Here is a 288358-nt window from a genome sequence, read left to right on the forward strand (position 1 = left end):
TTCATAACTATTTTCTTTGGCAATGTCTGAGATTCATTCAGTAAAATTAATCTTTCCAATTGTTCATTGTCTTCATGACTGTATTTTATCTTCTAGCTAACTTTTTAATATCCATCTTTTTTCTTCTAATAGTTTGTTGATTTCCCAAGTGTTGTCAATTGTTTACATACAAGATGACCTTATGCCGTGCAAACTGAAGTTCCAAATGAAGCTGGTCCGATTTTAATTAGTAGAAATGTCCCACGTCGCTGCCATGTCTGGAGTGATCCCCACCTTCCTGCATAATAGTCGTACGAAATGCTGTGGCTTATGTTGGTACATGCAGTGTGGCTTCAAACAGAAGTGAGAGGACAAGTGGCACTTCTGAGCAAAGTAAGTTTAAATAATGTTCTATTACACAATGTCTAGCCTACTCGAGTGATTTCTATCTTGAAAACTTAGACGTGATGGACATGGAATTGAGTTTAGTGGTTGATAATTCGATTGAATATTGAATTATCTGTTTTTGGAATGCATGAACATCCATTTTATATCTGAATCCAACGAAAATGTCGAAGTTGTTCACTTCTACTTCTCGTGGATGATTATATCAATCTACTCAGAATTTTATTGATATTGGTTCCAAATTTAATTAGAACCTTCCCACGGCGTACTTAATATATAGTTTCTTCTATATTCGTTTTGTATTCTTTGACATTAGCCATAAAATGCAACACTGCACTACTTCGATTCAGTCTAAGACGTACACTAACTAGATTCAACAAAATGCTTCTCTTGCAACCATATATCAAAGTGCAAACTATCAATAAATACTAATAAAGCCCCTTGCTTTCAATACAGTATGAGGCTATGAGATCCAACATTGTGGGGACGGTAAGAGGCAGTGAACTCTATGCCGTTATCCTTGCTGTTGTTCATTGTGTCAGGTTTCAAACTACCGAAACATCCAGATGTTTGCTGTTGACTTGTTCATTTGTACGTGAAGAGATTTGTCATATAAGCTCGCTAAGTGTAAGTGTTCATGTTGATGCTCGTCAATGTGTTCTTCTAATATAAATCCTCGTAGCTTAAAACCACATGCATACAATTGTTCCCTGTAGCTATTCTTAAAATGGCGCCTGAATTTAAGTTGCCCTTTTCTACTGTGTCGTTCAGGTGCAAGTAATTGTTAGTCACATAGATGTGATCGATATGCCCTTCGATTTCAAACTCAAAATGTGCGCAAGTGGTCGAGGATGAAACAGGATAAAATTCAACCTATTGGCATTCTTTTATTGTCATAATCGTTGATGACAAGGAAGACAGATCGATTTCTTATCTTTGTTGTTAATGTATTTTATAAGAACAGTGGCGGATAATTCACCCAGAGTAGCAAAAAACCGGGGCAAAGTAATGGTCAATTTTAATGTTAGATTTTAAGACTACGCTCAATGTTATGGTACTGGATGAGTACACTTCGGCAAGTTTTATTCAGTGCTTGGCCAAACTTAAAATAGCTTAAACCTTTTCGACGATGAGTATTACAGTATTATCATCGAGGATTTTCGTGGGATAGATATTCAATTGATCATTTGCCTCATATGCATTTTTGGATTCGGATAAGGGAGGATCATGATTGTCGAAGTGTTATTGAAATTGGTCCTTGAGGATATCGATGAAAAGTTTCATTGCATATTGATATTGAATAAGAGGAGTGATTCCTACCAAAGCTTCATTCCAATGAGCTCATGGATCCGATTGCTTATGTTATTTTTCTTGTTGTTGTATTTACCGTTGGTATATTTCAGGATACCTATTGGGAAGAAGGTAACCAGTAAAATTGCTGAGGAATAGTTCACAAATTCTTTTGAATCTTGTTGCAAATTTAAATATCCAATTGCTTTTTTATAATATACCACAACGATTTAGCAGAAAAAGACAATATTCAATTTCAGATTGCAACAATTCCCATCGTACAAGCAATTGTGTATCTCGTCGAATTTAAAGGGATAAGCTCAGAAAGTTCTACTTTTAGTTTATATTTTATCTGTCTGTTACGACTGTATTAACCAAATCCGACGACAAGATTTTTCAATTTCAGTTGTGTCTCTCCACCATACACTCGACCCCACCCATATATACATATTTTTGTACTGGGCTTCATAATTATTTCACTGTAATAATTTACTTTTACATGCTTAAGCATAAAGTGGTACAAAAAACAGAAACCACTCCTAACGATTAATATATCACTGTATAACGTACTACTCAAAACGCAGGCCACTACAAATAACTAACATATCAGACTATAACTTGGGAATATAAACACTGCACACTACTAACTGCTAACATATCACATTGTTATATTAACAACTGTTGCTTTATGCACATATGAGTTTGCAGAAGAAAAGAGTCATTTTATCATCTGCATGTATTCCAGTACTATCGCAGTCTATTATTATAACTTCATACTATCTCGATTAACACAAACAAATCGAATTACTTTCTGTTAAAATTTAATAATATGACTTTATACTCTACTTTGATACCACGTATCAAGTGAACGACATACTTGACTCTGCAAAGAATTCTTTATATCATATGTATCAATACATAGGTATAACTTCTACATCTCTGCAAAAATGGGCGAGGACGATCTGAAAATGTGCAATGTACAAAAATGTCATAACTGCATCCATCACATATGATGTGATTCATACTTGGGCAGTTTGATACTACTAAAAGGCATATACTCTAACTGGAATGTTCAACAAGTTTTAATTTCGGATTTGAAAATCAAGTGAGGCGAAGATTGAACGGTAAGCGTAACTCTATATAAATTATATATTAAACTTATTTTGCATGCAAGTCAAAATACTTACGAACCATAATAGAGGACATGGTTAAATATTTTACTGTCATAATTTATATATTTTCTATAATTTCAAAGACTTAAGAAAGTTTTTATGCTTAAAGTGCAAGACCCTCAGGTTCCCGATAAAAAGCGCCAAAGTTAGAGTTAAATTATATAAATCTATCAACGTAGTTACTTCTGTGACTAATGCTTGTTTTTTTGTCTGATATCTCATTTAGAATCATCACAAAAATGATAATGTGAAGGACGTAATAGCAATAATTTAAAACTCGATAATTTGAATTTGAATTTCACATGTATTTTGACAAACTCATTGTAAGCAGGTTCTAGTCGCATTTCTACACTAGTCCTGTACTGAAATATCTATCTATATGACGAAATAGTCGTGATTATGTCAACGGTATTTGGTGGTAAAATATATGGAATCAGATTAGTTACTAACTACCACACTTTACGCCATGAATAAGACTATTCCTGAGGCGATATTTCTTTTAAGCACATTTTGTATTCCTCTATGTTTGTGCTTCTGGATATTTTTGTATCACTGCCACATGAAAACTCTTTGCATCAATATTTATTATGGATTGATGACCACACTCTTACAATTTGAAAATATTTAAAGCAATAAATACTCCAATAACATCCAGCTAACAGTGGTTAGATGTCTATGCCGTGAAGTAGATAATTTTTCTTTGCGTTTCACCTTCATTTGTACGAGATCAGGAGGCAAATTACAGATGTTCCCTTCTAAAGTATCCATTCGAATCATATTATTTTCGATCAACGAAAGGTAGTTAGCGATAGCGCGGAGACCATATGGCATGTTCCTGTTAAATCGAGTCTTAAAATTCATATTCTTGAAGTATCACAGCACAACTGAAACATTGTCATTTATATCCTTCTCCCACGTAAATATATTTTTGATTGAACGTTTGGAATTGACTTTCAAAGTCAGACTCTTCAGCCAAGTGGGTTCTAAAAGAATGGATGACATTAGTTCGTAGTTACACGAATGGCATCACTTATACCAGTTAAAATGATAGGTGATGGTGCATAGCTTTCGCTGGTTGATTGGTAAAGCATACGAACGGCATTGCTTTAGATGGTCATTAAGGGACAGCAATATCAAATTGAAGTGGACCACATACTTGATATATAGTCGAGTGTCAGTCTTTACATATAGCGTTTGGTTTGTCTTGGATTAAGGCCGTGCTCTGTTCGATAAACTTACTGAGGACGTCCTTGCGCTGACGACGTGTGATGATGTGTTCGAACAATCTGATTATATTAATCGGGCAGGAACAAATTGTCAAAGCCTTTACGACAAAATTCATAAACGGTCTCCTCATCGCGATGAAAAATCATAAAATCGTGTTTGGAGTTCGAAGTCGCTTCGGATTAGAAGTCTTTGAATTGAAAGGCAGAGATACCAAGGCAATGGTCTCTCGCAATGGCGTGGATGCATTGGTTATCCAATCCCGAAAACAGGACGAAGCATCCCGTGTTGTGTCGGATGTAGTTAGGCACATCGTAGTACGACTTAGTCAAATGAATAGTGTTACATCGTTTGGGTCGAGATAAGGACAAATACTCGCATATTTTGTTCATGTTCTCTCGGTCAATTTTAATGTCGTCAAAAATGCCGATCTTGTATAGATGTAAATAGCATTCCTCCACAGGCTAAATCTCCTCTGGATCCGCGATAGTGAAGACGTCGTTGGAAACTCGTGCATCGTTTGGTCATTGTCCTGACGATAATCTAGCTTGCAATTGATGACTCGATTGTATTTCAACATGTTATTGAGAATCATGTTCATGAAGAGATTTGTTTTTCACTAGTGGGACCCACGATCATGTAACGACAGCCCGCCATCGAAAAATGATGATGATGTTCTGGGGCGTTTTCTTTCGTGCCAAAGTTAATGATCTTCGTGGTTTATATAAAATGTCGTAAATCTCGTTTCGGAAGTCATCTCAACATGAGCGGTCACAGTCTGACTAATCTGGAAGACTTGAGTTATCGGCCTAATGACTCTAATGCTGCACGATGATCTCACGTTAACAACCACTCGAAAGAACACACTTTTTCGACATCCTCAGTCAACCACGCCTACCTGATACCGACAAAACCACTACCAAAATCAATCTAAAAGCTCTTCAACGACAACGCGATTAAATTAGGCGTCTTCCACCTCCTAGCCGTACTGAAAGAGCATACGGTAGAGCTGAAAAATTAATCTACGATCATTCCCATATTCTTCAGCGCAGAGTGGACCCATCACTCCTCCTGCGAATTGTACCGTGTAGTGTCCAAGCAGAATTGCGCACTCATTGAGTCATAAAATTGGGTATCACTCTCAACGTTCATCTGGTTGAGGGACACAAAACCATGGAAGTGCAGATCAGAGCCACATATCCCTTCGTGTATCGCAGTGATTTCAATCACATCGCTGACATCGTCTGATATTTTATCCAACGTCTTATCAAAGATTATCAAAATTCAGGATCAGACTGGACGATTGCCTGAGTCCATTCTACCTCGTTTAAAACCTCCAAATTCCCCAAGCAAATCCATGGTACCAAAGCCAACCTTTAATGTCAGAAACAACACAGACCACTGCTTCGTGTGGACTATCTTCTCTGCGCTACATCCAGTGAAGGCAATGCCGATCTAGTCTCCAAATACAAGCCGTATTGTGATATCCTTGAAACTTCCTGCATCACATTTCTCGCAGCCGTCAAAGACGTCTCTAAACTATAAGCCCTGAACGAGGGACTCTCCATCAACGTGTTTGTACTCGATGATTATAAAGGATATTAATATATTCGATGAATGAAAGCTTTCAGCTTAGTACAGATCCCCCTCAAAGACTTTAGCCGGTAATGTCGATCTCAGTACACACAGAATAAGACTCATGTGTATTTCCGCTTACAATGCTTTCCTCAGTCTCATCGACTACAGGATAACGTCTCGTCGGGATACTGCTAAGAGTTCCAAACCGTACAGATGTCAAACAAGGGAACACTACAGTACGAGCACGACTAAAAATATTACGCGCACTTTTCACATCGTCCTTGACTCAGAAGCGATCCTGAAAAAGATATAAAGACCTTCTCTAGATTTCATTCATTCTTTTACTCAAGTAGAACATTAGCACATTACCTGTCCGATCGACTAGTGAATCTGATTCTCAGCCGATGAACGCATGTCGTCGTCTTTCAACAACAAGAAAGAGAGTCTTTTAGCAACTGGTCACGAAATGGAAACTCATCTGAGAACTCCAATAAAGTCAAACACACCTCACCTCTTTACAACTCAAGCAGCATAAAGCAGCACAGCAATGACACATCTGCGAAGAGCACCTTCATCCTCATGACAAAATGTCAGAGATCACTGTCATGTCACTGGTTACCATCGAGGAGCTAATCACGTGGATTGCAATCTACGCTTCGAAGATCTAGACTTCCTTCCAGTCATCGCTTATAATCTACAAGGATCCGATGGAAACTTGATCATCTTAGCATTCAGCCATCCACGGGTCAAGGCCGTTCTCGCTGAAGTAGGAACACACATTAAATGCATCCCCAACAATTTAAACAATGCATGTCGTTTTCGAGTCATTGATTCCATTCAGTTTATGGAGTCGTTAGATGAGTTCACTCAAACCTGTCTTAAGTACAACGTATCTCAAAAGAGAATTTGGAGAACCTGCGCCTCTCTTGCAACGAAAAGGAGTGTTTGTCTCTACAAATGCATAGATGAGTGGTCCAGATTCGATGAAACCTCATTGCCATCTCTGAAGACCTTCTATTCTCACTTACATCTTTCCAACATCATGATGATGAGCATGAATACGCGAATAAGATATGAAAAGAGCTAGGATGTCACAGTCTCGGAGATTATGGCAACCTGTGCCTGACGACAGACGTGCTTCTAGTCATGGATGTCTTGGAAACATTCAGCCAAATGAGTATATGTCATTATCAACTAGAAATTTAAATTATATTTGCAAACAACACTCGGCCTAGAATGTTCTGAATTTTAAAGTCATGTTAACGTGCCATTTACAACATAAAACAACGAACAAATGAAAGCTATGTAAACACGTTGTTTACATAATCTATAATTTAGAATAAAGATAATTAAATTTAATATGCGTAACATGACGTACAAGCCAAGCAAATCATCGATTTAGTATTTAAATGTCGTTGATATACCACAATTTTGTCATGATTAACGAATTGTACAAGTAATAATTATCTTTTATTGTATATATATATATATATATATATATATATATATGCGTTATTAATGTCTATTAGTGGAATTGGAAAATGCATCACACTTCAGTTCAATGTTATCTATAATGCCAGACAGGCTCAAAGAAGCATCTTCTATTTATGAAGAGGACGCATAATACAACGCAGCGGTTAGACGATGTAAATTATTGCCAAACACTTGATCATCGAAATAGTGATATTATAAACGTATCTGATGCATTGAGATCTAACTAACCTTATGTTGCTTTTAGTTAAAGAACTATGTTTGATTTTGCTGAAATAAAGTTGTACATATGACATTGAACATTCCAATTAAATAAACTATGCAATATATACCCTTTACCTGTTGGTTCTGCACTATATTGTATCGAACTCCTCTATATGTGTGTCTGTCTCACTCATTTCCTCACTCTCTATTATTAATTCTTAATTTTACCAAATTTGCACGTTTGCATAAAAAAACCTATGAAATCTAAAACTGCGTTACTGAAAGAAGATCTACCCACAAAAATATCCTTTTATTTTATCAGGTGACCTACTAGCCCATAGTCAATAAGGGATAATTGTTAATTCAGAAGGATCTGTTTTTTTTCCCAAGAATGTCAAACATTTTTCAATTGTCATACGAACTTAATTTGTTTAAATATATTTTATTTTCAAACTTATACATGGAATCACACAATTAGAGAAACCATTCACAGGTGGTACAAACTAATTAAACTTAACAAGCGTCAGAAGAAAACCGAAAATAAACAATAGCAAATAACGTGTGCTGATAGTTACAGATAAAACTTCGTCAACGGAGAAAAGCATAGCGAAATGCAAAGCAAATCAAAAGGTTACCAAACTTCGGAAGGACATGTTTCTAGTTCGCTAAGCACCTACATCACGTTCAAGTGGTCCATGTACAATCCGAGGAAGATTGGTATTTATAATAATCTTTTGAAACATCTAGACAGTCATTTCGTTAAGACTATTATATTTTGCCCCTAAGCTGGGTACATAAGTTGTTCCTAAGTCAGGCAAGACAGGAATTGTTTTTAGTTTTGCTCATGAACATACTGGCTGGTCATTTAGGAATCAGTATATTTTAATGATTGGAGATGACACTTAAAAGTATGGCCTATAGTTTATCTAAAGCCGACTAATATCTTTCAAGCCAATAAATATGATACTATTACTCAGCAAATTTGATTCAGCAATTACGAAAAATTGGAGCTTAATTTTCGACAATATCCAGTCATCCCCAATTGACTCATCTGATTGTTTTCATTTTACTAATAGGTTGTGGACAATCGGAGATAGCCTTAACCGTAACCTTAACTTCTAGGTTTAACTCGAGCACGTTCCACTTTTCAAATCCGCTTCAAAGAACTTCCGAATGGTTTCCATGTGATCTTTCCAGGTGTTTTATAGCTGATGACGGCATCGATGTACGCGTCACAATTATCTAGGCCGGATATAACCATGTTCAATAAACGTTGGAGTTGCGAATTCTGAAAAGTTTTTTGCTCTTTCCGTAAGTGGAATGTGCGCGATTCCTTTCAGAAGGTCAGACTTTATGAAATCGGTTGCCCTTCCCATTTTGTCAATGCAGTCATCCATTCTTGGCATTATAAATTAATCTGTTTTATTAGCTCTGTTAATGTTTTAATTATATGTGTACATGGTCTCGGAACTAGAATACGCCGTGCACAACGTTTAGGTGTGCTTGGTTCTCTGAAAATGTTCTCAAGCAAATATTCAATATCTCTGAATTTCGAAGATTGGTTACACGGAAATCACTACAGACAGATTGCGTGCCGTCGTTTAAATCCTCACTGTGTGCGACAGGTACAACTACATTAATTGAATGGATAACACTGATATCTCTATCAATAAACTCTTGAAACATACTATGCAATCATTTTTGTTTTCTCCTCGCAGGAGTGTTAATACCATTATATAAGTCATTTACTTTCTTTTCAACTGTATAAGGACCATGATATCTAGCCTGGATAGATTTTTGTGATATGGGCATGATGACCAGAACTCTATCACCGGGCTGAAAACTCCTTTCATATTAATTTCTGTCATTAATTTCTGTCATAGCTTAATTTAATTTGCAACTGAATAGAGTGAAGATTAGTTCTCGCTATTTCCAAAACCTATGACAACGACAACTTCTGTTCGAAATCTGAAACATAATAAAATAAATGATATATGAATATTCCAATAAAGAAAGTTTCTCGTTCAACGGTCCACGGACAGTATACCAAAAACCAAGTTCAAAAGGTCTAAAGGCAAATGATTCTTAAACGGATCCTCTAAATCAAAAGAACTGTAAATCAAGCCGCTCGTTCAAATCATTTTATGTAACAAAGCAGTATGAACTATTCATATTCTTCTGAACGTGATGAAATCTTATTGAAATTGGTGCACATATGATCCTGGAAATATCCCGATATAAATTTGACTTTTGATCTGTTATTACAGTGTTAGGAAAGACAAAACTGCAACATACATCAATCGTTGTACTCTGGTTTTAGTGTTAATATTCTTGAAAGGAATTGATTCTCTCTCTGGAAATCCTGTTTATTCAAAAACTGCAGGAATGATTTGCAGATAATCCTAAGGTATCCTCTGGTTTGTATTTCTTGCCATTTAACAAGAGTTACAGACTTTTGAAATATCAGTTAAATGTTTTGGTCAAGAAAATATAGTTCAAGCTCTTGTGACCACCCAAGAGAGTGTTATGGGATAAACTAAAACATATTCGTTCTATAAAACTTATGACTTGACAACTCACTAACCATTCGTCACCAGTGGTTACCTGAGGTGGTAACTATTGAAGCATAATGATCCCACTCAATAAATATATTTCAAATATTAAATTTTAATATACTATTGACTTAAATAAATTAGAAAAGTGAATTTTAAATTTCAAAAATAAATTGAAAATTCTAAAATGTTTTAGAGAAATTTGTATCTCGGAAGACACTCTAGGTACATATGAGTAATTATAATGTAATCAACTTTTACATAAAAACAGAAGACACAATTTGAGGACCAGAGTGATGGTAAAATTTAATTTCCAATACATTCTAAGCTATATACAATTGTATACAGATCCCTACTACTATGTCATCTAAATGGAAATTTCATGAAACTGTCATAAGTTGTTTCTAATACATTATAATGTCAGAATCAAGGATGTATCCAATACTCAAGCTGAGAAAACATGTTTCTCATACTTAATATATGACATGTAATCTACCATCTTTCCTCAATTATGGACAAAGTTAAATAATATATAGAAGGCTTTTCATCCAATCACCTGTGATTTCATTCTTTGGTGCTTGTTTAGTTGGATTACTCATTCGTGAGATTGCTTTATGATCATACATTGCTCTGGAATGCAAGCTCTGCAGGTCAGATACCGATTATAACTGGCTCCGCATTTCATCACCAGCAAATTCTGCTCGTAATGCTTGAACTATCTTTCCGCAAGTGTATGTTTAAATCTTTCCAAAATAGTCTGATCGTGATGTACGTCCAAATAGCCAGCACTAACCTTAACATGATGTTTCATCAAAGAGGTGGGAAGGGTCTATATACACTCTTTGGTTCTGCTTATCATAATCAAAGAACTGTAAATCAATAAGTTTGATCCAATCATTTCCTGTCTCAAAGCAAATGAAATTCAAAAGACTTTATGATGATTTCATAACGTTCTCCAGAACGTTATGAAATCATCATAAAGCCTTTTGAATTTCATGGAGAGAGACAGAAAATTTAAGTTGATGAATGACTAATTCATGCATAAATTTCTGAAAATATCCAGATACAAAATTTCGACATTTGATCGGATTGGGCAGTTTTAAGAAAGACACAACTGTAAACATATATCGACGCTTTAACTTGGGTATTAGTTTTTAAATTCATCAAATGAATTGTCGATGGAAAGCCTGCCGACCTGCGCGTTAAAGTAAATTAATGGTTGTGTGACATAGTCTTAGGTAAGCGACTGATAATGTCTACCATGAATATGCTAATTGTTTCGTTAAGTGCAGGAATTGTCTGCTGAGCGCGACAAAAGTTACAGCATTTAGAAACAAGGTCTTGAACACTTGGTCTAGAAAATATGATTTAAGATATTGTGATCATCCAAGAGAGTGTCATGGGCTAGACTAAAACATTTTCTGTTTATGTGACTTATTATCAACAGCTTCACAGTTCACGAACCATTCGTCGCCAGACGTTACCTCAGGCTGTCTCATGTTTAGCATAAGAACCCCATTTGTTCATTAAATGAGAATCCTGTGCTTTGTGACTTCGGTTTCGCTATCAGCCCTCTGATATAAATAGGATATATCAGGATTATTCATGACAGCGGGTGACTGTAGATTTTGAAGTTTCTGCTAAAATTATATAACACTGTTTGGGCTAGGGCACGTGAAATGACACAGAAGAGGCACGACGAGTAGATTATTCTGTTATTTGAGTCATATGCGATGCACAGTTGCAATAGATGATGTATATAAGAAAATAATTAAGGTGTCAGATTCATTCCGTTTTGGAGCATTTCACACATTTTTGTTTCCTTTAGTAAGTCTGCAGACGTGTCTTTTTGTTGTACTATATATTATTCGAGAGAAAAATCATTTGTTTGAGCTGTGGAAATATAAACTGCTAATTATTTTGGACTATAATATTATTTTAGAAAAGGTATACATTATTTGAAGGAATTCTGGACTACGCCATATTGAGAACGTCAGCGTTCTTGGAGGAACATGACATATCCGGTTTCGAAATTTATCAGAACCTTTTCATTCATTTAGGACTGTTATAGACCTTAATACGAATTAATTCGGATTAAATTCATACTACTGCAAGTTCCTCTCATGTTTACTTTTATAATTTTGATAATTAATTGTTTGATAAGTATTGCTTTTGCATCGTTTCTGTTACTAAGGTTAGTGATCCTAGAGTCGCATGAAAATGATGTAATGACATTAGGAGGCAATCACTGCAACGGTGTGTTCCTCGTAAAACATGAACAATGCAGAATAACTTGTTTATGTAGTCATTTATGATACCGCAAAAGACATATGCGCGCTTTATGTGTTGGTCTAGGTGTTTTAAATGCAGCAAATTAATTAAATTACGTAATCTGTTCTCCAATGTAATTGAGCGCGCCGGCTAAGATTCGCCGAGCTGTTTTATATTATTGTTTTTTATACATCTATGACTGGTCAATATATCAGTTTAGCATGAATTATATCAGTCTGTGACTGTCACAATTTTTCAAACATGTATGAGTGTCCCACTTTTACATAAATCTGTTTATGGCCCAACTTTTCATTAACCTGACCTGCCTATCCCAATTTTCATCAATCTATGACAGTCCTAATATTTCGCAAATCTATGACTATCCTATATATCTTTCCAATACGAATTTTATAAATCTATGAGTGTCCCAATTTTTATTTATGTATGAGTGTTCCAAGTGTACAAAAATCTATGTCCGAATTTGTATTAATCTATGACTGTCCCAATTTCAACAAAATGATTGTCCCTATTTTTCATAATCTATGAATGTATAAATGTTTCATCAATATATTATTGTACAAAGTTTTCATCAGCCTATTACTGTCCCAATGATTCATCATTTTAGGACCGTTCACCTGTTGTACCAATCTATGACTGTCCAAAGGAAGTTCAGTATGAATTTATCAATCGATTACTTTCCCGACTTTTCATTCATCTAGCAGTGTCCAAATTTGTATCAATCTATCGCTGTCCCAATTTTGTAAAATCTATGACTGTCCACTTTTATCATCAATCTGTGACTGTCCAATATATCAGTATAGTATACCTTTTTCAGTCTATAATTGACCCACAGTACCCAACTGTGTTGTGAAAACACCAGACAATATCATTAAAATAATAGCAACGGCTGATGAAATTGCAGTTTCGGATCTTGGTAGTGTAAAATACTGAAAGAATGTCTTGATGAAATTTGCAATTAAAGAGATCCTTTCTCTTATACAAAAGTATGCCGACTGTGACTTAACTAAGGCAAATTGCGCGAGAGCAATAGATATAGAAATAACAAGGGAAATGCGTAAAGTTGACATGTTTGAATTTTAACGATTACAACAACTTTCCCAAATCAACCTCAGTTGGTTTCTGTTAGACAGCTTTTTGATGCATTTGAACATGCGATGTGCACATGTCTCCTTTACAGCCTATCCGTGTGTCCAGTTGTATTCAAACAACAATATGTATACTGCCGCCGTCACCGATAAATTTAGAAAATAACGACAAGCAATGTTTTATATCCCAGAAGTGAGTATATAGATCAAGCCTAAAAGATGCTGATATTATCTGGGTTAACTTGTGTTCGGTAAGTAATTTTCTATGTGAATTAAAGATTTTAGTAACTTCAAACGACTCAACCCTGTCATTTCCGCCAACATTTTATTTTTTGGAACAGAGATCAGAAAACGATTTAACTATCTCCGTATACAAAAGACAAAATTCATGAATGCGGTTTAACAGTGAATTATTATTTTTGTTTCATTCAGAGTCGTGGTAAATTGGGTCAAAATATATGAATGTAGCACCCAACAGCTGCTATTTGGCTATATTATTTGCTACGTCGGAAACAATGAAAAGCCACAGCGTACGTATAATGTCAGAACCTGGTCAAACTGTTTTAATGCTCGCAGCCATGCAACGAGAGACGAGCGTACTGTATACCATCTATGCGCGTATTGACTGTTTAAACGTTCCCGTCTAAAACTCTGCTTTGCGAATCCCGAATTTCATTCCAATATGACGCGGGTTATGGTACACGGTTTTGAATGAAGTGTCTTGACAAGGACGATGTCGATATGTTCCTTAAATCGATAACACTTACGGCGAAAGACTACATTTCCCTTTTACGCGCTGACATGACTGTTACTATTGATTCTGATGCCAATTATTGCTGAATCTGTAATGGTGTTTTCTGCTCCAATGATACCAAATACGAAATGATTGTTAAATCATACAATTGTATGCGATTTGCAGTTCCGTATATATCCACATAACGAGAGTTCCTTTTATGCATCATAATATGTGCTGGTTTCTTCAATAACATAGACAGTACCCACAGAATCAGAGGTGTCAATAAACACCGTCCCCAGTCATATGGACAAATATATGACGTTAAAATTTGGACAACTGCAGTTCGTTGATTCGTTACAGTTATGGCATTCATCAGTGAAGAAGCTATCTAGCAATCTTGCGGCAGAAAGTTTCAAAATCGCCCATTGTTATTCTATCAATATCATTGAGTTATTCACTATTAAAACATATTGTCCCAAACAGTATACGAGCCACTGAGAAACGTTTAGTGACACACTGTTACCATAATGCGAGGCGTTTTAATTATCGTTTTCTCACGAAAGTATTTGAGACAACGACTATGAAAATGCGATAAATGTGTGTTTCTTATTCAAATGAACAAACTTGAGTGTGTAATATGATCTGCGATGGCTTCTTAACTGCTTTGTGGATGTTTAATTTATATACGACACATCTATTTGCGTCACCGGGAATGGCTTCAGATGCCGTGATGGAATCGGAACTGTTAAGCTTGGATGACTACTTATAGCCCGATGAATACAAATTTATGAACGTTGCTAAAATGAATTTTGTGAAAGGTGATTTCAAGATGACGAATAACTCCAAATTTTAACAAAACTTGGAGGAACTCAAATTTAAGTCGATTATGTATATGTTTGTAAACTAATTAGACCTTGGATGCTGATCTCGGACCTTGCATTTAGATCAAGATTGGAAGACTCATTGCCTTACAAAGCAAATATTCATATAAGAAGGTGGCAAAGATTATCCATGTAGACCCATCAGTGTTGGCCTTGTCTAAGCTAGTCATGTTCTAAGTTTATTGCAACCAAATGAAACTGTTTTACATGATCGTGTCAGTATGCGTCATAGTGACTCTGATTCCTTGCTAATGCATATATTCACCGAAGATAGTCATTAGGATATTGCGTCAGGCACACTTGTGAATGAATTTGACAATACCGAGTATGCTAAACAACTCAGTGGTTGAATAACAACAATAAAAATGGATTAATGAAACAAATGTATTTCTACTGGTGTGATTCTAGAACCCGCAGCTCCAGCTCCAGCTCCAACATCAAACAGGAAAATGACGTCCCAAGAATGATTGTGCAAAATGATCTCGAAAATGAGATGTATGCGGAATATGTTATAGAGGCACACAAATTCTCACGAACAACAAATATAATTCGGTTGCGTAAATATTACATGGATAAGGTCGACATAAAATACAGACATGATTATATGCACACCTGCCAAATGTGATTCGAGACAACTGTAATATGACGATGATTTATCATGGTATTATGTTTAGTCTCGCAAAAAAATGTATTCGATTGTTGTGCCGCAGACATTTTGTGGAATGAGTTTCGGAATACGTTTGATGAGGTCACCCAGAGACCGTATTGTTGTGTCGTTATTTACTTCAACAATACGTCAGGTAATTATGGTATTTGTTCACGTCCATTTAAATCACCTAACACACGTGATATACATATGCAAAGCCATAAGAACAGAAAGCCTACTGCGACCTAACAACAGTGTATGCTGATAGAGGCAACAAAGCTGCTCTTGAACACGCAGAACTTCACGAATATATAGATTACCTCAAAGTAATCAAAGCCACATTTCATGCGAGACATTGCACGGGAAGACCTCGTTGTGAGTTTTGGAACAAACATTTGCACCGTTTGTTAAATCAACAAAAGGAATTGCATCAAAGTCTGCTGGAACTGTGAATCCTATTGAGAACATTAAGAAGGCCATTTATTAGGAAAAGGAGCATAAGAAGAATCGGGTCCAATCCGCAAGATAGAAATAAGCGCCAAAATATTAAAACAGGAGGGTAACCATGACAATTATTCCACGCTTAAAAAAGCGGCTGCAGAGGTCGAAACTGATATGAGAGAAACTGCAGAGGAAATTGTTGTGATTGAAAAATGTACCAGTGCAGTTGATAAAGATGGTAGAGGGGTAATTAAGACGATTCCACAAGTATGACCCGGGTACCGGTCGATGATGTAAAATACATTCGAATTAATCACCTAGTCAGTTCGATAGACTCATTACGTATTACGTGTTCTCTTGCTCTTAACAGACCTGGCAACTGGAAAGATCATTTGGTATAATTAAATATAAAGGCATGTGATAAATACATGAAGACCGAATTCCCTTAATTGGAGTGTACATGAAATATCAATTTCCCCGATTATTTGTGGAATCAATTTGTAACTTTAAACACCTGATGCTTCCTGATATCGACAACTCACACGTGCATCTTTCATGCAATAATCTCGGGTTGACAAACTTTTCTTTTACTCTTCTTTACCGGGAAGGGCACATATTAAGCCTGCTCCTGGAGGTCATTACGATACACATTTGTGATTAACTTACCATTTAAATATACTGAAGATCGCACGAGCAGGTGTAAGAGGCTTTTGTGTTGTTAATACAAAAAGCCGTTTGCAACGGAAATGGTTTTAGTAATGTTGTTCTTTAAATATATACAGGCGCAAAATAGTTGTCGAGGATTTATCGTCGCGAAATGCACCGATTGCTAAACTTGTTTCAATGCAATTCGCTGATAGCGTAATTAGCATTGCTGTATATCGGTAACAAATAAAGAATTGCAGGCGGTTACACTGATCCGATTAATGACTCGAAAAACAAACTGGATAACAGCACCATCAGTGACAACGATGCCAGCCTCAGTCGGTACAATCATTAGTAAAGTCGATCGATAACATCTGTCTGATTCATTGATTGCATATCTGGCAGTGCTATGCGTTTACACAATGTATTTAACGAAGGCATAATGTATAAAAATGGTTCAGTTAAAAAATATAACAGATTCTGCGTTAGATAGGAGCAATAATGTGTTGCGAGAATGTATCAATCAAAATCGTCACTATTACTCGTATGAGTACAGTGATCCAAACAAGTAAGGACCAATAGAATTTCAGTTTCATGCCACATGCCTGTTTTTCTTCCGTGTTCATCATTCTTTGAAGACCAACGGAGATACGATGTCAACCATAAAATCGGATTCGTCAACAAAGGTATAATGGCGTAGTACAACCGTGCACGTTATGTCATAGATGTAAAATCTAAAGGAAGCAGTTCTTAACGATATAGCCATTCTCGCCTTTGTCTGCTATAGCGATAATTACGCAAGTTCTGCTGTCCATCTATGATGTTCACGAATGACACAAGTGCCATTCCTGATTATATCATAAACAATATTTCAACAGCTTACCTGGAGAGTGCTGTGTCCAGCCAAACGTGTAAACGCAGTTGGCAAGCACGATTCCATTTACACACATATTGTTCTTTTGCATACACTTTCCTAAAACATAAATTGTCTATGTTGAATACATTCACCATCTAACTGAACCCAGTCTCTGAAATGTATGTTTCATGTTTTTGATGACAATAAGGAGGTTGTGATCATTCAATACACAAATATAAGAAGGACCTGCGTTCATATACACTTCAAAGTGTTTTAAAGCCAAACTTAAAGTCAAACACTACTTCTCGATAGTGGAAAAATTGACCTGGTGCTTATTAATTTGTTTGAGAAATAGTCACTTTTTGATTCACACCACTTTTTCTTGAACGGATACGCCACCTACCCCCTACATCACTTGCATCAACAATTATATTAAATCATTGGTTTAAATCGAGCTGATCTAACCGGTACACCTTTAACTATGATTTTGAATTCATCGATCACCTCTCAACACTTTTCATGCCAATAAAACGTGTTCTTCTTACTCAGTACAATGTTCAGTGGCTCAGCAATTATATAAATATTTGAGCAAAATATTCGATAATATCCAGCCATATCCAAAATTTGCATCAGGTCTTTTTTACTGATAGGCACAGGAAAGTCTAACCTTTAACCTTAGCTTCTACGGGCTAAAATGGACCATGTTACACATTATGTTCTTAAAAGGTGACACAAGTTCGGCTAAATTAACTTTTACTTGAATTAATTGTCAAATTTGCCTCACTCGATTGGATATAGAATTTCTGTATATTTGCCGGGTGATCTTTCCATGTATTTCTGTATATAACGACGTCGCTGGTGCACATGTCACAGCTTTCTATACCAGATGTAATCATACTGATTAAGTGCTGGGATAATTTTTCATACTAAATGGATTCACTTTGTATTGGTTGAGTTCATCTGGAGTTGCAGATGAGGATACATTTTTCTTTGCAATCTATCTAAATGGAATTTGTCAGAATCCTGTTAACAGATCAAACTTGATGACATAATATTGCATTTATAACTCTGTCATTACATCTTCGTTAAAAGCCCTCTAAAAGAATAGCATATCTCAGGATCTTTGTCCTGTTCAACGACAAGTCATTGTCGCTTGTCACCCTGATTGGAAATATGAGAGTAAATGGTTAGAAGAGGATCACGCTGATCAATGCTTTTTGATTAATCCAAAGAGGAGGAAAAATATCCCCATGAAAAGCCTGACCAGTACTTGTGTCTGCTAAAGGAAAAATTGTTTGATCAGCATCATCATCAAGACCTTTATTTGCCACAGCTCTAGTAACTCGACAATATGGGTATAAATCAGACATTTCTTTGTCTATAGGATCAACCTTTTCATCAATATGATTGACTTTGTGATCCAAACGAGGCTTGTCAGTTGCAAGTGGATTAACCAGATCCTTATCTCCAACTATGATATTGCTTAGCAATAACAGAACACTCTCATGGGCAATCAAGTCAGCGCTCCAAGAGTCAAATGTCGCGAAACAAAATATCATGATAAATTAACTCAATGGAGAGAAACAAAGCCGTATTCATCTCCCTGAATGAGAACATTTTATTAAGATTTCTCAGGTAAAGGCAAAGTACCTGATAATAAATGACTTATGACGCTCCCGAGTAACTTAGCATTTTAATCGGGGTAGGATTGGTCGAATCGCAAAAAGTGATGCACAAACATTCGACATGAATGGTTGATAATTGTCCATAATCAAATAAGACTGGTTTGTTTGACAGAAAAATGTGATCCTGACCACACATGAACGTGACATCTACTTCTTAGAAATAATATCATTATAAATAGCTCTTTCTTTACTTTATTGCATATGTCTTAATTGATACCAATCAGAAATAGAACGCCTTATTTTCGTGCAATAAGTGTACGTAGGAAGAGATTAGGAATTCTAATCACTGTTTTCATACGTTTGAATCTCATCATTTCTGCCAGAGTTAAAAATGTAAGTACTCACTTGGTATTGAGATGGTTTCTTATTAATCATCTACTGACAGGAAAAGTATTTGAAAAATTAAACTTTGTGAGCCAAGGAATAGTCGTCAGCCGTACGAGCATCGTTTACTTAAGTGTGTATATGGTGTTCATAAATGTAAATCTTGACGTCACTATAGACACAGTCCGAATAATATGAGTTGTTTAAGTTTGTCATAATCTGTATAAATGTTTTAAAATGGATACAAACAAATTCGTATTTTTTCCCTGCAGATTTAAAATAAGATATATCATTTTGCAGATCATAATGATGTCCATATGCCTCAGGTGAATCTCATAACCCTTCAAGATTAACTCTATGACCAAGTACTTGCTGACTTGACCATTTCATTTCTCGGTTATATTTTCAAAAGGAGAAACAATATTGATATACATATTGATATACATCTTTTTCATATAGAGGAGGTACCAATCTAATAATTTGGTAATATCAGAACCTAAACGTGTGTGAGGGGAATACATTTTCCTTTCTAGTTCTATTTATTTAAATAGCAATCACATTTCCATCGCGTTTTTCATTTATTTATTTCTTTTGTACATTTGCATCTGCATCAAAATGTAGCTGTAATTGTTCGGCCACAATTTCTGTTGCATATGTTTGCTAATAAATACTAATAGCACGTCAAAAATCTTAAACTGTTCTTGTTCATCATTTGACGTTTAGCATATGCTACTATGCCCAGTTCCCTTTGTAAAACTGAATATAACTGATCACTTCATGTTCGGAAGCCATTTGAAAAAAGCGGACGTCCGGTGTTCCATGGAAATTGGAAGTTTTGACTCCAGCGGATGCAAAGTATTTGCACTAAGGATCGTCGAAACTACAATCCAGAGTATCTTTGGAAAATACGGATGTTTGCAAAAATTGTGGGCCATTACAAAGGTGAGATGCAACGATTATGAAACCGTGGTACCAAAGACCCCGGAGCGGAAGTAGTCTTCGGTCTTGGCTTTGTTAATTTGATTTACCCGCGATGACAATGATAGTGAAATATTTCTTACTGATATAAATGTACCATGAATTTGAATCGCTGATTCCACGAATGTTAAAACTGGCATCATGAAATTAATATAACGACAGGACGTTGTATTCATTGTGTAGCATGCATGAGAAAACCATAACATTTTTATATTTCTGCACGCACCACCACTTGAAGCAATTAATAATTTAACCACTTGATGTCAATACTGACGTTGCAATCTACCCTACACAACCTCATATGAGGACATTATACTTTTAATCTTTACGTATACTTCGGAAGTAACCTACTCCGAAAATGAAATTCAGCACCAATTCCAACACGAAACCTATTTTGGATATATCTCATTGGCACCAAAATTCCCGATTGTTAATTGCATCACCAGGCTTTAAATCACTCAGGAACTGTTTCTGCAAGCAGGAACAGGAATCCCCCATGGCTAACCAAAGAATGTTACATCAACATTGACTTAACTTAGACAATTATCATTCATCATGGATGGCCATGTCAGTGAAACCGTTCTTGAACGATGTACCATCGTTTCGGATATTATACAATGTTGTAATCAGTACGATGTTATAGGAATTTGATTCAGGGCCGACAGAAGACACCTTCGTTAGAAATGTAATTATTTCGAATGTATATATTTTCTATGATTGCAAGACAGTTGTACCAGTACTAATTGGTTAATAGTGCGTGTGTTTGTTTTCTACTCAAATACAGTATCAATAGAAATTATATTAGTTGGTCGTCTATTTTAACGAAGCGAGGCATTAGTCGAAGCGAAACAAAAACGATGCATCCGTAAATATGTCTTTTCTGTATTTCTCAAAGACACACAAATCCGTCTCAATACAATTAAAATAAATCTATTTAACATCCATTTAATATATTATAATTAGCATGGCTGATTTGGACAATGTCTTGGTTGGCGGCAAAGGAAAACCTGTGAAATAAGCGCAGATACAAAACATGTGGCAGTGGATTTAAACACACTAAATGTCAGGTAGTTTTCTTTAGAGCAACAAAGGTAGGCAAATATCAACAACAAAAAAAAAAAAACAAGCATAATCCTTCGTTGCTACTTACAAATTCTATTTTACACCAACGGCCAATTTTGTAAACATTCATCTTTTACCTATAGTCTGAATATACCTTCCTGCTTGATTGTAACCCCACAGGGTTCAGAAACGAATAACACAAACGAGATAAAAGATGCACATAACTTAGCTGATGTATTGATTTATAATTTCAAACCTGATGGGATCCTAATACCGTTATCGGATGCGCGTTTCATTCCTAACGAAAGTTTTCAGTGTAAAAAACGATCCTGCTCGCCAGTCATTTCCAATTGCTGCAAAATTCCATTTCCAAAGATGGGGTTTATAAACGACTACACATATAAGTACGTAGATGGAAAATGTGATGTCGTCTGCTTCCGATAGTTGCAATGTTGAATCAGGAAACGTGTTATTTATATTCAATAATGAAGATAGATATTATTATGATTGGAGTCTTTACAAGCTCACCTGTCATCAGTGAAATATAAAAATAATGTAACTGCTTTCTGGGTCACGTGCATGTAGTTTTCATACATTGGTTTGTTTGCCATTATACAAATATTTGTCAATGCATTAGCCAATCGATGATTTAAGTTCAAGGCAGTATTTTATCTTACGCGTTTCATAAAGGAGATATCAACGGTGCTAGGCAAACGTGAACGTTATGTATCTATAAAAAGCCCAACACTTTGCATATCCAATAAATACTTCCTGCTTGGTTATTATACTAACATGTCCATTGATACTGGATAGTACTGAAATGTCATCTAAACAAATATATGAAATTATTACCCTCCTATGTTGCTACCTATGTGCTGCATCTATCCAGGGTAAGTATCATTTTAGTTTAAGTACCTAAATTCCTTAGAAACTGTATCGATATTTAACATAAGTTATGAGAAGTATGTATGTATGTATGTATGTATGTATGTATGTATTTATGTATGTATGTATGTATGTATGTATGTATGTATGTATGTATGTATGTATTTATGTATGTATGTATGTATTTATGTATCTTAACATAAGTAACATAAAAAGCAACAGCGGCACATTTGTTAAATTATGTCTTCCAGTATTATACAAAATAATATATTTTATAAATCACAAAATTAAAAGGACCGTGTCTGGACTTAAATCCCAAATTATTCTAAACCTTCTAACAACAGCCCAAAGATGCAGAGTGTTCCGAATGAATTGGGACTGAGACCCTGGGCTCAGTACAGTTTCGGTTACGTCTTATCAATGTAGAGGTGTTTATTAGTTTGCCACACATGTTCTTTCTAATATAACACCATACGTATGTTACGCAATTACTAAATGATGCAGCTGAATCCGAACGAAAATGACGGAAATGTCCGGTGCAACGTAAGACCTAGTGAGATAGTTCACTTTCAGGATCGATTGGTATACTTTAGGGGCTACCAAAATTTATTACATATGGTGGCATAATGTTAAGTTTGTCATTCAATCAGTTAAAACGTTATCATTAACAATAAGACGTGAGTGGTCCGATGATCTTTAACAACCATACACACACACACTCACACACACACACACACACACACACACACAAACATACACACACACACACACACTAAATAAAGGTCATATGCGACAAATGGCTGGAAATATGAAATATAACAGAAGAAATATCTATCTATCTATTTAATCTATCTTTCTATCTATATATCTATCTATTTCTCTCTCTCTCTCTGCCTCTCTCTCTCTCTCTCTCTCTCTCTCTCTCTCTCTCTCTCTCTCTCTCTATATATATATATATATATATATATATATATTAATTCAGGCCCAAGTTATATTATTCATATATAACGAAAGTAAATTATACTTAACACCCACAGCAAATGTATAATTGGGAGGGAAAGAAGTTTGTTGCAAATCACCTTTAAAAATTGATCCAGTGGATAGTTTATAACACGAAACGAAGAATTGAACCTTCGCTGCTAAAAACCTTTAATGGGTCATATATAACTCGATATCGATTAACTTATATTATAACAGTAAATGATAATTGTGTTAATTATGTAAACCATCAGTATTTGAATCGAAATTATATCTTTGGTTTGGAAATGCATGGGAAATGTTCAGCAAATTCATGCGTGAGGGGACAATATCTTAATGTGTATGTATTTATATGTATATAAATGTTTATGTAGTGATTTCGTCCTTCGTTAAGACATCATGTTTGCATATATACAGACAGAGAGAGATATATATGAAACATTTGTATGAAAACCGTTTATATTATGCCTGTTTGCTTTTCAAAAGGATGTTCAATTTTAAATCGCATTGCTACATCCGGCTACATTTTCAGCCTCAAACAGTGGTAATTGTTTCGTGAACCGTAATATATCGAAATCTCGGTATTTACGATAATCTGCACAAACATAGTTACAAACAATTTGAATGAAAAATAAATATCTTTGTGAGATTGTGTCTGGTTGTCAACATTAGCAAATACTTTTAAAATAATCCCGTTCAGACAACATTATATAAATGATCGCGATTGCTTTGCGTGATATCCTGTGTTAAAATTACCGTGAAAGATAACGCTGGTCACCTTTTATTTATCAAGCAATATAAAACATCTTCATTTACCTATTACTCTCAAAATACACATAGCTTGTTGTATATTTGAGTAAGGTTTCGTTTAAGTTCAAAGTCCATGTCATGCAATCTGAGATTTTATGAACCATGAGTAAAGTCAGCCTTCACTCGTAAACTATTGACATTATATCTATCTATCTATCTATCTATCTATCTATCTCTCTCTCTCTCTCTCTCTCTCTCTCTATATATATATATATATATATATATATATATATACGAGATGGGGAAAAGAGCTATATAGTTTGCATTAACAAAAGTTATTTAGAAACAGATTGACAATATCAACAAGATTAATGGTGAAATAGTTCGTAAGCGTTGTTATTAGCCAAAGGTAATAATTTGTTTGAAAATTTATTTTTGATCAATTTAAGCCACTCAGGTACTCTCACTGGTTCCTTGCCTACATGTATCATGTCACTTATTTCTCCATTCGGTACCTTAGGTATTGGACTCTACCAACACCCAATGCTGCCCTATTGTTCGGCTGATGTAGTCTTACTAAATATGACACTTTACGACCTGTTTGACCAAAGGACGGATAACTCTGAAAGAGATTTTGTTCCTGGTAAACTGTTTATGGTAACCATACATTCTGGTATAAAAACAACACTAACCGCGACCGTTACATAGATCTTTATCCAGTAGGATCCATTCCACGCCCAATGAAACAGTAAAATAAACACTGAGGTGACCACCCCCACGCTCCTATACTTCCCACGCTGAAATGAATTAGTAACATTATAATATCAATACATATGATTGGACATAATCAATGCAAATAACTCCACATTAATAAGACCACGAGTTGTGGCCAGCAGTTTGTAAAATAATATTGTCAATCATGTGATAAACGGATGTGGTCTTTTCGCATGTAATCAAAGTGGGGTTGGCCTGTTTGGAAAAAATCTCCATTGTGTAGCGCCCATGGTAGTCATAAAAAACGATTTGTGTGATCAGAGACGAAATGGATCCAGGACGTCAAGAACACAAACGTTGTCAGTGACCTAGGATGCTGACTGGCATCAATGATATATATTACACCAATGGATATTGGAATTTACACGACGAATGAACCAATTCAAAATGCGCTGCCACCAGTGTTCATTGATACAATTAACTGTGCGATCCCGTGTGTTACTGAACATTTTTCTGGTGCATCACGTGGTTGTGGTCAAACCGAGATCGACGTAAAAATATATCTCAGTGGGAAGAACGTGAGAGTCGACATGGCGATAAATTTAGCTACGTTGCCACCTTGGAAATCTTACTGAAATGTCCTATCACTATCACGTCAATAACAGCGACGTTCTTCATGATTCTTGTAAATACCGTCATGGTAGTGTCATCAAACGTATCAAATGCAAGGAACAGGCATGGACGTCTGTGATGCAAGTTAAATTTTGCAAACATTCTTAAAATAGAATATCCAGTATCGGTCTAGTGGCTTAGCAGTGGTGATCACCTAGAAAATATGTTATGATCAATTTGTTTATCCCTGCGGAGATTATTATCGCAAGCAGGAATTTCAAAAGGGGTTGGTATCAATTGAGATCGATGATGTAGCCAAACGTTCATCTACAGATGTATCTGTAGTCTCATATTTGGCAAATTACTGCCCCAACAACGTTGCTGCCGTCGACATGGCCGTGATGTTTTTGTTGTGGGTTTAACGCCCTTTTTCAGCACACGATAGGCTATGCATGGCGGCCAGTAATAATGGTGGAGGAAGAACCCGGGGCATATTTACTATAGCGACCACTTGTCTCCAAAATACACTCATTTAAAAGCTTTCATGGTTGCATATGGTAGTATTAACTTGTTATCGATGTTTCAGAGATTTTTCACCACCGAGTTTCCACGAATTCATTTTCCATCTATAACAATATCCTAACAAATATCGTTCAACTTGCCGTATTAGTGCTAACTGATGATTCACGCGGACTAATACCAGCAATGGATGAATTTGTTTCATGTGGCCGCTGGAGAATTAAGAAAGCAATGATAAGGTCACCGACGTTATTTGATAAGTATTATGCTCCATACAATTACATCTGCGATGATAATCTTGCTTCGGTACCAATCGTAACTGACCCAGTAGTGCGTCACAAACTTGCATATCTGAATGGTGGGCGGGTTTCTGGAAAAACGACACGGGCTATTAACTTGCTTAAAACTTTTATCGATTTTGTTGTTGGTATGCATCTCTGTATTTTATGTGACATTTTGTACATGACTGGATCTGTTTCACACGTAGGTATTTACCAACCCTAATAATAATATTAATATTAAACATGTTTGCGAGTTTGGGATTAGTTCCCATTACATAGGTTGGTCAGGTGAGTTGTTTCGTAGTAGAATTACGTTAGCTGGGTTGGTCTGTTGGGTTCTTTTATGATGTGGGGTATTGCTTAATGCAACGTAGTGTGTAGGAGCAAATTTCGTTTAAGACTCGTATGTGTGCATAAAAGGAGGGATCTGAACAATTAATCCATTCGTATTCTTGTTTCATATGTTCCTGTGTTAATAACAGCCTGCACATGTGTTTAATGCTGTGTTTATATATAATTTGAGAGGAGACATTTGCTTGAATTATCTAGTGGAATTACTAAGTGCTCATCAGACTAAAATATTACTATCGACCTATCGCGAATTTAGTCTAAGGAGTTCTGGAAGATGCCATTTTGATATACCAAGACTATTGGCAGACAAGTAGAATAGAGAATCTGGAATTCGTATGGTATGATGAGATTCTTTTGGGCTTGAGCATAACGTTTTATAATTATTTTGGGTTCATTTCATAATACGACATTTTCCTAAGTTTTCATTTTATAACTTATATATTAAAAATTAAATTATTTTTTGGGTTTTACAAAAGGTGTTTTTTAAGTCTTTCGCTTACTCAGCTCTGACCATAGACTGCCGATAGCAGTCAATCTGTTGCCAGCATGCTAGTATGCCGCCACTACCACCTGGCCTCTCTACCGCTGGTAATACCCACCACAATATCAAAGATTGTATGATACCAACGTTGTAACGAAACATTGTATCAGGCTTGTTTTGGTTCTGTTTTGATCTCACGGCGGATTATGTCATCGACTTTGCGAAACAACAATGCAATGATTACAAACAATGTAAAGTCGAAATGTTATGGGATTACCCCGCTGGTGATTATATACAATTTACCACAGATCGTATTGATAATCAGCGAGGTCAACTACGCGTCAACGTCATTCTGACGTACCTCGAGTGTAACCGACGTAGGAATGAGAGCGTCATCGCCGTTGCATGACCAGTGAGAACTATGTATCCGTTGATATCACTTACAATGTCTCACGGACAAACCCACATGGATGAGTTTTTGCTTCAAGGTAATGAATAATGTGTGCATTCCTGCGAGTGGTGACCTGTGAAATTGTGTGCGTGGTCAAACTCCAAATAGGTAAGTAGCTCTTTGCGTTTTACCTTCCTGTTCTTCAGGCGCGAATAAGTATCTCACGATACCGTTTCCAGCACAGAGCAATAATGTTACAAGGTGATCAGTAACGGTGGCGACTTGCACTGGAGTTAATCAGTAATTTTCAGTACCATAGCGTTTTAGGAAATAAAGACCACACTGGTAGAACATCATGAGGCCTTGCCAAACTGTATTCGCGCGATAATCATAGTACCGTCTGAGTCTGGCAAGACTCTTTTGTTACTTAACCACGTGATGAGAATAATCAAATGGGACTAGGAGTGTTATAAAGTCTTGCGTGAATACAATGAGCTCGCAAAGGAAGTGACACACAAAGACATTGCTGAAGTCATCAACTATGTTGATGACGCTCCGTCCATCTGCAACCTAGATGGAGTAATTATCAACCTGGTCGTGTACAACGATGTCATGCTGGATAATAAGAAAAGCCGCAGGGATATTTCTTGGTCATACATACAAACACGCAGATTCCCAAACGACAATATGTTAGTTGCGTTCAATTTGGTAGACTCACACATGCTCAGAAATATTCATGGCACATTGTGTTCCGGCGACATGGATTTTAAAGATCGTATAAAACGTTTATTTTCAAATGCACAAGCACCCTGGGTTTTTGTATTAATGGCATACCATGAACAGGAAGGTATGAGAGTGTGATCCAGACTGGATTAAATTTATGACTGAGGTAGAACATAATCCCCCCCCCACTAGCGATTTAGTCGACGTACGCTGATCCAGGCTAATAAATAGGCATGGGATCATCAGCAATGAGTATTCACCATTGCCACGGGAAAAAGTCACAAAAAACAACGTACCGAATGATAGAAACGTTCCCTTCAGAATCATAGCACTCAAACCAATAGTGGTCTGCATCTGTGTCCTGATAATGGCATCGGTCTGAGTGGTCGATTATATATCATGACTTGACCGCATACATCCAATTTTAACTCAACTTGACCACGATGGTGTCAGTGTCGAAAGGGAGTATGTCGGTGTCGACAACGATACCGGAATTGTATGCTATATGTCTCAAACTGATTACTACCAGATCGGAGATGGCAAGAAATTGCAGCGATGCAACTCCGTGGCTTAATATTTGATCGACTATGTTTGGTGGATTGTAAGCTAATAATTCACATGTTTGTCATGGAGTAACTGGCAGGATTATCACGTCGTGGGAATTCCTGATGGTACATAGTATTAAAATTCAACGGAGTATATAAAATATCACAGGACGGGATTCGAAGATCACGAGTATCGTCCACGGGCCAAAGCTAAAATCGGCCGTTGAAATATCCCATGAAATGTACCTGGTCAAAACTGGAGCATCTTCGATCAAGACCGTGCTTGGATGGGGGCCCGGTGAGGGTGTCGTGTTAACCATAGATATTTTTCTAGAGCGCGATGAGCATAATGTTGCTCAGGGCATCGATAACATTACATCGTTGATCGCGAAAAATGTTGCATGTAATGCTGTTGCCAATAATTAGTTCAATGGGCACTGTACTTGAAGCGCTATGGGCCCATTATCACGGTCCGCTAGCTCACCAAGGATATATCCTATATTGTTTTCCCGAGTGTGTAACCGGACCATCTTATAACAGTGGTGCCTACGCAGCTGGTGTATCTGTCACAACAATACATATTCATACTGACTTGATTAAGGCGGATAAACACTTTCCGTTCTTTTGTATTACATATATTTTGCCGAGATATTGCTACGTTGATTCAATAAATATGACGATTATTTAGCGATACATTGCTACACCATAACGAGCTGTGAATTGATGTGCGTCAATATACAACGTCTATTACGGGAATGGGCTTGGCGATATTGTCCAGGGTTTATTTAGCAAAGTTTCGCCTGTGGTCCGTGAACATAGTATTTTACTCGTTGTAAAGGTCATCGGAGATGTAACAAACATATTAATTGTCTAGTTTCTATAAGAACTATTTATCAGATCATTAATGGTCTGCCGTCGCTACTGGCAAGTGCGGAAAGAATGCCTCCCTCCAATATTCAGTAAAATAATCACTACGGCAGCAGCAGCACGACTAATTAATTTGGCACAAAATTAAAGTCGGCGAGGCAACGGCGACAACATAACGGCGAATCTTAAACCGGGGAGTGGACTGAGATTATAATAGATCGTTAGCGGTCCATGTTGGTAAATCATCGTCCATTTAAATAATCGATTGAAATACAACCATTGGAGCATCAGTACTCCTATTAGAATATAATTATTCTCTTAATTATATTCAAAGTATATCAGATTTGGCGTTCGACATGGGAATACCATAGCTTAAAGATGACTCCGTCGGCGATAATAATATTATTCCAACGAACGAGAACAACACCAAAAGGAAAGTTTCCCAAGGCGGACAAGTAAATGTTGGTCAGAGACTAATACTAGCGAGAATAGAAAACTGCGCTTATCGAATTCTGATTTGCTTTATATGGCGCGGAAGACGCAAATCAAATATTTCAAAGGAGATTTTATGCACAATGAATTACCACTGACTCCACATTCTCGTAAAACAGTAATAATCAGCTTAGATCCCAGTCAACCCTCTAGTAGTTCAATACGTTCCATATTGGTCTGATACACGTGTGGTTATTTATTTTGATTCATATGGGCTGGCACTGCTGTGTGAATTTATTAATTATATACCTGGCCAACTAGTTGTCGTGGGGCCAGTATCAACACTACCCGCACAAGCGACGGATCCACATACACATGGACTAGAAGCGTTTGCTGAGCTTGATATGCGGAACTTGATGAGATCATAAGTACAGTCCATAAGCGGGCCGTCGCAGCCGATCCAGTAGTTGCATGGCACACATACACACACACACATGCACACACACACACACACACACACACACACACACACACACACACACACACAGACAGACAGACAGACAGACAGACATATATCTATCTATCTATATATCTATCTATCTATCTATCTATCTATCTATCTATCTATATATATATATATATATATATATATATATATATATATATATATATATATATATACATCTGTGCGACAATTAGTCTCTGCAAAATTGGGGTAATATTTTTCTAAACATGACCATGGTCATCTACAGAGGATCAAGTCGACCACATGCCTCCATAGGCGGTTTATCTGTGTTAACCGACCTTACTGGGATCGACCGATATTAACTTGTCGTTCAGAATCAATTTGGTCAGCTGAAAACCAGCAATGTTAAAGCGACGGATTTTATCATTATCTTGTTGGGGTGGGGACGACTTTCCATCTTGCTGAGGAATTTTCGCCGAGATAAGTAAGATCAGAATCTGGGTACTCCGAGTGTAAATAAATATAAAAGCAACGCGAGCCCGATACACAATGACGATATAACTCAATATAAGCATAAACAATGTAGTGTATGTGCGTGATCCAGATAGAGACCAGGAAGTAGTAACAAAAATCAGGTTGCCGATGGGGACTGGAATAGCTACCTCAATAACAGTAGGGGAAGCCCACGCTGGAATTGTGAACAGTTTTGTATTATTTGTGACCGGTGCAGTTAGTGCTGGTGGAAAAATATTATTGACGCTACTTCATACAAAAAATGTGTAGTCTCGTCAATGTCGTGACAGCCGCAGAAATTATTAGTGCAGGAGTACTAAACTATATTCGGAAGCTATCGATCATTCCACCGTAACCACGGATGATTGCAGCGCCGTGTTGGCAGACCTGGAAAGCTGCAACGGAATCAAACATACAATGACGTTGACTAAAGTGTCTGGAGGCGATAAATCACCAACAATATCGTTAATTGACTTTTAAAATACTACTAAAAACGTACTAAGTTTCTGCTCTAAAGTATTTATACGAACGTTGCGTGCATATTTTCTTCTACCCGTTTTCTGAACTGCCTGCCCCGTCGTCGATGTGTATTTCGCCACTCGTATTTCTCCTCCAGTATTACTCGAGCGTCTTTGATAAGATATGTATAATTGATTCTGCCAAGTCCATATTAAGCTCTTTTTAAGCTTATGTTTGTAGGGTAGTCTGCAGCGTTCACGCAGTCGCACTTCTTACAATTGTTAAAATTTACCTTTTTTACAATCACTATGCAATTTCGAGTGTTGTTGATAATTATGATTTTGTAGATTTTTAGCTCATCAAGAATCAAATACATTCTCTCAGCATTTACTTTTTGTTGTAAAATTTATCCATATAAATATTGTTAAATGAGATAATATAGCTCGGATTGCTTTTCGCACATGGTAAGCTTTAATGACACTTTTGACCCATTAAATGGTATTGAGGAAACATTTAGCACATTATTGGTTTTAAATCACATGTTTAGCAGATCTTTTGAATGAAGAACAAGTTCAGACACTATTGGCTTTATGGATACCTGTAGCACATTATTGGCTTGAAGGAGAAGTTAGCACATGACCGATTGTCTCTAAGCTAATAATATGTTAAGCGTGTCGTTATTATATTGGGCACTCCAATCCTCCATAATATGGATCTATTGTTATATTGGTGACCTAATCCTGTCATTGTTTTTAAGTCAAACGGGCTTTAAAAATAAATTGAATTTTCCAAAATAATCTTATTGATCACGCAAAGGCTTGTTCGATAAATCTGATGCTCACTATTGGGTGATATCACCATCGGACAATAAACTTAGTACAATGTATTTACATTTTGTGGTTGTACCTTAACATTTCTTTGATCCGCATGTCATTGGCATCACTGGACTCTTTTTATTTTACTTATGAGAACATAATGATATAAACCTAAACGGAACTGACTTTCTTCTGCAACCGTATATATAGACAAGCATAATATAAACAAATAGATTGGGACAATAGGGGATATATAAACCGAAGAGGTCAACGAGATAATAATCCAAAGTCTGCTGGAGATTATTAACGTTTCAGTCAGCGAGATTTTTGGTGCAGTTTTCTCCTCACCAGAAATCATCACGAAGTTGTTTTTTTCCTTTGTTGATATTATTGGAAACGTGAACAATATAAATGTATTGCTATTAATTTGTGTAATATATATCGTTCATATATCTATTATATCGTTGCAATTTATTACTTGCATGCCATTTTGGATGATTCATACCAGAATTTCTATTTCCCAACATCCACGGGCTCTACACAATATAGTTTTCACTGCATACTATTCATTGGTTACATGGGACAAGACCGACGATCGGCATATACCCAACAATGCTCACTGTTGCACTGCCTGCCACAACGCGTTGACTTTCCCATGTGTAGCCATTTGTATTGACTATTTCCGATCATATATGTTAAGACTAAAATGCTTCTAATTAATTTTAGTGTGTAGGTAGTGCAGCAGGGGGCCTCCACGGTGTTTATTTTGCTGTTTGATTGAGGCGGGGATGGGTCATACTGGAACAAATGTATTTCCCAGTTGCGATTTTTACAATTTTTGTACCTTGATGTGTGCTATCCATAACCAGTTTGCCAAGAAATAAATCTCTTTCAGCAAGATGCGTACTTGCTTCTTTTCTATCTATCTATCTATCTATCTATCTATCTATCTATCTATCTATCTATCTATCTATCCATCCATCATTCCATCCATCCATCCATCCATCTATCGATCTATATATCTATCTATCTATCAATCTATCTATCTATCCATCCATCCACCCATCCATCCATCCATCCATCTATCTATCTATCTATCTATCTATCTGTAAATCTGTCTATCTATCTATCTATCTATCTATATATCTAACGTGTTCTCCCAGCTAATGCTTTTCTAGATTCCAAAATCAAGACGTGCTCTTGTACGAATTATTTAGTTACGAATTATTGTGAATTGTCTCCCCCACCATATTGTTTCATCAATTCTACGAGGTAAAGTTAATTGTTGCCTTCTTAGCATGTGTATTCTTGTCGATATGTGATTTTAAATAAAAACCTTTTATTAATACACCTCTCATAGGCGTCATACATTTCCTGTTTCCTCTCTGGTATGACTTCTTTTAAATGCAACTAAATGTATCACGACAAGAAGGTTTCACAAAACGTCTTTTTGATATCTTAATCTTCAATGGAAGTTAGGGCAGACTTGTAAGAATTATTGGATGAAAAGATATACAGCATCGACATTTCTCTCAAACAAAGCACATTGTATTATTTTGATGCTATGGTCATCGGGTCCAGCAACTGCAAATTGAATCACAGCATGTTATCTAGCCTGATGGATGATTGCGATATATAGAGCTGTAGTATTTGAAGTAAAAGCATAGTTCGAGGTAATTACGCTGTTTGCCTTGAAGTATGTAATTATGTGTATTGTAAGATTTCTTTAAAGTCGTTAATTGTTGCCCAATGTCCCTATTTTCAAATTGTATGCAGCAAAATATTTTTACATGACATTGGTATTGATGTCTATTCTCAAATATTTGCATGCGATTTTTAATTAGTGTTTGTGGCTACCATGCACTATCCCACAGTAGTGTATCTACACGTGATATTGCTGCCGGATGTATTCGTAGAATAGTATTTGTAGGGTCATACAATTTTAGCGATGCTCTTACTCTTTTCAATCTCTTAACGCATATGGCTTTCTCTGCCTATTTGCTGTTACTGTAGTCTTTCCATTTCAATATTGTTTCTCTTGTAGGCAACTACTACAGTCTTGGAAATTTTCTGGACTTTAATAATGCATTGGAAAGATGCCAAAGAAATGGGTCGCATCTGCCACTTATAGACATTGAAAATAGTACTTTGTTACGAAAGGACTTTGTATCCGAAGGCAATTGTTTCTGGGTACAAGCCATACTATACTTTGCAACAGACATTCTAAAGAAAGGTAAGCTATGTGTGATACGGATCTTCATTTATTGAACATATTAATAGTTAAAATAATATGTTCCACCGATAAACCTGATAAAGCACTCTAGTTATTACATTTGCTATTAAAGACAAATAGCATTTTCATACAATAATTTAAACATACAATGTACAGATTGATTAGAATGTGCAAAAATATTGGCGTAAAGGTACATCTTAGCACAGCGGTCCTTAGCTAGGCCAGAAAGATAGTAATAACAAGTAGAATATACGATTCGATAATCTGGTCGACTAAAAATGAGATTACCGTAAAAGCAAATCCATGCTCTCGAATGTAATTTAGGTGCACAAATAACACGTATAATACATTTAATTAATATTTGTTGTGTATGCTGAGCAGCTACCATATAGCGATAAAGATAATATGCAATATAAATCTTAGTTTTCCGCAGATAAGTCAGAAGAACCGAAAAACAAAATCATGATACATGTTCAACATTTTCGGTTACTTAATACCTACAAATGTATTAGCTTGTCGAAAGTTTTAGAGGAAAAATGTATGGCTGTAGAGAACAAAAACACATACCTTCTAAAACATATGTTGAAATCAAATTTACAAACATTTATTATCAAGGCATAACTAATATATTATTCTAATATTTCATTTATGAACGGCAAAAGGTTAGGTCTTTATGTGATTACATTTAGAGACCACCACTCGAAAACAATTGCTTTCAGCATAAGCTGTCATAGAGAGTAAACATGATAGAGAGCATTTGCATCAATGACCAACATAAAACTACTAACTATGAACGAATATTGCTCAGAATGGTCTTATTGTTTGTAATTGTCTTCTTGATTAGTCAACATTTATTTGTGCCTCTTACTGTTTCTTCTTAATCGGACACAACCGCGGAGTATTTTATTCCTTACGTTGAGTGCGAACATAAGGTGTGTCTTTAAAAGATGTATTGGAAGAAAGTAACAGTTATATTGATAGGGTGGACTGCAGTTTTAGGCAATTCTATGCAACTTGTATTTGAATACACACAACTGACAATTGACTGAAGATTGTGATATGTTGATTAAGCACGTGGAGGTAAAACTGAATTCTCTTCAATCATGAATCACTGAAAACTCCAAAACCTTAATTAGATATGAAAATAACATTTTTATTCACGATACGTTGACGAAAGCATAACTGCTTTGTGTGTGAGTCATCAGTGGTTTCCTTTTATAAGGTCCAATCGCATTTTCTCCGTTGTTGCTCCATATGGATCTTTGCGCTCTAAGGTAGACAACTGTTCCCTTTTTTTCATTTGAAAGCAATGTTTTAAACCTTCCAATAAATGTTGTTTGTTAATCCAAAGTATGTAAAAAGATCTGTCTCGGTGCCGCAAATAGTCTTCAAAAAATTAAGACGACCAAATGGTTATGTGCAAATACTTTCAACAGAGATCCTCTATAGCAGACAAGAACCTAAATATATTCATAGATGAAATGTACAATGGTCCAACTGTGATATGTTGATTAAGCACCTGGAGGCAAAACTGAATTCTCTTCAATCATGAATCGTTGAAAACTCCAAAACCTTAATTAGATTGGCGATGCTCAAAATATAAATACAACACATCACATCCAAACAGGAGCAAAGTGTTGTGATACTGGTGGGACAGTGCAAAGAAGACGTTTGGCCAATCGTTTTTAAACAAAAGAAATTCGTATAACTCTGCTCGTTGCGAGTGATCAATGATATCGTATCTCTGTAAGTGTTTCTAAGTATGTTTCTGTGCAGTAGAAGAGGTCCGCTCGCACACATCTTTAGTGTTATAACGCATATCCTTTTGATGGCGTTTTTGCTGATATAAGCAACCTTCATAATGACTCTTCCTTTATGCCGGTAATCATATTTAAAGGCATATTCCTCTGTTAAAATGGTATTGTGGTTTCTTCAAACACTTTAGCGAACGCAATCAAAATCATGGCCCTCAAGGATGCACATGAATTCATAACGTAACAATTGGCTAGTGGCTTGAAGTCTTTTGAGCACGATTTACTCTATAGAGATGCAGTGCTGAGAGTAGGCATATTTTAAAGACAGGGAAGTAAGGATCTTATGAAAAAGCCTAAATATGTTTGTTTAATTGATAAGTGGCTATTGAGTTCGAAGATGACCATGCCATCACTAGCTGGTTTGGTTTTATTACTTGACGATTCACTAGTCAGGCCACTGTGATCTGAATTGTCTTTGGCACACTTAACCGGAAAGGCAGCTTGGATTTGCTTGATCAACAAAGTAATTGTTAGAATCAGAGTAAATAGTTTTCGTGAACTTACTGCATGTCACATACGTAGTAATTTTCAGTGCGTGCCTCAATATCTACTTCACCTTATACAACAAACTACACTTACGATATACAAAAATGATGATATCATCTGACAATCATGTAAATCTATTTTTGTTTGCATTGATAGCACATTTATAGTTTACTTAATGACTATTATGATGCTAGTCTGTCTCCACAGCGGTGGAAAAATTGTAACAATACTTATGTTTAATATTTTGTAAAGTAAATAGAAGGAACAAGTCCTAATCCTCTTTCGTCATTTGAAGTTGGAGGCGGTTTATATAAATGTTGATTTTAAACCTTGGGCTGACTTTTTCAAACATTCTTGCACTCTCCGTCTTTCTATGTGTGTGAAACACACACACACACACACACACACACACACACACACACACACACACACACACAGAGGCACATGATACACACCAAAACATCCATCACATACACACTGATAGACATACACCTATCTGATTTTGAAACATGACCGCATTTAGTTTTTTATTCCGAGTGTACTCCATCATGTAATGTTACACGCGCATAAAACACATGAACCAAAATGGCGCCTATGTTAAATAAACATTATGCCCCTGAATAGTTTAACTCTTTATAAAATGGGGTCCTATACTGTTCTCGATCGTCATTCGGGAGAAGAATTTATACCTATCCAATTTTCGTTCACGGCCTATATACGAACTATCGGGCCTGCGATCACCCCTCTTGTCTCCCACTTGTACTATTTCTTCCTCGTGGCTTCCAACAGCTTTTCTACCGAGTGGCTAGCCTCTATAATGCATTTTGTTTCGGCAGGGTGTTTTACATATTTCTTGTTTATACTCTTAAAGTCGTTTGGACTGTTTTCTTCCATGAGTTCTACCACGTCTTGCACCGTTATTTTCTTCTTTGAATGTGGTACCTGCATATTTCCTTGCCAGAGCTTCCTTTCTGGTTTATGACTACAGCCAGAATCTGCATGCTCTAAGTCAGCTGCTTTAGATGATTTGTCTGAGCTGCCACCAGCGCCACTAGCGTGTCCATCATCGCATTCTGAACATACTTTTGTCGCACTTTAATGTGGGGCTGTGTCTATGTGGACAAGAACTTAATTTTCTCTGTATTACAAAAACCAAATAACAATGTAATTCCGGGAACAATATCGAATTTGTTTAACATTGTATTTTAATTATTCATCATTCCATTCAAATGGCCAATAGCTGTTGTGAGTGAAAAGTATTTTACTTTTCAATGTAGTTTTGTATTTATTCCACATTACTCTTCAAGGCTAATATTTTAGAAGTGTAATCCTTTCTTTTTGCATTTTACACGTGTTTTATGTTGGATTCTGTAAAACATTGTAAAGTAGTTGATACAATTCTTAATCACTTGGGAACTAAATCTTGAACATCTCAAATTAGTTCTGATATTATCATCTACTACTGTTTTAGAGTTTATTTTAAAAACCTCAATGTAATTGATACTTTATCAAGCTTCCTGAAAGTTATATTTCTTTCTTAAACTATCTTTCCGCAATTTTTAAACTACATTTATTTCGCTTTTTAACATGGCTCCACTATATGAAAACCTGGAAAAAGAACCCTATTGAGAGCCATTGTCTACGCATACAAGCGACCAAGCCTAGCTAAGTAGTCATAACATTCACTCCAGCCATTTGCTGTATGCACTGTTATATTATATGCATAGTGACTTAGTATTTATCTCTTATACTTTAATAAACATTTTCTCAGCTGTACTCACTTTACAGTGTTGTGTTTTAAAACGTTATTGTATAGTTTCTTTTGAAATGTTGTATAACATAGGTCTTGATTAGTTACTGACATAAAAGTACTAAAAATATTACAGCTTTTTTGTCAAGCTATTTGCCTTTCGCTATATATCAGATACATGTGTTGTTGTGGAATCTTTATGGTGTTAAGATTGTAAAGTGCAACGTGCTGGGTATATCTTGACTTTGAGCTAAATCTGAATCAGAACGAATATTTCGTCTAGGAGAGCATATTGTCTTATTCAAATATATAATCAAAGTACAAACAATTCCGAAAACGAACACAGTTCATAAGGCCTTGTCTTTGTTTGTTCATTTCAAAGTAGCTTGTTTCTCTTTTAACCTTTTGAAGAAGTGAGTCTTATTACAAAAGTTCACATAATATTATGAAATGAAAACGTGCTATGCCATTGATGTTTTCTTCTAAATGTGTAAACCTGTTTTCTTTCAATAAAGGACAGTCCTTAGTGTAAATACAAAATAAAAAACGAGCACATACAACACATTTTACAACATTGAATTATGCAAGCTTGAATATTAAAAATGTCAACGAAAAATACTCGTAACACACCAGTTTTCGCCATGATAGTTTCCATAGCATTTCTCCCAAAATTTTGCATTTTCTAATTCTTTGAAGAGATATGATCATCAATGAGTTGTAAATGCGGTTATTCAAAGAAATAAATTGTGTTCCAAGTGATCTGTTCTCATTTTTGTCTGTAAATGATGACGATACACAATTTCCCATGTTCAAGTAAAGTCACCAGTTCGTGTAAATAATAAGGGATTGTTAGGTCAGATGCTGAAGATAAATCAATTCACATATGCAAGAAGTAAGCTAGGAGAAACTTACGTCTGAAGCAAATTAATTATGTATGGAGAAAGGTATATTTGCGTTTATCTGAACTCCACAAGTTAAGTAAGTTTTTGACAGGTGCTGTTGGAAGCAACAATGTAGTTTCTAAAGAAAAGGGTACAGTATGAAATCATTTGAAATTGCACACATTGTGAATAATTTTGACGTTCTGATTGCTTTCATACCAGATGGTTTATATTTAGATTACTAAGTGCACAGTATACTTTTAACCGCATAACTGTATAATCTCTCTCTCTTTATGTATATATATATGTGTGTGTATGTGTGTGTGTATGTGTGTGTGCATGTGTGTGTATTGGAAATCGATTGATATTAATCACAGCAAAAGATGTCACAATGCGGGTACGTTGAATATCGGACTATGTTAGAGTTTAACCTATTTACAGCCTATTTAAGCCACAATTACCTTTTTGGAGGTATATAACACTTTTCTATACCGACAAGTGAGTTACGACCACATAGCTCCACGTAGCTAATATACCGGCAACATTGGTAGGATACCTAAAATTCTCAAGAAAATATGTATGATATTTCAGTTTGTTCAACAAGATTTCAAATGTGATTATCAAGTTGGCAACTTTTACATATAAGCAGTGCATAAAATACTCACGGTTTGATAAACATCAATTGCTGGAGTTGTTCTCAAATCTTTATTTTGCAATCGAGTCACAGTGATTTAATTTCAAGTTCTGGCAATTTGAATAAATTCTAAAGTCATCTGCTAAATACTGTATATATTGTTTTAATGTAGAAAAAAGAAGTATGAACCATTGCTTGTCGTATATAAATAACCAAAACAAAGACAAAGATTCTCAGAAAGGTATCAACATACAGATGGCCTGCATACCTTACATAATCGTATAATATTACAACCTGGGGTTACAAAGTTTGTATTAGAATTCCCTTTATCTTGAAAAGATTTAAAGTCTACTTTTAGACTGCTGACAATCTTGTTATTAGCTGAGAGTGAAATATGATAAATAGGTCAATCTTGGATAATTCTTATTAACTTAATCAGAAGCGTCACGATGTTTGAGAAAACGAAAAATAATGGTAGTAACAGGGATAATGACTATAGCTACTTTCGAAGATTTATCAAAATCTCTAAAATGTCAACGTACAGAAAGAAACTAAAACCGCAAACACACACACAAACGAACCGACAAAAACGGACCTAGAAAGCAAATTCTATAGAATGAGTAAGCTGAATTAAACGTCTATTTAGATGGTAGATTCATTAAACATTTCATCTCGGAAATACTATCTAAATATCTTAAGGTCCTATTCAATATTTGTTTCAGAATTTCCATACCCAGAGTTTTGTTGTGGAACTTTACAGAAAGATGGCAAAAATCTTATACATTCATGTATTGCTTGCTCCAATAAGGCTCCATACATATGCATGTCAGGTAAGATTCATTTGAATATGATATCATAAAGTCGAATATAAATAAAACTATCCAATATTGTTAAATGTTAGTGAATTTACTGGGATAATATTAACTGCTTTTACAAGACAATATGAAGTAGGTATTGAGCCATCTCATTCTTATTCTTCGTGATTAAAAGCAAAAGACTGACTCATAAACAAATTTGATGATGAAAGGTTATTCCACTGAAAAGAAAATATTATGGTAATTTTATTATTTTTAGATCTTAATGTGTATGAATCAGGATCGAACGTGCAAGCCTCTACATGGGTTGATGCGCGAGATGACTGTAAAGCTAAAGGAGGTCTTCCATTGGCAAACAATACTAATCTTCAATCAAAATTGATGGACTCACAACATGAGATGAGATCGTTTTGGATAGCTAAGATAGGGTGGATTAGGTCATTTCCCCCCACAGGTATGTTTTTCAAGGATTAAACGAATCGTCTGGTAATATAAACTATTTTACTGTCGCCCCATATATTACATGATTATGCGTATCATCACTCTCCTCCTCATCTTTTTTATTTTTCTTCTTCTTCTTCTTGTTCCTGTTTTTCTATTTATTATTTTTATTATTTCCGTTCTTATTTGTATTGTTGTTCATGTTGTTTTGTTGTAATTTCAGTTGGATTTTACCAATAATGTTCTCATTTAAATCAGGTCACAAACACGTCTTTTTATTAAAAATTATTCCATCCACTATCGTTTTAAAGATATATTCTTTAACATTCTGTACTAGCTTAAAAAAGACTTTGATGCTAAGTATGCCTGAATTTTAAAGTATGGCCTTTCAACGATTATAAATGAGGATTAACATCCAAATAAATTATAATCCTCCAACAATACAACGGTACGTTTTTGTATAGATCACTGGTATCAATTTCGTTTTATATTAGCAATTCACTGCTATATTTTTGCCCCATGGATGTTATTCAAAAGCATTTAACAAACAGCGTCATATCTCAATTGTCTCAAGCGAAAATAATAAACATAGTATAGTGTGCACCATTTCTACACAAAGTTATTTTGATAAAATAAGACTTTGAAGTCTGACTCATTTTCTAAGTTTCGGTGTATCTATGTACTTGCTAAAAAGTTAGTATTCCCCTTTTTAAACTGAGTGCACTTGAGCTACGCTATAATTACCTATCCTAAAGGACTAAATGTAAAGTCTAGTCAATCGCTGATAATAAAATTCCCAAATCAGATTCGTACGGCTTGATGCATCCAAAACGTTTCAACGTGAACAACAATCTAGGAGGCATGAAAATCTTTTTTAACATATTTCAATTTCCTCGCCGATTCATTAACTTTTCAATAAATAACATCATCAACAATACAAACTCGTGAAATGGCAGTATATATATATATATATATATATATATATATATATATATATATATATATATATATATATATATATATATATATATATATATATATAAGTAGTCCAATGAACAAAATAAGTAAAGTGTTTTAGTTAAAATTTTAAAAACAGCCATGGATTGAAAACAATATCTATTGATATTGATGTGACGCAATACTTTTCGTTCTGTAATGTTATTGCCTCGGAGTTAATAGTATAAGTGTTGTACTTTCTATTGAGCTGTTTGTATCAAGAAATGAAAATCCATTATACGATGCAATATACATAAGTACATTAAATATTTATATAAATATTAGATGAAGAATACGAGTGTGGATATTGGTGTAAAAATGAAGTTGCATTTGGATCATGCGTTCAAAAGGGGCGAAACCAGACCACATATTGTGTTTCCGGTAAGTATACTTTCTATTGGCACTTCATTAGGATTTAAGTATTAATATAAAATGGTATGCTAATACATTAAATAAGGAATATTATTTGGTAATATACATCAAAAGATGATAAACCGTAAAGTGTAAAGTCAAGATACTTCTAATTTTGAAGTACATTACAAGTCATGTAAACTGGTTTGCATGGCAGATATATTTCAGGTGCGTCGTTTCTCAACGAAGAATAAAAATGTAGATGGATGACTCAGGATGTATATGTGAATAAATACGGATACATAAATGGAAGAAACTCATCCACATCATATCAATAAGTATGAACGCTTATAAATGACAACCCAATTTATTATTACATTCGCAAAGAATGCGACAGGGAAAAGAGAGGCAGATGTGCACCATTTAGATGAATAATAAACTTATGGAACAATGTATGCCCATTTACATAACGTATTAACACCTAAAGTAACAGCCTGGGATAGGTTATGTTACATTCGAAGTTTTAAACGGTTCAGGTGGACCATTTTGAATTTCAATATTTGCAGGATCTAATAATTTTACATTTAAAAGCTTTCTGCCAAATCGCCCTTCGTCATGAGCTTGATAGGGTGTTAAGTAGATATATATTTGATGTAACTCCTTGTACACTATTTTGTCTAATTTGTTATAATTTGTATTCATGGCTGTAAATTTAATGTAATTATCTTTAATTGAAATTTCGTACTTGCATCTACTTTAATATCTTGATTACGTAATATTGCATACGATCTATAAATAGACGCTTACCTGCGGGTCGATATTTACTAATAATACAATTGTTAGAAAATATCTTTACATTTTTAGGACAGGTTGGTTAGGTAGTGACTTAGCAGAATTAAGTTAATTCCCATTTGATGGATTAAATCATGTGAAATATTGTACGAAAGAACGAGAATTGCTTACGTATCAACTTCACATTCCAGTAATTTGTATGTGTGATTCTTACTCTTCTCCGTTGTGGTATTTTCTTCACCACAGCCTTCACGTCACCGGTCTGCCGAATGATCAGATTGTCTGTACTATTTTTCTTCTGTTTGCTTTTCCTCTAGATCGGATTCCTCTTTTAAGGCTAAAATTGACACTTTGTCCAGAAGGCGAAGAAACAAGCCAATGTGCACCCGAAGCTCCAAAAATGACTGATCATTAGTTTTGGGTGTGGATGCGACTAGCGAACGCGCCTGAATATATATGTGACGGAAAACATCTCTTACACAAACCAAAATGCATACGACACACTGTATCAAACACATGGAAAAAATATTGTGTGGATCTCAATGAAAGTATTTTTCAATTGTGTGATATAAAAACGCACTGCTCTCTCAAGAAAAATACACCGAGGAACGAGAAGAATTCGCTTTTGGTGAGAAAGCGCAAATGAAAAACAGAGCCAAACATCAACACAACAAAACACACTATCACACAAGTATGGGTAATAAGTGGTAATAGACGCATTACTATAACATTACATAAAAACACGCAATGTAGGAGGGAAAGGACTTTCTTTTTGGGAAAATAAAAGCAACGATTTGCACAAACAATCGCCCATGTTTGGCAAGTTGATGAGTATCTCTCTTTCTAGAGATATGGCTAGCCTTCAAACTGTATGTTTTGTTTTGGCTATTCCTCCTGAGTTATTTAATTTCTCGGAGGACGTTCCCGTCTCATTGCAAGCTTTACAACATAATACACCCTGTTTTTATGAACGAGAAAGAGAACGCCTCTGTTTTTACTCTGCGTTCTACCTTTACTTGCTGCTACTGTTATTGTCGAATGTTCTTCTCTTGTATATGTCTCTCTGACCACTATTCTTTCTCCATCGTGATGTTTTAACGGAATAAACCATCTAATTTAGCTTGCACTATTTTCAAGAGTTTCATGTTCCCCATTTCGTCAGGTGTCTGAATCAGCTTATGCCCCATTCACTGCAGATACTCGTAAGCGTAATGCAATCTTGTTAACTTTGAAGTCATGTTGTTTGTTGAGTAGTCAGCGATTGGTGACCAGACTTGCGATCGCACAGCTTTATTAGCCTTTAGGACGGAAGCGATATCGCTGCGATGTGGGAACGTGAATGAAAACATGACCCATGATAGAGGATAAGAGTAGTAAACATATTAATACGTCATTAAATTTTGTAAGGGAAAGCCAAGACTGTGTTGATAAGACAGTACACGGGGTTCCTTGTCATCACACATTATATAATCTGATTGATACGGCATTTCTTGTCATAAAGTCGGCGATCCATAAGAATCAAAATAGTCCACACTGTTATATTGGGAAAAGTGGATGCCAATCTAATGGGTTGACAGCTGTCGTCTGTGCTGATAATACAGGTAGGAATGAGAAAATTCGTCATTTACACACCACAGGATTCCAAGAAATGTGGTCAGAAAAGGTGATTTTCGATCTTTGATCGGAGTTCAGAGTTCTGTGTAAAATTGTTCACTTCCACTCATCATTTCGGATACTTGGCTGTCTTACTACTTAAAGTTTGGTGTCATTTCTCATTTTGGTAACACTTGGACACGTATATTATGGTTTAGTTCAGGTTAGCATTATCCATTAACTGCTGTTCAACCTGAACTATCTAATTTTGTCAAACCAACATGGTTACTTACACAGCTATTTGGAACAGAATAATTTATTTGGAAAGACAGGAGTGTCTTAAGAGAGGCGGTTTGATGCCAAATATGCTAAAATGATTTTGATATATAAGAAAAAACTACAATTTCCTTATCAGGGCTATTCTGATCTCTAGCAGGTGATCAAATGTCGATGATATCTGGTTTTAATGAATCAAAACGATGTTTATGACCAATAGCGGTCAGGATTCTATATTATTTAGATGATTTGACTTATACGACTTTTTCACGTAACGGCGGATTGGGCTTTATCAAGCGAACTTTTATCACTGTCGCCTTTGACCTTTTTCTTAATATGGATGAATATATTGCACGTAAGTAGCTATATCAGAACAATGGGGGTCACACATGACACTTGTGAGTCATAAGATAAATCCTATTTTAACTGAGGATATAGGTTCAAATGTAATTATAAGGTCCCAAAGTAAACGTGTTAGAAGTGGCTGACCTCATCTGGGGTTAGAGTTGATTTCAACTGGAACTATGATAGGTACGTATTGTAAATCCTATGATAAATGGCTCCATAGTTTTATCATGGGCATCTATTTATTCTACTTCTTCTTTCGCCAAAGTACTTCTGCAATCTCTTCGATGAATACGTCGTTTTGGAGACTACTTTTTCTTCTTCGTTAGGGTCCCACTTTGGATGATGCATTTGCTAAAGTTTTCATTGACCTTCATTTTGTTGCTATTGAGGCATTGAATTCCCCGTTCTTCATACTTTCCTTTTCCTTTTAGTTCTCCTTCCAGTTAAACTTTTTCTTCTTAGCTTCTTCACCTATGAATTATTTCATCAGATCCTTGGCTTTGGGTGCAGCACTGAGCCCGTGAAGCTGTTTCAACCCTCCCATCAAGTTTACTGCTTCCTGCAATTTTCCCAGTGTACACCACTGAGCTAAACGCTTAATATGCGTGAAATTCTTACTCGATGGGAAACGTCCCTCACACAAACTACATTTCGCGTTACATAGAGGACCTATAGTTGTTAAATCAAATATGCACAGGACGTAAAATAACTTTTATATCTATTTTACTACAAATTAACTATAGTTCATATTGTCACGCTCTGGATAAAGGGAGGAATGTTGTTTCCTTGCAAAGAGAAACACGTACAGTTACCAAACCTAAACACACACATACACAAACACTGTCATAAACAAGGGTAGAAATTGTGTATAGACAATACTCCTTTACAATCTCAAACAAACACACATTTTATAAATATGAATAAATTATGTGGAAGCTACCAGGACAAGGACCTAACATATAAACCTCATTTTGGTTTGGTATAGTTGAAAAGTAGCTCGTTCCTAGAAATGTGGTGGCACATAGCACGCCTAACACTACACATGCAGCGTTTACTCATCAATCACTACCACACGGATCGATATAGATGGGAAACGTTGAAGGAGCCTGTATTGCTTCACTACCCCAAGTCTCATTTTGAGGGACTCTGAAGCTTGTTTCATTTGTGATTTCCATTTATGTCTTGTATTATTGTTAAGAAAACCGTGTTCCTCCTTTCAACAAAGTTGAGGTTATGCCTGATACGATGGAAATGCACATAGGCTTCATACAGTCTCGCTATCTTGGAAGTTTTGTTGCTTCTTGACGCGTCAGTGACGGGTGGCCTGACTGGTAAATGTAACAATGTGTATGCCTAGGGTACGGACGCGATGGAAAACAATCCCAGCGATTTGTCAACGTGAAGGAAAACATGGCAATGATCGAGGATAGTGAAAGACCACATTCATAAAGGTTAAATAATAAGCAACATAGAACAATTTTTTAACAAAATCAACCTTTAAATTACAATCGAAGCTTCTCAAACACAAAATATAAATTAATAATTTCAGTTTGAAACCGGAATGTATTTACAGGGTTGACAACGTCCTGGAGTCAAACGTGTCTTCCAATGATCGGCGTACTATTGCTATCGATGCGCACTAAGTTTCTGAGCTAAAGACAAGGGATAAACCATAAGCTTCAGAAAAAAACATCTTTCGTGAGTGCTCACGATAAAAACAAGTCACTAAATTTTCTAAGGGATATCCAATAATATGTTGATGATGAAAATTACATCAATATTTTCCACACACATTGGAGTCTGTTTCTTGTGATCTCACGTATTGAATCTATTTGATTCATCATTTCTTCTCACAAGGTCAATCAGGTTATCCCTCCAAAGGTAGTAATCCATAATAATCATAATAGACCATGCTGTGATGATTGGAAAGGTAGAAGAGGACACGATTAAGTAATGGATGATAAAGTTCGTTTAGCGATGAGGAAGTTCATCATTAGCATGCACGACATGACTCCAGAAAATCGTTTACGAACTGTGAGTCAGAAGGTTATGAAGTTCACAGGTGTCCATGTTCGTGACAGGTAATGAATTGTCATCAATTCGTTCCTTGAAAACGTCTGTCAACTAAGTCTCCGTACCATGTTGCAAAAGTACTTCGATGAATTGGATCTACAGAGACGCCAGTGGAGAAAATAAATAGTCACTTATGTCTTTATACAATGCCATTTGATTAACACTATGTCGTCTGTGATGAGACTCCAAGAGTCATTAAGATGATCTCGCAATATTTCTTCATCGTTGATCAACGCACGTTAATCCTGTTGAATCTGACTTTTGTAATCGCTTTATTTGTAAAATATTGTGATGGGCCAGTGCTGTAATTCTCTGTCAGGTCACTGGCAAAACAGGATAATAAATGTTGTGCTCTTTCTTTGTCTTTTGAATTGTCATGTTGTTATCTTAGGAAATAAATTCTATCTTGAAAATGAATGAAATTGTTGATTATGCCTTATGTCTGTCTGTCTGTCTGTCTGTCAATCAATCAATCTATCTATCTAGTTATCTATCTATCTATTTATCTATCATTATATCTATCTATGTATCTATGTATCTATCTATCTATCTATATATATCTATCTATCTAGCTAGCTATTTATCTATCTATCTATATATCTACTTATCTGTCTGTCAGTCTGTTTGTCTATATGTCCGTCCGTCCATCACTCCATCCATCCATCAATCAATCCATCCATCCATCCATCCATCAATCCATCCATCCATACATCCATCCATCTATCCATCCATCTATCGATCCATCTATCGATCAATCCATCTATCCAATCATCCATGTAGGTATGTATGTATGTATGTATGTATGTATGTATGTATGTATGTATGTATGTATGTATGTATGTATGCATGCATGCATGCATGCATGCATGCATGCATGAATGTATGTATGTATGTATGTATGTATGTATGTATGTATGCATGTATGTATTATTACCTATCTATCTATTTATCTGTCTATCTATCTATCTATCTATCTATCTATCTATCTATCTATCTATCTATCTATCTAACTAACTAATTGTTATAGCCAGTTTTGTAGACAGTTGAAGATTTTGTTCCGTTTAAACTATTTTATAAGCACTTTACATACTATGTATTAGATAGAAATATATCTAATTACAATTAGAGTAGTACAAAACTACAACATAGGTTCTTTCATACAGTTTTTGCGGTCTCATCACGCTTTTGATCTGCATTAATTTCGACAACCGTTTATTTTAAAATTGAAAAAAATTAATGTTTTCAGACTCACTTGTCCATACAGCTCCATCTTAACAAACCATGGGTGTACAGACATTTAATATACAACCATAGAGATACATATATGCCACGGCTAACATCTTTTCTGCTCCTTAAGATATTATAAAAGACAGTCAAATGTTTAGTTTTATCTGTCTATCGGACTATTTAAATTTGTATCATAGTTATACAGGAATTTCAAAATAAAATTCTTATTATTTCGTATTCTTGTCACCATGGAGAACATACAACATCCCATTAATTCTTCGAAGAGGTGATCAATATATTGTCCCATATCTGAACATTTAATATCAAAGAAAAATCTATTTGCACCGTTAATTAAACTTTGTTATTTGACACTCAGCACGTCGTCTAAATATTGACATAAAAATTACTAATATTTTACAAAAGCGTGTTTGCTAAAGTATTTGAAAGCTTGAATATCTCGTACGTCTTGATAAACTGATTTCAAGATATTACCAGTATAAATATACTTTTTTAGCATAACCATTAATTAATGCCGAATGAGGTGATATTAAATAATTTTTTTTTAAACAAATCTAGCTTTAAAAGAATACTGAATTATTGACGTTAACTAAACTTTGTCATTTGACACTGAGCAACTCGTCTAATAATCAATATTGACAGAACAATTACTAACCTCATCGGTGTAACAGAAGTACGATGGATTGGTGATGGCAAGCATAAGTTAAACTCCGGAGAAGTCATCATCTTATCCGGAAGGAAGGACAATGACCACCGGGAGGGGGTCGTCATCATTATCAGCAAAAACAAGACCAATACCGTTCTACAGTGGAAGCCAGTGAACGAGCGCCTGCTGTACATCAGGATGAACTCCAAGTACGCCAAGCTGTCTGTTGTTGTGGCCTAATAGGCGACGCGGAAGAAGAGGACAAAGACACCTTCTACTACGCTCTTCAAGCCGTTTTAGAGGACGTCCCTCGACATGACGTGCTGTTGCTACTTGGCGACTTCAACGCTAGTGTCGGCTGCGACAATAAAGACAGAGAGAGGACCATGGGGCGCCCTGGAGTAGATGTGATGACCGACAACAGGGAAAGACTAGTCAACTTCTGTAAAGAGAATGACTTGGTCATAGGAGGGACCCTATTCGAGCACAAGGAAAGCCACAAGCTCACATGGACGTCACCAGACGGCAGAACTCAGACCACATCATCATCAACAGCCGATGGAAACACTCCCTACAGGACGTGCGAGTGATACGGCACGCTGACATCGGCAGCGACCATAGTCTTCTGGTGGCCAAGGTAACTTTGAAGCTTAGGAAAGTTAGGATAGGGGTCTCCAGGAATCAGCGCTTCGATGTGGCCAAGCTGAAAGATACAAAACTGAAGGAAGTGTTTTGGCTGGCCCTAAGGAATAGGTTTAGTGTTCTAGAAGATGAGACAGCGCTGACCATCGACAATTTCAACAGAGAAAATAAGGATGCAGGAGAAGAAGGTTTAGGTTATAGGAACAGTAAAAAGACAGAGTGGATATCAGAAGAGACGTGGACTCGCATAGATGAGAGAAGACAGATTAGGAAAAGACTTTTGGACTCCAAGTCACCAAGACTGAAAGAGAGAATTTCGAAGGAGTATGGAGGAAAAGACAAGGAGGTGAAGAAATCAACAAGGAGAGGCAGGAGAGAATAAACAGAGAGATTGGCAAAGGAGGCGGAGGCAGCAGTAGAGCAGAAATACATGAAGACGGTGTACCAGAACACCAAGAAGCTGAAGGGCGACTACGGCCAGCACCACTACTTTCCAGTGTGAGATGAAGCTGGAACTCATGTCACAGTGGAGGAGGAGAAGCTGAATAGATGGAAGCAACACTCTGAGTCCATACTGAATCGCCCAGACCCACCAGTACTCCCTTACATTCCTGAAGCAGAGGAGGACCTTGACATCAACTGCGACGACATAATGTTGAGGAGGTCAAGCAGGCCATCCACAAGCTGAAGAATGGGAAGGCACTTGGCGATGATGGAGTATGTCCCGAGATGCTGAAGGCAGAAGACACAAAGACACCGCAGCTTGTTTGACAGAGTCTCCAAATTATCTGGGATTGTGAAGAAGCACCAAATAATTGGAAAACAGGAATCATCGTCAAACTTCCCAAGAAAGGAGACCTGGGGAACTACAATAACTGGCGAGGAACCACCTTAATATCCATCTTTAGTAAGATTTTCAGTCGCATCATTCTCCAACGTATCACAACAGCTGTGAACGGAATCCTACGCCAGGAACATGCAGGCTTTAGGAAGGGCAAATCCTACATCGACCACATCTTCGTTCTGAGACAGATCCTTGAGCAGTCCCACGAGTGGAATGGATCCCTTTATGTGGTCTTTGTGGACTTCGAGAAGGCCTTCGACAGCCTGCAGCGAGCCTCTCTGTGGAAGATCGTACGACACTATTGCGTCCCCCAGAAACATGTCAACGTCATCAGGCCCTTTTACGAGAACGTTGAGTGAAAAGTCATCCACAACAACCTACTCACGGAACCATTCAAGGTGGAAACCGGAGTGAAGCATGGGATGTATTTTTTCGCCGATCCTCTTCTCACTGGCCATTGACTGGATCATGCGCCGCACCATAGAGGACATGAGGCAAGGAATACAGTGGACGCTGACCTCAATACTGGATGACCTGGATTATGCCGACGACATCGGGTTTCTGGCAAGCAGACACCAGAATATCCAACAGAAGACACAACAGTTGGTAAAGACAGCAAGCACCATAGGTCTTCGAGTCAACATAGGGAAGACACAAGTCTTGAGGAAGAACACTAGAGTGGGCGACCTAATCATCTAATACTTTTAGATGAATTTTTCTATATCCTCACCTGATGTATTGGCGTGTTCTGAAGATTGTGTTGCCATTTAATTTAACATTATCTAAAGCATCATTCTCCTGCTCTTTTGCTTTTGTTTTCCAAACCTCATAAATGACACTGTTTGCCAATCAAAATCTAAGGAAATTTAGATTTTGTTGGATTTCATGCATTTTGTAGTGACATGTATGTTTAGAGGTAACAATTCTTGCTGTCAAATGCTTGGGCAGAGTGTTTGCCTAAGATAATAATTTAGCAGTTCTTATTTGTTTTGGTGCAGTCCCACTTTGTGTGGAATTGACGTTCAGAATCATGTCGCACTGAAGTGTTCGAAATATTAACACGAGGTGGCAGGTAAATGGACTGAGTACATTCATATTCATGTTTCATTTATTTTCCACCTCGTTCAATAAAACTGGCACAAAAACTCAATTTTATGACGCAGAAGATATGGTTGATAGATCAAGGCACAAAAGCTCGGTATGTCACTTGGGTCCATTAACCTACATAGGTTCGTTATGTATTTCTTGATTACTTGAAGATTTTTCAGTGTGCTCTCTTTATTATAACAAAACATTTTTTACTATTGAAAATATGACCCACTTAGCTGTTTTGATATCACTGCAACACTATTTGTCCACATAATAGGTTAACTACATTTGTATAAAAGAGACACTTCTTTCTAGAAAATGCTTAACTCTTTATCGATTGTACGGAAGGGCAAAATATATTTCAACAGTTACAAAGGTCACCCTTTATTTAATTAGAAAACTTTATTTTCTCAGCATCAAGTACTGCAAGCCCTGGCACAAACACAAGACATTCTTCTGTCACTTCCAGTTCGAATGTTAATACAACGGCAGCTAATGTTCCAACAAGACGAACATCTGAAAGAGGTCAGTTAAGTTACAGTGTACTAAACAACAACAAACAAAATAATTCAAGATGTAACGGGAATAAGGAATGTTAGATAAATAAGCTATATTATTTTATTCACGTATATATATATATATATATATATATATATATATATATATATATATATATATATATATATTGGGTTAAATGAAATTTGAGAATAGATTTTTATTTTCAAATAATGAAACACCAATTCCGATATATTTCTAGCTAATAGCAATAATTACAAAATAGTTATATTCCCGACCCCCAAAGGCGTTTATTCCTTTCCTGACAAGTAGTTCAACCTAAGTTATTTACTGATCGAAAATATTTTATATATTTAGAACAAAAAACTAGTGCTAGCTAGAAACGCAAGTATAGTTTCATGCTGTGATTAGGGAAAATTGTTTTGGGTATAATAGTGGAAACGGAAACAATATAATATAATTAGCTCAGTATGAACAGAAACCAGTCTGCTATTCGTATCCTTTTAAATCTAGTATTATAATATCACAAACCATAGACATTTACCATTTGTAGTACCATTTTCAGTCATAGGTTTGATGAATATGTATTTAAATCGGCGGTGGACTTTTATTTTCTGCACATAGTTTTGAGTCAACTATTACGTACGGGTGACATTTATGAATAATGGAATACTGAATAAAATATGTAAACGATGCACTATCATATGAGGCAATCTTGGACTAATTCTACGTTTAGAAGTGCAGTAATGCTAGATAAACTATTTATGTGCATTATCTTCTGGAGTCATCAGAAGTACTTTAAGACATACATAACTACGGTTTAGAATTACATACTGATAAAGAAGCAAGAGATAACATAAAATTCTGAATTTAGGGTCTCGTGAATATGTGTTTGTAAACATGATTAGAAAATAAAATAAAGTGTGAATTTAGCACCTTTTTAAAAAATATTGAACCGAACGCAGATATTAGGATTGATATTGGTTTTTGTTGCTGCATCTGATTTTATGATAGTTGTTTTAGATACAACTCATTTAACATACCAAGCATATTAAATCATAAATTACGTTTTTATGATGCCTATCCCAAATAATATGCAGCAGCATATCATACCATACTATTTAATTCAACACGCAGCTAAGTTACATAAAAAGAAGGAATATAGTAAGTAAACGTGAGAGTGCATCCGCAATCGCATTTTCTTTTCTTTGATGTATCTAATGTCAGTATTGTATTTTTGCAGGATTAAACTCTGATTTTCATATTTCATTTTGTTAATGAAAGTAAGGGGATTGTGAACACTGAATACTGCAGAACGTATAATCAGCTGAACGTTTACGTATGGTCTTTAATTAGTCAAAAGATTTATGACATTTGTCAGACCAATTCAAACTGGAGTTCGTACTTACGAAATTTGTCAGAGGTTCGGAGAGCGTGGAAAAAGGTTGACATTTTCCAAATATATCTCATAAAGTGTCACAAGATTATCATAACCCCTTTCTGATATACATACAGGATTTCATTTACCATACTCAAAGTGTCTTTTAAGTGTTCACGTCCTTTTGTAGAAATAATAATAGTTTGTTGACTTTGCTACATTTGTTGATTTCGTTTCATTCTGTGACATAGTTTAAGATTTACAATCAAAACCTAAACTGGGCACTCGTCTATGAATTATAGGTTTCTATCATAAATCTGTAAGTACTGTGCCACTCATTTCGTGGTTTGCATTTTAATATGGGGATATGCCATTTATGAATAGCTTTTTATAACAAACAACACCCTCGACAACTTCCTCCACAACATATTAATGTCTTGAGAAAAAAAGCAAGGAAAGAAATCGTCGAGCCTCAAGAGCACTTGGACAAATAGCTCGAATCAATGGATTACATAAGACACTTTTCATTGTATAGTGTGTGGCGTGGAAATTAACTTCACTTTCTACGAAACTAATTTATAATATCCATTCACAACATCAATATTGGCAGATAGCGTACAATTAAGCAAGAACATCTTTACAGTTAAATGTTGGAAACGATGACAAAATATGATTAAATTAGGTATTTGATGTGATAGTATGTCCATTCATATTTGACAAGGTTTTAACTGTTCAATCACATATAAAAACAGTGTAGAGAAAGTTCCCCTGAAGCTTTTGTCCTCACACTAAGGACTCCATCAGCAGACTAACTCAATCCCTGCTGACTGTTAACATCACTCGATGGAATGTTGAGCGATGTTAAAAGATTGTCCCATATGTGTTGCAGGTTGTAACGGCACACGTCCCTATTTTTGCGAACGGATGTAAGTCGAGTTTTTAACCCCACACGCAATACTACCAAATGTAAAAGGGACTTCCGAAAGACTGAAAGTAATAAAATTAACTTGTGTTTTAAAGCGTACCGGTCCCTAAGGCAGATGTTAGTTCACCCAAAGGATATGTCTGATAAGAAAGATATTTGTGGATCTATCTATCACATTAAGTGTGAAGGAGAGGGTGAAAATCAATGATATTACAACTATATTGGGGAAAGGGAATGAAAGATATAACGAACATATAATGCAAAATTCAAGCTCGTCTGAATCATCACAGTAGATCCACGATATTTTCCATGCCCATACTCTAACTTTGAATTCAGTTAAACTCAAATTGAGAGCGAGTCTGCGATAGACTTATCAATCAATCTCAGAACATGAATATATAAAATATCCCTCTTACAAAATACTTAATCAGAATAGTATTTATCTCTTGTTTTGGTAAATAAACTTTCGTAGAGAAAGTTCATAATGTCTTGAAAACCCATCCAAACCATATATGATAGGTATGTTTTGAGCAAAGTTCTCAACAATGGATGACATTATGTTGGTTTCAATTAAGATTTCCTAACTCTGTGAAAAAAAATCTATGTACCAAGTAAAATGACAATTCCGAAAGAAAATCGATATAAATTTTAGAGACAATTTTTGATATCTCTAAAATCTGTTAGGGAACTTCAGATATTAGACGAGTCAAATGATACACGGAGTTTTGCAGGATAATACAATCAAAAGGATATATTTATGCCTTGTGTAAATTATAAGAAGCTGTTTGCAATCTTCAAAGTTATCACCATACGTTTCTTTTATACTAAACAACAGAAAATAGCAAAAAAAAACTAACAGTTACAGTTTAGTGAATTAAATCACAAAAAGTCATAAATGTTCTATCACATGTCCAACATTATTGGATAATCCAAATGAGTTCGAAGGTATTTAGTTTGAAAGGTTTGATCAGCGACTTATACTATGTTAGCCAGTAATATTTTTGACGAAATAAAGAGTGATGTAAATAATGCGTTACGACTATATGGTGATACACTAAGTAACAGAATAGTGCCAACACCTACATGTTTTGTAATATTCGAAATATAATTTAATTCCTTACTTTATTATATGCTCCATTTTATATCCGTTAACTTTGCATTGTCAGAAACGTTCAATATTTTACGATAGTGAACTCGCGTACAACTTCATATTGCACTCATAAAGGAATTACTTTCTATTGTAAACAAGCAATGGACGCAGACGCTAGCACTTTTGATTTGTAAACAAATAATTTACACTCGCGTAGTAGGCGTATTACGTTTTGGTTAATTAAATTTGTTTCTGAATGAAGTAAAGCAGATGTTTCGTGGACTGCCACATACCCGTTGCTTTGGCACATTCCGCATTAATGTTTTGATACAATGTTTTTGATTTAGGCTAGCTGTGCAGTATACACCATAAAGGATCATTACAAATTACTTGCAAGTGACAAGGCATAAACTGTTTTCTTTTGCTGGTAATAAGAATGGCAAAAAACATATACTTACAGTTTTACATCCTTAATTTCCTCAATATGTACTTTCTTAGTTCTGCAAATCCGAATAACATGAGCCATGTCATAGTTTCTCAGTCTTGATCACACCTTTCGAAATTGTACTGTATTTTCAAATAGAAGTGCAATTACATTCTCCTTACTGTACTAAAAATGAATAAAGCATTGAAATGCCATAGCGTCTCTTTGATAATTGCAACATAAAGACTTCATATTATTCCCATATTATGATTTCAAACATTGAATGACAGAAACAGAAACACATCTGCAGATGTCAATACGCTTATGCCTCGCTTATTCCATCCGGTTGTTTTCATGTGGAATTGCCACATATAAAACCAGTCCATAATCACAAAATTTTGTAGAATCGACGAAAATACCAATATCTATTCATTCCAGGTCAAATAGAAAAGTTGTTGCAATGCGCATTCATTCACAATATGACTCCAAATTTCAATGTTAAAGAAAAAATTAATTCAAATTTATCTGGTCGGAGTTATGTTTGCATTAATAATGTTATTGTTGTGCAATGATGTATCTGCGCTTGTGTATTCAGTTTGGAATACGGCATACTTTCAGTTGCTTTGTTTCTTGTTGTGTATTTTGTTAATATAATCAAACATTAGATAGAATATGAAAATGAGAATATAATAAAAAGGTTACTGCATTTGTATGGGAAAATATGAACTCATTTTGTCTGATAGATATACTGCACTCCCAAAGACGTGTAGTATTCCATCTGAAATACGCATTCATATTTTCTCATACAAATGCAGTAACCTATAAATACAAATGGAACAATTAAAAATAAGTTACAATAATAAACCCAAATAGTTTTAAATTGACTATCACAAGGCGAAAAGTATCGAATAATCCCAATGAGTTCCAGTTGAAATCCGAATGAAGTTCGTGTTTTTGAAATTTCGAATTCTAATGAATAAGTGGAATACCTAAATTAAATCCTCTTAAACGATTGCAAGTATATCACTCCCTTGAGACTGTTTATGTGAAGAATCCCAACTTTCATTATATCATTTGTTATATAGAAAGCTGAAATATAGTTTGAAATACAGGAAGAGGGTTAAATATTCATTCAGGAACATTCCAACAATGTCAAGTACTTTATCCGCCAGCGAATCAAGAACTAGGTCAACATGGTTTGTCAAGAAACACGTGACCTGAAGTCAATTCACGTCACTTGTTTACCTGGATTAACACTACAGACCACTATTTTGAAACAACGCACTGTTTACAAAAAGTAACGGATTTTAAAGCACAAACCCTAGATCGTAAAGAAACTTGGTATTTAATATGTTATTAAGTAAATGACCTCGACCTTCTATAATTATGAACATTAACACACTTAATATGGACATGCATACTTACCGGCGATTTAAATGCCAACACTGCCTGAAAACCTGAACTTATTTCTGAACGACGGCTACATCCTGATTTTGATCTTTATAATGATAGTATGAGAGTTTATATGGAACAAAGGTTCAAGTGCATTTGGTAAGTGTTGCCTTGATTTGTATGGCGCTACTGGATTGAGAAAATATAAGGGTATTCTTCTTAAAGATCAAAACATTGACAATGTTACCCACAAAGGCCCTCGTAGATGTACCGTTATGTTATCATAATTTAATTTTGATTGTACTGCTTCTTTACTTTCCGATTTGTATGTCCACGATATTGCAGCTCATTATTTGACATTAGATTTTGCTTTAAAGTAGAGCGCATTCGCTTCTCCTTAACGTTCAAAATATAAACATTATTTACAAATGGGATCGATCTATGCTTCGAAAGTAATGAGGCACACGGCACACTTTGGAAAGTGTATATGTATATATATATATATATATATATATATATATATATATATATATATATATATATATATATATATATATATATATATATATATTATTTCAGGCCAAAGTTATATTGTACACAGTGAAAGAAACTGAATTACACTTAACACCCACGGCAAATTTATAGTTTGGAAGGAAGTAAATTTGTTCCAAATCACCTTTAAAAATTGATACAATGGACGATACTTTATAACACGTAAGGACAAATTTAACCTTCGCTGCTAAGAATAGGAAATTTTAATGAATCATATATGACACAATGAGAGAGATGAAACATTTAGATTAGTATTTGGGAGAAAATATTCATTTGTATAAAAATCGTTTATGATATGCATGCTCGTTTTTTTATGGATTTTCATTTTCAAATCGCATTGTCAAATCCAAGTACATTTTCAGCATCAAGCAGAGGTAATTTTGTCGTGAAACATAATGTATCGAAAACCCGGTACATGCGGTCATCTGTACAAACATAGTTATAAACAACACAATTCGAATGAAAAAAATATCTTTGCGAGACAGTGTCTGATGTCAAGATGTCAAATTTAGCAGACACTATTAAAATAGTCCCGTTGAGACACATGGATCTAGATGATCGCTATTGCAATGTTTGATATGCAATCTTAAAATTAACCGGATCTAGATGATCGCTATTGCAATGTTTGATATGCAATCTTAAAATTACCCGGAAAGATATCGCTGGTCACCGGATATTTATCAAGCCAAATACAAATACCAGATATTTATCAAGCCAAGTACAAATACCAGATATTTATCAAGCCAAATTCAACACTTTCATTTACGTACTACTCTCAAAATGCACATAGCTTGTTCTATGTTTGCGTAAGGTTTCGTTTAAATTCAAAGTCTATGACGTGCAATCTGAGATTTTATCAACCATGAGTAAAGACAGCCTTCATCTACACTGCACTCGTAAATTAATGATGACATTATATATATATAATATATATATAGATAGACAGCGCAGGTACACAGCACATCATAACATGTACGGTAAACAGCTGACACTACCGTAAGAAGTCTGTTAATTCTCCGTGTCACAAACTTTAGGTAGCCAACGTATGTGAGCATAACATAAAAAGAATATTTGTTTGAAACGAGTGAATAAAGGATATATTTCATGGAGTGGATGAAAAATTCAGTATTTTAACGAGTGGCGAATCCACGAGTGCAAATACTAGAGTTTTTCACGCATAAAAGTATATCAGCGATGATAATCTTATATCGATACTAATCGTAACTGACCCAGTAGTGCGTCACAAACTTGCATATCTGACTGGTGGGCGGATTTATGGTAAAACGAAACGTGCTATTAACCTGTTTAAAACTTTTACCGATTTTGATGTTGGTATGTATCTATATTTTGTGTAACATTTTGTACGTGATTGTATCAATTTTGTTTCTAAATTTTAAGGCTATGAAACCAGTTTACGAGTTAGGGATTATTTTCCATTACACGGGTTGTTCATGTGAGGTGGTTTCTTAGTATAATTATGTTGGATGCGTCGGTCCGTTGGGTTCTTTTATGATGTCGGTATTACGAAATGAAACGAATTGAGAAGAAGAACATTTCTTTTAAGACCCGTTTGTGTGCATATAAGGAGGGAGCTGAACAATTAATCCATTCGTATTTTAGATTCTTATTTCATATGTTCCTGTTTTAATAACAGCCTGCACATGTTTTTAATGTTGTGTTTATATATAATTTGAGAAGAGACATTTGTTTAAATTATTCATTGGAATTGCAACGTCCTCATCAGATTACACTTTTAGTAATGGCTTATCTCGAATTTATTCAAATGAAGTCTGGAAGATGCCATTTTTATACATCAAGACTGTTGGCAGACCAGTACAATCGAGAATATGCAATTAGTACATGAGATTCGTTTGGACTTAAGTATAACGTTTTAAAATTATTTTGGATTTACCTCATAATACTGCATTTTCTTCAGTTTTCATTTAATAACTTTTATTTTAAATTCTTTCTTTAGTTTTACAAAAGGTGATTTACGTCTTTCTCTTACTTAGCTCTGACCATAGACTGCCGACTGCAGATAATCTGTTGCCAACACGCTAGTGTGCCGGCGCAACAACTCGGGGTAACGGAATGGCTATATCAACGACGGTCAGGGGTTTATCAACGACGGTCAGGGGTTTGGCAGAAACAGCATATCAGCCTGGTCAACAGATGTTCTGACATCTAACCACTTACGGGTACTTTTTATGGATGGCCTTAACTAAATGTGATATAATGCTTGTCGTGCCAAAGAACTCGCTAATTCAATGATTGATGTGATATCTTTCAAATAATCGCTGAGACTGGAATACACGAATTCAATTATGAGAATTGTAAATAGTTACATTGCCAGAACAAATCTTGGCCGAGGTAGAAATCGTTGTCCTGCCATTATCTTTGCCTACACCGTGATTGTTATTAAGCATCGTGCAAAACACTCTTGCATCACCAGTTAAAAATGACATTGAGCGCGTGGAGCAGCATTCGGTCAGCGATATGTCCCTACACCATGTCGAAACTCATGTAAACAAGATCACAAAATTAACATCCGGCGTATAATTCGTTGACTGGATCTCGCCAGAGCTCGGTCGAACATCAGGATCTAATGGAATAAACCCGGTAAATGTTTCTCTTCCAGGTATTTTCCACATGAATGTCCTAGCACTGCAAGGTGCACATAGCTCTGTGGTCGCGTGACGTTTATTTTTCATGTTGATAACACGCGGGTCTACTGTGTCAGTGCAGACAGATCAAAGTATTGGCATTTTATGAGAATGTTAGCATTGCAATATTACATTCAACAAATTGGCCACGGACAACAAGTTTCACGTTCTTAATTTTTGAGCAACAAAACCCACATTGATAGAACATCATGAGGTCTTGCCAAATGATATACACTTGATAATCATAGTAAAGTTTGAGTCTGGTAAGACTCATTTGTTACTTAATCACGTTATAAAAATAATCAAATGGGACTAGTTATATCTGGTCGCAGATATCCAGGAGTGTTATAAAGTCTTTCGAGACTATTATGAGCTCGCCAATGAAATAACACACACATATATTGTTGAATTCATTAACTATGCTGTTGAAGCCACGTTCATGAGCGACAGAGATGGTATTATTATCAACCTGGTTTTCGACAACTATTTCGTGCTGGATAATAAAATATTCCTGCAGAGATATTTCTTTGTCATCCATACAAACACGCAGATTTCCAAACGACACTATGTTAGTTACGTTCGATTTGGTAGAATCATGCACGCTCATAAATATTCATGCCACATTGCGTTCCGACGACATCGATTTTAAAGTCCGTTTCAAACGTTTATTTTAAAATGCAAAAGCATCCATGGGTTTATTAATGACATACCATGAAAGGGAAGGTATAAGAATTTGATCCAGACTGGATTAAATGTGTGGCTGAGGTAGAAAATAATATCTCCAGCGATTTCATCTCCGTACGCTGCTCCAAACAATATGCATGGGATGATCACCATCGGCACAGGAGAAATTTACAACAAACAAAGTACCAAAGTATAACAAAGTTCTCTGCAAAAGTATAGACCTCAGACCAATAGTGGTTTGCATATGTGTCCTGATAATGGCATTGGTCCGATTGATCGATTATGAAACATGATGTGACCGCATAAATCCAAATGCAACTTAGAGTACAACCAGGAAGGTGTCAGTGGCGAATGCGAGAATGTCGATGTCGACAACGATATCGGAATTTTATGTTTTATGTCTCAAACTGATTGCTACTAGATCGGCATGGCAAGAAATTGCAGTGATGCAACTCCGTGGCTTAATATTCTTTGGTGGTTTGAAAATTAATAATTCATATGTTGTTCATGGAGAAACTGCCAGGATTATCACGTCGTAGAAATTCTTGATGGCACATAATGCTGAAATTCAACGGATTAATACAAAATATCACAGGAGGGGATTCAAAGATTACAATTACTGTCCACGGGCCAGCGCTATAATCGAACTTTGAAATATCCATCGAGTGTTAACATTGGAGCATCTTCGATCAAGACCGTGGTTAGATTCGGCCGGCGAGGGCGGAGTGTTAACCGTAGATAATTTTCTATAATGCGATGTGCATAATGTTGCTCAGGGTATCGATAACATTACATCGTTGATCGCGGTAAATTTTACATATAACGCTGTGACCGACATTTATAGCAATGCGCACTGCAATGCATCGGACCCGTTATTACGGTACGCTAGCTCCCCAAGGATATATCCTATATAGTTTTCCCGAGTGTGTCACCAGACCATGTTATAAACGTGGTGCCTACGCAGCTGGTTTATCCTTCACAACAATACATATTTACACTGACTTGATCAAGGCGGAGAAACATTTTCCGTTCCTTTGTCTTACATATATTTTACCGAGATATTGCTACTTTGATTCAATAAACATGACGATTATATATCGATACACTGCTACTCCATAACGAGATGTGAATTAACGAGTGCCAATATACAACGTCTATTACGGAAATGTGCTTAGCGATATTGTCCAAGGTTTATTTAGTAAAGTTTCGCCTGTGGTCCGTGAACATGGTATTTTACTCGTTATAAAGGTCATCCGGCTTGTAACAAACATATTGCTTGATTATTTTCTCGAAGAACTATTTATCAGATCATTAATGGTCTGCCATCGCTACTGGCAAGTGCGGCAGAAATGCCTCCCTCCAATATACAGTAAAATAATTAATAAATAATTAAATAATGTGGTCCAACATTAAAGTCAGCGAGCAACGGCGACAACATAACCGCGAATCTTAAACCGGGGAGTGGACTGAAATTATCATTGACCGCTAACGGTCCATGTTGGTAAATCACCACCCATTTAGTAAATTGAAATACAACCATCAGAGTAATAATACTCTTATCATGATATAATTATTCTCATACAGATGTTCAAACGTATATCAGATTTGGCGTTGGACATGGGAATACCCTGGCTGAAAGAAGATTCCGTCGGCGATAATACTATTATTCCTATGACACACATGTGTCAGCGAAGGAGAACAAGACTAACAGGAAAGTTTCCTAAGGCTGACAAGGAAATGTTGGTAAAAGACTGAGGCTAGCGAGAATATAAAACTGCCCTTATCGAGTTCTGATTTGCTTCATTTGGCGCGGAAGACGCAAGTCAAATATTTCAAAGGAGTGTTTATGCACGATGAATTACCAGTGATGCCACATTCACGTAAAATAGGAATAATGAACCTAGATTCTAGTGAACGCCCTGGTACTTCAGTTGGTTCTATATTGGATTGACACATGCGTGGATATTTATTTTGATTCATTTGGGCTATGTGAAGTTATCAATTATATCCTTGGCCACGTACACATCGACTAGAAGCCTTTGTGAAACTTAATTTGCTGAGGTTGATGAGATCATAAGTACTGTCCGCAAGCGGGCCGTATCAGCCATTCCAGTAAGGTGCATTATATATATATATAAATCGGTGAGACAATTGGTCTCGGCAAATTTTGGGTAACATTACTCTATATATGACTATGATCATCTGCAAACGATCAAGACGCCCACTTGCGCAGGGGTTTCTACAGCGGACACATGGACCTTTGCCTCCAAAGAAGTTTTATCCGCGTTGACTGACGTTACTGAGATTGACCAAAATTAACTTGTCTTTCAAAATCAATTCGGTCAGATGAAAACCAGCAAGGTTTAAGCGATGGATTTTACAGTTAGGTTGTTTGGGTGGGGACGAATTTCCGTCTTGCTAGGAAATTTTCGCCGAGATAGTTAAGATCAGAATCTGGGTACTCTGAGTGTAAATAAGTATAAACGCAACGCGAGCCGGATACACAATGACGACATAACTCATCATGAGCAAAAACAATATAGTTTATGTGCGTGATCCAGATAGAGAACAGAAAGTAGTAACAAATATCACGTTGACGATGGGGACTGGAATGGCCACCTCAGTAACAGTCGGGGAAGTCCCCGTTGGAATTGTCAACAGTTCTTTTTCATTTGTGGCAGGTGCATTTAGTGCTGGTGGAAATTATTTACGATACTTATTACAGAAAATGTATAGTCAGGTCAAAGTTGTGACAGCCGCAGAAAGTTATTTATGTAGGAGTGCTAAAATATTCTTTTTGAAGCTATAGATCATTCCAATGTAACCACAGATGACTGCAGCGCCGTGTTGGCAGACCAGTTGCAACGGAATCAGAAACACAGTGACGTTAACTAAAGTGTCTGCAGGCAATAAATCACCAACAATATCGTTAATTAACTTTTAAAATACTACTAAAAACGTACTAAGTATTTGCTCTAAAGTATTTATACGAACGTTGTGTGCATCATTTCTTCTACCGGTTATGTTATCTGCCTTCACAGTCGTCGATGTGCATTTCACCACTGGTATTTTTATTTCAGTATTACACGAGCGTCTTTGATAAGATATGCATGTGGAACTAATTTTTCTACATCTATTATTGATTTTTCCATGTACATATTCAGCTCTTTTTAAGTTTATATTTGTAGGGTAGTCTGTAACTTTCACGCCGTCGCACTTCTTAGATTTGTTCAAATTTCTCCTTTTGACTATGAAATTTCGTGTGTTATTGATACTTATTATTGTCTAGATTCAGCAAGAATCAAATACATTCACTCACCATTTACATTTTATCGTAAAATGTATCCCTATAAATCATTTTATCGAAGATAATATAGCTCGGATTGCGTTTCGCACATTATTAGCTTTAAGGACACTTTTGACCCATTGCATGGTATTGAGGAAACATTTAGCACATTAGTCGCATTAAATCACATGTTTAGCAGAGTTTTGGAATTAAGAACAAGTTCGAACACTATTTTCGTTAAGGATACCTGTGGCACATTATTGACTTGAAGGACAGGTTAGCACATGACTGATCATGTCTCTAAGCTAATAATATGCTAAGCATGTCTTTATTATATTGGGCACTCTAATCGTCCGTAATATGGATATATTGTTCTATTGGTTACTTAATTCAGTCGTTGTTTTTAAAGTCAAACGGACGTTAAAGATAAATTGAATTTTCCAAAATAATCTTATTGATCATGCATAGCAGGCACGTTCAATAAATATGAGGCTCACTATGGGGTGATATCACCATCGGACAATAAACTTTGCACAATAAATTTACGTTTTCTTATTGTACCTTAAGATTTCTTTGATCCGCATGTCAATCACATCACTAGACTCTTTATTTTACTTATCGCGACACAATGATATAAACTTAGACGGAACTGCCTTTCTACTGCAACCGTATATGTGTATAAGGAGAACATAATCAAGTAGACTGAAACCACAGGGGATATAATACCCGATTAGCTCAACGAGACATTAATCCAAAGTCTGCTGGAGATTATTAACGTTTGAGTCAACGACGTTTTTGTTGCACTTTCTTTCTCCACGAGAAATCATCACGAAGTTGTTTATTTCTTTTGTTGATATCATCGGAAACGTGAACAATATAAATGTATTGCTATATATATATATATATATATATATCCTTCATATTTATATTATATCCTTGTAATTTATTCCTTGCATGCAATTTGGATGATTCTTACCAGATTTTCTGCTTCCCAACCACCATGGGCTCTAAACAATATAGTTTTTCCCCTGCAAACCATTCATTGGTTACATGGGACAAGACCGACAATCGACATATACCTAACAATAGTCACTGTTACACTGCCTGGCACAACGCGTTGACTTTCCCATGTGGAGCCATTTGTATTGACTCTTTCCGATTATATATGTTAAGATTATAATGCTTCTAATTAATTTTAGCGTGTGGGTAGTGTAGCAGGGGGCCTCCACGGTGTTTATTTTGCTGTTTTATTTAGGGTGGGACGGGTTATACTGGAACAAATGTATTTCAAGTCGCGGTTTTTACAATTTTTATACTTGATGTGTGCTATTGATCACCAATTTTCCAAGAAATAAATCTCTTACAGCGGGATGGGTACTTTCTTTGTATCTATCTATCTATCTATCTATCTATCTATCTATCTATCTATCTATCTATCTATCTATCTATCTATCTATCTATCTATCTACCTATCTATCTATCTATTTATCTATCTATCTATCTATCTATCTATCTATCTATCTATCTATCTATCTATCTATCTATCTATGCATCCATCCATCAATCCATCCATCCATCTATCTATCTATCTATCTATCTATCTATCTATCTATCTATCTATCTATCTATCTATCTATCTATCTATCTATCTATCTATCTATCTATCTTGTTATCCCAGCTTATGCTTTTCTAGATTCCAAATTCAAAACAATATGGTGGGGGAGATAATTCATAATAATTCATAACTAAATATTTCGTACTATAGCACTATCCCCAACCATATCATTTCATACGATGTAAAGTTAATTATTGCCTTCTTAGCATGTGTATTCTTGTCGATATGTGATTTTAAATGAAACCTTTTATCAGTACACCTCTCATAAGCATCATTTTTCTGTGTCCCTCTCTGGTATGACTCCTTTTAAATGCAACTAACTGTATCAGGACAAGAAGGTTTTACGAAAGGGTATATTCAATATTTTAATCTTCAATGTACTACAAAAGTTAGGCCAGACTTTTAACAATTATCGGATGACAAAATAAACAGCACCGAGATTACACTCAAGTAAGACACAAATGTATTATTGTGATGCTATGGTAATCGTGTGCAGCAACTGGAAATTGAGACACCGCATGTTATCCAGCCTGACCTTTGATTGCGATATATAAAGCTGTAGTATTTGAAGTAAAAGGAGAGTTCTAGGAAATTACGGTGTTTGCCTTAAAGTATGTAATTAGGTGGATTGTAATATTTCGTTAATGTCGTTAATTGTTGTCCAATGTCCCTATTTTCAAATTGTATGCAACAAATAATTTTTAATTGATATTGGTATTATTGTCTATTTTCAAATGTTTGCATGCGATTTTTAATTAGTATTTGTGGCTGCCATGTACTATCCACCTATCTACACGTGATAATGTTTTAGTGCATGATTTTTCTCTAATCAATATCTTAACGCATATGGCTTTCTCTGCCTATTTGCTGTTACTGTAATCTTTCCATATCAATATTGTTTATCTTGTAGGCAGCTACTACAGTCTTGGAAATTTTCTGGACTTTAATAATGCATTGGAAAGATGCCAAAGAAATGGGTCGCATCTGCCACTTGTTGAAATTGAAAATAGTACTTTGTTGCTAAAGGACTTTGTATCCGAAGGCAATTGCTTCTGGGTACAGGCCATGTTATACTTTACAACAGACAATCTAAAGAAAGGTAAGCTATGTGTGATACGGATCTTCATTTACTGAATATATTAATAGTTAAAATAGTATGTTCAACCCATAAACCTGATGAAGCACTCTAGTTATTTCAATTGCTATTAAAGACAGAAGGCATTTGCCTAAAGAAAATTAAACATACAGTGTACAGATTAAATGTACAGTGTACAGTTTAAATACACAGTGTACATATTACATATAGTGTACATATTAAATATACAGTGCACATATTAATCTACAGTATACGATTAAATATATAGTATATAGATTAAATATACAGTGTACAGATTAAACGTGCAGAGCACAGATTAAATATACAGTGTACATATTGAATATACAGTGTACAGATTAAATATGCAGTATGGAGATTAAATATACATACTACAGCTTAAAATACTGTGTACAGATTAAACATACAGTGTACAGATTAAATCTACAGTGTACGATTAAATATACAGTATACATATTTAATATATAGTGTACATATTATATATACTGTTTACAGATTAAACATTCTGCGTACATATTACATATATAGAGTACATATTAAATATAGTGTACATATTAATATACAGTGTACAGATTACATATGCAGTGTACAGATTAAATATACAGTTTACTTATTAAATATACAGTGTAGAGATTAAACACATTGTACAGATTAAACATACAGTGCACATATTAAATGTACAGTCTACATTTTAAACATACAATGTACATAATAAATATACAGTGTACTATTTAAATATACAGTATATGATTTAATATATAGTATACATATTAAACATACAGTGTACATATTCAATATGCAGTGTACAGATTAATATACAGTGTACACATTGAATATACATTGTACATATTAAATATAAAGTATGCATATTAAATATACAGCATTCACTATATATATACATTATACAGATTAAACAGTGTTCATATTAAATATACAGTGTACAGAGTAAACATACATGTACAGATTAAATATAAACTGTACAGATTGACTAGAATATTTAAGTGTAAAGCTACATCTTAGCACAGTGGTCCGTAGTTAGGTCGGAAAGATAATAATAACAAGTAGAATATAAGATTCTATAATCTGGGCGACTAAAAATTAGATTACCGTAAAAGAAAATCGATGCTCTCGAATGTTATTAGGTGCACTCATAGCACGTATAATACATTTAATTAATATCTGTTGTGTGTACTGATCAGCTACCATATAGAGATAAAGTTAATATGAAATATAAATCTTAGTGTTCCACAGATAAGTCAGAAGAACCGGAAAACAAAATCATGATGCGCGTTCAACATTTTCTGTTACTTAATATCTACAAATGTATTAGCTAGTTGAAAGTTATAGAGGATAAATGTATGCCTGTATAGACAAAAACACATACCTTCTAAAATATATATTAAAAGCAAATTTACAAACATTAATAATCGAGACAACTAATATATTATTTCACTATGAAATTATGAACGGCAGAATGTTAGGTTTTTAATGTCATTACATTTAGTAATACCAACACTCAAAAACAATTACTTTCAGTACCAGCTGTCATAGAGAGTAAACGTTCTAAAGAGTATTTGTATAAATGACCATCACAAAAGCATTAAGTATGAACGAATATTGCTCTGAATACTCTTATTGTTTATACTTGTCTTCTTGTTTAATCAACATGTTTGTGTACCTCTTACTGTTTTTTATTAATCGTTTCAACCGCGGAGTATTTCATTAATTACGTTGAGTGCAAACATATGGTGTGTCTTTAAAAGAAGTATTGGAAGAAAGTAGCGTTTCTGTCGATAGGGTGGACTAAAGTTTTAGGCAATTCTATGCAACTTGTATTCAAACAAACACAACTGACAATTCACGGAAGATTGTGATATGCTGATTAAGAACGTGGAGGAAAAACTGAATTCTCTTCAATCATGAATCACTATAAACTCGAAACCTTAATTAGATATGATAATAAACATCTTTTGTCATGATACGTTTGAAGAAAGCAGAACTACCTTGTATGTGAGTCATCCGTGATCTCCTTTCATAAGGTCCGATTGCATTTTATCCGTAGTTGTTGTTGTTCCATATCGATCTGTGTGCTCTAAGTAAGACAACTGTTTATTTTCTTATTGGAAAGCAATGCTTGGAACCTTCCAATACATGTTGGGTGTTGATCCAAAGTATGTAAAAAGATCCTTCTCGGTGCCGCAAAAAGTCTTCAGATAATGAAGACAACCAATTGGTTATGTGAAAATACTTTCAACAGAGATCCTCTATAGCAGACAAGAACCTAAATATATTCATAGATGAAATACACAATGGCCCAACTGTCTCGGTGAAGCAAAAACAACAACAAAAACACTATCAATTTCCAGGTAGTATTAAGAAAATATGTATTCTCACTTGAAATAACATATTTTTCTTTGGACTTCCAATGGTGGCATTTGGTTATGAAATGTTGGATTGAAAACATGGATGTTTTCTTTATAGGATGTATAAGTTTAGAAAGTATCTTGCTGTATGGAATATGAGGCTTGCATACAAAATACAATTCCTGTCCAGAAGTTATTAGCTCAGACAAGGAGATTCAGCCGATGTGCTAGTGTTTCAATGATGGCTGTCATTATGCCCGTTGGCTTGACTCCAAACGCATGTAATAGCTCCAAAATATCTTAGTCACTCAAATCTCTTGTTATGACTGTTATGAAGGTTTATATATGGCTCTCGTGATAATGGCTGGCGATGCTCAAATATAAATCCAATAAACCACATCGAAACAGGAGCAAAGTGTTGAGACACTGGTTGGACAGTTCACATAATCTGCTTGCCAATCGTTTAAATACCTCTGCTTGTTGTAAGTGATCGATATTATCGCATCTCTCAGAGTGTCTCGAAGTATTTGTCTTTGCAGAAGAGGAGGTACGCTGGCACAATTCGCGCTAGAAGGCGTTGTTTTTTAGTGTTTTAACGCATATATATTTGATATCATGTTTGCTGATATAATAAACCTTCATAATGGCTCTTGCTTTATGCCGGTAACCATAATTAAAGGCACACTTCTCTGTTAAATTGGTATTGTGGTTTCTTCAAACAATTTAGAAAACGCAATCAAAATTATGGCCCTGAGTGATGCACATGAATTCATAACGTAACAAACTGGTTAGTGGCCTGAAGTCTTTTTAGCACGGTTTACTCTATAGAGTTGTAGTGCAGAGTAGGTATATTTTAAAGGTAGGTAAGTAAGGATCCTATGAAAAAGTCTAAATATGTTTGTTTAAATGATAAGTGGGCGTTGAGTGCGGAGTTGACCATGCCATCATTAACTGGTTTGGTTTTATTAGTTGACGATTCACTATTCAGGCCACCGTGATCTGAATTGTCTTTGGCACACTTGGCTGAGATGCCACTTAGATTTGATTGATCAACAAAGGACTTGTTAGAATGAGAGTAAATATTTTCGTGAACTTACTGTATATCACATACGTAGTAATTTTTCAGTGTGTGCCTCAATATCTGCTTCACCTTATACAACAAAATACACTTCCGATATATAAAAATGATGATATCATAGAAACGTGTTTTTCTGACAATCATGTAAATATATTTTTGTGTCCATTGATAGTACATTTATAGTTGACTTAATGACTATTATATTGCAAGTCTTGCTCAATAACAGTGGCAACCATATAACAATGTTTATGTTTACTATTTTGTAAAGTAAATATAAGGAACAAGTCCTGATACTCCCTTGTCATTTGAAGTTGGATGGGGTTTATACAAATGTTGATTTTAAACCTTGGGCTGACTTCTTGTTCAAACATTCTCGCACTCTTCATCTCTCTATGTGTGTGAAACACACACACACAGGCACATGATACACATATATATATCTGATTTTGAAAAATGACATCCTTTAGTGTTTTATTCCTAATGCATTCCATCATGTAATGTTACATGCGTACAAAACACATGAACCAAAATGGCGGCTATGTTAAATACACGTTATGCCCCTGAATATTTTAACCCTTATAAAATAGGGTCCCATGCTGTTCTCGATCGCCATTCGGGAAAAGCATTTATTGCAGCTGGCTGGGATGTGGAGTAAGTTAAATAGCGGCGTCAATGTGGCACCGAGTTATCAGGTCTATCGTGTTGATTGCGCTGTGGACCGCTACCATGCAATCAGCTAGTTGACAGGAAATCCCAGTGGAGAACGGCAATAAATGTGGCGGCAATCGTGATGAAAAGCGCTGTCATCGTGATTGCGGTCACATGCATTGCCGTTATCCAACTCACATCAGTAAATTCTCCCATTACCTTTACTATTTTCCGTTCACGGCCTATCCACGAACTATCGCGCCTGATATCCCCTCTCTCGTCTCCCACTTGTATTGTTTCTTCTTCGGGGCTTCCAAGAGCTTTTCTACAGGGTGGGTAACCTCTATAATGCATTTTATTTCGGCAGGGTGTTTTACATATTTCGTGTTTATACTCTTAAAATCGATTGGACTGTTTGCTTCGATGAGTTAGTTGTACCGCGTCTTGCACCGATAGTTGCTTCTTTGATGGTGGTTCCTGCATATGTCATTCCATTCGCCAGAGCTTCTTTTCTGGTTTATGACTACAGCCAGAACCTGCATGCTCTAGGTCAGCTGCTTTAGATGTTTTGTCTGAGCTGCCACCAGCGCCATTAGCTTGTCCATCATCGCATTCTGAACAGACACTTTTGTCGCATTTGAATGTGGGGCTGTATCTATGTTGACAAGAAAATTTTCTGTGCATTGTACAAACCAATTAACAGTATAATTGCAGGAGCTTGTCGTGAACAATATCGAATTTGTTTAACATTGTATTTTAATTATTCAGCATTCCATTCAAATGGCCAATAACTATTGTGAGTGAAAAGTATGTTACTTTTCAATGTGTATTTATTCTACATTACTCTCCAAGGATAACAATTTAGATGTGTATTCCTTTCTCTTTGCATTCCTCACGCGTTGTTATGATGGATTCGATAAAATATTGTAAAGTAGCTGATACAGTTCTTAATCACTTGGGAACTATATCTTGAACATCTCAAATTAATTCTGATGTTATCATCTACTATTGTTTTGGAGTTTATCTTAAAAACCTCAATGTCCTTGATACGTTATCAACTTTCCTGAAAAATATATTTCTTTCTTAAATTTGCTTTCCGCAATTATTAAATTACATTTTTGTCCTATTTGATATGGCTCTACTTTACAAAAAGCTGGAAAAAGAACCATAATGAGAGCCATTGTCTACGCGTACAAGTGACCAAGCCTAGCTAAGCAGTACTGAAATTCACTCCAGCCATTTGCTGAATGCACTGTTATATTATATGCATGGTGACTTTGTCTTTATCTCCTATGCATTAAACATTTCCTCAACTTTAATTACCTTACAGTGTTGTGTTTTAAACGTTATTGTATACAGTTTCTTTTGAAATGGTGTATAACATGTATGTCTTGAATAATGCTGACATAAAATGTACTAAAACTAATAATGATGAAAGGCATTTCCTATTACCATAAATAATACAGTTTTGTTGTTAAGCTATTTACTTTCGCGACATATCAGATACATGTGTTTTCGTGAAATCTATATGGTGTTGAGTGTAAGGTCTTGTTTTCTTGTTCATTTCAAATTAGCTTGTTTCTCTTTTAATCTTTGGAAGAAGTGAGTTTTATTACAAAAGTACACAGAATATTATGAAATGAAAACGTGCTATGCCGTTGATGTTTCTTTCTTCTTCTAAATCTGTAAACCTTTACCCTTTCAATAAAGGACAGTCCTTATGTAAATAAAAAATAAGAATCGAGCACATACAACATATTTTAACAACGAATTATGCAAGCTTGAATATCAAAAATGTCAACGAAAAATTCTCGTAACACACAGTTTTCGCCATGATACAGTTTCCATAGCGGTTCTCCAAAAATGTTGCATTTCTAATTCTTTTAAGATACATGATCATCAATGAGTTACAGATGCGGTTATTTAAAGAAATGAATTGTGTTCCAAGTGATTAGTTCTGATTGTTTTTCTGTAAATGATGACGATACACAATTTCCCATGTTCACATAAGGTCACTAGTTCGTGTACATAATAAAGAATTGTTAGGTCATATGTTGAAGATAAATCAATTCACACATGTAAGAATGAAGCAAGGGGAAACTTATGTCTGAAGCAATTGCATTATGTATGGCGAAACGTATATTTGCGTTTATTTAACTCCATAAGTTAGGTAATGTTTGGACAGGTACTGTTGTTAGCAACGATGTAGTTTCTAAAGCAAAAGGTGCAGTATGAAATGATTTGAAATTGGACACATTGTCAATAATTTTGACTTTCTGATTGCTTTCGTACCAGCGGGTGTAGATTTATATTAGTAAGTGCACATTAGACTTTAATCCCCATAACTGTTTAATCCCCTCTCTCTCTTTATGTGCCTATATATATATATATATATATATATATATATATATATATATATATATATATATATATATATATATATATATATATATATATATATATATATATATATCTGTGTGTGTGTGTGTGTCTGTTGGAAATCGATTGACATGAATCACAACAAAAGATGTCACAATGTGAGTACGTTGAATATCGGCCTATGTCAGAGTTTAACTTATTTACAGTCTATTTAACCCCATATTAACATTTTGGAGGTATATAAAACTGTATTCTATACCGACAAGTGAGTTGCGACAACATTAGCTCCACGTAGCTAATATACCGGTAACATTGTTAGGATACCTACAATTCCCAAGAAAATATGTATAATATTTCAGTTTGTTCAACAAGATGTCAAATATGAATATCAAGTTGGCAACTTTTACATATAGCTGTGCGTAAAATTCTCAAGGTTTGATCCACGTCAGTTGCTGGCGATTATTTTCCAATCGAGTGATTTCATTTCAACTTCTGACACTTTTGAATACATTCTAAGGTCATCCACTAAGTAATGTATATATTGTTTTAATGTAGAAGAAAGAAGTATGAACCATTGCTTGTCGTCTATAAATTACCAAAAGAAGCAAAAACATTATCAGAAAGGTATTAATATACAGATGCATACCGTACATAATCGTTATAATATTATAACCAGGGGTTACAAAGTTTGTATTTGAATTCCCTTTATCTTGAAACGACTTAAAGTCTACTTTTAGACTGCCCACAATTTTGTCATTAGCTGAGAGTAAAATATGATAAATAGGTTAATCTTGGATAATTCCTATTAAATAAATCAGAAGTGTCACGATGTTTGAGAAAACGAAACAATAATGGTAGTAACAGGGAGAATGACTATAGCTACCTTCCAAGATTTATCAAAATCTCTAAAACGTTAAAGTACGGAAAGAAACTAACACCACAAACACACACACAAACGAACCGACAAAAACGGACCTAGAAAGCATATTCTATAGAATGAGTAAGCTTAATTAAACGTTTATTTAACTGGCAGATTCATTAAATATTTCATCTCGGAAATAATATCTAACTATTTTAAGGTTCTATTCAATCTTTGTTTTAGAATTTCCATACCCACAGCATTGTTGTGGAACATTACAGAAAGATGGCGAAAATATTACCAAATCATGTATTGCTTGCTCCAATAAGGCTCCATACATATGCATGTCAGGTAAGATTCATTTGAATATGATATAATAACGTCGAATATAAATAAAACTATCCAGTATTGTTAAATGTTAGTGAATTTACAAGATACTATTAACTACTTTCACAAACAATATGAAGTAGGTATTGTGCTATCTCATTCTTATTCTTCATGATTAAAAACAAAGAATGTCTCATAAAATAATTTGATGATGACAGTTTATTCCACTGAAAAGAAAATATTTTATTATATTTAGATCTTAATATGAATAAATCAGGATCGAACATGAATGCCTCCACATGGGCTGATGCGCAAGATGACTGTAGGGCTAAAGGAGGTCTTCCATTATCAAACAATACTAATCTTCAATCAAAATTGATGGACTGGAAAAATGAGACCAGATCGTTCTGGATAGCTAAAATAGGGTCGTTCAGACCATTGGCTGCCAAGGGTAAGATTTTCAAGGTTTAAACGAATCGTATGGAAATATGAACTATTTTACTGTCCCCCATATATTACATCTTCTTTATTCTCCTTCATCGTGTTGTTGTTGTTGTTCTTCTTCTTCTACCTTTCTTCTTCATCTTCCTCTTGTTCTTCTTCTTCTTCTTCTTCTTTTTCTTCTCCTTATTATTATTATTATTATTTTCGATCTTATTGTTATTGTTGTTGATGTTGTTTTGTTGTACATTCAATTATATTTTTCAATAGTGTTCTCACTTAAAACAGGGTGCAAGAAGGTGTTTTATTATTCCAACCACTTTTCTTTTAAAGAAACATTTTGTAACATTCTGTACCAGCTTAAAAATGACATGCATGCTAAGTATGCCTGCATTTTAAAATATATTCTTTAAGTGATTATAAATGAGGACTAACATCCAAATGAGTTATAATCCTACAAACAATATAACGGGAAGGTTTTGTATAGATCATTGGTATCAATTTCTTTCTCTATTAGTAATGGACTGCCCTGTATTTGCTCTATGATTATTATTCAAAAGCATTTAACAAACAGCGTCATGTTTCAATTGTTTCAAGCGAAAATAATAAATATAGTATTTGTACACCATTTCTAGAAAAAAGTATTCATCTTCTAATTTTTGATTTATCCGTGTACTTGCTAAAATATAGCTATTATTAACCTTTTTAAAGTTAGTGCACTTGAGCTACCTTAAATATACCTATCCTAAATGATTCAAACTAAGGTCTAGTCAATCGGTGATACTATAATGCTGATAATAAAATTAGTACGGCTGGATGCATCCAAAATGTTTTAATGTGAAAAACGATCCAGTGGCATGAAAATCCTTTTTAACATATTTCAATTTCCTCGCCGATTCATTAACTTTTCAATAAATAACATCATCAACAATACAAACTCGTGAAATGGCACTATATATATACTAGTCCTATGAATAAAATGTGTAAAGTGTTTTAGTTAAGATTTTAAAAACAGCCATGGATTGAAAACAATATCTATAGATATAGACGTGGCGCAATACTTTTCGTTCAGTAATGTTATTGCCTCGCAGTTAACTGTATAAGTGTTGTACATTCTATTGATCTGTTTGTCCCAAAAAATGAAAATCCTTTATACGATACAATATACATAAATAAATTCAATATTTATATAAATATTAGATGAAGAATACGAGTGTGGATATTGGTGTAAAAATGAAGTTACATTTGGATCATGCGTTCAAGAGGGGCGAAACCAGACCACATATTGTGTTTCCGGTAAGTATACTTTATTTTGGCACTTCATTAGGATTTAAGTATTAATATAAAATGGTATGCTAATAAATTAAATAAGGAATATTATTTGGTAATGTACATCAAAGGATGGTAAACGTTAAAGTGTCAAGTCAAGATACTTCGAATTATGAAGTACATTACACGTCAAAGAAACCGGTTTGCATGACAGAGATATTCAACGAAGAACACAAAATGTTGATGGATGACTCAGGATGTATATGTGAATAAATACGGATACATAGATGGAATAAACTCGTCCAGATCACATCAATATGTACGAGCGCTTATGAAAGACAACCCAATTTATTACTACATTCGCAAAGAATGAAAGAGGAAAAAGACAGAGGCAAATGTGTACCATATACATGAAGAATAAACTTATGGAACTCTGTATGCCCATTGACTTATTAACTACTGAAGTAACATACTGAGAAGGTTATGTTACATTCGAAGTTTTAAACGGTTCAGATTGAGGCACCATTATGCGTTTCAATATTTTCAGGATATAATATTTTGCATTTACAAGCTTTCTGCCAAATTGACCTTCGTAATTAGCTTGATAGGGTGTTATGTAAATATATATTTGTTGTAACTCCTGGTACACTATTTTGTCTAATTTGTTGTAATTTGTATTCATGGCTGTAAATTGTATGTCATTTTCTTTAATTGAAATTTCGTACGTGCATCTACTTTAATATATTGATTACGTAATATTGCATACGATCTATAAATAGACGCTTACCTACGTGTCGATATTTACTAGTAATACAATTGTTAGCAAATATCTTTACATTTTTAGGACAGGTTAGTCAGGTAGCAACTTAGAAGAATTAAGTTAATTCCCATTGGATGGGTTAAATCATGTGAAATATTGTACGAACGAAGGAGATTTGAAAATTGTGAAAAAGAAGCGGTAACAGACTTTTCGCCTGCATAAAAGTAATTCAAACTAGACAGAGTTCTCGTTATTATTTCTTTGTTCTTGTTGTAACATCAATTATGCATTATGTACATTTATATATTATTGGAGAGGAAATACATTCATTTGGATTGTGTACCGAAAATAGAAAGAGCTCATTGAACTATAATATTATGTTGGAACTATTGTGAATTATTAAAATGCGTTCTGGGGAACTCGACGCTTCAGTACTGTTGCAGATCAGTATATTCTTGAAATGTATACGGAACATAATTTTTTATGACTTTAATACAATTATTGCAGGATAGTTTTGGGATTCAGTTCATAACAATGTATGTTCCTCTTAAACTTTCTTTTATAATATTGATAACCTTTATGGGTGAAAGACCTACCAAAACAGAAACACATACAAAATACAAACATTTGCAAACATGTTTTGGTAAATTGATAAGCATCTCTTTTCTAGTGGTCTGGTGGGTTCAGAAAAGGTCCGTTTATTTTTTTTAATGCACCTAATGCTCGTATCTCTCCGACCAAGCACCACACATACAACATCGACAACATCGATCCCTACAGCAAGGATTGTTTAGGATGGTAAACGCTGACGAATACTATTTACCTTCAGAACCACATTTCTACGTCTTTAGTAACTATGAATGTTGTTGATTCACACTCTTGTCGACGCTGTTTTTTTGGCTGTGGTCGTTGTGGTACTGGCTGCTCTCGATGCTCTTGCTCACTTATCAACTCCATAGTCCAGTAAGTTTTATGTGAGATTCTTACTCTTCTTCGTTGCGGTATTGTCTTCACCACTGCCTTTACGTCACCGGTCAGTACTATTTTTCTTCTGTTTGTTTTTCCTCTAGATCGGATTCCTAATTTAAGGCTACCATGGACAGTTCGTCCAGGAGGCGAAGAGAATAGTCAATGTGCACCCGAAGTTCCAACATTGTCTTATCATTTTTTTTGGGGTATTGATGCGACTCGCGAACGCTCAGCTTTATATGCCTGAAATATAGATGTGAAGGAAAACATCTCTTACACAAACCAATATGCACACGACACACAAGACCAAACACATGGAAACAATATTGTGTGGATCTCAAAGAAAGTACTTTTCAATTGTGTGGTATAAAAACGCACTACCCTCGCAAAGAAAAATACATCTAGGAACGGGAAGAATTCGCTTTTGGTGAGAAGGCGCAAATGACAAACAGAGCCATACACCAACATACAAAACACGCTATCATACAAGTAAGGGTAATAGGTGGTAATAGACGCACTACTATAACATTACATACAAACAGGCACAGTAGGAGGGAAAGGACTTTCTTGTTGGGGAAAATAAAAGCAACGATTTGCACAAACAATCACCCATGTTTGGCACGTTGATGAGTATCTCTCTTTCTAGAGATATTGCTAGCCCTCAAAATGTATGTTTTGTTTTGGCTATTCCTTCTGAGTTATTTAATTTCTGGGATGACGTTCACGTCTCATTGATACCTTTACAACGTAATACATCCTGTCTTTTATGAAAGAGAAAGAGGACACCTCCGTTTTTACTCTCCCTTCTACCGTAATTTGTTGCTGCTTTTATTGCCGTATGTTCTTCTGTTGTATATGCCTCTCTGACCACTCTTCTTTCTCCATCGTGATGTGTTAACGGAATAAACCATTTATTTTATCTTGCACTATTTTCAAGAATTTCATGTTCCTCATGTCATTAAGTGTCTGAATCAGCTCATTCCTCATTCACTGCAGATACTCGTAAGCGTCATCCAAACTTATTAACTTTGAAGGGATGTTGTTTGTTGAGTAGACAGCTATTGTTGACCAGACTTGCGAGCTCACCGACTTATTAGCCTTAAGGACGGACGCGATATTGCTGCGATGTGGGAACGTGAATGAAATCACGACTCATGATAGAAGATAAGATTAGTAAACATATTAACACGTCATTAAATTTTGTAAGGGAAAGCCAAGACTGTGTTGATAAAGCTAGTACACATTATTTATCCATGCACCATGGAATTGGTTCCTTTCCATCACACATTATGTAATCTGATTGATACTGCATTTGTTCTCATAAAATCGGCGATCCATAAAAATCAAAATAGTCCACACTGTTATATTGGGAAAAGTGCATGCCGATCTAATGGGTTGACAGCTGTCGTCTGTGCTGATAATACAGGCAGGAATGAGAAAATTCGTCCTTTGCACACCACAAGATTCCAAGAAGGCGTGTTACAAAATGTGGGTCAGAATGTACTGTAGTTCCCAGATATACATTCGTGTTTACACGAAATGATAGTTCATCAATCCACACTTGACATTTTCCTGAGAATGTCTGTTAGCTAAAGCACTAAGCGGATCGTCTCCTTACTGTATTTTAATACAGCTTCAATGAGTTTGATCTCCAGAGAAATCATTGGAGGGGAGCAATGGTCACTCAAGTCTTGTTACCACTTCCTTAACACCTTCTCGTCGGAGATCAGACTACAAGCGTTATTAAGATACTCTTCCAACCTTTCTTGACTCATCGTCATGAAAATCTGACTAGGATGATCGTTTTGACGTCCAACACAATATGCACGGATCAGAGGTGTAATTATTTCAGCTACATCCATAGCAAATAGGAGACTAAGTATTATTCTTGTTCTGGCCATCTCGACATCGAATTTATTGATAAGCATCGATAGTCATTAAAGTATGGGGATGGTGAAACACGATTAGGGCAAACCGTGTTTTCATATCAATATCACTTACAGCGGAATGAGCAGAATGTGTATCGCTAGGTATATCTATAATTTTGTAACTCCTGGACCATAATTTTATTTCATGTTATATTTTTTGTTCATCACAATGTGTAGAGACTATCTTTAGTTCTGCCTGGCCTACGTGACTTGAGTATAATATTTCATAGGATTTATAAATCGATGTTAACGTATATGTGGAAACGCAGTAACAATAAACTTAATAATAAGACTTAAAATGGCACCTTTGTTTAGTTTCTCAGTGACTATTGAGAGATCGATGTTTCGCAAATAAATGCATGGCTTCCCCTTTGTTGCGTGAGGTCAAGTGAGCATGCTTAATTCGACGTAAAATCAACAATGTATATTGTCAAGTGTGGTCTATAGCGAAGTACAGTTGTAATATACGGTGTCTGTAAGAAGAATGTTAAGCAAGCAGATACATTTCTATATTTGGAGTCATGCACACTTATTGTTTCTCTTTTAAGTCTGCATCCGTATTTCATATTGTATTCATGCATTTCACGAGAAGATAAACATTTGTTTAGACTGTTCAATGGAAATAACAAGTACTCATTATTTGGACTATACTATTATTCTGAAGGTGTTATAAATCATTCGAAGGAATTCTGCACAACATCATCTTGATATCGTCACGGTTCCTGGAGGATCAGTACATTTCCGGTATTAAGATTTGTAAGGAACTTGTTATTCATTTATTACTTTCATGGTCCTTCATAAGGACTATTCTGGATTCACTTTATAATAATGTATTTATAACGTTGATAATAAAATTGTTTAAGTTTTGTGCTTCTGTTCTGTTACTGAAGTATTTGACGGTGTATGTGTATGTGTGTCTGATCTAACCACGAGACTGGATTATCCAATTCATTTTATAATAATGTAAGTTCCTCCCACATTTTTTATTGACAACGTTGATAATTAAATTGTTTAAGTTTTATTAAATTTGTTGGTTGTTGGTTTGTGCTTCTGTTCGGTTACTTAAGTTTTTGACCATAGCGTTGTAACGGTATATGTGTGTGTATCTGATCTAATCACGAGACTGGATTATCCGATTGACTCAGAAAAGAAAACATTGCTGTGAGGTCTACTATAAATTTCAAATCTCGATATGACATAACCACGGTTTACACACAATTGGAAAATTTCATCTCTCAAAGAAATTTTATTACTCGAGTCTCCCAATGCTTTATTAGCATTTTGTTTACAAGAAAACTCATTGTATCAAAGTCTAACCCAATGCCAAAGTATCACAGTTATTGTACAAACAAAATTGAGATACAGTTACATAATGTAGTTACAACTGAGATATTTCTAGAATTCCAGTGATAATAATAATGCACAAGTACCAAATATACATAGTTGAGTCCAACTAAAGTAAAAGTCTGAACTCAAGAGTTTAATTCTTTCTATGAGAGCAGTCTGTCGAACCAGCTTTATTTCTTTTCACGCATCAGTATTCAAATGCTTAGAAGTAATTTTAAGGCTGGGTTGCGAATAATATTTCGTCAGTAGCTTAGCTATCTTGGTTGGTCTACCTCCAGAATAAATCTCAATATGGTAGTTCATGTGAGATTCTAGATTTTCAAGGGCAAATCTTGTCACAATATAAATCTCTGCCAATTTGGATTCATTGTGCTCATGGAGAGGTCGCTGTTTTACCAATAATAATTTCGGCACGCTTAGGAAATGGTTTGGGCATGGTACATTTGCGGTCGTATCATTTGCCGTCTATACAGATTTTAATGACATGTTTTCAGGACATAACCATCTCTCTCGAAATATTTGCTTCACATAGTTCTAATACTTTTACATAAATTTTTCTATATCCTCACCTGATGTATTGGCGTGTTCCGAAGATTGTGTTGCCATTTAATTCAACATTATCTGAAGTATCATTCTCCTGCTCTTTTGTTTTTGTTTCACAAACCTCATAAATGGCACCGTTTGCCATACATAATCTAAGGGAATTTAGATTTTGTTGGAGTTCATGCATTTTGTAGTGACATGTATGTTTAGAGGTAACAATTCTTGCTGTCAAATGTTTGGGTAGATTGTTTGCCTAAGATAATGATTTAGCAGTTCTTATTTAGTTTTGGTGTAGTCTCACTTTGTGTGGAATTGACGTTCAGAATTATGTCCCACTGAAGTATTCGAATTATTAACACGAGGTGGCAGGATAAGTTGACTGAGTACATTCGTATTAATGTTTCATTTAGTCGGCGATTTAGTTTGATATTTTCCACTTCGTTCAATAAAACTAGCACAAAAAAAAACTTGTATGACGCAGAGGATATGGTTGATAGATCAAGGCACAAAAGGTCGGTATGTCACTTGGGTCCATTAACCTACATAGATAGGTTCGATATGAATTTCTTGATTACTTGAATATTTTTCAGTGTGCTCTCTTTATCATCATAAAGTCTATGTGTACCATTGACAATATGATCCGCATAGCTGTTTCAATAGCACTGCAACACTATTTGTACACAAAATAGGTTTACTACATTTGTATAAAAGAGACACTTCTTTCTAGAAAATGTTTAACTCTTTATCGATTGTACGGAAGCGCAAGATATATTTCAAAAGTTTCAAAGGTCACATTTTATTTAATTAGGACACTTTATTTTCTCAGCATCAAGTACTGCAAGCCCTGGCTCAAACGCAAGACATTCTTCTGCCTCTTTAATTTTGAATGTTAATACAACCGCAGCTAATGATCCAACAACAAGAACATCTGAAAGAGGTCAGTGAAGTCACAGTGTACTAAACATGACAAAAACTCAAGATGTAACGGGGAGTAAGAGATGTTAGGTAAATAAGCTGTATCATTTTATTCACGTATACATATATATATATTGGGATAAATGAAATTTGAGAATAGGTTTCTATTTTCAAACAACGAAATACCAATTCCTGTATATTTCTAGCTAATTGCAATAATTACAAAATATTTATATTCCCGAACCGAAAAGGCGTTTATTCCTTTCCTGACAGGTAGTTCAACCTAAGTTATTTACTGATCGAAAATAACTTATATATTTGGAACAAAAACTAGTGTCAGCTAGAAACGCAAATATAGTTTCATGCTGTGATTAGTGAAAATGGTTTTGGTTATAATAGTGGAAACGGGACCAATACCAAATAACAAGCTCAGTAGGAAAATAAACCATTTTGCTGTCCGTATCCTTGAAAATCCAGTATTATAATGTCATAAACCGAGAATATTTGCTATTTGTAGTACCATTTTCATACATAGTTTTGACAAATTTTAATGAATATGTACTTAAATCGGCGGTGGACTTATATTTTCTGCGCATAGTGTTGTGTCCATTATTACGTACGGGTGACATTTAGGATTAATGAAACACTGAATAAAATATGTAAACGGCCCACTGTCATATTTTTTAATATTAAACAATCTTGGACTAATTCTACGTTTAGAAGTTCATTAATGCTAGATACAATATTTCTGTGCATTATCTGCTGTAGTCATCGGAAGTACGTTAAGACATATATAACTACGGTTTAGAATTACATACTGATAAAGAAGCAAGTAAAAACATAAAAGTGTGAATGTAGGTTCTCGTGAATATGTGTTTGTAAACTTGATTAGAAAATAAAATAATGTGTGAATTTAACACCTTTTTAAAAAGTATTAAACCCAACTCAGCCAGTAGGATTGATATTCGTTTTTGTTGCTGTATCTGAATTTATGATATCTGTTTTATATCCCACTCATGTTAAAATACCAAGCATTTTAAATCATAAATTTATGTTTTCATGATGCCTAGCAGCATATTATATCATAATATTCAATATATTCAACACGCAGCTCAGTTACACAAAATGAAGGAATATAGTGCTTCCATAAAAGTGAGAGAGCATCCGCAATCGCATTTTCTTTTCTTTGATGTATCTAATGTCAGTATTGTATTTTTGCAGGATTAAACTCTGATTTTCATTTTTCATTTTGTTAATGAAAGTAAGGAGATTATGAACACTGAATACTGCAGAACGTAGAATCAGCTGAACGTTTGCGTATGGTCTTAATTTGTCAAGAGATTTCTGACATTTGTCAGACCAATACAAGCTGGAGTTCGTACTTAAGAAATTTGTCAGAGGTTCGGACATCATGGAAAAAGGTTGACATTTTCCAAATATATATCATGAAGTGTCACAAGCTTATCATAACTCACGTTCTGATATACATATGGCATTATTTGGCATGTAATTTACCATACTCAAAGTATCTTTTAAATGTTCACGTCTTATTGTAGACATAATAATTGTTTGTTGATTTGCTACATTTGTTGATTTCGTTTCATTCTGTGACATAGTTTAAGATTTACAATCGAAACATGAATTGGGTACTCGTCTAGGATCTGAAGTTCCCTAACAGAGATATCAAAAGTTGTCTTTAAAATTTAAATCGATTTTGTTTAGGAATTTCCATTTTACTTGGTACATAGTTTTGTTTCACAGAGGTGGGAAATCTTAATTGAAACCAACATTATGTCATCCATTGTTGAGAACTTTGCTCAAATACCTGTCATAGATGGGTTTGATGGGTTTTCAAGACATTATGATCTTTCTCTATAAAAGCTTATGTACCAAAACAAGAGATAAAGAATATTCTGATTAAGTATTTTGTGAGAGGTATATTTGATATATAAATTCTTTGAGTTTGATTGATACGTCTATCTCAGGCTCGTTCTTAATTTAAGAGTTTAACTGAATTCAAAGTTAGAGTATGGCCATAGAAAACATTGTGGATCTGCCGTGATAATTCAGACGAGCTTGAACTTGGTCTTCTATGTTTGCTAAATATGTCGTTCCGGTTCCCCAATATAGTCGTAATGGCATTGAATTTCACACTGTCCTTCACATTTAATGTGATAGATAGGTCCACAAATATCTTTCTTATAAGACTTATCCTTTAGGTGAACTAACATCTGCCTTAGGGTCCGGTACGGTTTAAAACACACGTTAATTTTGTTACGCTGAACAAAGCGCTTCAGTCATTTGGAAGTCCCTTTTACATAAGATAGTAATGAGCGTGAGGTTAAAGACTCGACCTACATCCGTTCGCAAAAACAGGGACGTGTGCCGTTACAACCTGCAACACATCTGGGACAATCTGTTAACATTGCTCACGATTCCATCGAGTGATGTTAACAGTCAGCAGAGACTGAATCAGTCTGCTGATGGAGTCCTTAGTGTGAGGACAAAATCTTCAGGGGAACTTTTTCTATACTGTTTTTGTATGCGATTGAACAGTTAAAACCTTGTCAAATTTGAATGGACATATTAGCATATCAAATACCTAATTTAATCATATTTTGTTACCATTTCCAACATTTAAATGTAAATGTGTTCCTGCTTAATTTTACGCTTTTTGCCATTATTTATGTTGTGAATGGATATTATAAATTCTTTTCGTCGAAAGTGAAATTAATTTCCACGCCACACACTATACAATAAAAAATGTCTGATGTTATCCATTGATTCGAGCTATTTTTCCAAGTGATCTGGAGGCTCAACGATTTCTTTCCTTGGTTTCATTTTCAAGAAATCAATATATTGTGGAGGAAGTTTACGAAGGTGTTGTTTGTTATAAAGAGCTGTTCAGGAATAGCATATCCCTATAATAAATGCAAACCACGAAATGAGTGGCACAGTACTTACAGGATTATGATAGAAACCTATAATTCTTGAATAGTAATTTATTGTTGCATTACTTTTCATGGATTGCACGGTTCGTGTATTAATAGTCAGTTTGTTTTGATACGACTTTTAAGATTTATTTTTATTGAAACAAAAGTATGCACTATTATAGTGGACGGTTCGAGCAAAAAGTTTACCCACCCACCGCAAGAAAACATTATTTCCTTTTGATATGTTAAAACGACCATTTAAGCTGGATGACATCATCGCAATAAATTCACTGAGTTTATGAAAAGGTGGCATCGTCAGAATAGAGCATTATTATCAGGTCATTGTACATCACAACATATATTATAGATTGTTGTTGTCCAAAATGAATCTTGTATCATAAATCTGTACTGGGTGAGACGCTTAAGCATCGAGTCCAATATAAGTTTTTGACACTTTTATAACGAGTGCCTGAAAAACAGATATTGCAACGTAAAGTGTGAATGGCCCGTTTAGTATACATCTTTCAGTCTTCTTGAAAAAATGTAAATATGATCAACGTAAATCAGTATATCGTCATCTATGAAAAGCAACAGAAAAGAAACGAATGGTTTGGATTGAAAGCTGAGAAGGGTCGAGATGCTATTAGTGGAAGAGGACGATGAAACCTATATCGAAATGTCTTGGCCCATTCATAGGTTATATTTTTGGTTCCCAAGGCACACTCTAAACCTATTTGATTTGGCTAAGATCGCTTCAAGGTATTCCCGGCGCTACTTTTTGTCATGCTGCATCATTGGCTTATTCTGAAATCTACAAATTAGCCTTATTACTGAATTTGTATTCAGTTTACAACAACTTGGTGATGTAGATACATGGATCTTTAATAAAACATGTACTCTTGACATATAATTTAATACTAATATACTTTAACCAAAGCGTATCCATTTATGACGACTGGGTGTTATCCAAGTTAGTCGCTACAAAACATAGACTTACAATAACACCCAAGTACATGACTGAGTCAACACAAGATGACGTCGGGTCGAAAATTTACGAATGCAGGGTGGACCAGATGCGTTCCATGGCGTAAAGCTTTCATTATCACGTCCTAGCGTGATACATTCGGTCTAATTGATACTGGATGGAACGCCTAGTTTGCTTTCATCCACAAATATCCACGTACAATGTGAATGATTTCATTTGGTTCATTTCTTGGTGCATTTATATTATGATCTATTAGGATAATACGTATGGATGGAGAACTAAATAGCCGTGGAATCATCATTTAATCCTGTGCGAAAATGTGGCTCTGAAAATTGACAGATTGCTGAAATTAACATAACTGACTTTTTGTTTGACCGGTATGGTTCATTGTCTAGATTAAATAGAAGAAATGTCTTTAAAATATTTCTGTTTATGAAAGAGACAGAAAAATAGGAATTGTTTTTCTGTATTGATAAAAAATTAAAAGATTATTATCAGTTATAAACTATCGACTTTCTACATAGATTTAGAGTTGAAGAAAACATTAGATTGGCAAGATTTACTTATGTTATAGATAACGCAGAGAAGGCAATTCTATGAATAACGAAAAAGCAGCATGCATCGCATATTCGTTGAGACTAAACTGATCGTTAATTAAAAAAAACAACCATATCTCATTTTGAATATTTAAAAAAGAATAGCAGAATTTGAGTTGAAATGCACTAAATTTGAAAAGTTTCTTGATTCCGGGGCTTGTTCTTGGTAAAATCAAATACAGGCATTAATAACGTTTTGGAGGAGTCCATTCCATGATGTTGAACACGTGCGATACAAACTACACATTTCTAATGAAGAGCCACGCGGTGTCAACCTAAGAATTTGATTACATTTAAATTGCAGCTGCATAACAATAATTAAACCCGACATTCATGATAACATTAAAAAAACTTCCTTTGATTTCAGCGTGACTAGTACATCGAATTTAAGGTTATTCACATAAATACAAATGGCATCCTGATTATGTGATTCCAAGACCGAGTTAATATGAGAAAAGACGTTAACGCACACTGAAAATTGATTGCGAAACGTCGGTGTATGTACTTGTGCATGTATTATATCGCAGCTAGAATACATTTACCTGGTATTTTGAATTAGTTATTCTGTTATAAGTTTTAATATTTTTTTAATAATCCAAGCACTAATCTTTGGAACAATAACTAAATGGTCATGAAGTTTTTTCGGGCATAAAATAATATATATATATATATATATATATATATATATATATATATATATATATATATATATATATATATATATATATATGTGTGTGTGTGTATGTGTGTGTATGTGTGTGTGTTTATGTATTCGAATACTCTAATTGTAATGAGCAAATTATGTCATTCACCGATCCACCTATCTCTCAAGCCCCGTATTCAACCGTCCACTTATTCCTGTGCATATGTCTGTCTGTCTGTTTGTATGTCTATCTGTCTGTATGTATGTATGTATGTATCTATGTATGTATGTCTGTCTATCTGTCTGTATGTATGTATGTATGTATGTGTGCGTGTGTGCGTGTGTGTGTATGTATTCATGGTATACGTGTAAATGTGTATTACTATGTGTGTGTTCGTGTCTATTTTGTATTCTTGTATGTATCAAAAAGAAATTCTGACCTTTGCTTCTGTGTTTGGGTAGTTCCTACTTCATTCATTCCTACTTTGTTTCATCATATACTCAGGAATATGGCCCATTCTTGGTGGTGCAGTTGGTGGTTTTGTTGTATTCATCGTTGTCGTCATCATCATCATCATCATTTTCGTGAGAAGACGCAGGTAAGAGAACATTCTTTGTAAGTCGAATATAACACATAGGTGTTGGACCACACACCATTATATATTTTAAATGTTCTAGCAAACCAACCCACTACGCAACCACACAAAAGTAAAATGTACAAAAAGGAAACAAGTTCATTGTATGTTTTCCTGGTACATCCTACACCTTTTGTCTAACACGAAAACCAAACAATAATGCACAATACAATATATTGTGTTTACAGTAATTCCTAAACTACACATGCACCAATCACACAATTTAGAACTATAGCGAAGATGCAACCCCTACAGCATACAATATGGTTCTGTTGTGTAAATTCCAATGTCCATCATTTTCTGTCTTATTTTTAAAAGAAAATGCGCCATTCAACATTATTTTATGCAAATATTTGGAAACACTATCACAAGTCTTTCAACGTCTTTTATTTCCGTTTTTAAATATTGGTAAGGCATCATTGGTCTGTTGCTTATTGCCAAACAGCAACACTTTATTCCCATACAACAAGAAAGAACAGTGAGCTAATCTACCTCTTAAAATCCATTTATGTAATATTATCATAACCCAATCACCACAAGTTACAATTAAAACCTGTATGAAGAGAGTAATTACAAAATAGATGAAATATTAAGTTCCATAACTGTGTGTCACGTACTACTGTGAAATCACCTAATTCTATACATTATATCCATTCTTAAGTTGTATATACCTTACAATCATAGTTATGAGAACCAAAACTAATGAAAACTTATTACGCGTAAACGAAGAAGGAGCAAATTTGCAGTTGAAGGTAATACAAATACCTGCAAGTGACAAGTGAGAAATCGGAACCACCTTGCTTAAAAACATCGAAAACTTGCATATTCCAATTTTGTTTCTTAATTTGCATGATGACATCATTATCAGATTTGAAGACAGTAAAACCTATCCATATAAAAAATGAATAATGCCTGGTAATGGCAAAACATGTATCTAAAATATAAAAATAACGATAACAGCTTGTTTTTATTACCCTTATTTAAATACAGAGTAATCAAACATTGTTCTTGTTATCTTTCTCGTAAAGAATATTTTCAAAGTATCATATATTTGATTTATATCATTCTTTCTTCTTACCTCTTCATCACATTAAATAGGAAACAAAAGTGAATGGATAAATACAATCTGATCAAAATAAGATCTCCAGATTTACATGATCATCTGACAACGACCGCTTAAGGGTCATGTTCTGGTAACTTTCGTTATTATCATACTTGCTAATGTTATCAACCAACCCGATGAAATATTGTATCTTCGCCTTTGGATACTGAGCAGTGTGGATGAAGAGCATGAATCTGTATCTGACGATTAGATTCTCTTTCGAACTTATGAAAGCTGCATTTCCATTGGGTAATTCAAAGGTGACAGAACATGACCCTTAAGAGGTCGTCGCCAGGTCTTCACCTACAGCGGAGATCTGATTTTAGTCAGATTGCGGATAATAACTTTCCTTGAATGAAAAACCATTAGTGGTCCAACTAATATTGCTGTTGATGTTGTCATTTTATGCATTCGTAATATATCTTGCATACAGTCTACAATATCAAATTGTAATGTTAGAACATCAGGATTAGAATTATAACTTTTCTAATTGAAAGAATGGTTACGCTTTCTAAATAAGACATGTTGAATTATTATATTATATGACGTTGCATCCACAGTTCTTATTCATGCAGTTACTTATGTGACCTCAACTTTAATATAAATTCAAATCATGTGAAGTGTGAATGTATTCCCCAAATTATGGTGGCGCATTAACAGGTACGTAGTGGTCTGTGGTAAAATCAGAGCATTTAATATTCCCAAACTACTAGAAAAATTTAAGACATCTATTGTGGTTGAAATCAAATATGAATATAGGTCTCGGTCGTTTATCGTACAATTTATTTACTTTTTATTTCCCAATTTATTTCCATGGTAGTCTTACTTGTTTTCATTTTCATCAACTGTAGCCATTGTTGTATACATATTTTCATATTTTATTTAGAACCACGTACACTTATATTTTTTGTCAATTGTTAGACGACGGTTAATTGAGTTCAGATATTAGAGCTGCACATAAACAATATGATACAGTCATATGGGGCATTAAACAGTCTTTATTTCCATATGTACAGTGATTGTGATCATTTAAAGTATTGTTGTAGCCTTCTGCAAAATATTTTCTCAAGTTTACTACATAAAACCATGCAACAAATCATGTAAGCAAAACCTCTAACCCTCAATCGCTAATATAATTCAAACACACACTTTAAATTAGATAATACCACAATGAATTTGACATAAACATATCTCGAATTTATGCATATTTCATATGTTTTGCTTTCATTGCATTCCGATTCTTTTCCGTTAAATGTTTGCTAGTTATTTACTTGCATTCATGTTTTAATTCTTCATCTACATGCAAGTGTGGTTTGCTACTATAATGTCATGGTTTTTATTTCATTCTCTTCTGTCTTTCCAACTACAGCTTTCTCCCTTTGAAACCCTCCTTGTTTCTTGTTGTTTTAAATCCGTTTTGGCAGTGAAAAATTTCTTAACACGTCAATGATTTGACGATCCTTTTAACAATAAAGATCACTTTAATAACATATTAAAGCAACATACAAAATGAAAGTCCTGTTACAGAAATAACTGCTGCATCCTATAAGGGATCTGAAACTAAATTCCTCAATACACAATGCATCAGGTAAATGTATAGCTCCTTTATAAGTTGAAGATAATTGGTTGTGGTCATTAAATGGGGCAAAAAGTAAATGCATGGCATGCACTAAACTAGAATCCAACTTTAAAAAAAACAGCATGCTAATCAGATAAACTAAGGATACTGGACAAGCAGCGAAGTATAATACGCAAGATATGGAGGAAACAAAAATGCAATTATTTAAAAGATGAGCCATTACAATCAGAGGACCCTTATAAATCTATGATGAAAAAATACTCTTTAATGGTACAATATTATTAGGTAATGATGTAAGTAACGAATACTTTTTTAAAACTGAAATATTATGGATGAGCAATACTGGAAAGAGGTTATTATATATATGGAAGACAGCTGAAAATTAAGTGGGTTAATGTGCAATTTGTGGATTTAAAGAATGATTCAATAAAGTCAATAAAAAATTGCGACAACACATGTAGACAAAACAAGACAATAATAATGTAAAAGAATTCAAATTGATGGATATTTAAAAGTTTTAGTATATAGCAAATATTAATGTTTAGTCTAAGTTTAACACCGATATTATTAGTTAGAAGTTAAACTAATTGTTTTAAGAAATGTATGCACCACTTGCTCTTGTTTTAGTAGTCATTCGTATGATAGCAGCAGTGATTGATCTAACAGTGGCAATTTATTTTAAAGGCGTGACAGGATGAAATGGATAATAGTGTCGGTGGGGTAGTGGTTTTAATTCACTGGTAAATTAAAAAACGGCATAAATTTTTACAGATTGTTAATCTACAGATTCCATATATTGAAACGATTTAATGCAAAACAATGCAATATTTGTTAACGGCTCTAACCAGTATTGCTGCAAACCAAACGAATGACCTCTTGTAAATTAACAGTAACGTACAGAACAGACGTGCTACAAAGTTTAGGCCGTAGAAAAGCCTTCACCCTCGAGTTGTACCCATAACTGGGTTGATACAACTTGACGATAATGAATAGCGATACATTCCAGAATTGCAATTGAAGAAGTGTTGGATAAGATTCAATTCAGTGACTTTGCTCAATACACAAAGATGATACTAAGACGTTCACACCATCATCTACTCAGGAAACAACATATATTGAAAGAATAAAAAATGGGTACCCATTCCTCGTTCAGCTAAACATTTGAATGTTCGTAGTGACTAAATGCAAACATCCGATGTGAAAGCAAATAAATCAAAAAGATATCGTGTGTGAATGTTATTTGACCATTTTGAACAGAATGGTACAGTTGTTCCTGATACAGAAACAACAATTATGAAAACATAGGAAACGTTTTCGACCAACAGAAACATATACTACCAGTAGGTCAAATAAAACTAAATGCTCAGTTTAGTGATAAGGAGTTCTCTTTACGCTGATAGGTCCATTGTTAAAAGACCTTTAGATCTTACGGAACTACTTAAATAAACTTTAGTGGAATACAAACAGTGGATGGAGCAACATTGTTGGTACGAACAGCGACACAATAATGTTCCACTTATTATCAATCTCTCCGGTAAGGACTGCAATCGTTCATGGATTGAACAAATTTTTCATAAACATAATATTTGCATCGGTATGGTAAATTATTGGAATGTCTTGAAATGTTTCATCATAACCTTTAGACGAGGCAGCTAGACCTACTCTGACAGATTTGAAGAATACCATGAAAATCGACCAAAAAATAAAGAATATGGCATAAATGGCCTGAGGGATGAAAGGAGAAGAAAATAAAGTGTTACAATTCCGTCTGATCGTTGACTTGCTTACAAAGTATGCCTGGGTAGTTCATTGACTTCGAGAACAAATTTAGAGGCAATGCACGCTTGAAAACTGGTCTTGAAATTAAAGGAATGACGATATAATTAGGATAGCAAACATTCACCGAAATTCTGAACCTAGCTTTTCAAAAAGAATAAAAGAAATTCATTTGTATCCTTTGGGAACCCAGAAAAATGAATGCATGTGTCTTGAAACGTTTTCAGGAATTTTAATGTAACGCACGTGGAAATGTTGTACGCAGTCAACCAATCCAAATACACCGACGCGTTACCATTTCTTATCACATTGTCGTTATAAAATCGAGTGTCCTCTAGTAGAAGTGACACTTGGAAAGGAAATAATGGTGATTGCTAGGGACGTTAGGAACGCCATCAACAACACGGATATAATAATGCTAAAATCCAGATATAAGAATCGTATTGGAAAACACAACTCGCACATGACCCGGTTTATTTATCTGAATGGACAAATAATTGGTTCAAGTCACTGGACAAGCGTGCGGACATGATACCTCTCTCTATAATCTTACGCTATAAACGGTGAAGTGCTAAAATTAACTTTAATATGCCCTGGTTACAAATAATCATTAAGGAAAGAAGATCCCGTGTTCAATATCGACATGAGTGTTGATCGAATAAACTTTAAAGTGCAAAGGATATACACTTAGTTTTGATTCTTAGATTGAAGCTTCATTTGGCAATCACTACTCATCTAAATGTAATTGACCATCATGTCCTTAAACACAGATTTAACTCTCCTTATTCAGAGTTCATCTCCTCACGAACTGCAAAAATAATCATTGTCATTGTGGTGTGGAGAACGTTGCCTTTGAAGTCAAATCGGCTTTTTCTGTAGACATTTTTTAATGTATTGTGTCATTGGAACAGAAATTGCAAATTGTACTTGCAACGAGGAGACAAACAGTTGTGAACTACATTACTCATCAGTTCCATTTGACATTTTCGTCAGTGTCCGCCATTGACAATAAGAACAACGGAATATTTGCCGCCAGCGGCAGTAACCACTTTTCAAACCCGAACAGCAGCTTTCTTTCTTTGGAACACCGGAAAAATTATTCACCTTGACCAAGAGTATCTCGAAACCAGAACCACTGAACTCTGAATAATCAATCAATTTTAACATTACCTAGTGACAGTGCTATTAAATTTTTCTCAACAACACATTATGTTGTTTCACAGCCAACTCAGTTTATGCAATCAGATTACGATATTAATTTGAAGTATATTTGCTATAAATCATTCATTATAATAATGACAAAAACAATTACATGTCCCCCCAAATAATTCACTCAAGGCCTCAACATCAACAATGGTTTATATAATGAAATAGCAAAAATAATCTTTTCTGTTATGAATCCAGAAAAGTATCACCAACTAAGATATTAAGATATTATTTCAACATCTCACACTGCTTTATATGTCTTTAGCTCTTACAAGATAGAAAACGTCTCTGCGACTTTTTGGTGGGAAAGCTATTGCTAACCTAACACAGATTGACATAGAGAAGATAAAGAGCATATATATTTATTCAATATTCATTTAGGTTAAAAAGCAAAACAACATGCAATGATTTTTTCCATAATGCTTTGATATTAACATTTCATTTTTAATTTTACATTAGCGCAGCTCCTTATTCGATTATTGTGTTTAGTGAACACAATCCCCTTACTTTGATCGGCAAGATGAAAAATGAAAATCGAAGACTACTAATTTGGAGTTTGTTGTTACATGAATATAAAAGTGACGTCAGGCACGTGAAGTGAAAAGATAATTTAATAGCAGATTCACTTTCCTGTGTATAGAAATGTATTATTTCAAGTATATTTTGTTTAATCCATAAGAGTTCTTCTTATGTTGTAAATAGTGCTTCTCTAGTTCCTGACCCTGATTCAGAAATCAGCGAGAGCTGTAGTAAACAACCTTTTTCTATTTCTCAGAATGAAATTCTTAAAGTGAAATCGAGGCCAGATCTGGATTACGTGACAAATAACATATATAATTTAGGAATTTCCAGAGGATTGACCCACAATCGGGCACCTGCTTTGCGTAGTAGCTAGATTTATTTTTTATGTTTTGAGAAAGATTAGTCATTACTTTAACACTGGAAATGTCCAGGAGTTTTATGTTGTGACCAGTTTTGGGGCTAATTATTTTTGTTTTCTTCCAATTATTTGGATTTCAAGATTGTTTTCCCTGGAAATTCTAGTGCTCTAAATTATTTCTAGGACAAGGACAGTTATCGAAATTTACATGGAATTCAAATACTGGAATATTATTTTCTGTGATTCAACAAAGAACTGTTGATACATCAGTACGGTGCTGACCAGAGCATACGTCACCACCTTCTATTTTGGATTTCACAGTTTGATTAGGATAGTTTATTACCAGGACATTTTTAATTATTTGATTATTCTTGGATTATTTTTGGATTAGATTCGTAAAACCGTAAGTTATATTTCTTACTTTTACCTTGTTTTTCAAAGGAAATAAATTATTTGTTAAATTTTACAATGTTCTTGTCTTGACTCTTTTATTTTTACTGCTTGCAAGAGCCTAAACATGTAACATAATATATATATATATATATATATATATATATATATATATATATATATATATATATATATATATATATATATATATAAACATAGATAACGATCTCGCCAACGCAATATACTAGATGAAATACTTGCTAGAAGACTCAGATTTAGAGAATATTCAAGAAGTCCATTTTAAGTTAAATGCAATACATACAAGAACATAAACAAAGGAACGAATTATCACAATATAATAACGTGGGCCTCTGCGTAAGAAAACATTACCTCTGAAGTGAACATTCAAAATCGACCTTTACTGCTTACGATAGAAACATATTCGTAGCATGAAATTAGATTGCTCAGACTATTAATTCTCTTCAGGCAGTTGAAAGCAAAAGCTCATTGTTCTAACCCGGAACGTCTGATTTGAAGTAATTAATGTAATGTATGTTCAGATGAACGCCATTACTTATGATGTACTGATCAAGTAACTTCGTCACATCGATTTGCTCTGTACGATGTTTGAACAGTGCATGTGTCAATACCAGGTAACACATTCAGTACATCTCAGCACAAATATAGAACGAGGTGTCGTCATTAATTAAATGTAATCGATTAGGCAATCAAAGTTCCGTGAGTTTCAAACCTTTTCCTCAAGAGTCATAATAATATATTTTACATCAAATCATTCGTCTCTGCTTCCGTAAGGATCGGATGGCGTGATATTTTGATAGTATTTTATGTCATTATATGAAGGTATTTTTTATAGATACCCTTTCCGTTTCATTCATTACCATTTTGAAGTTACTTTATTACGTAAACATTTTCTTACTAGATCCTCTCTTCTAAATTCGAAACGATATATAATTTTAGCATTGCATTTTGTTATTCTGCTGAATGCGAATTATTTTCATGCCATATTATATGCTCCAGAGTTAAGTCCACCAAACATTTGATCATATCCACGTATGTACGTCTACTATCTGCTTCTGTCTTTGATTTCATACACTGACTCTCATAGCATATCGATGGATTAATGAAATCTATGTTGATCCGTGTAGTATGATAAAGGGCGGTGATGGTTTCCTTTACAAACTTGTGTCAACGGGTGTAGCGTGATGATAAATCAGCGCAGCAATCATACATATTCACTGCGGACCCACCAGGCTTGCAATTATAATTTCCAACTATTTTTTTATTATCAATGTTTGTAAATCATATCTATGTTTTGGTTATATATCCGTGCAAGAGCTCCGGTTCCGTATCTGCTCAAATATCGTCATAAGGTTTTCATTTCCACCAACATAGTTTTGAATTTTGCTTTACCTCCTCAATGACTATAACCCATTATGGGTCGAATGTGAAACAATGTACTCGACATTAGATGATATTATGAATTATTGCTTGTTTCACTCAAGATTTCTCAGATGTGTGAAATTGAAGCTTTGCCAAGGACAATGACAATTCCGAAACAAAGCAAATTTGAATTTTAAACAGAAGTGCTAAAGTGGAATCTATAATTTAAGTAAAACCATCAATTTCTCCATTTCCCTAAATACCAGATGAAATCTCAGTGATGTTCTCAACTTTCAGGGATTAACCCGCGTAGAATGGAGTACAAGAAGTCAAATAAATTATAGTTTCATTGAGGGGATCGTTACTGTCGTGGTATTGCTCGGGGTTGTATTTGCTTCGACACTTTGCTTTATGGTATTTATTTCGCAACAATACGATGTGTTTCAATCAGTGGCGCCTCAGAGCTAAACAATAACATCTTTAACAACGGAGGAGATAAAGAAAACTTTGAAAAATTTGACGGTAAAGAAAGGTTTTTGCCAAATGTCCAGTTATTCAACAGATTGCATAAGGTATTTCTTTGGCAGGAATGAAAGCCAGCCTCATCATTGTTGTTTAGGATGAGCATGGTGGTTGAGGATTCCAACTGGTGTTCATACTATATCATATGAAGAATTGATTCTGGAATAGCTTTAAATTGACTGCTGTAATTGGAACTGAATCATATTCTACCGTTTTTACAGCAATTCTATTGCAACATATTCTTTACGGGCTGCAGGCTTAAACTATAATTCGTGTTATTTAAATTGCCCATATTTATCGTTCCTCTGCACCGAATGCGCTAATACTAAAATTATTGTCTGATATGGGAAAATAGATTTCTGGTATGAGTGCTTTGGAGCTGACAATAATATTAGAATCACTCATGAAATAACTATGAGGTCATTTTCTAATTTTCTCAAATTTTTCTATGCATTTAAAGGGTCCCAATGTATTTTGTTTTACTGCTAAACAAGATTGTGGTATTTAGAAATTTACGGGTGGCATCGGTTATTCTAGTGCATCTGTCACAATGTTGTTTGCGGAAGATCATAATAAATACAACTGACACAAATGTAACAAGATAAAAGGGTTGGGGTTGGATTAAAACTAAGAACACCTTTGATAGTGACAAAAAATACAATGTTTATCAAATAATGATTTAACGGTTGAAATAACCCATATCCATCTCGTGCGCTTACAATATCCATTTATGCATGTACCTTTTAGTTTGTATTTTCATTTGTTTGAGCTTCGAATGATGACATCACTGGTTTCTTTCGTGATGTCGAAAACATGAATTTCTAGTTTTCCGCTGATGTGAAAAATTACTGTATGCCTTGTGTCTAATTAATAAATGTGACTTCGGTAAAGTAACAGTTTTGGTGCTTGGTTCTTGATCCTTAGTTTGACTATTTCGCAGACTTCAATAGAATTGAAAATATTTTAAAATTTGATTGCATTTTTTATAAATCACAGCAACGACACGACCATATTGTTCAACATGTTTAGCAAGTAGAATTTGCGGAAAATATAAAAGCGAGGACTGTTGCATTGTGGAAGTCCTTTTGATTTTGTTTAATGCAGCTTTTCTGGCGAGTCTAATTTGTTTTCAGGCACTTTAGATAGTTACGCAATGAACAATATTTTATAGGTGTAATTATTATGGAAATCCAATATGATGGGACTTATCTGGTTAATTCCTAACTGCAGAATAAATGCAGATGATTGCGACCACGTAACCCTCCAAAATCAAAGAAACAAAACAAAAAAGAACGAATGATAGTAACAAGATGATAATTATAAAAAAAATATCAAAATATGAATCAAGCATGAAGCAGGCGTAGTTAATATTGAATGTGATTTAGGTGATGTGCAGATCATGCAAGACATATTTGTGGATTCCTTTTTAGTATTTTTATAGACACAAGGTCGAACACCAGCACAACCGCGACACTTTAACATAGCATGATATCTATTGACACCTATTCTACAAAACCGATAGCCACTGTAACATCAAAAAGTAAGTACAATAAATAATGTTAGATATGTTTTGTACCACCCATGAATTCTAATTTAATTATACACAGGATTGATCGATATGAAATTATGTATATTTTTTGATGGAAAAGTGTACAGAGTTGCGACACTAATTTCAAATTTCTTTAGTCTGTTCAACTCAGCATATCGTTGCATTATTAAGCCAAGAAAGGTTAGGATTATGACCCAGGGCGATATTCCCTTAATGTCCAGGTTTAAACTTATTACTAATGTTAAACCATTTTCGAAATTAATTGTCTGTTTAACTGTTTAATTTAAAGAATAGTTAGAAATCATAAGGCACAAATTAGTGGTCATTTGTAATATAAAAGACAACATCCTTATGTTGAAACATTCCGAGATATGGACCTGCATATTTCTTACCATCGATATATCCTTAAAACCAACAAATAAATACATTTTTAACACAGTTATTTGAAGCCAATCTATAGACAGAAATTCTGCGTGAGAAACTAAACTCGGCATATGCACCAAAGTTAGAGGTTTAACTTTTAATGAAGGACTTGTATTCTGGTGTTTAGACTTTAGATCTTGGTAATTGTATTCCCATTCTGATGTTATAGTTTGTCTTAACACAGTTACACACACAAACCTTACCTATGTGATGCAACAAAGATAGTCGCTTAATTAATACAGTTTATATATTTTTGACAAGGAGATATTTATTCGTATCCAATTTTATTTATAGTAATACCCTTTTACCCTAATTAAATAATTAGTAATGATAAAATTCTGATGGTCTTAATATGCCTTCTCATCGGTTCCTTTGTCCTTCTCAATTACATTAAATAACATCATATTTTTTTAAAACAATTACTTCGACATTTGATCGGTGTAATTTATTCCACAAATTGCTGGACCCCATTTGGCACAAACTCTTGTGGTTCCCTGAAGACCCAATGTTTCATCAATCAGTTAATTTATCGATATATCCATCCACATGACAGGGCAGTCATTCAATTAGTCAATCAATCAATTGACAACTCTTTAAATTAAACGAACTATTCGTGCACATGCGTATGCTTTAATGTATGTTGAATGTGTATGCATGCATTAATGTTTCGAAATATGCAATATGCTGTTTATATGTATATATACCTATGCATGCTTTTGTGAATGTAGTCTCCCTTCCTGAATATATGGTTCTCCATTGGTCAGCCATATATATATATACATACATATATATATACATATATATATACATATATATATATATATACATATATATATACATATACATATATATATATATATATATATATATATATACATATATATATACATATATATATATATATATATATATATATATATATATATATATATATATATATATATATATATATATATATATATATATATATATATATATATATATATATATATATATATATATATATATATATATATGGATATATATATATAGTCTTATGTTACGTGTTTAGGCTCCAATAAACAGTAACAAAGAAAAAGTGAAAGCAAACAGCTTTATAAAATTTAACAAATAATTTATTTCCTTGGAAGAAAATAAAGATGTAAAATTGAAAAGGTAAGAACTTACAGTTTTAAGAATCAAAAAAGAAAAAAAATCCAGTACTAATACACGAATTAAATTTTATAAGTCCTAGTAATTAAAGCTTTTGGCTCTTTTTCAAAGACAAACACAAAACATGGACAAGACAAACATCAGCAGGGAAAGTGAATTCCACAAAGTATTTCGCTTAACAGAGCTTTCTATCGAAGACATTTTAGATAGAGATTATTTTTCACAAAATAAACCCTTCTAGTCAGAAAAACATGACAAAATAGGCTTTCTCTGCTGACTTGAAGTGTTATCTCATGAAAATATCTACCTATACAACTATATCTGTTAGCACAGGGGTATCTCGCGAAAACACTCGGTGGCGTCGTCACTTTCTCTGCTGCTGAAATGCTAGCATTTCAACACTAGTGTTTCTGTGAAAGTCCTTGGCAGAGCTTGCCTGCAGTCGCCGTTTCTGCTGCTGTGAATTAAAAATTTAAGTTAACAATAATGGCCAACATTGGAGAAGCACATTCTGCTAGACTAGCTCGAGAGCGACTAGAAGCAATAAAAAAATTTCTTCCTGTACGAGATAGTGTAAGACAAAAATTACAAGCGCGGCAGCAAGCACAGGTTGAATTTGCAACAGGTGCAGAAGAATTATTTAAATCCGTTACACCAGCTACTAAAAAAGTTGCGGAGATCACAGAAAGAGCTTTATTGGGAGATGAAAAGGGTATTCTTCCAGTGCTAAAACAAACCGCTGAGCAGACTGAAAAAATTGCCAGAAGAACCAAACAAACAAAAAAGATTTTACAAAAACTTCCAACTGATATAGTTGCAGCTCAACCTCCACCCACCGCTGAAGAAGGCACTGAAGTCGCCGAAGCTGCTGCACCCAAAGCAGCAAAGGAAATTATTGAACTGACTGCAAAATTTGATCCGGGTTTTATTAAAGCCCTTAAAAACACACCAGAAGAAAAATTACCTGAATTGATATTAGATGGTTTATATAACAAAGATAAAATTTTAAACAAGAAATATAAGTCCACGACTGATACCAATTTTGTTAAATGGGCGTATCGTGTATACTACGGCAAGAAAACGGTTAAATATAAAGATTCAAAATACCCAACCCTTGTAAACACAATGCAAAACTTCGCAAAAGTAGACGAGGGCTTCCACCTCCCTATTCACCGCCATTGGAGGAGCGTCCAGATGAGAAAGATGATGATGTTCTCTATTCACTATTTGGTTCCAGTGCAACTGGCAGTGGTTTGGGAGGTGATTTTATTCCCTGCCCTAACAATATTATCAATGACGTATCGCGGTTAAAAGTTCTCTTAGGAGGAAGGCGTGCCGGAAATAACTCACCAGAAATAATTAATGAAGCAGCTGATATATGTCAGCGATTATTTCGCGGCGGCATCATGGATGCTCACATCTACCGAGAACTTATTGATGAACTCGTGGACAGCGACTAGTTAAATAAATAACTAATTAAATAAAATGATCGTACACAATTCTCATCGTAGACCAGTCATGGTCAGGGTGGTAACTTCACGAGTACCCGTATATAGGATGACTTATGGAAACGGACTTGGTGATGTTGTTCGAGGTTTATTTGCGAGGATGGCACCTAAAGCAATACCGATCGCAAAACAATTATCGATGAAAGCTATTGATGTTATTAAAGATAAAGCTACTGGCGCTGTTGGTAGCGCTGCCAGTAAAGCATTCCTGGCAATCAAAGACAGACTAGCACGATTAATGCGCAGAACCAAAGGGGGTCCACCACCAGTAAAATTACCAGCCACCGCAGATATGCCCGCGGATGTTAGTAAAGTAATAAATGAAGCCGCAAATCAAAAACTAACAGCGCTAATAAATCAAGGGACTGAACAAATAAACACAAGTTTGATGGCGGGAAGTGGTCATCGTTTTATACGATAACTTTTATAATAAAATGTTTAAACGGGAATCCGACCCAGCATTCGACATAGACGAACCGGTCCTTAAAATGAATCAGTGCGTGATTATAAGTATTACTCTTATGACGCACGAGAGCCAAATAAACGAGGACGAATTGAATTGCAGGTTCAAGATACAAGTAAACATTTCCTACCCGCTGAAGCGTATGTTGAAGTAGAAGGTGAAATTAAAAAAATTAGATAACACAGACTACGGGGATGCGTTTAAAATCGGTTTTGTCAATAACGGAATTATGGCCTTGTTTAGTAGCGCCATATATATGATTGATGGAAAAAATATTGAATCGATTCAGAATGATGTTGATGTTGCTACAACAATAATTGGTCTAGCGAGATATTCTGATGATTATACAAGATCAGCTGGTCCATCAATGATGTTTGCCAAGGACACTTCTAATCATCCTAACAGTGATCAGTACAATATTAGACGACCAAGTAATAGTGCCAATAGCGCTGACGCTGATGTGTGGCCTGTGGTTCATGGTGCTAATGCAAATTTTAATTTAGGTTTTCATACGCGTAAATTAATGTTGAGCGGAGATAGTAGAAAATTTTCTTGTGCGATTCCGCTGTCGCATATCTTTGGATTTGGCCGAGATGTCAGAAAGGTAATTTTCGGAGCAAAACATACAGTCGTGCTTATTAGAAAAAATGACGATAATGATGCTTTATGGCTAGAAGCTGGTGGTGGTGCTGGTGATCCTGGTAAAGTATTAATAACAAAACTATCACTGTGGATGCCGGTAATGACTCCGGCAATTACTGAAGAACAACGACTGCTTTCTTTTATGGATCAAGGTGGTAAATTGTTGTTATCGTGGCTTACAACAACCACAGATAGTATTCAAAGTACCATCAATGGTTTATTTACATGGCATATAGCATCACAGCAGGGGGTTTCCCCACCGCGACATATTTTTATTGCTCTTCAAAATACTGCACGAATAAACTCACAAACACATTCGCATATGATATTTGATCAACTTGGTATTACTGACGTTTCTCTGAGAATAAAAGGACATCAAGAACCGTCTGAGAACATACTGTTGCATTTTGGTAATAATCATGTTGCACGTTCATATCAACGATTGACAAAATATCTAGCGCGTGATCTAAATATCGATACTGGCTTGCAAATATCACAATTGGATTTTATATCTCATTATCCAGTCTATTACTTCTCGTTAGAGCATCTTGATTTAACCAGACAGTCTGTCGTTGATATACACTTTCGGGCTACCGTGAATAGAGACGTAGGAGCTATAGCTAATTACAGAGCAATCGCGGTCATACTTTCCGATAAAGCAATGTTGCTTGAAGGTGCTGGCGGCCGAATGATATTCGCTGATGCACCAGTGGAAAACAAGTAGGATTGCTAAAAGTAATGCAATTAGATCAATCACAAGGTTATAAGAAATGTCATACAGTCACGTTAATGTCACTCTGACTCCTGGTCAGGCTAAGAAATTACAATCGAAAAACGCGAGCACATATGGGACAACGATAACACTAAAAATGATCAGATTACTGGCGGTCCAAACAAGTTATCGTTGACTAAAACCCAACTAAAACATTTCAGTAAAGCAAAACAAGCAGCAACTGGAGTTCGACTTGATTTCGCTCCAGCCGCGGTCAAAGATATGGTTAAAACCGGTGGTATATTTCCACTTCTTGCCGCGATAGCAGCGTTGATAGCTGATGCTGCCCCTGCAGTCGCTAAAGCCGCTGCGTTAGGAGCAGTTGGAACCGCTGCTGAAATGGCACTAAAGAAAGCCACAGGAAAAGGATACAAACAAAAAGGGACGAGGGCAAAGACTCCCAGGAACTCCGCCATCATGGTACCCAAAACGGTTCTAAGTGTTTTAAGAACACAAAGTGTTTTCACACCGATGTCAAATTTTGATTTGCTCGATGCGGTTAAACAATTAAATATAAAAAATTTCAGAGGCGTCTTTATGCGAGATCAATTGCCACAACAACCGAATAATCCAGAAACCCGAATTATTAATCTTGATAACAGCGATGGTCCAGGAACTCACTGTGATGCTTACGCGATCGATCCACGTGGAATTATCTATTTTGATTCGTATGGGTTAGCACCACCAGTTGAATTTCTCCAATATACAAAAAACATCCCCCTGTCAAAGACAGGGACAAAGTCAGGGTCAACGACAAAGGTTTGGTATTCAACGTTACCAACACAAACACTGACCGATCCTCCGATATGTGGCCGTGAAGTATCAAATGTTCTTGATGCGATCTCGAAATCAAAGATTTCTCCTCAAAAGATCGTGCACGAGTATACTATGGGTCTATTTAAACAGTTTCTATCAAATAATGGTTGATATTTACGGAAGATCTCTTCTCGAAACAAAGACAAAAAAAACGCGCCGATGTGGATTTATCAAAATATGCGACCAAAGATGAAATCGATAATCTTGTAACGTTAACCGGGATAGACCCAGATGAGGTTGTTATTTTTCAGGACCGGCACGGAAAACTAAAAACCAGTGATATTAAATGGCATGAAATAATTCGTAGGGTTATTGGAGCCACTCCGGGTAACATCCCTGTGTTCACTGACAGCGGAAAAATCAGAGATTCGCTGATATCAATCAAGGCACTTCGAGATGACACACAAAAAGCTGCAGGGGAACGTGTAGCGAAGACCGGTGATACGATGACAGGTGAACTCAATCTCGGCAACAACAAAATAACCGCGTTAGCGATTAATACCTCGCCGGAAGATGCCGCAAACAAACAATATGTAGACACCATTGACGGTAAACTAACCACGTTGCGGGCAGAGTATGATGTTCATGTAAACGCGTTTACAAGACTTCGAAGAAACTTTCAAAAAACCGATGATGCCACGGAGAAGTTCTTTGGAACTCCTCCCGTCATCGACATAAAACTTTCTGATATCAAGACCAACACTGACACTATCAAACAAACACAGCCGGATATCGTAAGTGGAATTACTGAGATCGTTAACAAAACCAGTTTGATTAAAGTCCCCACTGGAGTTACTCCCGGGCATATCACCAACATAGTATACACGGTATCATCGGGATTCGCAACATGGTCCAAACAAGATAATACTATCAAATATACAGCAACAGCCACAGGCGTGTATAGACTGTGTTCAGTGCCGCTAAATTTGAAATCTTCACAACATTTCCCTGGAGACAGTCCACTGATAAGTATTCCGGAGTTATGACTATCATATTAAACAAGGAAACCGAAGAAACATTTATGCTGGAATCCGCCGAGAAGAAATTAACCACATCTTACTGGTGGTGTATGGAATTTGTAGCTGAAACGCCTCAATTGGTTACCGCGTAAAATAATAAAATGGCATCAACGACAACTCTAATGACAGAGTCATTAAATGCGCAGCAATATAGATATGATCAAGTACGCGAATGGCATTCAGAGTTAAAAACCACCATTGACAAATGCACAACAAAGATTAAAAAATACAAGCGGCGTGTAACCATGTTAGACACAATAGTGTATTCGGTATCCGCGGTCGTTACCTCTACTGGGGTGCTATTATCAGCGTTAACTCCGGTGACAACTGCAATTACAACTGCAGTTGTGATTACAATCACAATTTGAACATCAACAACAATTGCAGGAGTTGCTAATATGATTGCGAAAAAAAATATCCTCGTGTGCGCTAACAAAATTGCACGAATATGAAAAGTTGAACAGCGCGGCCACAAGCACATACTCGAAATTGTCGTCGTTGATATCATCCAGCCTTGACGATACAACAATATCAGATTTCGAATTCGCGCAGATGGCAGCCGCGTACAACGATTACACAAAGAACTTCGATTTGAAACGACAGCAGATAAATAATGACAGAATTACCTCAGCAGATAGTCGCAAATACAAGCCCGGCGCGAACATCTTTGTTAACAGTAACCTCAACTAAGCCAGAATTCAGTATTAATTTTCCAACTGCGATTCCAGTAAGCGAAATCGCGTTAGCACAATTACGAGTATATCACAGTTGGCCCAATATCAGATAAAAATCGTTTGGTGGATTGCCAGCAAATAATTCGTTTGTGTTTGCATATAAAAATAAACCCGATGGCACGCCAGACTGGAATGTTATTGGGTTACCAACCGAGTCTTATCAAATAGAAGAAATCAACGAGGAATTACAACGTTGAATAAAAAGAATCACCGGGAAGGAATCCAAAATAGAAATAACTGTTCCCGAGCCAACGCTGTCATCCGCGATCGAAATAAACACCCCAGACTACGCCGTTGATATATATAATAGTTCAATCAGAACAGTGCTAGGATGGCCTGAAACTCCACCCGAGGCGCCACCAATACCACGTCCACCTGAACCTAAAAAGTCTGATTATATCACTGACAAACAATCATATCACGGAATTTCCCTGTCATACAAAAAATCTCTGGATATTATAAAAAGTGTATCATCGGGTAGAGATTCTTTTGAAATCGACTTAGGAGACGATGATATTCGGTGGGTTTTTGATGATGCTCTTTTTCTTGAACTAAAAGATATTATTGCAATTTTTAAGTCAATTAATAAAGAACATAAAGAACAACTGATGCGACTACGGCGATTCTTCCAAGAAGATCTTTTTGACATAACAAGTTCACGCAGCGAAATTATTAAGCTGATTGAAAGATTAAATCAGCTTGCCGCAGACATGGAATAAATTAACCAGCGAATGATTCAGGTAGTAATTGATACTGGTACCAACATTACCGCTAGGCAACGATTTCTAACTGATCACTCGCTGACGGAAGCCACGTTGCCGAATTTTAAGTTTCCCGGATACAATGTGCCCGAGCTAAGAAAATCCGTCACCGACCTCATCAATAAATCCTTCGATGACATACTCGCACAACACAGAAAAACACTACCCGAACCAACTATCCTCAGACATAACAATAACACCGAAGGGCAAGGCCGGCATGTATCCCCGGGCATCGTAAACATAACCGATGTGGTCGCGGTCAGTCTTGTGTGTGATGTCATTGATGGCAGCTACAGCACAGACACGACATTATCAAATCAAGCCCAGCAAGGATTTATTCTTTATTCATTTACTCCGAAAGAACCACCTGGATTTCAGATTGTGCAAGAGCCAATCAATCAGGTCTATCTACGATGTCATAATCCATGGCTGACCGGAATAAATTTCGCGCTGACAGACCAGCGTGGGAATCCCCTTGATTTGCGAAATGAAACACTATATATTAGTCTCCAAGTGAAATCGTAAAACGATTTCCAAGTCTTAAGACTTTCAATCCTGAGGATTTCCAAGTCCTAAAAATCTTCGATTTTCGGGACTTTCAATTAATAATATTATATTATAATAATGTCCCTGAAGAAAAAATGTGATGATGATTTCATTGATGTCACTGAAAACGATGATATGACAGCAGTGATGTCACTGACAACGATGATGATAGCAGTGATGTCACTGATAACGATGATGATAACAATGATGTCACTGATAACGATGATGATAGCAGTAATGTCACCGTCAACATAAAAAATATTTTAAACAATAATATTATATTATAATAATGTCCCTGAAGAAAAAATGTGACCATGATTTCATTGATGATAGCTTTGATGTAACTGACGACGATAGCAGTGATGTAACTGACGACGATAGCAGTGATGTAATGTCAACATAAAAAATATTTCAATAAATTATTTTAAACAATAAAAATATATTGAAAATCGCGGAAGTCTTCGACTTGAAAATCGAAGATTTTCAGGATTTCCACAATTAATCAAGCAAGTATCATATAATGTATCACCGCGTGAAATGTTTCATACATGATAAGGAACTTCTTGATAAAGCTGTCAGCGGGAAAAAAGTTATCCCGGTAAAAATAATTGTTGATATATACGGTCATGACGATTTTATACTGACTGATGCACAACTGCAAGTATTGATAAAATATCATGTTGTGATCGCGCAATGCGATATACATCAAATCCTCGAGTATATACGCATATTTAGATCGTAGATTTATATCTTAAATATGTACCACCACACAGATGTTTTCGTGTATAACAAACAAGCACTCGAGGAAGCAGTCAAGGCTGCATTTGCACAAGAAGAAATTAACGTTAAATTGCTTATTGATGAATACGGAGAAGAAGCTTTCTTACTAACACAGCAACAGTTAGATAGTCTCAGACGCGAGCATATTACCGCAATAGTATGTGACAGAGATCAATTATGCACACTCCTGCATTGAACCCGACCAACTAATCACCTTGATTTCGTGATCTTGATTTTGTTGTCCCGGGACTTTGTTGTCATCTTGATAAAATCCTTGACTTTGTCACCTTGATTTCATCAAGGAAGTAAAAAAGAAAGTAATATATTTTTTTACTTTCGATTTCATTTCCAAGTACTTGATTTCATCAAGGTGACTTCCAAGTAAAATCCCTGATTTCATCAGGGTGAGGTATTTACTTCCTCGTCAGTGACTTCGTAGCTGACTTTGTCCTTGATTTCGTCATCCTTGACTTTGTCAAGGGACATACAATGTTTCAGTTTTCCAACGCGAGTATTTATTATCTTTTTTGTTTCATACTCGGCTGCCAGTGCCAACCTAATCTTTTCGATTGCACGAGATAGTGAAACAAATTCATTTACTTGTGCTTCTTCTACTGTGGCCAGCGATTTTTACAAATTGTTTTGAATTTTTTATGAATCGATATTGAGCAGGAAGAATATAACGCCCTGTGCATTTAGCTTCATATAATGATTCAAAATCAGACATGATTGTTTCAGGATTTAGTGATATCTTAAATCCTTGTTCTTCTAATTTTTTAATAGCAGCAATCACATTATTGATATTTTCGTAATTCATGTATATATATATATATATATATATATATATATATATATATATATATATATATATATATATATATATATATATATAATATTATGTATTTAAAAGAAAAAATAGACACCACATCTCCTTTGAGTCTCTAGGGTGTCTTATGACATCCTACCAAACTCAGAAGCGGAAACACGACCCCCATGTGAGCCCCTAACCTGTCAAATAACAGTCTAGAGAGCCCAGAGGGTGTGTTTGCGAGAGACGAGACATTCCCCGTATTGAACCCCTAGCTTACATGACGATATGCTAGCAAGGTTCATATAGGGACAACACACAACATGTAGTATTTACACCTGTAAAACTTCTAAATTGCCATCGCATTTTAGCAAGCTTACAGTAGTATTTTACACTATATAACTTAATTCTATATTATCCTAGGACTGTAAAGCTTCTAAATTGCCACCGCATTTTAACAAGCTTACACAGTAGTATTGTAGACATATAGTATTTACATCTGTAAAGCTTCTAAATTGCCACCGCATTTTAGCAAGCTTACAGTAGTATTGTACAGCTATATCGTAGTAACTAAGGACAGCACAGACAGATAGTAAGACGACTTATCCTAACGGAGTCATTTTTCTACACTCAACAGCGGGACAATACCATCCCGAAAATCAACACCTGGATGGACGCAAAAAGCATCCACCATGAGCGGATATGACGAGATGGTATTGATTGCTGTTGAACTTCGAAGACTCCGTCTTCTAATATGATCGTATCGTTTATAAACTGACTTGGAAGTCCAAAAATAGCTCACGCGTGACTTGTTTAAAATGTTTTTTCTTAAATATGATCATGTGGAAAATACAGATGTACCATAACCCGGAACAAGTGTAATAAAATATAGATTTTATCCGCAAGAAAAAGATAAATAGACAATTACGCCTTTGTCTACCATAAAATCATTCTTGACTTTGTTAAGGAATAAAGGGAAGTTATTTACTTCCTTGTGCACAGAGAACCGTCTGCTTGCGGTGTTACCTGTAAATAATATACCTCTGTAGTGGTAACAGACAGTTAACACCTTCTAAATTGAATTTAAGTTCTGAATTGAAAAATACGTGAACGCGGAAGTGTTATAAATAATAATTGTATACCACTAAGTCGCGCTGGATAAATTTACCCACAATGACATCTGAAGGAATATTGCACGAGGGGAGGGAACTAATTGCATGAAATATGCCTAACGGAGTTATCTCCGTTTGAAAATCCTCGGATTTTAGTGATAATGAAAAATAATTTTCTGATTATTATATTTTTTTGACAGCGCAGATTTGGTTATATTTTCTGCGACTTTTCGTACCGAGGGTACGCAAATATCAAAATACTTGCCAGCCTCGTACATCGATTGAAATATTTTTTCTTCATTCGTATCTGAGTTTATAGATACAACTTTCTTGGTGCTCTTATTGCCACATCCAGTATTACCAGCTCTTAAATTTTGGCTTTGTGTCACAGCCCTTAGATTGGATAAATTATTATTAAGTCTTTGTCCATCAATGTGATCAATTACAAGATTGTCTTTGATCTCTCCATCGAAACACTCGTGCATGAACCTATGATTAAGATACTTCTCCTAACAGTAAATCTAAGATAACCAGATTTTTCAACAACACCAACTGGTTTTTTCAATCTGCTATTTCTGACTATTTCCTCGCGAGATGCTTCGTAATTTTTAATGGTTGGATGTGGGACAAATTCTTGATTCATTTATATAAGAATATATTTGTCTAATTTATAATTTGTCTGAAAACTTATTTAAATAATCTCGCTCGGATTTCAGAGCATCTCCATTATTTTGTTTATTGTAATATCGCTCGAGTTCACGGTATCGTTTTCCTCCGCAACTTGCACATAACTTCGTTTTACCTCTGACCCCAATACCACATCGCAGGCATGGTATAGGTCCTGTGCTTCCTCGTTTGATGCTTTGTAAGTGTTCACCGCAGAATTCCTTCCTGCAGGACTTATTACAGACTGTTACAGATCCGTCGTTTAACCATTTGCAATTATTCATGTTATATGTAATATTTCTTATTTAAATATTTGTCTTAAATATAATATGGAGGAGTTTTAGAGGTTATCTGCAGTTGGCGTCGGGAGATTCGATCTTGACAGACTAACCCGGGACTTACGACGAAAATCCCTGATTGATCTATTTAATATTATCAGGAATGCCATAAAAGAATTCTGCGACGACGGCGTATCTTACGTGTGGTCGTCATTTAAAATTATCCACGACGATTCTGTCAATGTCGTTGACAAAGTCATCGATGCTACAATGAATGATGCACGAGCAAAAACAATTATTGATTATCTCACCCTTGATGAGGGTGGTCGGAAATATTTTTTCAGAATAAAATGTATTGTGCAAGCAGATTCCGATACTTGGATTATCCGTGACAAACTCGACCTTGTTCTTGCTAGCGGAAAGACCATTTTGTTAAGTAAAGACTCCAAACCAGGAATGCTGACCGGGATTGATAAACCATATTACGCTCGAGCGTATCCTGTGACCGTAGTCATTTATGGAATCTATCCAATAAAAAACCCAAAATTGATAAACTCACCCCGATGAGGACGACTTCGTCAATGACTTCGTCATCGGGGCTGAATTGTGTAGCCGAGCGAGTGATGGAACATTTTAAAAATGCGATGCGCGGAAACGGTTTGACTGCATTAAGACAGTCCAAGATAGCAGCGTGGGCTGAGCGGGTCAAACACACAGGAGCGTCAATAAACGATGTTGCCAAGCTAGAAAGCGCATTAAGATTTCCCATAACCGTAACAACGATAACAAAGGAAGTATTATACAAATCGAAATATAATCGATACGGGGCTCCAATAAATATCATTGATCATAACGCTCAGGCTTGGACTAACGCAGTTACGATATTTCCGCGGGATCGTGTTGTCAAATATTATCAGGGAAATATATTTGATGCTATCAAGCAGGTAAGCAAAACCGACCCTGTGTCGATGTGGTTGTTTAAAAGCTCCGAAGATTCCGAGTATGATCAATTTGTAAAACCCAACGGTGAATTATACCGGACGGAGTCGCTGCAACAACAAATGAAAAAACTCGCAGAGAAATATTCAGAAAACACTGAGCAGTTACTGGTTAATTGTTTTACAATTCCGAGTGTTGCCGCTCACACCGCAAGAGAAAGAAATTCATGGAGACCATCACGAAGTCAGTTTCTCTCGGATATACAATTAAGTTGTGTCGAGTATGGGCATGGCGGGCTGTGGAATACCCGGTATGACTACCGGGATATGATTTCCGTGGATATGATTGCGTGTTATCCGGGAAGCTTTCTCGGGATGGGCGAGTGTCGCGAATACTTTAAGCGATTTGGACATCCCACGAACTCGATGACACGAGTTGCTATAAACGGTCCTTTACCCGACTTTGACCTGACAGGATTTGCTCGTGTGACTTCGTTTGAATTCTCTGCGAGACTTCATCCGTGCTGTTATGTTTGGTTTGGCAGACACTTCAGTGAAAAGCGCTGGGTACCAATAGTGTTATTGCGATATATGCTTGACAGCCGAATACTGGTATCGTTGACTGCCAGTGAAGCAATCATATCATATCGACCGCAGACCTCAGTTTGGTTACCAACACCGGAGCGTATCAGTCTCGATGAAGTTATTTGCGAGCATGCACGAGAGAGTCTAAATACTCCCACGGATGTCATTATCGGTGAGGCTCCTAAAGTTTTCAAGATCAAACTTAGCAATAGTGAAAAAAAAAACAGCAAAAGATCTCGGACGAAGAATAATCGGTAAATTTACTCAAGGTGCTGCATATGATCATAAACTACATCACTCGCGACTGATTATCGATGATGCTGAATTGGATTTTATAATTGCTGTTGCCGTTGCGAGAAATATATTTTGTAATCGGGAGGACGCGCTTTGTCCGACGGGAAAAAGTTGGGCACAATTGTAAGTTATATCGACGGATAATCGCCTCAATACACACATCTAAGATCTTCGATGCTGGCTTATGTTTCTATAAATTTGCTATCAATGATAAATCGATTTCCTGACACCGCAGTTAGAGTTGCAACGGATTCATTTTATATCAATAAAAGATATTTAGAATCACTGGCTCGTTTTACAAGCAACGATGAATCATGGAGTTCGTGGAGAATAAAAGCGGAGATGTTACATGAATATTGTGAATCCGCTGATGTTACAATTAAGGATAATTATTGGAAATCAGAATTATCAGAAATGTCGAACGCACCATCTGTGTATGATCCAATCACAAGACACAAAACTGTTTATTTAAACGGACCGGGTGGGTCTGGTAAGACAACGCGAGCGATTGAATTATTTCGAAATTCAGATTTTGATTGTGCTAACACCTACACACAGGCTCGCCAGGGAGATGAAACAACGAGGAGTCAATTGTTGTACTTATCACAGCTTTTTCAAATACAGCGGCGGTGTGTGGACGTCAGATCGAATGGGAACAAAATATATTCCCGAGAAAATAATTTGGGATGAGATATGTACGGTACCGTTGGAAACGTTAAAAACATTTCTTGATTGGCTGCTAACAGCGAATACTGCAATGATAATGTGCGGCGATCAAGGTCAGCCACCTCCGTTTGTCGGCATATCCCCACATTCGTGGTTAAAAGATTTTGTTGATTATTATGAAGAAGTGACTGATGATCATAGAGCACTTGATGCAACGTTGAAGGAATTTAAAACATTAATCAGATTACAACCGAATAAAATTCAATGTGAAATTATGCGCGAGATGATTCCTGAAACTTCAATGAGCGACTTTTGGAGCGCGTGGAAACCAAACGATTTGATAGTGGCAAGTAGAAAGATAGTCAGAGACACACTTCAACAACAGCTATTTCAATTACAACAAGAAAAGTTTTCAATGCTGCCAGTGCCGTTATGTTATAGACCAGCTGATAAGCGGTTACAGAATATATATGTTGATATTCCTGGGAAAACAGAGAAACGGAATTTAGTACTGAATGATATTGTGTTAGAATAATCACTGCGCGAGCTATTAATGCTGTCAAAGATGCACTAAAAATGAATAAATCCCCGTGGACGCTGGGATACGCAATGACAATTCATTCGTCTCAAGGACTAACTATCAGTGATACAACTGTATGGATTGTTGATGATCGAATCGAATGGTCAAACTTGGTCTACTTGGCTGTGTCCAGAGTCAGAAGAATATCTAAACTGCGAAAGAATTGTCTTGGAAGATTCAATAGCTGATAAAATTAATAATGAAAACAACAGCGACATAATAAAAAAAAAAAAAAAACTCGCTGGTTACAAACAAAGTGACAAAAAAAAATAATCGCGATTTCGACCTCGACGATGACTTCGTTGTTGCACTGAAACAACAGCAGAATAATCACTGCGCGAGCTGTAATTGTATAATGCTATGGCAGTATTCGAGTAATAATCCAAGACAATTCACCGTAGATAGAAAAGATAACAGTCGCGGTCATGCACGTGATAATGTGATGTTGACATGTCTTGAGTGCAATCGACGTTGGGGTGCTGGCACCCTTGACGCCAGTTAAGTGATCGGGGTGGTAATTGTATGTCCTCGGGAATTACTTGTAATTGCTCACGTGTGAATCCACGTTGAGGAGCAGTTGAATCCAACCTATAGATTACTGGTCTGCCAGTGGATCTTGTTATGTTAGATATCTTGTGTGTGGTAACACTCCAAATGGGATCAGTCGCTCTTCGTTTACCGCCTTCAAGTTCACCTGGTTCATATAAATATCTTACAGTGACATTACCCAGTACTGGTTGTGCTGAAGAATCACGTCGTACGGGTAATTGTTTTTTTTGTGATCGCGATGGCAGGTTTCATGTTGGTTGTTCGAGTAATTTCATTATTTAGCGCAGCTATCACGCTTGGTAATCTTGCAACCCATTCGCGCGATCTCGTATCCTGAATGAATTCCTTCGCGTATTGATATCCAAATAACCGCTCAGTAAGTATTCGATTGAATCGCTCAACAAATGCCTGATCACGGTGAATTTCAGTATGCCCTCGTCTGATGGTGACGTTATGTTGCTTCATCAACGATGATACTACACCTTGAAATTCTTTGCCAGGATCAACTTGTAATAAATTTGGCCATCGTAGAGGTCCTCGTTGATAAATTCGTTCAAACGCAGAAGCAACCTCGGATGCTGTTTTAGTTGTTAAAGGCTCAGCATCTTTGTATCTACTTGCAACAGCAACTACAGTTAACGCGTACTTGTATGTGTTTTGACGTTTCCGGATTTTAATAGTATTGTGTGGCAGAAATAATATATCAGCCTGATGAACTTCATTTGGAACACTAACATTGAAATGCGCAAAGTGAATTTGTTTCAGACGCGGCAGATAAATTTGCCATATTGCTTGTCGGGATAACCAATTTTTAGCAGTAACTCTCGTAACTTTTGCTGCTTCAGCGAGTTTACTAATTGCTGCGCTACCTCTCCAATATCCTTTTGGGGAATAATAAATCGACTAAATTATATACCAGCACCTAATTTACCTTTCATTGCGGATTTTATCAACCAGCTAGCTAACTTTTCTTTGAAAGACTTATCAGTGATGGCATTTAGCGCGTGAATTAATTTCACATCCGCGAGATGGCGCTGTTGCAAATCCTTACTTCGGTAAGCTACATCATGCGCATGACATGCGCTATCGATAGCATTTATCGGATACTCACCTGGATTGGGCTGATCTAAGGCATCAAGTCTGATATCAAGTCGGGTTCCAGGACCACAGTAATTATATCCTGGAAGATGTTTTTCTCCTGGGTATTTCGCCCACGGAGTTCCGGGTAACTTTGTTAACTTAGCTGCGATATCACCGCCTCGCTTTTTTTTTCGAAATAAATTTGAACTTTTTTGTACCGCATCGTTCACACTTGCCTGTAAGCGCTTGTCGATTATCTTTTGTTGTAATCGTTGTTATGTCCGCAGTTGGGGTACGTGTTCTACATTTCACACAATATAAATCCATATTATTTTATGATATATCTAATGGAGATCACTGACTTTTCTGCTACAAAAAGACGAGAGCCAATCAAACATAACCCAGTGCTACCAAATTATGTCCGAATGATTATTATAGGCCCATCTGGGTCGGGTAAGACGCAGTTGTTACTTAATTTAATAATGAAGTGGATGAAGTGGGATAAGTTGCATTTGGTATCTCCATCTGTGGACGATCAGCGATGCTACAACGTGTTAGAAGATTTTAATGAGAATGCAACGGCGATAAATGACGGTGATGATATTATTGAATTTATTACTGACAAAGCTGAGTCGCCGGGTATCGATGATATCGATGGGAGCATCAATAATTTAGTCGTGTACGACGATGTGATGCTGGACAAACAAACAAACCCTGCCATGATATTTTCACGCGGCAGACATAAAAACGTGGATGTGATTTATGTAACTCAACGATATACACAAATTCCGAAAGTGATCAGAGATAACTGTAACATTCTTGCGCTGTTCAACGGCGTTGACATACACACATTACGAAATATACATCAGACTTGGTGCAGCGGCGACATGGACATAAATAAATTCAGAAATTTCTTTAGTCGTGCTCAGGCAAAACCACACGGATTTGTAACAATAAATTTACATGATCCTCGAACACGATATCGAGTTGGGTTAGATACAATTTTTAACTAGACAGCACGGCGACGACAAGCAAACTCTGCCAGGGACTTTCACAGAAACACTAGTGTTGAAATGCTAGCATTTCAGCAGCAGAGAAAGTGACGACGCCACCGAGTGTTTTCGCGAGATACCCCTGTGCTAACATAAATAGTTGTATAGGTAGATATTTTCATGAGATAACACTTCAAGTCAGCAGAGAAACCTATTTTGTCATGTGTTTCTGACTAGAAGGGTTTATTTTGTGAAAAACAATATCTCTATCTAGAAGGCTCTGTTAAGCGAAATACTTTGTGGGATTCACTTTCTCTGCTGCTCAAACAAATGAAACATAGCAACTTTACATGGCTATTTCTACAGGAATGAAACCTTTAAATTTATTATGTTTCAACTGGTGTATTTCAGATTGTTGCAGATGCTAGAAAATATTTTATATTGACCTAGGAATCGATGGGCCATGCTGTTCTTTGCCAGGTTATTGTACATATATGACCGGCTTGACTAGAACATATCTTTGGACAGGAGCAATGTTGAACATGGCTGATGATGAATAATAGCTAAGGCTGGCCAGACCTAATACGATGTCCAGTCGGTGATCTTACATCTTACATCTTACGGCGGTTCGACAAAATTAGAAACTGCCAAAAATCTATCATGAAAAGTTTTTTCTCTTCACTTTAATGACAGTTAATGTGTTATTGCTTCAAGACGTCCACAGTTATAGTGGTGTAAAGACTACTCCGAAATAATACCCACTTTCCAATGATTGTTAGCTTCAAACCTATCCTTGAATTCAGAAAACGTGTAAACGAAGATCATCTAACTATAGTATAATCATTTGATCCTCTTTACGGCAAATATTTTAAGCACATGTGATGTCTGAAAGATAATATTATATGCAAATACCAGTTCCTTTACCGCCCTCGATACTGAAAATGACTATATGTACAACAACAATACACTGTGTATGCAAAATATAATGCTGAATCGAAATATTTACCATATCCTACCTCCATTGGTATCATAAAAGTTAGTATAAAGTAGTTCTCTTTCACTTCGGTCAGCGATGACGTAAACCGATACTAAATAACACAGGGGTGGGGAGAAATAAGTTTTAACTACCCTTCACATCTGCAAATTATCGCAAATTATTTACCAAGCATAGTCTTAAACTACGTAGGTAGAAGTTGCACGATACAGTAAGTTCTGGAAACCTGCTCACATAATATTAATTACTACAAGTACTTTCTTTTCTCAGGATGAATACACATTGTACATTTCTTGTACTAACGTACATATCACTCTCAAAATAAACCCCACTCATGCAGATTATGTATTTATTTAAAACATTATGTAAGAAATGTAAATTCGAAACTATGCGTGCCACACTACCTAAAGTGACCCAGTTCAAAAATATATGTTATTATATAAGTGGGATGTTAAGGATAAAATAATGTTAGAAGCTATTTTTATATACGAGCGAACAAGCTGCTAATTGAATCAAAATTTGAATTATTATGCAGAAAAAGTTCTATATCATGTTGCTTATACTAAATTTATTTAGGAATAGTTATCAATGTTTATAATTAAAAGTTTTATAACAATATACCATGTTCGTTGATTTCTTTAATCATGATCTCCATAGAATCGAAGTCAAAAATCGTGGCAACCTCGTTAATTCAGCCAAAAAGCACGCAATCAATTGACACATTTTCACAAATAAGTATTTATATATCTATATCTTGACGGTAAATCACATTCCGATGAAAAAGTAATCATTTAAATATATTCGATCCTATGAAACAAACATATCGTTTTATTCCCCATCATAAGCGATTTAAAATGTAAAATATGAACAGGCATGAATCTTATGCCTACTTTCGAGATCTATTTCAATTTGGTTTAATTGTTTGTTAGAAAACATTAGTTCATTACAGACGTTATTGTTTGAAATTTAAACAACATCATCCTCGTTATAAAACCTTCACGAATTACTTCTAATGAAACTAAATTGCAAATATGATGCCAAACATCTAGTTGAGAATTTTAATATAGAATATTTATACGTTTTTGTCTCAAATGTGTCAAATATGTTGATTATAATTCTTGCTAATTGTATTATGTTATGTATAGTGTAATTAATGTTAAGTATAACGACACACAAATATAAGAATGCCTCTGCGATGTAACAAAGATAGCTACATAATTTGCATAGTTTATATTTGCTGGTAAAAGCTATACTTCCGCTTTGGTTCTACATGTGGGCAGTTTTGCATTTATTACTTTAAGACAAAGTAAAATTAGTTATTAATAGTTATGATAATCTAATATGTTCCTCTAGTAGGTAGTAATACATGGTCTGGGTAAAACAAGCGGATAAAATGTAATGTCACATCAAGTTTAAAAGCAGCTATGATCAAGGTTGATACCCACCATAAGATAGCCAAACTGCATATATATATATATAGAAAAAGTGCATGCTATTGTTTATTAAAATTATTAAAATATGTCTTATGTTGTAATATATATATATATGTATATGTTGTAATATATATATATATATATATATATATATATATATATATATATATATATATATATATATATATATATATATATATATGCGTGTATATGCTGTGTGGTCTTTTTTCTACGAGAAATTTAAAAAATGTATTGAGAGGAAGTACAGTAGTTATAACGCTAGTATTTTTATACAAATTAGGAATCCCCCACCCTCAGGGGCAGATGAGGGTTTAAAACTAACATAAATGATATAAACGTAGGCAAACACATATATATATGAGATAGAAGTAATATGTTGCCTAGCAATCCCTAACATATTCCATTAAACACGATATTGTTTATTATCCTCCTTACAGCGAATGTTGTCAGCGTTGGAAATCATCTACTTAAAATACCGTCACCTTTAAATCCTTTTACACGTACGCCCGTAGCACATTGTACTACACACATACACACACAAAAACACACACGCACACACACACACATACACACGCACACAAACACATACATATATATCTATAAATTGAAGATTAGCCTTGCTACTTCACAAGCCTATGACAACCACAATTTCTATTTGAAACCAGAAACATAATCAAGACGATAGCTATATGAATCTTCTGTTGAAGAATATTTCCCGTCTAATAACTTCAACGGTCGACGGACAGCATACCAAAAACCTAGTTTAAAAGGACTAAACCGACTGAGTCTTGAACTGATCCCTAACAGCAAAGAACGGCAAGTCATCCAGCACATTCTAATCATTGCCTGTCTCAAAATAATATGACCTATGCATATTCTTCAGAAGGTGATGAAATCATTCGTAATCCTTTTGATTTTCAGAGTAACAGGCAGACAATTTAAGTTGATGAATGCATAAGTAATAGATATTTTGCTGGAAATATATATATATATATATATATATATATATATATATATATATATATATATATATATATATATATCGTTTGAAGCGACGTATAAGGTTAAACGATGTATAAGTTAGGTTAATTGGTAAGTGATAAACCAGTATGCAAATATTGAAAACCTCTGCGTGTGAAGTTCAGAAGCTATTATTATCCGGTATAGTACCATTCTGGCTAATTTTGCAGAATAATCAGTTTATAATGCCCTTACTGCATTCAGGGCTGTCATCTAATCTAATCTGTATAAACAGTTGGGTTTGAGTTATATATATATATATATATAAACAGCGTACAAACCCAAAAGGAATTTTAAACGTTTGGAGCTTCTTTTCCTTCAACATTATGTAACATAAAGATGACTTTCATTATGTTGAGTAGACACAAATACGTATTTCACTTAGGATGATATATTTTACTCGGGAAGTGGAATGATGTTGCATTGTCATAGGCTTGACCACTATTAATAATACAATGTTTTCCACATATTTCCTCACAACCTAATGAAAAATAGTATCCATCATTAAACAGTGAGAGAGGGAATGTGGGACGGAGGGATAGAGTTGGATACTTTGTCACATAATTCATGAATGCTTGTAATTTACTCAATATAAAGCCAGTTTTTCTTATCCAGCTTACTGGGACAGCACACCAAGAGCTAATTACGTGTTTCATCTACAAAGCCATGTGCAAATTATGCAGGTTGAGACCGTTAGATTTTGAACAGTTTTAGCAAATAAATATACAAAAAGCATAAACAGAAAGAAAGATTTTAATTATAGTTGCATGTTGTTCATACAAGAAAATAAAGTAGACAATTCTCAAACAGTGTAGGTCTTGAGAGACTGCATCAAAACATAAATGTTCATATGTTAAATACATATGTTTATTTTGGTGGTTTGCAGTCATAATATTTTTATATGCCAAGAAAACGTAAAATGTAAGAAATAAAGCTTCACACATTACTCTGGGAAGGCACCCAGCAGCTCACAGAAAGCTAACAAATTGATATGTGTGCTGAGAACTTATGAAATTATAAGGAGTTCAAACGGTTATAAAACGTTGTCAAGCCCTTTTCAAATAAGTGGTACTATTGAAGAAAAGAAAACGTTAAACGGTTTAAGAGTCTTTGTTTGAACAATAGATCTCCGATTTTAAACAAATATTAATGTCAAGTTCAATTGCGAAATGCATTACACTTCAATACAATGTTTTCTTTAATTCCAGACAGGCTTGGAGACACAATACAGATCCATCGAAGAAGGGGCGTAATACAATGCAGCATGTGGATGATGTAGATTCTTATCAAACGCTTGATCTTAGGAATATAGATACTAGAGACGTATATGATACGTTGAGACCTAACTAACCTAACATAAAATAATTACATTTGTGAACAATACCTAAAATATTAGGCAAATATTGAATACGCTTGTTTTGATTTAGGAACTATTATTTATTTCCCTTAAATAAAGTAGTGCATATGACAGTGAACATTCGAATAAAATAAACTGTGATATCTGTCATCTACATGTTCTTTTTGCAATATATGGTATCCACCTCCACCTGACTTGTGTCTTTCTCACTATTTAATTCATCAGTAATTGTTAATTTGACCAAACTTGCATGTTTCTTTAAAACAGAATCTGTCCTGGTAAGAATGTGTGTTATTGAAAACTTATGTATCAACAATTATCAGTTTCTCTTATTAGGTGAACTATTGGTTTCTAGCTAGCACACGTCAATAAAGAATAATTGTTAATTGAGAAGTATATGTCTATTCCTAGAATGGCAAATACTTTTCAAATGCCATGCGAACCTATTTTGTTTAATTATATTTTATTTTTAAAGTTATGCAAACGTGGTAAGCTACAAATACTCACAAAAGTAGATAAACCCTGTACCAGTGGTTCAAAAAATATGACAAGCGTCAGACGAAAACATAAAATAAACAACAACAAATGACGTGTGTTGATAGTTAAGATAAAACTTCGTCAAAGGAAAACTGCAGAGCGATAACAAAAGCAAATAAAAATGTTACCAAACCTCGGAAGGAACTGTATCTAGTACGCTAAGCATCTACATAAACTATCAAGTGATCCATACACAGTCTGAGAAGAATAGTATTAATAATTACTGTTAGATTTAGAATCAAACTAAGAATTAGTTAAAACATCGGGAGGGCCTTCTGTTAAAGCTATGTACAACATTTTCCCCTTGAACTAAGCATTGGGTGCATGCGTGTTCTTAAGTCGTACAAGACAAGAAATGTTTACTTTGGCTCATGGACTCATTGGCTTGTTACTTAGGAGTCAATACATTTTAAAAGGTTGGACAAATATGGATCTGAAGGAACTGGTGTACACTTCAAATATGGCCTTTAATTGATCTAAAGCCCCCTGACTTCAAGAAAAAATGGACGCAGCCATTACGAAAACTCTGAGCCTAATTTTATCTAGCCATCCCCAAATACTGCTTCTGTTGCTATTTACTGATAGCTTACGTGCATTCAGATATACCATTAATCCCAATTTATAGGTTTAACTTGTCCGTGTTCTAGAATATTTTCGAAAACTATAACACAAGAACAACAAAGCTAACGTCAGCCATAATCAATTGTTAACTTTACTTCAATGAATCGATGAAAGAATTTCTGAATGGTTTTCAAGTGGTCTTTTCATGTGTTGTCGTGGATGATTCCGGCATCGATGTTCGTGTCACAGTTATTTAGACCGGATGTAAACATATTCATTAAACGCTGGAGTTACAAATGCCGAAATTAATTTTGTTCTTTCCGTGAGTGGAATTCGCAACAATCCTTACAAAAGGTAATAATTAATGAAAGAGGATGCATATTCAAATGTTACAATGCAGTCATCGATTCGTGACATTGGGAATAAATCTGTTTGATTGACTTTGTTAATGTTTGAATGACATGTGCAACTGAGGTACTTATTATCTAGTTTAGGCACTTCCATTGGCGATCAAATAATGAATTTCGTGTCACAAACATTCCTGTTGGAGATTATTCATCCGGTAAGGCTGCTGTTTGGCAGGTGTAGAATCTACATTATTCAACTTCAAGGTAGAATTTAGTTGTTCTTGTTCAAACATCTGGGAGAAAATACTCATATTCACAGAATAACAAGTTTGTTCAGTCTTTCCTTGGGTATTTAGATGAGAATTCTTCTGGTCTAGATTTTTCAATATCTCTGAATTCCGAAGATTGTTTGCAATAGATTAAGTACCGCCTGATTGTACGCCATCTTATAAACCGGCACTACGTAGGACAGGTACAATTTCATTGATTTAATGACATTAGTGATATGTCTATCAATAAACTATTTTCACATATTGATATTTTGAAGTTGTTTATATTTCGTCCTCCCAAGAGTGTTACAACATTATTTCAGTCACTTACATTCTTTTATATTGTATATGAACCATAATACCAACCCTGGAGAGATTTTTGAGACATGGGCAAGAGAACAAGAACGCTATCGTCAGGCTGAAAACTCCTTTGCATTGCATTTCTGTTATCCCTTAATTTATTTTTTTGTCTGAGCAAATTGAAGATTAGCCTTGCTACTTCACAAGCCTATGACAACCACAATTGCTATTTGAAATCAGAAACATAATCAAGACGATAGCTATATGAATTTTCTGTTGAAGAATATTTCCCGTCTAATAACTTCTACGGTCGACGGACAGTATACCAAAAACCTAGTTCAAAATGACTAAACCGACTGAGTCTTGAACTGATCCCTAACAGCAAAGAACGGCAAGACAACCAGAAAGTTCCAATCATTGCCTGTCTCAAAGCAATATGACCTATGCATATTCTTCAGAAGGTGATGCAATCATTCTTAATCCTTTTGATTTTCAGAGTAATAGACAGACAATTTAAGTTGATGAACGCATAAGTGATACATATTTTGCTGGAAATATCGAGATAGAAAATTTGACTTTTGATCAGATTGGACATTTTTAGGAACGATACAAGTGTGGACATATATCAACGTTTGATTCCTGGTATTAGTTTTAATATTCATCAAATAAATTGCGCCTGTGGACGCGCGCGTTAAAACAAACTATTGGTTGTATAACATAGTCTTTGGTAAGGGACTGTCTACCATTATTTGTGAAGTGCAGGAATAGTCTGCAGATGATCCTTAGGTATCATCTGATTTGTTTTTCTTAAAGTTTAAAAAGCGTGACAAGATTTACATAATTTAGAAATATCACTTTTAATTCTTGGTCTAGAAAATATAATTTAAGATATTGTCACCACCCAAGAGAGTGTTATGGGCGAGACAAAACATTTTTTGTTTGTATGACGTATTAGCAACAACTGCACATTTCACGACCACTCATCACCAGTTCTTACCTCATGTTGTCTACAATTTAGCATAAGGACCCCATTTTTGAGAAAAAGTAACATGTACTTTTGTGACTTCAGTTTCGCTAATAGCTTTCTAAAACAAATTGATTATCTCGAGATCATTCATGTTCGACAGCAGGTGATTGTTGATTTTTACCTGTATTGAGCAAAGAGAACAGTAGAAGAAAGATGATCAGCCTGAGCAATACCTCTTGATTCATTAATGCTAGGAGGAATAGTTGCATCATTCAAAATCTGGTTAATAAAACATGTCATCATATGGAACAGTGCGTTGATAATACCATACGCAAGAGCTCTCTTTGTCGTCGCCCTAGAAATTGGATAAGCAGGGTATAAATTAACGATTTCATTTACCATGGGAACAACGTTTAAAGCCAAATAATTCTTGTAAAATAGAACTTGACTAAAAAAAAAATTATTTTCTTATGTTACGTGTTTAGGCTCGAGAAAACAGTAATACAAAAAAGAGTGAAAACGGCAAGCTTTGAAAATTATAACACATAATTTATTTCCCATGAAAAATACTGTAAAAGTGAGAGAAAAAATCTGATAACTTGCGGTTTCCAGAAACAAATCCAATAATAATACAAGAATAATCCACGAATAAAATTTTTAAAGTCCTAATGAAATGTTCTAATGATTCGAAGTTCGAGTCCCGACGAAGAATCAAATATGGAAGGCGATAACATATGCTGTAGCCTGTAATGTGCTGACGTTTATAGTTCCTTGTAGAAACATAATAATTAATCATCCGGTCTTGGAAATCCAAATGAAATGTTCAGGAAAAGTCCGTCTTCAAGAGTTCTATATGAATACAATACTATTTCCAGAGAAACGAATTTATCTTCTAGGGTCCAAAAAACCTGAAGAAAAATTAAGATATAACTAAAAGATTCCAACTTCAATTCTGGTCACAACATAAGAAAACAATTTGACATCAATCGTTTAAATTCCCGGACGCTGAGACCTCTCTCTAAACATCACTATTAATACTAAGTATTTCGCAATTTCGGAAATGCCTAATTGCGAAATAGAGGATGACGTGATCATGTCAACATTTTAAAGTCACATAGCTCCTGTATGTCCTTGATAAGACCCAATCATTTTATTCCGAGAAAATGTTATTCAATTGACCCTCAATTAAGGCCAGGAACTATGTCAAAAATAGAAACAAATGTTCTATTATTAGGTATGTAAGTAAAAACTCAGGTCAAACTGTATTTTCTGCAAAATATCATATTCCTAGTAAACAAAATTACATTACATTGACATGTAAAGAAAATAAAAAGATTCAGTAATAAGGAATATACAACCATTCGACCTGAATGGTTCACAATTGTCCATAATAAAATCAGATTGGGGATCGCTGGACTCAACAAATGTATTGCTTTCAATACGTAAACATAACTTTAACTTTTACGAAATAGGAATATTTAGAATAACTTTATTTTTATGGTGTTTTTTTGCAATCTGTTGCTATCCTTTACAATATCTCCCTTTGTTCTTGGATTAAGTGCACGTATGAACTGATAAAGATTTCTGATCAGTATTATTAGAAGTTTGATTGCTAAACATTATGCCAGATTGCGATTATGAAATTCTTATATGAGACTGAGATGAAGTTTTACGAAAAACATAAATTGCATATCCCTTTCAACTGTTTCTGCTTTTGCGTGGTGAGATCACTCTATGATCAAACATTGCTGTAGAATGCGACCAATTTGGGTCAGAGATCGATCATAACTCGCTCCGCATTTCATCACCAACAATATCTGCGTTTACAGATGTTCGAACGCTCTTTGTGCAAAAGTATCTTGAAATCGTTCCACAATAGTCTGAGAGTAATGTACATGAACATAACCAAGATTTAAACCTTCACATAATATTTCACCAATTAGTCAGGGAGGGCTCCAAGAAAATCTTTAGCTTGGTCCACTCATTATAACCCGTGCCATGTTAATGGTTCGTGTTATAAATGTATTTAACAGCGTCTGAGACGCTTGCTGCATCTTTAGACGTCAGCTACTCCGGTTCATTGTAACTGCTTGCAATATCGACAATATCTAGTGCTTACTTGCACATTCACAAACGACCGTTTCTGTTATGTACCTGATCATGTTATAGAAACAGAAGATTAGCTTTATGCAATTTGTTAAAGGTTTTTACATCAAGCCACCCTCGGGATGTCTTACATGTCATGGGTCGGTAAAGTTATTACTCTAATGATAGTCGAGCAAACTAATGTGTGACATTTGCGGCGATTCCATAGGAGCTCCACCTTTTAAATAAGCATGTGAACACGGACGTTATCATAAATGTAAACCCCCGATCTAAACACTGGTTCCATGAATTGTAGTTTTACCATTTCTTCTTTGCGCTCAAGCTGGTTTGCAAAACATGTTTCTCATTATGGTGTAAAACCAATGATATTGAACATTGCCTGGACGAGAAAATATTCAACCGTTTTTGTTGTTGTCGTCATTGCTTTATCGCGCAGGCAAAAGCTACGCTACCCAGGTACGGTGAAATGTTTCCAAACTGAGTTAGGGAGTTAGTTATATTGTGTGGCAATGTCGCGCATGATTTAGCAACGTTTAATTTGACCTGGTGTGCCGCAGGATACTCATGGAAGCATGTTCCAAATATCCATGAGCCATCATTTATTTAACCGGAGAGTCCTGTCGCTTCGGTATTAACGGAAGCGTTAGACACAAACATGTCAGACACAAAGGTGTCCGACAAACGATTTTTCAATCATGATAAGCATATAAAATATAAAAACCTACCAGCGATGCCATCGCAGATCCCGCTCGGTCAAATGGAACGTTTACGTTAGTAGATGGGTACACATACAGCGTAAATACATGTTACAATAACAACAATTTTCATTGGAAGACCTCACATTTGAGTATGAATAAACATTTACACCGCTGACCAAACCCGCGGGTGAAACTGCTGCACAAATGAAGAAAATCACAGAAAGTACAGACGCAATGAACAGATGAGTAGATGGTTCCTTTTAATCAAGACAGCCACTTGTGTCAAAAATATTCACATGGCCCCTTTTTGCAAACGCGAAGACCGTGTGCAAGATGACATTTTAGGCAGACCCATTTATTGATTTTAGATGTCAGAGCGTTAATTGAAAACCTTCCATTGCCACCACCATCGATTTGCCAGTCAATGATGAACACACCACGTCAATAGTTTAATGAACGAGGTCGCCAGTGGCTCGTAGGAATGAATCCCAACTTGAATTTGAATAATCAGCCGCAATAGAACATGGACCTTGACATAGACCTTAACGCTAGCTTAAATCTGAAGTTTGTAGAAAACTCATGTACCCTCCCCGTCAAACGAGTTTCGAAGTAAAGTGTTACGTCAGTTGAAGAAAGGGGAATTTTGTGGGTTGTGTGACGATCTCGTGCAACGGCTGCGAACAAGGAAGTCATCAACGAAGCCACAGAGGCCCCATCGATTTGTCAGCAGTTACTCACAATGACGTCATGGATGTTTCCTGCGTTGATACATGAACCTGGCCTGAAAACGTTAATGAAATTCCCTCAGACAAACAAATCTTGCCTTCTTGCCCTAACGTGTCCTGATACCACATTGTCAGCATTACTTTGACCATTCAGATCAATTTAACCAGCAATACTATCAGATGAGGTTACGAAACAGAGTCTCGGCCATGCCTGCGTCGCAGACCTACATACTGTTAGGATTTTCACCAACTGTGGAATCAGGTGATTTGCTATCCAGTACTACCGCTTCTTCTGTGCATGTCCAAAATTACAATTCCTGGATGACACAATCACGTTTTACTCATGGTAGACCAGGACGGGTATATGATCGATACGGGATACTACTGAATATTAATACAGGCCCAATGTTTAGATATAATGCTTGTCGTACGTATTAGTAATCCGAACACGCTCTAACCACTAGGCCACCGGAGCGGTCGTACTAGTATGATGGCAAAGCATGTTATTAAAGCTGAAAAAAGTTTACGCGGTATATTTCCGAACTGAAATTAGCAATGCTGACCAGCAATTATTTACAGGCGAACCAAAAGGCGATTCTGGCTTCGCTAAACAAGTTCCAACGTGAGTCGCTGATAGCATCTATAACGTAATCAGCTTTGCTGAGCATACGAATCCGTTTGCGAGTGTAATGGAGCGCTCCGGCGAAGATTCGCTGAAAATAGTGTTATTACTGTTTTTGATCCATGGCTGTTCAATATATCATTCCAGTATGAATTTTATCAATCTATGCCTGTCACAATTTTTCATCCATGTACAAATGTTCCAATGTTACATAAATCTATTTTTGTCCCAATTTTAAGATCAATTTATGAGTGTACCAATTTTTCATAAGTCCATGACTGTCCAATATATCAGTCCATTATGAAATTTATCAGCATATGTCTGTCCCAATATTGTATCCATGTATGAATGTCCCAAGTTTACAAAAATCTGTCTTTCCCAAGTTTTTATTAATGTATGACTGTCTCAGTTTTTATCAAAATCTGACTGGTACAAGTTTTCATCAATCCACGATTGTCCCAATTTTCAGCAATCTATGCTTCTACCAATTTTTCGTCCATCTATGACGGTTAAATATGTCAGTTCAGTGTACATTTATCAATATATGACTGTCCCAATTTTTTGTTCTCCTATCTGTGTCTCAATTTTGTATCAATCTATCGCTGTCTTAATATTTCATCAATCAATGACTTTTCCATTTTTTCTTCATTCTATAACTGTGCCAATTTTTCATCAAGCTATGACTGTCCTCAATTTTCATCAAACTGTAACCTTCCAATATTTCAATCCGTTTAAATTTATAAATCTAGGACTGTCCTAATTTTTCATCATTCTATGATTGTCCAAACTTTTCGTCAATCTATGACTGTCCCACATTTTCATCAATCTATGACTGCATCAGTTTTTCAGTCTATGCCTGTTCAATATGTCAGTTCAGTGCGAATGTATAAATCTATGACTGTCCCAATTTTTCATTTACCTATCAGTGCCACAATTGTTTATCAGTCTATAGTTGTCATAATTTTCATCCATCTATGACGTTCCCAATTTGTCTGCAATCTATGACTGACCCAATTTTTGGTCAGTCTATGACTATCCCCATTTTGAATCAATCTCTGACTGTCCAAGATTTTAGACCAGTATGAATGTATCAACCTGGACTGTCCCAATCTTTGCTTGTCCCAATATTTTTATCAATCTCTGACATTTAAGGACCACAAAAACTTTTCCAGATCAACCTGACCCGGTTTCTGAAAGACAATTTTGTGAATCTTCTGCACTATTAAATATCAAAATTCATCCACGAACCATACTAACAGAAACCGAAGAGCTGTATGAGGATGAACATGACGACCGTCATATTGCAGTCTCCGCTAAGGCTGCTGCCTAGCTTAGTGAACAAAACCACCGTATCTGTAATGCATATGAGTGCTTTTGAGGCTGGCGCGAACGTATGGCAATTACAATTACCATAATTTGAGTTAAGTAAAAGCTGTAGTGGTTTAAAACTATCATGCAAGTCTTTCGTTGAGACACGTTAGTGGTAAAACCTAGATAAAACAATTTCAAAAATGCGCACTGGAAATTTTATTGATGTTACTACCACAGGCAGATCCGTATTTAGCACTCTGATTTCCATGACATTGATTGCATATATATATATATATATATATATATATATATATATATATATATATATATATATATATATATATATATATATATATATTGACCCTGAATCCTTGCTGATGCATATATTCACAAATAATCATTGTGTTTATGTATGATTTGGATATTTAACGTAGTTTTAAATTTTTTTATGTCATATCGCTAAGATGTCTGCAGTGTGGCAGTTTATAGTGATGCATACCACTGGGGCATCATGCCACAGACATGTAGCATGATGTCCTACCCAGTCACGTTATCCTGACACCTGGCCGGCTAGTTCCAACATTAAACTTTTAATACTGATCGCCAAGCGAGGCAGCTGTTAGTACCATTTTTACAAGTTTTCTTTATGACTAGGCCAGGTACCAAACCCACGACCTCCCGCATCCGAGGCTGACGCTCTAACCACTAGGTCCCAATATTCATTAAGATATTGCACCTGACATCCTTGGAAATGAATTTGACAAAAACAAGTCCCTGAGAGAACTCAGTTGTTTAATAGCACCAACAAAATTGTCTTAGTAAAAAAGTGTATTAATTTTTGTGAGATTCTGGAGCACACAGGAAGCTCCATGTCGAACGAGAAAAAGGAAAAAGAAGTCATAAGTGAGTGTGCGAAATGATCTCAACAATAAGATGTATGTGGAACATCTTCACACACTACAAATATAATTCGACTGAGTAAACGTAACATTTATGTAGATCGACGTGTTTGTACGTGAGTTGGATTTGCGGTACAAGTTTTCATGAAACATTTAACATAAGATTGCACACCAAATGTAGACACGGTTGTATTATAGGACAAGTGGGCTGACAGACTTGTATCCAAACTCAGCAAGCGCATTATCCGACTGAATCAAGAAAAATTCACAAAGCTCCTATGGAACACGTATAATTTCTTCGCTAACATATAGATGACAGCGAAGGACTTTACGCCATATTTAAGTCTAGACAGATTTCATCGTAAGTCCTAACTGTGAGTTTCGATCGAACATTTGCACCGTTTATTAAACCTAGAAAAGAAATTGTATGCAAGGATGCTAAAACTGCGGATCATATCGAGAAATAATGAAGACCGGTGATTGGAACTGGAACAGAGGAAAATCCGGTCCAATTCGTAATATTGCAATACGTACCATTAGAAGAAATACACAGGGCAACCATGGAAAGATCATATAGCGACTGCTGAGGAAGACAATGATATCAGAGAATTTGCATAGGATATTGTTGTGATTGCAAAATATACCAGTGAAGCTAATGAAGACACTCGCGAGGCAATTAAGAAGATTCCACAAGTATCACCTGGGTACCGGTCAATGATGAAAATGTCGACCCAATATATCACCTGGTCATTTCGCCAGACCATCTATTCAAGTCACGTGTTTTCTTGCTCTTTACAGAACTGGCAAAGGACACATCATTTAGTTTAATTAAATATAAAGGAACACGATAACACATGAAGACCGAATGACCTTAACTGGTGTTTAGAGGCAACATAAATGCACGAGGTGATTTGTGGAATAATTTTGTAAAACGACTTTGTGAATATTAGAGAACAAAACTTGATGAAGGGAATAAATATTATGGAAATAATATCTGGCATTGTGTAAACCTCTTCTATCACACCAATCTGCATACATACCTCTTCTCTTCAACCAACCTGCACTCGCACCAAAAAAAAATAAACACCCTCCACCACAAAATAAACGTACGTGCACTACCAATCAAAGTGTCAACTATACCTCGAACGGCAAAACACAATCATTAAAACAACGCAAATCGACGAATGATTTCAAAAGAATGTGTCCCGGGAACGGAAGAAGAACAGAATAAAATATAAAGTATTTGTTGACTGTTTTGATCCTCACGACCTTGCAAATCCGCTTGAGTCATAATCACCACGACGAAACATATTAATTAAACTTGTGACGATATCAGTGGCATGTATTAAGCATTTGTTGTAACAAAGTAAGCATAAAACAGTAATAAATTGTTTGGATGTTCCCCTTTGGAGGCCTCAGGTTATCTGATATCGATTAATCCCACTCTCGTATGATGGAAATGATCTTGGTGATGTCGTTCTTTGAATTTCATACAGGCGCAAAATAGTTGTAGTATCGATATGCACCAATTGCTTAAATATCTAGAATTGCAGGCGGACGAATCGATTCAATATCGACTACGACGATTAGTGACTCGACATACAAAATGCCAGACTGTGTTGGTAAAATCATTTGTAAGATCGCTCGATAACATCTGTCTGATTCATTGATTTAATATCTGATTTCATATCTGGTACTTCCATGCGGCCATAAAATGTATTAAACGACGACATATTGCCTAAACAATTACTCTGTTCAAAGATATATCAGAGTATCCATTCCATATGAACGCTACTGTCTTGTAAGACTGTATCAATCAAACTTATCAAAATTATTCATATGAGTACAATGATCCAAACAAGGAAAGGCCAATATAATTTCACGTTCATGCCACATGCATGTTGTTTATTCCGTGTGAAGCATTCTTTGAAGTCTAACAACGATACCGTATACGATGCCAACAATTAAATCGAATTTGACAACAATGGTATAACGGCGTTGTTCAACAACCCACGCTATGTCATGGACGGAAATTCTAAATGAAGCAATTCAGTTACAAGTGGATTAATAAAAACCTTATCAACATCAATGTTATTGCATAGCAATGAACGAAAACTCTCACTGGTCAAACAAGTCTACTGAGAGGAAAACTAATTGACAAATGAAACTTTGTGAGCCAAGAAAGAACCGTCAACTGCACGACCATCATTTACTTAAGGTTCTTTATAGTGTTCATCAATCCTGACGTTACTATGGACACATTTCGATTAATATATGTTATTAATGTTTGCCATACTATATATCAATGTTTTTAGATGCACACCACTTGGCACATTATCGTGCATTTTCACTGCAGATTTGACACGGGACTGATCACTTGCACTTTTTACAATTACTAATCCTCTCTCGAAATGCTTCTGGCAAGACTTCTAACCCTTGCAGATTCATCCCATGACCAAATCCTAATTTAGCATTTGTTTCTACTGACAGTGAAGCATCAACATGATGAGCTTTTGCTATTAAGTGCACTCTGTAATTACAAGGTCAAGTGCTGTCTTGGTCAGTTTCATTTCTCGGCTATTTTGTAAACAAAGGAGAAACAATATTGATATACATCTTCATTACAAGGAGGTAATGCTCTAATACATAGGTAATATCAAAACCTCAACTTTGTGATGGGAATGCATTTTCTTTGACAATTCTAATTATTTTTTTTTCAATTGCATTTTCATAGCTTTTTTATTTTCGCATTTGCAATTCTAATTATACTCTTGATTTTTTCCCATTTTTATTTTTCATGTACATTCATCTGCATTTACCTCTTTTCTTCATTATGCTTTTGCATCTCTCTTTCTTCATTGTCATTTTGAATCTGGAGTTATATTACAATCCTAAATCTTGAAATGAAACCTACACAATATCACAAAATGTGGTTATAGATACTAACTACAGATTAAATAGGAATACAAATTATTTGCATTATAGATATACATAACAACACTGAAAGAAAATCAAGATCAACATTGTTTAGCCACAATTTCCATTGCCAAAAAATATGTATGTTAATGATTATTACTATATTGTCAAAACTAGAAACTATTCCTGTTCCTTATTTGAAATTTTGAATATGATGCTATGCTGGAAGACTGAACACTATATGCCCTAACCCAGATGCTTTACTCAATGCTGACGTTGCAATATAACCTGGACTGCCTCATGTGCGTAAATTTTATTGCCTAATATTTACGGACATTTCAGAGGTGACCTGCTGTGAGATGAAATTTAGTAGCAATTCCAACACAAAACCTGTTTGGATTCTCTGCATTTGCACCCAAAATTCGACATCGTTAATTACAGCACCAGGGTTTTGCAATCAGCGAGGACTTGTTTCTACAAGGAGGATGTGAAATCCAATATGGTTAAATTTGCCAAAGAGTATGTTACACCAACATTGACATAACTTCGATGAAGTATGCACATATCGGTGTAACAGTTCTTGAGCAATAAAGACGTTGTATAACGCTGTAGTCAGCACGCTTTTATAGAAATTTGGTTCTAGGACAACAGATGCCACCTCGATGGAAATATAATACTGTTCCATGTTGTTGTTGATCTAGGGTTTAACGCCATTTTTCAGCACAAGATAGGCTATACATGGCGGCCAGTATAACTGGTGGAGGAAGAACCCTGGAAAACCCAGGGAAGAACCACCGACCCACGAGAAGCTACTGGCAGGCTTTCCCACACTGTTCCATGTATATATTTTTATGATTGCATTAGAGTTGTACCAGTAACACATAATAACTTGTTACAAGTATGTGTGTTTGTTATTGAACAATTTATTCTACCCAATTACCTTATCAAGAGAGAAAAAATATTATAACTCCTCTATGTTACCGAAGCGAATGTTTAATCGAAGCGGAACAACAACTGGGAGATGAAATCATCTTATCAAATCTGCATCCGTGAAAATGTGTCTATTGAGCAATTCTCGAGGCCGCACAAAGTAGTCTCAGAACAATTAAAATGAATGTATTCGACAGCCACTGAAGATACCATAATTGGCTTGGTTGAGTTCAAAATTGTCTAGTGACACCGAACACAGATACGGAATACGCGGCAGTGGATTTAAAGACAGTAAATGTCGAGTGCAAAGGCATGTAGATATAACAAAGAAGCACCCTGACTCTACTTGGCACAAAGTAGTCTCAAAGTCACGTGGTGCAGAGGACTGTGACTGACATCAGTAAACGGGATCTAAAACCGCTATGATGAAATTAAGGTAGTGTTAAGGTATTTGTGTACAAAATAAAAATCCAACCAAAATTTGCAGTTAGGCAGCGTTTTCAGCCAAATATGTAGTCCACGTTACAAACAGGAAAACACTTTAAACTAAACGGATTAAGGAAACGATGTAACTGGCGTAGTAAATTGTTTTTCTTCGCCACGTACGCCTTCTATTTTACACCAACGGCCAATTTTGTAAACATTGATTTTTGAACAATAGTCTGAATATACCTCCCCGTTTGTTTGTACCCACTACTGATTTATGAGACGAAAATCACACATGGTATAAAAGATGCACATAACCTAGTGAGTTAATTTATTGATTTAATTCCAAATGGAAGTTTTCAGTGTATAAGACGACCCTGTTCGCCAGTCATTTCTAGTTCTTAGACAAATCCATTTTCAGCAATGAGGGGTATGAACGACTAAACATGCATTTACGTAGAAGAAAAACAAAAATATGTCGTCTGCTTCCAAAAGTTACAATGTCGAATCACGCAAAGGAAAACAATGACAATTACAAGTTTGACTTCTACGTGGAATTAACTAAAAGTGTAATTTCTAAGTACACATTGGCAAAGAATATACCTCTAAGCCCTTAATGTTATGGTAATTTACCGAATTATCGGGCAGGTACAAAATACGAAGAACTACGTCACAAGGTTGTCTGAGGAAATCAACTTGTCGATAGTGTACGCAACATGGCGCCGAGTTAGCATTGAGCATCAGTTTAGCATGAAATGCACAGATAATGTCAGTTTTAAGGGCCTCTCTGGTCACATTCAGATTAGAACTTGTAAATCAAGGAATGAAAGAACTAAGTTCTATGTATTTTTATTATATTATTGATTTCTGTTTTTGAAATCAGTAAGGGGGTACAAACAAACGGGGAGGTATAGTCAAGACTATAGAAGGTGCCAAACTAACACAATGATAAAAAGATTTGTCTATGCATTAGCCAATCAATGATTTAAGTTCAAGGCAGTATTTGTTTAAGCGATTCATATAGGAGATAGCAACGCTGCTAGGCAAACGTGGACGTTATTTATCTTTAAAACCCTACACTTTGCATATCCAATAAAGACTTCCTGCTTGGTTATTATACTAACAGGTCCGGTGATATTGGATAGTACTGAAATGACATCTAAAATGATATATGAAATTATTACCCTCCTATGCTGCTTCGTCTGTGCTACATCTGTCCAGGGTAAATATTATTTTAGTTTAAGTACCTAAATCAAACATATTTGTTTTCTTCTTATACTAAATGTTTTCCTTAGAAACTGTATCGATATTTAAAATAACTTATCAGAAGTATGCACGTACGTACGTACGTACGTTGTTGTTGTTGTTGTTGTTGTTGTAGGGTTTAACGCCATTTTTCAGCTCACGATAGGCTATACATTTTGGCCAGTGTTAATGGTGGAGGAAGAACCCGGGTAAACCCCGGAAAAAAAACACCGACCAACGAGAAGCTACTGGCTAGCTTTCTCACATACCCATATTACCCGAATCCGAGACTCGAACCCACGCAGACAGAGGTGAGATGGCAGTAATCCGTAACGGAGAACGCTTTAGACACGTACGTACGTACGTACGTACGTACGTATATATGTATGCATGTATGTATGCATGTATGTATGTATGTATGTATGTATGTATGTATGTATGTATGCATGCATGTATGTATGTATGTATGTATGTATGTATTGTAACGAGTTTTTGGCCGTTAGGTACTTTATTTCCCTATCACTTTTTGTGATGCGACAACCATTGACACCACTGACACTTTAGTTGCTAAAGACACCTTATGAAATAAACTTGACTAAAAGCATGACAGTGTCAGACTTTTATATATATATATACAATTATCACACATACATTTATAGAACTGAATCGGTGTGATATGAGGAGATAATTATTTTCATCCAATAATCACACAATGTATACTTGTAACATCGTAGTATGTGAAGAGAAAAGAAGCTCGTTCAATGACCACGCACAAATAATATATGCAAAAGTGTGATACGTGAAGAGATATCGGACCCATTCAATAACCGCACACGAACGGGGCGATATGTGATAAGAAAACGTCACCAATGATCACTTAAACGAAGTTTTCTTACTGCAATGTATCCTGATGTCAAGGCCAACTATTTTACATTTACACAAATGGAATTTGCACAACAAATCTTCTCAAAGAACAGTAACTAACTGCCACATATTTAAATATTTAAACTTCATGACAAATGATCCTGGATGAAATATCAGAAGTGAAGGAATTGTTATTTTAGAATACTAAGACATTTAAGTTCTACTTTATATACTGAAAATACAGCATTAGCTATGAGTATTTTAAATTCTTTAAGATGCATTAAATATAATTGCAAAATAAATATCAAATAAATTATATAAGCATCTAAAATAAAGTGAAGTAGACACCCATGTCTTGCTATGTTGACTCTTAAACCTGAAACCTGACTGTTACATACTGCTGTACATACCTTATGCATTTGGGCTTTGGATGGTCTCTTGTCTCCTTGCTTGCACACCGGCGTTCTGGCGTTCTGGCTCTCGATTCATAATTTCCCTGGCCGTAAATACCATATTGTTGGAAATTTGCTAGAAAACCGTTGAAAGTTGGAATGCTGTTGGAAAAGCGTTGGATGTTGGAGAAATTGAAAAATTGTTGGAAAATCCCAACCAGTTTTGAGACTATAAATCTATGCAAAAATAATGATCATTTCCAACTAGAAGGATATATTTGTTGAAATTGTCGTCAAAAAAATACTTTATTGAAAATATATCCAAAATCCATCGCTGAACCGTATGTTGGTAACTCATATCGCTCTCCGTCTCCGTACGGGTGTACCATACTGGACCTACCTTGCGCATGCTCAGTGAATTATAAACAGCAATGGCAGCGACTTACGAAAGCTACATGTGATGGATCAAACGAAGCCCAGTATTTTACCTAAGAATCGAAGACATCTATTAAATATTATCTCCAGCAATCGAATATGATCTCCCCAAATATCTAAACCTTCTCTTTATCATGCCAAATTTGCACTTACCCCTTTTGCCGAAGAAGGCATATGGCAGCCTTTTGAAGCCAACCTTCGGGAATTATTGCATTTCACCTCGACAACAAATTACAGCAGCGGTTATTAAAGGTCAGGGTCATATGTCAACCAGGGGATGTCAATAAAAATGAACACGATTTTGGATTTGAAATGTCGAAATGCATAGAAAGTTACAACGATGTTGCTATAACAACACGTGTCAAACGCAGCGTATTTTACAACAAAAAAGGGAATATTCCTAGCTTAACCGCAGCAACCATTTTTTATATATTAAAATAATGATCATAACAGCATATCTCTGGCATGACCCGCTACGACATTCTACCCCATATCACTGTATAAAGAATCGAAGAATCGTGGCTAGCGAAGATAGGGCTATGTATTATATTTTAGTTAAGAGGCTATTGAAAGAAAACTTCGATGTACAAAAAAGTGAATGTTTAGTTGCTTAAATCTTCCGATCTGATGTTAGAAAGTAAGTAAATTGGACTTATAAGGATTAAATGTTCATGGTTGGGTATTTATCGGTGTGTAAATTTAACCAAATCACTCACAAACTTTACATAAAGTCATTCGGACTTTGTTTACCTTGTAAGTGATTAGGTAAAATGTACACATTGATAAATACCCAACCATGATCATTTAATCCTATAATGAATCCTTGTGAATTTATATTATATACCAAATATATTAATATGTATTAGTCTATTGAATATCAGTATAAGATTTATGGTGAATCTGTGATGAACAGTTGTTTTCTTAGTCATAGAATCATGGAATAAATATCAATTTTAATAAAGACAGAAATTTCTATACTTTCCATCCGTAATAACGTTCATAAAGTTAAAATGTCAACGTAGTGGTGTACAATAATTTTCGATTCCTTGGTGGTTTTATAAGTGGACATTGTAACCTTTTGTATTAAATATATCATTCACATCATGATGTTATGTTTTTATAATAATATTCGGCATATTTGCTTTTCAGGTCCGGGTAAATTTTTATTCGGTGACATAACGGATTGGAATTTAGCTAGAAAAGCATGTCAAGATAATCAAACAAGATTACCGAATGTGACAATGTCGGAATCGGGCCTCCAGCTGCAAGATATAATTTATTGGAGTCAGGACGAATGCTTCTGGATTGGAGCGACATATGAGCTTATTACGAATTATGCTTGTAATTACGTTTCCTATCACCTCATATTAACCGAAACAAAATTGTGTTTTAAGTCTTTTTTGATGACAAATTAAATGTATAAAGATTTCTTTTCTGGCAGGAACTTTATTAAATTATTGTAGGGCAATGCTTTTCACTGTTAATGAATATTTAGACAAAGAAGTAGATAAAATATGCAATGTTACAATGTTAAAAATCTAATATCATATAACTCCTGTGTCCTTCCGTTGTGTCATTCACTATAACAAAGTATCGAAGATGTAAAATATAATGAAAAAAAGTCTTAGTGGTCTAGAATATTTGCGAGATATTTTAGAAACTTAGAATGCCACAAGTTGCTTTTCTTAGTGAAGACATGCAATATAAGAAATGACAGATCGTGTCAGTGTATGCGTGCCAGCAGTTGGTCACCTCCTCCTGCACTGTTTAAAGCCAGCTCTACAGATCTATAAGTTGGAATCCATAAGATCCCTTTAGAATCTTTTTAAGAAATGACAGATCGTGTCAGTGTGTGGGTGCCAAAAGTTGATAACTTCCTAGTACACTGATTAAAGTCACTTCTTCAGGACACGAGTTATAAGTTGAAAATGGTCAATAAGACCTCTTTGCATATAGTAAGATTTATACCTTATGAATATGTAAAAATATAATATACACCTAATGTGGATGATATAGAGATTACACGTACGTATCTAATACTTGGACCTATATATTCTTACGACGTGACGACTTAATAACTGCATATTATTCTCCCAATTATTGAGATGCCCACAGAACAGAATATACTGTCTATAACTCATTAAATCAGATAAACAACTGACATTGTTATCCTGGTTTATACTTACCAAAAACTGGTCTTTTTCCTTTTGGATACTGCAGACTTTCCAATTCTACAACTACACATGCATTAACAGGATAGAAAAATGACGCCAATATATGCGAGACAATAACTGCATGAGCAAAGCTTAAATAGTTGTTTGGAATATTGATTTATGAAAGGTAGAGATGGATGCCTATGACATATACAGGCTATATGATTGTCAGGATATGTCCTTAGAAACAATATGTACGGAATATAAAATTCTTGATAAATAATATGACTAAAAAGATTACGTACCAGTATAACATTCAGCTAATTCAATCTTTCAGAATTATGTTTTAGAGATTCGGTGTAGCTTCAGTGTTTAATAGTTAGCTGATTTAATCTTTCACAATTACGATGGTGAGATTCGGTGTTGCTTTAGAGTACAATATTTAATCCTTCCGACTTTATTATTATGATAACATGATTCGGCTGTTAAATAAACATCAGCATGTCCGAAAATATAACTGTTAATAATTATATATTACTTTCATCTCCGACTTTGGATGGTACTCATTTTTATATTTCACTTACCTAGATAAGTAAACTTTAATTTCAAATACATTAGTCAAATCGTCTTAAAGGCTTGTAGCCTGAATTGACAACTTGCAGGAAACGTATTCATGATGAAACTATGGCGACAATCTGGATGCTTTTTGAAGATCTGGATATCACCCCAAATTTAATTTTCATATCCCAAACCCCAAATATGTGTTCTCTTGCTACAATCTCTCATAATCCCTGAATTTTACATCATGTTGTGTGCTTTGGTCATGAAGCTGTAATGGTCCTCTTGAGCGTTCAGTTATTCTTATGCAAACACATAGATTCAGATTGCTATCAATAGTAATGTTGGTACTAACTTGTATTAACTACACAGGTTATTGTTATTTCGCATTGCACTCGTTGGTTAAAACTAAACTGTCCATTTGCCCTAATCATTTGTGTTGTGACGTCACCGTATTTCAGACCTCACCGAAGTATTGCACAAATAACTGATATTGTATTTTCTGAGTAAAAGTAAAAAATGTCCAATCTGAAAACGAGTTTGCGAAATATTTGGATTATAATGCTGTTACTTGATGAAAGTGGTGAAAGTGGTCCAAAAGTGTTTTTCTTTTATATCTAAAGAAATACACTTATTTCTTCCTGTTTTCAGACGACACATTCCCAACCCTTTGCTGTGGAACAATAACAAAGATAAACAACAATTTTATTCGTGATTGTGACAACTGTGAAAAAAGTGAACAGTTTATTTGCGAATCCGGTAAGACATATAGTTAAACTATACACTTTATTTACGTTTAACGTCTAATTTTTAAAACGACATTAAAGTATTCTACCTAATCATTAAGTAAACCTTTTCGTAATCTTTACGCTTAAGTTTCTCATTCATTTCTGAACATGGAATATTGTTAATTTATTAATTCAAATGTTATGTTCAGTAATTTTGTGTCAGTACATTTTTGCTCACGGTGGTGGAATAGTGTTTGCAAATGATACCTGCTTGGTAATGCACAAAATGAATATGGGTATTTGACCGATATCGATATAAAAACTGATCTGACCCCAAAATAATGAACGTATTTTACTTGAAAAATTGCGAGACAGTGTTCCATTTTTTAACTTTTATGCAAACCAGAAATAAAAGGTATATCCATTATTCTAGAAGCAGTTATTATAATGTAAATATGTATATTTTTAAAGCGTCCATTTCCTCTCTAGTTTTCAAAATCGGTAAGATTAATCATGACACAGACATGACTTAAAAAACATGTACTAAATTGTGTGCAGTGTGCCTCATGAGAAAAAGTATGTGGCAAAGTAAACCACATAAAGTTAAAAACATGCAGACATGATAATAAAGCACCTGCTGTTATTAGTATAACTGTGACTGCCATTACTTGTAATACAAGCATGAACGTGTGCTTATTCCAGACCTATGATTACTTATAACCTTACAAAACATTGACTTAATGCATGTTTTTAAAGCTTGCTTTTGTGCTTTAACATTGGGATGGAGACGCATTGACATTTTACAGGTAATTCATTGTCATTGAAAATTAAAAGTGTCCAAAAACTTCTCAAGACGTATCCACGACGATTGCCGTATATCTAACCGATGTATATGCTGTATGCGATATTCATTGTTGTGGTTTATTTACATATAGAGACTTTCCATTGATTTAAAGATAATAATCTTATGACGGTTTATCCAGTGTGACAATTAATATCCAGTATCGGAGCGAATATAACATTTCCACATAAAAGACTAATGGCAGTAATGCGAGCCAATTCGGGCTTCAGTATAATTTATTCTTAGCTCTTGTACCGGCATGCTGACACATGATAGTTGCTTAGCAAACAGTATATGAGATATTTGTTATTATTGACTCTTTCTCCTTTAGTCCAATAAGTTTGAACATCCGGGATGATAACAAAGTAAACATAGCCCCTGAGCTTTGTCAGTTGTCAGTTGTCATTGATGAAAGAAACAAACTTTCTATCTATCATAGTTTACTTTCATTCTATCCCCAAATCTTCTTTCATTTGCCTTTCTGATCGCTGTAGACACCATTGCCATAGGAATGCGCGACATAAAGTACTTGATTTTAGACACTTCATTTGTACACTCATTCAGCTTTTTAACAGATGTTTGAACATGTGTACGAAATTTGATTATTGTGTTGCAATGAAGATTAGGAAATTAATTAAGTCTGTGATTGCAACAAGTTTTGACCTGAATGGATGCTTGGATTAAAATAATAACAAATCACAATTAGATGAAAGATGGATAATTCTGATATGTATTAATACAACTATGTATATTATTTACAAATACAGTGAAACTGTTTCAAGCTCTACACAGACAATTCATTCAATTACCTTACACAAACATTCACAAATTGGAAAACAAAAATGTGATTCATATGTTCGCATGCAATGAATGTAAGATTCATATAATATCATGTAAAGAAAGTAATATTCATATACTCTCATATAATTAAAGCAAAATACGTATAATCTCATATAATGAACTTGACTCAATTTTACTCAGTTGAAGCACATCATGTATTCCATGTACTCAGTTGAAACAAAATAAACAATTGAAACAAACATGATTAATCGTAATCAACATAATTGCACCAAACATATGACTCATGACATTTGTACAGTCCATACGATTCATAATCACTTATGACTCATATAAATACTTATATAAACTTGCAAACGAAATTGACCTGGTTCATATGTCCATTGTCAAACCACACAGTTCTCCAGAATTCTTGCGTTGACTCCCACTTATATTGGCCACACCTCCCATTCATGGATCCATTATGCACACAAGTTTACAAATCGGTAATTCCGTCCTTGTATGGCCTTGATTATCGCACCTGCTTCCATCTCCATATATACATACAGCTAGTCGACCTACATCCTAATACACCCCCACACACACAGATAGCTACAATACAACCAAACTGGTCATAATAACAGGTACGGAATTAAAATCTAGAGACACATGCTACTAAAGTAAACTCTTAATATCAACTTGTAACAGTTCAAACGTTCACAACGTTTAATATCCGAGTATTAGTAAAGACAACATTTCACACTACGACATTAAAACTGAATATGCTTCCCAGATCCAATATAATAAAATAAAATAAAATAAATATAAAAATGTAACACTTATCCTTATGCATGTAGAACAAACTGGAGAACACACACTCCTAGACAAGATTCCAAAAATACCAGTGTGTTAATTAGAAACGAAACGTGCCTTAAACCTATAGGAGAATGATTAGTAGGAAGGGTAAAATACCCGTGCATACCGTGTCTTTTGTGCCTCTCGCCGCAAGTGATCTACGACAAGATACATGCCACATCAGTCGATTAACTAGAAAAACAATTTGCCACCATAGCTAAAGTTGTACGCATGTACGACGAGAATGATCAAATGATTCTATGGAAAAACCGAGTTATTTCATGCCTTATTCTGTAACAGTGATATTGCCCTCGAATACGGTAAAACACAATTATAACAATCTCATTTGTTCAACCTTCGACCATAAGAGAAGATTAAGGTATCTAGACAGATTATAAAAAGATGATACACTGATGATGAGAAGCACACCTTTAGTATCGCAACAGAAATTCTCATCAAAACGTTTGCTTTATAATATGATTAAAACGCATTTATCCTTAGATTGAACATTGCTACCATTATGAACAAATAATGAGAGGGTGGGTGATATATGATGCTTGGAAGATCACTTTTGTTTGGTAGGAAATGTAATAGTTAAAAGAAATGACTGGACGTAAATCGTCATGGCTTTGCGATCTCAGAACTTTATTTCTGCTACTTGATTCTTGTAAATGTTGTGAACTTTTCTCTTCCAATCCATTGTGCTGTACAAGGGACCTTTTCTATATGAATAATGGATAATGATCTCTATAAAACAGTCCAAATTGTCGACATTATTGCTTGGTCAGTCTTATTTATTTCCAGCTTCAAATGCCTAATCAAGACAAAAATGAAAATGATTTTGAAAAACATTTTGATCAGTTGAACAGTAAAATACATCTCTTTAACTACAATGAAACTGTGTCGGATAATATATCAATTCTAAAATCCTGTTTTATTACCATACACGGCATACGCTCATGCTGTAAATATTTTTAAACAAATGACTAAACATTGCGTATTATAGTCTCTCCTAACAAAAGTCAAGGAGTGTTTGGACTGCATCCAGACACAATGTAATGGTTCCGGTTACCTAGATAATTTTCCCCTATGTGCTCGGGTAAGTGTAGTTTTGTAGTGACCTATTGTTCAGCTGTAAAAGTAAGCTTACATTTGACTCGAACAATGCACGTCTACATACTAAAACATGCAGCAATTTAAGTAAACTCAACAAGTTATTTGTCTCTCGCAAATACAAAGTGAGAATTACAGAGATACTTTCACCATTGTGAATTAAATCACAAATCGTTCTAAATGTCCTACCAGAAGTCCAAAAATATAGATTTTTCCGAATGAGTTCTAATAGTATTTAATATCCTGATATTAAACAATAATGCGGTTCAGAATGTCTACCAATGTTTTCAGAGAATCCAAATTAATGTATTAATGTAAACGTCAAGACACACTTTAGTGATTGCTATGAATGTTTTCATGTAAAGTGTCTAGGTTAGAATAAACAGTAACACAAAAAGGGAGTGAAAACAACAAGCTTTGAAAAATATAGCAAATAATTTCTTTCCCTGGAAAAATACTGTCAAAAAATGAAGAAAAAAAATTAAACTTACGGTTTCCAGAATCAAATCCGAAAACAATCCAAGACTAATCAACGAATACAATTTTAGAAGCCCTTATTATGAAATGTTTTAATGATTTCAAGTTCGAGTCCTGACGAAGAATCCAAGATGGAAGGCGATGACGTATTCTGTAACTTGTACTTTCTTGAAGTCTACAATTCCTTATGGAAACACAATAATTAATCCTCCGGTCTTGACAATCCAAATAATAAAAGTATCCAAACAAAAGTTTCAAGAAATGTCTCTGTTCAAGAATTCTGTATGAGCACAAAAGATTTCTAGAGAAAAAATTAATCATTTAGATTACGAAAAATTAAAATAAAACCCCAAAATCAAATCCAGTCACGACAGAAAAAACTTAACATCAGGTGCTTAAAAGCCCAGATCCCTCTCTCTCTCTCTCTCTCTCTCTCTCTCTTTCTCTCTCCATCCTTATTAATACTATGTATTATTCAATTTTGGAAATGCCCAATTGCGAAATAGAGGATCATGTGATCATATTTATATATAGAAACCGTAGCCCCTGTATGTCTTTGATAAGAGCCAATCAGTTTACTCCGATAAAAAGTTCTTTACTTGACCCTCAATCAAGGCCAGGAACTAAGCAAAACATAGAAACAGGTGTTTATATTATTAGGTATTAATGGAAAGATTCAGGTCAAACTGAATTTTCTGGAAAACATCAAATCAGTAGCAAAAAAAAAATTACATTACTTTGACACGTAAAGAAAACAAAGATTCCAAAACCCCAAAACCATCAAATCAAATCAAACACCAATTAAATCAAATAAAAATATTTAATCAAATACACGTAAAAATATATTTAACAAATATTTCCTCTCAACTTGTGTCTGACGTCAGTAATACAATACTAAGTTCTGATCATTACTTCCTACAAACTCATATAAAACAGAATTACATTTGTTTATCAAATCCATATTTATACTTACTTTCACTTGACTTAGATGTGAATTACTAAAATAGAAAATTCCATCAGCTTGTAATCAAAACTAACCTTGAACTAAAATGCATCGTAAATATTTTGATTACAGTGTACAATCACCGACAAAATTTAGCTATGTAAAACTACTCTATACAGTGTACAAACACAGAAACTTTTAACTGCAAAATACAAATTAAACAGATATAATTTACATTTCATTTATTCAAATGAAACTCGAGTATTCCTGTTATTAAACGTAATTTTATCTACGAAACATTAATAATAAATTTCCTCTTTTATGATTTGTCATAACTAACAACCATGATATATACAACGCTTCATGTAAAGATAGAAAGAATCTAAGATCACTGCGTTTGTTCGATAATATATTTTTTCCTCTCAATCACAGAAAACGTAGCACACCTAAGATGGTGTGTTGGGGAGAGTAGTCGGAGGTGAGCAATAATACATGATTTTACAAACAAGTCCACTGTTATATGAAATTCACTTGAGGTAAGTATTTACATCACGGAATCACAGACGTTAGATTCATTCTGCCTGTTATGACACATTTTCTCTGAAAATCTATGCATGAACTAGTTCAAGTTGTACGTATTTGATAGAATCTTTAGAAGGCCATTAAGACAAGGTCTGAAGGAAGTGGGTGACAAGGGTAAAGCAAACAATAATATGGTAATTTTTTTTAAAAAATATATAGCAACAACATAAAGTGTGAAGGAAAGTGCGATTATATTAATTTAATAATTATCTTGTTGAGAGAAATTTAAACATTCAGAAAGGTTATTTTAACAGGTAATATGTACTAATATGTTCTAATATGTATATTATATATATATATATATATATATATATATATATATATATATATATATATATATATATATATATATTTACAAAGAATTTGATAGGGATATTTTAAATAAATCTAACTAAACCTTATTCGATTTAAATTCGTTCATACTATAAGGTAGGATATTTAGATTATTATGAAACGAATCTTGTTTTATGGAAAATTTAATAAAAATGAAATGCAATCTATATATTTCATTTATATGCATGCTAACTTGTAAATCCGCACGCAAAACCATCATTATCCGATCCCAAGCTTGAATATATGTCCATATAAACAGTGTGTGAAGTTCTATATGACTCACTATTATGCGTTGGGGTGAGATGCTCCCAATATTTATTTGAATTACTGAGGAATTCCCACCCTGGCTCGTTTTTGTAGGAAGTGAAATTAGTGATGGAGAGAGGTAAAGCTCCGAGCCCCCAGTCAGCAATACCGACAATTAAATTATTAAGAACACAAAGGTGAAATCCAAAAGAATAATAATTTAATACAAATTAAACGATATTAAGTTCTCAACCAATCTGCTTCCTCTCGAACATGTGACAACCTATTTCATCACGTGATTATAGTGTGGGATGGCTTTCCCCTGTACTTGGTTTCTGCTCATCTGTGTTTAGTACGCCAATTGCTTTCCTCCTTCCTGCGTTCTCCGATTCTTCCTGTCCTCTTCCCCTTTCGTCTTCTTTTCTCCCCCTCCTTTTCTTTCTCTCTTTCTCCTTCAACGAGGCTTGTTCCCCGCCTACTTCTATTCTCTATTTCTCCTTCAACAAAGCTTGTTCTCCGCCTACTTCTATCCTGTCTCTCTGAGACTTGACTACTCTGTCCCCAAAAGCTTCCTTTACGAAGCTTTCTGCCCTTAGAATGTACTACGAGTTTTTCCGCCAAATCACGAGTGGCTCCCTCGGAGTGAGTATATTCTGCTTTACCAGTACGACGGCTTACAAATCACTAATTCGTTATCAGTCCGACTGACTGTTAAGTTCTGGTTCGAATTGATGGCCCCACCCTTCATCAGTTCTGATTGGATATCAATTATATCCCCAGTCGGTCCAGTTTAACAGACGAGTCTCAGACCATCTGTCAAAGCGGGGAGATTTACAATAGCGTTGAGGGTCCTTTGTTCTTAGAACAAAGCTTCTAACATCTATATGCGAGTGTTAACACCTAAGGGGGAGGGGGGTTGTTGTACAAACAAAATCGCCACAACAGTGCAGAGTCGACATACTCATTGCGCTAATCCATTCTTTTGTTCCTAACTTACGTAATCGCGGACAGGCAAACGTGACAATCCCCCCACGCTTGAGAATAAAATCGGGATTTTATTCAGCAAATTACTTGAAATGCAAATGCGCGTTACTGCGCGTAATAAAATAACAAATTATAGCGACACTACACGCTGACTAAGGACAGGAATATGCACACAACATACGGTTATCTACAAAGCGATCCATGACATTTCAGCGCTCCACCTCATGAAATCAGCGCTACGTTCTCGGTTCCTTTCACGTATCCAATCTGCATCTGGTACTGCTGTAAGAACAGCGACCATCGCATCAAGCGTCCATTCGACAATTTTGCCTGGGCGAGATAGGCGAGAGGTTGGTGGTCAGTTTCCAATATGAACTTGCGTCCGTACAAGTACCGCTCGAACCGTGATATTCCGAACACGATTCCGAGGCATTCCCTCTCCGTTACGGAGTAGTTCTTCTCGGCAGCAGACAGTTTCCGACTGCCGTACGCGACAGGAAAAAGCGTGCCCTCGTGCTCTTGCAGCAGTACTGCTCCAAGTCCCGTGTCACATGCGTCAGTACGAAGCACGAAGTCTTTGGACAGGTCTGGTTAACGGACAACCGCGTCGGATGTAAGCCTATCCTTTAGCGTTTGGAAAGCGTGCTCACACGAATCAGTCCAAATAACTTTACTCGGGGCCAGTTTCTTAGTTAGGTCAGACAACGGCCCCGCAATCGCACTGAAATTGGCCACATACCTCCGGTAATACCCGGACAATCCCAGGAATGACCTCACCTCAGTTTTTGTGGTGGGCCGTACGGTGTTTCTCAGCTGCTCCACCTTCGACTTCTATGGGGACAGTGTGCCTTGGCTCAGGGTATGTCCCAAATAGTCCAATGTCCGGAACCCAAGATGACATTTGGAGGGGCGAGCTGTCAATCCCGTCTGACGTAGCCGCTCCAAAACGTCAGCTAACAGAGTGAGGTGTTCACCCCACGTCGCTGTGGCTAACAAGAGGTCATCCATGAAGTTGTGGACACCCCTATCGCGCAAGGGTTCCAACAGCTTCCGCATCATTCTAGTAAAGACGCTGGGCGCTTTCTGTACCCCGAAAGGCATGACCATCCACTGGTAGGTCCCGTTTGGAGTAGCAAAAGCGAACTTTGCTCTATCCTCCTCCCTTACCGGAAGTTGCCAATAGCCCTTGGACAAATCCAGCTTGGAGAAATATTTCGCTTTCGAGACAGAAGCGAAAATATGTTCCGGGTCAGGTAGTATTTCGACTTGATATTCTGTCACCTGATTCAGCTTCCGGTAGTCGACACAAAACCGATGGGTGCCATATTTCTTCTGCACTAGGACTACCGGAGAGCTGTACGGAGAGTCGGTGGGTTCGATTACTGCCAGAGCAAGCATCTGCTCGATCTCCTCCCTTACGACTTGTCATTTTGCGTGGGGCAAGGGGTAGGGTTTCCGCCGAACTGGCCGGTCGTCCACCAGCTTTAACCCGACCTCGACAAGCGACGTTCTCCCGGGTATTTCCGTAAGCACATTGGAATACCCGGCCAGCATCGTCTCAATCTCTTCCCGCTGTACGCAGTCAACATGGGGTCGCACTCCACGTCCGAAGGTGTCTCAGCCCTCGTTAACGGACAGCTCGGAACAGTGTTGGCACCTTCCGAATCGCCTTCGGCGTCCTCGGTAATTGACGGTCTCTCTTTCACGGTATCTCTTAAGGAGATTGGCATGGTACAATTTCTCCTTCGTTGGTAGCCGTATCCGATAGGTTTGACCTCCGACCTTCTCGGTGACAACGTATGGACCTCTCCAGGAAACTTGCAACTTGTTGTGTTCTTGGGGCAGCAGCAACAACACCTTGTCCCTTACTTCAAACTAACGTGGTTTTGCGCGCTTGTTGTAATTTTTCGCCTGACGCCTTCGCTCCCTTGAGGTTCTTCTGTGCGAGGGAACAAACTTCCTCCAGTTTGTTTCGCAAGCCCGCGACGTACTGGTAGGTAGTGCGTACCCCCTTCACAGCGTGATCGTCCGTCCACAGTTGTCTCAGTACGGCGATTGGGCCAGGTACGGTCCTCCCGTACAAGAGTTCAAAGGGAGAAAACCCTAAACTCGCTTGGGGTACTGCCCGATATGCGAAAAGCATTGCAGGAATGTATCTATCCCAATCTTCAGGGCGGCCGTCGCACAGCTTCTTGAGCGTGTTCTTCAATGTCCCGTTAAACCGTTCGACCAGCCCGTTACATTGTGGGTGATACGGTGTAGTCGTAAGATGTTTAATCGACATCAGTCGGTTTACCTCTGCCATCACGCGACTCATGAATTGTGTCCCTTGGTCGGTCAGGATCTCGTCGGGTACTCCGACTCTTGACCAAATCCCAAAAAGCGCTTCCGCGACGGTTTCCGAATCAATATTACGCAGCGCGACGGCCTCCGGATAGCGTGTAGCGTAATCTACAACCGTTAAAATATACCGATTTCAGTGCGACGACGCGGATTTTATCGGTCCGGTCAAGTCCATCGCGACGCGTCTAAACGGTTCATTGATAAGGGGTGTACTCCCCAAGGGGACGGGTCGATGATCCGTTTTCGGTGCCATTCTCTGACACTTGTCACAGGAGAGACAGAACCGCTTAACATCTCCCTGAACCCCTGGCCAGTAGAATTCTTTGACAAAACGGTCACGCGTCTTGGCAATTCCCATGTGTCCACCCATGAGACTCTCGTGAGCGAGTTTCAACACTTCACCTCGCTTCTCCTTTGGCACGACGACTTGCTTAAATTGTTTGTTACCATTCCTGGCGTGGAGATACAAGATCCCCTTCTTGTATGCGAACTTCACCACACCATTCGGAGTTTCTTTCTCCGTTCCTGCTGCAGCGTGTTTGTGCAACTGCGCCAGAGTTGCGTCTTCCTGTTGCAGTTTCCTCAGCTCGGCCGGAAGAACGTTACTCACCGGTGTCGATGTAACTTCCATCGGCTTCGCTTTCGTCTGTCGACTCTTGGAACTGGTTTCCACAGCACTCATGCAGGTTTCGGGGTTCGGTTGTGGCAACACATAACGACCTCCCAGTATGACGTCATGTGATAAACCATCCAAGCACGCAGCTTCAATCTTCCCCTTCACGTACGGTGAATCGACGTCAATGACAGCCACTGGCAATGAGTCACGCGTGCTGTTCGCGTACTGAACTTCAATTACCTCCCCTGTGTAATCCTCGGGCTTAACGTATTTCTTGTCGACAAGGGCGGGAACGCTACACCCAGTGTCATACAAGATGGTGGCACCTTCACCGTTGACAGTAGCAGACGCAAGGTTTGATGGGTTATAGCTTGCCTCCGGCTCGCGCTCCTTCCTAGCGACGCCATTCAACTGGGTCTGCCTGCCCTTGGGACAGTCCCTGGCAATATGCCCCGGGCGCTTGCAGTTGTAACACGTCGGCGGCCCTCGACGACCTGCCAGTTCCGCTTTCGTGGGCGAGGCCTGTCCAGGTCTATGGTTGGCATCCTTACCTGTAGATCCCCCTCCGACCCTACCGTCGCCCAGACGGTTACGGACAGCCGGATCTACCTCAACCACATGGCGTGACTCAGTGGGTCGGGGTCGGTCCGCACCCCCGGAACATCCACTTTTCGAGTGTGTCTGCTCCTATCGCTCCGCCATGCAAACGATCTCTTCGAGTGTCCGGTGCTGTCTCTCTGCTAGAAAGACTGTTAACTCGCGACGGTAAGTACTCAGGACATCTTCCTTGAGTATAACCTCGCTTAGCCCGTCGTACGATCGTTCGACTTCGGCCACCTTCATCCACTTCTCAAATAACCCCCGAACACGGTTGTGGAATTGAGAATGGGTCTCCGTTGCCTCTTTCGTCGAGTCCCGAAAAGGTTTAGGGTACGTTTCGGCGGTCAGCCAATGATGGTAAAGAAGGGCCTTCTTGAGCGCATTATAGTCGTCAGCATCGTCTGCAGCTAAGCCGTAGTAGACTTCACGAGCTGCACCTTGCAAAAAGGCTGAGACGTTAATCGCCTAATGCTGCGATGGAATTTTATGAGCGCCCACGAGTTTCTCAAATTGCACGAGGAAATCGTCAATGGACTCTTCTTTGTCATTGAACCGCGGTATACTTATCTGTACCATTCGGTGACCGATAAATGGTCGTACGCTCCCTCCAGGAATCGTACTGGGGTCGTCCCTATCGGTGTCCCTAGCCGCTAGCCTTACCTTCTCCATTTCGATAGTGTGAGCCAGTCTGGCCAGCTCTAGCTCTTTCTGTGTTTCTCTGTCCGCTGCTATCTTGGTCACCTCTAGCTCTCTGTCCGCTGCTATCTTGGCCAGCTCTCTGTCCGCGGCTATCTTCGCCATCTGTCTGTCCGCTGCTCTTTCTACCTTCCATTCTTTTATGCGTTCTTCAACGAACGCCGCCAGGCGATCTCCCTCGTAGCCGAGATCGTCCGCACCCATGGCACGGTACTCCTTAATCATCTGTCTTTCTGTAGCCATTTTATTATGATACTAACAGTAAGTGATACCTTGTCTCGACTCACTAACAACTGACAGATGTTACACGTTTCTAACCAAATACTTACCTTTTAACACCACTAACGTCGCTCAGGTAAGATAATTTGCTCGATATTTGCTTCAAAATTACTGCAAGTAATTAAAAATGTACCAAGCATGCAAATATCAAAATATAACATACACAAGATGAAAAATCATAAAATTCAAAATACACATAATGGAAAATGTCTCACACTGTTCACTAATACTTTCTAACAAATAAACTTTAGGTCGTAAAATAATATTTATGTCTAATTCAAATCCCAGACGAAGCGCCCACTGTGAAGTTCTATATGACTCACTGTTATCCGTTGGGGTGGGATGCTCCCAATATTTATTTGAATTACTGAGGAATTCCCACCCTGGCTCGTTTTTGTAGGAAGTGAAATTAGTGATAGAGAGAGGTAAAGCTCCGAGCCCCAGTCAGCAATACCGACAATTACATTATTAAGAATACAAAGGTGAAATCCAAAAGAATAACAATTTAATACAAATTAAAGGATATTAAATTCTCAACCAATCTGCTTCCTCTCGACCATGTACAACCTATTTCATCGCGTGATTATAGTGTGAGATGGCTTTCCCCTGTACTTGGTTTCTACTCATCTGTGTTTACTACGCCAATTGCTTTCCTCCTTCCGGCGTTCTCCGATTCTTCCTGTCCTCTTCCCCTTTCGTCTTCTTTTCTCCCCCTCCTTTTCTTTCTCTCTTTCTCCTTCAACGAGGCTTGTTCCCCGCCTACTTCTATTCTCTATTTCTCCTTCAACGAAGCTTGTTCTCCGCCTACTTCTATCCTGTCTCTCTGAGACTCGGGACTTGACTACTCTGTCCCCAAAAGCTTCCTTTACGAAGCTTTCTGTCCTTAGAATGTACTAAGAGTTTTCCCGCCAAATCACGAGTGGCTCCCTCGGAGTGAGTATATTCTGCTTTACCAGTACGACGGCTTACAAATCACTAATTCGTTATCAGTCCGACTGACTGTTAAGTTCTGGTTCGAATTGATGTCCCCACCCTTCCTCAGTTCTGATTGGATATCAATTCCACCCCCAGTCGGTCTAGATTAAAAGACGAGTCTCAGGCCATCTGTCAAAGCGGGGAGATTTACAATAGCGTTGAAGGTCCTCTGTTCTTAGAACAAAGCTTCTATCATCTATATGGGAGTGTTAACACCTAACGGGGGTAGGCGGGTTGTTGTACAAACAAAATCGCCACAACAGTGCAGAGTCGATATACTCATTGCGCTAATCCATTCCTTTGTTCCTAACTTACGTAATCGCGGGTAGGCAAACTTGACACAGTATAGTTGGAGAAAATGAGAGCAGTAATTATTAATTAGTCACATTAGCATTTGAGCAATTATTATATTCTCCAACGATATTTAACTCGATACATTTAACTTCTAGTCGATATTATAATACCTTTAGAGCTAGATAATTCATGAAAAGTATTCATACGCATGCTTGATACGTTTTAGCTTTTATTATATTATCTGTATATATGTAACTCGATATATTTTACTTCTCGTCAATATTATATTATCTATAGACCTGGATAATTGATCAACAGTGTTTTTACACACAAGTTGCCTCTGGCTTGATACTCTATTTGCAGTCGTTCTAATAATTTGCATTGCATGAACAAATGTAGTTTATTTTATCAAGTTAAGGAATATCAATCAAATCACCCTTTTTGATTTGTAAATTGTGGGCAAGGTCGTATAGTATTACCCAGGAAATCTCATTCATATTTTCCATACAAATTATGTGACGTATAAATATATAAATCTATTATTTCTGGCTATAAAACAGATCATTTAACTAACATTATCGATATGTGTAGATTGATACGTAACGTAGGTTTAATAATTTGAGTCATATCACTATGTTATCTGCTGTGTGTCAGTTTATAGTTATGACTTGCACTTTGGCCTCATGCCGCAAACATGTGTCATCAAGTTTCACTCAGTTACATTATCCTGGTACTAGGTAGAGCAGTCATAATAACAAACTTTGTGGCAGCTTTAAGTACCTTTTTGATGTCTTTGTTATTTCCCGGCAGAGGTACGAACCCGAACCTCTCTCATCCTAGGCGGACGCTCTAACATATGTTTATGTGTATTGATGCATATGAATATATATATATATATATATATATATATATATATATATATATATATATATATATATATATATATATATATATATATATATATATATATATATATATATATATATATATGGATATATATATATATATATATATATGTATATATATATATATATATATATATATATATATATATATATATATATATATATATATATATATATATATATATATATATATATATATATATATATATATATATATATATATATATATATGTGTGTGTGTGTGTGTTTATTTGTGTATACATTTATTTATGTGTGTATATCTTTATGTATGTGTATATATTTATATATATATATATATATATATATATATATATATATATATATATATATATATATATATATATATATATATATATATGAATCAATATGTATGAGGATATGTGTATATATATAAAAAGGTCCCAAACTTGATATTAACTTATCAATGTCTATTTTTAGATTACTGGGCTTAGATCCCTCTGAGTTTGGATGATATAGATAAATCTCAAAATTCGACGAAATTGAAAGTAGTAATGATATTTATTGGCTGGCTGAGAATAAAAAAGTTGTCCCTATTGGAAAAAATAAGTTGACAAAATCCTTTATTTTTGCCAAATTGTGTTCATTCGTTTCCTTTTCTTTTACCTTATATAGAAAATAAACTGAATACGTTTCTAGTATTTGGGGTGGGAGAACCGAGGGCAAAGCGAGATTCTTGTCTAGCTTTCTTTAAGGAAAGCGGATTATATATAATTGACATGACATGACTCTTGTTTGTGTTACTTAGATTTAGACTCATATAACTGAACAAAAATGGATTGTTGTAAGAACTGGTTTCTGAACAAATATTTGAAAAATGTGGATATATACAGTTATTAAAATTAAGAAAAATACGAATAGAAATTAATCTCTACAGCAATAAAGTAAATAAGCCATCAACTGCTCAACAATGCTTGCCTCAAGATATTCTTAATTTAGTAACTATATACAGCTTTAAACCATACACCATGTGCAGAACAATCGGTGTTGTACTTATTGAACATCTTTTCGATGCATACGGATCTCCATTACGTTATGATGATTTAAAACAGCTAGAAACATTAAACATGGTTCAGGAAGTTAGTTGCACATTTGTTTACTACACTTTGTACAAAAGAGACAAAACTGGTGCTTTATGTTTATATTTTGACAACTTCATAATTTTTGCAGAAACTATGTTATATACAGAGACTTTGTATATCACAACTTCCAGATCTTATCTACTATAATAATTGTTGTATTATACAGAATGCTGTACAAAATCTGTATCCAACGTTAATAATAAAAGTGATAAATTTAAAACAAAAGAGGAAGCGATTTTGTGTGTGTTTGTGTTGTTGTGTCTAAGTAAGGGAGCATACTTATGTAAATATAAGGAGAGAAAATCTTTTCCAGGAAATGCTCAATACACACGGTCAAGTGGTGATTTAAGGGATCATGTTAAATCCTGACACCTTATGTTCAATATAAATATAATGTAAAGTCTTGGACAGAGTTCAAGACAATAACTTATGGGCAAGCAAATCAATGATTAAAGGTTAGAATAACTTCCGAGGTAGTAGGTCAATATAAACTTGAAATTCCAAAATGGGCCGGTTGTGCAGACATGTCAGACGTTTACTGAAGGAGAACTATTGATTTTAATCGATGCACAGTTTTTTTCCTGTATTTATAACACATCTTCTCTACTTGTGGAACATTTCAGAGCTATTATGACGAATTTAAGGGAAAAGTGTGGAATATATCCGATGTTAAATTTATATAAGACACAATTCTTGTGCGCTAAATTTAAACAAGAAACAAACTCCTTCGAACGTTGCAATTGACAACAATGAGTAAGGTTAGTGAACCATATTAAACAAGATATGGTGAACAACGTAGTATAATTACAACACGAACAATAATATAACGCCTATTGACCAATAAATTAAAGATGAATGAGGCAACGTTTCATGATCTATTGCGACTGGCTTAAATAGAGTACAACATTTACAACCTGAAAAACGATATGATAAGCAACAAGGAATTTATCAATGTGATAAAACATATTTAAATTCGCGATGCTACTTGAAATGGTTGCCGGTATTGCATATATATTGACTGGCGTTTGTTGATTGCCATCATTAGTCTTTTCGTACTTTAATAGTTGCACATTTTAGTTGTTAATGTTACCATTATTGTGTCTATTGGTGTAATGTTGGTGTGGTGTTCTTGTCATTGTTGTTTGGTAATTAGCTTTTTCTTTTGAAGAACGTATTAATACAATACACACTGTTTTTGATAATCTTACTGAAGCAGTCGTTCCGATGATGCTAGCAGTACTTTTGATAGTTACTGGTTGTTGCTATCAATACTAGTTTAGGTAACATTACAAATCCTTTATTGTAACATTTTAAGTATGTTCATGTTTCTTTCTTATTCAATTTAATAACTCAAATGTAACAACAATATATATTAAACATGGAATAGTAAAAAATACGTTCAATTGGTGCTGATTTATAAACGCATGTAGTGAAAGAAATACACATATCAAAACATAAACCTGCTCTTCAGTGTTTTTGATTGTCTATGGGCATTAGATGTATATAATGTCCACTCCAGTGGTTTTTAGGCTTATAGCACCCGGCTTGGACGAACCGAGTCATACCAAATACTTATATATATGGTACTGGCAGTCAGCATTAAGAGGTTAGTAAGAAATGTTTCAGGATAATTCGACTGGGTGGGGCACTACGATACACGTCTGCGGCATGATGCAGAGTGCAGAGGTGACTGAGCAAATTGTTAAAGCTACATTATAGATCCAAATCACACATACATACTATGCCTATAATATTAACTGTATAACGTTAAGGATGATTATATATATGATTAGAAACCAGTGCAGTAATTGTTAAATGTAACGGCGATTTCCTACCTTGATGTGGTGTAATGCAACAATATATGTTCATGCCATTAATGATGCTACTGTCCATTTTTGTGTAAGCTATACCTGTGGTCTTTGAACTTTACATACCCACCAAATGTTATTATGTCTTTATGTCAATTAAACACGCTAAGTTGAAATTAATGAAATTGATCATTTTCTTGCGAAACATTGCAATTCAGCTTATCAATGCAGTTCTCTTTCTAGCAAAAGGAAGTGGAAGCAAGTCATATGAAAATACGTATAAAGAAGCTTCACATTGGGTCATTAGTTCGCATAGATGACGCTGTTACAAACAAGTTTTATTTCTGGCACGCTTGCCTGCTAAAAAACTGACCGGTATAATGTTGAAAAGAAAGAATAAAAACATACCAGGAAGAATAAACTCAAAATAAAAGAATAAAACGTTGTGAAGATGATCTATATTATATTAGATGAATTAAACCTTAGTAAAATAACATAACTACAAATGCATACACTGTATAGTCCTTGTGCCAGGAGATATACAGCTTGAACCGAGTTATCAACTTCCCTGAAATAACGAATCTTATATTAATGATTGCTTTATAGTACACTGAAGTCTTTACTATATTACAAAACTTTTTGCAATAAATTGTTTTGTGCGATGAAGAGTTATTGTGTTATTTGCATAAGAATGCAAGATGATGTAAGGCTTGCATAATGCGCAAATGTATAGACAAAGACACATACATACATACATGCATACATACATGCATACACACACATACATACATACATACATACATACATACATACATACATGCATACATACATACATACACACACATACATATATATATATATATATATATATATATATATATATATATATATATATATATATATATATATATATATATATATATATATATATATATTTATGTATATATGTGTGTGTGTGTGTGTGTGATGTATTCTTAAACATGTAGGAAACGGGTGCAAGTTATTGTCAAAAAGAAAGTGAATAAAAATGCTTTCTTAACCTGTTTGATAAGATTGTAAAATTAAATGTGCATTCGCGAGCCTACTCTTTTCGACTTCGATAGAGTCGAGAGGATGATAGAGATTAAAATGACAGAATTCCCTAGACCAGTCGTGCACATATTACAAAGTCATAGTATTTGGGTACATCATTGAAACAAAGACAAACATTGTGTGTGATGCTTGCCACTTTCGTAACTTTTATTGAACATAAATGATATTAGTAAAGCAAATATGTACTATGTATTTATAGAATAATGTAACTATATGGACAAAGTCTCTACAGTAAACTGCTAAGAAATTGAACAATGTGACATAGCGTATAGTACAGAAAATTATGAGGCTGCAACCGCCGTAAACATGGTTATTATATACTGAGCAGACCCAGTCTAAATTATTTATTCAGTGCAATATAACTGTTTGCACAACATATATAAAGTAAAGGTGATAACAAATGAAACACTGAGACGAAAGGCATTATAAAACCACGTATAACCTTGTAAGAGATTAATGCAGAGGCAACCGCCTAAGCACCGAACAAACGGAAAATGAAAACAATAAACAAACATATCATTGACAAGATATCATATATCAATTATATACAGGGAGGTATGATGGGGTGGAGGTTGGAAAAATTTCTCCAGAAAAGAAAACACATCAGACCCCAGAGGGAAATTTGCTCAACTGACGCAAAAGTCCATAGCAGAGAGAATCCCTCCGCGTGCAGCCTGTGCGAAAGCATTGCGATTGATTGGGCAGAACTCGTGATTAAAACTTTAAATATATTGGCCCTCGACAGACTGGTTCTTTTGGTGACAGCAAAAGTTGAACTCCAGAGAAGTCATCATCTGGTCCGGAAGGAAGGACAATGACCATCGGGAGGGTGTCGCCATCATTATCAGCATTATTAAGACCAATACCGTTATATAGTGGAAGCCAGTGAACGAGCGCCTGTTGTATGTCAGGATGAACTACAAGTACGCCAAGCTGTCGGTTGTTGTGGCCTATGCACCAATAGACGACGCGGAAGAAGAGGACAAATACACCTTTTACGACGCTCTTCAAGCCGTTTTAGAGGACGTCCCTCGATATGACGTGCTGTTGATAATTGGCGACTTCCACGCTAAATACCATGTATTTACAGCATAACGTAACTTTATGGACAAAATCTCTTCAGTTAACGTGCTAAGAAATTAAACAATGAGACAAAGCGTATAATACGTAAAATTCTAAGGCTGCAACCGCCGTAAACATGGTTGTTATATACTGAGCAGACCCAGCCTAAACTATTTATTGAGTGCAATATAACTATCTGCACAAAAGGTGATAACAAATGAAACACAGACGACAGCCATTAAACAACGCAACTGTAGAAGCCGTATAACTCTGTAAAAGATTAATGCTGATGCAACCGCCTCAACACCGAACAAATGGAAAATGAAAACAATAAGCAAATATATCATCGACAACAATATATCATGTATCAATTATATACAGGAAGGTATCATGGGGTGCAGGTGGGAAAAAATTCTCCAGAAAAAGAAAACACATCAGCTCCAGAAGGAAATTGGCTCACCTGACGCAAAGGTCCATAGCAGATAGAATCCCTCCGCGCGTAGCCTGTGCGAAAGAATTGCGATTGACTGGGCAGAACACGTTATTAAAAACTGTAAATATATTGGTCCTTGACAGCGCGTTACACGACACATCTGACCTAAATTTATAGACCGAATCTCACCTCCTATAAATGTCCTTACGCGAGCGTAAATCGTTTAATGTAATGTGTTCTTACACACGTAGAAGAGGGGTGCAAGTTATTGTAAGAAAGAAAGTCAATGAAAACACAGGATTCTGCATTATTGACTTGTTTGATAAGATTGTAAAATGGAATGTGCATTCGCCAGCCTACTCTTTCCGACATTGATAGAGTCGTAATGATGATAGAGAGTGAAATGACAGAATTTTCCAGGTCAGTCGTGCATATATTACCAAGTCAAAGTATATGGGTACTTAACTAATACAAACACAACGTCACGTTTGATGCTGGCCACATTCGTGACTTTTATTGAACATAAATGATATTAATGTATTTACAGCATAACTATTTGGACAAAGTCTATGGAGTACTGAACAATGAGACATAGCGCAAAACGGTACGTGAAGCCGTTAAGTTTGTGCACATATCCAATTGCAGATTTGTTGATTAAGTGCTCTACGAAAAGGGCCAAACTGGTTATAGGAGCTGTGAGAGAGACCTCGGTCAAAGCAACTGATGCAAATTCTTTATATAGCGTCCAAGCCCTCTTACATGTGGTTTGTGTAGCTGGGTGCAGTACGTTTTAAGCAAATGGTCAAGCGTACTCTCTAGGTTGGCAAGGTTGTAAGAAACGGAATGCAATGACGGTGAGAGTCCGCCTATGGAGCCCTGGCGTGCAAACTGTAAACCTGCTGGCGAGAAAGGGTATAGGTGCGTCTTTTACGTATACCCTGTATGTATTTTGGTCTAAACAAGATATTAAGTTGATGGAGGGAGAGTAGAAACTTACGAATGAATTGCATGATTTTTGTGTCCTTAAATGAATGGTTATTTATGATGTCAACTAAGGCTTGATTGGCAGTGTATTAATATATACATTTATTGGATAAGTGTTCTCCCCAGACCTCAAATGCCATAACGATGGGGTAGAATTATACAAGCGTTATATTTTGATATGTCCATGTCTGATCCCAAATGCCATATAAATAGTATATGCCTAGGATCGTACCGTACAAGCAGAAGCATATGTGCACAAGTCCAACGTAACGGAATGAAGATCTAAAACCGGTTCGAATGTTTTGCCAGGCCCCAAAATCTTCTTTTACCTCTATTGTTTTTTAATGTAGTAATGCGACTTTGAGATGCCAATTGTTAAGTTGATTAGTCTACTAAGAAAAGCTCTTCCCGGCAAAACTGCTGCGCAGGCAAAGGTAAGAGTACCTTTGATGAATTGCAACTCTTTGTGAGCAATTTGTTTTCAAGCCAGATATAAAAGTATGTTTCATTAGATTGTTCTAGTTTGTCCGTGGGAAGGCGAACCTCCCTTTTCACAGAATCCAATTCGTCTCTGAGGTACGTCATGGTTGTTGACGGGGAAAATGTTTTATCCGCAGCCATAGGAACGCTGATGCCGGCATATACGGTCAGGAAGCGATCGCGCTTATTCTGTCATTGCATCTAGTATAACAAATCTTCCAAAATATGTGTCATGTGGGTTATAGACAACTTTGTCTCCGCTATCCATTGGTGAGGATTGCTAAAGGTCTCAAATATCTGGCAACTGGAACCACAACCGCCACAAAAAGCAAAAAAATAACATTGCATAGGACAAACAGGAGAGATGAAGAAAGCATTTGATATGTCTGTTTTGCCTTAAAACACCACCTACCCATCTGTTTCATAAATGTGATGGCATTATCAATGTTTTCTAATGTACTACCGATTACTGAGTTGGAATGTCATCGTTAACAGAATCTCTCGGTGGGAAGGAAAGGTGATGAATTAGTCTGATATACCCAGAACGTTTGTATTCGACTAGATACAGGTCGCTTCGGTTGCTGGCTGTATTGTGAAGATACCTTAAAGGGCTGAGAAATTGGTTTTGGGACAGCACATGAATGAGTGTCCCCCTAAACAATTGAAGGGCTTGTGCTGAAAATTGCACGAAAATCCCAATGTGGTAACTAAAACAGGCTCCCATCGGATACATTGCGTTTGTAATTTGTGAGGGATTATTTGTGTGTAGTTGTTATGACCCGAGTATAGCACAGCCTTCATGTAGAGTTCTAGATGCGTGGTACCCGATTTAGCTGCCTACTTTGCAAGCAAGTCTCTAACGTTTTCATCATAGTACCTTCAATCAGTGCGTCTCTCCTCACGTTTAAGGGCAGTTTCCATGTGATAGGGAAGAGAGGTACTAACCAGGGTATATTTTTCACATAGGACCCTAGTGGACCTGCTACATGTGAGAATCCACTGCCCTATTGTGAGTTAGTAGTTCCTAAATGTTGGGACAATGCTAAGTTCAGGACCAGCACTGTGCGTACGTAACTGAAATTTTAAACTCGCATTCAGGAGGGATGAAAAATGAATGCATGACCAGCCCATATGTTTGCTTAACTTTATCAGGGGTCAGAGTGAATGGTATGACCGAGAATCTTACATATTGTGAAAACCCCCGCCCCCCTCCCCGCAAAAAAAGATTTGGACAACGTTACCTGTATCCACAGCTATAACTGTAAGTAAAGTCATGGTTTTGGCGAAGGTAAACGTTGAAACACAGTTTGTGGACTATTTTCCGTGGACGGCCCGAACATAGTTACCAGCTGATCAAATTGGCTATGGGTATCCTGTGTAAATTGGGTAGTGAGCCTGTAGGAGACCTCTTGGGTTACAACTTTAACAAGATGGAGGTCCATCCATGCCCCTTCGCTGGATGTTCCAGGCTGAGGGTTGGCTCCGTTGGTATTGATAATGGTGCCTTCTTTCTGAGCCTCTTCACTGCCCGTTGAATTGTGAACCTTGATGGTCTGGCGCTCTCAACTGCCATTTGTAACGCCGCCGCAACTTTTTTTGTAGGGACATTCTGTAAGGAATGCCACAAAAATTGAATAATTACATAAATTTCAGTATTTTACTACGAAGCAATTGTTGCAAATGCATAACCTTTATTGTAATATTGTGAACATCACTGTTCATTGTAGTGAAATGAAGCACAAAATCGGTAGTAGTAAGAGGGAAAATGAAAGAAGGAACAAAATTTGATCATTATAAATATGATGAGTCATTGTTTTGAGGTGTGGAATGCATTATAAGACCAGTACCAACATAACAATAACAAGGCAGTGGGCCTAAATGGTCTGGGCGACATGTAGTCCATTGACATGGAGTGACATTGTGGAAGAAGAAAGCATAAATGACTAATCAAGCGTCAAGTAGTTAGGTGTGGAACCCATATACGCTAAGCATGAAACTCGTAGTAAACGTTAAACGTAAGGATCCAAGTGGCCAACATGCAGGCCACTGGTATGCAATCAGGTGGTAATCATAAAATCCAGTGGTACGGAACCATCTGTTAAACACACAAGCCAATGACACGGAATCAACTGTTAATCATACAATCCAGTGGTAAGGTACCAACTGGCAAACAAAAGGTTAACATAAAATCCAGAAATACGGAACCAGCTGATTAATGCACAATCCAGTGGTATGGAACCAGCTGGAAAACACAAGTTAGTGGTACGGAACCGACTGATAGAAAACACACGTGGAGTCGTTTGCAAATCCTATTAACAGTGTAACAGGGATAAGAAATGGACAAAGCACTCTTAGGCACTAATGTTAATGAAATGAATTTATGGAAGATACGAGAGGAAGTATATCTACACATACCTTTATGATTCTGTGGTTTAATTTTGAGTAAGAGAGAGAGAGAGAGAGAGAGATTGACTATCCTTCCCACAACCCAATACATACAAATTCTAGAATAGCGCCGAATATTAAAATCTGGGCTCAATGGATAGTCTTGTTCGGATTTCAAATGACGCTGCGATCTTTTACAGATAAAATGATCCAGTACCAATTTGACGTAATGTATAACAAAAGAAAGGTTAGCAGAATTTGTGGAATGGAAACAAGTTAATACCAGTAAATACTTAATTTTCAGGGCGAATCGTCTGGGTCGAATTCCAGGAAAAGGGGAGGGATTAACAGCGTGAACCGATAACAACGAACAGTTTTATTAATAATATTCTTTTATTTGCATAATGCACACTAAGAAAATATTTCAAAAAATGATTGAGCAATAAAGCGAAACCAGTCACACATTGTACGTGTCAGTGTTGTTTATTTTATATACTATCTCTCTCTCTCTCTCTTTCTATCTATCTATCTATATATCTATCTATCTAACTATCTATCTATCTATCTATCTATATATCTATCTATCTATCTATCTATCTATCTATCATTTATCATGTAGGAATTTCTATATTGATATCTCTTTTTCAGGTCCTAATACAGTCTCAGAATATAAGCTGCAGTTTGGATCTCTCCCATGGATAAATGCATCAAAAGAATGCACTGACAGGGGCTTACTACTTCCAAGTGTAAATAACTCCTTTTTTCTGGGAAGAGTACGGGATGCAGTTTGGTGGATAAATGAAGCAAGAATGCTCAAATTGTCTCCCATGACTGGTATATATCCCTTAAATTATTTGTTGGCAGCTTGTATATACAGTGCATGCGACACTAATGGTTAAGGGTTGGTTCTCTGCATGAAACAATCTTCTGAGGTATACACAAAAGCCCAATCTTACCCAAGAGCTGGGTGGCACCCGTTAAAATTTTTCAATAATCAAACTGGTTCAGAACATATTAATGTGTTATTCGTTGTAGACGCAGTTCAAGAGAGATTTCTTTCAGTTAATAGAAAACGCAATTAGTTTCGTTTCTGTACAAGACACTAAGATAAACTGAAGTGTATCTATTCAGGTTTATATTACTTTTTAGACATTTTTACCTATAAATAAGTTTATTTCTGAAGAAGTTGAAGCTTTCCGGCAGTTGTCTGAATGACGGAAACATTCCAAACGGAACGAAATGTTTTCATCCGCTAAAATATTTTAGTATTTGCCTTGACACAGAAACACCAGAAACAAAACATCTATTCCGTAAGAAGGAAGAACAAAATCCACAACGGTACATTACAAATTAAGAAAAATCTCTAGCAGACTTTAATACATGGAAACAAGAGAGCCACCAAATTATTTCCACCTGACAACATTTTTTTCGTCAGTCCAGTAGCATCAAAATGCCAGAAGTCAATTTTTCTTAGTTATTTCCTCTTTTCCCCAGTTTTGTTTGTAAATAAGCGCTTTGTACGTATTACAAATTATTGAAAGCAATAGTTTGCAAATAACAGATAGGTCTTATTTACAAAATATCGCTGACTAAAAAATAATTATTGTGAAAATTAAATATCAACTTCCATTCATAAGTTTTGAACAAGTTGAAATATTCAAACGATAAACTAACAAAATAAGATGGTTCTTTTAATTATGGTAGGAATTATTGCTTCATAATATTCTAAAGTATATGGTGTCGATTGGTTTAAATTAATGATGTATATTCCTATATGACGAAATAGTTTTTTTTGCGCATCATCATGTTTTTTTTGTTTTACTAAGTGCAGATGCATACTATATGGGAGCAGTGTGCTTACATAGGGAAGAATTTTCAGAAGGGCACCAGATCAGAGAAGGAAGCGGGCACAAAATTCAAACAATGGAGGCTAAATGAAACAAAACACTTATCTTTCTTCCTGGGAGATTATTTTTATTTGTCATAACTTACATAAATTTTTTACGAGTTTTCTTTTCAGAAACGATTTTAATATCGTGACAAGCGCCATATATGTGTTTGTCAAATGGGTCCGTATTGCCTAGCACCGGTATGATACATAATTTATATTAATTTATTTATTTACGGCATCATTTCATGCAAATAAAATGCTTCCTTCCTAAATATGATTTACTTTAGTACGTATTGTAAGAATTAAATAGAAGCTTAAGTACTCATATCAAAGTTGTATAAATACCTCGCTTGTCGAGTGAAGTGTTTTAGTTATATGTTTAAATAATGATTTTATTTTAACAAGTAAATATTAGGAAACAGAAATAAGTACAAGCATAAGTAGTATTCACATATATGTTCTTCTATGTGTCCAAATAAATATGGATGATCATTTTACCACTATGCTCACATATGTAAATCAAGTAAAATAAAACACGAAACCCTTAGTTCATCATAATGCCTAGAGGTAGCAAAAATGTGATAGGTACAAACAAATAATAAAAAAACTGAATGGTTCTGTAAAAAGGTAATAAAAAAACATAAAAGGCCTTTACAATTATTTCCAGTTCTAAACGATATTTCATATTGAATAACGAATATCTAAAAATGGATAATTTATTCACATATTTCATTTTTTAAGACTGAAAGTCAATATTCATTCGTTTCATGTTTGTTTACAAAACGTCTCAATTATATTACATGCAAGATAAGTTTGGATATAATTTATCAAAGCAAACGCAAACATAAAAAGTTGACTCCTTTAGAAATTGTCAAAAAGTGCCAAACGGACGTTGGCACTCAGAAAGCAATTTTCTCCGGCTACATTAATGTCTGCTAGAAACTCGTACAACAGTTCAGCGGCTACCCTCCGGAACACCAAGTAACATAAGGAAGTCATCACTTTAGACCATATCGAGAAAAAGGAAGACTGTTGTTTGCCGATGTCACTCTAAGTTGCTTGTGGGGAAATGGCACAACGAATGTGTTTAGAAAAATAGAAGCACTTGACTGAGCCTTTAAGCTTCTACTGATCTGCTTCTAAAGAAAATAAATGAAGCACCTTGACGTCGCTCGTCAGTATCTATCCATGGTCAATTACATAGAAGAATCAGAGTTTGTGCAGGAAGACGAATTGTGGAAATGTCATCATTGCTGCCGACGGGACAACCCACGCTCGCTTAAAAATGTGCGAAAACCTTACACCACTTAGGAGATTTTGTTCTGTACTTAGATACTGATAATTGCATCTACATCCTGAGATCGATTGAGACCATTTAGGAGCATGGGCGAATAAGCAACCTGAAAACACGATTCTGAGATTTGCTAGCGACGCTCTCAAAAGCTCATGACACAGATAGCAAGAATCTAACAACAACTGCAAAATCACATATTTGTACGGTTACCAACTCACAAAATTTTCAGTAGCCCTTTCATAAAATGTATCAAATCGTGTACCAGAAGTGAGTGCGACTTATCCACCACTACACTTCACTGCACGTACATGCTGACATTTGCCGGTACATGAATGAGAAGAATTCCAAGACCTCATTTACGAAAAGATACGTAGAGTTAGAAAAAGATGCGTCATTTCACACAGGCGAAAGCAAATCAGCGGTCCATGTTCTGTGATAAACTCCAGTGCGATGATGTGCCTTGCTATATTAGCGATGTCGTAACGTGACATCATCGATTTAGCACGACATAAGAACGTTACTACTAGCTCTAAATTCATCATAGAAAGTGATGCTGCGCGTGTAAGTACGGATGCAAATGTGCTGCCACTCATTACATTGCACTTTGCCTCTTTACTACTTTTCATAGTCAACTTGATACCTTGCGTCTAGCAAAATACGGAAATACGGATCTCAACCATGCCTGGACGAATTGTTTCGGGTATCACAACCATCTCATAGAAGTGAGCTCGTCAAAGAGGAATACCCGTTGATGTGACTTTGACTACTACTGCAACTTTGAAAGTCGATTCCAAACGGGCAAAGGAAGGTGGTCAAACAACTAATACTATATTATATGCATATAATGCTGACTTAGCTCCTGACCTTGATTCAGAGCCAGTTGTGGTTTCCATTAAATAAGTTGCATTATATTTATTAATTCTTTCTCAGAGTAGGATTCATAAAGTGTAATCAAGGCCATATATCGTCTCAAATAACATGATCAGTTAGGTATTTCCAGAGGATTGACCCAAATCCCGCCATCTGTTTTGCGCTGTAGCTTGATTTATTATTGATCGTTTGAGAAATAATATATCTTACCATAACACTTGAAAAGTCAGTGTTTCATATTATTACCAGATTTGTGGCGTACTATTTTATTGTTTTCAAAGTTTTCGCATTCCAAGAGACGATTTTTCCCTGGAAATACATGTGCTCTAAACTCATTCTTGGTCAAAGACAGTTATCAAAAGTTATACAGAAATCAAACTGGAATATTTTTTCCACAATTCAGCAAAGAACTGTTTACACACCAGTATGACGCTGACCACAGCATAGGCCATCATCTTCCATGTTGAATTTCATCGAGATTCGAACTTAGTTGCGTTTATGACTATTTTACTGCTAGGACTTTTAGTTTTTAATTCTTGGATTAATTTTCGATTTGATTCGTAAAGCCGTAGGTTCTTTTTCTAGTTGTTATCTTGTATTTCTAGGAAAATAAATTATTCATAAACACATAAAAGGAACATTGGGCGTTCAACGTTCTATTATATGAATTGCGGCTATAATATTTCAGAAATTTAAAATTCAACCAGTTGTTCAAATATTTTAAATCCCACGTTTTTTAAACATTTTTGGAATCTTTAGTGAGATCATTACGCTTTTATGCAATGTCATCAAAAGATTTTTCATTAAAATTCTACCAAAGAACAGTTTGACTGTATGAAAAGAGATGAATTGATTCTACTTGAAGGAAAATATGATCTTTCGGAGGCGATAGCTTCCTTAACGAAGCAAGAAATAAAAAACTATTTTGGTCCAGTATTTGGTGGAAAAGAATGTTTTGGAAAAAGTGTTTTTGTTTCGATCAGTGAGTCTGTATCAGAATCTTGCATAACAGTAAAGGAGTTAAAATTAAAATACAAGATAGAATTAGAGTTAAGAAAGCTGTAACTTCTGAAAAGTGAAGAAGAAAAACTAATGCAGTTGCAATTAGACAAACAGAAAAAAAAAACAAATGTTATTAGATAAAGGAGCAAAAACAAATGTTATTACAGAAAGAAGCCAAACAATTGCAGTTAGATAAGGAAAAAAGATATCGAAGACAAATACAGTTATAAATGAACAAATGCAGTTACAAAAAGAATACAAAGAAATAAAGTTGGAATTGGAGAAAAAGGAGAGAGAGAGAGAAACAAATGCAGTTTTAATTGGTGAAAGAGGAGATAGACAAACAGTTGCAAATGCATATACAAGGAGAGAAGAAAATCAGTTCAGAATAAAATAATGGAACTGGATAGTCAAAAGCACATTACCACTTCAAATTCAAGGTTTGATGATACAAATAATATTAGGTTAATACCACCTTTCAGTCAAAAGAAGTAGACAAATATTTCCCTCGTTTTGAAACAAATGCGGAAAATTTTAAATATTCGAGGGAACATTGGATGTGTACTTACTAGTAAAACTAGTGATATTTACAATTCACTGATTATAATGTGGCTAAGGAATGCATCTTAAAGGGTTATGAGTTAGTCTCTGAGGTTTACGGTCAAAAATTCAGAAACTATAAAAATGAAGCAGAACAGACTCATGTCGAATTCGCAGGAGAAAAAGAAACGTTATTCAATACTGCTCGTGCTGTTGACGAGTATTTCTTACCTCATAAAGTTCCTTGTGTAGGAAAATCTTCCATTCAGCAGTCTTCTGGTAGAAAAGTATTTTATCCTAATACAAGCCTAATACAAGCCAGTCTGATTTTATTCTGGAGAAGTATGAACGATTTAGAAGATATATAAGGCTCATCTGCAACATATTCCTGCATTTGACGAGCCATTTAGCAGAATAAGGGTAGATGGTGTTGGTCCCTTGCGCAAGATCAAGTCAGTTAACCAATTCTTGTTGACCATACTTTGTGCGTCAACAAGATTTCCGAGGAAATACATTTGAGGAATATTAATCTAAGACCATAGTAAATGCTTTAGTTTGTTTGATCAATTTGGCTTTTCGAAATCTGTCCAATCTGATCGCAGGTCAAATGTTATGTCTGGAAATGTTCAGCAAGTTATGTACGAATTAAGTCTTCAACAATTCAAATTTTTTGCCAATTACCATGAAAGCCAAATTGCTTTAGACAAATTTCACCAAACATTTAAAAATATGATTCAGTCATATTGTTTGATACAGGTAAAGATTGGGATGAATAGATTTATTTCCTTTTATTTGCTGTTAGGGAATCAGTTCAACAATATTTATGGTTCAGTCCCTTTGACCTATTGTTTGGACATACTGTGCGTGGACCATTGAAGTTGTTAAAAGAGAAAGTTCTGTCTAATGAAGATACTGAAATTAATCTTCTCGATTATTTTTCCAATTTTAGGTATGAGTTGTCAAATGCTTGTGAGGCTGAAAGAGCGAATCTGCATCCAACTCAGTTAAAATAATATTAAGCTATGATACAGCTACTCAAACAAAAGGAGTTTTCAGCCTGGTGATATAGTTCTGGCCCTCTTTCCTATGCCACTAAATCCCCTTCAGGCCAGTGTGGTCCCTACACATATGGAAATAAAGTAAATGATTTAAATTACATCATAAATACTCATGAGAGGCGAAAACAAAAATAACTTGGCCACATAAACATGTTAAATGAGTATATTGAGAGAGATAGCCAGGTTTATTATGCACTTAATTTAGTTGTGTCTGTCCCAATCCGTGAAGATTTATTATTTGAATATGAGCACTTATCTCCAGAATACAAATACAATTTTCCATGACGTTGAAATCGTAAATTCCACACCTGTGGAACAACCCCCATACACGATGAACCCTCTCAAACAGGACTACTTGAACAAATTTTTCAGTATTTGCTGGAGAATAATTTCATAGAGCCCAGTAAAATGACTGGAGTTCACCATGTATACTTGTTCTGAAACCAGACAAAACTTTCCGTATGTTGACTGATTATAGGAAGGTGAACAGTGTGAGAAAAAAAAAAACAGATTCATTTCCATTATCAAGAATCGATGACTGCATTGATAAAGTCTGGAATGTCAAGTATGTCACCAAATTTGAATTTCTGAAATTATTTTGGCAAATTTTCTGACAGAGACCAAAGGACATTTCAGCATTCGTGACTCCAGATAGACTGTATAGGTATAAAGTGATGATGTTTGGGATGAAGAGTTCGCCAAGTTCTCTTCAACGTTTAATGAACATGATTACCTCTGATCGAGACAGTTATCATCATCTACAACGACACATAGAATTAACACTTTGCAGCAACTCGGACATTCTTCTTTTCGGACTCACTGATGCCATTATGACAATTAATTGATCCAAAAGTGAGTTATGCCGTGCTTGTGTAACATATGTAGGACATATCGTGGGGCATGGACAAGTTAAACCTAGAGATGCTGCTGTCAAAGCTTTCTCTGAATTCCCTGTGCCTGTCAGTAAAAATAAACTGATGCGACGTTTTGATATGGTAGATACTGTCCAATGTTTCTAATAAAGTTTCTTTGCACTGAAGAATGTCAGGTGTTTCTTGAATAGATAAAAAGCACACTTAAAAGCGGGCTAGTTCTTACAGCTCCAAATTTGAGCCAATCATTTAAACTGTATGTTGATGCAAGTGATGTTGGGATTGGAGCAGTAGTTATTCAAGAAGAAAATGGTGTTGATCATCTAGTGTACTATTTTTCTAAGAAATTAAACACGCGCAACAGAAATTATTCAGCAATGGAGAAGGATCGTTTTGTTTTGATATTGGCATTACATTTTAAAGTCTACATTAGTTCAGCTCCTTTTTCGATTACTGTGTTTAGTGACAACAACCCCCTTACTTTCATCGGCAAGATGAAAAATAAAAATCAAAGACTACTATGGTGGAGATCGTTGTTACAGGAATATAATATTTACATCAGGCACGTCAAGGGAAAGGATAATTTAATAGCAAACTCACTTCACTGCGTATAGAAATGATATTTTATGTACGCTTTGTATAATTCATAACAGTTATTGTTATGTCATTTATAAACCTCATATATAATTAATATATGATAAAAAGAAAGCTTTATTATATAAATCTTTCTTTCTCTTTTTTGGGGGAAGTCTTATGTATATTTGGTTTACGCAGAATTCAAACTGGAATATTATTTTCTGTGATTCAGCAAAGAACTGTTGACACACCAGTACGACACTGACCACAACATACGTGATCGCCTTCCATTTTTGGATTTTATCAGAATTGGAACTCAATTTAATGTAGGAGTCTTTCATACTAGGACTTCTATTTTTTCAATTATTGGATTATTTTTGGATTTGATTCGAAAACCGTTAAGTTCTTGTTTTTCTGGGAAAACAAAGTATAGATGCAAGAAAACGACAAATCAACCTGTATACAGCGATGATAAAAAAGCTCCCGTAAATAATTGAATATATTCTTTGTTCAGCGAAGTGAATTTGTACTTGAATTACAAGCATGGATACTTATTGACGGTAGTTGAAACATTGTTTTATATACAAAATACAAGCCCATCTGGATTCGTGCCTGGCAGGGAACAATGAAACGGCATTAAATTTCAAAGATACCGATTTGATTAAAAAAGATAGTTTAGACAACAATGTGGAACTCAACGAACATCGAACAGAAATCAAAGCGAATGACTTAGAACTGATGATGGATCTTGTGCATTTGGAACTGTGGTTGCAAGAGAAATATCTGCTGCATCAAAATTGTGCAGCTTTCGATTTAATGGCTGATGCTGCCATTTATAAAACCATCATCGATGAAGCCCGATTTTACCTGCGCCCTGAGGAAATATTACCTAAAGTGGGAAAAGGCTTCAGTCACATTTTGATCAGAATGTTCGCCAGGTATCCGAATCGATGGTTGGAAGTGATCTTCTATAACATTGCTTCTGAAACCCGATCCAAGCTTGAAGTTAATCTATTCTAAGGACAGATACCCAACTGTTTAATCATTGCTATCTTCAACAATACAGCCCGCAACGGATATACCACTGACTCGTAAAATTCGGGCTTCATCGATGATGGTTTTATAAATGGTAGCATCAGCCATAAAATCGAAAGCTGCACTGTTTTGATGCAGCAGATATTTCTCTTGCAACCACATTACCCTTCCTCTTTGACAATATAAACCTTCTTTTTCCCATGAACTGTAAATCTCAACTCTCCAGGGAAAGTTCCGCTCCCTAAAACCGATTTCAATAATAAATAGAAAACCGCATGTACGTTTCCTCCCTGGGACCCTCATTCAGAGACTAAATATGTATTGAAATGTGTACTGGATATTTCCTTCACGTTTTTTTATTTCTATTGTCAGACTCCGTTGTGTTTGTGTTGAGAAAATTACATGGCGAAATGGGAAGACAGAGTATGTGATTGTAATAGTTTTTTGATGCTTTATGCTCCTCTATTGAACTAGCTAAAAACCGACATTTCCCAGATGAACATCTACAGCCACTTTCAAGCTTCCGAGCATTCCTTAAAAATGCATTTTCTTTACCTATCTTGTCACGTGAAGACTTGTAAGGCTATTGTTTGTATAGGTCTGCACGGTCCACTCAGTTCTCAGCAGTTTTTACACCAGCAAAGGTAGCGTCGGAAACAAGCATGTATACATGTTCTGTCACACTGGTGATGAAAACGGCCTTTTAATCATATCATACTACATTGCTGCATGGTATTGAGAACATTCCAAGAGCGATTAGTCCGCGTTCTTTGCAGATGCTGCACAGGTATAAGTACAACCACTAGTATTTCTTGGACATAGACTGAGAAGACATTTTATATTCATGAACTGGTGCCATATGAGCAAATACCAGCATTTTAGATATTTTATGGAGGCTGTCCTTTATGGACAGTTGCTGTAGTTTTACCAAGTCGTTCTAAATGTGCTGAATTTTTCCAACCACTTGTCTGGAACATTTGTCACGTTTACGCTAAATCAATAAATATTGTCCGAGAGACCAACGTCATAGAATTGTCAATGAAATACACAGTCTAGGTCAAGAAAACATATTTTCAGGAAGGTGATGGTATACTCACGAAATATTGTGCAAAGATGATAGGCCATAGTGGTATCTTTATTGTTAGCTGGTTGATTGTCACAACGATGCTTCTAATTCCTATGCTCCTTCTTTAACATTTGTTGCTCCAAATCGAAATTTCCTAATTAGTTTATATCAGTCGGATTCCGATAAATTTGAAATTTGCTTCTGAATGAGACAATTATCTCAATAATAGGCAACACAGGAACTCGTATTTACCTTTACTGTTTTATTAATTCGCTCGATATCTGTTTAATGACTTCTTCTCCCAAGTCACCATGTTAATGACTTTGTTCGACGGAGTGTATTTATTCGTTTGTGTGTCTGGACGAATATCACGGTCTCCTTTGTGCTGATATTGCCATTCTCCAGAATACCACGCACTGCGCTACAAAAATACCGTATCTTTAATATGACCGGTATATGGAAGTATTACATGGCAATTATTTTGTGAGAGTCAATTCTACTCGATATCTGATCCAGAGAATGCCACTACATGCAGCTTCGAATTTGCCATGTACATTTCCTCCCTACTTGGTAGAGTAGGTGATTAAGACTTATTTTAACGGGTTCTTATCAACCACTTAGTCAAGTTGCGTTCATTATGTAAGTTGTTTGAACTAGATTTGTCTGACCGTAGCTACAAACATGACATATCTGCGTTGCCACTGCGGACACGGTTGCTATATGCACGTATCAACTTTATCAATAACGAGGGTATTGCCACCAGGTCCTACGATATACGATGATACCCATCACGGGCTTATCTCTTATACGCTATGATTTCATTCCACGGCACTGACATTGGGTACCATCGCTTAAACAGCTTGCAGAAAATACACGTATCTAGTCTAACATCATAATGTAGGGATTATGGTTGTGCGCAGCCAATATATTAAGATTCCCAAAAGACTATAGATGGCCACTTGACTGTCTCTTTTAAATAACTGGCATCAGCACTGTGCTCTTGTTATGAAATAGATGGACGTATGGGTTTGCATCTTTGACGCCATTATTGCTTCCGTGATATTTTAGAAAAAGGTAGATGTTCGCTGGTACAAAACTAGTATAAAATGTTGTCGAATATGAGTAGCATTGAGTTGGCGCATAACAAGAGCAAACGGGAAGTCGATCGTGTGTTTGTTAAAGGCACTGTTAGCAAGTTTTATGATATTAATAAAACCGCACTTATGATGTGCTGGTTTGGAAACTCACTCTCTGATACCACTTCAACACGATATAAAGGGTCGTGGATTTCAAGTCAGGTCGTGGTAAAGAAGGGGCAACACAACACCATGTCTGCAAATGTTTCTGAAGTAACATGGAAGGTAACTGATAAAGTTTATAAATATGGTGTATAACCTGCAAGAGTTTCTACCATGTTGTCCTTTTGTTGTAGAAAAATTGAGCTTATAAGTGACACAAATGTAACACCATCAACAACATATGATGATGGAATTATACGATTTTGACCTCAAGGCGTCATGCGTCACTGTTGTTTGATATTGTTTATTGTTTAAAGACTAACATGATTTGCTGATTGATGTACGGTATTTATTAGCGACAGGTCTGAATATTGTTATTATAGTTCACACATATCAATCGGGGCAAATCAGTTATATTATTTCTCGCTAATATTTCTGACTGACAGAATATAAATATGCTTTAAAATTGATGGCTTATTGTTTCTAGCGTTCCAACAATCCTTTACCTCCTCGTATTTTCATTATGGGGCACTGAACAAGCGTTTCTTAAGCCATCTAGACATCTGACAACCAGATAGTATCAGAAAATAGACAGAACATCTCCATGGTTATACAAAAGCAAAAAGCGTCGGCAAGTGTCTTTTACAATATAAATGCTATGTTGATGGCAGTCAGTATTTTAAGCGGCGTCAAGCAGTCCCCTCTTGGCAGCGATATTGCCGTCTGATATATTTGCAGGTCTGTTTGAGAAGTTGACCAGGCAAACCTTTATATATGACCAAGAAGCCTTAACAACTGCGAGTTTTAACTACAACAAGACTTAACTCTATAGCCAGCATACAATTTCTTTGATGACTTGATACCTACATTTGAGCTGATGAATTTTTATGAGATCTTCATGATGATGACTAATACATATCAGATAAGGCCAGAGGTTTGGCACCGCTAAGGACACACATTCGTATGATTGCGTTACAATGCATCCTCAAATTGACTTTTTCCGCAAACACTTGCTGAATGCTAGAACTTTCTTCTTTTAAAGCAGCAGTTCATACGCGCTTGCGCTCGAACGGCGACAAAGTTGGTGCTGCAACAAAAACTGCCTCCTTTGTCAATTTTGCCGTACTCTGCTGTATATTATGCAGCTGCTATTTTGTTCTATTCGCATCTTACGTGATAATCTTTAACGTTATCCTTCACAAGCAAGTACATTAAGAACCTCCGTTCCTCTTGTTGAGCCTTCTTATTTTGCTTTGCGTCCTGGTAACATTCTCGATGCCTGTTTGTGCCTCGGATTTACTTTGGTGACTTGCTTGTTTTAATTTTTCAAGGACCTTTTCAAACGTTCCTTTGGCTCTTTCTGCCAAAACGGTTTGTGCCAGTCTTGCGAGAAGTGGGTTTGCGGTCCACGTCTTTTTTTTTACCTTGTGCACAGCACTATTTGGATAGTCCGCCCCATATCAGTTCTGTTCGCAACTGTAAACAAAACAAAATTATATACATTATATTTATCGGGGATAAAAGAATCATCACTGTTGTTCTCGTGGGGTAAAACGTTATGTAAATTAGTGATGTGTGTTATTTTAATCATTATTTGTACAAGTTGGAAAGCAATGTTGGTGACGGTGACTTCGTTTAGACTTGTGGGAATATCAAACTATAGACTCTCTATAACGCATCTAACATGCCTCACATATGCTGCCGATACGTCACTGGAACGCCTACTCTTAATGAAATGGCAATGGCTAGACAGTTTTCACACTAAGCTTCCTTTTAAGTTAATACCATGGCGCTTTTCAGACATTACCCAAGAATCCGCTGAAACTAAGTAACCTAAACTCAAAACTGAATATGCATATACACTTGTCGACACCATGCGATAGACGTAAGACTGTTTAATGTTCTGAATAGACATCTACACGGGTAATGTTACTCTAATTATAATCTATGAAAGCAATAACGGGTAAGTTTTGCATTCGGCCAGGGTCCGCCCTCTAGAGCCACCAGACATAGCAAAGCTTTTGGTTGTCCATACAGAAACCCATTTCGGTTCTCAAAGACTATAGCAAGCTGATCAAATTGGACAGAGTCTTCTATTTCAGGGGTCGCTACAGCTTTTGAAAATTGTATATAGGTCAAACATGTTATTCGAAAAAATGCGGAAGGATACATTTGCGTTAACAACTGTTTGAATCTAAGCAACCATACTGCAAATAAACAGCCAACAAGCTAGATCCTATGCCAGCAATATCAGCATACTAATGTTGACCTAAGCAAATGATTTTGTGTTGATAATATCAGTGTTTGTATGAATGAACATTCATTCACTCGTCGTCAAAAGAAATTTGGAGACAATTAATGCATATTGAGAATCTTAAAGCACTTGCAAACGTGTGAGACGTATTACAATCTAAAGCCTCAATATACAGGCACCGTAGCGATAACATTTTTACTATCAAACATGAGCCACAACGGATTACTATATCAGTTACTTGGGAGAGAGACTTGCAATTGATCCCGTTGTCTTATATAGTACAGATGACCTAAACATCAGATATAGATCTGCTGGTAATGCTAATCTCTCATTTGTTCCCCCTTACTAAGTGTGTTCAGGATTTGGCAATAACTGACTTGGTATTGTGGCCAGTATCACACATTAGGCCTTCGTCATATCAACCCCGCATACAATATACAAATGTAATTCCGATAAAAGTCTCACAATGATACTTTTGTCTGATCCAACAAAGCATGCATCTTTTAATCTCGTTAATAAAATCTTGCAGACCCCATTCGCGTATAATAAAAGTCGTCTTACTTGTTCGTCAGGTGGTGTGTTAGCGCTTATCGCTCACATGTCAATAACTGAGCAGCCCTTTTTACTGTTGTCGTATAGCCAGACTTATGCTCTGTTTAATACTCAATATTGGCTTCTGGTCAGCAGATCTACCTCTGCCATGTACGTCAGTATTACAATGATGGCCCAGCCTTACTCCAGGAAGGGGTTGCAAAAAAAACCCCACTGATTCAGTTCTAATATTGCATGAGACCTTTTTAAGTATTGAGTGAAAGCCAGCAACATCAGTTGTTATTTAGGATGAACAAGAAGGCCGAGCGCTTCCAACTCCTGCACTTAATATATCCAATGAAGACTTGATTCTGCAATTGTTTTAATTTGGTTGCTGTATTTTGAATTGAAACGTTATAAAGAATCGGATCATTGGTATTACAATCATTCTTTATTTGGGGGCGGGAAACATTTGCTTTAAACTGCTTATAATCTATTTATCATGATATGGAAATTTCCCTCATTTATTGTTGCTCGGTACCGAATGCCTAATTATTCACTTATTATATGGTTTGGGAAAATTAGTGTTCTGGTATGAGCGGTTTAGAGCTGCCAAGAACATTATATGCACTTATGAAGTAACAGTGGGGCAACTTATCAATTTTGCAAATTACTCTATGGATTTTAAGGGTCCAAAGCGTTTTCGTACTGCTAAACAAGACTGTGGCATTTATAAACTTAAGGGTTGTATCGGTTGTTCTTTTGCATCTATCACAATGTTGTTTTGCACAAGATCGTAATAATCACAAATGACACAATATCTAAGAATGTCCTCATAATTTAAATACATTTTCATCAAATAAAGGTCAATTGTTATAACAAAATACAGTTCAGAGAATACTTACAAAACTACAACTGTTCCTTCCTATCATGATTGTGTTAATTTATTTAAATGTATATCTAGGACAACTTCATATGTTTTTTCCTAGACTTTGAACTACTTACAACTATAAGTTAATTTTACTTATCGTGCAAATAGTGGAATAATAGTACTATAACTACCCCTACTACAAACACCAATGCCACTGCTGTTACTGCTACTAATAATAATCATCATTATAATGCTAATACTAGACAATATAAATGTGGTATGGAAATATAAAAAATGCTCCAATGCATTGAATATTCAGAATCACTAACAAACATACAACTTTATATAAATAATGTTTAGCAATATCGAGAAAACGAAGTTATTCGGAACTTCAATTTAGAAATAGCCAATGGTTGGAAGACACGTGCTTCTATATTTCGTATTGTTAGTATGCTTGTTGTGTTTATACGTGTTGTAATGTTATCAATTTGTGATATTTGCTATTCATTGTATTATTTCGAAAACCTACCTAGTATGAAGTAATATATATTAGTGATAATAAACTGCGTATGTAGTGGTCAAGTTATTGGGGTTATAGTGTTATCATGTTTGAATCTGGTTAAGTAACGAATATGGTATTTGTAGGTCTAAGTTAGAGTTGTGATCAGAAAAATGTATTGATCATAAATATACGTGATAGTTCAGATTCGTAAATGATTTATTTAAATAAATATTTCTATGCATGTACATTTCACCTTGCAGTTTTCATTTGCTTCAGCAAAGGATGGTGAAATTCCTCTTTGCTTTTGTGATGCAACTAGCCTAAATGTTCAGTGTACCACTAACGTGAAGACCTACTGTATGCCACGTAAGTGTCTGATGAAGAAATGTGACTCTGGTAAAGTAAGATATTGGCGTTTAATTCATAAAATCGATTTATTTTGATTATGTCGAACACTTCAATACTAATGAACATATTGAAACGTTTGATTGAATTTTGTATCATTGTCTGCAATGACAAGACAAAACTTTACGTCTTTATAATGCAGACTTTGCTGATAATAGAAAAGCGAGGACTGTTGCATTGTGGATGTTATTATGACTTTGTTTAACACAGACTTATCGTCGCAGGCACTTGAAATATTTACGTCAAAAACAATGTTTATAGGTTTGGTAACTACGAGAAACCAAAATGATAGAACTTATTTAGTTAGTTTCTTATTGCAGAATAAATGCAGATGATTGCGATTGCGTAATGCCCCCCAAAAAAGAAACGAACAAAACAAAAGAACGAGCAATAGCAACAACAAGATAATTATAAAAAAATATCAAATTTAGAATCAAGCGTGAAACAGAAATACTTAATATTGAATGTGATTTAGGTGATGTTCAGATGATGTAACATATATTTGTTGATTTCGTTGTTCATATTTTTCTAGACACAAGGACGAACAACACCACATCAGGGATTCTTCAACAAGACATGCAACCTACTGACACCTATCCCACAAAACCGATAGTCAACGTAGTAACAATGAGTAAGTTTAAAAATAATGTTAAATATGCACCAGATAGGCATTCTGAAGATAATTATAATTATAATTTAATTATACCCTGGATGTATCTATATGAAAGTATCTATATTTCTTGATGGAAAAATGTACACAGTTCCGACACTAATGTCAAATGTCTCTAGTCCAATAAGCTCAGCATATTGTTGCATTATCAAACCATGACGATGAGCAATATTGCCTGAATGGCTTAAAAGCATTTTCGAAATTAATTTTTTGTTTTAATGTTTAATTTGAAGATTGGTTAGAAACCATAAAGCACATATTAGTGGTCACCTTTTAGTATAAAAGACAACATCGTTATATTCCAACATTCAGGCATCTTGGGAATTTGCCTCGACATTCCGTACTATTGTCATATCCTTCATACCAACGAATAAATACATTTTTAACACAGTGATTTGAGGCCAATATAAATATCTCCATGAGAAACTAATCTCCGTCTATGCACTCAAATTTCGACGTTTTAATTTTAATGAAGGACTTTTATTCCGAGGCTTAGAATTTACATCTTGGTAGTTGTATTATAATATTGATGTTATAGTTTGTTCTTAAATCAATTACACACAAACATTTTAGCTCTGTATTAAAAATGTTAGATGTAAATTAACACGGTTTATTTGTATTAAGACTGTTTTACAGCAAATGCTCTTATTTATTAATGGTACAAATCTGATAATCTTGATATACTTTCTCTTCGGTTTTGCTGTCTTTCTAAATTATATTAAATAAACTCGTGTTAAAAAAAGGATAATTAATCAGTACAACGTATTGAACATAATGCACTAACTAAAAAGACAGAAACTTTTGTGATCTATTGAATAATCAATATTTGAACAATCTTAATCTATCAATTTATTCATCCAAATGACAGACAGTTAATCAATTAGTCAATTAATCAATAGTCTTTAAATTAACCGATGCTAATAACTAATTATTCTCTCAACTTCTGATGTACTCGTGTATGGTTTTATGTCTGTCTAAATGTGTGTGCTTGTTTATATCTTCCTATACATATGCATGCTTGTGTGAATTTAGTCCCCCTTCCTGCATATATGCCTCTCCATCGGTCAGCTACTCAAAATGACGAGTTTTCTATATTATACAAACACACACAATTAAAACAGACTGTAGCTTACATATAGCAAATGTTAATAAATAAATATTTGATTAATATCTGCAAACAAAATGAAGTGAAATAATACAGACGCAAAAATAAAGTATCATGGTATTAATATCCTTATCTAGCCTTAATGACCAGCTTGACCAGAAACTAATTGTTCCATATTAGTTTGACATTGTAGAAACCTCTATGAATAATGTACATTTTATATGACATGAAAGGAACCATTTTGAACATGGCCGATGGTGAAGAAACGTTAAAGCTCGCCAAACATAATACGACGTCAAATCATTTACATTAAATCTTGCATAAAACGGTGGTTTCATAACTTAGAAACTGTCAATAATCTTTCTTGAAAACTTTGTTATACTTCAAGCTAACTTTAAGAACATTTAATGTTTTATTGATCAATTCGTCCTCAGGTATAGTTATGTGGAGACCACCCCCGAAATAATACCATTTCACATTAATTTTAATGACATTTAATGTGCTATTGGTTCAAGGCGTCCTCAATTATAGTTGTGTGAAGACTATCCCCGAAATAATACCACTTTCCAATGATAGTTGTTATTCGCTTTATATGTATCCTGCATTCCGAAAAGATATAAACATTCGTATAGTAGCATCACTTGCTCCTTTTTATGTTAAATATTTTAAGAACATGTGCTGTCTGAAAGATATGAGATGCAAATTATCCTTAATCGTCCTTAACACTCTGAATGACTGTACTTACAACAGTGTATGTCAAATATAATGTTGGATTGAAATATTTACCTTTTTTATCCTTCATTAGACAATTCATTATCACCATCATCGTTTGTTTTCACTGTCGTGGTTATCATCATACATTTTAACGTTATACATCATTTGTTACTTGAACTCCAAGTACGAATAATGAAACGGGGACAATACAATTGTTGGTTTATTTAGCACGGTAATGTAGAAGCAATTTTTATAAACGAAAGAAAGAGCAGTTATTTCAATCATAATTTCAATTATTATGGAGACATAATTCTTTAGCATGCTGTTCATAATACATTCGAATTAGTTTAACAATGGTTAAGACTGTTTCTCATCAGTAGTTGTATGGTAACATACCATTTTCGCAGATTTCTTTATACATTTTCTCCACAGACTCGGTGTCGAACTTGAACGCAACCTCCTCTATTCAACCAGGCAGTAAGCTTGATCTGTTTTCCACAAATAGTTATGAGACTGCGAAATCAATAAGTAAGTTTAACTAATAACGTACGAAATGGTCTTGCACAGCTTAGGAACTGTCTGATATGTATAACGCTATATATATATATATATATATATATATATATATATATATATATATATATATATATATATATATAATTTGCAACATAATTTAATGAACATTCGAAATCTATTTCTATTTGATTTCATTATTTGTTAATAGCCATCTGTTACATAACCCTTAACTCATTAAAGTTAAACAAGAGTATCATCATTTTAAAATCTTTTCCCATTACTTATCTGAAATGATGTTTTAAAATGGTACCATACATACACTTTGAGATCTTAATATAGAATAGTTGATTATTTTGAGTCTAATGTGTTGTCTATAATATTTGGTAGTTTCAGTATGTTATGTTTAGTGAAATGTATATTTAGAGTAACGATACACAAAATACAATGCGACAAAGATATTGATATAACTAGTACAGTTTATATATTTCTGTAAAGGGAATACTTCTGCATTGATTGTACATGTGGGCTGTTTTTAATTTATTCTTTTAGGCACTGTGAAATTAGATATGAAATAGGTATGATAGCTATGATATGTATTGACGGCCGTTCCTCTAGTGGATAATTATCAATGTCCTTGGTACAACACAACCAGAGAATATACAATTACACATCAGCACATACATTAGAAGACATTTTAAAAATAGATCACGTTAGAATTTCAAAAGCAACTATGATTAAATTTGTTTTCTACCAAACGAGATAAACTGCATATAAATTGAAAAATTACATATTATAGTTTTATTTTAATAAATATTCCTTATCTTGTAATTGATATTGTGATATATAGTCTGTGTAACATGATTTGACCTGAATGGATGCCTGGATTAAATGACAATACAACACAATACGATTAAAGACGAAGTGTATGAAATTAATTAATAAATATTCTCTACAACATATTCGGTAATTCTTTCACGCTCGAAACATACGACTTATTAAATTACTTCACAGAAACATTTGTTATATGTGAATGAATTTATGACTTTATGAAACCTGTTGACATAAAAGAAAAAAAATCATAGAAAAATTAAAAATGTGGTAACAATAATGCGATTCATATTTTCAAAAATTGTCTACACATGATAGAGTAAAAACAAGAAGTGATTCATATAATCTCATGCAAATATGTGTAACTCAGTTTTACTCAATTGAAACAACATATTTTCCATGTACTCAATAAAACAAACATGATCAACTGTAATAAACATCACAATTGCATCAAACATACGACTGAAGACTCGTAGTTATTTGTACAGCACGTAGATTCATAACAACGTTTGACTCATTTAAATACTTGTAAACCTTGTAAACGAGAAATATTTACCTGGTTCACATGTACATTGTCAAACCTCACTTCTCCTGAATTCTTGGGTTAGCCCACACTTGTATTGGCCACACACCTCCTTCATGGATCCACCATGCTCACAAGATTACAGATCAGCAATTCCGCCCTTGTATGGCCTTGATGGTCGCACATGCTTCCATCCCCATATAGACATACATACCAACAGGCAGACGAACATACTGATACACCCGCACACACACACAGCTAAGAAAAAAACAAACTTGTCATAATAACATGTATAGAATTAATCCGAAAACACATGCTACTAAATTAAACTCTTAATAGCAGCATGTGACAGTACAACAGTTCAAAACGTTTCAAATCCGCGTAGAGATAAAGGCAACATTTCACGCAACGTCATAAAAACGGAAAATGCTTCCCATATATGCAAATAAAATAAAATGTAACACTTACTTCTATGGCTGTAAAATGAGATAGAGGGCATACATTCCTTGACAAGATCCTCAAAAGCCAATGTGTCGATTAGAATAGAAACGTGCCTTAAACCTACGGGAGAATGATTATTAGCAAGGGTAAAGTACCCGGGCATACCATTTAAAAGTGACATAAAGGCTTTAAAGTGAGTCAGGCAAATACATATATGAGACAAAAGTGTTGTTTTGCCCCCACCCATCTACCCTCACCGCCTTAACACGATATAATCCTTCTTCCAGCGAATGATGTTGCCAGCGTTGGGTATCAACCGCTTCACAAACCTCTTCCTTTAACTTCTTTATGAATTCCAAACCTGTCACACATTCTACTATATACAATAAATTATTAGTTTAAGTTACCCAGGTGTCAGGTATAAATCAGTTATACAACCATAAGTTTAAATTAATAATTGTTAAAGGCATCTTTTTATGCTATAAACAGCGATTCGTTTGAAACGACGGATAAAAGTCGAACAAGTTAGGCTATCATCTTTGTTATAAATACGTATGTAAATATTGAAAACTTCTGCGTGTTATGTTCAGAAACCACCTTCTACGAAATTAACCTTCAGGCTAACTTCGGACAATAATCATTTTATAAGGAATAGTTAGCCCTTGCTGCATTCGCGGAGTTCATATTTTTATCTCGTTTTTATAAACAGTCAGGTTTGTAGTATATACATACATAGCATACAAATCCAAAAGAATTGTAATGTTCGGAGCTTCTTTCCCTAGAGCAAAATGTAATAAAAAATAAGCATGTTGAGCAGACACGAAGACGTATTCCACTTATGATGATATATTTTACTCATGAAGTGGAAAGAGTTTGCGTTGTCACAGGTTTATACGCTCTTAACAATACAATATTTTCCACACATTTGCTCATATCATCATGAAAAATGTATTCCGTCACTAGAGAGAGAGAGAGGGGGGGATATGGGACGGAGGGAGAGAGTTGCATACCTTGATTGCTTCACAATTCATAAAGTTTTATTATTTACTCACTATAAAGCCAATTTGTATTATCCAGTTTAGTTGGACAGCACACCAAGTGATGTTTTCTTGTTTCTGATTATAGTTTTCTTCTACAAAGCCACGTACCAAATATAACTATTTAGACCGCTTAGTTAGACCACTTATTGACACGTGCTTTGTACCTATTATACAGCTGTTAACTTGCCACTGAAACCACTGGATGAAGATTAACTCGAACCTGAATTCCAGACCTTTATTTTGTAAAAATTGCATCACGCTAATAATGATCAATTTGTTTTTAAGGGTTTTAGTAGTACATTTTATTTGTACACGAACTGTATAATGCGTTATTAAAACCTTACCCGAGATTAATCTTTTTGTCTCAGGTGGAGAATCTTTGAGTGAGAACAGTCATTCGACTCCGAAAATTGACATCCGTTTTCAAAGTATAACTTCAACAACAACTGTAAATACAGGCAAGTAATAAAGCTAGGGAACGAAGAAGATACATCAGCTGATGAAGGAAATGTTATTATGACATTTGAAGTCCTTAATTATTTCATTAAGAAAAGGAACAAAGATAACATCCTTCTGCCACAAATATCATCATTATGTTATTTCTGTTCCATTGTTACAAGCATCTACAATTAGTTCTCTCGTGCTGAGGAAACGTCATATAGAAGTATATTAAAATATTGATAATAACCATTTACCACTAATCATCGTATCAAACAAAAGTCGAAAATGTGTATTAGGCCGCTTTTATGATATATAAGCATTTTGCCTTTAATCGATTTATACACAACGTTGACAGGCTATATGCGTTCATTAAATGTTCCTGAAAAATACTATACTTCTTTCTTTATTCACGCCCAAATTTAACTATTCAGCTTGCAAATACAGTTTAGCATACTGGTGACATGGATGCATATTTCTTCTTTTTAGAACGTTTTAAATTGGATGCATAGAAAATGGGCATTATCAGGCTTCGGTTGTTCATTTTCACGATTTGATTACTTTTGAGGGCCTACATTATCCAATATACACATAAATAAACGTTGCAGCATGCGGTATTAACATTGTAGTGCCTGCTTTTTATAAGCAAATTTTCCTAAATTATATTTGTTGATTGTGGGATGCAATAAAACTGGATCATGAATTAGATTCATATAAAGTTAGACATGGAAGTAGAGTCACTAGTTACAGTGTACAAAATTAAATAATTTTGATAACTAATCATTTTTGACATACCACTGAGAAATGAAAAAGCCAGAGCATGCTGTGTTTTCAAATCTGCAGTCGACAAAATACATGATCCATACTGAGTTAGCTGATAAGAGAGTGTGAAATATCTCGCAAAATGTTAGACGGTATTGGTAACAGAATATGAAAGTCAGGGCAAAATGTTAGACAGTACTAATACAAGTATGTGAACGATCTGGGAAAAAGTTACACGGTAATGATAAAATAATGCGAAAAGGCTGAAAAAAAGTTAAAAGATCTGGCACAAAGTTAGACGGTGGAAGAAAGCAACATCGATTGATGTCATTGAATTCACATCCGCTCATCGACTGACTTGCATTTGTCAGCCATGGTTGCGTGCATTGTTAATTAACCCCAAAATTAAAAAATATGATTATTTACTATTTATAATTATATTAACATATATTACTTTATATATTATAAAGGACTGAAATATAAGTAAATTAAATGAAAAGATCAATTGAAATAATAAATAAAATTGCAAATTCTCATTGTTCATCATAATCATAACCACTGCAATTAAACTGTTACTAAGGCTATTCATGTACAATTTAGAGAACTGAGAAGGTAATAAGTAATTGAGTTAATTTTGGGGTTTATAATACCCGGTGTTATCGAATTGTAAAGCTATTTCGCATCATATCTGTCCCTTTGTTTTCAGCTTGTTTACTATTTGAGTAAAACATATTTCTTCGTCGTGTGAAGTACGTTGAATCATTCACCTTTGTTCTTGCACTGTTCACGGTCGTATATATGTATTTTCATCTGTTGCATTATTAGGTTTGTGCCGATTATGATAGTTTATCCAATATTTTTGGATGTTATACAATCACGCATTAATCGTAATTCTTTTCTCATTCAAGTCATCCACCAATGTATTTGTTTCACCATCAAAAGTGTTCTATTGTAAATATGAAATCAAACTCGGTTATCTTGTTGCAATAATCTTTATAACTTAGTTAATAGCATACCAATTTAGAATTCGAAGGGAACAATGATCAAAAATGTTTAATAATATCAAAACTAATATGCAGTCTCATAAATACAAACGAATGTGATATAAAATGATCATTTTTTCAGGTCATACAGGAAATGGCACACTAGTTGGAAGTTTGATTGGCGCAGCTGTTGCTGTTATCGTCATACTCGCCATAGGTATCATCGTGATCTTAAGGAGAATAAAGTAAGATATATATATATATATATATATATATATATATATATATATATATATATATATATATATATATATATATATATATATATATATATATATATATATATATATATATATATATTGTGATATTTCCTTTGCATTAAAGAGTTACCCAAACAATAAATCAGTTAAAACTGTATAGTTTGCAGTAATATATATCAATATTGTTACGTGTTTAGGCGCTAATAAACAGTAACACAGAAAGAGTGAAAGCAACAAAGCTTTTTAAAATTTAACAAATAATATATTTCCCTGGAAAAATTCTGTACAAATAAAAATAAGAAAAGAACTTACGGTTTCAAGAATCAAATCCAAAAATGGTCCAAGAATAATCCAAAAACAATCCAAGGATAATCCACGAATTAATTTGCAAAAGTCCTTGAAGAAAACATGTTCTAATAATTTCAAGTTCGAATCCTGATGGAAAATCCAAGATGGACGACGATGACGTTTGCTGTAGTCTGTAGTGTGTTGTCTTTTACAGTTTCTTGTAGAAATACAAAGAATGACACTCCGGTGTTGAAAATTCAAACTAAATTTGTAAGCAATAGTATGGATTCCCGAGGGTCATTTATGTATATTGTGACGTATTTCGAAATAGTGAGTTCGGATCATCCCATGCCGCAAGTGCAAAGTGTTCTCGATGGGACAAACCGAATGCCGACAATGCACTGACTGTCTGTGTATAAATACCTCACTGTACGTAAATTTCTTTACAATACGGAATAGTCTTGTCAGCCGGCAGTCTGCTTCAAAGACTTGTACATCTTCAGCTGTAGAATGTCTAATGTCCGGGGTGTCCGGACTTTCTGTGTCTGTGTCTGGAGTGACCAGAGTGTCTAATGTCCAGTCTCCGGGCTGTCTGGAGTGTATAATGTCCGGAGTGTCTGGAGTATCTAATGTCCGGGGTGTCCGGAGTCTGTAGCAGCTGTGAAACTGAACTGTAGCTGCCGTGGAGCTGAAACAGTGTACTGATGACGTGATGTATCTCCGTACGTGTAATTTGTTAGCCGTGTGCTAATCTTGTGGTTCGTTAAACCCAATGTATCTTTTCTGACTGTAAAGAGAAGTTGTACATCTGTCCCTATTTTTATCAATATGATTTCGCTACCTGAATGAACGCATTTTACTACATGAGTACAATTTTACATCGTTTACTACCTGAGTAAACTGTAACCATCGTTTCATTGTCAAATCGTTGTGAACCATTTATCCCTTGTCTTTGTATTTGCTAAATTAATTTATTTGTATTATTCATCATTAAGTCTGTGCATTCTTATGTTAATTAAATCCAATATTTGGATTATATATGCACGCACATATTCATAAATGATTGCTCATGCAAGTCATCTATTATTCAAGTTTGTATTTATTTCATCGTCAAAAGTGTTCTGTTGTGAATCCGAAAGTCCCACCCGGTTATCTTGTTACAAACAATGTCTTTCCCAAATTTCTGTGTGAGCACTCCTCAAAATATTTCTAGAGAAAAAAAAGAATTAATCCGTTTGAAATCCAACTGATCTAAAGAACTTATAACTCAAATCTGACTGCAACAAAATAAATTGACATCAGTGTAAAAAGCCCAAAACTGATCTCTCTCTCTCTAAAACATATGCTATATCGTATTCTAAGACGCAGTTTCGAAATTCCCCCAAGTTGCAATATCAGAATGGGGCTTACGTGATGATGTTTATGTCACGTACACCAAAAATGCCCTGACGAAATCCATTCATTTTACTATAAGAAATAAAATAAAAAAGTTCTTTACATTATAAAAGCATATAATACAATGAAAATTTAAAAGTGACAAATAATTAAAAATAGATATGAATTAAATCAGATATACATAACAATATGCTGACCACATACTCACACACACACTATGCATACATATGCTCTTAAAATAAGCAACAGAAAAGAGTAAAGACAACAATCTTTGTAAAATGTAACAAATTATTTATTTCCCTACAAAGTGAAAAATGAGAAAACGAACTTATTGTATTACGAATTCAATCCAAATTGTAATCCAAGAATTAAAACACAAGTCCTATGAATGAAAAGTTCCATGTGAATCTCAGTGCAAATTCCATTGAAATTCAAGATGGAAGTCGATGACGTCTGTAAATTTTTTAGTCCGGGCATATTTGTATTTCCAGGGTAAAAAATCACTTGAATTCACTAAATTAAATAACGTAAAATTCAGCACAAACTGGTCACAACATTATACAGCTTAATGTGTCAAGTGGTTTTTGTCCAATTGACAATCAGTTATACGACTTACTAAGACGCAAAACAGATTCCTGGATCAGGGTCACAAGTTCAATCTTCTAGAACCAATAGAAGTTTGTTAACATTTGTCACATAATAAAACTTGAAGTAGTCCAGATATGACCTTGACTGAACTTAATGTTTCTTACTGTGAGGAAGATACAGAGAATTTGAAAAAGTTGTTTACTAAAACTGTAACAGATTTGGAACAAGGTCAGGAACTAGTTACAATGTTTGATAAAGCTATTAGCAGTTGTTTACATCATTGAAATAGAAAATTCAGTCAGGTCAAACTCACTTCAAGTCCAGCAAACAACGATACATTACAGCAGGAATATATTTTTATTTTAAAGTAACAGACAAATAAATACATTAAATATACAAATATATATTTGATTCCCTAATCAGAGAATAATCTTATATATATATATATATATATATATATATATATATATATATATATATATATATATATATATATATATATATATATATATATATTTATATCATATATATATACATATACATACATACATACATACATACATAACATTTTCTATTTAAGTGGCTAAATAATGCTTTTGATGTAACAAAAAGTGTGCAGATCTATCGTTTTGCGTAGTTGTATATTATGTGAGAAGATACATTTGTTAGGATTATTCAGTGGAAATGGGAAGCGTTTTAAGGACCATGATATGTTTGGGACTATTGTGAATTATTCAAAGTCTTAGACAACGCCATTTTGACACGTTAGTATTGTTATCTGACTATTACATGATTTCTATGGATTCAGTTAATACTACTGTAAGTTCGTCTTTAATTATTTTATCTCTAAGTATTAAATTGTCTGTTAAGTTTAATTCAACTTATTGCTTTTGCATTATTTGTTTAATGACTATATAGTTCTAACAATATATATTATACTTCAAATATATTTACCTTTTCTTTCAAGAACAAAAAGGAGAGCAACGGATGATGTCCACTACGAGAGTCATATGAATGCAAGATCAGCTAAGAAAGTTCAGCCCCAAATGAACAATTTATATGGTGTTGTTTTTGATGACACTTTAGACATGAACTTAACAGGCACAGCTTTGCCACAAATACAAACTGTACCTCAAGAACCTGAACTGCATACACTAAATGTCTATCAAATAAGTATCAATAATACAGATGACCACAAAAGTGAAGATAACAAGAAACCTCCTCTGTATAGCATGGTGCAGAAAGGTCAGAGAAAGAAGGATACGGCCGACGTAATCGAAGAATGCTATGTCAATAACAAAGAATATGACAATATAGAGTTCGAGAATGTGAGTACATCGTCTGGAGATATGTATGACAATGCTACAATGCATAGCCTAGAACTCGATAAAGTACAGGACTGGTTTTAGTTGTGCAACGTTTGATAAAAATGAATGGAATGTGTATGACAACAAAAATTCTCATGATAATATGAACCAAGAAGACAATGGCTTTATTGACGGAAAGTACGATTACGTTGACTGCACTGGACAACAAATTTTTACAAAAGTCATGTTACTGAAATAAAATTAGTCAATTCTTATCAATTTTTATGTGCTGAACACGAATATGACAGTCAAATTGCAAAATTGGCTCTAGTTTTTTTGTAATCTGCAAGAAATTAATGTTTACATAACGAAATGCATTCCAATAGTAAAAGGTCAACTGTAATAGCCTACCTATAAAAAATCAAGTCATTGACTACATCTTAGATTTCTTCGCCTGTCTCTTGTACAGCTGTTCGGGAGCCTCTCTGAGGAGTGTCCAGCAGTGGTCAGCCAGCATTGTAGTGGACCATTTTCCCTGGTATCTTTGTTCCATTGTTGCGATATCTAGATGAAAACGTTCGCCGTGTTCATCACTAACAATACCACAGTTGCTAGGAAAGAAATCCAAATGGGAATGAAGGAAGTGAATCTTTAGAGACATATTGCAGCCAAGTTTCTTATACTTCATCAACATGTCTTCTACTAGTTCCTTATAGTTTTCTGCCCTAACATTTCCGAGGAAGTTTGTAGAAACTAGGCGAAAAGCATTCCATGCTTGTTTCGCGTCACCTTCCAGCAAGTTGTTGAACCGGTCATCTTTGAAAAGCTCTCGAATCTGAGGACCCACAAAAACTCCCTCTTTAATCTTTGCTTCGCTGAGTCGAGGGAATTTTTCATGCAGGTATCGGAATGCTGGCAAAGTCCGGTCAATGGCTTTCACGAAGTTCTTCATCAAACCTAGTTTGATGTGAAGGGGTGGTAGCAAGATTTTCTGAGCCTCAACCAGAGCTGGGTGTTGGATATTCTTCTCTCCAACGGCTACATTCTGCCTGTGAGTCCATTCCTTCCTCATGTAGTGCATTTCCCTTGCTCGGCTATCCCACTCGCATAAGAAACACATGTATTTTGTATATCCTTGCTGCAGTCCCATTAAAAGGGCAACTACCTTCAAATCACCGCAGAGGTGCCAGCTGTACTTGTTATACTCAATGGAATTCAGTAGCTGCCTTAAGTTATCGTATGTCTCTTTCATGTGGACAGCATACGCTACTGGAATAGATGGAAGAATGTTTCCATTGTGCAAAAGCACAGCCTTGAGACTCAGTTTCGAAGAGTCCACAAATAGTCTCCATTCTTGTGGGTCATGAGTGATGTTTAAAGCATTCATGAGGCCCTCAATATCGGAACAGAATATCAGATTACTTTCCTTTCTGAAGAAAGGTTCCAATTGCTGGTGGCGCTTTCGATATGCAGTAATTGTGACATCTTCTTCTAGAAGATTCCATTGTTGGAGTCTTGATCCTAGCAATTCTGCCTTGTTCTTTGATAAGTCCAAATCACGAATCAGGTCATTTAGTTCTTCCTGTGTTATTCTGTGTGGGGTTGATGATGCACCACAGTGAAAATCTGGATCACTGCATGCTGATGGACCAGAAGAAGAACAGGTCGACTCACCTTTGTCTTCGTCAGATGAATCAAGAGAATATTCTGCTGGAGGTTCTGGAATAGGAAGTCCCTCACCATGTGGAACTGGTCTCAATGCAGACGGAATGTTTGGGTAGACTATTCTCGACTTCTTTCGCTTCGTTATTCCGCCGGAAAGAGGAGGAACCAAGCAGAAGTAACAGTCATTTAGGTGGTTGCTTGGCTCTCTCCACACCATTGGGACTGCAAACGGCATTGATGACCTTTTGCAATTCAACCACTGTGAAAGCTGTGTTGTACATGTAGCACAGCATATATGCGGAGCCCAAGGCTTGTCTTGGTCACCAACCTTGCATCCGAAGTAAAGATGATATGCCTTCTTCACTTGAGAATTGATACTTTTCTTCTGGTTGGCAAATGTCACTTCCCCACAAATATAGCAAAAATTGTCCGCGGTATTAACACACTTTCGAGGCATTACTGTTCTTTATTGTACGTAAATGGATAAAATAATAAGTTTTATGTAACAGTAGCTTGAACTGTCTCGCACAACGTCTAAAATATTTTAAATGCTGAACCTATCTGATTGGGCTTTATATAGTACACTGCTTACGTCAGCTTCAGCAGCCGCCTGGCATTAGTATAATAGGCCTACACATGTATAGTACACTGCTGACGTCAACTTACTTCAGCAGCCGCATGGCATTAGTATTGCATTGCATCAGAAAATGATGCAATCAACTGTGGATGATGTGAGCATGATGGTATTATGCAATGTTACATCATTATTCCGGATGTTGCTGCAGTCCTACTGGAGAAATTTACACAGTGAAACATAGAAAATGAGGTATATGAATATCTTCAAAACGAGAGCCAATACAAATTTTTCACGGTTATATTCGTGTTCGGCACACCAAAATACTACAGATTAGGGCCTTTTCAAGTCAGTAATGATTTCACTGTTGACCAGTGCTGTTAGTATCAGAATATAACCTAAACCAGTCATCTTAAATATATTTCAGTCGTTAACGTTTAAGCTTTATAAAATAAGGGACATCTAGCTTGTTTTACCTTTTGTTTTCGTTGTACTCGTAATTTCTATTTATTATTATGCATATCAGTTTTAAAATAAATTAATACAATATGGAATTAAGCTCCACAAGCCACAGTTAATACAATTATCACATAGGTCACACAATATTCGTACATTATCACAAAGACGTTATCTCTCAGACACAAATATTGTAGCTGATGTTTCCAAATAACATCATATATTTGTGTTTCTTCATTTTTTTAAATATGCTAGTATATTTATACCGTATGCTTATATTTACTACATGATTGAGGGTAGCTTTTCTGAATCTCACCATGAGTCTAAGAAGCAAACAAGATCTGTACTAAAATTTAAGTGCAAGGTCTAACCTTGCAAAAGTGTTAGTGACATTTCGAACTATATTTTTGTCTCTCATTGTGATATGATTTCGTCCAGTAAAATTGCATACTAAACTGGTAATATCTCTTTACTCACCTTGTATTAGATACACCGTTGAAACTGTTAATATTATTTTAAGCAAACGACCTTGGATTAACATAACGAAATATTTTATAATGTAAATTGTTATCTGATAATCTACCAAGACAATGAACCCAGAGTTAGGTTAATATATGTTTGATTATGGTTCATAACATGCAATATCTCTGCACAGGCTTTTTCGTAGATTTTGTGTTTATCGTTCGGTTTTTCTCTCCTTTGGCGAAGAACAAGCTTATCCCGAAAGGTTGGAAAATTGTTCTATATATAATTTCTTTTGATCTATCCTGGTAACATCGTGGAACACAAACTGCGTCCGCACAAGGACACCACGATATTAAATATTCCTTAATCAAACACACTTTTTGAGATAATAGAACACGTTACATTTATATATAATATCCAATGCACCATCTTTTCATATATTATCTACTACCTACACATTGAGATATATGAAACACACACCAATTCAATCCAGCACCGGGGGTCCCGAGCGGCCGAATGGTCTAAAACGCTCAATGTTCCGGATCACTATCTCATCTCTGTCTGCGTGGGTTTGAGTCTCCGGCTCGGATAACGTGGGTACGTGAGAAACCTTGCCAGTAGCTTCTCATGAATCAGTGATTCGTCTGGGTTTTTTCATGGTTCTTCCTTAACCAGTTATACTGGCCGCCACGTATTAGCCTGTCTTGTGCTGAAAAATGGTGTCAAACACAACAACAACATAACCATTCCAGCAATTACGTTTTGATTAATTACCTTCACAAAGCCTACTTTACAACGAAAAGCATAGGAGTGTTTGGTTGCATATATATACACAAAATATCTCACAAGGTATGATGGTTTTTAGACACCTACCCACATAAACATATATCGTGCACAAGGAGGCAATGGTAGAAGTTTTTATACATCCTCTATAATTACGAGCATACTATCACATACAAAATATGTTTTAACATGCACTATATGAAACATGTAATGTAACTAGTTTTAAATACTGTCTAGCACCAACCTTTTGTGTAACATTTCTTATATACTGTCCAGCATATAACCTACTGTTCAGTATCTCATAATACTATCTAAGTTTTTATGAGTTTTTATAGTCACGTTATAGTTATAATTATATTATCACATACAGGCATGCGTTTAACATGGGTTAACACGATGTGATTGTACGGAAAATATATTTTTAACATTTTAGAGACTATCCTTGTCCTGCGTTTGAATACTATCCAACGCTTACCTTTCGATTAATCCCCAATCCCTCATTTGAGTCCAATCCAACACCTACGTTTTGAGACACTATCCTATCCAATACACACCTTTTGATATGTTATCCAAAACGTTCTATCTAACACCCACTTGTGAGTTCTATCCAGCATCCACGTTTTGAATACAATCTAGCACACAAAACTAAAATGCTATCTAACATTACGTTTTTATAATAATCCAACATCCACGTTTGACAAACTATTAAACATCACATTCATGATAAAAAAATGCATTGTGCAGTGAATAGAAGTGATGAGAAGAAAAAAAAAAACAACGAAAGGGTAAGATGTAAAATAAAAGAGATGCACCAACACTGGTACTTTCTCGTTTTTCAAAGATTGAAAATATAAAGAGCTTTTAAAGATGAATTCGCTTGTATATACAGTCCAGCACGAAGTTTGCTAAATCAACATTATTTTGTTTAATACGCACCACTCAATGAAATATCGGATATGAAATCAGGGTTAGGTCACGTCCCCTCCGCTTCAGTTACAAAATACCATACAATATTAAACATGTATACGAGATTAAAAACGTTGTAGAATCATCCTAGACGTCCAACAATTTAAGTCATTTTTGTTATTTTGCCATATATGTACACCGAGCTTCTCAGCTAAAGAAACAATAAAGGAGATAAATATAATGTTCAAGGCCAGCTTTCTATATTATCTTCATTTGTAGATTGCTAACGAAAGAAAATAATAAGTATTTAATGAAAAATCAAAGATTGCTTTGATAATGCAAATTCACAGAATATGACACTTGTCATTTCACATTCTTGAATTGAGAAGTTACATCATGTCTTTTCATGAAGTGAATGATGTCGTCTTCCCGAGAAGGTAATCCATAATAAACAAACTATTACATATTGCAGTCGTCGAGAAAGTAGACCGAAATACCAACTGACTCCTTGTAACTGATTATCAGCTGTGTTTATGACATGGACTTGAACAAATTCAGTTCTTCGATAATGAAGAACGTCATTAGCAAACACTACTGGTTCCAATACAGCTTAATACGGTCAGAAGATAATTGGTTTCCCAGAGAAACATTGTTTAACAGCTAATGATAAATCATCAGCTCCCTTATGTCTCTTGTCTTTAAAATATATGTAAAGTAAGTTGTTGAACTTACAGTCCTCCTACATTTTTGCCAGAAAGTTTCGATATAGTTAGTCTTCAAATTAGTTAATGAAAGTAAGATATGATCACTCGAGTTTTCTTTCCACTTTTCTTGTCTTTTTAGATGAGGTCCGAGTCAATCTTCAGATTGTCTTCTAAACTCACCATCAGACATCGGTTGTGTTACTTCAAACTAAGCGGATCGATTCGACATTTTTATTTGGCTATGTCTGAGATTCATTCAGTGAAGCTAATCTTTCCTATTGTGCTTTGTCTGCGTGACTGGATGTTATCTTTTAATTAACGTTTGATCCTCCATCTTTTGTCTTCTAATAGTTTGATGATTTCCTAAGTGTTGTCTATTTTGTACATACAAGATGACGTCTGCCGTGCAAACTAAAGTTCTTTTAGGTCATATATGTGCTGAAACAAGTAATCAAAGCCGTTCTGTCGAGACAAGGATGAAGAACGCGCTTTCACAGGATTTATTTCATGAGTTGGATATTGTTATAGCACCTGTTTAGTATATACAACATGATTAACTTTACTACCACAATACCATAAACATAAAGACGACGGATCAAGCTCATGAATTTTATAAAGCTATGTCAACAGATCTTTCCAGCTGACACAAAAAGCAGGTGTCTCTCCATCTTGGCATCAGACTGTAGAAGACAAAGAGAAATTCAATGAAATGTACCCGTGTTTAGAAGGTATCAAATGGGAACACATGGAAAACAACGAAGGAAGTATAACATTTGCTATGGTCATGGCAAACTGTTTGCTGGAAAGTTTGATATTGGCCGGAGTTTTGCACATCCGGATGCCTTTGGGAATGCAACCGGTACAGCCTACGTGACAACCAATACCAGTTTACAATTGTATCATGCCTTAGATCTGACAGTTGTATTTTAATCCACCGCAGTTATAGCCATAATCTTCATATAGAACGAGACCGTTGGATGCATGGACTAACGAGCACACGTGTCACTATCGTAATTGTTGCTAGCATTGGCCTCGAACAATACGGAACTAATACCACAACCTACTGGTGAAATGTAAAGACCGACATTCGACTATCGATCAAGTATGGGGTCTACTACATCGAGCATGGGGTCTACTACATCGAGACCAGGATGATGCCATATCCTTCGACATTAACGATGGGGCTTGACACTGCCCCTCCTTAATGACCATCGAAAGCTTTACCAATAAACCAACAAAAGCAATTCAGTACCACCTATCCTCTTAACTGGTCTAAGTGATGTCGTTCGTGTAACTACTAACGAATGTCATTCTTTTGTTTAGAACCCACTTGCCTGGAGATTGCGGAAACATCCTCTTTCGTTGTCATTGATTTGGTAAAAGGTGATAGTAAGTGTAACTTAAGGTGAGACATTGCATTTTATAAAACCATAATATTGAAGAATGTGTTCCACGTCGATGTGTTGCATGCACTGTAGGGAGAGAAATGGACCACATTTGCACACCCAAGAATACAAAAAACAAATAACAATGTATTTGATTTTTGTCTCCTTGATATTTGTCTTCGTTACGCAGCCAGCGTGTCATATTAGTTGATCCTCCAAAGTGCCGTTTGGGTTCAGAGGTTCGATGTCCAATACGCTGTGCCTTTCGGCATCTAAAATCTTTTGATAGGTTTTAATCGTTAATGTGATCCTGCATTGCTTTGACTTAGCATCCTTGTCTTTACAACCTTAGGCGTCGTTGGTAATAATTGCAACAGTTCTTCCATGGTGAGCTGCGAGAAAAGACGTTTTGAGGAAAGCAAGTGGTGCATAAGTAAAATAGAATCGTTAGATGATCTGAGTTTGTTCTAAACCTCACACATCCACAAAGGCTTATAATTAGCTTTCCCCCACCGTCCATGACATGTTACATACCTGAATATCGAAGGCTTATCAAAAGCTAATATTGAGGGAGTTTGATAGGTTTGATAGCAAATTTGTCCTCGTGAATGAACTAGTTTCTGTAGACTAATCCACACGATTTTGCGATGATAGAAGCTTCTCTGGAAAGATAGATGCGTCTGCCATCCAGAAATAATGGTTTAAACGTTTCATATCACTAGCATATAGTGCTTGCATTGTATCGACAATAATTCAAATAGTGTCTCCTCAAGGTCAACGGGTTTAAAGATTGCATTCTGCACCAAGAATACAATGCTTAATGTTGTCCTGTTTGCATGCCCGCAGGGTGGTAGCAGCAAAAGTAAGGCAAATCGGGAGTATAGCGCGCTTATTAACTTTGGTCTTAAAAAATAGAAAATAAATGCTTTTAAGTTCAAAACGTTTAAGGCATTATATTCAAAGATATGGCTCAATAACTCAATAAATATTTTAACTGTACGTTTCCCACTTTCATGTAGATGCGTTTGAATCCATTGAAGGTGAATGCGTTTCTCACTGTGAATATCATCTACCAAAAACACTTTCTGTTTCAGCTTATCTCTAGGAAGTGAAACGTGGGTAATGTGACGCATGGCTTTTCCATCGATCCTTAACTGTTAAACTCGTCAATGGATTGTTGAACGTGTTGAATTTAACCGATATCCTTGCACAGTATTAATATTATAAGTATACAAAACGTGATCCTGACAGAAGATTTGACACTGTCGTGAGTAATGGAGGGTGTCAAGCGATCATGTTCTTCAGTTTGGCATTGTCGTTTCAATGTCGCTTACAAGAATAATTGATTTTATTTAGTTTTCATTTTAATTTGTTGACGTTCTTATTGCTACCTGCATACCTGTTGTTTCACCGTTTCTAATTACCTCGATCTTCCATAGAAAAGAAATAAGAAAGTCAAACAATTATATTTATATAATCACTCGCCAATATTTCCTTATGTAAACATGTTCTATCTTGCTTGCTAAAGCTTTAGGCTCTTATTTCTTTTCGGTGACCCTTATGTATTTCGTTTCTACGATGGAATGTCAATTTATAAAGATTTAAATGTACAACATTTGGAAATGTTGCATATACCAAATAACTGTCAATATGTATGCCTGGATTAAACATTGTTGCAATTCATTCAGTTTCATTCAGACATTTGCTTACAAATTATTGAGACCTGTAATTAAAGTTTTTGGAAACTCCATGTATTTCACTCTAATCTATTAAATTGTTTTGTAGAATAAAGTTTCTTAACATTTCCATTATTATCTTATTCGTGACTCTTAAACATCCGATTGTAAGTATTTGTTGCATACAAAACATTTGTATACTCCGATAGTGCTCCTTAAATAGTATGACATTCATGTGATAAAGTGTCGATATATAAAATAAATTTCTTGCCGAAACTAACCTTTAAATGGTACTGTAATCACGGCTGTAACTAGTGTACATCAACAACATAAGTAAACCTTGTAATAAAAACAAAACAGCATGGTATTATGTGTAATGAGTAGATATCAATAACATTTGTTTCATTTACCTGTAAAATGGATTTATATGTAGTTTTGTTACTTCTTATGTGATATTCTGCAATGCAAAAGACGATAAAAAATTAAATGAAGCGTATCAGACATGTCATGCAAATAGTTCACATTTACCTAGACTTGATAAATATTTCGTATGAAAGAGACAGCGTATTCAAGTAAGTGTTTCTTGGATAAAGCAGCAAGTTACACGGTCGATGTGAATCGATTCCTTTTGCTACGTAAGAGTGTGTCCTTAAGCAAGTACTATAGTTAGAAAGGAAATATCCCCAATGTAAAGTATATATAAACTCATACTCATGTAACATTTTATATTTGATCTGGAGTTCGATGCAGACAGCTGTTCTTATTTTCTTCTTTAAAACGTCTTCCTTTTGCGTCGGCGCGTCGATAAGAAGGATGTCACTTTTGTTGTTATTTGTGCATAACAGACATACTAGCATGACGATTCAGTAATTAAATCCCATCTCAATGCACTATTATTTGAGAGAGAGTGAGAGAGGTAGAGAACAATGAAGGAAATGAATAAATAAAGAAAGCGAGAACAATAACTGATGCCCTAAACTTGTGTGCCGGAGACGCAAGTTTTAAGAGTTAACCAGTCAGTCAGAGAGAAGTGATGGAACATTTGGAAATATTTCGTTTTATTCAGAAAACAGCTGTTTGGATGGAAAAGTGTTCCAAATTGTTTAATTTTGTTGAATTGCAAAGATAGACTTCATCAAGATTACAAAAGTTCGATTGCATTCCATGGTCGAAATCCTCACTGCGTGGGACATGTACAACTAAATTAAATAAATTGAATGAGTAACAGAGCCTTTCTATAAGCATACCCCTTTAACATATTTATATGGCAAAATTGATTCTGTTTTCGCCTCATATGAATTTTATTGATGTGATCTGATTCACTTACATTTGTTTCGACTGTATATATAACATAGTACTTAGCCAGAATATTTTGAGGCATGGATAAGTGAGCTAAAATTTCTTAATAACATTCAGTAAAAGTCTCGAAGAAATAAAAACAACTAAGGCGATCACGTGTTTGTTATACCTTATAGAGTGTTGATCTGTCAATAGTCTTTTTTTGAATCACATCAACATAATTCCAGGTTTTAATTCAGTATAATTCCAGTGAATGTCTATATCGAATAATCTTTTCCGGCAACTTTTATATTTCAAGAGAAATTGAATTCAATAATTTGATGAAAAAGATTACAGCCATAAATAATAAAAAAAATACTGGATAGAACATACTACTTGGTTCTGTTAAAACTAAAAAATAATAAACGAATGGCTCAGATCTCATCTCATTTGCAAGATTATATAGTTCTCTACCTGATCGTAGGTAACACTTAACATATTCTAAAAAAAAAAACTACATAATGGAAAATAATCTTCAATAATGATCCTAATGTTTACAAACCAATAACCTGGATTATTTATAAATCACTTAGGAAATTCCAAACCTTTGACAAAAATAAACATATTTAGTTATTATGTTAATAATAATACTGAGTATAAACCCATGCATATAGAAAAAATGTAGATATATATCAGTTTGTTTACAATAAATAAAATAACAAAATCAATTTAGGTCAAACAGAAATGAACTCAATTTTGGACAAGGTAAAGTTCAGCATACAATATCATATTACAATAGCATATAACGAAATAAAATAAAATAAAATCAACTAACAAATAAAGCAAATGAAATATACATAACAGATATATAAAACTTGCTGAATGCTGCATAAATGTTTTTAAGTAGAAAACCGATGCCCAGTAATTGAATAAAAAATGTTTGTGTGATTGTTGTTTATATATGATTTGGATTTATATAAAAAACAGGCTGGTTTTCTATGTACACAAGTCAGAACTCAGGATATACTGAATACAATGATTGTTAAGAAATCTATTTTGGAGATATTTGGTAAGGTTAACAAGGCTAATCTACTGTGTTAAGATGGAAAAAGAGATTAATTGCTATTTTGCCAACAATTTGGCGAAGTTAAATATCAAACATACGAAAAATCAAGGAAGAAAGGAACATTTCCGTATGTGGATTTAAAAAATAAATACATTATAATTATTTATAGAAATGTTAGCTTACATACTTGACCAGATTACACTCTTACCTGGATATACTTTTGGTTTAGAAACGTGTTCTCTCTTAAAAGCTCTTAGGTTTTCCATTGATTTTTTGTAGCAAATACTCTTCCATCAATCAACCCATACATATTTTACAGATTTATGCTATGTAAGATTTTTTGTCTCCACAAAATCGTACGTTCCTTTCTTTATATCTTCCCTTATCACATAGTTTGAGCTTGTTAAAGTATTCCCCGTTCGAATAATCTCCAGTCTATTCCTGTCGGAAATATATTTACCTATCCCAAGTATTCCGCTGATTTAGAGTAATGGTCCATGCGATGTGCAGTGCTTGTACCCTCGACAGGGATCTTCATTGCTAGTTTGCTTTGGAAATATCCCACGACTTACTATGCACATGTGTCAACCGATTCCCTCACATTCGTATCTTCTAGTCAGTAGATAGTTAATTTGATCTTCCTCGAATATTGTTCCTCCGCATATTGTCTTAAAACATTGTTAAGAGTTTGTAACTGAGCAATCAGTTTGTTTTTAATCATTTATTTAGCTTCCAATACATGGATATTAACACGGTTACACATTATTGCTTTTCTCTTTTGGAACCAGAATAAGCCTGATTTTAAATTTTAATTTCAGAGGTAATGTTTCCTCGTGCAAAGGCACACATTATTACTTTTTTATCTATCGTTCACATGTTTATGTATCTTGTATTATGTATGCAGCGCAGGATCAGGTCAAGTGTTGTAGTGCGTGTGTGGGTGGATTCAAAAGTTCAGTAGGACCCCTACATTCCTCTAATGATTATCGAAGCAAAATAATCTGTGTCTGTTTACTCAGAGTGTGCACAAAACCCAATGCACGTGCGAAAGAATAAAACAATGTTCAAATTTCAAGTGACATACCTGGTGATGTCACATGATTACGAGATATTTAAACTGGACTTTTGATCTATTTGCAGAGCAGTCATCTCCTTGTGTCAGCAAGAAGGCATCTGATGAAATTTTAAACTGACCATGCATTAGATGCCTTCTATGTGCTTTAATCAGTTTTGAGTTTTTAAGTAATGCAGAGGGAGACAATTCATACTTGGACTATTTCACCCCAAAAATAATGACTATATTAATAATAGTAGTGATGTACAGTTTCGTATATCATGAAGGATTTAATTATTACAGAAAAAAAAGATTTCCTAGGTTTTCCTCACAGGTTATTATGGTCATTTTCTAAAAGATCTAAAATAGTTTAATTATTTTTAAAATAAATTTAATATCCATTATTTTGGTGTTTGATTCTTTATTGCAATATCGATTATGGAGTACACAGCTTATCCTTACTTTAGATGTGCATTTGTAAAAAAAACTGCTAGCTTTGTTTGTTCGTTTTCACTTTTTAGACCTCAACCGGTTTTAAAGAAAACCCTTGCCGTTTTTGTACTTTGTATATTATATAACCTTCATTGCACTTTCTTCAGCTTTTGTAATACCTATTCTGGCAAACGTGATTTTATTTTCTATTTTAAAACTTAAAAATTTAATATATTATGGAATAGTTCAGGTTTATTTTCAATCTGATTAAAATCAGACCTCCACTGTCCTACATGTAGATCTGACAGCTACCGCATAGGGGTCATGTTTTGCTGACCTATCAATTAGCAAATGGAAATACACGTTTTAGAAACGTGTAAGTGAACGAAATTGCTCTCCACACATTGATGATCCTCGGCCATACTACGCCGCCCCCAAATACGAAGGTATAGGACTTCGTTTGATTGGCTTATTACATTAACTATTATGGGAATAGCATAGGTCACCAGGAGATGATCCATAAGCGGTCATTATCAGATCATCTGTAGGAGAGGGAGATCTGATTTTAATCAGATTGGGCTGATATGTTGAGGACATAAAAATGCCATTATAATGAGAAGTGTCATTAGATATGCATGATTTCCACAACTAGAACCTGGAAAGAAAATGTATCCGTAAAGTACGTACAGTAGTATATAAGTATGCTAGAATTCTCTCCATCGTGCATATTTAATAGCAAAAAGATCTTCACTTTACATTTGTGACTCTTAGAAGCCCATACAATATGCCGAGAGCGCAGATTAAGTCCATGTAAGTAATATTATTGTGTGATCTAAGTTTGGTTGTAATGCTGAAATATCTAGGTTGCAAGCATCTAACCAATTCCTTTTGAATAATTCTCGTTTATTTCTTCGACAGGAGAGTATTCATTAGCAGCAAAGTACCGCTGATGTCATGATGAAAGTGATATATTTTAAAACTGCTCATTGAACTTTCTGAACAAATCAAAACAAGGTTATGCAAAAAGAGAGTAGCACAGACTTGTAATAGTTATTCTAGAGATGTCACTAATATATCATGTTGAGAGTTCAAAAGCTGAAGTGTAAAGGCTTTCCAGTTCATTTAACAATAGTGCATGGAAGAACGTTTATTTGTTTTGTTATCAGTTTTCTTCTTTAGGTTTATGTAAATGAAAATGATCAGTTTTGCTATATTTTCTCTCACTTAATGCAGAAGGCTGAAATATAGATTTATTTTTTCAGTGTTCTAAGACTTTTAAATCACAGTTGTTAAGGCCATTTCATCCAAATACTGACAGTCAATATTGTATAGCCAAGAGACAAAAATAGTCATAATTGACTTATTTCAATACATAACATTAATATTAATTGTGTGTGTTTTTAACGAAATCATGCATGGCGATATGTAAAAGACAAAAGCAATTACAAAATTGATCTTTTTAATTTTGATGTCTAAAGTGGTGCTTTACAGTTTGTTTGGTTGCAAAGTTCATTTTTTAAAAAAAAAGAATTTCCCAGGATTTTGTCACCGATTGTCCTTTCGATTTAGCAAAGGCAATGCTATTATAGGTAATATCAAAATAACCTTAATTTCCTTTATATTGTTATCTGATTGATGGGTGTAATTTCGGGTATGGAGTACTACATGACCTTATTTGATGTGGGCAACTGTCAAACATTGCTAGCTCTATTTGGTCACTTTCACTTTGTGGACTTCAAAGTTATATTGTAAAAATAACCAAGCTAATAACAGTTTGTCTTTCTGTATATTTTATTGTTTATTTATTGCATGTTCAGAACCTGATATGGCCTGCTCTGAAAATTTCATTTTTGCTATTGTAATACCTATTAAATCGTTAATGCAATTTAGACTAGTTCAAGCTGATTATTTGAGAACATGGAGGCAGCCATCTTGATCAGATATGTGCCTGATCGTGCATGTTTTCCATAAGTAAAACATGTACGGAAACGTTAGCCACATCACATATGTGTTTAGAGGTATGCCAGTATTGTGACCATTACGCATTTTGCAACTTCACCTGTCACTTGTCACCCTGTTAGAAGTATGATATTTGTGGAGGGCCCCATTCAGAATGGATCATGAATATTTATGTATTTAATAGTGTTTAATATGATGTTAAAATACTTGATAGTGGACAAATATATGATGTTTTATACAGTCTATCCTAAATAATGTGGATATTGGTTGACATAATATAGAGTTGATATAATAATTTCAACAATATCAGGTGATCTGAACTTAACAGTCATTACCATCAAAGACTTGGATGGAGTGATCCAAGGATGGATTGGTAGATACATGAATGTATGGATAGAAGGATGGATTGATATTTGTGTTTAGATAGATACATATATATATATATATATATATATATATATATATATATATATATATATATATATATATATATATATATATATATATATATATATATATATATATAATATTTAACTGTCATTAAATTTAGCTTTAATTATAACATATTAATGATATAAAATTAACTAAAGTTTAGGAAATAGTCTATCATTGCGGATCTTCTCTCCACTGTAAGCAATACATCAATCATTCATTCTCATTATAGTTGGTCTCTTTTCATTAGAGTTGGCCCCTTTTCATAATGTAAGATGTTTCTTGTGAAACACAAAATGGCCACACACAATATAAACCATGAATAACCAATATTATATAGAAGGAAAAAGAACCAAACACACCACAAGTGTATCGTTGCATTGTTCCTGCTTTTGGTGCCTTCTTTTTTTGAACACGAATTAACCTGGTGTAAATTTTCTATTCACTAAACAACTTTAAAATCTATCTTTAAAGATTTGCAGGGTGTATCACTGTATTTAATAAGGGGATTTAATGTTGTGCACAGTGTTTTGGGAAGCAGCAGTGAGGGTGAATAGATCACTTGCTGGAAGGTCCATTTTTGGATAGAAAAAAGCTTCCTACGAAAAAAGAAAATTAAAGGTCCATAACGTCAAACCGGAGTTTCTAACTAAAACTGAGAGTTTCTCTATTTGGTTTAATTTACTTTGTACTGAGTGATTTGAGACAAATATCCACAACAGCAAATATTTTTAAATATAACAATGACCCGCACGATAGAGGTCGTCATATTTCACAAGGAATTGTAAATATGAGAGCAACAATCGCGGTTAATCTCGTATGTGATGCAATTCTTGGCAGCTATGAAATAGATCTTGAAAAACCCAATCAGGCTCAGCAAGGATATATTCTGTATTCATTTATAATTAAAGTACCTCCTGGATATTTGATCGCACAAGAACCCATTACTCCGATTTATCTACGTTGTCATAATCCATTATTATCAAGAATACATTTCAGACCGGACACATTCTTGACTTGAGATAAGAGATACCTGGTATTAATTTATATGTAAGATCAAAGATCTTAACGTTCGTGATTGATTTTCAATCAAGGATTATAACATATTTTTTAAAATACAGATTTTCGTCCAGATTTCAGGTAAATAGTACATAAAATAATGAAAATCAGTCAGATTTTATCATTTGATGGCGAGATATATACTCAAAATGATACAAATCGGTCAGATTTTGTAATTTGATGGGGTTAGACGTAGACCAAACAGTGCAAATCAGTCAGAGTTTGTAATTTGATGTGATTAATAAATATAATGAAAATCTCATCATAAACAGTATAAAAAATTATATAATAATAATAATAATCAGGTAAAATAAAATAATATGAATCCCTTGACAAAGTCAAGGATAAATATTAGCTTTCACTTTCACTTTCACAATCACTAAACACGACAGGGACCCCAGTTGCCCTAAATTTCATAGTCACTACTTTCACTTTCACAATCTTCCTCAGCGACGTTGTTACTACAGTCATTAACAGTACTTTCACTTTCACAATCGCAAAATATCGCCACCGTCAGCAGTTTGTCAGTCATGGGATTGTAACGCCAAATTTCGAGTATGAGAAGCAGACATTCTACTACGCTATCACTGTGCTATGTTCCAATCTTACAGATATATGTTTCAGAAATTAACACATCTTATTAAAAATTCATATATTGTATATATTTCTGCCTCTGACTGTCAGGTTTAAAAATACACGTATTTCTGTATAACAGAGAGATCCCAAGAACTACTGCGTTACAGAAAGGCGATTGATTTTGTCGTGGGAGACGAAATTAAGATGTAAGCATCCTTTCATTCATTTGAACTATTATACAATTGTATTACTTCACTGATACAAATTATCACACAGATTTTTAAATTACTGAATATTTGTACAAAATTAGTTACGATGACAGAAAAATGCGATCAATTACGCAGTAACAAGCGAGATAACTACCTAATTATTCTACCGGATAGAGATTAGCTTGACAGAGTTATCCCCCTTCAAGAATAGTAAAATATTATTTTTTGTTTATATTTCTTCAAAAAAGCCGATCTGGTAATATTATCTGCGACATATTTTACCGAACAAATTTAAGTATCAAAATATTTTCAAGCTGCGTTCAATGATTGAAATATATTTTTCTTCGCCAGTTTCTGTATTTACAGACTTAATAATTTTTGCAATATTTGAATATTTACTGGTTTGTCCAAATTTTGTTGTTTCCGAATATGTGTAATGGCTGGTAAGTTATATAAAAAGCTCTCGAGATATTAGCATAAATATGATCGATCAGAAGACCGGCTTCGATTTCCCCTCGAAATTATTCGTAGACAAACCTATGAGAGGAATAATGTTTATTCCCCTTTGCATTGATCGTGACATAACCAGTATTAGTGATATTACCAACTGGTTGTTTTAGTCGACAGTTCCTCATTACAACATCACGAGATGCTTCATAATTCTTGACGATAGGATGTTTAACAAATTATTTTTGTTCCATGTATATAATATTATTTGATTTAAATGATTGTATTGAAAATCTAGCGAGATAATCTTCAGCATTTCTTTTCTGCCTTTGTCATTATTATCGTGTTGTTTTTTCATAATATCGATTCAGTTATTTGTATCTTTTACCACCATATTGCACACACAACCTCGTTTAGGTCAGAAATGTAAAAGTGATCTCCACATAATTCGTTTACACAAGCTTTGTTACAGAGAGTTGTAGAAAATATCATAAGCCGTTTGCATTTATTCCCTCTGTGAATCTTGATATATATTTGTCTTCGATGCTCGCGAACGTTTCGATAAATCTATTATCCATCATAAATATAATTTTTTTGCTTTGTTGTCATAGTCGCTACGAGTTCATTTAATATCAACACGAAAACACAGGATAGCTAGAACAACGACATATCGGCACTTGTGCATCATGGGGTAAATCTAGAATAAAACAAAGAAAATATACTTAATTATTCTGAATCCGCCGACCTCGAAATTATGGAGATTTATTATCCCAAAAAAATGAAATATTAAAATTGTCATCTGCTCCATTTGTATATGATCATGTGACCAGAACTAAGACTGTTTACCTCAATTGGTCTCGCGGTTCTGTTAAAAGGAACTCCTGTAATTGAATGATTTCGGAATTGTGATATATTTGTATTAACACCTTCACGCAGTATCGCAATATAAATGTAATAAAGAAATATTAAATCATGCACTTATCTCAAATTATTTCGATGTAAGGGAGATAAATGGACTCATGATCCAATGGCCGAGAAATATATTCCAATAATTATTGTTTGGGATGAAATATGCACTATAAACTTTAAACATATTTATTGATAGGTTATTGACAAAAATACTGTTGTGATAATGTATGGAGAACATGGTTAACCACGAACTTTTGTTGGATTATCTCCACATAAATGGATTATTATGAAGAAATAACTGATGATCATAGAGCACTTGATCCAGAATTAACAGAGATTAAGAAATTAATTAGACTACAACTGAATAAAATTAAATGTGAAATAATGCGCGAAATACTTTCAGAAACTCTTATAAAAATATGTGGAAATGATGGAGACCCGCTGATTTGATAGTGGCAAGTAGAAAGATTGTTCGCGATACACTTCAACCACAATTACTTTTGTGGCATAAAGAACATTTTTCAAATCTACCCATACCATTGTTTAATCGAACAGCAGATACGCGACGATAAAAATATCAATGTTGATATACCAGGTTCTTCAGAGAAACACAATCTTGTATTAAATGATATAACGATTTAGTACCTGTCAGTGTTGCTGAGAGCGCGTTAACTTTGGACAAATCTTCATGCACGCTAGGATACGCAATGGCAATTCATTCATCACTATGATTAAGCATCTCTGATCGAAATGTTTGGATCTTTGATGATCGTATCGAATGGTCAGGTTTAGTTTGTCTCGCAGTGATCCAACTAAGAAGAATATTTCAGTTACGGAGGATCATCATAGAATTCACAGTAAATAATAATATAATACAGGAAAATAACGATGATATAGTAAGAATAAATACTATTTAGTCAAAAACAGTGCGACAACAAAATAAGCTCGACTTTGATCTCGAGACTGAATTTATCATGACACTGAAGCAACAGTAAAATAATCATTTTGCGAGCTGTAACACAGTAATGCTGTGGTAGCATTCAAATAATAATCCAAGACAATTTACCGTAGATAGAATTAAGAGTAGTCTTGGTCACACAAGCGCAAATGTGATGCTGATCTGTCTTTAATGTAAGCGACGTAGAGACCTAATTTACAACAGTGAATGCCGTGGTAATTGTGTGTCTTCAGGACTTACATGTAACTGTTCACTTACAAATGCACGTTGAGGAGCAGTTGAATTTAGTCTGTAGATTGCATATCTACACGTAGATATTACGACGCTGACAATTGTGAATGTCGTCACACTCCAAATATGATCAGGCTTTCTATTTTAACCAACTTCATGTTTACTAGGTTTAAATAAGTAACTTACAGTATCATTACTGATCATTACAGTATTGATTATTTTGAAAAGTCGTGTTTTTGTATTGGTATATGATATTGTGCAAGCGCATTAATGTGTTTCATAGAACTTGCAATAGTAATTTCAATTTTTATACAGCTAGCACACCTGGTAATCTTGCAACCCATTAGCGTATCTCATATCTTTCTGAATTATTTGCTGCGCATATTGATATCCAAATAACCGCTCAGCTAGTGTTAAACAATTGCGTGACCACGATGAATTGCAGTATGTTCTCTTCTGATTTGTAGCATATATTTTGTTGCATCAGACATATTACTGCACCAAGAAATTCCTTGCCAGGATCAACCTGTAGTAACTGTGGCCCTCGCAAGGCTCCTTGTTGATAAGTTCTTTCAAAGGCAGATACAACTTCAGCAGCAGTTTTAGTTGATAGTGGTTCTGCTTCCTTATATCTACTTGCAACGTCAACGACCGTCAACGCGTATTTATGTGCGTGATTGACATCTACCAATTTGAATAGTATCATGTGGTAAAAATAAAATATCTGCTTGATGAACTTAATTACGACTGCTGACATCAAAATGTCCATGCTGAATTTGTTGAGGTGGTGGTAGTTCAGTTTGTAATATTGCCTGTCGTGCTAACTAATTTGCTCTACATCAAACAAAATACAAATCCATATTATTTATTATATTTGGACAATATGGATGTCATTGATTTCTCAGCGACATGAAAGCAAGAGCAACTAAAACATCAATAAGCGATACCAAATTTTATCAGAGCAATTATCAGAGGTCCATCTGGGTCTGGTAAGACGCAATTATTACTTAATCTGATAATGAGATGGAATAAGTGGGATAAATTATATTTAGTACCACCATCTGTTGATGATCAGCGATGCTACCATGTGCTTAAAGAGTTTAGTGAAAATGCAAAATTGTTGACGAACGCGGTAATGATACTATTGATTTTATCACCGATATTGATGAAGCCCCATCTGTAGATGACCTCGATGGATTTATTAATAATCTCGTAGTATATGATGACGTAATGCTTGACAAACAAGCAAGTATAGCTCGGTTGTTTTCTCGAGCCATGCATAAAAATACTAATGTGATTTATGTTATTCAGGGATATATAGAAATATCTAAAGTGATCAGAGATAACTGTAATATTTTAGTTGTGCTTAATGAAGCCGATATAGATACTCTGTGAAATAATCAACAGACTTGGTGTTGACGAGATATGGACATGAATAAGTTAAAAAATTCTCTTCAAAAGCATATGATATCCAACACGGATTTATCACGATAAAGTTACATGATCCTCGATCACGATATCGTATAGGTCTTGATAAAATCTTTGGATAAAAAGACAACAGCAGAGAGCGTGCGACCACAAAAAAGTGTCAAGGTGGGTGAGCGAAAACAATATACACATTTTTAAAAAAACACAAACGACAAAGATAAAGTAAAAAAATAAACAAACCCAATTATTGAAACTCTCGGTTTTAGTTAGAGGCTTCGGTTTGACATTATTGACCATTTATTTTCAATTTTGTAGAAGCTTTATTTTTCAAAAATGGACCTTCCAGCAAGTGGTATAGTGATTGTCTAAAGAGTTTAAACAAGTGATACTTAAGTTATTGTACATTTCATTGAGTTTCATTTAAACACTTGATACTTGTTTTCTATTTTAATACCCTACGTATTGTTTTGTATTTAATGTGTTCCCGAGATACTGACTACCAGGCCTTGAAACACTGTTTGCATCAAATTCCAGGTGTCTGGTCATTGACAATAAACATAAACATTTTGAGTGTTCATCTAGGAGTTGGTGTACTGCTCTTTTTGTTTGTATTATTCTTTTGTAGGCTTGCATTTCATGATTTTACTAATTCTAATTTATAGTCCTGAATATTTTGTTGTTATAACTCATTTGCATGCTTGCATTTCTTATCGCTACTATGAATCAGTTGTATGTATGTTGGTTGTGTTATTATAAATCATTTGTATGACTGCATGTCGGTATTATTACTTGTTTACATTCTTACATTTCTTATTGCTATTTTAACTCTTTGGTATGCTTGTTGTTTGTGATGCTCTTTATTGTATTCTTGCAGGTCTTCTTCTTATTGATGTGTGTGCTAATGTATCTTGCTGAAAGCAATACCTAATTAAGCATTAGTAAAATGAAATTTTTAGGAACTATACAACCTACTAAGATATATCCAAAATTTGGTATAGACCCCGGAACATATATGCACCACTAACCCTTGGAGCAGGTAATAAACCATGGAAGCCTGTTAAATTGATATATTGAACTGAAGCCTTTAGTTTAAGTCCTATTTGCATACAAACTTGGATGCAATCATTGCAGTGCACAGACTGGTACATGATAAACTGTTGACTTATGAAATAAGGCAATGTCACGATCATTGAGTTTCAATGGGTACATGAGGTAGTCTTCACAGAATTAAGAAATGCATTGGCTATATGTACAGACTAGACCTTAGCAGACTACAGATAATCATCCATTATGCTAATTAGGTTAACAATGGTAGTTTTGTTATAACACAATCTCGTATCTATTTGTCTGAGATAATTAATATTCTGAAGGCTGAATTTAAATCAGAACTTGCGTAAACTTGGTACATTAACTGCATGGCATTTCCTTTTCACTAAAGCATCAAAGCAGAAAGAAAATGTTTTGTGACATAACCAATGTTCCACTAATGATCGTAAAATTGATTAAGCCAATTGTACAAATTGTGATTATTAAAGAAGGTGTAATGAAAATATTAGGTGATATAAGATAAACCATTGCAGAAAATGATTTACGTATTGTTATGGTCTTAGTATATTATATATTTATCAGACTTACATTTACCATGCAGGTTTTACCACATAGTCCAGTTATGCTTGAAAAGATTAAACAGTTTGAAATGGTGGCATTTTATATGTCTATATTTATCAGTCATATCAGTTTATCACACTGAGTATTTTACTCAGTTTTTAAATGCAAGATATTGCAACACAGTTTATGCACTAGGTTACATGAACTTGCTACATGGGACCTTCATATATGTTACATACATAAGCCTTTTGATGACACGTGTTATGATAAGATCTTGTGCATATTTTGAATATTGTAGCATGTTGTCAACTTGTACATGTATGTAGATAGAACATACATTATTAATATTGTCCTAATTAAATATGTTTATTTAAAGTGTTGTGGTGTAAGCTAAGAATATACTGGTATATGTTCATAATTTAAAAATGTTTTGATTTATTTTAGATCCAGAAATGATTCACAATAATTGTTTAGCCAGGGCCACAACTGTTCTGCATAGTCACTTCAAGTTTCACCGTACGACAATCCAGATTGAAGACTACAGCCTAGCTGTCATGACCTCTTGTGTGGATTGTAAAGGACCAATAGGCACTTCAAGTTTCTGCGAACGACAATCCAGATTGAAGACTACAGCCTAGCGTTCGTGAACTCTTGTGTGTATTGTAAAAGACCAATCAAATGATCTTTTCAAATACAGATGGTTTATTCAATTCTTGATTCGACATTTTGTAGATCATTATATACTGGTGACATGGCCATTATTATTTTCTCAGTTGGCTCAAACATAGTCTAGAAAACTATTTTTTTTATTGTACTTGTATTATTTTCTTGCCAGATCTATGTCCGTTTCCTCATCGGCATTATTATAGTTACTCATTCGTATTGGTAAAGTTAAAAATTTTCATGAGTCTACACTATACAGATTTTTTTTATACATTTTGGTTATACAATTCCATTTGCATAATTTTATTTTCAAGAGTGTCACGCATTGTCTGTTTCATAGATGATGATGATCTATTTTCATATTGATAACCCATATTACTTCAATGATCCACACAGTTTAGATACCCCATAACATCCAATAAAACTGCATTTTGTGGATTTTATTGGGTATAAGGGTGATAAATATAAAGTGGTTTTTATTATAGTTTATAGCATGACTCATTTAGGACCCTCTTGTTTGCTTCTGGAATGTGAAGTTTCACTTTGACCATTCGTTATTGACATAATGATTGCGTTATACATTAATTGAAGATGAAAGCGCCAATATAGCAATTGGATCATATGGCTTTTTGTACGTTGTTTTTGTTACCCATCAAATGAGGGATGATGGAAAGAAATACAGCGCAATTTCTTCTATCCAATCCTGCTAGATATGATTGGAAGAAATACGATGCAATCTCCTTTATCCAAACAAAAGGAAATACAGCACAGTCTCCTCCATCCAAACTTGCTAGGGCTGATGGAAACAAAAACAGTGTAATCTCCTTTATCATAACATAATGATGGAAATAAATACAGTACAATCTTCATTATCCAAAAGCATGCTAAAGGCACAAGTATATGTTGGATAATGCAGATGAATTTTGTTACGGATCCGTCAGTTGCTGCTCATTTTGCTAGAGAGAAAAATTCGTGGAAACCAACACGATTGTATTGTATTGAAGACATATAACGCAGTTGTGTCGAATGCGGACACTGTAGATTATAGAATACTAAATATGATTATATGGATGTTATTTCGGTTGACATGGTTGCATGTTATCCGTGAATGTTTCTTGGTTTGGTAGGGTGATCTAAGTATTTTGAGCGATTTGGACATGCAACACACGAGATCACCCGAGTATCTCTAAACGGACCGTTACCAGATTATGGTTTGACTGGATTCGCTTGTATCGAGTCATTTACGTTTGCTGAAAATCATCCTATTTGTTACGTCTGCTTCGGTAAACCCTTTTCAGAACAAATTTGGGCACCAACAGTATTATAACGATACATTCTCGATGTTAAAATACTATTATTGTTAACAGTAAGTGAAGCAATTATATCGTATCATCCGCAGAAACAAGTTTGGTTAACACAAGAATAAAAATAATCCGATGATGAAAATCCTGATATAACTAATTTTGCGAATAAAACCACAAAAGATCTTGACAGAAAAATAATCGGTAAATTCACCCAAGGAGGATCATGTGATGATAAACGGCATTGTACAAGATTAATTATAGATGAAGCTGAACTAGATTTTATAACTGCTGATACAACGAGAAGAAATACGATTAAGTCAAAGTAATGTTAATTTATCAGACAGAACAAAATTAGGTTGTTGTTGCTGTTGTAGTGTTTTACGCCATTTTTCAGCACACGATAGGCTATACATGGCGGCCAGTATTAATAGTGGAGGAAGAACCCGTGAAATCCCCGGAAAGAACCACCGACCCTCGAGAAGCTACTGGCATGCTTTCTCACATACCCACATTGGTCGAATCCGAGACTGGAACCTACGCAGACAAAGTTAGGTACAGTTTGAGTTATATTGATTGTGAGTAACCGCAGTTTACTTATTTAAGATGTTCAACGCTCGCGTTCGTTACGATAAATCTATTAAAAGCCAGATCAAATAAGAAAGTGCAGCCGCAAACCAATATGTCATATGGTGTTGTTTTTGAGGACACCTTAGACATGGACACCATAAGCACATCTTGGCCTCAATGGCACATCATACTTCAGGAACCTGTATTGCGTACACAGCCACAAAATATCAAGCAAATTAGCATCAATAATAAAGATGACCAGAGCGTTTTAGATGACATGGAACTTAATCTTTATAGCATGCTGCAAAAGTATCGAAGAAAAAAGGATATGACCGAAGTAACTGAAGAATGCTATGACAATAAAAAAGAATAGGATAAAATAGAGTTCAGAAACAGATTTTTGAGTGAATCTTCTGGAGTTATATATGACAATGTCAACATACTTGGTCCAAGACCCTACGCAGAACAGGACACATATGTCTATCATAGGACTGGTTTTAATTGTAAGACATTCGATGAAAATGAATGCAATATGTATGAGAAGGAAAATTGTTCTCAATTTTAAACTTTGAGTGATAATATAATTCAAGACTGCAAAGGATTTATTGATAGAACATACAATCACGTTTAACGGATGCCTCATTTTAATATCTGTATTTAACATACACTTATAATCCTAAATACATTTCAGTTGTTAAATTTAAAACTTTAAAACAATAAAGGACATCTAGCTTGTTTTACCTTTCGTCATTCCTCATTCACAAAACATAACCCACATTCCCAATATAAAGTGTTATCTGGAAATTTAAAAAAATTTCCAGACAATTCGTCATGATATAATATTAGCGCGGTTCCATTAACGAAACGAATACGTACTGTAATATGCAATGAATACTGCATACTGTGAGGTCTGCTGCTAGTAATTGGCTAATTACTTGGCTTGAGAGATATCTTCCATATACAGACTGCTAGCATTTAAACATATTACATCAAAACTTCTACAAGCGGTAAATGAACAACTAAATACAAAACGCACGTAACTTAGGTTTGCTGCAATCACTGTCCATATATCTATCTATCTATCTATCTATCTATCTATCTATCTATCTATCTATCTATCTATCTATCTATCTATCTATCTATCTATCTATCTATCTATCTATCTATCTACCTACCTACCTACCTACCTATCTATCGATCTATCTATCTATCTATCTATCTATCTATCTATCTATCTATCTGTCTATCTATCTATCTATCTATCTATCTACCTACCTACCTACCTACCTATCTATCTATCGATCTATCTATCTATCTATCTATCTATCTATCTATCTATCTATCTATCTATCTATCTATCTATCTATCTATCTATATATCTCTATCAATCTATCGATCCATGCATGCATGCATGCATACATACATACATACATACATACACACACACATACATACATACATACATGCATACATACATACATACATACATACATATATATACATACATACATACATACATACATACATGCATACATACATACATACATACATACATACATACATACATACATACATACATACATACATACATAAATACATACATACATATAGATTGTATATATAAAATATCATATAATAAGCATAGGTGATGATGCTTTTCTTATGTGAATGAAATGAAAAGAATTTCTGTAGAACTAAATGTTTCAAAACCGACAGAATCCCTTTTTTGTTACCCATGGCAAAATGCAATAGACTGAACACATTGTAGTACTTTGTAGACTTTGACGTTGATTTCTATTTAACTCACATGTAAGCAAATATCCAGGACGTGCAAGAACTATTGAATATTTTCTTGAGATTACTTTAATAAGGACAAAACTCATTTTCCCTTGTAGTGTTGCGACTAATAGAAAACTTCCGTTATACCGACGCTGTATCATTAGTGTATACATATTAATTGATCCAAATACTTCCATGACAAATAGAATATTATACCGTTATACCGGCACTTTATGATCAAGAGATAACTATTGATTAGTCGAAGTAATGTAGTGACAATTTGAAGGTTATTCTTTTAATCCAGACATTGTACCATTTTCCACGTTAAATATTATATCCTAAATATCTTGAGTTATATGCAGAACGTTTTCCATTTTACATGGATGCTTTTAATTCGCTCCTCTTTAAGGTGAATTATTATCTACACATTTAATACACACATGTTATGGTACAAGAATATTCCATGGCCACACCTATAGCATCGTTCTGGATTGCCTGAGCAAGACCAAATATACGTATAAAAAGTACGAGAAAACTACATTATATTTACGTTCTATATTAATATTGAAATGTATCTTAATTACTTATATATTCTAATCCTCTACTTATACCTGTCCAATTAAAACACGAAAATAAATAGGCGATTGACCACAATCTCTTTATCTGACATCAAATAACTATCAACAGTTGTAATTAAAAACAGTAGAGAATATAGCATAATATGCCTAATACATTGCTTTCCAGGTGACACAATAGCCTCGAATTTGGCACTATAGCCTCTAACGGAAATTTATTATGGACATATAATTATAGCCTCACATGTGAATTGTTGTGTTACGATAATGAGTTTTACAGGTCGTTTCCATGTTGATAATTTTTATACCTTATGTGGGAAATATAATGCTAATTTGTTTTGATCGTATGAAAACAATATTTCTGTATTTTAGGACACATCACCTTTTATATACTAACACACTATCTTTGATATAGTGTCTAGAACATATGCTTTCAATACATACCATACTCTCCATCAACTACGTTTTGATTGCTTTCTCTCACATACCTGCTGTCCAACGAAATGCGTACGAGTGTTTATACATACGTTATCTACATACAAATATTCCAAAAATGGTAGGATTGTTTTTAGATACACATTAACCATGCTAACAAACATCATGCACAAGCAGGCAATGGTAGAAGTGTTTATACATTCACTATACTTACACACATACTATCACATACAAATAATGCTTTAACAGGCACTTTATGAGAACTGTGATGTAACACATTTTAGCTACTATCCAGCACTTACATTTTGAGTACTATTTCTTTCCTGCACAAACCTTGTTATTCAGTAACCCGTACATACTATTTAACGACGAAGGTAGGAGTTCTTATGGAAACGTTATATTTAAAACATATTATCGCATACAAATATACTTTTATCATATGGATAGCACAATATGTAGTGTAAAATATAACGTTACAATGTTAGATAATGTCATGTGTTTGTGTTTTGAATAATATCCAACTTACTTTTGATTGCTATCAAAAGCCCGCATCTAAGTCCTGTCCACAACCCACTTTTATATTTATATAACCTATCCAAAAGCTTTTGCTATGCTACTGAGTACATACTATCTCACACTCACTCATTATTTATATCCAGCATCCTATTAGTGAATACAATCTAGCATCAAGTTATTGAGTACTATCAAACATTTTTGATAACTTTTCAGTACCTACCTTATGATAAACTATCCAGCACAACACGCATACTGCAATAAGTATTGTGAAGTGACTAGAAATAATAAAAAAATAAAGCAAAGAGGTTATGATGGTAAATAAAGGAGATGAAACAACAAGGTCGTTATTTAATACTTTTACAAGGATTGAAAAAGATGATATGAAAGAACGTGTTTAACATGAATTCGCTTGTATATACCATTTTCTATATCAACATTTTTTGTTTAATAGACTCCACTCAATGAAACATCATATATAAGTGATGGATATGGACACACGGAAGAAAACATTTTATCATCTGATCTCACAGCAATTTAAGATGTTTACCATGCTTTGTTGGTAAGACCCAAACTACTTACTCTTTGTCAAGGAATCATCAGCCATCACCTAGACAGAGGACATGTTGAGAAAGAAGCGATATGAGTATATTGAAAGGCAAGGGTGTCAGAAGAGAATATAATTGTTTTGACGCAGTGTGTTAAGATGTATGAGGAGAAGAAGGCATGTAAAGCGGTGTGATTTCTGTTAGCCGAGTTCGGTTAACAACTGCAACAGTCCTTTTTACCGCCAGCCAGATCTCCAACAAAGTGATACTAATGTGCATTGCCAAAATATAAGTATGTCTCCTATTTGGTGTATGTATATATGTGTTTGTCTGTGCCTATGTTGTTGACAAACTAAAACATAAAAAGGATCATTTACACCTTATCTAGGGATCGTTTTCGGCTGTATTTAAGAGCTTATTAGGATGTTTATAAACACTAACCTATCCATATATATGATTGCATGACAGGTATAGCATTGTGTTTTTTCTACACTTACTACCCTATGTGTGTGCGTGTGTATGTGTTTTCGTTGGATGGTTGGAGTATGTGTTTGGACTGCATATATGGTGCGTTTGATTCCTAGGTTACAATTTTAATAATACCGTTCGTATATGACCCTATAAATAGTGGTGACCCTACAAAAAATAGATTCCCATTTTAAACGCATGGGCTTCAATATAATTTTGATATGACCTCTAAGCGACCCCGGTCATTTTAACCTACATAGACCCATATTACCAACAAGTACACCATATAAATACTGTGTGCGTTATCCGCACCTGGCACTAGTTTGCGTTGACCGAATTACATTGCTAAAAGCAAAGTACGGAAACATACGTAATGATACACAATGCGATCTCAGATCGAAAACTACTAAATATATCCCAGTAAAGTTATGAGTTGACAAGGCTGCAGAGCAAATATCTCATGAAAATGTTATACATAAATGCCGCGAGTAATAATAATAATAATAATAATAATAATAATAATATATTTAATGCTACTAATAACAATAATGAATAAATAAACAAACAAAGGTGGATTAAAATGGATACATTATATACGTATTTAATTAAATAAAATTAGCACAACATATAAAACAGAACGTTTGCGTAACACATGTAGTGTGCATTTCACATATTGTATTGCGTGTCCGATACTGTACAATAATATCACATCCTGAACACGTTAAATAATGCGATATTGTTGGTTTGCATTACACACATCGTTACATGCGGCTTACGTGCACTCATGTTCTTGGTTTACGTAAATCGTGCCGGTTAAAATCTCCATGTAACTCTCTTTGCCATTGTATGAAAGTAGAGCAAGCAAGGTCTATACATTAAGATCGTATCGGGTCGTATGCGTTATCGCCTGGCTTCATTAATTGAAAATTCATGATAATATTGGGTCGAGTTAGGAACGACATATTTATATCAATTGTTGAAAGAATGTACAGATCGTTTTGTTACATCCACTATTGGATAAGTAGTATGATAGATTCATTAATTATTCATATGCATTATAAATATATGTCTCATTCGTGTAATTACATTTAATGTTTTTATACGTCCTATCCCACCCAAAAAAGAGAATTTCTTTTTATTTCTTGAGATGTAATCACAGAAAAATTGTTGTATCAGTTTTTAGCAGGGAGGAAAGACTATTATGAATATGTGAGTACTTTCACTTACGCTATTTGTACTATATATAATCATCTCAAGTGTTATACTATGTATATATATATATATATATATATATATATATATATATATATATATATATATATATATATATATATATATATTTCTTTATTAAGGGCATTTTGTTTCAGTCTGTTTATGTTAATCGAGGTACTCGCTCGTCTACACCTACAACAGAGCTGATCATGAAGAGTCCCTAAGGTATTTTCTGATTAGGTAATTAAATACATTATATCAAAATAACATCAATATGATATTGTCATATTATCAATTATATTGCATATGCTATAGCTTATATAACCAATAAGAGGAAACGATCAATCCATTTTGGTAGATATCAAACTATTTATGCCTCCTATCACTTAGGCCACCGGAGCGGTAAAACAGTGTTTTCGTGGTGTCAGCTGTATTCAACAGACGTAAATCAAGGTAGTAAACTAAAACGTGATATAAACTACTATCTACACATCATATATGTATATGCGAAATTTGGTATCATTATCCATATTCGATATTACCCTTGAAGTGAGATTTGGACATTGATCCGACACATGCTCAAGTGTTTTGTCCCTTGTGAACTGCTTTTTGCATATATGTAGCGACTGTATACGACTTGATGTGAACTAATAGTTATCTAACACAATTAATACTTATGAAGACTGAGAGCTAGGTACATGGGTTCAAATTCCTAACAGAGTGATTCTGTAACCTTGAGAAACACGAAGCCTTATATTATTCTTAATCGTTCATGAATGATTACTATCTTTATGTGTTAGACAGTTGCACTGGTGAAATTTGATCAAACAAAATAAAGGATGTAAATTATATTGTTCTCCAACAGCACAGGCCATGCCAGTTTTGAAGTAAAATTTAGTGTCACAAAACAGTAAATATTACACTACAACTGTCCAGGTGATGCAAGAATCATGAAAGTCGAAAGAAAATGGGAAAGGAAGAATACCCATGTTTATAAAAAGATAAATTCCCTCTTGTATAACCAACATGTTTTATCAATATGTATTCTATCCTGAAAATCTGCAGTGTTTAACCTTTTTGTACATAACCGATACCAGTTGACAAGAAAACCACAGGATATAAGATCAGGACATCACGACAACACACAACTTCCTAGTTCGACTGGCATGTGACATGATAAAGTACTTGAGTATCCTCCTCCGAGGCAGATTTTAATTAAAAACCAATGTATACGATACATTAATAATGGCCCACAGATGTTTTTTTAAACAAAATATGATCCATTGTATACGATCATTGAATAATTGATCCGTTTGTATATCTAAATAAGTCCTAGCTAAAACAACTTCAGTTTGGGATATGAGCGAGAAAAGACAGATAGCGAAGGACAACGAAAAAGACAGCGCAAAGGGTGCATTCCACGTATAGGGAGATTTGTATTATCGGTAAATGTGCCTATCTGTGTAAAGGAGCATTTATATAAGTAAATGTGAAGTTGACTATTATGGCATAAATTTGACAAGTTGCCATGCTCGCTTTTACGAAGAACAATATTGACTTAAATAATTTATGTTGTCGTATAAATTGTTAACAGGCGAAGGATACTAAACAAAGGTTCCCCTACACATACACACATACATATGCGCACGCGCGAATATACAATATTTGAGACGCAAGATAAATGTGGTTGTTATCATGCAGGGCGAATGTTTTGATCATAGCAATCTTTACTGTTAAACTTCACGAATATCACAATTCACTAATTATTTCACAATAAAGATAGACGGTATCATTTATTTTCCTTTTGCTTTCTAAAATAAACATGGATGGGTTGTTCAAATATCTTCCAACATTCGTAAGTAGTTAATGGGGACGTTAAGGGGTCAAGCGAATTTCAATGTAAAATAGTGATAAAAAAATAAAGGATCAAGCAAATGTATAGAGTCCAAAACTGTATAGTTCCAACAGGAATAGAACATGACATCAATCAATGGGGCATTTAGTAACAGTGTTCTATTTAACCTCAATACGCGTTAATGTTGGTAGGTATGTATGTGAAATGGATTTATACGCTTATAAAGGGTTTTATATGGAAAAGCAAAACATAAACATGCACAAACATACAAATATACAAAAAAAACCCCCAACAACAACAAGCAAACAGATAGTACTCTCTTGTACAAAAATACTGGACCAAACTTTAAAGGGTTTAAACAAGATGCATTTTACATCACATAACTCTATTCATCAAACCAAAAAATTACTATTCATCACACATCTATACCATTCAATACTCCATAAACAAATCGCACGGTGTTAGGTTAGTAGGTACGTAAAGAAGATGAAATCTCTCAAACCTAATATCCATTTATTTATAGATAATACCATCCATCACACCCATAGTACTATTCAAGACCACTTACACACACTATTCCAAAAGCCATTCGTTGGATTAGAATGTTAGAGGATATGATGAAATCCCACAAACATACTCTCACACGCCTTATATACCACCCAACACCTCATAACTATATTATCCATCACATCATCTCTACTATCCATCACCCCCACACACTATCCAAAAACGCCTCGTGCTACCTTAGAGTGTAAGATAAGGAGATGAAAGAAAAGCAAATATGCCATTCCTCATATCACGAAATATAATATCCATCACGTCAGCTATGCTATCACACAACACCTATGCCATACTCCTACCACAGACCATCTGAAAACGCTCTGTTATCGTAGAATAACACAAACTACTGTCCATCACACCACAAAAATACTATTTATCACCCTACACCAAGTATGCCATTCAACACCCCTTACACACACTATCCCAAAATGCCCTATGTTCGCATATTGTGTAACAGAAGAAGATGAAATCTTACTAACATACTCTCACGCACATTATATACCATTCAACGCCCTAAAAGTACTATCCATTACATCATCTATACCATCCATCACCCACACACACTATCCTAAACGTCATAGGTTAGCTTTGAGTGCATGATAAGGAGTTCAATGCAAACCAAACATACTATACACTGGAGCATTATAATATCATTCACCACACCAACTATACTATTAAACATCTCAAAATCCCATACACACTATCACAAGAGTCCTGTATTAGGTTAGAGTGTAAGAGAATCATACGCATATGAAATCTCACAAAGTGTACTATCCACTATACCACAATAATACTATCCATCACACCACTATGCCATCTAACATCAAAATTGTATCCAACACACCTTACACACATCTTGTATTCATATACTTGTAATGACATATGACTACATCTCGAGGACCTCAAGAAGAAAATAATTGTAGGTTAGAAATTGGAAAGTAAGATTATCTGCAATCCAGGTTATACATGTATCCCTTCCTTTTTCTTTAAACATTATGAGGACCACTCTTACTTTAACATCAATGTTGGGTCATCATTTTGAGGACTAATTTTCAAACAATCAGAGAATACCATCAACCTGAGAACATGAATATTTTTCTCTTTTATTGCGCTTGTCTTGCAAAATTATAATAATACATTTATTTAAAAGCTTATGAACTATTTTTTCTTAAGTTAAAACTTTAGACCGATATACGTGCTTGAATGGTCAAATCTCTGAAAAATATAAGCTTAAGTTAGTATGCCGTAAGTTAGTATGCCGAAAACAGCACCTAGGCACAGCTTCATGACCTTTTCTCTTGACACAATAAAAATTACCATGAATTTGGGACATTCGAAATATATAAAAAATATGCATCAAGTCTATAAAGTGTACAATGAAAATTTAAGACTATCGAACAAATCTAGATTAGCAATTCATCCACTGAAACTATTTTTATAAAGAGTTAGGTTGACACTAAAGCAACACGAATTTCGTAGGGATATCCGCCCATGGCAAAAAATCTCTGAAAATGAGACTATCTTTGATAGATGCTTGACCCATTATATGACAACAACATATCACATATAAAGTTAAAGTAATTAGGCAAAATAAAAGTGAAGAAATGATACTATGTTTATGTTATCTATGTTTATGCCTTAAAGTCATATGTAGATAATTAAAGTTTTCAAAAAGTGTGTGTAAATAGTAAATGAAAATAAATATGTTCGCGAGAAGAAAATGAATGGTTAGAATGCATATATTTACGCATGTGTATTTACATAGTAAAATATAGTACGGTTTTGAAATAATTAGAACTGAGTTAGAAGTAAATGAAAGTGAGATGGGGACATGTACATTAGGGAAAATCATTCCGGAATTGAGAAATTCGTCAATTACTTGTTTTATATTTTGTACTCTACCAATATCAGAAACTGCAATTGCTACAATCATATCTATTATTTCCTTTATTTCTCTTTCAGTTTTGTTGTTTTTGCAGCCACAGTGTACAATTTCATGTTCAACAAGATAACCGGATGTGATGTCGGATTTACAACAGAACAAATACAATGTTTAATGATGAACGAGAAAAGAATTATGATTAATACGTGCGTATAATATCAAAATATTGGATCAATTAACATAATCCGCACGAACAAGATAATAAAAATACAATAAATGACTTTACACAGTACATGCACAATGGGCGAATGATTCACAGTGATTTCACAACGAAATAATGATGTGTTATACTCAAATCGTAAAAATGGTATTTTAATCATATGGTAAAAATGTATTCACTCAAATAGTGAAAACGATGACAACAAGGGGACAGATGTATAAAATATCTTTACAGTCCCCAAAACACACTGGGTATTGCAAACCCCAAAGATTTTAGCCCACGGGTGAAAGATTACATATATGGAGTTAAACACTCCGTCACCATCACATTTGGCTACCAGTCATACTGGTCAATCAAGCAGTCAGTATTCCAGGTTGGTCAATAACGCCCGATCACCTGCTACCCGACCAGCAACACATTACTCACCTCTACAGCTGCTATGGTTCAGCTTCACAGCTGCGTCGGTCATTTCATATGGTTAGCTCTACAGCTTGTACCACAACGACTCCGATGACTCCGACCACTCTGGTCATTCTAGTCAGTCCGATCACTCCGACCAGTCCGATCACTCTGGTTAGCTGAAAATACATCTAACATCGTATAATATGCATGGCACGGACATATACGATAAAACGTATTGACGTTATAATGTGTAAGCTACACAGATTACATTATCGGCACAATAATTACAAAACTATACACAAGCTCAGAAGTGAACCTAACCGTGCCCACAAGAATCCTAAGATACTAAACAGTTTTGAAAAATGCAACGTTATATATTGCTAATATAAATATCTCGCTAAGTCATAAACAAGAATATAAAATATTTGCATGATACTACGTAACTCGAAGCTACATAGAAAATATACAAATATAAACGTGGTAGTACAATAGTTATAACTTATGCACAATATATTAATAACTCATGTACCTCTACAGCTAAGGTGTGCTAGTCCTTAAAGTAGACCGCTCACTGACAAGATGTTCCGTAATGTAAAGATTTTGTCTTACGGTGAGGAATTTATACACAGACGATGCCGCAATACATGTCTGTGCGCTGGAAGTGTTCGGTTCTTCCCATCGAAAGCATTTCAGTATTTTAAAATCATTGTACAATATACATAAATCTCACGCGGGTATCGTTGTACACAAAAACCGTCACAATTAATTGCTTTGCGTCACAAAATTTAGCCATGATCTTGCATAGGCCTCAATGGCTGATTGTGTGAAAGACTTTATTTGGTCGATAATTTCGTGTACATGTTGCAGATCTGTTCTTTACTGGAGTAGATGAGCTGCTATCACCATGTCTGTTATCCCTAGTCCTATCTTGAAACTATGCTTACCATCTGTCATTAGCTCTTGATCTAAGTGCAGCGGAAGTCTGGCAAGTGTTGTCCGTCTATTGACAACTAGTAGATGAGGCTACAATTGTAGTATAATTTTAAGATGCCTTTCGGCTTGGACAATGCATTTTAATACTACTGAGGTATAGTTTCCTAACCGACATTGACTGAAATGTTAAGTCAATATCTGTTCCATGTCAGAGCCTCTGGCATTATATAAGTTTGTTGTTATAGCATCTGCTCCAAGTGCTTTGCCGTTTGACAACAGTTCAAAAGTTTCAACAATTTAAGTCAGCATTGGAGGGTCGGAAAATGATATGTTGATTTCTCTATAGGGCAGTGGGTCGGTTGCCTCCACACTGATACATGACACCCACATAACTTGAGGTTTTTCTGCTAGAGCTTAAACATTCTTAAGAAGTGTTTTAGAAAAGGAAGATAAAATACTTCTCAGGTGTTATCTGTTAAAGATAAATACCATCGTTACCGAGACCCTATCAATCTCACGAACTTGGCATTTATCTCGGTCCATATGCTCCCTATGGGTGTGATTTATTGTTTAAAATGTCTAACCAGACTTCATGTTTAAGCTATATACATTTATTTGTCAATGTAAACAATTTTATTTTGTTTATTCAGTCTGATAATTTGAACACGTGTCACAATGATATGTTTCTTCCAAACATAAAGGCCTAATCAATTAGACGATGTCAAAATCTACGAGTAAAATGATATTCTTGATTTGATGTTTCCTTGGTTAGATAAGTTAAAGAAAGGGATGCAATATAATGTTATTTCTTCTTTATTTATCGTGGTAAAAACTGACACTAGTCCTATGTTTCAATGGACATGATGGAAACCATACAAAATATTCATTGGAGGATGCCTGGACGTCAGTAGTATAGTATGTCGAGAGAAACTTCGGGCAGTAGACAGGGCATATCGTTGGTATTCTTATCATAAAATTGTTAGACCAGAAGTTACAACCACTGAAATTTTATATTTGAATGTTCTAGGGTTTGGGTGTCCCTGTTACAACAGCTCTTTTGATGCACACCGAGCCTGAGGAAAAGGATTAAATTTTCTTAGTAAATCAGGTTTGCTTATAAAAAGACGAAAAAAACTGCAAATCAATGATAACTGAGCAATCGCAAACCAATGATAACTGAGCCAGGTATCGTTCTTATATTAATCAATTCATGTAGAGTGTTCAGCAATAGGGAGTGAGCGGTAATTAAGACAGATATTCTAAAAATAATGTTCTACTACTGGACCAGAAAGTATATTTCCAATAAGAGGATAAAGGTCTAACCTTAGGTAAAATCATGAGGATCAGAGGCCTAAAATGAAAGCTGGATGTTGAATACAAATTTCGAGTGATCCAGTAGTAAAGCCACTTACTGCTGCCCTATAAGCTGCATTCGAATTAATTTAATCCATCCCCCGCAAAATCATGGACAAGTGGTCCAAGGTGAAAATTAAAGGGTTCACGTAAGGGTCGAAACATGTAGGTGATTAAACCTATTACGTGATAGCCAGTACTTGCTAGGAGCCCTTATTAGTTCTGGATTTATATCGAATCATTTTAAATAAATTCAGATATGTAGACCGATTGTTTATACCCATGGCGAATCCATCGTCTGTCATTTCCTTGTAGTGGAGAACTTTGAAGACTTGGTGTGTTGGCAATCTCTCTCCTAATTAATTGCATAAGAGATGCATGCCGATTATCGACTGTTGATATTGACCCTATATTATTTTTATCCCTAACTGCCAGTAAAATCCAAAATTGTTTTTGAAAAGGTGGAGAGCTATTAGTTGGCCTAGATACTGTACTCCAATGTAGGAAAAGGTTCTTCGTCAGTAGGAGCCATATATGAAGCCAGCCGAGCTGGGATCCGAGAAAGCGAAAACTTTGAAAGCAAATTGGTGAACGAAACATTTATAATGTAATTCAAAAATGAATTAATTTAATACCATATATGTACAATTATTTGGTAATACCGTCATTTAGTAATCTATACCATGTAGCGTGACAAACGATACTGCTAACGCGTGTACACGAACAAAAAACAAATGTATTCCATTACTTATTTCTGGTCTCATGGCCGTCTCTTGCTTTATAACATTTATCAATATACACTTTTTTTTGGTTCCAAAATCTTTACCATCCTTCCTCATATCACTTAACGAAACAAATGGTAAGCCCTACCTCTACACAATGTACACCTTAGTCCTAAAATCAATGATCAGCTTAATACATTCAATGAATGCTATAAATAAATAATTCCTCTTAAATTATGTTATGTCAATAACACAATCGCAGCCTCTGATCATGGATTCTCACAGACTGTTACATAACAGAATGAATCACATTTTATTATCAAACTGCTATGCATACACACTTTCACTTGACCTACGTCGTTAATGAACACGAAACACTCTAACGGAGCCACATAGTATAACTGTAAACAAGGCTGACCTTGGATTCAATTTCTTTGCTTGCATTCCATTATCTGATACAATGATTGGAAATAAAGAATGAAGGATATGATAGTAGAATGCACCCATATACACAATATCTCATATATGACCATATCTTCTATAAAGCAGCAAAATTTCAATTTTCGAATTAATGGTATGGCTAATATATCAGGAACTAGTCATAAATTATGTCTGGATGTCATTTGTCACACCATACGTTGTTATTACGTGATTGCAATTCTAACTACAGAAATACAATATTATCCAGAACAATAAATATGTATAATACTCACGAAATAATGGTTGCAAAAATTGCAACTCTTGAAGGCCAAGAGGTCATAATGGAATGTATAATTTGCTATCGACATCGTAAGCGTGCGGATATTTATTCTAATACAGTTTTTAATAAAACCTAACATAGTTCATTTTTGAGTAGTTAGGCACAATGACACATCTGAAAGTTACTAATATCGTTTGGTTGCCCATGGAACATAACGATGGAGTACCTGTAAAAGCACAGAAAGTGAAACACTATGTAGCTGGGAATAATTATGATTAAGGGAAGTAACGTCCATTTTTATTTATTATAATATCATCACATCAAGGAACTTAGAACTGAGATGAAACTACTCCGTTTTGATTAAAGCAATACAATAACTATCAAGCATAAACAATCAAGAGATACAAGATTTTAATCATATTAAGGAAAGAAAACAAAGGCACAATTAATCATTCCGAGCGGTTGTTATTATCTTGCTTATCAAGTTTAAATTCATATTATATTACCAGTTACGTTGTCGCGACCTTTTACTTCAAGAAAACTTCACTTGTCAGTCACAACTGACCACAATAAATGCTTTATTGCAATGTTTCTGTTTCAGAGCTACCATACCCGAGATTTTGTTGTGGGAGCTTGTCATATAAGAGCGGATCTATTGTATATGAATGCATGGATTGCATGTCGCTCCAAAAAGTTATATGTATTTCAGGTAATATTATATTTTTGACATAGTGACAGTTAGTTAATACAGATCTATATATCACCCTAGAGAGTTTGCATCTTTACGAAGTCAGTGAGGATAAAAGTAAGTTTTTAATTTAGCATTCACTGAAAATGTTATAAATGACGAAAACTGTTATCATTAACCTTACATAGTTTGTTAACATGGACACAAAATGGTAACAGTGTGGCAATAATTCTTTTTGTTGTAATATAACTTGACCGATTTCAGATGCATCTGGTAGAGGAGTGGCTCGAACAGTGAGAGGCTACTCTACCTGGGTAGAAGCGCGCTATGATTGTATGATAGGCGGTCATCTGCCTTTCGACAACGATACCCAGTTTCGAGTAAATTTGAAGGATTGAAACTTGAATCCACATTCTACTGGATAGCTGATATCAGATGGGTTAGGCCTATATCGGAAGAAAGTAGGTTATTTGCACAATACAAAATTATTGAAATATTTTGTTCATTTTATCTCTCATAATTCTTATAACTAATATGCTTATTTACCTCCGATTCATTTTAAATAATAGTAATGTCCGTAGAGGTAGTGGTAATTGCAAAATCGCTAGAATATAAATTGATAGTGACAGTGGCAGCTACAGTAAATACAGCTGCATTAGTTGTAAGACTTTGATGACTAGTGGTGTTTGTAATATTAGTACTAATAGTAGTAGTATCAGTAAATATTAGAGAAACGGTGTTAGTATCAAGAGCACCAGTTGTCCTTTTTGCCGTCCTTGGTATAGTATTTTCATTATTACATTTTGATAAAACTAGCACTAATAGGAATCGCAGTAATAATAGTAGCACTTTAGTCATAGTGAAAATAGCAGCAACATCATTGGTAGGAGTCATTAGTTGTATGTTGTCGTTATTGTACATCTGGTGGTGATGCTACGATAGTAACAGTGTCTAGTTTGGTTGTAATTCGAATATTGTATCACACGTTGGAACAATTTAACATTTTGTATTCATTCGTTTATGCCAAATTATTGGATACATCACTTTGACATGTTTTTCATAGAACATGAATTTATTCAATATATTCGATTTCTCATTCATAATATTATTATTAGTCAGGAGTATTTTGTCCTTATTTTGGCACACTATTTTATTTATTTTTTTAAATTTATTTTTGACACTAGGTCGACCAGACTTAACTCTAACATCTTAATGCTTAGCGCTAACGGAAGCAGCTGTAATGCTTTTTTTTAATAAATCTTCGGTATGACTCGACCGGGTTTCGAACTCGCGACATACCACATCCAAGACGGACACTCTAAACATCTAGGCCACTGGAGTGGCCCCCCCCCCCCGCGGATTTACGCAATACCATCCTATTGCATATGCAGAAAGAATGTTCATAACAAAGATGCAGGGATGCAAATTTGAATGAAAAAATAGTAAATCATTTTTTGCAGCATACCTAAACCCTTACATATAATATAATGTTATGCAAATCTTGCTTAGTTTTGAAAATGATTCAAATATCAATCTCATTTAGGCGTAATGTGTAAAATGGTAAACAATATTATCTAATTTAAAACCCTGATGGAATGGAAAAGGGTCATTTAGGAGCGACGAAGCATAATTATTGAATTATCGTTGCGTTTAATCGAACCTACTGATAAGCAATATAATGATAGGTTGAACTAGAGTATTATATAAAAGAATACATATATGATCATTGGGATACAAATATTTTACAGTTATCAGATTAAAAAAATAGTCCCTGTTGCGTTTCAAAAATATCTTTTTAGGAATTGTGGTTTATGTCATTATATCCCCTTCTCCCAATCGCATATGCTAATTTATATTTTCTACAATTTGCTGGTGGTTTTGTGTTCGATAAACCTACATATCACTTATAGTTTCTTTTCAAAACTAGAAGAGCAACACGAGTGTAGCTATTGGTGTGAGGATCTACATATTGTATTTGGATCGTGTGTGAATACTGATCACCATCTTAAAACATATTGCATTTCTGGCAAGTAGTATTTCAATTTCAAGTGAGAAAGAGAATGAAACAGAAGGCACGTGTGCCACATGTAGCTGTTATAATTTCGTAGCATATAAAACCACATCGAGCCCAAGGGCTATTGCATAGCTATCAGATACGTACAATTTTATAAGTCTGACATACATAAAAAAAATGCAACTGAAGGTTTAAGTAGGAAACTAAGAGCATTAGTGCTAATAAGCCAAGTAAACCATTATTTCCGCTTGGTTAATGGACTATCACACAACAGCTGCATTTCAATTTTCCCGTGTAACTGTTATGGTACAATATTAAGCTAGCGATAGAAGACAGACCACATGATACAGATTATAGCTGGAGACGCTCCAACAGCGAAATGCGAGTTATAGGGCATACACATGTTTTCGTTAGATGGTAACAAGAATGATAATAAATATATTTACATTTATGCATCTTGAAGTTCTTCAAAATGTACATTCTTTGTTCTTCAAATCCGACCTATCTATCCTGAAAAACCCGACACACACCGAAACTGTCCTGGAATATCGAATGCATTTCCAACTGTAATCCATCCTCCTTTCAGCACTGAATTAACCTAGGAATCCAGTCCATCATAATCATTCAAGCAGAATTTAGCTGGATCAACATAGAAACAAAATCCAATCACATTTATTCATAATCTGACTCTAAATGTCAATTTTAAGTATGTCGAACTATGTTCACATTAATATTATTATTGGGTATTGATGAATCTACGTTTGTGTACACAGTTTCGAATACAGCCGAAATTCAATTAATTTGTTTCATGCAGTGTCTTTATTTATAATTAAGATTTGGGTAGAAAACAAAATAATAAGGATACTGTGTTTGTATGGGAAACGATGAACTCCTTTTCTCGGATGGAAATAGTACTTCCATATTTCTTATTATTCATCCGCAACAAACCTCGTTCATATTTTTCCATACAAATGCAGTAACCATTAATTGTAATATCTTACATATGCTGAAAATGTCACTGGTAACGTCAGTGTTGGTATCCATGAAACCACATTTACATCACCTGTTGTTACACTAAAAGAAAATGCATCAATTGATTCTACAAGGATACAGTCATCTACATATTGTAAGTTCTAACAATCGTATTTATAATTTGTTTTTGGTGATAAGGTATTGAATATTAATGACGGTTAATATTAAAAATTCGTATATGACTTATCTGCATATATAATTTAAATATTGTTAAGTATCCTTGAATAGGTTCATGTGCCAACATAATCCATAATATCTTATAAGGAATACACAATAATCCCAAATGGGATTTTGTTCATAACATCAGCGAGCACATTGTAATTCCAGCGATACAAATAAAATAAATGATTCCTCTCAAATCTAATCTGAACAGAATAACAAATGTTTCCACAGACCAAACTTACAGGAGGAATGAATAATTTTGTTCACAGCAACCTTATACAAAACATAACATAAAGCAAAATGACCAGGTGGCAGGTCATACGTTTGCTTACATAACCTTTTAAATTTAAAAAGTTAGACCTTGAACTCAAATATCAATAAACAACCTATTTGTACAAAAATGACATAACGCAGCTACACTCCAAAGACCTCTTTTCGCAATCATGGTTAAAAGCTAATCACACTATACAAATTAAATATGTAAAACTATGTATTGTCATTGTATGAAGAGAATTAAAAGACAGTAAATATTTAGTCGACAACAATTGTTATATGTAAGGATTTGTGTCATAAAACACGATCTAAATTCATGTTAGTGTCCCAAACAGAGATATGAACTAATTTATGAAATAATAAAACTACCGACGGAAAGAAAATGATTAAGAACAATTTTACTAGAACCTTACCTTGAAGAATAATCACATCTTTATGAGATCTCATGACCAGTTTATACGTACTCTTTATTTTCTATACATATACTTAGTTATTAATGTTGCAAAACAGACTCCGTTTGGTTGGTCTGTCTTACTAACAGATCATTATCTTATCAACTTGGTGCCTGAACTGAAAAGACAATGTTGCCAAACAGCTAACGATGATTATATTTGCATATATGTATATTAGGACACAGAAAATTATTGAAATTCATTTGGAAAATTCTATGTTGTTGTACTTATGATATATTTAGGATTATTTGGGAGTTAATTCACTATAATGCTACGGGTTTTCACTTTATATTGGAGTGGCTATGCACTTAAAGGTCACTATGTTACCCCGGGCACCTTTAATCAAGAACATCTAATTTTATTGCCTGAACAGTGATAACAGTTTTCGTCATTTATTACATTTTCAGTGAATACTAAAATGTATCACTGTACAAACTAGATTTCTAACATATTTTCTCCATCCATTCCTCAGCAGTTTTCAGTTGTGCGTTGGGTTGATTAATGTGGACCATGACTAATTTATCTATGTTAGGTTCTAACTAGGACGCAAACTATGGAAACCACAGCATAAACTATGTCGGATTTGTTATTTCATTTAAAATGGGTAGTTTAAATGTATGAACTGTAACGTTTAGTTCAAGTGACCTTTTTCGAAACGATAAACCATACGTGTCTACTGTTTTCTCATGTAAAAAAGTTAAACACTCAAGCTAAATAAGAACTGTATTTTATCTATGTCGCTGGTTAAAGATGAATACAAATAGCATTGTTGATTGCAGGAATAAAGATCAAAGGATTTTCTTAGCAACCTTGTTACATCAGTGTAATTATGGGTTTCTAAGATTCATTTTGTGTGACTTTTCGAGAATGACATTTGCTGATGTATAAATTCACGGATATGTAAATGAAGGTAGGGTTCTGTTTCCTTCTCTATATGTAGGTACTTCTACAACAGGACTTTCAACCTGCTTGTCACTGACACGTACATAATTGACAAAAAGGTTCGTGTGCCATTCACACAACCAAATGGGATTAAACAAAATATGTTTACAGTAGATTTGTATCTGACAGAAATTGTTAACAACATGTGAACAATAACGTGTGAAAATCATAATAATGCAGTTATATCCATTACTACATAACAAGTGTAAACATTTTATGGTCTTTGTTCAGTACAAAAACTGTTTAAATGAATACATCTAAAATGATGAAATAAAGATAATAACTACAGTGATCGTTATGGTGACGATAGTTATGAAACTATCATGACCAAAGATGCTCAATGTATATTATTCTGAGCAATCTACCCAGTGCCATATTATTGTTTACACTTTTTGTTTAAAGAACACAGATTATTTTTGAAATATTAACTTGTCTGATCACGTGACATCTATATACAAAATTATATACAAGTTTTACTGAAAGGAATTCAACTTGAATTTTTGGCTTTGTATATGCTTAAACATTGACGAAACCTTCGAATGTAATTTTATTTCTCCATTACACCTGAGTATGAGTAGAGCCTTGATGAAAGCATTTATTCATACAGTCAAAACGATAAATACATACATTTCGTATGTATGAAGTTCATATTATTCTTTTGCTGATATCTCAAAATTTAAACTTAAATTTCTGCATTGAGAAACGTAAACTATCATCACATGCTGAGAATGATAAGCTTTTATGTTATGCATCCTTAGAATATTAACCTTGAAGTACATAATCATGTGAGTCGGTCGTATTGGTATCAAAGAAAGAAAGAAGCTTCAGTGCAAAACACATAAATATTTCTGTGGTCATGACCAAACTAGATTTAAAAATATTGTGTAGTTCCACAACTTACACATTGCTAGGAAATCACTTTGCACCAGCTTAAATAAATATTTGCAGCTATTTAGATAAAATATGATTCAATTACTAACATGTTAACTGATTGAAAAAAGTAACGGAATTATAAAACTCGAAACATCCGCAACATCGTCAGTGTCTGTGGATTTTTCTTTTGCTTTACGTATATCACACCTTTCTGAGAACGAACCGACCATATAAACAAGCAATTTATAATAAAACTTTTTAGTACGGAATGACTGTAGTCGCCCCATATTTATAATGCCATCTGATATAAAGATGTGAATATATTATTGTCAGTGGTGTCCTTTTGGTTTGATTTTACACTGCAAAAGTCTCCGAATTGATATTCAGTGAAACCCAGGATTAGGGAAAGATATTACTTGTCCGCATCACCTCCAATTCCTTGATCTACAATGGATATATAATTGAATGAAATATATAGAAAGGAGAAAATGAAATATAGTTTCTTCAACACCAGGAATATACATTATGTACCAAATATGTGCCTAATTCACCGAGCAACAACACCAACAATGAAACAGGTAGATTATACCTCCGTTTTTTTTTTTTAAAGGGATAAAAATGTATAACTTCAAGTATGGATTTTTAGCTAAATATACAAGTGGGTTAAAAAACTTGTGTTCATTGCTCGGAATACCATGATTTAAATGTAATATAGATTACAGTAAGGTAAGCACTAACACACTTGCTTCTTTTAAACTCTAAATTTATATATATGTGTGTGTGTGTGTGTGTGTGTGTGTATGTGTGTGTGTGTGTGCATGTGTATATATGTGTGTCTGTAATATGTGCATGTTTGAGTGTGTCATCACAAATGTCATAGTTGCTGCTGTGTATGATATTTCCCTTTTCATATTTCTTCTATGATATGGAGGAATATGACCAATTCTTGGAGGTACCCTGGGTTCTTTAGTCGTCCTTATCATTGTCGCCGTCGTGATGATCAATTTATTAAGAAGACGGAGGTACAAAAACATTCTTTTACATCGTATAGACAAATTATTTGCATTGGTACTTAGGCTAATTAATAATTGGTGGATGCATAAAGGGCTAAATACTAATATAGAAGACTCATATCTGTTTATGTAACACCATTACCTCTGAAGAAACGTTAGGTTCATGTGTTGAATGTATTCTATATTAGTGGTCATTATACCAAACACGTCCCAGAAAAAAATAGTCACCTCGTTTGTGTAGCACATGGAGTTTAGGTTCTGTCGAATCCCTATTCTTTTAGACTAAATGTAATCTTCATTTTATTCACTGAGGCGAATGGGTTTGAACCTTGACGCACTTTGCTCAGGTTTTTACTTGCGCTGTGTACAATGTCGAATAATACATCAATCTGCATTTTCTCTTCCGAATTATTAACGAATGACGTTCAAATTGTTGTAGGATCAGGAAGAGTCACAACACTATGTTAAAATGTACTACCAATAATAAACCTGCAGCCAAAGTCCAGCCACATAAGAATCTGTCATATTATACATATGCCGAAGAAAGTTTTGCTTTGGAGGCGCGGATCCCGACGTCCCAGCAGATATCCAGTGCAACTGTAGAGGAGCCCGTGATATATGCTCAGCCCCTAAAGGCCAGGAACAAGAGTTGAAACTCAATGGATGATCAGTTTAATATATCGCAAATGCCTGGTGATAAAGAAAACACTGGTTTATACAGCATAGTTCATGAAGCTCAGGAGGCAACCGGAATAAACAATAAACTCAAAGATAGGGAAGACATAGAAACAGACGAATACGACATTGCTTTTATGCAGTCGGGAATGAATTAATTTGTGGAAAATGTGTATAACAAAGCTAACTTTGACCATCCAGAAGTTCATGAGGAGCTAACCGTTAATATGTATGACAAGGCAAATTTCCATCACGATGTGTTTGGAAGCGATGAAGGAAATGGAAATGAAAACGCGATATTCCATCGTCCTGAAAGTTCAAATTATGATACAACCTTCATGAGTAAGCCTACCGTTGATTCAACGTATGATCGCCTCAGATGAGCAAGATGTTCACTTACAATGAACAGGCTTCCCCACCTGAATAGATGAAACATGTGACAGACACTTACAGTGCTATCTGGTTACTGGTTCTAGTCTATTTTTGTTTTTAAGATATTTAATACAGCATGCATTTTAATGCTTTTCGTTCCATTCAGGTATTATGCGTACAGTTGCAGACTTTCACATGCACAGTCTTTTAATTAACTCTTTTCTTTGATAGATATATGTCTGATGAAATATAATGCGAAATTAGCAATTAGGATATGTTTAGTCTAGATGTCTTTGTATGTTTGAGCTTGTATGTTCATGTTTTGTAAGACATGTATTATTAACTTATCCTGTGGTAATAGAGCTGAAATCATACCGGTATGAGATAATATACTGTACCTATTCATAACTGTTTTTTTTCTTCTTCCGAAAACGTGTTAAAGATATTAATTTAAATAAATAATTGAAGTTATGTAATTTATGATGACATATACATTTTAACATAAATGCATTAGAGTTAAAAGTTAATCCAAGGAACGTAATGTTTGTCCATGTACGAAAACTTGAGTTGTGGATATGTATCTCAATGAAGTATACTGTGTTTATGTAAAATTCGTCCAGTCATTAAGCTCAATACATTTAATTGTTAACGTTATATTATGCCCTGGATAATTTAAACATGTAGAATGCCTTGAAATGTATTGCAAATAAAATGAAAATAAATTATCGATGATTTGTTAGATTTAAAAAGAGGGCAAATGTGTTTCAAACAGTTGAGTCATACACACTCGACAAATAATATCACTGATTTGCAGCATAGTTGTGTTCAAAAACAATATTAAATATCATTTATAGTACAATGATGTCCATTGTTTGTATCTACACATTTCCTGCATCCACAATACCAATGTTTGATCTTGGCAGACACTTTAATCCTATGCATCTGATATGAGCCATTGATTATAATGATCACAGTAAACCATGGTATCTAAATTAAAGTTTGTTTTATGCACATACTATGGTAGTGACAGTAGCGTGTCTTCTTTGTCAGTTTTATAATTGCATTCGACTTGAAGATTAAGTTCTAATTTCGTTGTGACCACTTTTTTCTACAACAACTGAAATGTTTGTACCATGTTTTGTATAAAGTTATTGTCCCGTATCAGCCTTATAATAATGCAGTCAGATGGTCTCCATATTACTAAATCTACAATATGCATTACATATATGCATTCGCACCCGCAGTTGTTTACAATACTTGTGTGTTGTCTTTAGTTGAAAATTCTTATCAAGATAAAATCATTGTCACTTAGGTCGTTAATTAGGGATGTTTCACGACACATATATGAATATTTAATTTCTAGCACCCGTACACAAAACCTGCATTGCACTTAACCATCTCAAGCGGCTCCCGATAAAGGATTGCCCTTACAAAATGGTCAGATTTATTTGTCTTTCTCTTCTAACAGATCATATGGAATTGTAAGATATAGTTTTCAATTGGCGAAGGTATACACAAAAGACACTGTTTGTTCTATTATTTGTGTCCCGTACTTGATGACTTTGATGTATCAATCAACTCTTTGTCTAGCGTTTTACTTGCTTTCTCTTTGACTGTCTCCAGTGTATTAATATGTACTTCATAACCCTTAATTCTGATTACGTTTGGTAACCAATAATTATTTCCAGACATAAGTCAATTATTTATTCTCCTGGAAGATAAACTGGCATGAACTGCAATCTCTAGAATAGGTCAATTATTCGAAATGTGTTATAAAAGGGATTTAACTCATTTTCCAAAGTATATGAAGAGTATCATACTCTGGTTAGTTTACATTTGAGACATTGAGGTTGTTTGCTTGAATGTTCTTGAGGTATTTATAACATAATAATAACAGGCTCCTCGAAGCTTCACAGGGTGTGTGAAACCAGATTTAAAAGGCAAAGTATTACAACTTTAACTTTGTTAGGAATTCGGTGATACAGGAATATGCAGAACAAATTATATTTTGGGCTGTAATCTTGAAGTTTAAGTCGATCAAACGTAGTGAGACCGCATTGTTCCTTACAATATTTAACAAAACCGGTTGAAGAAGTCTGTAAAGAAAGAAAAATTAAACTTCACAGGACTGCGATTGATATTATACCTTATATGGAATTTCAAATTCATTTCAGCTCATAAATGGTTAATCAATATCCTTCGCTGTCACTTATGGAGCAACATGTGTTGCGTCAAGTGTCAGTCACTGTCAATCTTTTAATTAGCACCATATATTTGTCCGAAACCTTCTCAAAGGTACAGAGATAAGCGTTGGGAGATTCTGTAGTAGGTACTAATTAATGATTATTGCAGATGTGGTCACTCAACACACACACACACACACATGAGCACGTAACCAGCATTAGGGCGACATATGTCACAGAGCAGCATTAGGGTGACAGGATGACATCATGTTGTGTTATGAAACAGTAACACATATTTGTATATGAATTCATTAAAATAAATTATAATTTCTATTATCAAGCTTCAATATTCATGTTTAAAACAACAAAATTTATTTTTAAATATAAACACATATTTGTCGCCTTAATACTGCGTCGCTGTAATGCCTACACACAACTGTGATAGTCAAAACATCCTTATGGCGACAAACGTTTCACACACGTATTATGTCTAGTTCAGCATTAAGGCGACAGCGTTTCTAATGTCCTTATTGCCATACCAAACACAACAGAAAACTAAAATTATATTTTAAGATCATCAGAATCTTAAATATATGCATTTTAAAACTGTATTACGTATGTGTATCCACATCCTTGTGCCGAGATAATTTTCACATACATATTTTGTCTAACTCAGCATTAAGGCGACAGTGTTTCTAAGGGCCCTATTGCCATGCCAAACAAAACAAAGAAATAAACTTATATTTTTAAGGTGATCAAAATCATAAATATATGCCCTTTAAAACTGTATTACAACTTCTGCTTATCCATTTGCAAACGTTTTAATGTTTAACTTTTTTAAAAAATCCCCCCCCCCCCTTGCCGAAATATAAGAAAAAGCTTGTATGTGTGAGTTACCCAGGCTGGTTCCTCTAGCTAATGGGGATGTTCATCCGACCAAAGACCATTGCCTATGGCGGATCCCCTTCCTTCTGTTGTTTATGTGATTGCCTATGCCCTATGTATGCTATATGTATATTTGCTATAGTGTTTGTATGCTATAGATGTTACTGTAAGGACGGCATTATGTGATATCATTCCCCTGGTTTTATACTTGTTTTTTTTCTACAATAGGACCATTTTCATTTCTGGAGTTCTTTTTGGTTCTTTATTGCTTTTAAATGACTTTAAGAATGAGAGACGTTTATGTATTCTATCAAAAGGTACAAAATACAAAGAACACCTTAAACTGTATTTTTCTGTTTGCATGTTAAGTTTCTCTCTCATTCTTTTAATATTATTCGAGGGCAATTTGCCTAGCCTGATATAAGGGGTTACACTAACTTTATTTGATAATTGTGCTGCTCCTTATTTTAGGACATGGTCTTGTGGTGCCTCTAGTTTTCATAAAGCTGAAAAAGAAGTCTATAGAAAAAAGGCCGAAAATCAAAATTAAAATAAAAAATAAAAGGGGAGAAATTTCTCCCTTTGCGTCTGTATGTTTATTTGTGTATGTGTTTGTTATTTGTTAGTGTTGTGTTCGTGTATCCCTTATGTTTTTATGTGTTTGTCCATGTGCTGCGTCCGAGGTTTTCATGAACTACTACAAAGCCCTGTTCATTTCGTGCTAAGTAAGCTCATTACTTCCTCCGGTACGCAGGTTCCATGTTCCCCGTCTGAAAGGCCTGGTGAACCTCTCTAAAGAGATTGTTAATGTTGTGTTAGATTGATGGGTTTCCCTTTTGTTTTTTTTGTAATCTGCGTTTCGAGGTTAGATTACGCTAATGAGTCAAAATAAAAAGAAGAATTTAGGGAGATACCGTTAAAAAGAAAAATAAAATCAAAGATTTAAAAATTCCATTCTCGCATCCCTGTGTACTTGTGAAATGTGAGAGAGGAGCCTCAGCCGGCGCACGCGCTGGAACCACCCCCTAAGCGGGGCGATGAACTGAGGCCATTCTCCCACAGTGGTCTTCCACAAGGGTGCAGGAAAAATGTTATTTTAGTCAAGCACTTATTTGTTTAATCCTAACTACATGACCATACTTCAACATTGTTTTAACAATATACTCATTTATATTTTGTATACTTTATCAGAAATTTTGTCTAGATATAATAAATTATTTCTTCGGTATCTCCCTTGTTTGCATATCTGCATTATGAAGTTAATTCGTTCTACTTTATTATTCGCACATTGAGATATTGAACGGTATTTTGTTGGGCATTTGGGTATTTCTTTACTATGTGGCATTTGAAAGTCATTTCGCCCGTAAGCCATACATCCTGTACAAATTTAAATATCATACTTTGAACTTGTAAGGACTTTAATTCCCGCCCATGACTTCCACACATTTTCCATGTTAATCCTCTAGTGTTTTGTTATACTACATATCTTCAGTTTTCAGTGTTTTCACCCGATCCATTCGAATGTTTCTCTCTGTCTCTGTCTGTCTGCCTGTCTGTCTCTCTGTGTTCCTCATAGTTCCTTTTTATCTATATATTTTAAAACTGTTTCAAGTATTTTAGTTAAAAGGTTGTTTCTATATATATATATATATATATATATATATATATATATATATATATATATATATATATATATATATATCATGGCGGTTTTTTAAGATAAAACCCAGCCAGTATGTATACAAAGCTTCCAATGCTAATGCCGGATTTTTTAATTCTTTTTTTACAAATCTATTTAAAATATTGGCTAATTAACTATAATTGAATTGGGAAGACTTAATCACCCCCTAGTATTCGTCCTATCTAACATTTCCGTGGGTAGATTTTGCGTTTTGCTGTTCAATATATAATTTTCCAATTTTTTTGTCTAATTCATTCAGTTTTTTATTTCCAGGTCAACGGATTTTATGATATAATTCGTAGTACTATAGGCCTATATGTATGTCTTGGCCGCATTATACATAGTGGCGTAAGCATCCATATATCTATATTATCTTTTATCTTTGATACTATATATTTGTAGTTGTCTATTTTTTGCTTTATGGCCAAGGGTCACTCCTAAAGCCTTGACTTTATCTTTTATTAGGTGAGGTGCTAGTCCCGGGTGATTCCCATCCAGTTTCCTATCTTTACAATTTCTGTTTGTCGTGGTTGATCTTGTGGTCTGAATATTTTCCGAAAGTTTCAAATTCGTTTTGCAGGTGCTTAAAGATTTTGCATCCTTGATAAAGTTCGTGAAATCATCTGCGTATTGGAGCATCTTATACTCATGTTTCAAATTTGGAATGTATATACCTTCTATTTTCGAGTTTTTTCTTATTTTGTGACCCCAGATCTCAATTGCTATTACGTATAATAGCATGGACAGTGGGTATCCCTGCCTCACTGACCTTTGAATTTCAAATTCTTCCGTGATTGCTGTTTATCTGTACTGTCGCTTTTATTCCAGTGTACAAGATTTCGGCCCATTCCTGATTTTCTTTTCCGAAGCCATAGTTTGTAGTACCTGCTGTATGTTGTTGTGTTCTAATCTGTCGAAAGCTTTTTCTTGTTCAAAGAGTATCATGGCACCCTTTTGACCAGATTAAGGTCTTCCCTATCTCCCTTCCCCTTGTATAATATCGTGATCATTCCCTCCCTCATGGAGTTTGAAAATTTTCCCTTTCCTAAAAATATGTTATTATATAGTGATTCTAAAATCGGCGTTATTTCTTTTTGGAATATCTGTTAGAATTCTGCGGCGAGCCCATGCATTCATGGCGATTTTCCTTTCGCCAGGGATGAAATTGATTTCTTTATTTTCTCATTTGAGATGAAATCATCATACATGTCTTTGTGTTCTGATGACATTACCTCATGTACATATTAATAGTATTTGTATACACTTCAATATATCATCTTTTGGTGAATAAATATTATTTAAATCCCTTATACTTTCCAGATCCTACTCTCCCCCTCCCTTTCTCAATTCTTCCCTCTTATATAACCCCTTTGCCTTTTTGTAAAGTATTGCAAAATTTCCCCCTCTTATTATCCTCCATCATATTGCTACATCTAAAATCTCATTTAGAAGTTTCTGTGCTATTTGTTCTTCCTGATCTATCTCTGTCAAGTCTTTAAAATATTTAAGTTCTTGTTGCTCATTTATTTATTTTCTCTCTCCTGTTTTACAATAATTTAGAGTTTTCTTTTTAATTTTCCATTTTTAGATATCCCATTCATTTTCAATATCTTGGTTGCCTTTATAAAACCCCTCAATCCTTCTGTTATAATGTATTCATATTCCTTTTCCCCTAATATTTTCTTATTTAATTTCCATTGCCTCGCCTCTCCCCACGTTTTCCTTTTCTCTATTATTATTTCTTTATTAATCATTTTATGGTCTTATATTTTACATTCAGTTACTCTAAACTCTTTTATGTATCCCAAGCCTACTATCTTGGTATACACCATATTTATACGTAAATTCTTTCTTTAAAATGTTTAATCTTCTATATGCATCAAATAGTTTGTGGGTTTGTTTTAATCTTTCATATCCTCCCTAAGTAATTTATCGTTTGGTGCCAAATATGTTTTCCTATCTACATCGTCTTCCACCCAGTTAAAATTCCCTCACATTATAACATTCACCATTGTAATGTCCTGTAAATATGTGATGAGGTTTTCCAAAATAAATATATTTTCTTAATTCTTTGTGCGGGAAAGTAAACGTCGACAAAATGCTAGTCTTTAATTTTTATACGGATTAAACGTTCTTAAAAAACCCTACATGTAGTTGCTGTCATGATACACCTTTATTGTTTCGAATTAGTGTTGCTACCCCACCCCTAGTATCGTCTTGATTATCACTAGTGATTAAAATTGCATCCATTTGTTACTCAAATTTCGCTTTTATTTCCTTTGTTATATTATTTTGCGTTTCTTGTATCATTATTATTTCATAGTCCTTAGTTTCCTCTAATAATTTCCCTAATTTTTCTTCGTTAACCCCATTTATATTAATGGTCACAATCCGGAAGTTTGTTCTTCCTTTCTTCTCCCAGTTTAGTTTGTCTGCCGGTTATAACTTGCTTACTTTTTAAAATGTATTTCTTATTTTATTAATTCAAATGACAGCTGTTAACATCTTGTTGAGATGTTTAATTTGATTTGTCGGTCTCCATGTATGTTTTCTCCGTTGTATCCGTCACCAAGATATACTGTAATTTTAGTAATAGCTGTTATTTTGATGGCCAGTGGCGCAGGCACTCGTCTATATTGATGTCATAACAACTATTTTGAGGACCAGTGGCTATGAGTTTTCAATAAAAATTTTGAGGATAATAAAGGGATTGATCATCGGAAACTGTCTAGAGTAGATGAGAATATATTGCCTGATTTGAACTGAATAAGACAGATGAAAGGGCGCAGGGCCCAGGTTTTTTATATTACGTAGGTTTGCAATGTCCATACAGACTTTATTAGGTATCGGGAAGCAGCAATGATTGATATTTCCATACAGGCTGCATTAGGTTGCACGTGAGGGCAATGTTTCACATGTCAATCAAGCTGCATTAGGTTCCACGTGAGGGCAATGTTTCACATGTCAATCAAGCTGCATTAAGTGTCGCGTAGCAGCAAGTTTTGGCTTGTCAAACAACAGTTCAGAGATAGAGGTTCGGAAAAATATGAGAATATATACCTGTGAAGCTATTTATGTAAAGAAAATTCGTGGCGCTTTTTCGTGAAACTTTGTTGTTAAGATTTGTGTCATGATTAGTTGTAATAATAATGATAATATTAATACCGGATATATATATATATATATATATATATATATATATATATATATATATATTTCTAATGCAATGGCTTCAAGAAAGTTTTTCAAATCCTACAGTAATTATTAAATGAGTAAAGAGAAAGGTAAAACAAAAACAAAACAAAACCATATGTTGATCAAATCGACAGAGATTTAGCAGGCAAGTAGATGCGTATAAACTTTCAATGCAAAATAGTTTTATTGTGGGAAAAAATTAACATTTATTTTTTTGTTCAAATATCCGATTGACATTTTAGTATCAAATGCTGAGCTTTTTCTTCGTTCAATAGGAACCGCTTTTTGAGAAGTTATACAACTACTACAAAAATGAATTATACATTTCCTTTTTCTTCATATAAGAGTACTTTCAACTTAATCTTGTATAGAGTAATAAATCACTTAAAACGTGGTTGTTATAGGACGAGTAAACATTACAAGTACGCAGCATCGTTTTGAAAAATGACCGTCTTTACTTGAATCGCAAAGTGTCGATGATTTGTAGACGTCTGTCAGCTATAAATAGCAATGTAAAATGTATAGTATGCTCTTACTTTAAGATTTATGTGTGCTGAGTCGGCATGAAGTATTAATTTACTGCTATACAACTGGGTCGTGTTCAAATAATTTGGACCTCTAACAGAGTAGGATATTGCCTGCAACTTTATTTAATGTGTATTTTAGTATAATGGTCCATGTAATTTATTTGCATATAAAACTCTTTACATTAGTTTAATCTCATACGACGGAATGCAAATATCGGACAAAGTTTGCACAGACTTGAGAGACCGTAAATTGTTCAGCTCAAATATGTCGCCGGAGAATCATGAATATAAAATTCCAGTTATAAATACGCCAAAGTCCTTATCCTTCCTTTTTGATAATGTTATATATTGATATATATATATATATATATATATATATATATATATATATATATATATTCAACTTTACAAAGTAACATGACAGTGCATCCTTTTCATACAAATCAAGTAAATAATATTGATAACCGGTCCTTTCGTCCTCCACTGTACACCTTTAGTAGGTACATTTTGCACACACACACACACACACACACACACACACACACACAGATTTAGTAGGTACATTTTACAAGGTGATCTAGATCTAATTGAAAAATACCATATTTCTGTTAAATCTTATACATGGCTACACTCACAAAATAAAACATAACACAATTTTCGTAAATATTTTTAGTGTTTCTCATTGTTCACTGATCAAGCATGTCACATTATTTGTAATGTAAAATAAAAAGTTTATTACTCTTGCTAAGTTAAATTCTCGAATATTTCTCTTTCTTTCTTTTATTTTTCTTTCTATCTTTTCATTTCTCTTTCGTCGTAATTGAGTTTAGCCGGTAAGTATTACTTCCTGTACATTTTCATTCATTCTCTCTTGTTTCTTTCTAGCTTACTTATATTCTTTACAAGCAATGCAGATAACAATAGTACACCTCTTTGAACGATTTGATCACAACTTAGATATTTGTTCTTCAAACTTTTAATCCCTTTTGCTCTGTTAATAATTTATCATACACTCTTAATACATCAAATTTAATTCTACCACTGGAAACTTTATAAATGTATTCTTTCTCTTATTATTTAATGTCTGAAAAATTTTAACATGCATAGGCTTTCTATCCTCAGATGTGTTGGTCTCTAATTACCATACTGATGGAGACTCGTGTTTATATTAGCATCCGTGTATAATCCATTGACATAGCAATAATTACAGACTATTACATAGAGCAGCAGAGGGGGCGAATCCGACATTTTGTCCAATCGTCATTTTGCTTAATTATTACTTCTGCACTCAGCGGATCCGGTGTAGTCAGCGCTGGTAAAAAAAAAAACGACGACGTCGTTGGGGGATCGTCGCGTCGTCATTTGGTTTAATTAACACCTTCTGCGCGTCGATCCCCAGCGTCGTCAGCGTCCGGTAAGCACATCGACGACCGCGTCGATGTCATCGCCCCCCTCTGCTGCTAAGTGGTTATTTACAATGAAAATTATTTACAACTAACCGAATATTTGGTCAAGTCCGATACGATATCGTGTGCGAGGATCATGTAAATTTATCGTTACGAATCCATGTGGGGTCGACTGAGCATGACTAAAAAAGTTTCGAAAAACATTAAAGTCCATGTCACCGCCGCACCATGTCTGCCAAATATTTCGTAGCGTGTGTGTATCAACGCCGTTGAATACAGCAAGAATATTACAGTTGTCTCTAATTACTTTTGGAATCTGAGTGTATCGTTGAGTGACATATATCACGTCAGTGTTTTTATGCCTGCCTCTGGAAAATATCCTAGCTGGGTTTTTTTGATTGTCTAACATAACATCATCGTACACGACTAGATTGTTAACGTCGCCATCAATATCATCAATACCCGGTGCATCATTGATATCCGTAATAAACTCAATAACATTTTTTTTAGCGATCGCTGATGCATTCTCGTTGAAATCTTTCAACACCTCGTAGCATCGTTGATCATCCACGCTAGGAGCAACCAAATACAACTTATCCCACTTCATCCATCTCATTATTAAATTGAGTAACAATTGCGTCTTGCCGGATCCAGATGGTCCGATGATAATCATCCGGATCGAGTTTGGTAACGCTGCAACATGCTTAACTGGTTCTCTTGTTTTAGTCGCCGAAAAATCAATTATATTCATATCTCTATACATAAATTATGGATCTATATTGTGTGAAGTGTAGAGTACGTACTGGCACAAATGATATGACAACCGCTACAACAAGAAATAACAGATCGGCGCTTACTGGCAAGTGTGTACAATGCGGTACAAAGAAATTTAGATTTATTTCTATTAGACCCGGAGATGTTTTAAAAAAAAGCGAGGAGGTGACATCGCAGCCAAATTGGCAAAACTCCCCGGAACACCGTGGGCAAAGTATCCAGGAGAAAAACACCTCCCAGGATATAACTACTGTGGCCCCGGAACACGATTAGATATTAGACTCGATGATCAAAATCAGCCCAAACCCGGTGAGTATCCAATAAACGCTATCGATAAGGCGTGTCATGCTCATGATGTTGCTTACAAAAGTAGCGATCTGCAACAGCGTCATATCGCGGATGTAAAATTAATTCACGCATTAAATGCTATTCCTGATAAATCCGTCAAAGAAAAATTGGCCTCATGGTTGGTAAAATCGGCTATGAAAGGTAAATTAATGATTGGAAGCGGAGCTTCTCGCGCTGGTAATTGAAAACGCTAGCGTTTATAATAACAACATGAAATCCATCTATTATTCTCCGAGAGGATACTGGAAGGGGAAGGCCGCAATTGGTAAGCTTGCAAGCGCTGCAAAGGTAACAAAGACCACTGCGGTTAATTGGTTATCCAAACAGGCTATATGGCAAATCTATCTACCACCGCCTAAACAAATCAACTTCTCGCGCTTTGATGTCAGCGTACCTAATGAAGTTCATCAGGCTGATATACTATTTTTGCCGCATGACAACGGTTACAAATACGCGCTAACCGTAGTTGATGTTGCGAGTCGATACAAACAAGCGGAGCCGTTAAAAACAAAGTCGGCAACTGAAGTAGCCGCTGCGTTTGAAAGAATTTATCGAAGAGGCCCTCTGCGCTGGCCAAATCTATTACAAGTTGATCCCGGTAGTGAATTTCGCGGCGCTGTTTTATCAACGCTGAAACATCATAGCGTCGCGATACGACGAGGTCATACTGCGCTACATCGTGATCAGGCAATTGTTGAACGATTCAATCGGACTCTCGCTGAACGGTTATTTGGATATCAATACGCGAAGGAATTCATCCAAGAAAAACGATCTCGTGAATGGGTTAAAAGGTTGCCAGGTGTAATTGCAGCGTTAAATAACGAGATTACCCGAGCAATCAACATGAAGCCCAGCGACGCGATTAAATACGAGTATATACCCGGAAGATCAAAAATAGATAGCGTTTCCAAGCCGATTCTCGGCGATGTCACTGTCAGATATCTGTATGAACCAGGAGAGCTTGAAGGCGGTAAAAAAAGAGCTACTGATCCTATTTGGAGTGTTACCACACATAACATATCAACGATAACACGATCAGCTGGTAGACCACCGATCTATAGACTGGATTCAACTGCTCCTCAGCGCGGATTTACACGCGAGCAACTACAAGTGATACCTAACGATACTCAATTGCCCCCACGTGGTCTTAACTAGCGCCGTTGCGTCTATTGCACTCAAGACAGGTCAACCTCACATTGTTTTTGACATGACCGAGACTGTTATCGATCCTATCCACGGTAAATTGGCGAGTGTCTTTATCCGAATAACGCCAACTCATTATACAATTGCAACTCGCGCAGTGATTATTCTGTTGTTGTCGTAGCGAGATTATTAATTCGGCATCAATATCAAAACGCCGCTGTTTTTTTTTATCCTGTTGGCGGTAACCCGAGAGTTTTCTATCAATGACGCTTGCATCGATGGTGACTTTGTCGCCGGCTTCGTCGGTGGCTTCGTCAATAACAATTCTTCGAAGCTGATTTATCCTTCGTACTCTGGACACTGCAAGATAGACTAGATTCGACCATTCGATGCGATTATCAACTATCCAAACAATTGTGTCCGTGATGGCTAGTCCCTGCGAGGAATGTATTGTTGTTGCGTATCCTAGCGTCCACGGGGATTTATCAGCACGTAGCGCGTCCTCGACGACGCTGATATCAACGAGCACAATATCATTCAGCACGAGAATTTGTTTTTTTGTCCCCGACGCTGTCGGGGCTGGAATTTCAACTTCAATGTTCTGCCGCCTTGTGTCCGCGGGTCTATAACATAACGGCACTGGACGCGTTGGAAACTTTTCCTTATGCAACGTAAACAACTTCCGCTGAAGTGTGTCTCTGACTATCTTTCTACTCGCTACAATCAAATCGTTTGGTCTCCATGTTTCCCAGAATTCATTCAACGGCGTTTCCGGAATCACCTCGCGGATTATTTCACACTGAACTCTATCCGGCTGTAATCTGATTAGTTTTTTAACCTCGCGCAGTTGTTCATCAAGTGCTCGGTAATCAGTATCGGTTTCTTCATAATAGTCTACGAACCCGCTCAACCACTCATGTGGACCCTCGCCGACAAATGGTGGTGGTTGGCCATGGTCGCCACACATGATCACCGCTGTATTCGCGCGCAGCAGCCACTCAAGAAACATTTGTAAAGTATCTAACGAAACAGTACATATTTCGTCCCAGATGATAATGTCGGGAATAAATTTTTCACCCATTCGATCAGGAGTCCACTCACCGCCGCTGTATCGAAAAAAGCTGTGAGAAGTAACGGCGTCAACATTTCGTTGTTTTATCTCTCGCGCTAGTCTATGGGTCGGTGTAAGCACGATTATACTTGCCCGCGTTCGAAATAATTCAATTGCCCGAGTCGTCTTTCCCGACCCGCCACAGCCGCTTAAATAAACCGTCTTGTGTCTACAAATTGGATCAGAACACGATGGTGCATTAGACCATTCTGACAATTTATCACCGCGTAAGTAGTTGTTCTCAACGGTGACATCTGCTGACGGGGAATAATCGCGTCGTATTTCATTTTTAATTCTCCATGTACCCCAACTCTCGTCTGGACTAGTAAACTCGGCTACGTTTTCCTTATACGCTACGTCAACATAAAACGAATCAACGGCTACTCTAACCGCGGTGTCGGGAAATTTATTTATCATCGAGAATAAATTTATGCAAGCATAACCCAGCATAGACGCCCTCAAATGCGGATACGCGGGGCTGTCTCCATCGCCGTAGGTAACAACTGTACCCAACTTTGTTCCATTGGACAAGAAAGCTGTTTTGCAGTTCACGTATCTATTTTTTGCCACTGCGTCCTTGATTACGAAATCATATTCTGCGTCATCTATAATCAGCCGTGAGCAATATCGTTTGTAGTCGTGGTTTTTTCCACCTTGTGTAAACTTACCAATTATTCTTCTACCGAGATCTTTTGCCTCTCTGTTTCGTTGGTTAAATATCCTCCTGGACCATTCGATGATATATTCCTCGTCGGCATCAATGTTTTTTCTGGACTCGTCAATTATGCTATCTAGACGCTCCGGTTCTGGTAACCAGACTTTAGTCTGCGCCCGGTATGATATAATCGCGTCACTGACAATCAACGAAACTAGCATGCTACAATCAATCATATACCGTAGCAGCGCTATTGGCAACCACTTCTTTTCAGCTATGTGTCTACCGATCCAAATATAGCAACAGCGATGGAGTCCTGCCGCGAATTCAAATGATACTATGCGAGCGAATCCGGTTAAATCAAAATCAGGCAGTGGTCCATTAATAGCAACACGAGTCATTTCATGACTGGGGTGTCCAAATCGTTTGAAATATTCAGCGGCGGATCCATACCCGAGAAAACTCGCTGGATAACAGGCAACCATATCAACCGAGATCATAGCGTCGCGGTTGTATTCAGTGTTCCATAGTCCACCGTGATAATATTCCAAACAACTGGATTGTACATCCGGTAGAAATTCCCTGCGCGTTGGTCTCCACGCATTTTTCCTTGCTGCAACATGAGCTACAACCGATGGAATCGTAAAACAATTTGTTAGCAGTTGTTCATCATGCTCTTCAAATTCCATGGCGGTTTTTTTCATCCTGTTGTGAAATGCTTCAGTGCGATATAATTCGCCGTTTGGTCTTACAAACTGATCAAAGGTATCCATGTCGTTTTCAGCGCTGCGAAGTAACCACACTGATACAGGGTCATTTTTACACAAGCAAGCAATAGCATCAAATAGTTTTCTCTCCGCGAGAAAACCGTCCTCTCCTAAAAATTCCCCCGGGATATACTTTACTGTTCTATCCCGTGGAAATATTGTGATCGCGGGCGTCCATGCGTGTTCGTTATGATCAATAATTTTGATTGGGGCTCCATTTGATTTGTACTTTGATTCGTATAATACTTCGCCGGTTATCGTTGTAACGGTTATTGGAAATCTCAACGACGTTTCTAATCTCGCTATGTCGCTGATGGTCGCTCCACGCTCTTTTACGGTTAGTTCCCACTGGTTGATTTTGCTACGTCGTAAATCAGTCAATTTGTTTCCTCGACATGCATTTGTAAAATGTTCTATTATTCGTTCTGCTACACAATTTATCCCCGTTGACTGTTTCATCGGTTTCAGTTTTCCGATATCAGGTTTCTTATTTAACGAGTATATTCCATAAACAACTGCTGTTTCAGGATACGCTCGTTCATAGTATGGTCTGTCAATTCCGGTTAACAACCCCGGCTTGGAGTCGCGGCTGACAGTGACTGTTTTCTTGTCGCTGAGAACTGGTTCAAATTTATCACGTATGATCCAATCGCCTGATTTCACCCGGACAATGAATTTTACTCTGAAGAAATACCTTTTACCGTCAAGTTGTGATATTATCGTTACTGCGCGGTTGTCGTTCATGGTAGCATCAACAACGCCATCAATTCGAAATGTTGACCAACTATGAGATGCACCATCACGTTTGAATTCATTGATACAATCGCGTATTTTATTCAACAGGGTTCTATCGTTTATTAATGCTTTTGGTGTGTCCTTGAGGACTCTATCGAGATTGAACTTAATATTTTTCCGGGGTTTAATTACTGCTAATCTCTCGAACTCATCCATATAATTAAAACAAGTATTTAAATGAAAGAATATAGTATAATGAATAAATGCAAATGGTTGATGATTGGGTCGACAACCCCGTGCAATAAATCATGTAGAGGTGAATTCTGCGGGTATCATTTACAAAGCGTTCGTAATGGCTCTCTTGGCCCTCTCCCGTGCTTGGTTTGCCACGTCGGTGTAAGAGGAAAATCGCAGTTGTGTATTAATTGTGGCGGAAAGCGATACAGGGAACTAAAACGCTATTATGACAAGCGAATTAAAAACGCCGTCATTGACCCCACCGCAGACTTCGTCATCAAAACTCCTCAGGACTACATTGCAAGGTTTATAATTAAACCAAATAATAAATTAGACAAGTAGTATTATTATACAAATGAACCAAGAGTTCAGACCTCACCCTGTGTTTGTTAATTACGAGGCATCTCGCGACGGTATTGTTAGAAACCGCAGACTGAAGAAGCCGGTTGGTACCGTAAATAATCACGGATACTTGCGATTTAATGCTGGGAAAAAAATCTGTCTTATTCACAGGATGGTGTATGAAGCGTTTAACGGACTGATCAACGACGGTCTCGTTATTGATCACATTGATGGATGTCCTCAAAATAACAGACTGTGTAATCTAAGAGCTGTTACACCGAGTCAAAATTCCAAATTTGGAAAAACAGGAGGGATGAGAAAGGCAAAACCCGTAAAGTCATTTGATACAATAACGCACGAAGAAAAAATATTTCGCTCTATGAATGCGGCTGGTAAATACTTCGATATTTGTAGTAAATCAGTTCTAGATGTTGCGGAGAATATAACTAAAACAGCGATCTCAAAAAAGACGGGTCACAGAATTCGATTTTCATATATAACATCAAAGGGAGATAACTCGTTTTGTGATAGCGTCGCATGACAAGAGTTATGTCCCTTGAAGTCCAATTAATGTTGCGATTAATTAATCATTTTACGATGAAAACTAATGAAATACACGCTATTATCTAACAGCTGTATTCTTTTTTTTAATGTTTTATTTGAGTATTTGGTTTCATTTAAATGCCGTGAAACACCATTAATAAGTATTTAAGGGTTTAACGATTCAAGGGAATTCAAATTAACACACACCTTGTGACTGACGCCGCTGTATTAGTCACTTTATATACAAGATGACTCGTTATAAGCCTGGGGCTTTCGAAAGCCAATTCAACTAATCAAAACTAACCCACGCTCTTAACCCGGGCGTGTGGTTGTCTTTTGTTCACAATCATGCAACCGGGTTAATTTAATTGGGTTGCTTTTGATTGGTTGAATTGACCGTAGAGTTCCGCCCCGCCGTTTTATGTTTGTGCTGTCTTGTGCCGTCCCATCATCCATCAATCATTTCATCCTTAATTAAGTACATGTAGTGATGTCCCCCAAGCATATCTTCTGGGCGGTCTACGATGACGTTTGTCACCCTAGGCCTCCCTCCCGGAGATGTATGCTTTGGGGTTCCAAGATGTGAATGTCCTTAATTAAGTATATGTATATGCCTGTAATCTGCCACAACACTCGAGTGGAGATTTACGGCATTGTACTGTCCATGTATGCCTGTAATCTGCCACAACACTCGAGTGGAGATTTACGGCATTGTACTGTCCATACAAAAAACGGGGTTAAAAATGACCCCAATAATTTTATTAAATTTTATTAAAATTTTTGATATTAGAAATAAGATGTTTTATAAGAATAATGAATATCGAAGACATCAATAATATATTAACTGAGATTTCAAAATTAAAAAATCAAGGAATTGAATTATCTGATGGTCTCGACAGTGAAAAAATATTATCCGCTTATGAGATTATTAACGAACAGTCGAAACGGGGGCGTTTTACCCTGGCCCGCGAGTACTTTTTTATAAAACGATTACAACATACGATCAATGAAAACTTGTACCACAATGACGCAAATGCATTCATTGGACTATTTACTGCCGTTGAAATAATACGAAAAAAACTCGGACGTGTTTATGAACGACGCCGGGAGATTTCTAGTAAGATCAAAAACATTAGAAGGATTATAGACGAAAACTCCGTGGAGCCCCCGATGGTACACTCGGCGGAAAATTAGAAAATTGCGGATCAATTTACAATAATGGTAGGCGAATCACTTACTACTCGGCTAGCCAGAGAGCGGCTAGCGGCGCTTAAAAAGTTTATACCGTTACGAGATAGAGTAAGAGAGAAACTTCAAACGCGACAACAAATGCAAACTGATTTTGCTGTTGGAAGTGAACAGTTTTTTGCCCCGGTAACTAAAGCGACTAAGGATGTTACGGCGGCAACTGTACCCGTTCTTGGTGCGCTTGAAAAGATAGCGGCAGAGACAAAACAAACAAAAAGGTCTTTAGAAACACTCCCTGCAAAAATAGCGGCTGCTACAACACGGAGGCCACCACCACTCGCTATAACCGAACCACAAGAACCCTATGTTACAATGGCCGATGAAGAAGAACTAGGCGCCACCGCAAGAGAACCAGAAGAAGAAATACCCAAAGAAATACCGGAAGAAGAAATACCGGAAGAAAAAGAGGGGAATATACCCCGTATTGTACTCAAGAAGAGCACAATAGATCAAATTAGAGGCTTCAGCAACAGGGAAGAATTAATTAATTTTACTGCCAACAATTTTGCTAAGAGCATACGAGATAAGAAGCATATCAATAGCGGTTACGAGAAAAATATAAAGTCGTTAAAGGACTGGGCAAGAATAGTGTATTTAGCAAGTAAACATAAAGATGCATTACCACATCGTGGTGATCCCGATTACGACGCATTCCACAAGGAAGTTAAGAGTATAACACCAAAAAAAGGAAAAGGATACCCTGTTGGTAAAGAATCCTACGGCGTTACCTGCCCTAATAGTGTTCTCAGTGATATATCACGGCTAGAGGTACTAATTGGAGGAAAACGAGCCGGAAATAACTCTCCGGAAATAATCAATGAGGCCGCTGATATTTGCAAGCGGTTATTTGCAGGCGGTATTATAGACATTAATGCATATCGAACGCTCATAGACGAGCTCGTAAATGATTAATTGGAAAACTGGTGTTTTTAATAAGGATGATCATACACTACAACCATGATAAACCAGTACTCGTCTACGTGGTAAACTCGCGATTGCCTGTTTACCGCGCGTACTATGGAGATGGTCTCGGTAGCACCATTGCGGGGTTATTTACAAGAATGGCTCCAAAAGTAGCGCCGTTAGCCAAACAATTAGGAATGAAGGCTATTGATGTTATTCGTGATAAGGGTATTAGTGCCATTGGAGATGTTGCCGGAAAGGCGCTTTCAGCCGCGCGGGATAAACTAATGTCATTGGTGAAATCTAAGAGATTCTCAAAAAGAAAACAGAAACCACCGGTAATGCCATCAACGACAGTGATGCCTGCAAATGTCAGTAAAGTAATAAATAACGCCGTGGAAGAAAAATTAGAGTCATTGGCGACGACTCAGTCGTTGGCGACTTCGCCATCCGCCGATGCGGCAACCAACGCGCTCATGAACGCGATAGCGGGGAGTGGTTTAAATTCAAAGAATTTACGACGAAAAAATCGCAATTGAAAACATCAACATGATAAATAATAGAATGTTTGCGCGTACCGCTGATCCCGCGTTTGATATGGATGTCCCAGTGCGCAGGGATGATTCTGTCCGTGATTATCAATATTATTCTTATTATGCAGCGCAACCCGACCTACGATCGCGAATTGAACTTCAAGTCCAAGATACCAGTAAATATTTTTTGCCGTGTGAAGCGTTTATCGAAATCGAGGGAGAACTCGTGACAAATGCTGCCGATAATGCACCATACGCAGATGACCCTCGTGTTCGAGTTGGTTTCGTCAACAACGGTATCATGGCGTTATTTGAGAGCGCCAGATATCTTATTGACGGGCGAGAAATTGAATCAATAGAACGCGAGGTTGATGTTGCAACGACGATAATTGGGTTAGCGAGGTATTCAGATGATTATACAAGATCGGCGGGCCCATCTATGATGTTTGCGAAGGACACCGATAATAGCGCTGACCATCTTCAGTACATCAACGTGCTAGTGGAAAGAGATACCGCATTTGACCCACAAGCTGAAGCAGCCAATCCAGACCGCAGGGTAAGACCGGGCGCTGAGTTCAATATCATAAAAAGTACTAACGATAATTTTAATCTAGGATTTGCAACACGAGTAGGAATGTTGCAAAGACCACGCCGAAAGTTTTCATGCGCGATTCCACTCCATCACATATTTGGATTCTGCAGAAATGTCAGGAAGGTTATCTATGGGGCTAAGCATACAATCGCGCTGACGCGAAGGGGCGATGATAACAATGCAATATGGCGTGCTGCTGGCGTCGCTGCCGGTAAAGTCATTTTAACTAAAATGGCATTGTGGATGCCGGTGCTGACTCCATCAGTTACCACGGAAGCACGATTGTTAGCATTTATGGAACAGGGAGGGAAATCGCTGTTGAGTTGGCTAGCGGTAACAACTGATGCTAAAGAGGATAACGTCGCCGATACGTTTACATGGCACCTAGCATCAAAACAGGGTGTTTCAGCCCCGCGTCATATATTCATAGCGCTACAGAATAGGAATCGATTGGGTAATCAAGAACACAGCCATATGATATTTGATCAATTAGGAGTCAGGGATGTTTCGCTGAGAATAAACGGACAACAGGAACCATCCGAGGATATACAGCTTAATTACGATGACAACCATATCGCACGTGTGTATCATCGATTGCTGTCATATATGGGTCGTGATCAAAACGTCGACACCGGTTTGCAAATATCACAACTTGATTTTAAAAAACTGTATCCGATTTATTATTTTCGCTGGAACATCTTGATTTAACGAGACAATCCGTCGTTGATATACACTTCCGAGCTCGTATAGCCCCCCCGGGTGGTGTTAATTACAGAGCGGTTGCTGTCATTCTCAGCGATAAATCAATGCTGCTAGAAGGTGTTGGTGGACGAATGAGAATCGTTGATGCGCCAGTGGAAAACATGTAATTGAAAACACAAACGCGTTTACAATAAAATGTCGTATAGTGTCGTCAGTGTAGAGTTGACTGATGGTCAAGTCAAGAAATTACGATCAAAGTCGGCTAAACAATGTGGAACCACAATAACGCTGAAGCCGTCACAGATGGCGGGTGGTAATCATAAGATATCGTTGACGGCGCGTCAAATAAAACATTTCAATGATGCGATGAAGAATAAAAAGGGTGTTCAAATAGATTTTTCAGCCGCAGCAATTAAAAACATGGAAAAGACCGGTGGGATATTTCCGCTGTTAGCTGCGATTCCAGCGTTGATTGCCGCGGCGGCCCCAGCAGTGGCTAAGGCGGCGGCGTTAGGAGCCGTTGGTACCGCGGCGGGAATGGCATTAAAGAAGGCAACCGGGAAAGGCTACAAAAAAAAAACGACCCGTGGCCGGAAAGGGTCTAAGACTACCGGGAACCCCGTATTCATGGTATTCGGGAAAGGGTCTAAGACTACCGGGAACCGTTTATTGACTCCAATGTCTAATTTTGATTTAATAGATGCCGCAAACGCGCTAGCGATAAAAAACTTCAGAGGTGTTTTTATGAGGGATCAATTACCGGCGGCACCAAGGAATATTGAAACCGGCATAATTAACCTCGATGGGTCCTCCGGAGCGGGAACTCATTGGGTTGCATACGCGATTGATCCGCGTGCGATCGTCTATTTTGATTCATACGGGTTAGCCCCGCCGAAAGAGTTCATGCGGTATATCCGGGCGTGTTCAGCCCGGGCGTGTTCAGCCCGGGTTTTTTATTCCACGCTGCCAACACAGCGATTAAGTGACCCACCGATATGTGGTCGTGAGGTATTAAACGTACTTGCGGCGATTTCATCATCGCGAAAACCACCTCATGTGGTTGTAAACGAATACACTAGTGGGAAATTTAGAGACAATTACATTAGATAATAATGATTGATATTTGGGGACGACCGGTTTCGGCGCTGAAAAAGCCCACGGAAACGCCTACCACCGATGACATAAAAAAACTAATCGAGGATGAAATCGCTGATACGTTGAATTTAACAAGTGTTGACCCAGGTGAAATAGTTGTATTTCAAGACCGCCAGGGTAAATTGAAATCCAGTAATGTGTCGCTGGATGACGTTTTAATACGACATCCTAATGTCGCCAATGGCACTATCGCGTTGTATACCGGCGACGGACGACTCAAACCGGGTAAACATATATCGGAGGTGATGAATGAGATAACATCCGTTCGAGACAGACTTACATCGTTGAATATATCTATGATCGAATTCGACGCGCGGGTGAAAAAATCTGTCACCGATATACAACTCACTACCGCTAGTTTTTTTGGGACCCCGACGGTAACCGAACCAAATCTTGCAACAATAAAGAATACTATTTCGGAGTTTACGACGCTGTCGGGCCAATTTTACACGTTACGAAAAAATGTTAACAGGATCGATGACAACTTTGATAAATTCTTTGGTAAAAAAAATACCAAGCCGGATGAAATCACAATAACTATAAATGATATCATTGCGTATAGACAGGAAATAGAAACAATCAAAACTAATGTTGCAACGAGCAAAGGGAATGTAGACGCGCATGAACGAGAAATAGGAATAATCGGCGCTAATGTTGCAACGATCATAAATAATGTAGACTCGCATGGACGGAAAATAGAAACAATCAAAACTGATGTTACAACGATCATAAATAATATGGACGCGCATACACAGGAAATAGGAACAATCAAAACCGATATTGAAGCGAACAAAAAGAGTGTGGACGCGCATACACAGGAAATAGGAACAATCAAAACCGATATTGAAGCGAACAAAAAAAATGTAGACGCGTATTGGCGGGGAATAGGATTAATCAAAACTGATGTTGCAGCGAACAAAAAAGGTATAGACGTGCATACATATGAAATAGAAACAATCAAACTTGATGTTGCGGCGAACAAAAAAAGTATGACCGAGAATACACGGGGAATAGAAACAATCAAACTTGATGTTGCGGCGAACAAAAAAAGTATGACCGAGAATACACGGGGAATAGAAACAATCAAAACTAATGTTGTAACGATCATAAATAATGTAGACGCGCATGGACAGAGAATAGAAACAATTAACACTAATGCTATAGCGAGCAAAAAAAGTATAGACGTGCATGAAGGGGAAATAGAAGTACTCAAAATTAATGTTATAGCGAACAAAAAAAGTATAGACACGCATATACAGGAAATAAATACACTCATTACTAGGGTTGCAGCGAACAAAAAAGATGTGGACACGCATATACAGGAAATAGGAACGATTAAAACTGATGTTGAAGCGATCAAAAACGGACTACCGAGAGTAGCAGAGCAATTCGAAAAAATAAAAATCCCTCATGAGAACATCATCAACACAGTATACACAATTCGGCATGGATCATTCGATTGGACTCCTACACAGAATACAGTAAATATTACCGCAACTGTCAAGGGTATTTATCGATTGACACTGGTTTCAATGATGCAGTTTAATATATTATCGTCGAGTTCATCCGGGTTTAACAATACAATATCAACAATTATAGACAGGAACGCAACTGAACAGTTTACAATTTATGCTGTTGATAGAAATCTAGCCCGGGCAAACATTACATGGTATGTGGAATTTGCAGCGAATCTAAGTAATTAAAAACACTAGCTCTTTTAAAATAAAAATGACCACCAAGGAAATTGAATCAGAGGTATCACCGACGTCAAATCAATATCGATTCGATACCGCAAAAGAATTTTCCGCGAACTTGAAAACGCTTTCCGAACAATACCGTGCAAAAATAAAAAAATACCGCCGAAAAATAACCGCCATCGACGCGGTCGTGTACTCGGTGTCGGGTATAGTAGCTGGCGCCGGTGTTATTTTATCCACGGTGACCACGATAGCCCCGATCGCTGTTCCAATCGCTGTCTCCGCGATGACAACAATTGCTGGAGTCGCCAACGCAATCACTAGGAATATATCATCGTGTTTTCAGAAAAAACTCAACGAGTATACAGTAAAACATCAAATAGTATCCGACGCGTACTCGAAATTATCCGGGTTGATTTCGTTGTCGATTGATAATTTGTTCGTATCCGATGTTGAATTCTCCACGATGGTCCAGTTGTATAGCTCCGCGATGTCAAAAATCGAGGATTTTCAACTGGAAGCCGGAACCACCTGGTTGTTGAAATTAGACACTAAAGACAACGAATAATAATAATGTCGCTGAACCCCGAAGGGTTTCAATTACTTCAGCGGATCGCGGAGAACACCACTCCGGTACAAACAAATATGATATCAATAACGTCAACGAAACCCGAATTCAGTGTGAACTTCCCATCGCCGGTTCCAGTAAAGGAAATAGCGCTGGAAAAATTGCGAGTATATCACAGTTGGCCTAATATCCGAGCGGACGCATTCAACGGACAACAACCTAATAACTCGCTGGTTGTTGCATGGACAAATAAACCCGATGGGACCCCAGACTGGAAGGAGGTTACAATACCAACTGGATCATACCAAATAGAACAAATCAATAACGAATTTCAACGCAGGATAAAATCGATCACAGGAAGAGAATCAAAAATCGCTATTACGGTTCATGAACCGACGTTATCGTCGACGATTGAAATAAGCACACCGGGGTATATGGTTGATATTTATAACAGTTCAATAAGAACCATACTAGGATGGCCTAAGAATCCACCTTATCAAATCCCCGCGGACTCACACACGAATGCGCAATCGTATCACAAGATTAATCCCAGTTATCGAAATGATTGGTCTATTATAAGGAGCGCGTTATTACCCAGCAGGTTTATATTTCAAGACAAGGATACCATGCAATGGTATTTTCCGTATAAGGAAACCCCCGAATCGTCCGCCGTGATCACAGTTGGTTTAAATGATATCAATGATGCGTTTGTCGAGATTAATTATATTTACCAATCACAAATAGAAAAACTACAGAAAACAAAAGCACAAAAACACGTTGAGGTGTTAAATCAACTTATATCAGACATGGAATATATCAATGAACGAATTGTCGGGGTAATATCTGCTAACAGCGATGATAATAAACAAAAATTCCTAACCGAGTATAATATCGCAGAAGCCAATTTACCCGATTTCAAGTTTCCAGGATACAACGCACCAGAACTAAAAAAATCTCTTAATGATCTTCTCGCCCCACCAACTATCCTCAGACACGATAACGGAGATGATGGTAGGCATATTGCCCCGTACAACGTAAATATCGCATCGGTGATAGCAATCAATCTAGTATGTGATGTTATCGAAGGGAGTTACCAGGTGGATACCAAGCAATCAAATCAGGCTCAACAGGGGTATATCCTTTATTCATTTTCACCAACAGCTCCTCCCGGATTCTTAATCGTTGAGAGTCCAATTAATCCGGTCTATATGCGATGCCATGATCGGTTTTTAACGAGAATTAATTTTAGACTTACCGATCAGTCAAATAACCTAATTGATCTACAAGAGGAGGAGTTAGTGATCACTCTGTTTGTAAGATCATTGTAAATAACCACTTAGCAGCAGAGGGGGGCGATGACATCGACGCGGTCGTCGATGTGCTTACCGGACGCTGACGACGCTGGGGATCGACGCGCAGAAGGTGTTAATTAAACCAAATGACGACGCGACGATCCCCCAACGACGTCGTCGTTTTTCTTTTTTTACCAGCGCTGACTACACCGGATCCGCTGAGTGCAGAAGTAATAATTAAGCAAAATGACGATTGGACAAAATGTCGGATTCGCCCCCTCTGCTGCTCATAGGACTAGACAAGTATGGTCTTCGTCAATCACTTTTGTCATCCAATGTTTGAAAGGGATCGACAGGTTTGTGGGTGCGCAGGTAGTTTAAGAGGTCGATGTGCGCCCTGAATGTTCTGTGGCAGTGTGGACAAAAGATGGCAGCAATGCAGATCGTGGGGTCGTTGGTTAGGGCTTGCCTAGTCTGCCTCCGTTGTTCTGCTGCGGTGTTATGTTCACCTCGCAAGCTGCAGAGAGCCTTTTCCTATGAAGGAGCGCCACAAGCCCTTGTCCTGAGCAGTCGGCTCCCATGTGTCATTGCTTATGCCAAAATCCTTTAATGATTTCTTCAAGGTGTCCTTGTAGCGTTTCCTCTGGCCTCTTTTGGAGTGTTTTCCTTGTTCTAGCTCGCCATACAAAATATCTTCTCGGAAGCTGGCGGTCTGACAGGTGGGCTACGTGGTCTGCTCATCGCATATGTGACTCCATGCTACTGCTACAATAAATGTCTGTGGTAGAAATGACCAGTTTTCCTCCTTGCATCAAGTAAATAAATATGAGTCAGCTGATGAGAATGACGCTCTACTGTTAAAGAATAAAAGCATTATATATATATATATATATATATATATATATATATATATATATATATATATATATATATATAGATAGATAGATAGAGAGAGAGAGAGAGAGAGAGAGAGAGAGAGAGAGAGAGAGAGAGAGGAGGGGCAGGAGGGAGAAAGAGGTAGAGATATTGACAGAGTGAAAATTAAATTGTCCTTTTTATGTTTTATCTGTTTGACTGCTCTGGTGGCCTAGTAATTAGAGCGTCCGCCTCGGATGTGGGAGGTCGTGGGTTCGATCCTCGGCCGAGTCATACCAAAGACTTACAAAAATGATACTTACAGCTACCTCGCTTGGCGCTCAGCATTAAGAGGTTAGTGTTAGGACTGGTCGGACTGGTGTCAGGATAATGTGTCTGCGTGGGACATCATGCTACATGTCTGTGGCATGATACCCCAGTGCTAGACATCAGTATAAACTGTCCCACTGCAGACATCGTAGCGATATAACTGATTTCTTTTTAAAGCTACGGTAAAAATCCAAATCACACACACACTGTTTACACAGATATCTTGCTTTCTGTATACATACATAAACTGAACTGACTGGCATCCTACTGGCGCAAACAATTTCCAGATAATACCATTTCTTTTAACTCTTGAATATCTCAACTTAGCCACTCCAGCAACAATACCAGGCATAAAATTGGCACCATTTTCATTCAGGAGAAAACAGCCACCATTAGAATTTTTTGTAGGAGCTGCAGCGAGAAGAAGAAATCAAGATGGCAGTCACAGGGGCTCGTATCGTTGCTTACAATTTACCTGTCATACATGCACTATACAATAACTACACAGTGTATGTATGACAGGTAGATTGTAAGCAACGATACGAACCCCTGTCTTGGCAGTACAGTGGTCAGAGAAATATGAAAGTGAGCTTATATAGTAAAGTTATGCCACAATCGTCTAATTTAAGCTGTCTTCCCCCCCCCCCATTTGCCTCCCCCCCCCCATTTGCCTCCCCCCCCCCCCGGCGGCAAACTGAAGGTTTCGTATACGCGTGATTCCATGGAAAAAACTCGTGGCCTATAAAAACACGCGAACGTAATTACGTCCTAAAAGTTTCGTATACGCGCGATTTTCACTCCTTCAATTTGCTTGTTCCGGTCAGCCTGGTGTTTCGGTCAGACTGAATCTACCCGATTATTTGTCCCTGTATGAAATAAACCAGGATAAAAAACGACCCTCAATAAAACTGAAATTTATTTGTTTATTTTTCAAAACTGTCGTTGATTTGGAGAAATGCGCCTCCTGAAATCAGCGCCCTAGGCGGCTGCCTAGTTTGCCTATATGGTAGCGCCGGCCCTGGGTGTGGGGTGTCCTGATTCCTCCCCCCACCCGCTAAAAAAGCGTACATACACATACAGTCACTTGACACTTTAAATTTGATCATCGTTTTCTTCTTGCGCACATTTATTGGGTATTATGCACACTTTCAGCAAACAGACTTTTGCTATGGTGCCCTTTCGAGGAATGTCAAAGCCCTTTTGAAATTTTGGAAACCCTCCTCCCCCAAACACTTGACCTGATCTGGCCCTGAAATGTATGTTAATATAGAGCAAAGAACACCAAACAGACATATAATATCTTGAAGGTCGATGTCTTTATTTACGTATTCACCAATCGCTAAATTTAAGATCTGTGATACCGTAGCACTCTGGTAGAATTATTATGAACTTTTATGATCAACTTCCAGTTTCAAACCTTGCCTTTGATTACTTAAGTTAGCGACTCTTTTCAATAATTTAGGCATATTTTTTTTACGTTAAAAGTTTCAACGAGCTATTTATTATAAGTCTTCATCTCATGAGTAAAACAAAGTTATTTATTACACAAATAATATATAACAATACTAACCAGCGTTCTCTACATGTATGTCCTTCGTACTTTCTAGGTCCTAGTGGTCAACGGATTTACATTTTACGGAAAGAGAAACATTGGTTGTTATATAAATTAAGAACAAAATAAAATATTTGAATGTGTAAAACATGGATAAATATTTTATAAATCTATTGATCTATAATACTTTTTTATATTATTTTTACGATTTATTTATTAAGTTTGTTCCGTTTATGCATTCTTTACCAAACACAAATTTAAGATAACGCTATTTTTAACTACAGCTCGATTTTGTTTCGAACCCGTTTCGAAAAGTTGAGTGTGTTATGTCTTAACAAGGAATTTGATTCGAGATAAAAGAAATGAAAAGAATATATTTTTATCTTAAATCAATTCAATATATCTGCTCAAAATTTTTCATTAACTTTGAAAAAATAGGAAGCAATTTTAGAAATGTCGCCTTAATAGTTATTCACTGACGGTGGGAGAAAACACAACCTTAACACACGGTTAAATTTTTGCATAACAATATTTAATAAAATCGTGTATATCTTGCATCAAAATTTCTAAATACTAGTTACCGATGATATTGTGATACATGTATACAATTCTGTAAGTGAATCAGTCAGCAAGCTAAGCTACATAAGAATAGCACACATTAGGGTGACACCGATTTTGTCACTCTAATGCTACTGTCGCCACAATGACCATCCAGTGACAATGAACTGTCGCCGTAATGACGGTTTCGCTGTAACACACACACACACACACACACACACACACACACACACACACATATATATATATATATATATATATATATATATATATATATATATATATATATATATATATATATATATATATATATATATTTATATAAGTAACTACGGGTAGTGTATTCAATAGGTGTTTATCGTCTTGTTACACTATACAGGCAAAACTTAAGCCAAACACACGATTCGAATGCAAATTGTAACTACAAACTGCTAGACTATTCTGAGGCAAGCGTGCATGACCATGACATGCGTTACTTGATCACCAGCAGAAAGCTATGCAAACTATGAAATTAAGTGACGAGAGGTCTTTTTTGCTTTCTTGTACTTGCAAAGAATTCGCATGTAGATGACACATACGAATAAAAGAATATTTATATTCGGAGTAGAATGATGTTTGCATGATCGAGTCGAGTAGAAGCTTAGTTCCCTACCTTAAAGTCGAATTATATCTTGAAGATGTAAAGAAGCTAATACAAGTTTTAAAACAACTGGGTCAATGCTTGCAAATTATGTAGTTTACTTCCTTCACCTCTTAGTTTCAAATAAAACTGTGCAGAGAGTACACCTTTAATTGTATCTGCTATTTTTCTCACAACCTCCACCGTAACTGTATCAGGAATTCCTTTTCGTGCATTGTACAACTGTTTCAAATGTGGTTTGGTTAACCAACAAATAAGACGTAAAGGGTAAGACTGTTGCATTTTATTTCCCTAAAACAAATGGCCCAGTTTTAATTAAATACTTTCAAAAAACGTTTTTTGTTCTTCCCCAGGCTTTGTCAGAAACATTTAATATGATAGTACCAGAGTGCCTTCAGATAAAGATAATATATTTGTTTTGTGTAAACCGTTGTAGGTTTGTTTCGACAGTGCGTACGAAAGGTTGTTGGTGATGATTCCATTGTCGTGATATTAGTATTGATTCAGTCTTATCAAGATTAAATGCAACGCCTGGACCGTTCATATATCGTTTTAATATCAGCATTTTCGATTTCACGAACTTAGATTGGGTTATCAATTACAAACGATTATTACTACACTAATCAGATAGCTGGATCTAATGTTTTCATTTTTCTTTCCTGTAATATACATGGGTAGTTCTCCAAATTAATAATAATGATGAAAGCTCCTAATGTGTTATATGCATCTAAATATAGATTATCTTCTATATTAAAGCGCACCATGACAGTCTGCCATAGCATAGCTTTGGTTAGGAATTGCGTGTTTCATGCTGGTCGTATTCATGGGTGAAGGGGCAGTATGTTCACTTAATCAAATATGTGCATATTTTTGTATATGGGATTTTACGGAATGTTTTCATCCCTTGTTAGCACGTGTTGTATATATATATATATACATATATATATATATATATATATATATATATATATATATATATATATATATATATATATATATATATATATATAGATAGATAGATAGATAGATAGATAGATAGATAGAGAGAGAGACAGAGATAGATAGAGAGAGAGAATTTCCGAGTCACTATCGGAAAAAATACATTTTTTAAAAAATGTCTATATTATTATGCCTGTTCACTTTTCATAATTATGATCAATTTCAAATGGCAATGTCGCAGCAGACTACAAGCTAAACATCAATGATAAATTTATATTGAACCTTAATGTATCTGACGTGCAGTATTTGCAGTAATCTGCACAAACATAGTTATAAAATATTTTAAAATGAAATCAACGTCTTTAAATGAGACATTGTTGGGTGTCAAGATCTCAGATTTAGACCATACTATTAAAATACACAAGTTCAGACGCCTAGAGATAATTCATCCTGGTTGGAATGTTTGAAATACTCTGAGCAATGTCATCTGGTTGCAAATATTTATCAAACCCAATATATTAACATCTCCATTTTCCGTTTTAAGACACGGACCATGTTCTATGTTTGCACAATATTTCGTGTAAGTTCAAGGTCCATGTCACGTATCTAGTACTTTATCAACTAAGAGTAAATACAGCCTAATCTACACTTCATTCGCACATTATTGATGACATTATTAATGTCTAAGGTACACTGATGATTAAACAACTTTGTTTTGAATATCTGAGCACCGTATATTACAGAAACTATGTTGAGTCATATGTACTGTGGGAATTTCATAAAATTCTGAATTTTGTATTGATGTTACAAAGAAATTATTCTCTCAGTAGTGATAAGGAGTTGTATATATAATATTTTCTGACCGTTTGTTTGGTCGATTTAAGAATAGAGGATACGTTTAATAGATGTAAGGATCAGTATTTTCATAACTTCATAATTTGAAAACTTACTTTTGCATCCTTATTATATCCTCTATTTGTTAACGTATCACACTGTTCCATATCTCTCAGGTATATGTAAATATATCCTGACACCAGGCCGGCAAACACTAACTTCTTAATGCTGAGTGCCAAGTAACATTTTCATAATACTGTGTGATTCGGCCGAGGTTCGTACTCGTGACCTCCCGCAGCCGTTGCATGCTCTCTTACCACTAGACCACCGAAGTAGCCGTATATATATATATATATATATATATATATATATATATATATATATATATATATATATATATATATATATATATATATATTAAACCAATCTACACCAAAACAAATTTTAAAACTACGTGTTATCTATTTAGTTTTACTAGTATCTAATTTTCAAAGATTTTTAGGTCACTTTTGACCCCTAAAATTATAATAAAGGCAGCAGCCGTAAAGGATAATCAAACGTATTCTGAAACGTCCTTTGTCCAATTTTTACCAAAAATCAGAAGCCATTAATGGTGAAGACTTTACATAAAATAAAGTAAAACCAGGTCTATGGTCCCCACATTTTTCAAAGAAACCTGGGCCACTGATCACCAAAACTGTATTACGAATCCAGAGGTTAGGATATAATGTCTGCGCATATCTCCAAATTCAGTATGAATAACGCATTGAATTACGATACTAAATGCCAGATTTAAGAAAGAAAGACGATAATTTATGATGATTGTATCTTGGAGCTGGGCTAATATTATGCAGCTATACTTTGTAGTATATCTAAATGAGGATATTATATCATACATGTTATCTATTTTAATTGGTGAAGTACAAAATAGAAAAAGAAGCCCGGAGTCTGAATAGTTTCTTGAAAGAAAAAAATGTCACAACAATAATTCAATAGTGTTTCAGGTAAAAGAGTCAGCAAAATTATACAATTTGCAAGGAAAATGATCTTTTAATACCGATTGATATGTGATAAAAATGAGCACAGAAGGTTCTAATAATACTTTACTAAAGTCATCGATTTTCTAAAGACTGGCAGGAAATCCTGATGAGAAAGACAAGTCTACGCTGCATAATGTTTTTTTATTTAAAAACAAAACAAAATATATCATTTATAATTAATGTCTGCGCATGTCTGGGCTAAGGCAATTTAATTGTTGAAACAAATTAATGTGTTTACTACATAAACATAATATAGTATAACTGCCAAGAGCAAGCCAATTAATGTGATAATTAATAATATGACATCACTGACTATTACAGGTAATAGAGATACGTTTGAAAAAGAAATTAATTTTTGTCTAGCTGATGTTATTGTCACTACATTACATTGCCTTTAATACCAGACAATGTGCTGCTTTTCTTTAAACAAATTTCCAAAGATATGTATCAGCCCTTCTTTAAATGTATTAATGAATTTCTGCTGCCGCCTTCACCTCTATCATTAATACTGATATTAATTCCACCACAAAATTTAAGTCATTTTGTAAAATATGTTATGGTCAAGCAAATAGGTATTGCTATAATATCAAAAGCAGCATAAACAGTTCATTTAGTTAAAACGCTTTCTTTGAACAGTGATTTTAACCTTTGATCTAACGGTAATTTTCTTTAATTTGTTTAGCGAATTGCTCTTCTTCACTTAAATTAAAAATTATTTTCGAGATCCTTTTGGTATGTCTGAGAAGAGCTATTTCTCTCGCTTCAGCATTCAGGGGTAGGTAGTAATTTTCAACTTAAGTAGTAAGATACTGATGCATTTGGATTTCAGGTACTGATCGGCGTCAGGGTCTTCTTTTTCATCTTTTTCTGCTGAAATTGTTTCCATTGTGAGGTAATATATTTTACTAGCGAAAAACCACCGTATTTATACAGTCTTAAAGTGTATTAAACTTTCAAGTCGCTGACATTAACTGTGTCGCTGGTGCGAGCCGCTAACGACCGTGAAGGCAAAAAATTACTGAAGACAGTGAACACATCGGTGAAGACAAAAGATGTCAAAGATATAGAAGACTCTAAAGATCATCAAGAAATCACTGATTAGAGAGATGCTTGGACCATCATACTACAAAGTATGAACAGGCAACAGCAATGTCAAGAGTGTAATGAAAAAAGAAACTACAATATACAAGCAGTACAAGATTTTTAAAATGATTTCATGTCATAGTACTTGATGCTATAATACGTTATACTGGCCAACATGCCAAATACCTGCTTAAATAAGCAAATCTGTTTTAAGAGAAACATGTATTTGATGACAATCCTCTGTTGCTGCACATGATGAAAAAGTTCGTAAAATAGTCACTAACTCGAGCCTTGAAATGGCCACTATGAGCAAAAAGTGTTATCAAGCGAAAGTTCATATCATCAACTGCTATTCTATACAGTAATCTAAAAAACTCAGTATCACGTTTAAAATAATGTAAAAAGGCGGCTAAAATCAATTACATGATCAATCGAGATCATTATTTCCATTAAGGACTACAATTTGCATATATGACTTCGAATGACATTGACAGGTAACCTACGGAAATTCCTATGACTTGAAAAAACCAACCTGAAATCAGAGGCAAAATGTTCCATTATAAATATTGTAAACTACATTTTCTGGAGTTACGTGTTACGCTTCGTGATCGACCGTGCCTTAAATTTGGTATCAGAGTAAAGTTGCATAATCCTCTTTGCTGACCATGTGGACGAGGCTAAAAACACAATCCAAAAGATACGAAAGTCAGGGACATGCATATCCGGGATTTGAGGCAATTGCGTTTTCTGATCCTGGAAAAGTAGAAATTATACAAAAAATGATGCAACAAGCAATTAAACAAAGTTTTCCCCTTAAATTAAGATATACTTACTGATCATCAACTTAAGCAATCCGTACTATAATGTGGCGTACGGATACCAAGCGATATGGGAAAGAGAGATAATAACCTAACGAAGCACATGTACCGGGATGACCGAGACTTCCTACTTTGAACATTAATCCATATTAAACTCTCTGGATTGTCGGCATACGTAGAACAATTTGTGCTCTCGCTCGTTTTCTCCAAAACAATGTTTTGTCTTGGGTCTTAAAATATCTGCGCATTATCCAATCTTGTTCACGTATTTCTGGGTTCTCATTCCCTATTTGACGATGTTAAGCTCTTCGACGGTTTCAATGCGTGGACCACCTTTGCTTATAGTTACTCTTTCAACCAGTTATACTTAACAAACAATGGAAGCCTTTGGCAGTGACATGTATATTTCCCGGTACTACCATGGAGACATACAACATATCTTAATGCCAAGACAATATTCTCGTTTTGCCTTTTCTATCTTGTTTTCATCAATTACTACACAATCATTGCTAATCAGATAATAAAGGATCGCTTCTTCGTTGAAGAATTCGAAAATGTACTAGATGTTATCGCTAAATTCTTTGCATATATGCATAATACACACTATTTAGAAATGGCTGCTAACCACAAGGAGTGTGTTTTTAATAACCGTTTAATTAGCGAAATTAATTTATTTTAATATAAACAAACGTTAGGCATCTAGATATAAATGTTATCCCTTACATGTATGTTATCTTTCGTGTTTAGCTACGGACAAGAACAGCCAGAACTGAATAGCAAAGGTTGTGTATCTGCGGACAATTCGAATATGGCTTATTATATTTACTTGTCTGCAAGAGCAACGAACATCTTTTGAGTGAATTTAACAAAAGGTGAGCTGCGCAACGTGCCGTTTTCCTCGTCCAATATGGGATGTGCAACCACAGGAGAAATTCGTGAACTACCAATGCCACTGTCAACATCGCGGGATTGCTTTGCTGTAAATTCCAATCCCAATCATAGCCAGTCACATACAAGCAAATATGCCATTTCTGAATATATATGCATTTGTGTATATGTATGTATATACATATTGATAGATAGATAAATATATATATATATATATATATATATATATATATATATATATATATATATCATTAACGTATCATTGATATACCACGAGATGTATAAAGTTTCATTAATTTACCTATTTTAATGACTTCTGTATATTTATACAACGAGTGGTATATTAAAAATACAGCTTACATTCTATATATATATTTCTATTACATGAAAATGCTAAAATTTGCCTTTTGAACGGAGAGAAGCTTGACTTAAGGCAAATGTGCATTGTTCTAGTGAGTGCACTCTTCACTTTCCTTCCCAATGTGTCCGCTATATAAAAGAGCTATATGCATTTCGGGGCTATTCACAGTCCGCTGTGCAAAGTGATACGTTATTTGTTTTCCTTATGAGCTTTTAGTTTCATTCATATAAATTATAGAAGTATAGAATATTTTTATTAATTTACATGATAGATGGTTTAAATGAAAAATGCAATGCACAACAAACACACTTTGGTTGTATACTTTAACATTGAACGTGCATTAATTTATTTACTGGCGAGTGTGTCGAAACGAGTGTGGAATATTAACTAAGCAGCCAAAGGTATCTTCATGATATCACAACTTTATATTTAATTGGTACACTACTGCGTATTTATCATCTTGGTAATTACTTTTGTATACTAGACGAAAAGTAAAACGACAATTTAGAGACAGAAAAAAGGATCTTGCTATACTTTGGAAATGTAAGCAGTATGTACTATATTTGCATACACAAAATTGCCACTTCAGAGACGATATCACACAATCTGGCATTTTATATACTACAAATTAATACAGACCAGGGTAATTTACAATATATTTAACAAACATGTTATAAATGCATTTGGTACGCAAAAGAATAAACAAACTGGTCATAACTATCACATTAACGTGTATTAAAGAAAGTGTTTGAGTCAAACGTGTATGATCATTTCATAAAAGTGAACTTTCACAGAAGAAAAAAGCCAGCAAAGACTATCTCATTTGATTATTGAGTATTTGCAAAATATTCCTAACTTCACGACGTAAACATTTTTTTTTAAAAATATGTCACATTTTGCACGTGTTGTCTTGTCACATTGCTGCATATATGTCAGATGTCAGATGTCAGTTTGATTTTGTCACAAAAAACGTTACTGCATCATGAGGTGTAAATACACATAGACACATTAAAAAGAGAGAGAGAGAGAGAGAGAGAGATAGAGAGGGAGAGAGAGAGAGAGAAGAGGGTATGAATGTACAAAGAGTAAAGAAAAGTGAAACGGATTCACGCAATATATGGGTATAATGTATTTGTATTGACTAACATTATAATTGGAGACATCTAAAAAAGCATGAATGTATACGCTGTTTCTGCCACATCAAGTTTAAATCTACCAGTTATTAACCAGATGTTCATATGAATTAAGTATAGATACAAATTAATGTATTTGTTGGAATAGAAAACTGTTTGCTCAGCAGATTATCTGCTTTATAACTCCAAAGCAGTACAAGAGGAAGAAACATATTTTAAAGAGTTATCAGCAGACAAACAGAATAATGTATAATGTGCATAAATCAGACTATTAAGCCGTTTACGTCCTCATTTTTAGAATGCCGAGCACAACATATAAATATAGTGTGGAGTCTATGTACGCTCTCCCAAAACCGCATCAAAGATTTGAATGTTTAATCGTATGCGAGCAAGGTACACATATACAAATGCCACAACAACATGATTTCACCAATGTTGTTGATATTCATGAGTTATTCTAAACTATGCAATTAGTGTGGATGGTATACTTTTGATACACACTATTATGGTGACGAAAATGAATATGAAAATGTATTACTCTTCTTAATTTAACTTAAAATCGTGACCTATCTTTTCTGTATATCTGATCAATAAGGTGTTGCTGAATTAGTGAGGTAATATCAATAGAAGCATATGAATATGATCCCGTCTTGTAAGATCATTACTAGAGCTAATACTGATTCTTCAACATTCGCAGATGAGACATTGCAATTTACATCTTGTCTTTAATCTAAAAAGAGACTGAGGAGGATGTGGTACATCAGTTGAAGTTTTTTTAAAATAAAATGGATGAGTGCAACGTACGAAGACAAACGACACATGATTACATAATGATCTATATCTCTCCCAAAGAGAGAAACATATGCACCGTCTGATAAGGAGATAACTTGTGTATCTTTTTATTATTAGCTGTTCTTCAAGTATCTAGTAAAGCTCTTCCTCGATATTTGTGTACGTCATGAGGGTTGAATTTCTTACAAAGTGGTATATTTAAACCTTTTCTTTATCGGGAAAGGGGTCATTGCATCAAATAGAGGTAAAGATAATTGTTAAATTAAGTACCATTCTTTCAAACACTGTCTGGACTTAAACGTTGAATTGTCATTCTATTTAGCAATTAACATATTCCTTGAGCTATTATAAACTTTACAGATTTGACATTGAAGTTCGCTTAAAGATAACATTTAAAATGTTGACATAAGTCTACATTGTCTAAGCCCATATATCTTAATTTATTTTTTAAATGCTTTTCTGAAGACATAAAAGCGATGGATCCATAAATCTTCATTTTAAGGAAGCAGGTACTCCAGTCGATTATGCAAGTGTATAGTTCTAATGAATAACGTGCCAGAAGCGAGTTAAGCAGTTCATGTTTCCACATACACACAAGGCTTGCTTTCAGTTTCATAGGTTGCTTTCAGTTTTATAGGTGTAAATTTCGCAATACGTATATAAACGAATTTAAGTTTTCTATTCATCAGGTACAACAATGCACCATTGTTGTTAACATGTTATCATTTGCGTACATATGTATCAAATATATTACAGAAAAGAACAACATTATTGTTCAAAAATGAACAAATCATACCAGCTGATATTAGAAATGCTAGTATTGTCAGATCTATGGATAACGGTAGATTCTGGGGAATTGTTTTGTGTTTGTACACAATTTTATTGAATGTTTTCTAGCATCGTTGATTACGCCGACTAGGATTGTAAGAAACAACAACACGAGAAGACTTGTAGTTTAGGGGTGAGGAAGGGGAAGCATAGGCCTAAAATCTTTGTTTTGAAGAGACAACAACCATATCGCATAGATGCAAGCATACTGTTGACAATACTGGTTAAAGTAGTACCAGTATTGTGCCGAGACTTATAACAATTTTATCACAAAAATCGTACAGTTCAACACTCATCAATACAAGTTAACCATTGCCATATAAATTATCAGAACTAGTCAATTCTGTTCATCTACATCCAATGGCATGGAACGTTTTATGTTCGTTTTTCTGTATGTGTTTGTTGTGGTTTAACATTATTTCTTCCCTATAATTCGTAGATAATAATAATTTCGAAAACGTATCTCACCTATTTAATGTAAATATACCCTGAGTCACAATAAAAAAGAAGACACACACACACATACACACACACTATATCTATATATATATTAATGGCTATCTAAAGGAAACTTCTCTTGCATGCATTAGGAACAACTTTAACATTGTTTATTAGTTATTTGTTTCAGTCTAGAGTTTATCATCAATTCTGGCGGATACGTTTAGGATTTTTCGCCAGGTAATGATGTCAGAAAAACGATTGAAATAAGTTAGGTTCACTTACACAGCTCAGTTGTTTCACATGCAGTCCATTAATGAGTGATGCAAATAATATAAACATATTACGAAGCCATATTTGAAACTAAAAAATATTGTTTAATAGATCGAATATTTGTCAGTGGAAGTTCGAGTGGTTGTTAGTTTTTCTATAAATGTTTAGGATATGTATTTATCGCACTTACAAAATACATAAGTGATACAACGTAATCAGCTAAAACATGTTGAAGCATCTGATTGCACTATACTTCGGAAAACTAACCAATGACGGTGTGAAGCGTCTAAAGCCATCATATTATCAAATTATAACACTCTGATTACAGATGTTGACAATTCATGCCGACATGGTATTCTATTATCCCAAACTAAATTTTGATTTGCAATGAATAAAGCATCTGCAGCGTTATCTATCTATTTCAGAATATATTGCGATATCTTTCCCTAAATATTTAAAACATATATTTGGTAGTATGTAGTAATGGTGAGAAGATAAAGATTATCTTCCGTTTAAAAATGAACAAGTTTGATTGAATTTAAAATGTCGCATTAATTAAGATGTCCTTCGTTACCATTAAAACAACTTCAACAAACTCATTAGAAAACATCCTGTCCATTTCTGTTGAATATGAAGTGCATGTGGCGCAATTGCTATTTATGTAAGGATTTATATTCACATACATACAAGGTAATACGAGATTGTCCTGCATGGATGGATTTATCTACAGTTAGACGATTGGTCTAAATGATACAGTTTACTGTCCAAACAATTGCTAACTAAATCGCATACGAACACATCTTAGACTTCCGATAATTGAATGTTTACAACGGTGAGTACTAGCGAAACGAATGAAAATATCACATATTATGGCGCACCATATACGGAAGAAAAGAAAATAAAACTTGCAATTCAGAAGCAAATGAGGGGATTATAACAGATTTCTTGCATCAAATTTGAACGTAATTTTGTGTATCATATTTCATTATTGGTAATGGACACAAACGTCAAGAATCGACATTCAACTTTGGTTTGGGTCTTTTAACTTTGTGTTCTATACAAGAGATAAATATTGAAATTCGAAACACGATGAAAATAAGAAAGAATCTTACGAGAAGATAATGGAGATATCTGGCAGTTCTATAATTATTTTATTTGGAATTCACCTTTGCTATATATCAAAGGTCTTTAGCTGACGTAATGGAAACTCTCTTGGTTGTTGTCACAAATAATCCCCTAGTCTTTGACTAAACAGTGCCTAGCCTACTAGTAAAATTTGCTTATTCAGAAATTGTATATTGCAGTAGAATATGGGACGGTTATCAGTATGACGAATCTATGATGATAATGTTCGCAAAAATGGAACGGATCTTGTGATGCATCTTGACCTATTCTAAGCGAGAGCATAAATGCTTTCCACAACCTGATTTTGGAGATAGTATAAACATATAAGATCTAAAAACTTTGATATCGCTAAACACACGCTAGATAACGTCGTGAACAAAATCAGTCAAATCAATCCATCTTTTATATCATCTCTTCGGAGATTAAAAACAGCACATCTAGACACGAAAATAACGAAGGCGTGAACTACCGTAATATATATATATATATATATATATATATATATATATATATATATATATATATATATATATATATATATATATATATATATATATATATATATATATATATATATATATATATTATATATTTCAAAGAATATGTGTAAGTAGAATATAATAAAATGTGGGTGTGTATGTGTGTATTATTTGTGACTGGCATGAATGTCTTATCATACCAAGATCACGCAACGAGGACTGCTTCCGGCCATTGCACGACCTTTACACAGTCAACTCTTGCGACTCTGGTCTTGCAAAATAAGTCTGAAAACCAAAACCTTTGAGCAAAATTCAACAAAGAATTTATTCCCCAATAATTGAAGTTGAATATTCAAAAGAGACTTAATTCGTAATTTAATTCCATGTAATACTAAATTTCCTATCACAAGTCTAATAGTACCAAATGTTACGAATGAATTTTAAAATTCTAGAATGCCTTGAAGTACCACAATTAAATATTCAGTCATGTCTATGAATGACTCCTTAATAATCGTAAAGTTATTTCTGTCACGAAAGTCAATGAGCACTTTGTAATTCCATTGAATAAATGAAGTAAGTATTTCTTCTAGAATTGATAATATATTACAAAGGACTGATGTGAAACATCAATGAAGACTTTATTTTCAAGACTTCTGTTTTATAACGACTCTTGTCTAGTGATATATGACACAAAAGAAAGTTTTTGGCAGCTTAAAAAAGTTCTATTGGGAAATTTCACTAATGCCAGCTAATCAAAAGCGTTTAATGGTGGAGGCTATTGACTTTAAAATGATGCTTTGTAAGTTAAACATCAAAAGTATGATAACGTTCCAGAAAGAAGAAATTACAATGCATTTAAAGGAAATAATGTGTTTTTTTAGCAAACACAGATCAGCAATGGAAAATTGCGTATTTATCAGTCCATTATAATTGTGTTGTCTCTTTCTATCGATCATCTAGGAACACCATTCAAATTTGAGCAACTTGATTTGACTGGATGGGTTGATTTTCCTCCGCATCCAGTGACATTCACAGATCCGAAGCAATAAATTATCTGATCGATCCGCAAAGGTGTAGATCGTAATAACACAGAAATTGTGACTTGAGAAGCTGGGGTAGACACTACTTCAAAGATTTTTCAGGTAGTTAAAAGCTCTATCATTAATTACGGACAGGCATACAATGTAACTTAAATATACATAACACTTCTATCGTAAGGAGAACGTTGACATGGACGACCCCTACCGGGAAGCAGTACTAAGTACATTAAAAAAAATGCAATTATCCTAGAAGATTGTCTTATCTTATTAAGGTTCATTTTTTAAAAGAAACAAAATATCAATTATATTTGAGCAATGTGGAGACGTGCAATAGTGTCTTATGGCGCTATAGGCAGCTAAATCAGAATTAAAGAAACTCCAACTCAACATATAGATACGGCAGAAAATACATTTCTAATGGTTGAACACATTAGAAAAAGCTACGTCAAAAATATGATCAGTTGTAAAACGAAAAAGTCAATACGGTGAAGTCATATCATCTGTGAATTAATTCAAGCAAGTCAGATTGTTTCAAATAATTCATTTGTGACCATTCTTAGGTTTTGTAAACATTTAAATATATATATATATATATATATATATATATATATATATATATATATATATATATATATATATATATGTATATATGTGTGTGTGTTGGCATCCGTTAGTCTCGAGAGATGATGGAAGTCTGCTCATGAGAAATGTCCTGGTCGGTGGTTGTGCAGCGTCTGCTGTGGCTATGTAGTCCAACACCGGAGTGGCAGTCTGTAACAAGATAACCGGGTGTCTTTTTCGGATTCACAAACGAACACTTTTGACGATGATATAAATACAATGTTTAATAATTGATGACTTGAATGAGCAACTAATCATGAATATGTGCGTGTATATGTAATCAAAATATTGGATTTAATTAACACAAGAACGCACAGACTTAATATTGAAAAAATTCAAATAAATTAATTTAGCAAATACAAAGACAATGGGTGAATGGTTCACAACGATTTATCAATGAAACGATGGATATAGTTTACTCAGGTAGTAAAAATGTAAACGTTTACTCATAAAGTAAAATGCATTCACTTTGGTAACGAAATTATAGTGATATAAAAGGGACAGATATGCAAATTATCTTTAGAGTCCCGAAAGATAAATTGGGTTTTACGAACCCCAAAATTAGCTAACGGCTAACAAATTACATGTACGGAGATACACTCCGTCATCAGTACACTTTGTTTCAGTTCCACGGCTGCTACAGTTCAGCTTCACAGCTGCTACAGCTAATTCCTGTGGTTGACTTTACAGCTTGCACCACGTCGACCCCGATCACATAACTTTGAACGCTCGGGTCGCTCTGGTCAGTCTGAACGCTCTAGATACTCTGGACACTCCAGACAGCTCTACACAGTTCTACACACTCCGGACACTCGGAACACCTAGAACACTCGGAACACTCCGAACATTTGACCATCCGGACACTCCGGTCATTAAAATAAACCTAACCCTGCTCGATAAGAATCCTATTGTATTAAACAGTTCTTAAAAAATATAGCTCTACATTGCTAATAGGAATCCCTTACTAAGACGGAACAAGAATATAAATACGTGCATTATACTGCGTAAACCAAAGCTACATATAACACATTCAAATATAAACCTGGTACTACAGCAGTTATAAGTTATAGACTAGAAATTAATAAACTTACATACCTCTACAGCTGAAGGTTTGCACATCATTAAAGCAGACTGCTGGCTGACAATACTTATCCGTATTGTAAAGAAATTTACGTATGTCGATGTATTTATACACAGACATAGCCTGTGCGTTGTAGGCATTCGCTTCGTGCCATCGAGAGCACTTTCATGGGATGAACCGAAGTCACTATTTCGAAATAAGACACAATATACCTAAATCACCCTCGGGTATCGTTGTACACAAAAAGCGAAACCCGAGTACATTTATTCAATAAAGAAAAGAATTTAATTCCGTGACACAGTCCTTGCTGTACTTGCTGTACTTGAAGGTTGTGTATGGTGTTGGTTGGAGATGCGTCTTCATCCTATGCGATCGTTTTGCATCGGCTAGCAGGCTTAGCTTGTCCTCGGCGGCTTTCAGACCAGTAATCAGAGCATGTCACCAGCTTGACCTGTCTAGATGTGTTGACATCGATGTCAAGGGCTTTCATATCGTGCGTGCAGACATCCTTGAAGCGGATATGTATCAATTCCGATCGACATTTTGCTTGAGGCAAGTTTCGAATAAAGAACGTCTTTGGGCATCCGTCCTTAATCAGTCCGAAGTACATGGTCCAGCCATCTGATGCGATGTTGGTGAAGGACTGACCAATCTGGGAATGTTGGCACGTTCAAGCACATTGTTATTTGTTACTCGATCGCTCCAGGTGATCCCGAGTATGCATCGGAAGCGTCGCATGTGAAAGGTGCTCAGACTTTTGTCTTGTACAGGAGAGTGTGTAGCACGCATGCACGGTACACGGAGATTTTAGTGTTGAGGGTCAGCATGCTGTTGTTTCACACTATGTGCGACAACCTGGAGAGAATTGTTGATGCTTTTCCGATCCGCTTGGTGAGCTCAGAATCGACCGAGAGGTTGTTAGTGATGATAGAGCCAAGGTTCATGAACTGACTGACTACCTCAAGTTCTTAGTTGATGATGATGCTTGAGGGGTCCGCGTCCTGAACCATCACGTTTTATCTTTGTGCTGATGTTCAACCCAACTCATCGCATGCTTTAGCAAAGAAGTTCATCAGGCGCTGTAGCTCAGCTTCTGTGTGAGTGGCTAGAACATCAACGTCTGCCACGAGTATGTCACTGGTGGTTATTTCACGCACTTTGCTCTTTGCCGTCAGTCGTGCCAGGTTGAATAGTCTGCCGTCTGATAACGTGTGCAGGTAGATCCCTTCTGTGGGCGTCCCAAAGGCGTGCTTGAACAGGACTGCAAAGAAGATTCCGAAGAGTGCAGTGGCAAGGACGCAGACCTGTTTCACTCCACCGCGATGTCAAAGGGGTCGGATGTTGAGCCATCGTATTGGAGGGATTTGAAGGGCATCCAATTACGCCAGGATTGTGAGTCCGTCTCTGCTGATCAGATCAAACGCCTTGGTGAGGTCTATAAAGACCAGGAAGAGGAGTCTGTCTTCTCTGCATTTCTCCTTGTAGTTGCCTTACGGAGAAGATCATGTCGATTGTGGACCTATCTGCGCGGAAGCTCCACTGCGACTCTGGAAACATTCTGTCAGCAAGCGTCTGCAGTCTATTCAGGATGACGCGTGGGAAAACTTTACTTGCGATGTTCAGAAGGAATATGCTCTTGTATTTGTTGCAGTCGCTTCTGTCGCTCTTGTTCTTGAACAGGGTTACGATGCTGGCGTCTCTCGTTTCCTGAAGCACTGCACTCTCATCCCAGCACTGGTAGAGGAGATCATGCAGTTGTGTGAGTGGCACGCTACAGTCGCACTTTATGACTTCTGCTGGGATGACATCCTTCCCTGGGACTTTACTTAAGAACAGTTTCTCTAAGGTCTTCTTTAGTTCGGCTCCATTAGGTTTCTCGTCCAGTTCGGCCATGAGAGGGATGTTTTCAATTGTGTTGATGACATCATTGGTAACGTGGTTCTCCCTGGAGTACAGTTCTGAGTTGTATTCCACCCATCGCTACGTCTGCTGGCCCTTATTGTGGATGGTATCACCTGCGGCAGACTTCAGTAGTGCTGTCACTTTCATCGTGGGACCCATTGCTTTCTTTATGCCATCGTACATGCCTCTGATGTTTCCGATATCTGCTGCTGACTGGATGCTCTGACAGAGCTGAAGACAATATTCCTTTTCACACTGCCGTGATAATTACTGCACATTGCTCCTGGTAGACCTGTATGCTTGTAGTGTCTTCTGGCAGGGGGATCGCTTGTATTGCAGGTGAGCACTCCGACGCTCTTCTATGGCTGCCATGACTGTGGTGGAGTTATCCTCAAACCAGTCATTGTTCTTTGATTGCTTCTTAACAAAGATCCGTGAGGATGTGCTTGCTGTACACAGTCTCTCTGATGTGATTCCATCTTTCATTGGCACTGCCGTTGGGAGGTTCTGAATTATACGTATTGGAAGGAACATAGGTGAATTCCTTAGCCATGTCTGGGTATTACGCTTTGGTCACATCAATGCGTGGTTTACCCTTTTGCCGAGAGCGGTTGATTTTCTTGGCTGAAGCTTCATTTTGCAGCACACCAGCGAGTTGTCGGTGACGCAGTCAGCGCTGTGGAAGGTACGGGTAAGATGCACACAGTTCATGGCCGACCGTCTTGTAATGGTCAAGTCCAGCTGATCACAGTGATTAGACCCGCGATGGCTCCAAGACAATTTATGCTGTGGTTTTGTCGGAAAGAATCGATCGCTGATGCCAAGGTCGTAGTACGAGCACATATATAGAAGGCTGTGCACGTTTTCATTCATCTTCCCAACGCGAAACATGCCAAGACGGGAAGGCCAAGAGACATGGTCGAAGTCCGCTTGTCAGGTACTCACGTACCTTAAGATTTACGCACCTAGCAAAGCAGGCGAAATGTGGCGGGACGGCACCTTATTGGCTGACGGCTGTCCTGTTTGGGGTCGGCGGTAGCTGTCCAGTGAAACCTGTTGGTCACTCCCACCGTCAGAAGCAACTCCTTGTGTATGGCTAGCCTGGGCAAGGTGATATGGAGAATCAACTGTTGCCCATGCAGCTGACCCCCCTTTTCCACGCAGAGGAGGGACATAAGGGAAAGGACAAGCCGATACGTTATGACACAAGCTGCATCTCTTGAGTTGCCGAGATGACACTGAAAACAATGCCGTCTCCGGATGTTATGTTGGGATATTCTCCCTTAGCCTTTACCATGAGAGAGTATAGTCGCAAGTCAGCGAAGGTATGAGTTTACCTTCTCCTAGATGGGCGACCACCCAATGTTAACGAGACCCATCTACCCGAAGCGTCTGGTTTTGAGGCGTGATAAACACTCCTGTCATCCCTTCTCCAGTTAGTTTAAGCAGGTTCCGCCACTCGTGAAGGCCTGCAGCTGGATTTGGTTGTCAGAGGCTCTATCAGACGCAAGCCATTGGGGGATTTCCAAGAGAAATGGGTGGTCCTCGCCCATATCCACCCCTCGGCGATGACAACCCTGTTATGTAGAACTATTGGAATTGCGCAGAAACCATATTTCTTCTTTCAGACAGTGATTTTGATCTGTGATATTTGCAGGCTTCCAACCCTCACAAAATGATCTAAGGAAGGCAACTGATTTGTTTTCCATGAACAGTTTTGAGTAATATTTACACAGTATCATGTTCTGCTATTGAAACGTGTATTTAAGAAGTTCAGTATTTATTCCAAGCGGATGCATCGACGGTAAATATAATCTTCATCTGAAACTTTTGTAAAGTACAAATACACTAATTTACCTCTTCCTCAGTTCCAACCTGATGCAGCTGCATGGTTTGTTGCTATCTCTCAACCTGACGTAATTCTTGGATTTTTTTACTTTCTTTATTTCACATGATGGTAGTAATATCTTACACAATGTAACGTACAGTGGAACCCCGCTATAGCACGATAATCGGGATCCAATATATATATTGTTGATGCTACTGGTTGGTTCGCCCGCTGCTCTGGCTCATAATCTCTTGCAAAAATAACTG

At 35.5% G+C, this 288358-nt stretch overlaps 2 protein-coding genes across 3 annotated transcripts; both read left to right on the forward strand.

Moving 5' to 3' along the window:
- Window positions 1–22319: 22319 nt before the first annotated feature.
- On the forward strand, window positions 22320–124801 carry LOC149792143 (uncharacterized). 2 transcript variants are annotated; one of them, XM_089969349.1, is made up of 13 exons: window positions 22320–22416; window positions 34353–34541; window positions 40829–40936; window positions 41181–41375; window positions 42644–42739; window positions 52672–52782; window positions 67693–67881; window positions 75467–75574; window positions 75807–76001; window positions 77192–77287; window positions 83634–83744; window positions 89385–89478; window positions 122760–124801. In XM_089969349.1, exons 1-13 carry the CDS (start codon window positions 22347–22349, stop codon window positions 122899–122901), a joined length of 1704 nt encoding a protein of 567 aa, XP_089825475.1. In that variant the 5' UTR covers window positions 22320–22346; the 3' UTR covers window positions 122902–124801. The 2 variants fall into 2 exon arrangements, with proteins under 2 accessions (XP_089825475.1, XP_089825476.1); XM_089969350.1 differs by lacking the exons at window positions 83634–83744; window positions 89385–89478.
- Window positions 124802–137621: 12820 nt separating this feature from the next.
- Window positions 137622–194177, forward strand: LOC149792144 (uncharacterized). The gene is made up of 10 exons (XM_089969533.1): window positions 137622–137744; window positions 140608–140799; window positions 142821–142928; window positions 166770–166955; window positions 181998–182087; window positions 182659–182757; window positions 185048–185143; window positions 188332–188421; window positions 190289–190391; window positions 193645–194177. The coding sequence occupies exons 1-10, from the start codon at window positions 137675–137677 to the stop codon at window positions 194084–194086; spliced, it is 1476 nt and encodes a 491-aa protein (XP_089825659.1). The 5' UTR covers window positions 137622–137674; the 3' UTR covers window positions 194087–194177.
- The last annotated feature ends 94181 nt before the right edge of the window (window positions 194178–288358 follow it).

Source organism: Sinohyriopsis cumingii, chromosome 9 (genome assembly GCF_028554795.1).
Source record: "Sinohyriopsis cumingii isolate HCF-2022 chromosome 9, ASM2855479v2, whole genome shotgun sequence".
Taxonomy (NCBI): domain Eukaryota; kingdom Metazoa; phylum Mollusca; class Bivalvia; order Unionida; family Unionidae; genus Sinohyriopsis; species Sinohyriopsis cumingii.

Bases quoted from the DNA above. Each gene is read 5' to 3' on its own strand.
- LOC149792143 (XM_089969349.1), top strand. From the start codon at position 22,347: ATGTCATCTAAACAAATATATGAAATTATTACCCTCCTATGTTGCTAC. The intron at 40,937-41,180 runs GTAAGATTCATT...TATTATTTTTAG, and splicing joins TCCATACATATGCATGTCAG to ATCTTAATGTGTATGAATCA. The intron at 52,783-67,692 runs GTCAGTTAAGTT...TTTATCTTGTAG, and splicing joins AAGACGAACATCTGAAAGAG to GCAGCTACTACAGTCTTGGA.
- LOC149792144 (XM_089969533.1), top strand. From the start codon at position 137,675: ATGACATCTAAAATGATATATGAAATTATTACCCTCCTATGCTGCTTC. The intron at 137,745-140,607 runs GTAAATATTATT...TTTGCTTTTCAG, and splicing joins CTGTGCTACATCTGTCCAGG to GTCCGGGTAAATTTTTATTC. The intron at 190,392-193,644 runs GTAAGATATATA...TTTTCTTTCAAG, and splicing joins GTGATCTTAAGGAGAATAAA to AACAAAAAGGAGAGCAACGG.